The sequence below is a fragment of the Lepisosteus platostomus genome, chromosome 11 (genome assembly GCF_059453375.1).
Source record: "Lepisosteus platostomus isolate fLepPlt1 chromosome 11, fLepPlt1.hap1, whole genome shotgun sequence".
Taxonomy (NCBI): Eukaryota; Metazoa; Chordata; class Actinopteri; order Semionotiformes; family Lepisosteidae; genus Lepisosteus; species Lepisosteus platostomus.
Genome location: NC_142621.1, coordinates 603,091 through 807,336, shown reverse-complemented (window position 1 = coordinate 807,336; position 204,246 = coordinate 603,091). Strand labels below are relative to the sequence as shown.

At 44.0% G+C, this 204,246-nt stretch overlaps 7 protein-coding genes and 1 long non-coding RNA gene across 14 annotated transcripts; 2 read left to right on the top strand and 6 right to left on the bottom strand.

The window, feature by feature from the left end:
- Positions 1-5,515: 5,515 nt before the first annotated feature.
- On the bottom strand, positions 5,516-78,502 carry hs2st1a (heparan sulfate 2-O-sulfotransferase 1a). 2 transcript variants are annotated; one of them, XM_088597672.1, is made up of 8 exons: positions 78,011-78,502; positions 30,407-30,445; positions 14,192-14,427; positions 12,252-12,337; positions 11,080-11,218; positions 10,334-10,431; positions 9,681-9,838; positions 5,516-8,193 (listed from the first exon to the last, which is right to left on the bottom strand). In XM_088597672.1, the coding sequence occupies exons 1-8, from the start codon at positions 78,132-78,134 to the stop codon at positions 7,967-7,969; spliced, it is 1,107 nt and encodes a 368-aa protein (XP_088453798.1). In that variant the 5' UTR covers positions 78,135-78,502; the 3' UTR covers positions 5,516-7,966. The 2 variants fall into 2 exon arrangements, with proteins under 2 accessions (XP_088453798.1, XP_088453799.1); XM_088597673.1 differs by lacking the exon at positions 30,407-30,445 and having other exon boundaries at positions 78,011-78,500.
- Positions 78,503-78,987: 485 nt separating this feature from the next.
- On the top strand, positions 78,988-104,883 carry selenof (selenoprotein F). Its single transcript, XM_088597674.1, has 5 exons — positions 78,988-79,072; positions 84,096-84,263; positions 98,859-98,922; positions 101,317-101,366; positions 104,086-104,883. Exons 1-5 carry the CDS (start codon positions 79,025-79,027, stop codon positions 104,215-104,217), a joined length of 462 nt encoding a protein of 153 aa, XP_088453800.1. The 5' UTR covers positions 78,988-79,024; the 3' UTR covers positions 104,218-104,883.
- An 8,122-nt stretch (positions 104,884-113,005) lies between these two features.
- LOC148651696 (endophilin-B1-like) lies at positions 113,006-126,383 on the bottom strand. Of its 5 annotated transcripts, none has more exons than XM_088597667.1 (11): positions 126,034-126,383; positions 124,872-125,013; positions 122,112-122,240; positions 121,106-121,239; positions 119,642-119,731; positions 118,856-118,942; positions 117,190-117,213; positions 116,581-116,670; positions 115,909-116,009; positions 114,014-114,245; positions 113,006-113,440 (listed from the first exon to the last, which is right to left on the bottom strand). In XM_088597667.1, the coding sequence occupies exons 1-11, from the start codon at positions 126,094-126,096 to the stop codon at positions 113,333-113,335; spliced, it is 1,200 nt and encodes a 399-aa protein (XP_088453793.1). In that variant the 5' UTR covers positions 126,097-126,383; the 3' UTR covers positions 113,006-113,332. The 5 variants fall into 5 exon arrangements, with proteins under 5 accessions (XP_088453793.1, XP_088453792.1, XP_088453794.1 ...); XM_088597666.1 differs by having other exon boundaries at positions 119,642-119,734; positions 126,034-126,380; XM_088597668.1 differs by having other exon boundaries at positions 118,904-118,942; positions 119,642-119,734; positions 126,034-126,379.
- Positions 126,384-127,769: 1,386 nt separating this feature from the next.
- On the bottom strand, positions 127,770-136,345 carry LOC148651695 (calcium-activated chloride channel regulator 4-like). The gene is made up of 7 exons (XM_088597665.1): positions 136,172-136,345; positions 134,983-135,068; positions 134,220-134,444; positions 133,121-133,388; positions 132,249-132,416; positions 131,604-131,834; positions 127,770-129,088 (listed from the first exon to the last, which is right to left on the bottom strand). Exons 2-7 carry the CDS (start codon positions 135,058-135,060, stop codon positions 128,586-128,588), a joined length of 1,473 nt encoding a protein of 490 aa, XP_088453791.1. The 5' UTR covers positions 135,061-135,068; positions 136,172-136,345; the 3' UTR covers positions 127,770-128,585.
- Positions 136,346-136,821: 476 nt separating this feature from the next.
- Positions 136,822-141,176, bottom strand: LOC148651694 (uncharacterized). The gene is made up of 4 exons (XR_015925063.1): positions 140,491-141,176; positions 139,488-139,631; positions 138,202-138,352; positions 136,822-137,010 (listed from the first exon to the last, which is right to left on the bottom strand). It is a non-coding gene; the product is annotated as an uncharacterized LOC148651694 (long non-coding RNA).
- A 1,431-nt stretch (positions 141,177-142,607) lies between these two features.
- On the bottom strand, positions 142,608-154,362 carry LOC148651693 (calcium-activated chloride channel regulator 4A-like). The gene is made up of 14 exons (XM_088597675.1): positions 154,169-154,362; positions 152,562-152,702; positions 151,923-152,067; positions 151,431-151,539; positions 151,175-151,346; positions 150,444-150,662; positions 149,222-149,449; positions 148,421-148,592; positions 146,844-146,950; positions 146,527-146,748; positions 146,039-146,309; positions 145,659-145,826; positions 144,494-144,727; positions 142,608-143,832 (listed from the first exon to the last, which is right to left on the bottom strand). Exons 1-14 carry the CDS (start codon positions 154,316-154,318, stop codon positions 143,405-143,407), a joined length of 2,766 nt encoding a protein of 921 aa, XP_088453801.1. The 5' UTR covers positions 154,319-154,362; the 3' UTR covers positions 142,608-143,404.
- Positions 154,363-157,819: 3,457 nt separating this feature from the next.
- Positions 157,820-163,762, bottom strand: LOC148651692 (E3 ubiquitin-protein ligase TRIM39-like). The gene is made up of 6 exons (XM_088597664.1): positions 162,973-163,762; positions 161,576-161,671; positions 161,135-161,368; positions 160,820-160,839; positions 160,444-160,571; positions 157,820-159,813 (listed from the first exon to the last, which is right to left on the bottom strand). Exons 1-6 carry the CDS (start codon positions 163,627-163,629, stop codon positions 159,257-159,259), a joined length of 1,692 nt encoding a protein of 563 aa, XP_088453790.1. The 5' UTR covers positions 163,630-163,762; the 3' UTR covers positions 157,820-159,256.
- Positions 163,763-163,912: 150 nt separating this feature from the next.
- On the top strand, positions 163,913-182,317 carry LOC148651691 (protein BCAP-like). Of its 2 annotated transcripts, XM_088597662.1 has the most exons (20): positions 163,913-164,243; positions 164,626-164,728; positions 165,544-165,654; positions 166,057-166,215; positions 166,536-166,732; positions 167,405-167,531; positions 167,664-167,795; positions 167,896-167,970; positions 168,235-168,306; positions 169,797-169,913; positions 170,715-170,900; positions 171,408-171,517; positions 173,222-173,357; positions 174,017-174,127; positions 174,993-175,097; positions 176,050-176,208; positions 177,038-177,138; positions 177,225-177,387; positions 178,976-179,101; positions 181,537-182,317. In XM_088597662.1, exons 2-20 carry the CDS (start codon positions 164,627-164,629, stop codon positions 181,699-181,701), a joined length of 2,454 nt encoding a protein of 817 aa, XP_088453788.1. In that variant the 5' UTR covers positions 163,913-164,243; position 164,626; the 3' UTR covers positions 181,702-182,317. The 2 variants fall into 2 exon arrangements, with proteins under 2 accessions (XP_088453788.1, XP_088453789.1); XM_088597663.1 differs by lacking the exon at positions 176,050-176,208 and having other exon boundaries at positions 163,920-164,243.
- The last annotated feature ends 21,929 nt before the right edge of the window (positions 182,318-204,246 follow it).

The window sequence follows — 204,246 nt, the reverse complement described above, 5'->3', positions numbered from 1 at the left end:
TATAAAAAGATCAGTTTGTTGGATTATTTTGACTTTCAGAGAAACAAAGGTAATTTGGGAATTCTTCTGGGAGACGGAATGTGTGAATTTAACGTGGGCGCTACTGGAGTGTTAATATCCTACCCTTGAATGTCCAAGGCCTTGACCTTCAGAAGTATTTAGGCACCTCAAACTCATTTGCTAAAGTGCTGCTAGACTTCTGTTAAGGTCAGCCTGTGTAATGAGCTACATATGAAATGAAAGCAATGAGCCTGAATGTTTGTTATTAACAGAATCGTCCATTAGCGGACCAGCTCTACTCCTGGAGAGATGGGGGCCGAGAGGACAGGGAGTTATGAGGTTAAAATTGAGTTTCCTGACTCAGGCCCATGTGGAGAAAGGGATTAGGATTTTAGGGAAAATGGCAAATTTCACATTTGTCAGTGAAACAATTGCATATTTAATAGACAGATCACTTTTTTAAATCAGTCACTAGAGCTAAGTTCTCATTCATAAAGCGTCATGCGTAGCAACAGTGCGATGAACTGGGGCAACAAGGAAAGTCAGACCCAAATCTTCCTCTCTACATTTAATAACACAGAAAGGCATGGTTGTGCAGACGGGAACGGATTCTTTGCAAACAAATGACGTACTGTAGCGATTTGCACCCTTTCTGCAATCATTAGCCAACTTTAGAAGGCGTGGCTAGAAGTTTAAGAAAATAACATTTTACACAGGACAAGGCACCAAGGCAAGACCTGCGTCTCTCTCCGCAGAACAATGTCATTGTACTAGAAAAAGAAGAAATTCTTTGCTGTAAAAATTTAATTTTCCAATCCTCTTGTGGTGTGTTCTGCTGTCCTCCTTAATAAATACAGCGCAGATTTCACACAAACTGGAGCCCTTGAACAGCACAAACGCACTTTGTGCTCACCCCCACCCCCTCCCTGTTCTCCGGTTATCATTCTTCATTTACAGCTATAGACCTTGACAAACGTAATTTGCTCATTAAAAATGAAAAGGAAACACAATCGCCCGTACTGATGAAAGCTGTCGTGAACCGAGATCGTCGCCGGCGGCGGCGGCCTCCCCACTCCGCGGAGCCCGGGGTGGTGCCAGGTGCCCGGCTTTCGGAATGCACCTCACAAAGAGGCTCTGGGGGAGAGGCTGGGGGGGATCGGCCCGGATAAGTCGGCATTCAGGCATTAATTAGAAAAATGAGATCTATGAAAGGCGGAGAATGATCTCGGCCTTGGACTGCGCCTGTGCGCTGCAGGAGGAGAGAGCGACAATGGGAGAGAGGAAATAAATAATTAAATCCATTATTCGTTCTCCGAGCTCATCAGCACAGCCCACAATGCCTCGACTGAGCTGCCGAGTGCGGTTTTCATCTGAATCAACGAGATTTACACGCTCGCCCTGTACTGCACTGTGGGGATACAGTCCACAGCACCCTTACTGCAGGGAGTGTCGGTGCTTTTCTTCCCGAAGGCCTCAACAGGGGTCAGACCACAGGGTGACATTCCCAGTCAGGAGCGAGCGGGCAAGGGTTTCTCAACCAGGGCTCCAGCGACAGCCAGTGCCACAAACGCACATCTGAAGGCCGACACCTCCAATAGCGTCATTTAGCAACACAGCCTGTAGGCATTTTGGGGGCCCTGCCAGGCCGTCCAGGTAGGAGCTCCATTTCCAGGAACCGCAGACCTCGCTGACAGCTGACAGCCCAGGCGGCTCGGAGACGAGGAACACAGATCAAAGTGCTGCTCAGGAAATGAGAAGTGAGGAAGCTGCCATCCCCTCAGCACTGCTTCAGCTGTGAGATCACTCCGGACCGCATGGGAACATACGGGGCTTGTGACCTTCAGAAATTAGTCAAACTCGTTCAGAAAAAGCGCTGGTGTCACTGTGGCGGACGAAGGCTTTCCTGCTCATCACCACTGAGCTGCATCTTGGCTCTGCAAATCCTATTCCTGATTCTAAACCTTTACATGTCAAAGGCCCAGTCTGACTTAACTCTCAGCTCACTCTCATCCCAGCAGCAATGAAATCAGGTTTGACTCCACGTTGCTTTGAGCCAACGCTGAAAACGGTTGCACTGAAAAGATATTGGCACAATATATCGCTGTCCTGCAGAAAATCACTGCACAAAACTTTGTACTCCATACAGCATGAATGAGGCGACAGCTTTTTAAAGATTGTGGCAGGATAGGTCTGTTCTCTTGCTCATCTTGGTTAGTTTATTTTTACTATGCAAATGGCACCCTCTTGTGGGCAAATTATTTTTTTTAAAAGGAGCAGCACTGACATGATAAAAACAGATGCACAAACTGCATTATATTACAGATGTGTCCTTAAAAATTGTGACAGAAAAGAAAATAATGTGATAAAAAAACAGATGGTTAGAACCAAAGACCCTTTATTTTCTGATGTCTCGCATGATAAACCACGACCACTAATGCTGCTAACAGAGGTTATTTGGGCAACTAATAAGTGATTTATAATGCTCTTTACTATACTGTTGTAATGGCAACGTACGAAATATTAACACCACATTTTAAAAAATGTGGAAAATGGTTAAAATGTTGCAGAAAGTGGCTAATTTAAAGCAATTAGCATTATTACAACGGCAGTGCGAGGGAGAGAGTGAGGGATGGTGGGTTATACCGTCTTACCTCCCTCAGGCCACAGAACCACCATCCTCCCGAGACAACACAAGAACAAATTAAAATGAGCTTTTGCTTTTAACCGACAGCTTCATTGCCGAGGATTACAAAACTGAGAACAAATTCTTAATTAATTTCAAATTGCTATGCAATTTTCCTTCTGCATTGAATTATGTTTTTTTTAAATGCCTCTTAACATGCAGCTCAGAAAAATGAAACACTTTTCTCTTGGCTGTTTTTTTTTCTGTGTGTGGGAGAGTATTTTGGGTACACTGTTTTTTAAGACGAGAAGAGAAGCTCGAAATAAAGCAAATAACTGATAATTGTGTGGTTAGGTTTAGGGTAACCATGATGTGATAAAATGGCTTTCTTTCCAGATTGGGCAGAACAACTGGCGTAAATGAGGCCCTGGGCCTTGTACTGCAAGTCTGGCAGCTCTTTGTGTGACTCACCCAACGTGCAGCACGTCTTCATGACTCCTCCGTGCAAGAGCAAAGAGCACACAACACGCTGCACGGCTCTTGCGTGAAAAACCGGAGCGGGTTCCATTTTTACAGCATCAACTCCCCTTTTCCACTCGTCTCCTTCTGAGATCGTGACCAACCTGCGAGATGACTCGCGTTCCTACACAGAGGCCAACCTGAAAAAAAAAAGCATTTAAGGTCAAGTAGAAGGGTGGGAATGAGGGTACGTTATTCTCCAAGTACTTCGCAGGTCTGTCTGTTCTTTCCCAGGACTTCGCACTGTGTCTTCCAGGGTGCTAGAGGGGCCACAGCTCAGGCTTTAATCCCTCCACCCCCCACCAAGATCTCAGTTTACACAGATTTAATTGTACAGAGTTTGTACCCTTATTTCCAAATCATGAGCAATAAGTGCCGTAACCGGACACATCAACCCAGATGCAGGAAGCCTCTTCTGCAGGTCAGTGTGCAAGGCTGCTGGCACAGCACTGGGCCTCACAGCGAGTCGCTGCACCGATCCCGTATCCCAGCATCCTCAGTCCTGAATGATGGCTCTTCTCAGCAGGTGTGTGCTGCCCTTCAAAGCTACCTATTTCAAAAGCTTTCTGCTTCAGGTCCTAATGTAGCTTCACGGAGGCCTGGGCGCAAAATCTAAGTCCTCCGTCACCTCACCTCATAAACAGGATCTGAAACACGGCGGGCTCATACTCATCCCCGTGTGAGGTTCTGTACGCTAATCGGAAAAATCGGTAGCCAGAGAGGAGGCTCCCAGGCCCTCAGGATTGAGCTCCTGAACCGGCTCTGCTTCCCAGTCGGCTGTCAAGCCCATCAATCAGGATCGATGTCTGGTGGACACACCCATAATGAAACAAGATCATTATCCTGCTTCATGCAGCTCTTTAATGAAACAACACTGCACTATCCCTCGAGCAATGAGGTAAACTGGCTTTTAAAGCACTGGACCAGGGACAAGGGACAAGGGACCGGCAGCCTGCTACCCCAGGTGACCCCCGCTGCCGGACAGCTGAACCGCTCCAGGCCCCGAGACCTTGCGCTTCCCAGCAGACACTGACAAGACCGAACGAGCACTCCTCTCCGCCTTGCCCTGTCCAGTCTGCTGATGAAGATCTCGGACTCGTCCCTCTCCGCTCAGTATTTACAGTCACTGCAGGGAAATGATGACTCGCGACTCTCCATGATTTACGGGCATCTGCTGCTCAAGAGCAAACAAAAATAAAAGCTTGACCTTATTTCACCGAAGTGGCTTTTGCCATCTTTAAAAAAGCATGAACAAAAGGCCGTTCCTAAATCCTTCAGGCTCGGCGCTTGCTTGCCTGGCTGTAAATATCCCGGAAGCTGGTTTCATCAAGATTTATGGTGGGACACCTTAGAACTTAAGAAGCTGTCTTTCCCCGGCAGGAGAAAAACAAACCGCTCTGAAGAGGGGCAGAAACTGCGGACAAATGACCATTTAGACAGAAAACAACCTTGCTGGTGTAAAAGCACAGGAAAGGATGGTCGTGATTTAATTCCTGATCATGCTGGTTTCTTGAGTGCTGTCCCTTGATTAGCGCACACAGGCTTTCAGTGATTTGTCCCATCTTCCATGGGTGCAGATACTGTACAGCACTGACTTGAGTGGATTCCAATGTAAGGAGCTCTACAGCGTCTCTTTCCTGGATATGCTGGTGTCTGCTCAGATGTGATCGCTCAGAATGGGCAATACTAGCACAGACGGGTTTCCAGGCAGAGAAGACCTGGCAGAGATGGATGCTAGGCTAGATGGGTGCTTTCCCCGCCTCTGTCTGGAGGCTATCAGTGATAATTATTTTATTATCAATTCATTTTCCTGTATTCAACATGAGAGAGAACTCCACCGTGACAAAAAACGCACATGTTAAGTCAAGGTTGGTTATAATTTCACTCTGTGCAGATGATTAATCAGAGTTGTCAGAGACTACACCGTAACAACAGTTGCAAATTCTGAGCTGGCTTGCTTCTGGTCCTTGAATAACTTTTTCTCAGGTAGTACACATTATGTCAAGAGAAAACAAAATGAAACTTCAATATTACAACAACTTGTTTACCTTCTCTGACTTGTCCTGATTATAAAAAGATCTTAAGTCAGCTGTTGCTGACTGAATAAAGAAATCGATATGGAAAGGAGCTGCAACCGAGATCTTGGGCCTGATTGTTTTTACCCTCTACACACCTAAATTCATGGAAGATTTTCTGGTATTTTCCCAAAATAGTTTAAACACCAACAAAGTCCACAACACCAAAAAGGAAGACCAGACCCACGATCCCAATGCTGCTGCTTTCCTCTTTGAGAGACATCCCAGCTCTCTGTATGGACATGGGATCCATGTTAATCTTGCATTCAGACAGGGACAATAAAAGCAGAGGGCCACGGATGTTTAAGTTTGGTATTTATTTGAAATGTTTTAATCAATTTTAAACAACAAATTAAAAAGAAAACAAACCTACAAAATGGAGAGCTGGCAGTTCAGCAGATTAAAACCACAAAGAAATGAAAGCAAGTAAAATCATAATAGTAAACAGACTTGGGAGGATTCCAAATACATTGCAGCAAAATGTGACAAGTGGTTCTGAATCCTCATGCGCGATGAAGGCACTAATCAAGTTTGTAGCATCTCAAGAGCACAACCCAGCAATAACACTTCACACTGACACAATTAGGCTGGGACACCAGGAGGTCAGTTTCAGAGCTCTCTAAAAGTTCAGTTTAGATGCACCAGAGCGCCTTCCAAGTACACTGGGGCTCTCTGCGTAGAAACTGCAGGGTTAAAAACACTGTGGGAACATGGGAAAACTGCGTTTGACTGACAAAATATGCCAGCACAGGCAGATACAAAGAAATCTTCTCCTCCATGAAAACGTAAATGAGAACTGGAAACGTTCTGCTTTGTTTCTGGCTGCGAGGGGCAGCGACACCAGCTGCTGAACCCTGGCCAGGGCCGCGCCTTGCTCACCCCTCTGAGAGGGCTAGCCAGACACACCCTGAAGGCGTTTCCCACTGCCGGGGTCCGGGGTGCTGCTGGGAACGGTGCCCCACACAAGCAGGACAACGCAATGCAACACCAGAGCCTGTTTCCTGCTTCACCTGCAGCACTAAAACACAAGACTTTCTCTGCTTTGCAGCCTTTACAGTCCCCAGAGGGAGAGGCAGCAGGATCTGCACAACACTTCTGTAAGACGCTGTGTGGAAAACGAAGAGCGGACAACCAGAACTGGGACTCGTTTCACCGAGGCATCACAACAGACAAACACAGATAGGCCATTTCTCCAGCACTAAACAAAACTGACACGTTGCGAGATCAATGATAATACAGCTGAAATAGTCCAGATCTGTTAGCTGATATTTTATAACTGAGCAGTAGTTTCAACATCTTCCTCCCTCTGCCAAAGACAATAACATCACATTGTTAAAGCTGTTGAAAAAGAAAAGGCTGGAGTGAAAGTCAGTCTGTGCAGAGCCACAAGAGACCACACAGCTCCCACACGAGTGACCTCCCTCTGGTTCAGAGGGGATCCTTTGTCACAAGACAGCTTCTGTAAGATGCAGAAAAGCTCCACTCTGAGGGACACTACAGTAGCAGCACCTCTCTTTGAAAAACTGGACCATTTCAAGTATCATTTACCAGAAACCCTTCCCTTAAAAACAACAAAACAACAAAAGTTAAAGTACTCAGCAAGAAAGGAGTCTCATAGCGCCAACAGAAAACCTAGACTGAGGCCAGGACTGGCGTCTGCACAATGAAGAGAGGTGACCAGCCATGTGCTCACCAACACCAACAATACCGAAAAACCTCCTGTCTCGGCTCTGAGTGATCGGTTTATGTAAAATAAAATCCAGTGGTATTTCCAGATGAGAAGAACAGAAAAAGCTTTAATGATTTCCGTGTTGGGTCGGCGTGGAGGAACTGATCAAGGACCCGGTCCCAGGACAGATCTGACTGCGGAAAAGCCTCAGGAGACCCTGTGCTTGCATGCCAGCAGAAATATGACAAGTTGGCAGGTGTGATGTTCCTAATATGTACCACACAGAACAAAACTGCTGAATCTCAGAACTGAAACCAGTCCTTATTTTCCGTCTTTATCATCTTTTGGTCCAAATACATAAAATACGCCATATGTACAGCGGTTGATTAAATTTTCTTTTTTCACTTTTAATTACAACGCTTGTAAACACTTTACAAAGCACCCTAGCAAAAATACTTCTACAGGTAAAAGTATACAAGATGCAAAAAAAAAAAATCCCATAAATGTACAATACCACAACTGTTTGTAAAACGAGGCAAGTCCACTTCACACGCCGCAGGCCTTGAGCAGCTGGCTGTGCGCTGTCGTCCTGCGGCGCTTGCGAAGAGTCAGGAGAGTGGCGGTCCGATCGGCAGGGCGCGCCCCGGCGCTGGGACAGGCCGGCGAGCTCCTCGCCGTCCCGGGCGACGACAACGCTCACGGAAGAAGACACCCTTACCAAAAGATTTAAAAAAAAGTCGGTACTGGAAGTCCATGAGAACGGGTCTCGAGGCCGCTGGCCGCAGCGCCCGTCCAGGGCGAGGAAGAGGGAGGCAGACGCTGGGGCTCTGTCCCCCGGAACAAAGAGGGGCCCCCCGAGGCTTATTCCGTCAGTCGCCCCCGACGGGAGAGTCTCGAGCCGGTGGCGCACACAAAGTTTTGGCACGGTCTCCAGGACTCGCTGCACCGCAAGATCCCTCTGAGCACAAGGCGCTGTCGCCTGCGAAGCCCCCTTTCTCGCCCAGCGCCCGTGACGGGAGGAAGAGGCCGCAGCTGCAGGTCCGATCGTCTCTCACGCTGGTGGAGCCCGTCCCCGGGCTCTCAGTTCATTTTGGGGTAGATCTTCTCGTAGAAGAAGTTCTGGGCCAAGAGGTAGAGCTCGCCGTCCTTCTCCCGCACGGCGTGCGCGCGGACGAACTGGAACTGCTCCAGCGCAAACTCGTAAAACTCGTTCTCCATCTTCCAGATGTCCGACTGCTGCAGCTTGGCTATGGACTCCTTGGTCGGTGGCTTCTTCTCGCTGGTCTTTCGCAGGTGGGACTTCTTTCCTGGAAGGAGAGGACAGTGGTGACAGGCTGCCAGACAGCAGGGGGAGCCCAAACCCAAGTTCCTGCTCTCAGACAAGCCCTAGAGCAGGGGTTCAAAACCGGACGAAGTCAGCCGGGACCCTGATTCAATCTGGGAGCCACTTTTGCGACTCGTGGTTCAGTATTGAGCTAATTTCCTTTTAATTACTTTACTGCTGTCTACAAAATAAGTACATTATTGTTACTGAAATATAACTCATGCCTTAAGAAGTTAGGTATTTGAACACTATAATAAAATTAAAACATTATCAATCAGAAGTTTATTATTATTTGGTCATTACAAGTTTCGCAAAAGCACAAATGTTAGGAAAAACAGCACAAAAAACATTCACTGGTAAATTAATATCAACTTTGACATCGCACAAGCTTTGAAAGTTTTTCAAACCCTGGACTCGTAAGTCTTTGAATGTCTGCATCTGCTCTGGTTGCTTGATTTGTGGGATAGAAAGTGCTGAAAAACATACGTCTCACACAGAGGTTAGAGAAAAGGGCAGTAAAACAAATTTTTACACATTGCCCAGAACAGTTCTTACTTTTTTCAATTTGTTCCAGAAAGCACTTGGTGATTCTGTTTGACACCATATGTTGATAGGCTGCTTTTGAAGGCAGTCAAATCTTCTACATCAGAGAAATCAGGCTGCAAACCCAACTGTATTTAGGTGGGAATACATTTTAATGTTATAAGTGTTTAACCCAGGAATGCTTGATTACAGTGATACTTGACGTCTAAACATCTTCTTGTATATTAATTACTTTCCACAAAAGGGAGTGTGACTATTTTTAAATCTTTCTCAATGAAGATAGTACTCTCGTGAAGATCGTATTGTGGTTCTTAAACTTTTTTTTACACAAAGTTACAAAACTTTTGTTAAAGTTCTTTCCATTTATAAATATTGTGAAATAACACAATTCTCTCTCATAACAATGCAGGTTTTCTTTTTTCTGTGGCACTTAAAGGCTTTTGTAAAAACATGTTTGCGTAGGAGGAAATTTCAGCTTATTAAAGAGGATCTCAGAGTCCTATCTGAAACAGCATGGTGACCATTTTTGGGGAGTGACCCACAGGTTAAGAACCCCTGTGTTAGATCTTGAAACCTGTCAGGAGGCCAAAATAAGAAGAGTACATTTTCCAAAACGATCGCAATGATTTCTGACAGTTTTTGAACACAAGTGAATTGATCTACTACACTAACCAAGGTGCTATTAGTTTATTAATCCTCAACTTGAGGGCCCCCAGCAAAATTACCAGCAGTGTGATCCGGCAACTTCAGCAACAAAAATGAAAATCTGGATATAAAAAACAACTTCAGCCCACCCTCAACCAGGAAATTCTTTTTCAAAATAAGGAGAAGCGCTTGGACATTATTACTCGTTTATTGGGGAAGCACCAGTGTTCACGAGCGCTTGAAAAGATTGGTCCTGCTATACGCGTCGTTGGCTGCAGGTACCTGTGCGGTACAGCTCCGTGGCGCCCCTGAAGAAACGAGGCAGAGCCGCCTCCAGCATCATGATGAAGTCCTCCAGCTCCTCCGTCACGCCCACCAGCAGGTACTCGTTCACCAGGTTGTACTTGGCCTGCTCCAGCGCCCACCTGCTCCCCACGTTCCTGGAAGGACACGCTGCTGTCAGACACGATTAAGCACCGCGCCACACGCAAGCACACCATGCAGAGCAGGGTGCCTGCCTTTCGACTGAGACCCGGATTCTGAATTTCCAGACCCAGCTGGGGGTGGCGAGTTTCCTCTGGGGAGTGAAAAGACATGACGCACAGTACCAGCCTGTCACAAGACTAACGCTGGCTTTAACATACACAGCATGAAGCCCTCGTCTGTCTTCCTTTACTGTCTCTTGTATATAAACTTTTAAATTAATTCTTTGTAGGTGCCATATTGACTACAGCTCCCTGCAGAAAAACAATTTAATGAACAGTGATTTTTCTAAACAACTCTTTAGTCTCTCTAAAGGAGATTTAGCTCTGTTCCCAAAAGGGAAAAAAAAACAAGGAACTCTACTGTACTGTCACTGAACCTGTACAAACCTACAGGGAACTGACACACAAGGCGCCAGCGAGGAGAGAACAGACCTGGCCTGCCGCACTCACCAGCACTCGGAGTAGTGTCCGCAGAAGAAGGGAATCTGAAGCCAGAGTTTCTCCGCAGCGCAGTCTGAGCCCCCAGCGGCCACGCACTCGTCGAAGGTCTGAAAAAGTCAGACGATTGAACAAGCTGCCCACCAACTTCTCCGTGTGCTGGCTGTCAGTTACAGGCCTTAGATATTAGATTTAGATGTTCCCCTAATTTTTTACATCCAGCACTTCGTTAAAACTGCGTGGAAAACCGAAATAAAGGAACCGCAGCCAAAAAGGTAGCAGGCCATCGCAGAACCAGGAAGCGCTCCGGTCGCGAGCTCTCCAAAGCTCTGCTGGACGACCCGGTGTCAGCTACTCAGCAGCACTTGGTGCACAAACCTCTCGCAGCGTAACCAGTGGACAGTGTGGACACACGATCCTTCATTCATCAGAATTCACAGAGCCATCATCACGGCCGAGTCAGCTTAAGAGCCTGTGGCTCCGAGGACAGGTGATTAGCCCAGCGCTCAGGTGTGTTGTGTGCTTGTAAGTTATCGAAGAGAAGCTGTTAGAGAGGCGTCAAGCATGTCTGCAGGTCCCACAGACTCCAGAGATGCTGTCAGACCTGTTAAACGGACACTGTACTCGCTCCCCCCAGCAGAAGCTCAACTCTGACACAGGGAAAGAACCCGAGGCGGCCGATGGTCTTCGGGAAGATAAGCAGCCCGAAGTAGTGGAAACCGGCGCCGTGTGGCATCTCCGGGCGGAGGATTAATTACCTTCTTGTCTCCCTGCTTCCTCCGGCGCAGGCCGGGCCGGTAGTCGTCACCGAACCGCAGGAAGTAATAGTAGGAGACCAAGCGCTCGATGGGGTCACGCACAACGTTGATGTAGATCGGCTTCCTCTTCACCCCAAACCTGCACACGCGGATTTCGACAGCACGTCAGAGCGCTCCTCGGCACGCTCGCAGAAAGACACTTTCAAAATCATTTCATCATTTTTGCTTACAACAGAATTTTTATTCATTCACACAGAAAATGTCATGCCCCTGCAAGGTGAAGACTGAACGTCTGCGTACATGACGACAGTGATGAAAGTATTAATAAGGTACTATAAGATTATGGGAAGGCTATTAGCACTTGGAAACATTTTATATTCCGTAACTTAAAACATATCACTGTAGCGTGAATGTTTTAATTGTCATACTGCAAATCATAAGAATAAACATTTTAAAGGTATATCAGTGCCCGGTGTGGTTAGAGTTCTATAAGTTTCTCAGCTGTGTTCTGCCTTCCTTCTGTAACTGGGGAGGAAATGTACAGTAATTGAAACTCTCCGTGAGTCTGAGCTGCAGTGCTTCTCACTGCCACACGATGGCAGCAGCTACTCAGGCCACCATCAACTAGTGGCGTGAAGCTGGCAAAAAAGGTACTGATGTTCCTGATGACGCTACACACAGAGCCCATGTACAAACAAGTCCGCATGGCTCATAGTGCAGACAGGGGCATTAGCCCATCCAAAGCAAATAACACCACTCCAGCCAAATGGCTCAACGTCTCATCTCCAAATCTGAAACATACCTCAGACCCACCTTCTGTCAGCTTATACCTCCATTTAACTTGAACAGCAGCCAGTTTCCATCATTATTATTTACTTGTATTCAGTATTTGTCCGATGTTTGCATGTGGACATCTATATGCAGCCAGGGATCTCTGTGAGCGCATGCCTTGCTCAAGGGTACACCGGCAGAGCCCCAGACCAGATCCAAAAACCAGCCCCCCAGCTGTGTGTCCCGAGCCCAGCCCACAGCCCCACGCCGCTGTCCTGCTCGTCTGTCTGCTCGGGGAGCTGGCCAGTGGGTCACCCCCCCCCCCCCCAGCCCACAGCCCCACGCCGCTGTCCTGCTCATCTGCTCAGCCCCCAGCCCCCTGGACATGCGACACCACTCACTTAGTGAAGTCCAGGAAGGCCACATGCCCATGATAGAACCCCGGCTTCATCTCCCTCCAGGACGTCACGTTCTTGACGAAGCGGACCTGTAACGACAGGACTGGGCGTCAGAGGGTGCTGAGCAGGGTGCTGCACAAAACCTTCTCAGGTTACGGTAATTAATACAGTAGGCACAAATTCCTATACAACAATAACAGCTTTCCGAAGAGGCCCCTCAGCAAAGCCTTCTTCCTCCTGGGCACATTCCATTGTTCTGCAGCGACACGCAGCAAACCAGTGTTGCTAGAGGATTCAAAGCACTGAAGAGCAAATACAAACTCACCTTTTAACACCTGTTCACACACCACACCTCCAGTATTACATCCACCACAGCTGTGGAGGTCATCCGTCTGGCAATGGAAGTTCACAGAAACCACCCACAAAAAGCCTCTACATCGTTATCCATTTATTTTATTAAGCTATAAGCTCCTCTTATATAATGTACAGTATTTCCCTTACCACCCTTCCCCACATAAAAACTTCCATGTTTTTCATGACAGTCACTGTTGCCCACCTTGATGCCCCCACAGGCAGTGTGCCCAGGTGCTGCTCTCTGGGGGTTACTAGTTCCCCTTAATCAAGGGGTAGTACTGCCCCCAGATCCCCTTAACGACAGCTGCCACGACTGCCTTCTCCCTAAAGGAACTGCTGATATTTTTCTACAAACTTAAAAGCCTTACATCGCAAGACAGTGCAACACGTGCAAATAACAAGGAAAATACAAAATCAGAAATAAGAGCAATAAAAAACAGCAATGGACAATCAGTGCATGTTATTTACAGACAATACTGTCCCACCGAGAAATGTGAGACTTGTATCGTATGAAAAGGCTGACCAGAGAAAACGTCGAGCGGGCTGGCTTATTGGCAGCGAGGGAAATCCGGCTGCAGACGATTGCCGCCCTCCGACTTTTGGGAATGTCCGGATCACCCGTCCAGCGCGGAGCACTGTGCACTCCGGCTCGCTTGAGCCCAGCGAGGCCAGCCTACACCCCCGTCATGATGTTTTTATTATCTGACTTGCCTCCTCTCAGTCGTGGCTGTATTGTACTTCATAAATTCAAAAAAACATAATTTATTCCTTATTTGTATTTCAGCGGGGTATTCTCATCGATTTTCGCTTAAGTCTTAAAGCTTTGATTAAAACACAGGCGAGGAAGCGCTCAGCAGAGTGCTTTAATAATCCTGCAGGGAGACTGGAAGGGCAGATGCTGACTCAGCAGACACACACCGCATCTCTTTATTAAACTAATTCCACTGCTTTACACCAGTAAGTCGCTTCAAACTAGAGAAGTACAGAAAATTTTAAGAGCTACAATAATTCCACCATTTGTGTCACTGCAGGGCTGCTAACCAGTACCTTTCTTATATACCAGGCGCTGAGTCACTGACAAACCAGCCTCTTTGACCATTTCTCTGGTCAGCCTCTTCGTACCTTACAAGTCTAACGTTCTAGGTGGGACAGTGTTGTCTGTAAATAACATGAACCGATTGTTCTTATTGCTATGATTACCGATTTCATATTTCGTTATTTGTATATGTATTACATGGATACTTATTTGCAAAGGAGGGTTTGTAAGTTTTTAGAAAAATCGTACTATTTCCTTATTTCTCCCCGCTTTGCCACCATGCAGCTCTGGCAAAGACCTCAGAGTATAAACCAGCCATGAGAAGACTGACCCCCCGGTGGGAGCAGGAGAGGGAAGCACTTTCAGAGGAGCTCCAGCCACACGCTGCCCGAGAGGCAGGCCCGGTCACGCCGAGGAACAGTGCCAGGAGCCGCAGAACCGCGGGGAAAGACTCCAAGAGACTGAGGCCCCAGCACGTTTGGGCGAGAGTGCCTCTGCTATAATTGGGCATGAACCAGCTACGATAAACGAACCGTGCACACCCATGCCTCACCTGGTCCTGCAGAGACATGACGGGGTTGTTCTTGGTGGTGTTGATGTGCAGGACGTGATACTTGTTTTTGCCGCACAAGTCGTAGGCGATGTTGGTGAAGGACGTGCTGGCGGTTTTGGGGACCCGGTTGTAGATGATGACCACGTCCTCGCTCTCCTCCAGCGGGGCGTCTCTCGCGCCGTCCATCGTGTGGCGCTGCTCGATCTCTCGGACCTCGTGCCTCGCAATGGCCCTCTCTGTGGGAGGAGAGACCAGGCTGTGAGCTTCATTTTGCCTCTGGCCAGACAAAGAGGTGCAAGACACAACCCCACCAGCGTCGAAGCAGCTCCGGCCCGCTCAATCACAGCCGCCTGCGCTTTCACTACGTCCCCATCGCTTCCGGGGAATCTAGTCCAGAGCCGATTCAATAACCACAAAATACCTCCCTTCCAAAGCCCACAACTGCAGAATCTGGGTAGCAACTGAATCAGTAGGGTTCTTACAAGGGACAGGTAAAAATCGCAGATGTGAGGAGATCTGAGCCATGAGTGACACTGCTCTCCCAGGACTGATCACAGCAGGGCGCAGAACAGCGCCATCTCTCGAAGCCCGCAGGTACTGCAAGTTTTAATAAAAATTGCTCTTTTCAAAGCAGAACAGAACTCATTTTCCCCTCATGCTGATACATCCTCAAGTGGATGCCCTGGCAGAGAAGTGCACAAGGGTTTAACTGCCCATACTGAACCAGAAGGTGTATCAGGTGGTTTGACCACAGTGGTGTCAGCCATGTTCTTTAACAAGCGACACTGCTGGACGCATTTCCAGCTGTACAACTCTGGCCCACAGGATCTCCCCAGAGCAACGTGCTCACACTCCAGTGGCGCCAAGAACAGACGTCCAGCCACCTGGGTGCTGGGACTGTATCAGTCAACGGTAAGGAAATGATTTCATGGTAAAAACCAGATCCCGAGCTGAGCCCACACCTCAGGTATACGCCTGTTAGCACTGACTGGGACTCATCCATCCACCTCTTCCCAAACCGCTTCTCCTGGTTCGGGTTCTCACCCGGCAGGCAGCGGGCGCCAGGGAGAGCTCTCCCTGGACAGGTCGCCAGTCCATCGCAGGGCCACATGGATACAGCTAGGACCTTACACTGGAGCAACACTACAGCAGGAAATGTTTCACCCGATAACCAAATTTAGAACAACCTTTTGGCCATCTAATGAGATGCGATCCCATCTTGGAGACGAGCTGTATTCAATATCGTTATTTATATAAACACAATTTGTTTTTTACATGAACACATTAAATTAAAAAAGTGCCACGATAAGTCTGCCTATCTTAATGGAGAAAATCAGTAACAGTCTAAACAGTAAGAGTAAAAATGCATCATAAGCTGCTCCCTCGGGCACTTGTGATGCCCAGCAGTCTGCAGTGCCCTGCTAACGGCTGGAGAGCAGATCCACCCGTGTGAGACCAGCCGACTCGGATCGGGATCAAGAGCCCACCGGCCCCACGTTCTGTCCACTCCGAACGGACTGCAGCTCTGCACTTCCTTTCCCAAACTAAAAGTCCTTTACAGGGACCAATCAAGTCTTTGAAAACTGACAGACCGCAAAAAAACCACCTAAAATCATTGCAAAGCTTATGAGTTAAAAACACAGCAAATGGAAAGTTTTAGTTCTCTGAAGAAAAAGGGAAAGGTTACAAATGACAGCAGGTTACTGATCCCATCTTGCTCACTAGAGTGCTGTTACACTGATCAGTTCAGGAAGGTTACCCAGCTGTTTCTTGAAAGATCAGATCTTTCAGTCTAACTTGAAAATAAAAGCCTCTATTCCTGTAATAGACATGTAGTGTTTTAACTGTCACTTCCACAAAACCATACCGATATGCATGTACACACTATATTTAAAAACAAGCTACACTGACAAATTGTGTAATCGGTGTACTACAGACACACAACTGGCTTAATGACTGCGCTGTGAGCAATGATGAAGATAGTAAGACAACTGGAATCAGGTCTGGGGAACACTTACAAAGCAGAAGGCTCTGAGCTGGACTGCCAGTTGATTCAGGCACAATTTCACTTGTTCTCTAGTTAAGAGCCCCCTTGAGTTTTAATGAAAAATAAGCGCTGCCTGAAAAGCAATTCATTTCAATATAATAGAGTACAGTCATTTTCTTGTGCTATTCCCTGTTGAAGGCAACTCGCATGACACTGAACGAACTGCTTGCGTTCCTTCGGCACGCGAATGTCATTTCCACACCATGGGTCAGCTGTCAGGCGGCAGAGATGAGCTGGGACTGGGCATGAGGCTGGCAAGAAACAAAATGGTCTTTAAACTGCCGCTGTGCTCTCGAGTGTTTACTGCTGTATCAGAAAGAATTTTTAAATGAAATATGGTCTGCATTTAAATGAATTGACTTACTGCAGATACAGGGCTGCAATACTTAAAGCATGTCTTCAGACAAACTATTTTGTGACTTTTGTAGAATAAAAATAATTTATTGAAGCAGCAAGATCTGCATTTCCAACAATCTGCTTATTGCTGCCATCAAAGCAGTTTCACTCAAATGGAAATGAAATTTGGACGGTAATTCTAAAATATTTTTAAGTAGGAATGTGTTTTATATTCAATACAAAAAAGTCAAACACCTGCCTCCCTAATCTTGCTCCGAACCCTCCTCGCACACGTTCACATGCCTGAAACCAGCCAGCACCACTGCACTCGTCACTGTCCGAACTGGCGCACTCTTTAATAAAATGCTTTGCTTCTTTGACAAAAGAACATGGGCGTCTTCCTCTGGCTTCTTCCCGACTCCCCAGACACTGCGCAACCAGCAGCAGCGCCAACCCCGGGCAAGACGGACAGGCGCAGCCAGCGGAGCCGCTCCCAGCGCGGAGAGAGCTGTCTGGAACATTTCTGCGAACAAATACACCTGTCGCTGTCCTGCTGCTGCCCCATCTCGTAAAGCGAGGAAGAAAAGCGAGATCAATCGTGCTCGTCCCCCACCCCGGCCTGGTCTGCGGCGCCTGCACATCCCTCACGACTCTCAGAGGAGCCGGTGTCACAGTGTTTATCTGCCTGGACACCCTGTCAAGGAACGAGACGAAAGACCATGTGTAGCTGATGTACATTACAGGAAGATACAGGACCTACTCATCACCTGCTTGTAAACTGCATTCCTGCTGTACCCCACTGTTCTCAGCCAACACAAAACAAAGCTGACATTGAGAGCATTCGAAAAGGGGAAAAAACAACTTAAGGATGCATGTTTAAGTCTGCTCATTCATGTCTGTGTTCTAAGAAGCAAAAGAGAATAGATCATTTAAAAACCAGGCCTCCTTCGGCTATAACTAAGAGTGAGACTATTACCCAGGCACTGCTGCTAGCAGTCTGCACTTGGCTATGTCACATCTTCACTCCTCAGCATTTGCATATTTTTAATGCTTCCCTTTTGCAATAATGTTTTTACAGCATTTGCCATAAGCTGTTCTCAATAAGAGGGTTGCAGATTCATTAAATGTTAAAAATGCATACATTTCTGCCTACAGAAAATTTAGAGCCCAAAGCTACACTTTGACACTTTGCTCCAGTCGGCACATAAAAGGAAACATGGATAGGGCAGTAATATTTCAGAATAGCATTAGTTATATTACACTGACTAGTACATTAATTGTCTTGTTTGAAATTCCTCCAAAAAGTCTTTAATGCAACTCAAATACTCACAGTTTGTCTTTAAAAGTAAGGTATTTCTACATTTAGTGCTCCATACAGTACAGCACTTCACACACTGAGGTGTGTGCGAAGCTTTCAGCTGCCTGGAACTACAGTGCAATGAAGTCTGCTTAAGGTGTCAACACCTTAAGGGAAACAAGAGGAGGGTCCCACAGTGTTCAGGGAGAAACAGGTACCTGCAGGAAACACACTCGTTGAGGAAATGATGCACGTGTACAGGTGAGGAAGAAATATGGCTTGTACAAACAGTCTTGGCACCCTCTATCTAAAACAAGAACATTCAATTGAGATTGACTCTGTACCTGACTGTCGCTTCTGTGCTTATTGGACACATTATTCCTGGTGAGTGAATAATCCTATTTGGGACAGAGGACACGGTACCGATACACACATCTGTAACTGCTGGTTTCACAAAACTGGTCTCCGGCATTCCAAAGGGAGATCTTCTATGCGGTGAAGTTTTAATTTAGTTTCTTGAAACTAACATCTTTTTAATCTTTTAAGTAAACGATAAAATGGCAAACACTTGAAGTTCCACCTGACTTCCTGCCAGACAACCCGAGCTGAAAGAAGAGGGGGGCGTCTTCATGCAAAGCAGTTTAAATGGCTGCAAATGACCACGTTTCCAAGATGGATCAAGAAACTGTACGGCTACCACTTCGAGTTTCTGATGTTAGTGCTTCTGGAGATGCACTGTTCTTGAGAGGAAATGAACAGCCCAGGATGATGCACTGAGCTCTTCAGGGAAAATATCGTTTATAAAGACTGGCTCTTTTCATTCTTGTGCCAGATACATATACACGCCACCATTTCCTGTTAATTGCTATTTTAATTGATTTGCATTCAAGTTAAAGCTACTCATGAAACCTGGTTACTGGGGCATCATTTAATTGAAGAAACTTTACATTCCATTAAAAAAAGGATAGGAGATGATCACGCACTCTTTGAGCAATTTAAATCCATAATCTTTCAATCGAAATAGGTCAGTCACAAACAGGACTTCACTATACTGTCTTTACCTGACAGACCAGGCCTTTTACTACACTTCACTTGCCATTAACCAAGCCCCAGCAACACCACTCCAGTCCCCACATCGAAATGCAACTTTAAAATACTACACTGAGAAACCGTGTGACCAAGCGTCTCTTGATAGACCTGCTTCCAGACGTTTTTGTTTCATTTCTAGGTCTTTTAAAGACTTTATAAAGGAGCGAAAAATACAAACACATAAGCAATAGAAGCTGCAGGGATGACTGATGGACCGATGTCCATTAAGCTGATGCAGCTGCAGTTTTCACTCCAAACACGACAGCTGAGAACAGAATAACGAGCATTCAGCTGAAATATTCAGCACACCTCGGAAGAGCCCTGCTGCTGCCTCTCACATACATCAATACCTTTCTAGTCCGCGTCAGGGAGGAGATAAACATGTCTCGGCCGAGTTTCATGTCCACGTAGGAGAAGAAAAAAAACCACAGAGCATCCAAGGAGTCAGACAGTCGGAAGCCAAAGAGGAGAAACGAGAGAGGAGTTAGAGCACATTTGTTGATGTGTTTACAGGGCTCTGATGTTGTCTGGTTTTCCACACACCCTAATACTGTAATTACACAAAGATCAGCTCGTTAATTGACCCATTCGTCTTCTACAGCTGTTGCCCATCGGTGCATAAAATAACCATCTTTAAATATTGATCATGGCTTAATAAGCTGTTGTATATCAGTTTCTCACATCTGAGTATCGGCAGCCTTCCACTGTGTCCCCAGAGGAATTTATATCACTGTCTAGTACTGTGTCCTGGCTGTTTATTTCTTGTGAGCAGGCAGAAGGGAGTCTAAACCAGTCTTCACACGGGATACAACACGAGTTCAGTGAACTGCGAGTTCAGTGAGGGTCTGCTGCACCCCACAATACCCAGACTGAGCAAGTGAAGCGTTTGCAGCTTCACTTTGCATTGGAAGCAGCTGAAAAAAGGCTCAACAGAAACAGTGTATGCAGTCCATGTAGGAAAAACCTGATCTGCAGAACAGGAAGCAATCTGCATCAAGGCACAGGAAGATAAAACACAGCAGGCTAGCTGGATAATAAAACACATAGAAAATAACCCTAAAATGGCACATGGCGAGTTCAGGCACTCAGGAGGTACACTGCTTGCTTTATTGCTCTGCATTGGCTTGCACTAATATTATGCAATCAGTGAACTTGCACGGTTGCACAAGACATTAAGGGGAAGAGCTTTTGGGATGGAAAAGGAGGAAGCACTTCATCACACAGAGAGTGCCAGGGACCAAGCCTCCAGCCATTGTCTGTAACAAGTGCCCACCTGGCAGCCCTGTTCCTGGCTGTACACAGTCAGTTTGACGCCCGGGCGTCCAGACACTTATGCTAATAATTAACGGCACTTTCCAACACAAACAACGCAAAGCACTATGCAATATAACAAAAGCATGTACCACAATAACAAAATTAAATTTGAAAAACAAAGCAAACAAGAAAATCCCATGACAGAAACAGCCTTGTTGAAAGTGTGTTTTCAGGCTTCACAGAAAGGCATTCAACAGGGCCCGGTCCCTGGTTCTTTTAGGGGATGGTGCTGAACTCTGGGGCACTGAGGCCTAGAAGCTGCTGCAGTTCGCCCTGCTGAAACAGGGCTGCTACTCGGCCCACGCCTGGGGGGGGGGAGCACCGACTGATTGGGCGACGACGTTTCTCATCCCCGCCTCGTTCCAAGTCTCCAAAACTCCGATTTCCTCCAGAATGAGTCATAACCTTTTCTGAATGCATGCACGGGAATTAGCATACCTTAATTAGCAAAAAAGAATCTGCTACTTCACAACGCATAAACAAATTTCCAGGTGATTAAGTCTTTGATGATGATATTGAACAGCAGAGCCATAATTACAAGTGACATTTCCGCCGCAGCCCGATGGGGAGCTAATCACAGTCTCCGAGCGCTGCAGGAGCCCCACAGGGAGCCTTTATCCATTTTTCATGACAGCGCTGCAGTGACCGAGCAACTCTGCCACACAACAGCAGAGAAGATCTGCTCAGTGCTTTCATTCGAGTTTGTGAATGCTCAGCGAAGTGGCTCTAATGCAGATGGGATATGTATCCATTGCTACCCCCTAGCACTATTTCTAATGTGCAAAGAGGAAAAGTAACAGCAAGTTTTACAGCTCAGACGAAAACCCTGAGTACAGTTCAGCTTCTAGTCACATCACAGTTATCAGAGCCCTGTCTTGTACCTGTGGCTGAGGAGATTGGATTCATTTTGGCTTGGGATGAGTACATTCTGGCAAAGAGACTATCGAGGTCTTCAAAAACCACAAGGGTGTAGAAAAACAGCGCAGCCTTGAACCCTGCTGGGAAGAACAGGTATCTGACCATGAAATGACTGGTACTTCATGGAGCAAACCGACCCATTTCCTGTCTCAAAGACCAGACTCGGGCCCAAAGTCTCTCCTCACCCACAGCTTCACACGAGCCCGACTGCCGCCCTTCCTCAGCACAGCTCAAACACCTCCGATTTAACCAGAGCCTGCCCCCGTCAGAGGGCTCTGCAGGTGCACGAACAGAATTTCACACAGGTAACCGCACAGCCCTTGCAGCTCAGGAGGTGCCAAGTCCATGCTTGCTCTCCAATGGAAGGAGGCAGTGTCAGCCAGGTACAGCTTGAGATTTATGTGCAGGTGCTCTAGATCAGCATCTCCCGGGTGTGAATTTACTTCAGTCTGAACACGGCTGCTGCTGAGCTCGGAGCCAGAAGAGTGTCAAAGTGGCCTGTCAAACCTCTCTCGCCCCTCCACCAGCAGAGCTCCAAGCTCCAAGAGTGACCGATCGACAGCGGTTTCTGGTCCAAACATTGAATCCTTTTGGTACAGGTCCAGCCTTCTTAACACTGGAGCCCGACACTGACTAGCTCAGCCCCCCTTTCATCCCTGTATGAAAACTGTACAAACACGTTAGACAAACAAGTGTTAAGCTACCATATTCTATGCACCACCCCAGGACAAGATATTTTTAAAGTCACTCAGTGCTCTGTGGAACCAATTAAGAAAATTTGTGATGGCCGACCTGCATCTTTTTAAATTAAAAATTGAGAACTTATCTTTTTTCACCAACACCTCAATTTGGATACAACTCTTCTATATATATATATTCTATATAGTCTTCTATAACTGTCTCATTTACACACCTTACAACTATGATGTTGATGTCTCTTTGGATCCTTCCGAGACCTGATTTTAAATTCACAGCACAAATTCCCAGAGTACTTTCCTCTCCAACTTCTTAAACAGCTTTCAAAATCAACACCTCAGCTTTCACTTTGCGCACCTCCGTTCACATGAATATTAACAGCATATGAATACATATTTTTCCAAGTTTGAAGTAAAAAACATCTTAAGATTACTTTATGTATTACAAAATCCCTGAGAAAACAGAAGACAAGTTATAAATATGGTTTTCTAAAATGGTTCATACAAAAACATCACCATACCATAGTCATTGTTCTGATTTGGTGAGAAGTGAACTGCCTAAGAGCAGAGATATTTCCATTTAGTACAAAAATTCAGGAGACGGCTAATCTCTGTCACTACTAAGGCCTCTTTTACATTTATCAGAGATGCCCCTTGACTGCCTTTGGGTCAGTATTTGTTTGGAACTTTCCCCTGTTCACACCTACAATATCTACGGCTGCCTAGTGCTTCATGCTTGTGACTTAGAAGCCAAATTTCACAAGACTGCTTTTCGGGAAGGCAAAAGTGATGTAAACAAAGAAATTCTGAAGGTGGAGTGACAATGTGAAGAGATGAGAGCTCCTACACTGTAATGTGGTTAAGATGCACACAAGGAACTGCAGGCACACTTCTCACACGGCAGGGCCTGCCAGTCCTACTTATTAGCAAAAGCCATTCTACACCTGGACAGCAGAAGTTCAGTTAACTTAAGGTTTACTCACTACCTTCCCTTTAAAACTTTTCTCTTAGATTGACTATTTCTGAACTTCTCATTAAAGTGTTGGATGCAAATAAGTATTGCTGATTAAAGGATGAAGTGAAGCCCAACCTGGGTGAATTATTTTATTTGCAATGTCGCACAGTGGCCAGTTTGGGGCTGTGGAGCTTTCTGTGTACTAGTGAGAGTTTCATGATCATCTGCGATTGATCTACAGACAGAAGCATTGCAGGTGCTGAGAAGGTGTCCTTTGAAGGCAGACAGTCTGACTAAACTGAGGCAGCTGTGTTACGTCTCAAGAAAAAAAACAGGAGGTGACTTGTCTGGATCAACGTGGGACGCCCAGTTTGCATACATAAACAATCCTTCCAGCTTATGAAAGGGCTTCGGATTTGTCTACTTTAAAACAAAGAAAAAACTAGATCACTGGATCAATCACCAGCTGGCAACCTAACGAGCTTGATCTGCTAAATGGCTTCCTTTCTTGGAAAACCCTTACTCTTCCACAGTGTCCAGCCAGCAATTTCCTAACCGCTTTATTCCACACAGGGTCGTGGTGGAGCTAGAGCCTGTTCTAGCAAGCGACAGGTGCAAGGCAGGGTATGCTGGACGGGACGCCACACTCACACACTCACACACTCACACACTCACACACTCACACACTCACACACTCACACACTCACACACTCACACACTCACACACTCACACACTCACACACTCACACACTCACACCAGGGCTGCCTTCCCAGAAGCCTATTACTCTACAGCACGTCTGTACACTGTGGGAGGAACCCAGAGCAGCTGGAGGGAGCCCACACGAGTACAGACTCCATGCAGACAGCGCCCCAGGAACTGAACCCAGGGACCCAGGGCTGCGAGGTAGCAATGCTGAACACTGGACCACCACGCCGCCCTGCTACCTGATGCTTATTAAAAAGAACATTACACTGACACAGTCTTCCCAGGACTCTCTCTTTCATAAGTCTGTTTCCTGTAATAAAATGCTAACGAGTTTGCATGCTCCAGGCTCTCACTTGAGCCCCGAACAGAGAGCAGCTGGTGAAGTGCTTAGTGCTTCTCGCGTACCAGCAGCCTTACTGCAGAGGGAAGTGTTAGATTGCTCGTCTCTGAAAACATTCCCACCCCCATTAGGGCACATCAGATGGGTCTCCTATTACAGCAGCGAGGCAGAGCAGATCAGGAAGGCACTCCTGTGACTGGGAGAGGGAAACCAGAGTGCTGCATGGAGGGTCAGGAGACAGCTTGTCTCTGTCAGGGGTGAATGTATTGGAGAGCAGTGGAAGTGTTGATCTTGGAAAACAAAAAGGCTACAAGGGTATTGTATTTCTGCGGTGTTAAAACTGACAGGTTTAGGCTACCGTCAGCTCAGTGGAGTGTTTCTTTTCCGTTTCTAAAAAGGGTCATTGTACTCGACCAGTTTCCTGGGGTTCGTCAGTGACAGCAGATGTCTCTCTCAAACACAGTAATATAACACGAGCATCAGACCTCACGAAGTTCCACATGAGTTAGCTCGTGACCTGTGAGGGACGCTGGAAGAGGATGATGGCTTATTTTCAATCACCGCGCGCATGCTGGCCTGTTCCCCTAGTGGCCCAACAAGCCCTAACTCCCTGCCCATAAAGGACCCCTGACCCCCAACAGTCGGGTCTATGGGTGCTGCACAAGAACACAATGTGCTGCAGAGCGCCGTTTCCTTCCCTTCCCTAGCAGAATCGCCTGCAGGCAGAGGCCGTGATGCACAATTGTGTGGGATTCAAGTGCAGTCTTCTCCAGCTCTGCCGGTTTTCAATAGGATTGGGGCTTGGGGATTGTTTGTTTTATGCCATCTTCTCCAAACTCTCATCACTGTCCTGGAACCAAGAGACACGAGCTTCAGACCCACAGAGAATGTGTCCCTCGCACGCAGACTAGGGATAAGGGGAATCCGTCCCCACACGGATAACAAGAGGCCCCAGCTGCAGCTCCAGGATGCTACGAGACAGAGCTTCTCCAAAAAGGGTTAAATTGCTAAAATGCTACAATATTATAATTCCCCAGATGATGCATCTGAAGGCCTAAAAAACAAAAACTTGAATGCTGTATATACAGTTAATTAAGCCCTAATAGGAACTCCTCCACAAAATGACCTTCATTGATCTAACCTTCAGGGGCTCGAGATGTAATTACTGACAGACACTGAAACGGTTCAAAACGGATCTATAAAATCACATAACAGACCCACTGAGGAGGCCCCATCACAGTTGATGTCTACAAGAACTTTGTTTTTCAGATAATCTGCTGAGCTGAATGTACCTTAATGAAAAACAATTCCAGAACAGTGAAAAAAGAAGGTTAAATCCTATCTCTTAGAAATATTCACAAAAATCGAAGATAATAGCCTGACTCCCCTCAAGAAATGCCTGACTGAGATCCTTGGATCAATTCACCAATAAAAAAACAAGGGGCTAGACAGGCTGAATGGCCTCCTCTCGTTTGCAAACCAAGCCCCGAAATTCTACATTTCTGATATGAAGAGCATTTCGAAGAAATATAACTATTCTAATCTACAGAAGTCTCTATGGAAAGACGCCCAGAAATAGTTTCTCCCATTAACATTTAAAACCTTTTTGCACTTAATTATCTGTGAACACTGAAAAGGCAGATGCAACATGAACTGAAATTGGAATTCTACTTTTTTTTCCCCGTTTCACATAAGCCACCAGCCTTAAATAACGAGCGATCCTTTCTTCCATGTGGTATTTCTGCCTGCCAAGTGTGTTTTAATATTGAAGGCCCTGAGAGGACACAGGAACACAGTAAGATTATCTAGATATGAAAGCTGTGATCGATAGGCAGAGCCCAGGGTAATACAGTCCTTTCTTCAAGCGTGCTGTGGGGAGAGGGAACCACAGATTGATTGGTTCTAATAACGTTTGTTGATTTAATTGGATACATGCAGATTTATCACCTATCAATGAGAGCCGAAACAGGATAGGCAGGGTGATTGATCAGAGTGCACTACATTATCTCACAATACCTGGCAGCATTGGGCTCTGTGGGCCTGACAGGCCGATATTACTGACAAGCCTGTTTCCTTCCTGCTGATTAAATGAAAAATAGATGGCAAACCAGGACTCAAGCTGGAACTTCTTTTTTTTTTCTTCCTTGGCTCCTTTAATGAAATATTCATGGCCAGTTGGGGGGGGGGGGCGGGTGTATTCAAATAGCCTTGTTTGGGGAAATTCTTAAAAAAACACAAATCGTGGTCCTACGCTGGCGTTTCCCGTGGAGCTGAACCGTTCTGCTCCTAGAAGTGCCTGCAAGCATGTGCAGTGCAATCAGCAAGCAACGAGCTAACAAGCAATAAGGCTTCAGATGTTTTCTATTTAATTTCTCATCAGCACGCTATCCGTCCTTTCCGAGTCTAATGACAAGAATCTTTAGGGAAAATCCAGGGGCAGCTATTTCCGACTACCTCTCTGTGCGAACCGATTTGTATCGGCTGTTGCAGCTTGAAGAAGGCGCTCTGTGGACGCCCAGTCCTTCCCTCTGCAGAATGTTGGCGCTTTGACATCGTGAGCTTTGCTCCGCGAGAGAGCTGGCTGTCCTACCCCCCCCCCCCACACACCTCGGCCTTCAGCAGCACTCATCCTCCCAGCCACCAGGGTCACCTTCACCGAAGCACGAACAGCTTCTGTTCCTAGAGCAAACTGGGTTGCGGGTGATGTGAGGGGACGCCGAGCTTCATACGTGAACAGCTCTCTGAGAGAACACTGATTCAACCTTAACTTAAGTGAGCTGGAAACAGGAGGATTAAAGAGGTGCCAAGGCAACCACTCTAAGTCTTGCTCCTGCAAAGCCAGAGGGCCGGGAGACTCCTGGACGGCTCACCTTTGAAGTCGCGTTCCTGATCATTTCTGCCGTAACTGCAGCTTTCTCCCGAGTTCCCGAGGAAAAGGGAAGGCTTGGTGTCACACGGCTGTGCATGAAGGTCAAATCCAAGCCTGCGTGCACAATTTAATAATCTAACAACCCCACTGAACTCTGTCTCATTATCAAGACAGCGCTGCCACAGTGCAAACACAGATAAGGCAACAGGCAGCCCTCTGCATCCCAGCTGAAAGCTTTCACAGCAAACACAGAATAAAAGGAGCACTCTCTTGGGGAAGAGAGGCAGACAGAATAAATTAAGCTGATGCGGCTGATTTGAGTGACTCAGTAACTCATAAATGCTTTACCTCCAACTGCAAGTGTTTTATAGCCAACCTAACCCTGCAGCAGGAATAAAAAAAGGAAGACAAATCTGAAAATACATTTCAGATTTTTGGGGTGTACTTATTGGTTCAGAGATGAAAGAACAGGAATACAAAATGTTTTACTTGTTTTTTCTTCATCTGTCAATAAAGACTGGCCTGTGCAGAATGGACCAAAGCGCTATTGGCGCAAGCAGCAGACAACTGGCACGGGCCACAGAGGGTCTTCACAGGCTCACCCCAGCTCTGACTCCTCACATGGGGCAGAACCAGGCCAAAGGAGGCTGCTGGTTCTGTCAAGGTGACATCAGAGCAGCTGTGATCCTTCGTCTCCATCCTCACGGCTGTAGCAACTGGGTGAGCATCTGTTGCTCTGGGTGAAACCAGATGTCCATTAGAGGACGGCACTCATTCAACCAGTCTGCGGCTTCAGCCCCACACTGGGAGACGAAACAGCTTTATAAGTCAAAGACAGGGCCTGACTGCTCGTCACCACTGAACTGTGCTTGCGGATCGGAGAGATTAATGCTTTTCAACTCTCAATCACACCATTGTATTTTTTTATTATATCATATAGTTTTAAAATAAAGTCTGAAGTAGTTTTATAATATCTATGCTCATGAATTGCTCCGTCACTGATTTTCTCCATATTTAATTTTCATGTGAACCAAATGAATTTACCACAGCAAGCAAAAATACACATTCTATTGCAATAAAGTAATATTTTTACAGAGAGAGCTGTCAGACAATTTGCTCCACCTTTGCCTTTTAGTGGACTCGGTGACATGTTGCTCAGTCTTCATTTATTTGTTTTGAGTGCATGAAGCTAAAAATGGGACTTTATATAGAACAAAGTGTTTCAAATTGAGAAGCAGCTATGATAAATGTGTGTTGGGTTCATAGGATTTTATGAAAGACTTGGTGACGAAGCAAAACACTAAGTATCAGTTTAGCTTCCCTTCAAGGAATAACTGTAAATCTAATGTCTCTAATTTCAAATGTTAAGCTCTCATATTATTGATCAAGAAGCCATTGTTCCCACGGAGGGGGCTTCACTGTCCAATGCACTGCGCTGTGAACCGCGGCTCCCAGCTGGCAGGACAGGGCATGTCCCTACTGTGCTCAGCACACTGAGCCCTGCAGTGAGATGCAGAACCGTAACTCAGATATCAACGTTTATTAGAGTTCAGAAGACCGAGCGGCACGCAAAAGCACGAAGGCTTATTATGCCGGATCAAAACAAAACACACTGCTGTCATTAGAGTGAATGCACTTCATTAGCTATTTTACCATTTAAGACACCTCGTACAATGTGACACATTACTGCACAGCCGATCACTCCATTAGCTTGCTGTGAAACTGAGCAAACAGCCAGGCTGGAGACGGGCCTGGCTGTGCTGGCTTTCCACAACAGTTCCTTCACAGAGCCCACCTAAGCGCGGCTCCGTGCGGCAGCTCAGTGAGCACATGCACCTGCCGCAGGTAGAGTAGGCCTGCACTGCGTAGGTGTGAGTCGTGGTGCTGAGGCCCAGTGTTTCTGGAGGAAAAAGCAGACTGTTACACAAGCACACCCAAAGAGAAGCAGAGGTACAGCTCAGAAGTGTGTAAAAACTGTATTAGAAAGAAGAAATGCTATATCTGAAGTCTAGCTATTAACCATAGCTGACCTGTCTCAGTTCTTGCATGAGGCAATTAGAAGTGAGCAAGCTGTAGACAGCAGGTTTGGAGCTGAACTCGAGGAAACTAGAGGACTGTGGCCGCAAGGCTCCTCCTTTCCTTCAATTTCAACTTCAGACTTTAGCAGAGTGAAGTCAGGTAAATGGTGAAATCAGGGGAAATTACTTCCCTGACGTCTTAAGGTATCAGTTTATGAAAGTGACTGACTGAAAATGCATTTTCAAAGAAAATATCTGTGACAGTATAAATCTTATTTCTCACATTTCTTACATACTGTACCGACTGAAAATCAACAAATGGAAAAATCTCTTAACAGAATGTATGTTATGACCCGAATGGTGGATGTAGCAGGTCTGCTTCCCTATTTAACCCCCCTGAACACAAGGATTTACCTGCAGTTGTAATTTCACTTTCACTCTCTGGATTTATGTCCCCAAAGTTAAAAGGTGTTCATCTGGGATGAAAATTCAAGGCATTATTAATTGGGCAGCACCAAAGTGGTGTCCAGTATCAACAAGCCCATTGGAAGGCTGGAGCTCAAATGCCTCCAGTCTTGGCTCTCTATAGGGCAACTGCTACCAGGACAAGAGCCAGACAGTCTACTGCTCTCCCTGAGCCACCGCAGGGTGAGCAACACCTTGAGCATCAAGAACGCATTCACACACCAGGTGCTCACATGCACAACCCATTTCATAGACTGCAGAGTTAGAAAATACAAGCCTGCCTCCAGAAGTTAGCTTTCAGACTGATGAACTGAGAGGAGGAGGGAACGGAGATGCTCTCTCGGAGACCTATGACCCTGCCTTTTCATCCTCCAGCTACAAATCAAATCTGTGGGCTGGGTGTTAAATAACTATTGACTGATTTCTGCATGTTACAGGAAGATTTATGGTTTCATCTCAGACGTTCAATCACTTTCCTGAGGGTATCTCAAATTTGACATGGGTTCAGTTTTCAGGTCTCAAATTACATGCCAAAGTCGGCATATTATTGCACAGAGATACTCCTCATAACCAACGCTGTTTTCTTGTTTGTTAGTTTTACGTGGTAGAGACTGTAGAGCTCCTTGTAAGCTCGACAGCTGGCACCATTATAAACACCACAGCCAGAGCCGGTCTAAAGACGAGACTAGTTCCTCTTTTTTTTTGTGTGAATGCTTCTGCCCCCTGCCCAGCCCACATCAAATTCTCCAGAGGCGAAGGCTTTTTTCAGTGGGAATTCTGGCTGTCCTCCAGCACTAGACACGCCTGGGTGAGGCCACTGCACAACAGAACCAAATACCATTCAAATTCCTCTCCATCTCAAGTCTCCTTCTCCTCCACTTTCAAGCAGAGAGGTGCCACCGTGGCTACAAGTTAAGAGTGCTTCCTCAAACAAGTGCCAATTGAATAAATGACTGCACATTCAAACTACATGATTTCCATCCATTCATCAGCATCCCCCACGCATTAAGAGGTCAGATCAAGAGCTCTCCAAAGTGCTTTGCTGTGCTGCAGTACAAATGTTTTCTTTTTCTTTTTTAAAACAAATCTTGCAGTATCGGAGAGCTCGTGCTCCTTCAGGAGAGCGAGAAACGCAGGAAGCCCAGCAGTAGGAAAGGTGTCATTACCTGGCTCTGGCCTTGGCCCCCGGAAGGTCAACCTGTTTCCTGCAATGACACAGGAAGTGTTTTCACTTGTCAGAACACCACAGGTACAGCTCAGTGCTGCTGTGCAGCAGAAGAGAACAGTGGAAAGCAAATCAATTACAAGCTACTAATAAAACAAAACCATCATCACAGACCAAACGTCTCTGAAAACTGGAGATATTTATCTTCCCCCCCGCCGATATGAAATTAAAATCAATTTTTCATATTTTTTAAAGAGTGAAATCTTTTGTGCACAGACACACTGATTGTGGAAACTCAGCTGGTCAAACGATTTCTGGTATAAGGAGCTTTGAGGCCTTTGTAGTAAAAAGTGCTATATGCATGCAATGTTCCCTGATTTGAACACTTAATATCCCACCTTGAAACGTTTCACTTTGTCAAAACCTCTCAGGATCTTGAATCAATAATCGCAACGGCAATAATACCACCAGAAACGAAAGCGAGAAGGTATCACCTGGAGGAGATTTCTGAGACACTGGCCAGCACCAACACAAAGATCGCAAGGGACGTGTGCGATTTAACATTATGCCTGGCTGGTAGGGTTACAAATGTTTCAGTCTTTCACAATGAGATGCATTACAAAGCGCACTGCATAGTTCATTTTCATTGAAATATTTATTAAGACAGCACTCTTAAACAAGGCTGTTACTTTCTGTATACATCCATAACAAATGCACAGTTGGGTCAAATGCGCCAACTAAATCAGTGTTGCCAGATGCATCAAAGTGTTCCATCCTCTTAACCGTTGCAAAGTTAACCTTTTCATGTCCATGCCTTTTAAAATTGTTGACAAAATAAGCATCACAGACAAAAGTGTCCCTAACATTTATCCTGTCCACTGTAATCATCCTCTGACTGCGTCAGAAAGCTCTGGTGCTCAGGTGGGCTCTTGTTCTCTGGCCCTAGAAACCCTAAAAAGAACCTTCACACTTGTTTACAGTTAAAAGGTACAAAAGACCCAAGCAGGTCGATAGAATATCAGAGACTAAACCTGCACATATCTATGCACATCACTAAAGACCTGCATACACAGTACATACAAAACATTTACACATTAAACACATATTTCACCTCCATACGGTAACCTTAGTTATCATACACTACAGCCACTTTAAGATGGAGAACGGAGGCAACGAGCAAAGGTTACAGACGCAAAAAAACCCCACTGCCTACATGTTGTATGAGTCAACCTCCAATTGCAACAGTTAGTTTATTTTACCAACGGCCTTCATAACAACCAGTGGGGACTATGCTGCTATGAAGAATGTAGTAGGAAAAGATGTCAAGACTGCAATCTCACTGTCCATTAGTTTGCTTAGGAAGTGCAATTAATCACCATTATTTTTATTTGGAACTCGGCTCATTTTCTGCCCATGTATGATCTTCAGCAGTGCTGCGAGGTCCCAGGCTCTGGTCTTGCGGCAGCGGTCGGCAGGAGGAGGGATTCAGAGAGGGCAGCCGATGCGGCCAAGCTCCAGCCTCAAGGCCGACCACCGGACGAAATTACTGCCAGCCATCCCGAGGAATTCCCGGAAATTAAACAGGCAAAGCCTTTGGCAAACTCCTGCAAACTCCCCGGGGCAGAACTGCTGTTGAAAAATTTCTCTTTTCCGAGACTTAATCTTTGCCTGTAAATGAGAGTGGGTGTAAAATCTTAGTGTGGCCACAGCTACATCCTCCAGCTTCTGCCTCCTTGCGATACACTGTGCAGCACTTTCAGTCTACTGTTTGCATTCATTACCCCCCAGCAGAAACCAAATGTTACACAAAAGGCCAAATCAAAGGGAATCTTAAGCTGCATTTTAAAATCCTAAGAGCACATTCTACACAACCACCAGGACAGCCGTCTGCAATGTCCCATTTCGCTCTGAGTGGGCTGAAGGGGAACACGCACAGTCCAATAAAAGTCCACCCTTTGCTGCACGTGAACTTGAACGCACTCCACTGAAGTGTACCCAAGGCAACGCACCAAAGCGCTCTTCGGTTCCACTGTCTTGCAGGTTTAACTCCATTCTAGCAAACTCTACTCTTAAGAGGTGAAAACCCTCTTCGAGCACGACATAAAACAAAAGTCCCATTTCAGAACCTCGAAGGATGGCCTGTCTCTGTAAACCCCACTGTTCTGTTCAGCAAGGAAGGGAAAACCGAAGGCCTGCCTGCGAGTCCCTCTCCAAGTTCATCAAATCCATGATTCCTCACCATTTCAGCACAATTCAAACACAAATGACAGTGAGACTCTGCTGCATAATTGAAATTCACTACACTTCATTTAACATGACACTTTATAATAACACTGCCATCTCATTTTTAACATCCTCTTCAGAAGAGGGCTATCATTTAGAGGAGGACTTTGTTTCCCACACAGTACCTGCTGCTTGGAAAGCGCCGTTCCATAATCGAGTGACCTGACCATCTAAGCCCCATCAAAGATGACATTAATTTCATATGTGCCTGGTCCCCTGATAACAATTAAAAGGAGATTGTGATTAACTCTTAACAGATGGAGCTGTCTACCACATGAGAGGGAAAATGACAGAAAAAAATGGCTGAAAGGATTATATTCTGATGAAGAAATGCCAAGGTGGAGCTTCGCTACTGACATACTGGCCTGACTCTGAAGCAGCAGGGCCAGAACGTGGCTGAGGACACTGTTACCAACACAGAGTAACGTCTTGTAAAGCCTCCTACAGTTTTTTTTAAACGGGTGCTTTTCCCTCCTATCTCATTATTGATTATTAGGACAACTGGATTGCTCCCAGCACCCTACTGAGCCAGGGTGCCAATCTTGAGTGGACTAACACAGACTGCCGTTGACTACAACAGACAAGATGGCAGAGCACAGCTGCTGGCACACACTGCGGCCACAAGATGAGAGGTAGCAACGCAGTTATCAGCAAAAAACAAAAAGCAACAACAACTTGCTTTTCCACGGCAAGTGTTATTTTTTGCTGTTCCCGATTTTCTTTTAAGCATTCTGAGCATCACTTCGCTGGTGAATTGTGTGGATCGAGGGACCTTGATGACGTATGTGAAAAATGGGCCTGCTTCGTGGCAGCTGTGTGTGCTGCAGAGAACAAGCTCACCTATCATTAATCTGACACGAGGCGTTACAGGCATCTTCCTTTAAATGAATTCAAGGAGGATTTACAACCATCGCAGCTTTGGCTTGGCATTCCTTCAGACTCGGAGTGGCAGGTATTTAAATTTTAAAAACATTAAAAGTTAAACAGTTTCTTACAAAGTGGTGTATTTATATGCAAGGTCAGATCTTAAAGCCATTTAGCTTTCCCATCAGAACCACCTGTGAGTGTCCCTTCACTCAGGCTTGGCAGAGGTGTCGCCTCGGGGGAAGGGTTATTGTTGAGCACGGGCTCAAATACAGCCTCTAACGCCACTATCGAAAGACACCGAAAGCAAGCAGTAGCACCACGAGATCTATGGACTGCACAAGAGTGACACGATTAAAAGCTTCTCTGTGTCTGGAATCTGCAGTCCACTAACTGCACTGCTCTGCTCAATCGAAACGGCTGAGGTTTCCCAGGGGCATCGTCAGGCAAGGTGCCCCCCAGAGACAGAGGTGCAGCCCCTGGCGAGAGGAAGTGGGAGGGGAGGCCTTGGGGAGCTCAAGCAACGCAGACACAGGGGGTGCAGGCGTCCTCGCTGTGGCGACCCCTTCTGGTCAGAGAACAAACAGATCATACATCCATCCTCCACAAACACCAGAGAGACGGCGCACACCCAAGCCTGCCTCACTTCCTTGCGTTAGACTACCGACGACAGCCTGCACGCTTACCCAAGGACCTGAGCTGCTCACGGCCGACTGGACAGCACTCTGGAAGCTGAGGCCCATCGACATTTTCCTCACTCGGCTCTAGGAGGAAAATTTACACCGTTTTCCATTCCCTTCATCTTCCCACTATCAGCCTGATAGTCCAAATCACACATACTTAAAACAACAACAAAAAAGTTCCCTCACCCCATGCAAGAGAATGATCTTAACGCGTCTTAAATATGTTGTTTAGTGGGAGCAATTTTAGTTACTATTTTCCCCCCCAAAAAATATATTGCTACTCTGGAAACATCCCATAGAAGAACATACACACAAACTTGTCAAGCACGAAGCACATGGTTTAAAGCCAAAAAAAATTGCTGCTCTGGAAATAACCCATGAAAAGGGCCTAAAAGGAATGCCTTAAAGCCCCACAGGACACAGAAACACACTACCATCAGCGCAAACACAGGGAGAACACGTGCTACTGTCACAAACTCCACACAGACAGCACCCCAGGCCCAGAACCAACCCGTGAGGCAGCAACACGGACTCCTTTGCCACTGTCGCCCAACGGCAGATCGAATATGTAGAAAATAAACCAGCCTGTTGCTCCTCACTCTGCTGAATGGATTGTTTGATCTAATCTAAGAGCTCTTCTGCAAAGGAATCAAGACACACACAGGCCAGTAAACAGACTGAGCGCTTTGGTTACATCTGAAATGAGAGAAACAGTCTTTTTTTTATGTTAAAGATGTTGCATCGACTCCATTAAGCCTACTCGGCCCTTCCAGGAATTTGTCGAAATGTAGGACAGTGCTCTTGTAATACCCTGGAATGCGGTTTTTCAGTAGCGAATCCAGAACCCCCTTCTTTCTTTTTCAGAATCCTATCTAAGGCAGGTTTTATTGAACAGCGCCTAATGGATCACTGCAAGCTCTTCCCTCTTACCTCGATTAACAAACTGAAAGAGGAATTTCCACCTGGATAAGCAAGGATTCACTAACACAATCCCATCTGCTTCAGCCTGATCCATTATATTAAATTTGCATTTGCCAGATAGTGCTCCCCTAAGATACTGTTAAAAATAAACCGGTGTCACGAAGCGATCGCTTTGCTAATAGGAAGAAACGTTTAGCTCTGAGCTACAGCAGGAGTATGCTAATTAATGTTATTTGGAATTTTAGCTTCTAGGTTTAAGATTTATTAAAGTACGGAAAATTAAAACTGTGTTCAACCCAAGAGGTGAGCTGAGGATATTTCTTTGGTCCAGTGAGACGAGTGATCTTACACCATAGGGCAGTAATTACTGTCTGTGGTTTTCTTGTCCAGATGAGAGCCCTGTTACAGCTTCTCCTGCAGGGGCAGATGAGGCACTGTCGGTCTTGAGCTAAGCGACCAGCTCCTTCAACGCTTCCAAGCTCAATACAAGACAGCGGTTTTCCCAATAATGCCAATAGATTTCATGCCTTTGGTTCCTGAAAAAGGAGATTTGGATTTGCTGCCATCAAGCCTGCATATTAAAAGCTTATCTTAGAGCATTCCTTCTATCCAAGGATCATCTTGAAAAGCTCAGGGTCCTTGGCAGCATTGCACAGCGTTCTGCCGAGACCTGGCTATCCGAGCCGATTGCCTGCAGCCTGCGGTCCCTTCTGACGCACTTTTAATTATGGGACAAAAGCACAATCTCTGACAATTAATCACTTTCAGCAAACCAGCCGATCTCTATTCATGGCACTCCCCCATTAAACAGCAGCATGCAGGCTGTCTGCGATGATGACTTGTAATTACAACCTATCTGAAAAGGACAACAAAGTCTTAACATGGTTATTATCGAAACTCAAATTAAACAGTTCATGCACGAAGAGATAACCGCAGCCTGGTACCTTCGTGGCCTACGCTGAATGTTGATTTCGTGTTTTCAAAAAATGGCAGCAAATCAATGTTCTTAAAATGTTTAAGGAGACCAGTGCCTGTTGCAGCTGGGCCATTGTAACTGTAGGTGCACCATGACCTGGGACAATTCTTGGACAAGGAACCATGCAGAACGTTTTCGAAAAAGAATAAGGAGTACTTAAGCGAGCAGCAGAAATCCACACTGTGCTTGTTTCTAAAAAAAGGTGGTGGTTTGCATAACAATTTGAGTTTTCAGATTTAAATTAAAGGCTAAGCACTACAGTAAGAAGGAATAACTCTAATGATCTTTAAGGTATATCAACATAATGAAGCCTGAAACCTTTCCTTTCCCTGTTCCACTAAGCTGAAAATATGTGCAAGGCATTACTCTTTCACAGGGAGATAGATAGACATCCTTATTCAATCGCATCAGATTCCGCCTGAAATAAAATTAAAGATGGTACAGCAGTCTGGTGGAACTGGATTCACAGATGCGTAAAAAAAGTACAGATTGTAGTGATGGTTGTAAAATTCTGTACATTAAGTTTAATTAAAATGGCTTCTTTTGTCTCCCCTTCAGCTCAAGTGGATCAAAGTACTGTCCCGCATGTCAGCAATATTCTCTTTATGAGCCAGATAGCCTGAACATTTATTGCTTCACTTGGATAAAGCAAATTTTTGTTGACGGTACAGGCTGGGACTTGACGACACACGTGCACACAGACACAGAAACATCCTGTTCCGCAGCTTATTCCACAGGCTCGGGCAGCTCCAGGTGCCCACATAGCTCCTCCAGGAGGAAGGCACTTGCTCCGAGCTCTAGGGGAGACCTACCAGCCAGAGGGTGCTGGCTGAGGACATGCGACCAGCCGACCGTGAACTGCACAACAGGCCGAGCATCACGACAGGCCAGGGAGCTGCCGGGGCTGGGTGGCACGCCAGGTGCCCACAGGTTTGCGGCGACATCAGCGAGAGACGCACCACTCCTCCAGCTGGTACCCACTCTCCTCTAGGGCACGTCGAAAGCTCAGCGGCTCGGACACTGGAGTATGAGAGCTCTTCAGCAGGCCTTCGCTCTCTCTGCACTGAGGCTGTGCCACAGGCGGAGAGCCAAGCCCTGAACAACCAGACAGGAGTCAAAATCTCAGAGAAAATCTCTAAGGGAGTTAGTGGCCAACTCCACACTCTCACTTCCTGGAGCCCAGTGCATGGAGGCCGAAACCAATGGGAATGACCTGGATTTGTGGGGGAGGGGGGTTAACAGAGGGCTGACTGCAGGGAGTTCTGTGCCCGGGGGCTGCTAAGCCACGCCAGTCATGCCAGGGCCACATCACCTCAGAGTGGGAATTCAGATCCGAAACACCCAAACTGCTACTGCACATAGCTAGGTTATACAATATCACAAGTACCAACTGCCTTTTAAATATAAAGCTTCACTTAATAAAAGGGATATGGACTCAAACACAACATGATGCTTTGTGGAGGCAATGCAAGCTATAGAAATCACGAACAAGTGTGTGTGTGTGTGTGTGAGAAGAGAGCAGGGCTCTTCAACACCTGCCAGCTACTGCGATGCCGAGCTTCAAGGAGAATGGCAAATCAGCCATCAGCTTCAAACACCAGTTGGGTCAGGGCAGGGAGTTTTCAGGTTAGTCTCTGCCAAAGCAGAAGGTGCATTAACTCCTTCTTCTTCGGGTTTCTATTCCGAGCATTGGCACTGCTGCCACTTAATTAGCCAAAATCCATCTTCCAGACATCATCACCGCTATTGTGATGGCTCTTATTATCATCAAACACATTTCATACCAAACGTCATGAAAGAATCAGACTAACAGCTTGCTAAAATAATAACGTTTCTACACACAGACCAGACTCTCCGTTTTTGTCTGATGATAAACAGGGGGAACAAACCACTTTCTCCGCGAAGATGATGGCTTTCCTAGAGTGTAATCAAAGCATGACCAGGAAAACAGCCATTGCGGTTATCACTAAAATACCTTTTTAAGAAGAGCTATAATTAATTGAATACCATCTCACACTATGTATAAGCCACAAAGTACTGCAGTGCTTTTCGGAACAGCCAGAGAGGAAAATGAAGCAGCCGTTCACATGCACTATCAGGGAAGTGGTGGTGTACTGGAGGGAAGAGAGCCCTAAATCGGACCCCCAAGCCTCTTTCAGCACCAGGAACCCAAAGACTCCAGCCAGGAGATGGCCTTTAGATTCCAGGCTGACGGACTATCTGTCCCCTGGATGTCTCCTTACATGGGTTTTGCCTAAAATACTAGACTGACAAGTTAGAAATATACAGCACACTGGCATTAGAAAATGAATAAACAGGCAATGCCTTATGGCACAAACATCCCAAGCATAAATCTTGAGTTTTATGTGTACTGTAATATAGTATTGTGGAAATCGCATTGGTGCCAGCACATCCTGTATTTCTTCATTGTAAGATTCCTCACATAGACCTGGCAAGTGCGCATTAATTACCTACTTCAGTGGGGGAAAAAAATTGCAACCTTAATCTTCCCTTTGAGTATTCACACTTGTAGTCTGACAAAGCTCTCTGTGCTTAAACCTGGCATTCACTACTGGGGAAGCTGAAACTGTAATTATCAGTCAAAGGACATCAGAAACGTTATGAATGGGCCCATCTATCCCATTTTTGTTTAGTAGCTAATTGATCCAAGGATCTCATCCAGCCATTTTTCGAAGGAAGGCAAGGTATCCGCATCAATAACTTGTCAATTTAATTTGCTGCTTCTATATTGTTAGCAGATCCTGGTATCAGCTGCTAACTGGACTAGTTTACCAATTGGAAGCGCCAGTACTACTGATGCTGAATTCGCCGATATTCATCTCCCAGACATCACCGCTATTGTAATGGCTCTTAATGTCAAAGACAAATAATGTCCTATTAGGAGAACGGATGATATTAGAACCTCAATCACTGATATTAATTATGAAGAACAGTGGTCCTAATATAGATCCTTGAGGTACACCACTAATTATATTACTCCTGTGGTGTGTTCCGTTTTCCGTAACTCTTCTGTTAGTTTTATAAGGAACTTCATAAAAGTCCTCCTGAAAATGTAAAAAATACCATATTGCATTCTCTTTGTATTCATTACTGCATTTGTTTTCAACTCTTATAATTGAAGCAAACAAATCTTAATTTGTCTATAATTGTAACTGGTTCAGTTTTGTCAACCTTTCTTTGGATGATGTATCCATGGTTATTACCACTGCCTTGAAGCGCCTATGCAGAGGCAGCAAGCAGAAATACGAGTTGATTTTAAGACCGAAGGGGCACCTTCACCAACCACAGGCTGCTTAAGGCCTTCCACCTGTCAGCAATCACTCAATGTTAATCAACCACAGTGCTTCGCAGCATCTCAACACTCGAGGCACATGCTCCCGAAACTGTACAAAGCAGGAACCAGATCTCAGGCTGGTCAAACTATAGCTGGCAGATCAGCAGTTCAACATCTTTCTCCTGTCCTACTCATTAAACTCCCAATCGATAAAAATGCAAAGCAGGAGCATTTGCAGTTTCTACCACGAACCCATTGGTGCCTTTCTCTCCAATCTGGAGAAGAGTGTTGCAGAGCCCCTGATGCTGGTTTCAGCAGAGACAGAGGTGGGGAGATCTTAAGCATGGCCCTTTAACTGGCTCCTCTAATAGCACACTGACGAATAGACGAATTCTGAGTAATAACAATAATGTATCAAATCGTGTTGTAGTGCTAGTTACTGGTTACTGTGCATGAAACGCTACTGTCAGAAAAAAAGTCCAGAGAGACTTAAAAGGTGTTAAGCTGCAATTAAAATGCAAAATGAATAGCAGAACCAGGAATCTTAGCCCTTGCAAAGAAACTCTAAAACAATCCAAGCCACTGCCACAGTAAAGAAGGAGAGAAAAACACCATAATTGTAATCACAGGGAACAGGCTGTGAAGGTCAGCAATCTGCATTCACTCCTCACATGACAGCAGCTCTCGTTCTGACAGTACCCTTCAGAGAAAATTACACATTTACTGCCAAAGTGAGAACAAACAAACAAAAAAATTGTTTCAATTCTGCATATCCTGCTCCAGGGTAAAAAAAAAAAAAGAACTTAGTAAGATTGTATTACCCATTTGAACATCTAGTGATGGGAATTAAAAAAAACTAATAACTAGAAAAACGAAGGGTCAAAAACATCCTCCTGTACTACTGCTGATCTGGACATGAAATAAGTGACAGCTGGACCGGACAGCCTGAAATCCAGATGAAACGCTGGTCTGACAGCCCTGCAGGAGGACCTGCGAAGCTGCGACAGAAACGACACTTCCCAGGCAAGTCTCTCCCCACAACCGCTCCTCGCACACTGGCAGCAGGGCCAGCGTCTGCTCACCACTCTGGACTGGGTCACTCTCTTCTTCCAGCAGATACCAATAGGATTTTAGAGTATAGAAGCAAGATATACAAATATTAAGTCAGGTGGGTAGCTGCGTCAGCATGCGTAGGCTGCAAAGGAACAAGTAACAGGTTTATTCCATGCTGAAAAAAAGAAGAAAGAGAACACAACGTTTTGGCCGTGGAGCCTTCTTCAGGTGTGAGGGAGCTCACACCTGAAGAAGGCTCCACGGCCGAAACGTTGTGTTCTCTTTCTTCTTTTTTTCAGCATGGAATAAACCTATTACTTGTTCCTATACAAATATTAAGATAACACAAAACGAACACCTGCACACTTGTCTTGCTAAGTGCTCCACACGGCACAGCCTTATACTGGATTGGAGAATTGGATGCTTTCAAAAATGCAGGCAGCTGCAGGAACTATTTCACATTTGTAATAAGATCACAGTTTCTCCATATGTTCAGAACTCTCTAAAGGTATTCAAGGATTTTAATTTTATCAATTTAATGCAATGTAAAAAAAAAGGACTAGCCACTGGCTTTTGTGCATGTTTACTATCTGCTGAGCAGGGAGTCTAACACAAAGGAGCTCCTGCCATGCTTTGGAAAGTACTACAGTACATCAAAGCATGCTGGATTTACAGGATATCCAGACAAAATAAAAAAAGGAATAATTGTTGGCTTGACTGACCTTTCCAGAAAACAAATGCAAACCCTGAGGCCGTTATCAGTCAGTCTCCAAATCCATGCAATTACTGAACTATTATCTCTAACAAATAGGTCCCCAAAGTAGGCGCCATCCATCACAAGATCGCCCGTGTCTGTCTATGGTAACCCGCTCCGTCTACGAGCGCATCTGGTGCATACATCATCTACGGCCAGCGAGCTCGGTCGAAGCCAGACCGCCCCTCAGGCCCGAGACGGGAGCGCGACTGTCCTGCTAGAACAGCGCCCCAGCGAGAAACAAGGACAGCTGGAGGGCCTCCCGGTCATCACTGAACAGAGACCAGGAGAAAAACCCCCCTTCCACCATTCCTGCCAGGACCCACAGGTGCAGGACTACGCAAACGTTTGCAGTCTGCTGCGCGTACGAACCTCCCTGGAAAGGAGGTTATTTCGATGAGCTTTTACCTCAGACTGCAAGGGCATATTTCAATGCATTTTATCAGACATACAGTAGCACTCGATTTACTCAAGATTCTCATTTTTTGGTGACCAATAAATTTGCAAACCCCCTGGTTGCCATGGTACCACCCCATTTCTGACTTCCATGTCACTGGAGTGTATTTTTTTTAATAACGCGCACAAGTATGCATCTTTATTTTTAAATGCATGTAAAAAGATTGGGGGTCTAAAATCAGTCAGCTACATTTCTACTTGCACAATTCTTTGCTTTGAATTAGTCATTTCTTCAAACAAGGGAAAGTCGAAAGCAGTCTTCTGCAGGAGCTAATCAATAAAGCGTTTTCTCTACCAAGTCAGACGGAGAGGCGATCAAAGGACGAGGCGTACAAATTGAGCATTTTCATCAAAGCTTGAGATACAAAAACCTATTCCAGCCTTTCCAGCTGGCCGTGCCAGCAATTAAGGTTTTGCATGATGTTCAAAAGTCTGTATTAAACTAATTTAACATTCCTGAGACAAAGGCTGTTTTTTGTCAGTGCTGAAATAAGTCTGATTTGGTTAATCTTTTTTTGTTTGTTTAAAAAGGTGCTTATTACAAAGCATTAATAGGAAGCTGTGTTTTTAAGATTTGCCCTGGATGCAGAGCCTGGGTTTCCAGGTACTGCTGAAGTTACATCAAGAGGACACAAAGTATTAGAATTATCTTCTCATATTATTTGGAGGGTAGGCCGATGTTAAAAATAACACAGAAATAAAAGTAAACTAAAGTATACGTGCTATCCCTCAGAAAGTAGGTCAAGCTGAGAGATATTCTGCAGTTTGACAGTCAAAACGTCCTATGAAGCCATTACAGACAAAATGTCACACAAGCCAAATGTCAGTCACAATCTAATGCACCAGTCTGTGCAAATCCCCAATACTTCACCTTTTCTACATTGCATGAAAGTTAAAAGCATTGCAATTTGTAACGTATGTTATTATCATTGTTATTATATTTTTTAAGCCTCCAATCCTTGTGAAAAGGATTTTAAAAAATCCTGTGGGCTTTTTTTGAGCTTTTGCCAAGTATCCAATCTTTTAGAAGGGGATGAGAAGTCCTGTTTGCAGCTCAAGGAGACTCCCTGCAGAGCTGCTCTGCAGACGTGAGGGTTGGGAGAGTCCCAGAAAGGGGGCCCGGGCCTGTGAGGACTCGGCTCTGGACCGGCGGGACACATCCGCACACCATGACGGAGCCCACCAGCATGCATGGGCACTGGTGTAGCAGGAGACTCTTCTTCCAGCGGCGCACTGTTACGTTGGTATGGATACACAAGCAACAAGCAAGAGGGATCGGACGGCCTTCATTCCTTTTCTCCACACAGCTCCTTAAGCTCACAAGGCCGACACAGCGAAAAGCTGTTTGTCAGAAAGGTTGCTGGTATATAAAGGTGTACAAAGAGAGGAGACCATTTGAGACTTTCTGCTAGGTCTGGCAACAATAGCTTACTTTTTATCCCGACATCCAGCTTAATGCATGTTACAGAAAACATTGCAGTATGCCAACTCAAAACAATATGCAAATATTGGTGACTGCTTCACAGCAGTCCTAGAGAGTTAGTCCTTCTCTGGTGACACAGGGCACTGTAATTGCAGAGTGTCTAGCGTCATGAAAAAAAAAACCCTCTGCTAGAGTGTCATTCAATTATTTCAACAGCGTAACTCCTGAAAAGTGTGCACAGCGGATCAGTCCCTCAAACCTATTCCTGGTCATCCCTTACAAGCTGTACTCATTCCAAAATGATTTCTGACCAACTGTGTGGCTCCGAAAGTAAAGGCATTCTGTATTTATAAAGCAATTCAATGCCTGACTTTCCCATGACCCATTTCGAATGGGGATGGATAAATCTATTTACACCTGATGAGGCTGCTGTCAAAGGATTCCTAATGAAAGAAAGCAAAGCAAATACATGTGTGATGGCCATCACAGGAGGCAAATTCTATGAACATATGAAACAAGAACACACTACATGTGGCACCCGAAACCTAGGAAGTGCAGAACTGTGCAAACTTGTAAGGGCATTGTCTTTAACCCACACTCCACCTCCTCAGTGCCAAGACCATTCTAACAAATATTCCAATGACAACGATGATGAACCTGCTCGCACCCGCCTATGTGAATGGAGAACCACTGAACCGCGTTCAGTTTAACGAACAGGACCTGATGGCTCCTCTAAAGGACAGCACAGGGGCAGTCATTTCCATCAGCTGTGCCCCCAGCAACAAGGCCATTTAGACCAGTCCAGCTGCTTCCCCATGGCATCCTGTAACCATCACCTCAACTCGGTAAGAGTTACAAACCAGAAGCAGAGCGCAGACTGGCCAGGAAGGTGCTGCCTCGTCTGGCTTCTTTCTTGAGGCCCACTCCTGCCTGCCGTCAGTTGTGCAGCATTCAAGACGAGAAGCTTCAACAGGCATCCTTCGACCAAATACCAGAAAGCACTCACCACAAAACTGTGCTGCACAACTCGACACTTCCCTTGGGAAATCTTAGGATGTGGCACGAAGGCTATGCTCTGAGGTATATTTCACATGCTCCCTTGTTCAAAAGGGAGAAGGGGCCACTGATGTCCTTTTACAGCTCCACTGTGCACAGAGCAACAAACCAGGACAGCTCCACAGGCCTCTGTACTGTACGGAGGTGGGCTCCTTCCAGTACTTGACAAGATCGCACAATTACAAAAAAGTGATAGCAATTCGCTATTACACACACACACCGTTCCAGGTCATTGAATATTCCTTCACCCTACTACAGAGAAGTTCTTAGGAAATTCCCCCATGAATACTCTTGTCTCAGCTGATATTTCCACCAGCTGCTAACGTTGTCTGCAGACAAAGTACTGCAGAGGCAGATGGCAAACAGTTGGGGTCTTCAAGAAGAGAAAGAACCGTCATCTTTATTATGAAACCCAAAAAAGCAAAACTTGACAAAACCCACAATTTCAGTGGGCTATCGAGTTCATGGCCAGACCGCCTGGGAATGCTTCAATTTCTTTCGACTGGGATTGCTTCACCTTTTCTGCAAACCAGGCAGTAAGCATGATGTATGTAGTGTATGTGGCAGAGACGTATCCACAGTGACTGACACGTTTACCCATTTCTACAGCAGCCATGTCACCCTGCAACTCACAACTGGCAACCCACTGAAGCTAAGCAGGTGTGAGCCTGGTCAGTACCTGGATGGGAGACCTCCTGGGAAAAACTAAGGTTGCTGCTGGAAGAGGTGTTAGTGGGGCCAGCAGGGGGCGCTCACCCTGTGGTCCATGTGGGTCCTAATGCCCCAGTATAGTGATGGGGACACTATACTGTAAACAGGTGCCGTCCTTCGGATGAGACGTAAAACCGAGGTCCTGACTCTCTGTGGTCATTAAAAAATCCCAGGGCATTTCTCGAAAAGAGTAGGGGTGTAACCCCGGTGTCCTGGCCAAATTTCCCATTGGCCTTAACCAATCATGGCCTCCTAATAATCCCCATCTATGAATTGGCTTCATTACTCTCTGCTCTCCTCCCCACTAATAGCTGATGTGTGGTGAGCATTCTGGCGCACTATGGCTGCCGTCGCATCATCCAGGTGGATGCTGCACATTGGTGGTGGTGGAGGGGAGACCCCATTACCTGTAAAGCGCTTTGAGTGGAGTGTCCAGAAAAGCGCTATATAAGTGAAAGCAATTATTATTATTATTACAGCTGAGATTATTACCAAGCGAAACAAGTTGCTCAAGGGTACAACAGCAGTGCGCCACCTTGGATTAAAACCCATAAACCTCTAGTTCCCAGCGCTGTTCTGGAGCAAGTGCTGGACTGTTTTTCCTTCACTGAAGTTTGAATGCAAAGCTTCCTTCCGTTCAGGTCTGCCCTTGCTAGTCTGGAAAAGGCGTGTGCATTGGGCTCATGCTTTCACGAGTTCAAAAGCACTGCCTCTGCAAGTGACAGAGCAGCAACTAACCTCCCTGTAGGCACACAACAGGGCCTCAGGGGAGCCGTCGTTCTGTTCTATGTGCAGTAACTTTCCCAGGGGCTGTGCTTCTCGGGAACTGTTTTTCCATTATTCCTTTCACTTGGAGTGGCCGTGGAGTGATCGGCGGTAATGGAAAAAAGATCTAACTCCTCTTTTGTGAGAAACCGATTTTCTGCTGGAGACAGTTTCAGATTTGGTTTGACATTCTAGATCCAACTTCTCTCTTTGTAGTCGGCTCCCATTATTTTGAGAGAAACTCACATCACAAAGAGTCGTCCCCCTTTCTCTGAGCAACAGCAATGAGGAGCGGCATCAGACCCATCTCTGCACCCACTAGAGACCAACAACACACAGGAACGAAGCTAGAACTCTTCAAGACTTGTTTCAGCCCTCTTCTAAAAACAACTATGGATAAAGTACCAAGTTTATTTAAACTGCAAACTAGAATTCTGTATAAAAAGCTCAAATTAAAACATGACCTAACCCCGTCTTAGATCAAGGGTTTATGTCAGTCTACACCAATAAGATTAGTTGTGGTGACTGCAGAGGTGCCTTTGGAAAAGGCATCGAAGGTCCTGAATGGCTGCTCATTACAAACCCACAGCACCTTTTAATGCGGGAAGTTTAACTTCAGATCTCAACTAACTTTAAGCTGTTGCAGGATGGCTGGGTGCATCATGAAAGCTGGCCTGGACTTCAGTGGTCCCCTCTTGTGTGTAAAGTGCTTTCTGGGATGAAAGGAGCCATTCGGATGCAACGACTGACCAAACCCTGAAAACGGAGAAGGAACAAATCGGGCCTTTATTTTTCAGAGAAGGAGAAATGACAATAAAATAACAGTCCTCCATTTGGTGGCCTGTGCTGAGATTTGCTGATTTTAAGTGATTAAAAAATCTTTGCCTTGCTGCACACTGTTGCAAGTCTCAACTGTCTTTTGGACTAAGACAGCAATGGCAGAGGAAGAGCTTCACAGCCGGTACTAATTGGTACTGTCACCGTATGAGGGCTGCAGGTGGGCGGAACAAAGCACTGACTCAACGTTCCCCTCGATGCTCACAGAGACAGGAGCGTACCTGCCCGAGCCACACAACAGCTTGAAGATGATTCAACTTCTGCACCACTTTCTCAGGTCCAGCCCAACCCCGATCTCAGAAGATAAACCAGCAGGCCCAAGCAGTAAAACCTCGGCCGCAACCAATAAGCAACCAGCCTTTACCCCAGTGCTTGAAGAGCGTGCAGGAAGGAAGCGAGAAACCCCTAAAGCCGCAAAAACAAGATAATGCTGGTAATAAGCCTGGCACCCAGTCAATGTCATAAATCCCCTTTATTCCCTTTACTTCAGGCGCATGAGATCACATTGCTTCCACCGGAACAGGGCTAACGATTTGCTTAAATGTTGATGCCATGATAGGATTGTCAATATTTGGTCTTTTTTCAATGCATTATTCCATTTTAATGAGTGAGCAGCTGTAACCTTCAAAGGGCTATGAGGGTACGCATGTGCGTCTTGAGCTTAACATGCTCAATACTAGAACAATAAAAACTTTTATAGGCACTTTGGGAATAGGCACAGGGATTATTTCAAAATACCAAGGATCTTTTATCTTCCAGACAAGCACTTATAAAAATGTTTCAAGCTCATATTGTTTTGCAGAGCTCTGGGGAAACCCAGAGTGGGAATCTAATAAGCCTGATTCCCCCTGCTCTGCGCGGTAGTGGCCTGGTCAGCGATGGAGCCCCGGAGAGCTGCACTGGGATCATCACGCGGAAGCAGCAGAAGCACAATTGCTTAAAAACACAAGAGGACAGGAGCGTTTAGTCTTCCGTTAAAACTGCCAAATGAGTCTTTGCAATCCAAAGGCTTTAAGACTTAAAGCAACCAGCATAATAAGATTTTTCTGGCAAATTAAGCCTGTCAGAACAATTAACGATGGAGGCAGCCCAAGCGGTTTCCATTATTGTCTCAATGGCATAATGTATCCAGTGGGCTTGCCTTATGCAAGCAAGAAGGCCACAGTGATTGGTCGAGGCTGCTAGTCGCTTCAAGGACTCATTCCCTGCTGGACCGACTGCTCACTAAACCCAACACGGGCAGTAAACGGCCTGGGTCGAGCTGATGATTATCTACTGTTTCAGACCTCATGCTACAGGGAGCAGCTCCCAAATATTCTAATAAATACGTTTCTTCTGCGGTTGCCTTTGTTAACCAGAATGAGTCGCTTGTGCTTAACCCCAGGCTGAGCCCAGTGTCTATTCCAGCTGTGGTTAGCAGGCCTCACAGGGGCACGTGTTTTCCCATCATTGTGACCCCTGACACCACAGCTTCAGCTCCCATGTGGAACCATGAGCACAGTTCACAACCAGGGTGGCGAGATTTGGGAGCTGCTCAGCTATGATGCTGAAGCAGACTTCCTGGCTTCCTTCAAGAAAAGACAGGACAGGTCCAATGTCCTCCTTTCCTTTGGAACGGTTGTGATACATCTGATAAAGCAGACACCTTTATACGTGCTAAAACCAGAATATATTGAAACCTCAGGGAATCCATGCATCTAAAAAAACAGCAGCACTATAACAAAAAATTGTCACCTTTGATCATTACATTTAGATCGCATTATTCAGAAGATTTCAGAACACCGTGAACACAAATTTAGGTTTTAGTGCATGAATTATGTATGAATACAGATTCTGTCTACCCATCTATGTCTGAGCACTTCTGTAGATTACTGTGCTTTGCAACTTCATTTTTAGTACGAATTAGCACAGGCAAATCCTGCCGCAATTTCACTTTCCACATCACAGAGGCTAACATTTAAAAAAAAAACCTGCAGATAGAGAAAATGTTCCCATCAGGAACTGAACATGGGAAAGGTCACAAACAAGAGGGGGCCACATGGCCCACCAAGCTCTTTTGGTTGCCAGTAGCTAATAGACCTGAGGATTTCTCCCAGCTGTTTCTTGAGACATGAAGCAGGGAGAACCAGTTGAAATTATGGGGTAGGTCTTTTCACACCCAAAAAAGAAGGTACTTTCCTACTCAAAGGGTTACAGAGTCACGAACCAGGGACACATCCTCCTTGCTGTTGTTCACACCCTGGTTTCTTTCCAGAAGCAGCCGTGAGATCCTGGGACTAATGACCTATGAACTACCAAGTAGCCCAGATGGACTGAATGATCCCTCTCTCTTGCTGTATTTAGCTCTTTAAGCAAGTGGCCGAGTTCAAACAGCACCACCCCGAGTGCTGTAGGCACACCCACGAGTGGGGATAGCGTGACAGCAGCACCAGCACTCCATTAGCACATGGATGGACCAGAATGGTTCGGCCGCCATGAGCAAACCCAGCCACACCAGCCGGCCTCCGCAACTACAATAAGGAATACAGCACTTCAAGGAAGCAAAACACCTAATGACTTCAAGAGGACACTGCAGAATAAACCCAGCGGCCTATTTTCTGATGTTCTCGGCATGGTTTCTGAGCTGTAATCATAACGCTCATGAGACCCAAAGCTCCGCTCTTTCCAACAGGTTTTTTTTAAGTGTTTTTAACAAAGATGCCAGCTGCACCATGGGAACTTCACATGAGCTAAGTGGTAAGATCAGCAGACAGGAGAATTCAAGCACTGCGTTCAAATCAAAGCACAAACATTTCAGGGATTATCAGAACTGTTCAGTGACGCTCATACTCCACAGCATACAGACGACATTTAGAGTTTGCAGATATTCCTACTTTGACAGCAGAGGACAAAATCAAAACTGAGCTAAAGAACCTTGGAGTGGTGTTAATTTGAAGTGGGTGAAGGGAAAAGTACACTGCCTTAGTCCTAAAACAATTTGATACGAATTTGTATGTTTCTTTCCTTGGCATTGTAAACATGTCCGATTCATTTGCAAGAGAAAGATGTGCCGCAGCTTGCTACCAATACTTAGATTAAAATGTGAAAATTAAAAAAGCAGACCCAAATGCTACAGGAAAAAAAAAAAAAGTCATACAACTGACAAATAGTGAAGAATACTTAAGATTTATCTTAAATGTCTATGCGACATAACTGTGACAACACTGAAGCTTTGAAACTGCCAGCTTCCAGAGACGTTGGCACCAGTGCCGAAATCAAAGCTTTGATGGAAGTCAGCAGCCTTGCTGTTATTTTTGACCCACACGTTAGCCAAATCACTTGGGCATTTCTTGCCACCTACATGATACAGTCTACACTCTTATTACAGCGAGATTAGACCAGCAATTCCCAACCCCAGCCCTGGAGGAACATAGCCTCCTCTGGGGTTTGAGTTGGATTTGTACATTTGCTTTCAGCTTCTAAAGATTCAGCAGGGATTTGTAATTGATCTCAGCACTGCACCAGCTTCTTTTGAGCTTCAGAACAGCCATCATTCAGGTGTGTCTCAATTAGAAGCAATTGGACCTCTGTCGAACGAAGGAACAATTTCGTGGGCCTGTCTGACAGTCATACCCATCTATGTCTGTTCGCCATCAGTCAAATAGTAAGAGCTGTTCAGGCCAGAACAATGGCAGACCAGCGGAGGAGAGATTGTGCAAAGCTCTGCGTGCCGAAGATGTTAGAAAAAGCACCTATGAATCAGGGAATTTGACACTCGGGCCAACGACATGTCTAAACAAGCAAGCAAATCAATTAAGTCTTCAAATAGCACTGGCTGGAGATTTTGATCTCAGACGGCATAAAAACCAGCAGGGAGGGAGAGAGGTTCAGAGAAGATGACGGCTCTGTTTGAGCCAACAGCCCTCTTACAATGTACTTTACATGATGTAGTATAGCACTCCGTTCTTTGAAAATGTATTGTAAAATAAAATGTCATTAAAGCAGAAAACCTGTTTTTAATTGTAAATAGAACTGAACAACACTGCATTGTAATGAATGTGGTGTACACCAAGGAGCACTGTGGTACTTTTCTCAGCTCCTACATTAAATGTATAGAAAGCAATACCAAGTCATACATAATATAAAACAGAGCTTTCATTTGGAAAGTCCTAATGGGCGACTGGTAATGTAGTTAACATATGCACCTGCTTCTGCTTTGAACTCCACTCTCTTCAATCAGGTGAGATTAGCTTCCCTAAAAGCAAAAGCCTGAATGACCAAAAACATTCTCCATGTGTCACTGTACTGAATAATTTCATGCCCTCCTAACCTTATAATGCCATAAAGAGCTTCTGGAACAAAGACTAAAAACAAGTCTTATAACGTACTAATTAGTAAGAGTGCCCCTGCATTAAAACTTTACCATAGAGAAGGATGTCAACTCAACGGCTTAGCACGGTGATCAATGAGAGCGAAAAGGTTAAAGTCGCTCATTTAACCTCACAGGAGCACGACGGAGCAGTGACCTTGTATCAGACTTACTGCAGTTGTGGCATTTAGAGGAAGAAGAGAGACATCCATCATGGCAGACCTCAGAGATGCGCAGGAAGTGGCAGCATTTGGGTAGCCTTGAGAAAAACTGGGCACATTCTAAGCAGCCTCCCGAGCAGAGCTGGAAAAATGTGTTGGAGCAGAATAATCTCATTTCCATTCCTCCAGGAGATAAATGAAGACTAGCGAGTAGCTGCCTACAGCACGGGCCCCAGTTTTCCTTTATTGTTCCGTGTTGTTTGCTACTGTTGTTGAGTGGCTCAGAACGGCAAGATGAGCAAACACAGATGGGGGGTTTCGGCTAATTGCTCTTCTCTTAATGTCACTTAAATATTAAGTTCAATGCTGTGGAAAGCTCCCCAAAAATGCAAATCGTACAGATTTCAGACTGAACATCATCCTATACAAGTAATCCAACATCACACTAGACTAAGGCAGTATTTATGTTTTTTTAACATGAATATTATCATGACAGATCTGGATAGGTTTACTGCCTATCCCTGAACAGGCAATCCATCCTAACCAGAACATTTCTGGGCATCAGGAATCACACCCAGGACCCCGCAGCTACATGTTAGTAATGCTAACCAGCACACCGCATGGCAACGGTACAACAGCAGCCCCACACCAGGAGACTGAAACTACCTCCCAGAGCCCGATCCTTGCTCAGTACTGTGGTCTATGAACGTCACCGTGACAGGGGGAAAAACCAGCACCATAACGTGGAGCTGGGGATTACCATGAATTACTGCTAGAACATGAGCAAAATAACCATCTTATGAACCGAGCTACTCGACACAATTAACCTCCGAGTCGGTTAATTACACAAGGAAAAACTCCCCCATCTTTAAACCTTTGCACAGGAAAAAATCAAATCACAGTTTTTACGATCAACAATGAATGAATGACAAGAACATTTCGTTGGCAGATCTACGATTGTTCTTTTGTATTTAAATAGAAATGCATTTACTAACTTAGACTACCCGCCACGCTCCCCAGACAAATCCACACAGAGGACTAAGAGTGAGTGTGGAGAGGAGTGTCCAGTGGCTGCAGGACTCCACTTGCACTGACTGACGACAGCAGGACTGCATGGCGATACCACGGGTCAAGTGGGACCGCACTGTGCTGCGCTTCCTGCGGGTTGACCCCGATGTGACAACGTTCCAGCAGGAGAACTCGCATCTTCCTGCTGCTTGTGTCACAGGACTGTTGTATTGTAAGAAAATGTGACCGTGACGCAGTGGATGGATTTGTGGGATAAGCTGTGGTAACAGCTGGTGTCTAAGTGTCACTGGCGTCGGAGACCTGTGGGAAAAAGACACGAGGCCAGGCTGCATGACGAGGGGGACAGAATCGCACAAGACAGCACCAGCAAATGGGTGCAGAGCATGTGCGACTGGTGTTGTAGCAGAACGAATCCATCCCTGCCATGCATGTGCAATAAACTGTCAGTGCACCTGCTACAAAACAGACTCTTAAAATATTTTTAGAAATTTAAGTTATTTTAATGATACTCAATGTATACATGTTATTAGGGTTTTATAGATGGACAAAACTACCAGGGGGAGAATGCATTTCTAATTGTTACAAAAGGAGAAAAATCTATCAGTTTTCCACGTTCACTGTTCACTGTTCACTGTTCACTGTTCACTGTTCACTGTTCACTGTTCACTGTTCACTGTTCACTGTTCACTGTTCACTGTTCACTGTTCACTGTTCACTGTTCACTGTTCACTGTTCACTGTACGATTATTGTAACTCTTCTCCTGCTCGACAGGCCCAGCAGGGACCATCCCGTCCAGCTGAGTTCACCGCAGTGCCAGCCTCCCGTCTGTAATAGACTGGGCTCTTCTCCGTCCTTTCCTTCCTGCCAGCGTGGAGATCTCTCCGAAAGAATTTCAAGTTTCAGTTTTCAATTTCATGCCCTTAGACGTTTTTGCACCAACACCCATACGAGCACTGGGGATTAATGTGCCTCGGAGACCCATGATACATTTGTCATGGATCGGCAGCCACAGGAGAGCAGGTTTTGCTTTGGATTCCCCGTGGCACACCTGCCACAGCAACACGATGGCTCTTCATGACGGTGACGTATTTATCCCAAAGCTGGGGAACGGAAGAAACCCTTGAGGCACTTTAAATCAAGAAGCTCTTTGCCTGCGTTTGTGTGCAATCACTTTGCATTCAAATGAAGCTCCACTTGTCACAGCTCCTAGACAGGGAGTACTGGTTGCCTGGTTGATTGCTGCAGGCTACGTCTCAACCAGCCCCACGGTGCAGAGCGCCAGCCCTCAGGCCTCACACAATCCTGCAACCCCTTATTCGACACCGACCCCAAAAAACAGAAAAGTGTTCCCCTCCGCTGTCATCCTCTCAAAGAGAATGTAAATCCTTCAGTTTTTTCTGTAGATGAGGTGAGTGGCTGTGTAAACAGGAGCAACTGTGATTTTCAGCCTTCAACCCAGGCTGTCTTCCAAGAAAGAGAAAAACATCATTTGTTTGCACACAAACCACTGCCCAGGAGCTGGGGGTCAGCGTGGCCACACAGATCAAAGGAAGCTGTAACCCCTTCTGGGAACACCTGGGCTACTTGCACCAGAGGACTGAATTTTTCAACAGAATGACAGTACTACAGTTACTTTGTTCTTTCATTAATACAACATTATCAATGTAAAAAAAAAGCAACATTTCCTTCTGCTTTTACGAGCCATAGAAACTTGTTCAAAATGCTTGCTCACACCAGCCAAGGCGTCAAAACATTTAGTGTATTTAGTGGTACTCACTGAGAAAACGGGTTTTAAAGAACACTGTGCATACTTCTGGCTCATGAAAAGACAGATCCTTTCACTGCTGCATTTAATTAAGAAAGATGAAAGGATGCTTTCAGGAGAAACTGCAGACTGCCGAAAGATTTTCAAAATTTGCGCACCAGCACCTACAGCCCCACAGCCCTGAACCTGTACACCAGCAGCAGCTGCAGTCCTGAAACACGCTCACCTCCCATCTGGCCAGAAGCAGCCAAGTGCCCAGGCAGGGTGGATCTCTCTTGAAATCCAAATTCCTCAGGTTTTCAACAGACAGCACAAGAAGAACAGAGATACCGAGATAATCCAGGCAGAGACTTGGGAGCAGTAGCAGGTTACAGAGAATTTCCATCTCTTAACAAGTCCATCTTTGTACTGCATCTTTGCCAGCTCCTTAATTTCCTGCTGTGCCTATCTTATCTCCCTGCCTTTGAAACTGCTTGAAAAGGTAGGAGCTGAGGTACATCATTCCTTGAGAGGGAAGCTGTGGTAATAACTTCTGTTCATTTTACTCTAATAAGTACATTCTAATGTCAAGACGCTCTTCAGGTTACAGACTAAACGATGGTGAAAGTAAAGAAAAGGGACTCAAGAAAAAAGTTCCAGCTGTGTCTGCTGCTTTTGGAGATAAAAAGAAGAAATCCTGACCCCTGCGATTGCGGTTGACTTCCATCCTCCCCCTGCTCATTACCAACATAAACATTTGGAAATAGCACAAGTAATACTACAGTAACCTGCAGAAACAGAAAATAAAACTATTAAAAGTCATAGACAGACAAAATCACAGGAAGCAAAACAGGCCCACCTATAGAAACGCCTGGCTGTGGGTGTTCCTGTGGTACATGCTGATGTCAAGATGCTCTTCAGGTAACACTTGTAACACTTTTACTCCACAGGATGGTTTACCATCAAAGTTCCCTTTTTTGTCTTGGAGAAACAGTAAAATGATCAATTACAAAACTTATAGCAAAAGTGCTGAACATTGATAAAAAAAAACTTCCAAAGAAAAAAAAAAGTCTGCCTGGAAAGGAAAAGAAAAGTTAAAATGTGAACTGAAATTTGTTAATGCAGAGGCAGATCCCACGGAACTAATATGAGTGATATTCTCTCGGTCTACGGGCTTGGGAATTCAGTTTATCCAGCTCCTGACAGGGTACTGTAGCACAAACCCCAGTTTCATTACAGGTGACATCTCTGCTTTGAGCCCCATTCCCCCCAGAAGGTGTCCTATTAAATTAATTTCCACATGGTACCATGTTGGTCAGCAGCCTGCAGTTTATCCAGATACAAATCTCAGGAAGAAAATCGAATCTTTATTTCATTACTATGCTGAACAAATCTCTGACAGAACTCAGTCAGAACAGACCAGAGAGAAAGAAGCACAGCTACCACCCAAGTCAGTCCTCCATCACCCGAGTGGTACAGTTTACAGCAGGAGCTGCACAGTGTTCAGTATATACTGTATATATTCGCTTCATCACTCCCTTCTGCAGACTCATGCGAGTTACAGCACAAAAATATCTGAAATACGAACGGAATGCAGAAGAAACTCAGAAGATGAAAACCAAAGCAAAAACTCCAAAATTAGTTTTCAGGACTAAATTACAACTTTATGCAAATTCGGCCAAATTGGTATCGGTTATGGTCATTTTTCTGCAAATTACGCAAATGGAGCAGATGAATGAGCACGTGGCCTGAAGTTTATGATCTAAACTGTGGACTACTGTATGGTTTTAATTAACCAAATCCACACTGTCAAATGAGTCCCAATTTGCATTAATTGCTTGTAGCATTTTACATAATATATTAAACACGCAGCACAGAAATGTTATTAGTGAAATTGTGGAACACCATAAAAAGCACCAGACAAAGATCTGTATATATTTCACATTAACTGGAAAACTCCAAAGGGGAAAACCCTCAGGGATGAGGCTCTTCTCCCACACAGGCCAGACTGCAGCTGCTCGAGTGCTGGCGAAGAAATCGCCCAATTCAGCACTGACCCCACAACCCCAACTCTTGCCACAAAGCCTCACACTACATGACAAGCAAGCCGGCAAGCAATTCATTTTAGTAATTCTACTGTCCGCCCGAGGTAAAAGCACTCCGAGGCCAAACCAGGCATTGAAGTAAAAAGGTTACAAGCCAGAACAGGAACAGATCCAAGAAAAGATGTGCGGTCTCAAACCGACACTTACTTTAATATCAATGACTGACAAATTCTTACTATTCCTTTAAATTATTTAGTTGTTTCTTGTGGTGTCTTAACTCGGGCACTCATTTCAGAGTCATGTCTTCAGCTGTCGCACAAAGAGTTGGAGGGCTGAAGAAGACGAGGAGAAGCCAGGCCATCCCCGTCATAGCCTAATGAATCATGAAGCAGCTTTCACATGGCATCTTTACTGCTCTACAGCTCCATCTCACCATTTCCTGAACCTCTGCAAGTTTTCCTCTGGCACCACACCATGAAGAGGAACAGGATCAACACACAGCAATTCATCACCCATTACCAAGCCTGACCTGCGGAGTGCACACCAGGGAAGACACCGGAGGGCCATGTCTGCAGGATTCCCAGCTCTCTGAAGCAGCAGACTCACATGGATCGCTCCAGTTAAGCCAGCAAGCAGCTGGTCTAGCTTGTTAAGAGCCAGGCTGGACTGTAGACACACCCGCCCTATCAAAAATGTTATTTCCAGATGTCTTACTAGATAACTAGGCATCAAAGAGATGAACAAGATGATGCTGAAAAGCCACTCTTCAGATACCTTTCTGAACAGATTTTGCACACAAGGAGTGAATGCAAGCTGAAACTTGAAAATGTACCTGCTCTTTGCAGTCAAATATCACAGACTACTCTGAACACAGTTAAAGCACATATGGGTCTACTTTCCCACAATGTTTGTAAACGCTTCACTGTTCTACTTGTTTAAAGAATTAGGCCAAACATGTTTTAATTTTACGCTATTTACAGTAGAAATAATAGATTTAGAGCTTCCCAGTTTACTAGTCAGAGCTGTGCTGCAGGCTGAAACTTTCACAGCCTCACACTGAGTGCAAGAGATTCTTAGCCATGCTGCATTGCCTAGTCAGCTGTCACAACACCTCACAGGGAGACAGCTCTGCTACAGCACTGCAGCTTTGCTTCACTAGTTAAACCATGCAAAATACAGTCTGTATTGCTGGCTAATTTAATTCATTTTTTTTTATTTTAGGCAAAATAAGAGCTCGTTTCAGATCAGAATACAACACATAAAAAGCTATAAAAAAAGATTTTGACAAACATCTGCTGAGATGTTGATTGAGGATTAGAGGGATTAGAGGGAAACCCACATTTCACTTTGAACTTTTTGAACAGAGCAGCCAATCTGTGAAGCACAGAGCAGTGTGGTCTGGTCTGCTGCTGGCTGGGACTTGGGCAGTACAGCCCTCACACAGCACCCCGAGACAAAACGGCGGCCGCCAACCCGTAACTGTAACCCGTTACCCCACAGGCACTGGGGTGTCTGCTCCCAGCTTGCAGCTCCAGCCTGTTTTTGACAAGGCACATTCCCACAGCAAGCTTACATGTAGAGGTTCTATGCACATGGAGGCAGTTCTAAACCCCTGACCGCACGTTATCAGGTATTTTACTGCAGTATATGTAGGCTACCACACACAGAGAGAAACCCCCATATGACTGCAACCAGCAACACATCAGATTACAACAAACTCAGCTACTAACTATATTTTATACTAAAAATGTTATTTACCCATTTTTTAAAGGTCTAACTTCTATCTAGTGCGTTATACAGAGGAATTGCCCACTGGGGCCTCAAACTCCTCTAACACTGGGACCTGCTTTTCTTGAAGTTAAACACTTCAGTTAGTGCATTAAAGACTGCATTTCTTAGTGCAGATCTGATGAGTTGGATTTCATTTTTCAAATGGTTTTTGTTTTTAAACAAAATAATTCTGTAGGAGGTCAACAGAAAACACACTGGCGAAAACAAAAAGAAAGAGCAAGATGGGCGAAAAAAACAGAACACAAAAATCAATGAAATGAACAATATGTTTAACATTTTCAAGCCCTTACTTCCTAACAAGCAACTGAACATGAAATCCTTCCCATAAACACGTACAAGAGATCAGCTCTTAGTCCCGACCACACTGCTGCTGACCCAAGCACTCTTCAAGACTTTCAGAATGAAACCAGAGATCCCCGGATCAACGAAACTATGCAGCTTTTAAGCAGATCGCTTGCACGTCAAGAATGTATCGAGACTTCCTTTTCAAATATGGCTCTTTCTGAACTACACTGCTCCTGCACTGCAATAATGGTTCCGAACATTTTGTTTATAAACACATCTGCAAAGACTAAGCAAAAGTATCTTTATTGTTATTCCCTTTGGAAGACAGGCTAAGGCATTCCTGCTCTTCTTTATTTGGAAACCTTTAACCACCTTCCCAGTCTTGACAGAATAGAGGAGAAGGACCTGTTCTCACCAGTCCATTCCTACTGGGCATAATTCAACAGCAGCACAGCAAAACCCAAAACGAAAACGGAACATTTAAGGGAACTTGTGCATCACAACACCAATAAGACCCGTTTATAATCAGTGGCCACATCTAAAAAAGGTAGAAACAGGATATCCCCGATGCCGCGGGGCCGTTCACAGAGCCCCCAGTCAGCAGACTGTGTGAGAACAAGGACACTCCACAAAGTCTCCTTGTCCAAAACAGAATCCAGGACCCAGGGGCTGCCGGGCAGCTGCCCCGATGGACCTACCCCACCAAAATGGAAAAGCACATTTTCCGCCGCAGGAGTGCAGTGGGGATGCTCGCCGCTCTGTGGTGAGCCGACTGCTAGGCTGCACAAGTGGCCTGTTGCCATGGCGCCGAGCGAATGCGCGCTCGCTTACTACAGCTCTCCTCCTCGAACACCCCAGCTGCTCTTGTTGGACAACGGCCGCAGCCTGTGGTTTCCTTCTCCAGCATTAAACAAGTGTTCCAGGAGAGAGACGACAAAAAACAATCCCCCAAACGTGTTGGGCCCAAACGTGAGAAAAAAACCCCATAAAGCACAATGTTAAGAGTCACAAGTGAGACCACCTGTAGCTCGCTAGGTTACAATCAAAATCCTCACAGCTGCAATATCTGGCGTCGCAGCCTTTCAGATCAAAGCTTGAAACCAAAAATAGATCATTACATTAGATGCCGATTAAAGTTATTAAATATTCACAACAGGCTTTGCACAACAATTTCAGGCAACTATCGAACGGAGTAAGAATCGATTTCAAGGTAGAACATGTTGAAAGGACTGCCGCGATCGCCCACGCGCGCTGCGGAGGCCTGCCTCTGCCCTGCCACAGGCAGCTATCCTTTGGTGACCAGGCCAATCCAGAGCTGCAGCCTGGGTCCTTAACTTGGGCAGTGGTGCCTGACTGGGCCTCCCCCTCAGGGCCGTCACAGTCCTCCCGTGGGTTGCAAAATCAAGAAGGTCCCTTGATGAGGGACGGGGCAGTAGACCGAGACGATGACACCCCGTCTCCATCCTCTTGCAGGGACACCAGATGACATCAAAGGCAGCCCCAGAAGAAAACGTCCCTGTGATGGTGATTAATCTTTATTCTAATCAGAAATGCTGTTTGATTAATCTGCAAAAGGTTGGAATCTGAGAGCAGAAAAGGTTTCAGCTCAGTCTGCACCCAGAGACGCAGAGTGGAGATGTCAGCGAGATTTTCTCCATCTTCTCCAACTGCAACCATGACCCCTTGTACCGTCAGCGACGGCCAGGTAAGACGTTTGGAGGTAGAGCAACAGAGCACGCTGAAATAAATACAAATTTGGTGATAAAAGCAAACGGAGAGAACAGGACTTGTCTGACAGCAGCAGATTTTTATCTCTGGCTTTCAGAGGAGCTGCACAAAGAATAGTCATTTTACCAAATCGGAGGGATGTGTGTGTTGTGCAAATGAGGCATTAATGGTGTGAAATGTTTAAACTCCAGATACAGCAACATTACCACAAGATACAGGGAAAATGAGTGTTCTGAGGGGAAAACAAATGTCCACTTCCCAATTGGAAACACTGTTCAACCTATAATGAAGCCACTGAGCACCATGAGCACCACGGGCTCTTTCATCCTCTGCATTACTCCACGCCACACGCATCCACATTGGAGCCGAGGAAAACTGTGCCGTAATTGACTTTATTTCCGGCATTGTCCTGGGCTCTTATTCCTTTCATTTAAGCCCGGGTATATTTCCTTCCCCAAGGAAAGGAATATGGAATATATAGGCATAAAAAGTCCTTGTTGCCGACAGAGCAGCTCTGCCGGGATAAAGGAACAATTCTGACACCAACAGCTGAAGGCCAGGCAGCCCAGCGCCACACCCCCAAAATCCCTTCCATCAGAAATCAAACTCTTTTCCTTCCACCACTTCCTGTTCATGAAATAAAGAGCCCAAACCCTGGGGAAGCGGTCAATACACGACTACCCCCTCCACGAGACCGGGCTCCTACAGCCGTGTGTGGAAACCTCGCTCGGGACTGCAGGTCAAAACAATCGAGCACCGTTGTGATCAGGGATTCGCCAGCAGGGGCTGTGCTCAAACGGATGCAAGTTGGATACCAGTTGGTCATATTCTGTTCTAGCGATAAGAGGTTAGCTCATGTTTTCTAGCCAACTAGTTTATGAACACACTATTCAATGTTTTTTTTTAAAAGAAAAGAAATTGTTTACATTTTTATTTTAAGCATGAAATTAAAATACGGATAACAGGAAGCACTCATAGGAGACATTAGTAGACAACAGAAATTTGCATGAATTGCATGCCCCTGCAGTTTTCAATTAGGATTTTTTTTAATCCCCTTTCCCTCCAAACAGGATGAAACTGGTTAGTTCTCAGCCCCGAGAGTCACTTATATTGCATCCATTGATGGAAAAGTAGAACTAAAAATTATTCTAGCCATCACTCGAGAGATACGCGAATGCAGTCAGCAACAATATTGGGTCAAGCTGGGTATTAAATCAAAGGATTCCATTGGATTTCCTTAAAAGTGTCAGTAAGTGACCTGCTCAGCTCAATTATAGCAATTGCCTTTTCCAGAGCCCATCTTTAAGTCACAGCCAAAGCAATAAGGGTTAATCTGTATTTCTATTAAAATCGTACCGTGTCAAGAGAAGATAGGAGGATCTGTAATCTGCTTCCCAACAGCACTTAAACTGAACCTGAAGGCAAAGACTAGAGATCATCTCTTTAAAGGTCCCCTCTGCCAAAGCACACTGCTACTGTACTATTGTGCTAACAAATACATTTCACACACAGTTACAGAGAATGAGGAAAGGCAGCATATTTACCAGCCTTATCTTTAAAATCAACTCCCTCTTGTTTGCATAGTAACAGATGGATCAATAAAGTCTTCTGCTGCAATATGTTTTCTAGCATATTAGTAGAGTCCCACTGAGTGTTGGGCTGTTAGTCCCATGATTCCTTCATAATAAGAGACAAGATGGTTCTTCTCCATTTTGGCAGTTCTTCTGGAATCACTGAAGACCACAGAGCATTAAAATTTGACAGGTCCGAAAACACCAAGCTGATTTTCCTGCTTTCAAAGCAGGCACATTTGCTGTATATTCAGTACACGTGAGTGTCAGTTTTTTTCCCCCACAACAGAAAGATTCATGCCTTTTTCCCCAGGATTAAAAGTTTCCAAATTAAAGAGCCAGACAAATTTCCATCAACTTCAGTGATAAACATTGTCTGAACTTCAGTGTTTGCAAAACAAGCAAGGCAAGAATTCCAGAATAATTCTGGGTTTATGCACAATGCTTCATAATCTCAGAGCCGAAAAAGCACAGAGGACTGACTCTGTCGGTCAGAGACAGCGGCCTGCAATTCACCTCCATGTAAAAACTAGACAGAACCCAGGTCTCTCTCCTGCCAGCTCAGCATGGGATGAGGCTCTCTGAGAAACGTGCTCAATACTCCATGAACTTGTACAGTGTGCGTGACTCGTGACATTAATAATTTACAGCTCCTGTCTTTACGGAGGTGATTAGCTGGAATAACCTCAGTAAAAAAAAAAACTGTGATGGTGTTGACTGAGTGTTGCAACATGAGACTCCATTTCCAGTGATGTACAATGTGCCAGCAGTGCTAAAAAGAAAGATTTGTGCAGAGCTGGTGACCTGAGTTTCAAAGGAGCACAAAGTAGGAGGCAAGGAGAAAAGACACAGATCTTCTCAGGAGTCAAGACAAATGCCCAGCTCGAAGCAGAAGTCCTCCAGGAGCAACACGTTACCTGGCAGGACTGTGTGACCAGCGGGAACATCTTAAAATCGCCCCCTAACTCCGGAGATGCAGGAAGCTCAAAGACAGGAGAGAAATGGAAATCCAACAAGCTGAAGAAAGGACGGAAATAATAAATAATTAAGGCGGGGATTCAATAAAATCATGTCATACAATTTTATGAAGCCGATCATTTTCAATCATGTAACTGATAAGGCGTGCAGCACATCAGCGCAGATGAAACGGCAGAGCGCTGTCAGTGCGCCGGCACAGGCCACAGAGCGGTGACTACAAAGGGAGAGCCCAGTCCTTTGAACATGGCAAGAATGCCGCCTTTCAGAAGCTGCCTGCAGTGGAGACACATCGATATCTTTATTCCCTTCTGTTCTTATGTGTAACTGTGTATGCACTCATTTACACAACCAGGAATAAAGATGAGCCTTCAGAGTTAACAGGGATTAAACACCTGTGACTTCAACTGAGCCGTTATGCCTTCATTTTTCCCCAGCAAGAAAGAAATGAAAGAGTTCCAGAACAGCTTTAATTCCTTTCCATTCAGGATCTATACTTTCCACCCAATCTGTACACCAGGGCTTCAAGCTTGACTACATGTGCCACCTCAATAAATTAAATAATTCACGTGGTTTAGTAGATGAAAAATGTTCAGCTGCAACACTAGAGAGTATTCACTCACTAAAGAAAGAACTAGTCTTAAACTAGGTGTATCTATTAAGGACAGATTACATAACTGTACTGTTTTGTAAACAACAGCCTTTTTAAACACCCAAGGGGTCAGATCGCTATTGAATGCTAAAAGGCAGGTTGAGAACAGCACAATAGTTGGGACTTCATTTCAATCTGATTTTTGTAACAAAAAAAGCTCAAAGTGTCAGAAAGTTAATGAGCATTAAAATTTGCTGAATAATTGATGGCTTCTATGCCTTTTCCTGCTAATTTGCCTATGTTGCCAGGAACCGTATGATGCTGATGTTATCCGCTGCACACTTCAGTCTGTGGCTGCAGGACCTGGACAAAAACAGAAATGCACAGGAAGGGAAGAGTGATGAAGTCAAGCCTCTGAAAAGATGCTGTGAGGGCTTTCCATCAGCGCAGCAGAACACCTAGTTCCAAGACAGATACAGCAACCAACAAAGACGACGCACCACTCATCCAACAAGGCAAGAACGCCACAGGGGCAAGAGATACTTAACATACAGATGGGAAGGGCATGAAACCCTCCGTCAGGAGAGCACAGCTCCCTCTACAGGCAGGTGTGCAAAAACCCCACAGGAATCGAGCAGCCCCGCTGCAACTGTAAGGTCCGACATGGTGAATCCACTCAAGCTTTTTCAGCAAGGCACACTTACATTGTACAGTTTCACTTTTTTTTAAAAAAAAAGACCAATTTACTTTGGCGATTCTTTAAACTAGCCATGAGGGATACACGGTCGCACTGCACTCAGTCCAATTAAAAAAAAATAAAAGTGGGCACACAGCTTTCTCACTGCTTACTGGCTGCTGCTGCATCAGAGCAGACTATCCAGACCCCAGGGGTACGAGGTAAAGAGGAGTCTGCTTGTCTCAGGTCTCGCCTACTTCCTTACTCAGAAGTCTGCTCCCCGTCCAACATGACCGGCCACTACTTTTAAATATTTACCCAAGAAAAATCCTGATAGCTGGATTACATGAAACTTTAGATGAAATCAAACACTTGCAGCATACAGATGGGACTATGCACTAAATTTTAAACTAGAAGCAAGTATTTTTTTCCTCTCAAGTCCGACTTGAAACCCTTTCAAGTTTTTTTTTGCACCCCGTTTTAAAAACTTGAAAGGAAAATAAATACATCTGTGCCAATCTAACTCTGTTCAAGAGGCTCAGAGAAGGAAATGCTTCTGAACTGAACTACAAATCATGCTGCCCACTGTGAAACAGATCACACAATATCTACTCCCAGGTGCATCCAGGACTTGGAGAAACCTCTACCCAACACCCTGAAAGGAAATCTCACTCTTCTGTGCTGCACTTTTTAAATCCATATTTTTATACCCACTTCCCCAGAGTAGCTGCTTCTTTACAGAACTTCATCTGTCAGATTATCAGTTCTGTACACAAGACTCTTCTAAACCTCACAAATTAAAACACCGCCTGCTTGCAGGTCCAGTTCCATTGGACACGATATTCAGACGGGAGGAAGGAGGAGAGCCTGGGAACATTGCTTATATTACTTTAACCTTATAGTAAACTGTTCTAGAGTCTTCCATTGACCATGTGTTTAAAACACCAGACTCAAGCACAGCTCCAGACTTGAGGTTACCCACAACAGTGGAACGCCATTGCGCTTTGGCACGTGTGCAGTGCGGCCTGACATCAACGAGGTTGCAGTGTTCAGTGCATGGCAAAAGATTTCAAAGATGTTACGCAGCAACGAGGCACAAGCTCCGAAAATCACAGCAGCTCCTGCTCACGATGTCCGTAGCAGAACTCCTAGAGCCCTGTTCCTCAGGATCTATACTGCATGCACGGCCAAATCCACAGAGGTTCATAAGCAACACGAGTGGCCAGACACTTCTTCACCTGCTCGCTAGCACTTCTCAGGAGCCAGGACACTGCCGTCCTGACTCCCTAAACAGACTTCCCCCCAACTTGAGAAGACACCCCGCTTCCATCGCTGTGACAGGGTTAAATTTCACACAAACCCTGTATAACTGCCGTGGAGAAGAGCCGAGAAATGCACATGGAACTAGCCAACATGGTGCTTTGGGAAATAACTCAAGGAAGGAAACCAGGAGGGGACCCAGGATAGTGGCCCAGTGACACTGGAGACTCAATTTCCAGGTCTCTCGAACCCTTGGCACCGTCAGTCCCAGCCCTCCGTCACTCCAAAGGAGAGCCGTGCGCAAACATTTCAACATGCAGAATAGCTGATTAATCCTATTCATCACGCAGCCCTGCAGAGGGGATGGATCTGGAGCTTTGACAGAGTACTTATCATTGATGAAGAGCCTCTTGTGAGTTTTGGAATGAAAGGGAGAGAGATGGTCTCATTCCAAACTGATTTTTACTGCTTCGCTGCCTTATGAAAGAGGTGGACTCCAAATAAGAAGAAATCTAAAGTGCTGAAAAAACACTGCTCTATCACTTACAATCAGGGACAGTATTTACTGAAGGGATCAGCTCGGAAGCAAAACCAGCCGGCTAAAGAACAGAGGAAAATATTTATCAGGGCATCTAAAAAGGGCAACTTTCAGTCTGCTGAGATTATGAGGTTTTAACTATAGGCACTGGTTCAATCTCTTCTTTACCCTTAAAGGTTGGTATTATGGATTAAATTTCCATGTGTTTTTTTAATGTAAAGTATTTATAAATCTGCATCAGAACCCTTCAGGATGTTAACTTTGGTGCCAGGCCACACATGCTGCAGCGTTGAGCCGAAACTGCATAACCCCAACGGAGACGCTACTGTCAGCCTGACACACACTGACCAAGTCCCAAAACACTGGCTTTCCTTCTGACAAAACATGAGCATGAGTCACAGGAATGAACAATGTGCCAATAGAACCCTTACTGCTCTTTCACTACAATCAACCCGAGTCACCCCAGTCTTTCCATCACAAAACACAAAGCAATCGTGATAAATGTTTCGCCCGGGACCTTTTTAACTCAGCTGCAGAGCTAAAAATTCCACACTAAGTCACGAGGAGCTCAAGACTACTGTACATCAGTAATCAAAGTGCAGGTTCCCGAGCCAGCCTTGCTCAGCCCCTTCTCCCGCGTGGCCTGCTGGCCTGAAACTCCAGTCTCTTTCTGGAACCCGGGCCCTAGACCGGCGAGAGGCAGAGGCGCAGCGGGGGTGAGAGCGCTGGTCACAGGCGCACGCGGGCCGCCACGCCGTGAGGAGTCCACCACCAGGCGCCCGGAGAGAGAGCGTTTCCCTGCTGCCAGGCCTTTTCTGCAAGCTAAGATCCGTATCGGCGCCATTCATCATCTCGGCGTAAGTGGGTTTGATTTGGGACTTTGACAATGTATTTACAATTGATGAAGAGCTTTGCTGGCTGAGCAGCAGTGAGCTTTTAGTGCTGTGTTCAGCTCCCACATAATTTAGCCCAACATACAAAAAGCAAATCAACCACAATAATTCAGCTTCGACTGCTTATTGACTGTTGTCTCAGCAAAGAAAAGCCTTTTTTAGGGGGACGGGGTTGTGGGGAGGGGATGGTGCACATTTTCCAGCTCTTCAATGAGGATAAGCAGTAAAACCTTGTGCATCTTCTCCCTGCATACAGTGTCACACTAATGGAAATATTCTGAAGAGGTGACGGTTTCTCCACATGACTGGGATGTATTACAGTAGTTTATATCAGTAGTAGTTTGCTTCAAATTCCCACGAGAAATTACTGAATAGTGCAGGGTTTTTTCCTTCCCGAATCAAAATGAAAATCTTTTTGTCACCTAGTGAAACCTCTAGACCCCTGGCTGTCCTGTCGACTTCAGACACTCCAGGTTTTGGTTTTACCCAAAATTAATTTCACTTGACATCACAACTGGAGCCCTTGAGACCCGGAAGAAAAAGAACCACCTCTGACCCCTTAAACCGATGGGCCTTCTTCCTGATGGAAATCCGTGCTCTAGTACTCTAGACTCAGAGATGAGCCGATTTTGATTTAAGTGCATCTACTTTACCCACAGGCCTGGATTGGTTACGGATTTATAAAAGCGCGACGCCCCTGTTAAACCACAGGCCTGGACTGTGCTGAGAATCACAGAGCTAATGTGTCATGGAAGCACCCTCAGCAGATGAGCTTGGTGAACTATCATTGCTGCTAGCTTGTTGACAAGAACTGGAAATCCCACTTTAATACAGCGAGACAAGCGCACGAGGAGCTTTACAAGCTCAGCTGACGTTTTCCCTAGCAGCTTCACCTCTGCCAGCTTACTGTTCTAAGCCTCTGTCTTCCCAACGAGGGTGGATAATTACAAGCCCTTGTTGTTTTCCCAGACTGGAGCAGGTATGTAGCTTCACAGCTCCCTGCCAAAACACCCTGGCAGAGAAAATGTCCACACTCCATCCTTCATGGCAGCATTGCTCAAAACGCCCTACGCCACCAGCCGAGCCCGCAGATGCCTACATGTGCGCGCAAGGAGTTGCACGCCCGTGACGAGGGCACTACAGTCACAACCTCACTACCTGGGCAGGCGAGTGCTGAAGCCTCCATCCTTCACCTCGTCCAGCCAAAGCAGGAAAGCAAATAAAAAAGAGGCCGACGAAATGCTGCGCAGAATTACAGAACAAAATAAAGGCTGTTAAAAGGACACTCCTCTATTAGTGAAATATCCTCTAACATGGTGTAGTGCTTGGGACCATGTGACACAAAAAAACAACACGGCAGTCTTAGAAAAAGCTCAAAGCTCAAGATTAAACCAAATCTCTCCAGTATTGGATCAAGGCGAGAGCAAACTCAAGACTGTCAGGCCTGTCCGGCCTCTTCTCTCCCTAGAGCCCCAGCTCCTCCCCCCTTATTTCTCTGTACAGTCTGAAATAAGACTACAGACTCTGTAGTCTGTAATTAAATGGCTACAGTATTGGAGATTAAAAAGGCCTTAGCAGCCCAGCGCACTGCGGGCAAGTGCAGAAAGACAGCACCACCACCGGCAGAGAGATGTCAGGCAGCCGCCCCAGACAGGAGGGGCAGAGGTTAATGAGAGATTAGCATGAAGCTCTGGCCCTGGCCCTGCGTTACTGCAGCACCACAGCCCTGCCGGCGCCTGTGGAGACAGGAGCAGCTCCGACAGCTCTCGCGTCCCGAGGTTCATCCAGGACTGGATTCTAGACGAACAAGACTATCGAGAAGACGAGAAGAGGTCAGAAGAGAGAGAAGCCACTTTGACATCTCGCTAGTGTGGCTTTCTGTATCGAAGTGATCTGAGGATCTCCCCACCGGGTCGTTTCACGCATGCAGTCAGGGCATCGGCCCAACGACTCGGCGTGGCAAAATGTTCTCGACGCCCACAACCCCGTCGAAGCTGGGCCTTCTGCTCTCGGTTTTAAAAGCACTCCCCTGGGACTGCTCCTACGGTTCTAGGTTAACACGGCGACTTCTGAAAGCACCATGTAAGCCAAACTGCATTTGGCATTCTTCATAGGTAATGGCTTTGCACAATGTGGAAACATTTTACACTCAAAAAAATAGATTTGCTACGAGGGCTATCAGCAGGGGATTTTGCTCCTCTGCGGAACAATATTTTTCACAAAACTCAGCTCTAAAGCTTGATATAAAAAAGAGGACACCAGCAACAAGGAAAGAGCCGTGCTGTCAAAACTGCTGTAGAGATTATGACAAAAGATTCATTTTAATATTCAGTCCATTTGCAATTTCAGCAAATCGGTATTTAATATCAAAGGATGCTCAGTCATCTCTAATAAAGATAAATTTTACAATGTTTATTACCAAGAGTTTCTTTGCCATTAAGTTTATTAGATGCGATGTGTTTGGGGGCAAAGGATGGATAGAAAAATTGAATCTGCTTCAGGCACACTGAGCCACACTTAAGGCATAGCTGGAGCAACACGCCTCGGTGCCACCCCCGTTACAAAGAGCCTCCACAGGAGCAGCAGGATTCGCCCTGCCAGTCTCCTGAGCAGTGAAGGGCTCCACCCCTCCGGCTGGGCCGAGCTCCTGACACTGCGAAGACACCTCATGGGCTCACAGATCCCGGGGCTCAGCTCCGGCAGTCTTGGTACAAGACCAGGTTTAATAGTGGAACACAAAAGGCGCCGTTCGTGTCCATCATCTCCTAAACACGACGCAGCCAGAACCCAAGACCATGGGACTACAATGACATGGCCTGGAGTATCTTCTGCCAACTTGCCAGGATGCCTGAACCGTAATCACTATACATCCATCCATCCATTCCCCAACCTCTCCATCCAATTTAGGGTCATGGGGGAGCAGGACAACGGCAAACAATGGCCGCAAGACAGGATACACCCTGGAATTGACACGAGTCTAAAGGAACTAACACGTACAACTATAGATACAAACTTGCTTCCTACATCAGAATAAGAGTAATTTATTACTGGAAGTTAAGAGCAAGGAAATGTTTAACCTACATTTAAAGATAGTGGTTACAAGTGTACTGAACATGCACTCATTATTGCAAGCGTCACAGAGGATTTTATAGTGAATTAAGCGATTTAAGTTACAGTGAAATGAGCTGTATAGCGTTCAGCTCTTAACTACCACGAGCTCTACACGTCTCTCCTTTGTTCCTCTAAATTGCAGAGCCAACAACGAAGGCAAGAACAGTGTTTTGGGGAACCTAAATATGTAGAATTCTTTTAAACAACTCAAGCTCTCAAAAGATGACTGCAGTACAACCCCAACAGAAGACCAATGCAGGCCCAACGCAACAAAACCCAACAACAACTCTGCAGCCGGCTGTCGGGACAGAGCTGCGCCGAGGATCATTTCCAAGGCCAGCGGCTGACATTAGCAGAGATTCGACAAGACGACGTTAAAATAAAACCTAGGCTTAAAAAATGTAAGAGTGTTAAACAAACCCTCTCCATTATGTACTTTACTATTATTATTAGTAGACACTCAGATCAATGAGCCATTAGCACTAGCAACCAGATGAGCTTGACGGGCCAAATGACCTCCTCTTATTCACAAATGTTCAAACATCTTTATTACTCTTATTGATAATAAACACAAAACTGCTTCCTTCCACATGGGACAAAGCTATTCACACAACTGAACAGCCTCTGGGTAACAGGGAAGCTAAAAGTTCTGGAGCATATGGAGGGGATATAGAGATTAAAGGGTTTAAAAGGGCTTTTACATTTATTCTTCTGCAGAATTTAGATTCTTCTGAAACTCACCAAGGCACCGAAGGATGAACACGTCCTCCTGAGTGCCCCCGACACAGTAATGAGGTGTGATATTATAGACCATCTACACCTCAACATATCTGTGTTCTGCAACAATTCGAGACAAACGGCAAGCACAAGATGGACTACAAAATGCTTTTATAGTCTTGCTGTGAGGGAGGAGGCTGCACCCAATTATGATACAGTGAAATATTTGGCCAGTTATTTCTTGCATGTTCCAGAGGAAGTTAATGTAGACAAGAGAAACACTCCAACACTTGAAAACAAGCCAAGGACTGTCATGCACCTCACACATCCAGCTGATGAAACCTAGAACGAACCAAAACTTCCCCCACTGGTGGCAGTGCGAGGCAAAGGGAGTGTGCACTGAAGAGACATCACCAGACAGGAGCCACCATGTGCTGAACAGGTACAGGCTCATTAAACTGCATCATCTTCAGTCAAGGCACAGTTGTGCGATGTGTCCAACAACAGCATCACAACAAAGCACGCACTCGCCATTCTGAAAGGTGCAAGACTCATCTACTCAGAAAGAAAGTGGGGGGAAAAGAAAACACATGCAGAAGTACTGGCAAATGCAGGCCAGATTGTCAGAAGTGCGTAGCTCATTCAAGTGTTTTTTAACAAATTAATTTCGGATGGTGACTGCTCCTAAAGGGAAAGGGAGACGTTCTGCTGTGCCGGTGCTCCGGGCAGTAATGTGTTCAGACTCCCTGTGTTTCGGCAAAGGGGCAGCAGCTGAGCAGATGTCACCATTTCTCTCGGCTGCCAGCAACACTTTGCAGCAGCTTGTCCTTCAGTTACAGGCTTCCACTGGGCAAGGCTGCCAAGGCCAGCTGAAACCTGCCCATGTGAGCATTCCCTTGGAGAGCACATTGGGGTTGATTACGTTACGGCTGATGAGTGATGTTTTCGGGGGGGGGGGGAGTGTACATTTAGAGGCTGATATGCACAGATGTGAAGGGCTTTTCCATTAAAGTATTAAATCAAAAGAATTAGAGGCAAGGAGGTTGCTTCAAATGCTAAAAATCAATCAAAGATCTAAAATGAGAGCTGGCTGATGCTCTGAGCAATGCCAGAGAAGAGTTAAGAATTACTGGGAGGCTGTCTGAAGTCTGTGCTGTCCTCAGGTGAAGGGAATATGTTGTGACTGTCTGCATGAAGGTGTGGAACAGCAATTAAGATGTGCAACAGGCAGAGAGGTCTCTTGTAGATAAGGGCAATACGAAAATTAAACAAATGTAAAAAATATCAATTACCAGCAACATATTGTAGTAACACATTTTACTAGCCTAAACTGGCTGTGCAATATTATGAAAGCTTGTAGCTGCAATTCCAATTATAATGAGAAAATACATCAAAGTAAACGGCACTCTGTCTGCGTGCCGCTCAGGTACCAAATGCAAGCAGTTTCATGGTCAGACTCTAATCACATCATTACAACATTCATGCAAAATCACAACTACACTCTGTGTATGTGCGCGTGTGACAGTAAAAGTATGCGAAAGCCCGCCCACTGTAAAAATGTGAAACATGTATAAATACATACCCACAGGACCGCTGCAGCGATACTTTCAAACGTCATCGCAGCACATCAATTACTTTGCTTTCATACAAATATCTGGATTCAAAATTCAGATGACACCCCCCCCCCATGGAACATTAAATACCTTTCAGAAAATTAAAAGTCCTCCTTTAAGGCTAGCACGGCGCCGGCAGACCTCGAGGTCGCCAGTATTCCCACATTCATACAGGGACCAAGAAGTGTGGATCCTCCTGCCTCGACCAGGGGCACCGGGGCCGCGCCAGCTGTGGCCAGGGCAGCATGAAGAAACGAAGATGCTGCCTAAAAGGTTCTCCCTCCCCAGGGAGCCATGGCTGCAGCTGCTTCTCCTTCACCTTTCACGAGCTCTCAAACCCCACGTCCTCAAATTAAAAATAAGCAAGGCTGCTTGCCACTGACATAAGTGAAACATAAGCCCCCTATAAATATCACACAGCAGACAAACACACAAATACACAAACACCGCATCCGCCTGGTGACCTCCCAGGCGATACGAGTGCAGACGAACTCCGACTCCAGAAGCTAGGGAACCAGCCAGGTGTGAAGATGATACTAAAATGGGACGATCAGCATTCACTGTGGACACATGTCTCCTAGACAACATAGGGAAGCATTAAAGTGTCAGGATATACTGCTTAAAATTTGGGGGATGAGATGTTAGAATGGATCATGCACTGGTGAGACTAGTATGCAAATTCTGGTCATTACGTTACAAAAAATATATTGCTCTTCTGGAACCAGTCCAGAGAAGACCCTTTTTCCGACATGGCAAGAAAGCTGAACCTGGTCTCGAACAGCGAGGAGTACTGCGAGAGCCGACTCCCTCGCTGGCCTCTCGACAAGCAGAGGGTCGGTTTACTGCTGCAGCAGAAACATTCAGCCCTTATTGAGTCAGAGCTTCCACTCTCCCGAAACAACGGTTGATGCCCAGTGCCAGCTGTAGAGGCACCATCGCAGAGTGGCTCTGCAGGCAAATGGATACCAATGTGCTAATTCACATCTCATTTCAGAGGTTTTTACAGACCATCAAAGCTGAATCCAACCTATAATTTAACAAAGCATGCACATTTCCCCCCCCATCGGAGAACTGAACAAAAACCTTTTCTGTTAAATTTGCATTTATCACAAATGACAACTTGCAAAGCTCCTGTTACAAGCTACACCTTCCTTGCAAGAAACTGATGACAGTCAACTACTATTCACCATTCACCAACCCCACAGACTCGTGCAGCATGTGGGAAAGGGGAAAAACAGACAGCACCACCAAGTGGGCTCCTTTCACTCAAAAGCACAGGACAGAACGTAATTAAGACACTGCTGCTCTGAGAGGGCAGATATCTCACATCCAATTGCATTTCCCTCGGTGTCTGCAGGGAGGCCACAAAGCCTGAATCATAAGCCGCAGTACTCTAATGGTCATATATCAGAGTGGACTCCTTTCAGAGATGACTTCATTTAATTAAATTTAATTAGTGCATTTCTTAATGGGCAAAGGGCTCATTTCTCATCCATAATGCAAATTCACCAGAAAATGAAAAAGTAGCAGGAAGTGAGTGAACTGGGAGAAACACTGACTACTCATGGTTCTGGCCCAGGACATGAGTGTCCAGAAGATCCTACCCCTGAACAGTCCTACAGGCACATTCAGGGATTAGGCAAGGAACCACGCGATTGTTTAAGACAACAATCCAGAAGGTAGGAGGACACATTTGGTTAGTCCTAAAACCCTAGAAGTCCTAAAACACTTTCTCCTGCAGGCACGCCTCACGTTCCCACTGCTCCCCTCCTCGCCCGCCTGCGTGATCACAGCCATCAGCAGAGCTCATGCTGGGACATGCTGGTGGCGTCAGCACCAGGACCCCCAAACACGACTCGCGACACTGGTGCGGCAGTCCTCTGCGATGGTATTAGTAACCCGGGGACCAGCACAAGGGCACAGCAGATGGGAATAACTGAGGCCTGAAAAACAGCTGTTAAAGAGGTGAAAAATAGACAGAGCCATTTTTAAAATATTCCATTTATAAAACCTTTATAAATATTAACAGAGTGACAGTGTGATGACCAGCCATCTCTACTGCAGATTCATTACAAGTTGGTAACAAAAAACTAGTACGCTGTGACGAGGACAACAACCTCAACCCTCAAGTTACTTGTAGAAGGTATCTTTCCCAATAATAGTTGTATTAATACCTAAATTGGCTTATTATCCATTTAGAAGCGTACATTTCCAACATAACGTGGAAGAGATATGCCTTAAGGAACTAACAATTCCGTACCAATTAAATGATTTTTTTTTTTTATTTACATCAACATGACATCAGTTAGTGGACTCCACTTTTGTACCCCCACAATAATTAAATTTGTAAAGGAAAAGTTTAAGAGGTGAAAAGCAAAATGAGAAAATGGGCAAAATCATGAGAAAAGAGAAAGTGACCAATGAACCGGCTGAGTGAAGGAAATGCTGCAGGAGCATCCTTTCATCTCATGATCTCTCACTTAATCATATGGCGATCTGCTCCAGGGGACCTGCAAACTTTGCTATAGCACAACATTGGATAATGACAATGTGTAAAAATCACACACACCCCTGCTACTGAGTGTGCAATCTTTGCCAAAGCATTATTCATGTCTCCTGGCTTTCCAAAAAGTACTCCACTTCATTATGGAGCCATACAGGCCTATTTATCATGGGTTTCAGAAAGTCCCAGTCCCCTGCAGGTTTAGGAACAACATTAACAGGAAGAGTCCCTCAAGATCTCCAGGCCCTTCGATCTCCTGCTTCAGCAAGATTCCACTGTCCGGACTTAAATAATGACTGTGCAAGCTGGAAAGCAATGCAATAATCTTACCGAGTTCTTCAGTTCACCCCAAACAGTAGTGAGCATTATATGCAAAACAGTCCTTACAAAACTACAGCAGACCATACACAATTTAGCTGAAATGATGCCACCTTTTTGCAAGCTGAAAGGGAGCTTTCTCCCGTCTTCACGTTTAATTTAAACACTGTCAGGATTCGCAGATGGCACTCCTCAGCGCTTCCTGCTGCGGACTGTGTCGCCACACACGTCACCGTGTCTCTTGTGCTGAATTTAAAGAAACGAACACAGCTCTGCGATACCCTCTCCTCCAACACCAGGGGATGCAAACAAGAACCACTTGAATTCAGCTCCCAACAAAGTGACATACTTTTTAGTGATGCTGGAAACGCATACCTATATGTTATATTGGATGAGGGAAAAAAAAGGGTCAATAATATTTCACCCCATCATCCAGAGTGACAGCGTTCACCCTGTAGCAGGCTTTTAGCTGAACATCTCCGAGCTGGCCAATGGCAGCTGCAGGGCATTCTCTGTGATGCTCTTCCTGAAAAAGGCCTTGAGGCTTGTTCCAATTCTCACCCACATGGGTCTAGTGTCACTGCATGGCCCTGCTCCCTTGGCCAAGTGCTTGCATCTGCATCTTGGAGGCAGAAAAATTCAGCTCAAAAACTGTTCCCGGTCTGGCAGAGGTCTAGCAGCCTGGACAGACTGCGGTCTTCTTTGGTTTGTTCCTGTCTTACATCTGATGTGCCAACACTGGACTGGAGGTTTTTCACAAGTCAAATGATTTCATTCCAATTTGCAAGACAGAAAGCAGCCACATAGCTGAGCCCTGCTGGTCATTTAATTTCCCTCAAACCTCAAAGATGTTTTCCCTATCGAGATGGGTCAGAATGACTGTTCAGAATTCGCTATGCAATAATGGCAATAAGGGAAATCTAGTGTTCAAGATGGACAGAAACCAGCTACATGACCTTCCTCTGCAGCTGCACTGAAGTCACCCAAGAACAGAAGACCAAAGCAACACAGAAAGAAATCAAAGATTTGCATCTGTTTTCACTTGACAGATATTTCAAGCTGCTGGATAACTAATTTACCCTTCAGGTTTAAAACCGAACGTCAGAGCAAAGTGGCACTTCTGCCCACCTGCCCAGCCCTCCTCACAAGCATGGCCTCTGAGCCCCAGGCCCCGAGCGCCGTGCAGACGCGCCAGCAGGGCGGCGCCAGGTGGCTCATGGAGAGAAAGGCCTGCAGAGAGACGAAGCTGGGAGCCTGCCCCAGACTGGCACCAGCCAAGAGTGCTCTGGACACTCCACCGAGTACACGTGCCTTTAACATCCGAACTTCTTCAGAAAGGGCACCTTGGACTGCCTTCCTCTCAATATCGCCCATTTAACTGTACTTGTGATGAGAGGTTTGTCTTAAACACACTGTAATCCAGAGAGATTTTCAGGCACATTTTCGTTTTATGGGACTTCACACCCACGTGCATATCTGAACTTACACGAGCATAAATCACAGCAACATTTAATAAATAGCTTGTCAGAGAGTGAGTTTATCTGAAGTACACTGTGCGTTTCTGTGCAGATCCACAAAAATGCTGAAAATGCTGGTAATCTGCATTTAACACGATCCACCATCACAACATAGACGGTAAAAGCACAGAATCAGGAATAAAAAACAGAAACTGTTGCGATATCCAGATCTCCTATTTCACAATTGCTTCAGAGACCTTCTACACTGGAATCCCCACAATAATATGCTATCAATAAAAACAAGTATTGCACTCAAATTTTAAACATACAGAAGCCCAGCACAACCTGAGCATCACAGGCTTAAGACAGAAACACGTGTCTATATTTGCTTTTCATCTTCATCTCTACAGTTTCAACAGGTCCCCATCTGAACGCGAAATGGAGTCCGACTTCCATCACTGAAGGTATAGCCGTAACTTCGTCATTGATGAAAACTTGTCATGTACAACATGACCGAAACCCACTTCCACAAAATACCTCAGACCTTGAAACAACTGCAATACAATCTGCCGGTCACCACCCGTGCAGAAACGCCCGAGGGTAAAATACTTTTACCAGGTTAATTATTCCAAGAGAATCGTGAATTAGTACCCTACCCGTTCAATCATACTATAGTAAATAACTCTGCAACAAATCTATTATAAAAGTGCTAATAAACCGCTCTAGAGCTTGCTGCTACAAAGGCCCGTGTAGACATATCACCATCTCATGCGTACACAATTAATTTAGGACACCGTAAATCAAGCGGACCGCTGGGTTAAGAAGATCAGAACCAATCTGGTTTGCTCGTGGACGCGCTACTCACTAAACGGGAAATAAAAAATAAAGTTATTTTGTATTTGTTCATAAACGACGTAGAGTAATGCGTTATATTTCTCTGGGATACAAAATGCCTGAAAGGTTGACAGGACAGCTGTTGCACAATTTCCCTCACCAGTATGCCAAGGGTGTACGAGCAGCTAGTGACAGGAATACTGGCGGCGCAGATTGGGAAGGATAGCGAGCGACGAAACCAATTCAAGCCCGTATTTGAAAGCGGCTGTCGGCTCCAGCTCTGTATCTGCAGCTCCGGAGCTGACGAGACCGCCGAGGTTGTGTCAAGAGGCAATGAAATATTCATGTCATTTCCAGCGTGAGCTCAAAGAAATTATATCGCAAACAAATTCTACCACACTCCCCCCCGTGCAAAAACGGTACAAAGGAAAACAGTGCCATTTACCACTCCGCAACAAAACAGAGCCAACAGAGTAACCGTGTGATTAACACACGGGCTGCGACCCGGTACCGTCAGCAAAGGACACGGACACGCCGCTCTCGCCTCCTGGGGCTCGCCGTTTCCGTCTGCACAACGCAGGTAACGCACACCTGCCCCTGACAAACAGCCCCACAACGTCTCCTGCATACAGCGCTAGAGGGGTAGGTCTTGACGCCAGTTTTCAAACACGGGTCTGGGCAACGGTGGCAGCGCATCGCACCGCCACGCAGCAAATCTGACATTTCCGGGCGAGCTGCAGCAAGGAGACGCTCTCTGGCGTGTAAACACAACCGCCGGGTCCCACGGGGCGAAGTTCCCACGTCCAGCGTCGAAATGAAATGAAATGAAATCCGCCGATGCTGGAAGGTGGTGTTCCCTTTCCTCCGCCGGCGACAAACAAGTTACCCCCTGCCGAGCGTGCAGTAAACACGCCGCCCGGGGAAACTGCTCTTCAGCACCTAAAAGCGCGCACACATGCACCGGGAGAGACGGCAAATCCCACCCATAACAAAACTGTCCCCAGCCTACAGACTTGCATGTACGGACTCAGACACTGAAAGCACCCCGGTGCCCCCACCTCTGCAAATCTTCGCCAAAGAGGCCATGTCTGTGCAGCGAGAGGCACCAGGAGCTGGCTGGCCGGCCTTTTCCCGAAACCTTTCCGCCAGGCTGGGGGCTCCAGCCCGCACACCGGCCGGGGGGAGTGGGCGGCGTCAGCACCGCGCCGCCCGATTCCTGCTCCGGCTCCAAACTCCCTGGGACGCGCCAGGGCTTTTGCCCGCACGCCTGCAGCCCCACGGAGGGGGCGAGCTCCCTGCGGGAGACGTGCAGTTCCACGCACGTTGCCACGGACTTACCTAGCTTGCCCCGGGACTCCTCCAGCTTCTGGATCTGGTTCTCCAGGAAGAGCATAGCCACCCCAAACGCCAGGACCGCCAGGAGCTGAAACTTGGGCGGCATCATAATCCGTAACAGCCCCATCAAACTATCAAATCACAACAAGTCATACCGCGATCATGGAACTGGGGAGGATGAAGAGTTGGGCTCCGCACACTGAGCGGGACCGCTTTCGGGACTTCAGCGGTTAGGATCTAACGCAACTCGGGTAACGCTGAGACGAAGCGAACATGTAGCAGCTGCTCTTGAGAGCGAAATCGGAACACTGCGTGTCATAGGCGGACTGGGAACTCACATCCCAGCTCACTGGCCGCTGCACCGACTCAATCTCAGCCTGCTTCGCCGACCCTAAGCTGCCCAGCGCGGATGCAGCCCCTAAATCGCTCCCTTTTCTCGGCGAAGAGGCGGAGAATCCCCTGCGTCGCCCTGCAATCACACAGCCCCGATTTGCATGCCCGCCCCCCAGACGCGACCATTGAGCACCTCGCCGGCCGCAGGCCCAGGCGGACGAGCTCATTGGCTCAAACTGTTGTCAATTAAGAACGGTGCTCAACGATTGGATAGCTTATCTGCCACTCGCCCAATCCCAACAGGCCTTTCAGCCAGCGGGGTCCTGACGAGAGAGCACGGCGGATACATGCCTGATTGAAATATATACAAAAAACAAAATGCTTTGACTTTTTTAAAATATAAAAATAATGATTTTAGATTTTAAATAGTATTTTAGGTATATATATGCGGTATGGTATGTCTTTGTTACTATGGATGTTTTCAAAGCTTCGCATTTTTAAGTTGAGTAAACGCGCGATAAACGCATTTTAGTTATGGTTGGTGCGTAAAGTGTGTGCGGTTAACCGTAAAAGGTTAAGAAATGCACTGATCGTTGAACGACGAAAAAAATCAGGCACCGGTAAATGTCACTTCCTGTCCGTTCAAGGTCCTGCAGGCGGTCCTACGGCGGATTGCTTTGCAAGATGGCGGGCGAGGTGTATCTGTTTTGGCTTCTCCCAATATTGCAGGCGGTAAGTGTAACCGTCCGTCGTGCTTTGAAGAAATATGGCGCGTTTTGTTTTCCGCTTCTATGAAATAGCTGGAGAACGGGGAGAATGCAGAGGAATTTCGGCTCGGATTCGCGGGAGGATGCTCTTGGGAGACGCGGAAGTGGCGGCTGTGCCTCCTATTTCAGCTGTAATGCATGACGTGGCTGAATTAATCAGCCCCTGTTGCCGAGATGTGCATGAGAATAAGTTATTGTCGGTTGCGGTGTTTTTTTAGTAGTAATTCTCCAGGCTCGATGCGAGTGAAATACTTTAGATATATGTACATATTCAGACTTTGCATCACTGCAGTAGCATAGCGCGTTGCTTCGGAAGGGGACCTAATTCATCCTTCTTTCAAGTTCCACTACAAAGCAGATCAGCTGGAGAAATAAGAACCCATTTCACCAATTACGTGTAGAGGAAGAATAGGCCTGAGTAAGCCTGGAGTAGACTTTAGGTAGGCCGCCGTGTTTAACACCATTCTCTGTCCGCATTCTCGGCGCTGGTCCGAAGAACATCGCCTTTATGTATTAATTATTATACATTTCTGCAATATATAGAAGAGAACAAGTTTTATTTTACAATTGCGTTCTAGCGGTAAATTCGCTTTGCAGTCGAAAATGTTATTGTGTAGGCTGTACTTGTGCTCAGGGTGCACTACTGCTACAACGGAAGAACGGTATATAAAGTATGTGGTAATGAGTCAACATATCGCAGATACGCAAAGCACAGTGTGTTAAATTCTAAGCAGTTACTCGATGCAAGAGGCTGAAAATTTCAAGTATCTTGAGACAGCAGGAATTGGAATGCCTAAAGTAAACTTTTCACGATGTGTCATCTCCGGGTGCTTAAGGATACAGTGATCAACAGAAGAGACGGATATAATCAAATCAGTGCAGTTAATTAAAGGATAAAAAAGCTAGAGAGTAACAGTGAGTTTAAGTTAAGATGGAATGTAGGTATAAGATCTAGCATGGGAGATCTTCCACAGTCTTGGTGCAACCGAACAATCTCCTATGGTCTCCCTGTGTGAAGAGCCCTTGTCCTGGGATTAAGTGTAGATCAGCAGGGTGGTTACAGCTCACTGCTGCACTCAGAAGGTAAACCTTAAAACACTACACTTGATTCTGAAGACTGTACATGGAAACTAAAATGGGCAATGCATGCTCATGCTTTAGTGCTTTAGCTGATTTCAGATTCTGCTACACCATGAAAACAACAGATTGGCTACACCAGTGAGAACTGCATTTCAATAACAAAACCAGGAAAAGTCATAAGCATGTATGAACTTGTTTGCTTTAACTCAGGATACATTGCAAGATTTGCAATCGTAAATCGTAAGGCTTGTGTGCAGCAGTGCAAGAGAGATCAGAGACACCAAGATTCATGTCCTGAATCCTTGTCCTGGTCCCGACACCCCAACAATCTAACAAAGGCTGACACATCTGCTGGACTGATAAGGGGAAAAAAAGTCACGTCAGGGTGAAATTTAGGGGGATAATGAGAAAATCAACATGAGAAGGATCTTTGGTCAATTCTTTAAACTTATATTAGCCATAATATGTCTTTTTCTCCGGAATATTACTATCATCAGGACAATTATCATGTGATATGATCCTATTGTCCTACCATACTGCAGAAATTAACAACACTTGTATTTACCTGGTCAGTATGGATGCCAGTACATTAATTATTGTTTTGCTTTCCTATAGATAGCCTATAGGTATCCTAGATTACATGATAATTTGAGGTTATAGTCAGAAAACTTCGTTTATCTTATGACTGTCATAACACTTATTGTCATTTATTATCTGCTTATCCAATTTACATTGTTGCCCGAGTTGGATTAAAACACCCTGATGTGCTTTTCAAGCATCTCACAAGGAGGGCATGAGGACAGGAAGTCATCCAGCCTGTCTCAGTCATTTGGTTTCTGGGAGTTCATAAATCTGAGGCTTTCTGCCAGCCATTTCTGAACTCATCCCAGTGAGCCTGCTTCCACAGTCTGGCTGGACAGCTTTTTCAGCCAGCTGCAGTCCTTTATATACAGTATCAATAATAAAACTGTGGTTTCCTTTTTCGACTGCTTCATTGCTCAAAGGCAAACAAAGGTGCTCATTTAAAGAATCTGCTTGAATGTAATTTGGAAATGCATCCAGCAGAGTCCTGCCTAGGAAGTTTTCTTTTTAATGAGGATGATATTTTGCAGTGAAATGCAAATCAGCTTTCCTGCACTGTGAATCAGACCAGGGTGGCCTGTGGGGAAGCCATTTGTGCAACGAGAGCCAGCTGGAGGTACAAACTATTGCGGTCGGTAGATTTTAGTTTAGCAAAATGTATTCAGGAAAAGGGTCCTTTTTAATCACGGTCAGCCATAATTATTAGAGCTGTGCTCACCATACCCCACACCTCTCCATTCTGTTGGGAAGAATATTATCGAGGCACCACGTTCAGTATTTGGTGAGAATAAATTTGCAGCTGCACACAATATCAGCTCTGCCTGAGGCACTGGTGAGGGGCCACTCAGCAGCCGAGATGTTCAGTGAACAGCAGCTCACTGTCTTGGGTATTTAGCAGCGTGTTAACTGGGAAAGGGAACTGGCCGAAAGACTCTTCAAAGGGATATCACCTGCCAAAAACTATAGCATGAGAATGCAGAGTAGTCCTTACACTGCTTCCCTCCTACGTGATTGCTGTTTATTGCAGATATAGGCAGGTTTCCATTGGAGTCTTCGTTTGTTCTCTGTCTCAAAGGTATTGTTGAACTTTAACTGAAATGCCTGCCTGCATTGAGAATCCCTGTACTCTCTGTCTTTGCATGCAGTTTTGTGTTTGTCTGTGATTGATTTCAGCAGTGATATGCTCTGGAAATTGATCTTTGTTCTACAAAGTAGCCAGCTGGTTTATTATAAAGTTCTAAAATAAGTTTCCGATATGAATAAGTCATTATCCTAATTGGTTCTGACGACATCCTCATCATATTGAAATGACTGCTGTCCCTTCAATCAGTAGGCCGGGAGACTAGAATTTACTGGAAGAGTAAGTTTTTCATTTTGAGTTTCTAGTCAACAGGAAATTAACCGCTAGCTGTGTCTACTGAGAAACAAGTCAAAGAAGAGGCGTTTGCAGCCGTGTCATACTACCTGGTTGGAAACAAGTGTTCTTGGCAACCTGGGCCTGAGCATGAATTACCCTCCAGCTCAGCAGAGATTTTACTGGATCAAGAATGTGGAATTCTTTTTAGAGCTGTGGGCAGTTTTAAACTGTATTTCATAAAGGGAATGTATCGCTTGTTAAGATATCTTTTCAGTTTATAGGACCGGTACCATAATAAATGGGCTTGTTTACAGGTTTGTCAGCTTTCTCACTGGCTGCCTTTACAGCTCGTCTTTGCGATCGCCAGGCTCTGCGTGTGCCGAGCTGTTGATGATGATGGTGTTGTCAGGCTGGACAGCAGGACCTCAGCAGCTGGTGCAGAGAGAAAGCCGTTTATTTTTTATCTAATGGATTTGTCAGCAGTATTGTGAATTCTCGGAAACAGCCTTGTATTTTGGTCTCATTCAAGAAGGATGTGAGCTGAAACCCAAGCCTTATCAATCTTTCTCTCTCTTTCTCGGCACAGCAACAAGTGCCCCAGGTTTTCAGATCATCATCTTTGAAGATCAAAATGTAAAAAGTTTTTGTGGCAAGCTTTTGTAGAATAAAACATGGAAAATCTGCTTTAGCAAGCTTATCAGTTAAAATGTGTGACCATGCAATTCTGCACTGTATGGGATTGTTTTAATTGGCATAACGCTTATTTGGTAACTACACGGCAATCTTGAGAGACAGGGGCTTGTATTGATGTATACAAGGAAAGGTTGTGTTTAACAAGATAATGATTAAGACAGTTTTATATATTTTCCTCTGTAGTGGACAGGTCCTTTTATCCAAGTGCAGACATGTATAGTTTTTCCCATTTTACATTTCATTGACTTCAGGGCTCAAGAGTCCTTTATCTTGAAGCAGTGAAATGTTTTTGCCTGTTTGTGAGCCAGCGGGAAACAAAATGTTGTCTTCATTACTGCTCTGTATGCATGTGTGCACGTCCTGTGTTTGGATTCTGGGATCAGTTCTGGCTACAGTTGTGCATGGGTGGGTCCTACAGTGGGGCAGTCATGTTCTACAATTCCACTGTGTGCCAGCAGATATTTGTAAGGTTTATGGAAGCACAATAAAATCAACATATTACGAGCAAGGTAACTCTTTACTGATGGATGAAAGGGGATGTAAAGTCAGTTTGAAGCAGTTGGCATAAAATTAATCATTGTTTTTACATTATGAGCATAATGTAAATTCTATGAACACGTAGCACTCTTGAAGGGAGTTTCCAGCACAACCGGCACTGCAAAACATAGTCACCTTTGGAAAATGCTGTAGTAAAAGTGCATGCTCTTAAGCAACAAAACTAAACAATCTTCTACATAACCTAGTTAAATTAGTAATCATTAAATAACGTATTTCTATCTCAGTTAAGAAATTTGTAATGAAAAATCTACCCACCAGTACGTCTTTATGAAGCAGCACTTCACAGTGATGGTTTTCAAGGATTGCCTGAAGTCTCAAATTTACAAGTTGAAAACTTGCCAGGATCTGTAATTTGTGATACACTGACTGACCTATATCTGTGGGTGTTCTTAGAAATATTCTGTAATTAAACTTGGGAATTTATATTCGTTTGACTGGGGAAAACAGATGAATAAGGTAATTTAGCGTTCTGTGCATAGTTAAAAGGGGCAGTGGAGAGTCAAGTACTTGCCATTGGCTGTTTGTTTCTTCGTATTGCTTTCAGTCTTGGCTGGATAATCTCATTCTGTTGACCTCTATTGGTCCTGTTGTATTTTTGTGTCCATGGTCAAATCTTTATTGTACATCTTTCATTTGCCTGAACCGTGAAATCCTTCCTTTAAGAATATCATCCTGTGATGCACTGACATCTCCTTGTTCATGTTTTCTGTTCCTCTAGATTTCGTCCTATGGGGCAGAGCTGTCTTCAGAGGCGTGTCGAGAGCTGGGCTTCTCCAGCAACCTCCTTTGCAGTTCCTGTGACCTTCTGGGGCAATTCAGCCTGTCCCAGCTGGACCCTTTCTGCAGACAGTGCTGTCAGGAAGAGGCGCAGTTAGAAACCAGAAAGGTAGGCATGTGTTCTGTGATGGAAGAAAAAGTCCATTGTGGTTACACTTCTTACTTGTTCAGATCTTTTTACCAAACCTAAAGCTGTGTGCTTTTACTAAAACAATATTTAAAGGATTCTGTGTGTTATTAGATCTGACTTAATCACTAAAATGAGCTATATCGCTGAGAGTGAGTGGCACACAACTGAGAGGTAGGTCTTCTACTTCTGGAGAACATGCGTAACACTGAAATGTGCCCCGCCTTCATTTCCTCTCACTCAGCTCTGAGGAATTGGTGCCACGGCAGCTGTTAGTATAGTAGAACTCAGGAGCAGTTGTTAGTATTACAGCAAAGCCTGTTTAAAGCTTAAACACAACAAAACAAGATGTACAAAAAGTTGAATGGCAGATTGCACAAATTACTGTTTTATTTCATTAGGGAGAGCAATATTGTCAGGCACTCACAATGTTTCTAGAAGCTCAAGTCAGAGGAGTTAGTATTTTCTACTGCAACATGGTAAGTCTGACAGTACTTCAGTGTTGGGGTAAAGCTAAAGTCAGTTCTTAGGTCCTTTTGCACAATCTCAGAATACAAGTGAGGTCTAAATTATTTTTCACTCATTCTTCTGTTGCTGTTGGTGTAAATCAGGCTTTTACACAATCTCAGAATACACAATCACAATTGTGTATTTTTACTTAACTGGTTCCATTCTTCACCCCTCTGCTTTTCTAAGTACCACCATCCATGTCTCCTCTGTATATTGTAATTGTGTTTTATCTTGTGTATTCGTTTTATTTATTGTTGTTGTCATCCTGTAAAAAGCTTTGAGAAGCCACCTTTAAACGCGCTATATAAAATAAAGTTTATTATTATTATTATTATTATTATTATTATTATTATTATTATTATTATTATTATTATATTTGCCAGACCTTCATGCCCAACAGCTCAGATCACAAATCCTGAAATCTTAAGTCCCTATCAGTAGCTGTGCAGTGACTGTAAAGCCTAGAACGTAAAATGTGTTGAACTGAATGTGCGTATATACATTGCCTATCAAAAATTATATTTTGTGCAAGAAAGCTATGCAGGAAATAGGCTTGATTTATATTCCTTCCTTATTGTCAAGCACAGTCATGTCCTCGTGAGCAGGCATGTGGAGAGAAGCATTGCTAAAAGCTGTCTTTGGAGAAAAGCCAACCGCAGTCTTTAAAACATGTTTTCTTTTGTTTTATAATATGTAGATGTAGATAAACACTCTCCTTAGAATCTGAAATGGTGAGAGACTGCGTGAGTAAAGCCTGGAATGAAAATTAAATGATTTTGCAGAAATTTCTATTGAATTCAATTGTACAATTAACAAAGAGGTCTGAGTTTGTCTAGCATTTCCTGTTACTTTTTTATTTTTAACGTCACTTAATATTTGTTGGAAATCTAAGGATATGCCCTGAAGCACGTTTTGTTTTGTCTGCGATGGTATGCAATATTTACTGCTGCCTCTGGGTATGGTTAGTTGAAAGTCAAATAATTTCATGCAACTTGGATGAACTCCACAGGCAATTCATATTTTTAACTCGGATTGAATTTTACTTCTGATCAAATTCCAAGAACCTTTGTATTCAGACAGCGGAGGTATCAGAATATCTGCCGATACCATTTGCTGATGTCTCATTGAGAACTGCATGAACAGTTTCACAGTTTCTCACGCAAAGTAATGACATTGTACGCCAGAAGTAGTCATGTCATTGCCAGCTTGAGCTGACATACAAAAGAGAAAGATATCAAGGTTTCTGTGCAGATTGCCTACAAGCAGAACTGTTCCTGAAAAGCCAAGTGCTTTCAAGCAAAGGTAACAAAAGGCATTTCGTCTAAAACATTGACTAAACCAACCCAGAGGGCATCTTCGCAATTAACAAGGAAACATTAGCCAGCAGACACAACTGAAAATTAAGGGAAAGTGCATTAAAAAACGGTAACAGGAGGCACTAATTTTATACAAGGCGTTGTGTGAGTCTGAAACAACCTTCCCAGCCATGTTGCTGACGCAGAAAACATGGGGTCTGTAAAACTGCTGGGTGAGGTTCTCTTATGACCAATTAGTTAATAAGCTACTAAAAGGACCTAATGTCTCCAGTCTTTTGTAGTCTAATTTCGGGTATTTGTCTCTCGTACATTAAGGGCAGCAGATTGGCATGGTGCTTAGACCTGCTGCCTCACGGCGCTGCTGCCTGGGTTTGAAGGACAAGCTGTTGGCTGAGCTGCTGTCCCTGAAGTGTTCCGGGTGTCAGTGTGCGTGGAGATGCCGGCCTGCTGTGCAGCACGAAGTGTAGTTCTGCCCTGTGCTTCCAGGAAGGGCTCCAGGTCGCTGCAGCACATACCAGGTGGCTCTCTGATGGGTTGTCACTGAAAGAGTTCTTGAGGCCTCTCAGCCTTATGTTTGACAGATCTTATTGGTTCGGTGCCAGCTGCTCTGGTTTCTCTGCGCTCCCAGAGAGTTTTCTGCGGAGCTGTAAATAGTTCCATAGATTTTTTTTAAACCATCATGCAGGCAATCTTTTTAATTGAAGAAGATTGAATCGGTGTAGGTGTTAATTGGTTTTAATTTAATTAGTAAAAGTGATACTGATTGAAACCTGAAAACAATATGACCTTGGTTCTCCCCAGAAATCTAGCTTTCATCCTGACACAATAACCACAAGGTCTGGATTTGGTGATAGATTGGGAGCATTTTGTATGTTCTGGCAGGGTACTCTGTATCCTCTGGGTCTGTACTAGCTCTGGTTGTTGAAAATTCAGTTCTACTGCCACAATTTCTTCCTGCCTTTGTCTTTTATTTTGACTGGAAAGGAGAGTATAATCTTTGGCTGAAGGCTGCGTTTTTTCCTCATCTTACTCTGGTATCGTAGCAACAGTTTATTGGAGAAGTGATGAAAGGAAAGCTAACATAGTTCATTGCACATTTTGATTATACCCTAGTTCATTTTTTCGGGAGGGAGGTGAGTTTTATTCCAAATCTTGTTAAGGTCTACGTCGCAGAGATCGTGACTGGGATATGAGAAATGTTCCCCCCCCCCCTCTGCAAGCCAACAAGATGGGGTCAGAAGGAGTCAACTAATGCATTTACTTAGAATTACAAAGCGGGAACTAATTTACCAGTGAGTGGAGGACAGATCGCCTCTTTGCTGCTTGGCATTTCAGTGTGTTGTGTAGCTGAAGATGGAGGCAAATCCCATAGGAAAGCTCTGGTCTGAAGAGGTTTTAACACTTACAGAGGACAATAAGGATTTTCCCCTCTGGTTAACTAACAGTAATGACACTGGATTTCAGTTGCACTGTATTAAGCACTCTCTCTGTTACACCATGCTTCAGTGTTTCCTATTATTCAGGGCTTGTTGGGGTGTCCTGGGTCTCGAGAGAAACTGCATCAGGGGTTCCTGCCTGTTTTTAGTACAGCTGAACATCCTGCTGCACTGTGCAAAGGCCCCTGTGACTCAGAATCACTCATGCATGGGGGTTTCATTTTGAGACTCACTCCACACAACACATTTAAAATCATAAGGCTTCGTGTGCTGAGAAGTCTTGTAAACGTCAAAATACAATGAAAAGAAAGGACATCTCAGCTGTGGCTTCAGGTCTGTGAAGAACCAGAGGAAAATTTCATGTGAAATCTATTTTTCTTTCTTTACACCGTCTGGGGCAAATTCACTTTTTCTGCAGCTCTGCACGCTGACAGCTCCTACTCAGCGCTCTTGTGAAGCGCGGCGTCATGTGGTTACCGAGAGCTGGCTGGGCAGTGTCTGGAGCAGCCCCTGTGCCCTACTCTCAGAGCGTTCGATTCAGCCTCCGGCATCCATAATTTAAAATGTTCCCATTAAAAAGCATGTGCAGTGAGGAAGTAGGGAGAAATCCCAAATCCAAGAGGGAATTCTCTCCGTTTCTGGGACTCGATTCATCTCTTTTTCCTTTTCTCTGAGGAACACTTCCTCCAAGAGCCCGTCTTTATAGTGCTGCAGTGTGGCACTGACATGGTAAACGGCACTGAAGGTAACCCAGATTTTCATCCCTCGTGTCAACACCTCTCTGGTGGTTAGAAGAAGGAGAAGGCAGCCTTTTCTTTTGATCAGCTTCTTTACAGATGTACGTTGTGATAGTTACCCAGTACGTCTGTGTTATGCAGAAAAGCACGTTTGTTTTCTGTTCTGACGATAGTTTTCGGAAGCACTGCTCTCCGTTCTCTGAGCGGGGGAGGGGGGAGCTGATTGAACATCCCTTTAGAGAAACATTATTACCTCTCAGTGATGCAACAGGAGCACAAATAATTGTCTGGGCAAATGGTGCGTGAAGATGCTGGCTCTTGGGTATTTACAGACTCGCAACAGTGTCGGCCTTCCGGATTGTTTTGGTATTTTAAGGTTTGTTCCTTTGAAACTGCCGTGCTGCACTGTTTAGGAGATGAGATTGAACGCTTAGAATTTTGTGAGCCAGATCCGTTCTGCTCAGTGTGTCCCTGCCTCACCGCTGCTTCAGCTCTTCGGGAAGAAGAGTCCGGGGGGGGGCGTGGTGCGGCCTGCAGCAAGGACCCACAGGGACGTGGGCCCTTGAAATCCCTGACCATGAGGAAAACAGGACCTCTGTCAGATTCTCCCTTCGGCACCCTGAGTGACGGCACAGTGAACCAAAACGTTTAGGACCGTTTTCGGCCTGTGATTCTTCATCGCAAGCCGGTGCATTTTATAAAATTTCAGGTCACATAAGATTCGCACGGCGGCAGTGAATTTAGCTGGTAGGACACGGCTGGGGAGAGGCCGGCCTTGCTGAGATCAGCTGTCCTGCTCTGTGACGGCTCTGTGATTGACGGACGGGTCAGAAGCGAAGGCAGCGCGTTGAGTGAGGAGCCGGGGGGGGACTCTGATTGTGAAAGCTCCTGTGGGGAATATCAGTGTGAGGAGATTAGCTCGGGAGGAGCAGGGGTCGCTGGAGAATCTAATAAAAGGAAACATGCCATTCTTGTTTTCAGGTCCGTTGTAACTCAATTCTCTTGTAGGCTACAGTGCTGCCGTAAAAGCTGAGCAAGTCAGAACAGCAGGAGCACATGTTCTGAATTTCTTGTAACACCACTTTACTGAAGATGTAGTTAAAGCGACTGAATATCTGAATAGAAGTAGTATGTTGTTTTTCTCCTCAAAGGATCGTTGTGGGTTTTGTTTTTGCTTTTAGGTGAAAAATCGTTCCTCTGTGTAATAATAATAATAATAATTGCTTACACTTATATAGCGCTTTTCTGGACACTCCACTCAAAGCGCTTTACAGGTAATGGGGACTCCCCTCCACCACCACCAATGTGCAGCCCCACCTGGATGATGCGACGGCAGCCATAGTGCGCCAGAACGCTCACCACACATCAGCTATCAGTGGGGAGGAGAGCAGAGTAATGTAGCCAATTCATAGAGGGGGATTATTAGGAGGCCATGATTAGTAAGGGCCAATTGGAAATTTGGCCAGGACACCGGGGTTACACCCCTACTCTTTTCGAGAAGCGCCCTGGGATTTTTAATGACCACAGAGAGTCAGGACCTCGGTTTTACGTCTCATCCGAAGGACGGCGCCTGTTTACAGTATAGTGTCCCCGTCACTATACTGGGGCATTAGGACCCACATGGACTGCAGGGTGAGCACCCCCTGCTGGCCCCACTAACACCTCTTCCAGCAGCAACCTTAGTTTTTCCCAGGAGGTCTCCCATCCAGGTACTGACCAGGCTCACACCTGCTTAGCTTCAGTGGGTTGCCAGTTGTGAGTTGCAGGGTGATATGGCTGCTGTCTTTTTTTTTTTCTGTCTTTCCTCACTAGTAGTTCTGCTGAGGCATTTCACATGCTTGGGATGTCACGGGCTCTGTTGGCTTCCCAGTCTCAGTGTCTAGGAGGCTCCCTGGGTTTTCAGGAAGAACGCTACCTCATTGTTACCCAATAGCTCCCCCTTGTGGTGGCACACCTGGGGAAGCTGGGTGGACAAGATGGCAGGTTCAGGCCAGGGCCTGTCTATAATAATAATAATAATAATAATAATAATGTTTCTTTATTAGCCCTATACAATTTCTTGCATTAGGAATGCGTCTTTTCGCATACCCCAGCTTTTCTCCAGGGAGACACAGAGACAGGGAGAGAAGCTTGGGGTCAGAGCGCAGGGTCCATTGTACAGCGCCCCTGGCCTTGCTCAGGGGCCCAACGGAGTAGGATTCCTCTGCCGGCCGCGGAATTTGAACCGGCAACCTTCCGGTCACAGGCGCAGATCCTTAGCCAAAGAGCCACCGCTCCGCCCCAACCAGGCCAGGGCCTGTCTACAGCGTGAGCTGACACCCTGCAGGGTCAACATCACCCTGTCTCCGCCTCCATCGCTCGCTGCTGGGTTGCAGGTTTTGTGAGTTTTCTGACCTGGAAGAGAAACAGGGGCAGTATTTAAAAAAAAAAACCCTAGGTCTGGAATTGGAATGGGAAATGGGAAATGCTGCCTTCCTCCTGCAGGTGCTGTTGTAGATCTGTGACCAAAGCCTGATTGCTGTGACTATGTCTCTCTTGACCAGTTTCAGAACTGTTTGCTCCTGGAAGTCATGCTAAATTATGCTAAATCTCTCCAGCTGCTGACATGCCTTGAATTATTTTTGGCACCCTGGAAACTATGCTGTGTCCATCCAGCGCACTGCGCGCCCTCTCTGCGCTGGGCCGTGTTCTTCTTCAGACACCGCTGCCACGCTGTAAAACGGAGAAGGATGAGCTGGAGGGGAGGCTAACTGTGCGTGAAATTGGTGGTAGCAGGAGAAAATGTCCATATCTTGCACCTGCTTGAAATAGCTCCTCTCTTCTAAGATCAGCTGGTGAATATGAGGCGGAAAGAGCCTGCGAGGCAGCCCCTGTTCCTGGATCACGGCAGGTAGATAACCGTGCCCGAGGAGGAAAGGAGGTGCTGTCTGCTGTTCTCCTACAAGAGCAATAACCGTGTCTCATCTTCATGTCAGCAGAAACTCCCTGCGCAGGTACCTTTAATGTCACGGCTAAATCTCTCCCCTCTGTAAACAGAAAGCTGGCCTTTGAATTGAAATTGATATTCAGTGATTTTCTTCCACCTGACTCTACAGGTCTTGAGAGATCTCATGTTCGGTCTTCTGCACTGCAATCACATCGAGGGTCGTAACACCGATGACCGATGAACATGCGCTGCGGTAGCCTGGTTTTCTAACCTTATTACACGCGATAAGGTTAGCAGTGTGGTGAATGTAGCCAGCAAAATTATTGTTGGATGACAAGTATATCTGTCCGGAAGTAGTTCGGAAGCCAGTATGATCACTGACTGTCATGACCACCCCTTGCTCCTTCTGTCTGGGCATTGATTTAGACTGGCTACATTCAAGAGCAATAGGTAATCCTTTATTCCCTCAGCTATTTACCTGCTTAATTCGGACAACTGATTGTATATTTTACTTTATCTCACTAGTTTTTCTTTTATGTTTGTATGTTTCTTATTTGTTAGTGGGTTCATGTAGCATTAAATGCATTATAACCCATAACATGTATAGTGTTTTGTCTTTTACCTGCCTGCAAAGAAAATCTTCCATCTGGGACAGAAGAAGGATATAAGTGAAGGGGAGCAGTGTTGTATCTGTCCTGCCCTGTGAAGCACACCCATTTTGTATTTAATCACAAAGGCTGAGGGAACACCGGAGTGTAATTATACATAAATGTACCGCTGTTATAATAAGACTTTGTCTTGGATACGCTGTGGCAGGTTTGAAGTTTTCAGGATTTAATCAAAGCTAGACTAAAGTCAAAACTAACTCCAGGTTCAAAACACTAAAAATGAACAAATATTGTATTGTAAATCTATTTTTGTTTTTAGTCATCTGGATTTTATGGGCTTAAATATCCACCACTGAGAGTTATGCTTTGTCTAAGGCAAGTCGAGCTAAATCTTCTGCTCTGACAGAGACCACCTTCAAATCTTGAGGGTGATAATCGATGCAGTTGTCAGGCATTCTGGTTTCACTTCATAAATTTCATGGGCTGTAGTCTCGTGGGTGTTTAAAACCTACACTACTCTTTTAGCTGTGGCTTGGAAATGGTGCTCATTCCAGGTGGGCTTTAATTGAATTGCGCTAAGTTGATTGATGAGTGAATATGTCATCTGTTACTCCTCGTGTTTCAGAAGACCCTCATGTGAGAAGGCAACTGTTAAAAGGGTGCCAGTCATGCAGAGAATTCACAACTGGACTCAGGACAGTGGAAGTGTTTCCAGTCCGGGGGTTAGATTATACTGAAAGCTCAGCATCAGAAAATCAGGAACACTGGTCCTCTACCCGCACTTGACACAGGGGGGTGTGACGGAGGTATACACCAGGGGAGGCGGCTCAGAGCGTTCTGCTGGCCTCTCTGCTCTGTCACCAGTGGCAGCAGCCGCAGCTGAAACCCAGTGCACGTGAGCGTGCTCTACGTGCTCCTGCTGTTCTTCTCCGACATTCAGCCTCGGCGAGAGCCGGGGGCTGTTTTCCACGTCCTGGATGAGCTGCAGAAAGTGTCGGAGGATGTTTGAGGCTCCCGATCTGAGCGCCTCTCTCTCCTGGTGAGGGCTGGGGCAGCCGGAGCCTGGCGCGTGCCCTATGAAGCACCTAGCACGAAGCAGGACTCTGTGTGGGCTGAGACGCCACTGAGCCTGCTTGTCCTTGGAAGCTGGGAGGATGCGTGTGCCTCCTGCAGAAACTCACATGCACAGAGATCCCCACACAGACCAGCTCCACACCCGAGCTGAATTCTACCCCAAACCCGAGAGCTGCAAGACCGCAGAGGGAGCAGCCCAGCGCTTTTATGCCCTCTTCCTCACACAGAGCTGCACGCGAGTATTTCAAATTTTCGGTCTGGCCGCGTGCTCTAGCTCAGGGGCATCAAAAGATTTTCCACTCTGGCCGCTGCCTCGGCTGGCCGCGCGGCTGCTAAGCCTGTCTCCATGGCAGCAGGGCGCATGCATTAACCAGTAAAACGGGGGCAGCTTCCTGGGTGGTCTTGGCGTCACTGTGCCTGTGAGAAGTGTTCCAGCCCTCCAGCTGAAGTTGTACAGGCTAAGAAAATTACCGACGGGAGAAGGCCATTTAACCCAGCATTCAGTAGCCTATTGATCCAAGGATCTCATTCAGCTGATTCTTGAAGAAAGCAAAAGTATTGGCTTCATCCATATGGCTGGTTAGCTTGTACCAGACTCTCGTTCCCCTTTTGGGTAAAGAAGTTGTCCGATTCTTGTTTTAAAATGCACATAGTTTCCATTTGTGTCCTCTGCTTTGTGTTTCCCTGTTTGTTTTGAAGAAGCCTGCTGAGTTGACTGTCAGTTCCTTTGAGGTTGTTGGATACTTATATTGGGTCCCCAGGGCTTGAAGAGCTTGGGCGGTATGATTTGTGAAAACATCTAGCAGAATCTGCCGTTACGGTAAATCTTTATTTCAGTGCTCATCAGTTCAGTTCTGGCAGCAAAACAAATGACTATTACTTAGAAAAGCCTTAAAAGAAGGAAAAGGCAGTATCATGCAAGTCCCTTCTTTCAGACCCATTGGAACCTCAGTTTCCTGTTGGTTTGCATGCAGTGTTTTCTTTATATCTGGGACCAGCTGTCTGTGGGAGTCTGGTGATGTTCACGGGCCTTTGGAGTCTCGAGTTCAGCTGTTTTTTGCTGCCCCAGAAATAGTATCCAGCATTATTGCAGTTCTGTTGCGCCATTGTTCAAGGTATTAGTTTTATTTTTGTGCTGTAATATATGATTTAATTCGATGAAATACATTATCCACCCCCTCCAGTAGTATCCCAGTTTGTCTACATATTTCCTGCAGTGCATCTTTTTTATTAAAGCTTGAATGCTCCAGTAGAACATGATTGTGGCCATGCTGGTGATGTGCCAGTGTGTTCTGAACACAGTGGAGGGCCTCCAATAGCAACAGTGACATCAGGGCTTTCAGGAACCTTGTGCAGTGTCTGATGGTTTTTGTTTTCCATGCTGTATATAGAGTTCAATTAAGCTTTAGATTAGCACTTCCCAGTCCAAGTCTTCCTCATCCCAGTGTTGGCTGGTTTGTCTTTCCATTGAAATTGTTCTCTTGCTTAATCAATTCACTAAACATAAGCAAGTTCCTTTCAGCATCGCGACTTTAGTTTTTAAATTATTATTATTTTATCTTTTAAATTGACCTCTTTTTTAAAAATATTCTTAGTTGATCTAAGAAATTATAATCTGCAGCTTTTTAGACACACAAATCAATTAAAGGAGTGTAATCAACTGGCACTGGATCATTCAGGAGTTTGATTAAGTGGCCAAGAGCAGATGGATGGTGAGCCAGTGGTCATGGGTCACCAGGACCAGCCCTGAGAAGCCCTGATTTAGACCCACAGAGGACCGTTACGGTTTGCACACAGAACCACAGTGCGGATCACAGCCCCTTTCATCGGCCCTCTTCGTTTGGGGCAATTGCATTCCAAATGTCATCTTCTTTGCTGAAGGTTTTTATTTTTGCTTCCCCCTCATCACCGGCATCAAACGTTGGCGTCGTCTTCCTCGAGCGCAGTCCATTACCCCGTGTGGAAGGAAAGCTTTAAATTCACCTTGATCCCCACAGCTGTGCGTGGAGAGATTGCAGAATTCCGAAGTCTGCCATCAGGATGGAGGCTGAGTGGCAAGTCAATTTGTATGCACTGCTTGGAAAAAAATGCTAGATACTTTGGAATAATTCCAGCAGAATACCAATTTCTTTGGAGAAGTTGAAAAAGAAATAAATATTCCTTAATGCGGAGTTTGATGGCTTGCAGACCATAAAATGGTGCCGTCCATCACTGCTCTCCGACCTCCTCCGTATGCAGTTTCCCATTATTTAATGATCCTGACGTGCAGCAGCTCTAGAAGGATTAATTACAGTGTCCCTGCGATCTGCCAGTGCAAGAGCGTGATCTGGGCACTTTCAGGTTCGGTTAGCATTGTCTGGAAGGAGCGTACTGATGCACAGAGACAAATGCATGTCTACCATGTACTGCTTCCATTGTCCATTTCACATGTTCCATTGTTTCATGCGGTCGTGGTTTCTCCAGTGAGCAGGAGTTTTTCAAATGTTCAAAAGTCAACCATCTCGGAAATTATGTTTTTGGAAAATTGCTTGCAATGGGAAAGGATGTTGTCCTTGCCTGTACTGGTTGATGTCGTGTTTCGGGCTGACTGAGGTGATTCTCGTCCTGAGCAGGTCAGGAGTGCAGTCGTGGTGCCTCCGTTAGGGAGATTGGCAAGGGGTGCAAACAGCACCTTGATAGGGGTTACAATGGAAACACCTGATGTTTTCAAAAATGCTGAAATACAAAGACCTCTCTGCCCTGGCTGTATCAGTGTGACCCGTTTCTTCTGGAATTCACACACCCGTTTCAGCATGCCTGTCTGCTGGCGGGCCAGAGTCCCTCTAGTTTCTCAGTGAGACATCAGGGGAGGTGTCATCTTGTGCCCTGTGTTGAAAAAACAGCAGAGCAGAGCTTCACAGAGATTAGCCATTATTAACCAGGAGGCCTGCACTGACCCGGGAGGGATGTGATGTGATAAAGTGGTGTCTTTGGTCAAGAGAGCCTGAGCACTTTTTCAGTGATGGAGGAGGTTGGCGTTGCTGTGGTTCTAAGGGAGTTTTAGAAACTCCCTATACATTATGAACAAGCACTGTGGTATTAGATAACTTATTGACTGAAGCAGTGCTTGCCATTCAAACCATCCTCCTCTGTCTCTGGTAATTTAACAAAACTCTTTTGCCGTCTTGCATAACTCGGGACAGTTTTTTGTCAGAATGTGTAGCACTTAACATTTAAAATAGCTGTAAGGAATGGAGGTATGACCGATGGGTTTTAGTTCTTCTTTCTTTCCTCCTCTGTGTGAAGCGTCAACACTTTGTCACTTCAAAGAAAAGAAGGAATATTACATTATAGCTGCTGTAAATCTGGCCCATGGGGCATCAGAGCAATGCAGGCTCCTAAGCAATTTGTAACAACCTTAACTACTATAATCAACCAAAATAAATCAGATTAAAACACAGACTGGAACAAATTCTGAGTTCTAATTGTATTTGCTGAGTGTGGGTGTCAGCTGGCTGAAGGCTGGAAAAACCTCAGAGCAGAAAAGCTCAAGACGGCTAGTCACTTCGAATTAGCACTGGCGGTTTGTGTGGGAGTTGTGCACTGGTAATTTTGAGAATGATCCCATCTCTCAAAATCCCAAAGTAGGTCCCTTCATCAGGTAGGCAGCGATCTTAAATGGAGTGGTTTCTGTCCCAACAGGTGACTGCATTAAAAGGAGTTATATATTTAAACCTACCTGGCATTTGGATTTGAAACCATCTGCTATTAAAGGTTTAGAAAGAAAACAGCATAGAGTTCTTGCAACATTTCTTATCCCTAAGGATCCCAGAGCACTTTACATTTTGTTCACCCGCCAGTGAAGTGCAGCCCCACCTGTGTGACTCCGGTGCTGTTCTGTAGTGGCAGCCCCTGTCCTCGGCACACCAGGGAGTGAACTGCGAAAGCTCAGCTCCTGTTGGATCAGCTGCCAGGAGGCCAGGCTGTAGAGGCCCAGAGTGAAATAACACTGCTACTCTTTCAAACAGCACTGTTGTTAAACATTGGTAAGCTATTTGAGATGGAGAGGGTGACTTAAAGCTGCCTTTCACTGTTAAACATGCGGCATTCTTATGTCTGATGAGTCAAGGAGCTCTGCTGGACTGTTTATTGTTTCAGCTGTTGCTGAATGTACTTTGTTCTGTCTGTTCGTACATTTTTAGATATTCAGTTTTTCGCAGGGTTTGCCAAAAAATTTTTTGTTACATTTCCGCAGCATTGATTGATAAACGGAGGAGGGTCAGATTTGTGCCATCTGTGCGTTTTCACAGATTGAGAGAATTAACTCGCACATGTTCTAGATGCTGGTTTTCCTTTGTGGTTTGTGCTGAGGCAGCTCTGACAGCTCCGGTTAACAACAGGGCCATTGTGCCATCCTTCCAAAGCCCAAGAGGAAGCAATACAGCCCATAACGCCATCTTTGTTCAGAGCTATTAACGTAACTGCTTTGCATTGTCACAAAATTTCAGCAGTGCAGCACACAATAGCTTTGTGTTTTTCCCCTTTAGCCAAGCATCTCAGTCTGTGGAACTGGGCTTTTATCTTACTGCACAGAATCTCCCTCCAACTGAGACACTTTAGCTCTCAAAAGATCCATCTTTTATTTTTTATTCAATTCACGGTCGTTCTTGACTTTTAGAGTTTTGGGCCGATAAATCCAAATACTAACCCATCACCTCCTGTTTTAACTCGGGACGCAGAGTTAGAATTTTCAAGGTAATTTAGAGGGTGTGGTGTTTCTGGTAATTTATGTTGCTGTTAAATTTGTACTTTTCTGCTTTAATCTGAACAACCTGAGGCTCTAAAGGGTTGCATGTGCACTCTTTATTTTTGCGTATAAATGAAAATGATTCTGGATGTTCCCGTTGACTCTCAAGGCTGCTGCAGGGCCCAGAACCTGTCCCACAAGAGAGGCAGTGTTGCTGATGATCCATTACCCATTCCCTGCTCCCCGTTACACAGACGCCTTTATCTAACTCTTCCCAGATGCTGCCATAAAATTGCTATTTTTTGCAAGCAATCATCATGCTTTAAAATTGTGTCCCCAGGATAATGGTTGCAAGACGGTGAATTCTTTATCTTGAGCCCCAGGGTGCAGACTGCCAATTGTTTGTCCCTCCTTTACTGTTGGTTCACTTCGGAGCTCATGCATTGTTCAAATTTCTATTATTGATATGATGCAAAAATGTTTTTTTTATTAATGTATTTGTGGTTTAATCTGGGTCGCTACAGTAGGTTAGAATGTATTGCCTGCCTGGGTATGGAAATGTGTCGATACAGCATGCTTAGGCAAGGGAAGCTTAAGACTTTGACGTGACTGGTTATTTGGAGGTAAACTGTGGGTAGGTCGTTGGCAGAACTAGCTTTATCACCGGTTGGTGTATTTTGGTTGGAAATTATAATGATTTGCTAGTCTCTTACCCCTGTATCTAATGGCATTTTACCACTCTGGTGTCTCTACCTGTGCCACTGCTGTCCTGGGACAGATGTCTACTTGACATCCTTGGCTTCCCAGGATCCTGAGGAAACACCTCCCTTGTCTTAAAAAGAAATGAATGAGACATTTAAATCACCCACCACCCAAGAGGGTGTGATGAAAACGGCAAGTTCCTGTGCCGTAAACATGCTGATGGATATGAAGAGGGTTTGCTGGAGTATGAAGAAGCTGCGGTCGTGGCCACTGCAGCCGGGTGATAGACTGGCTGTGCACGTCTTTGGGCTGTAGCTGCAGTATTGCAGTCAGGCTTTGTTGCAGGCTGGTCAGAGCCAGGAGACTCCTCGACTTGAGCCTGTAATCCTCTATTCCCCCGAAGCAGGATCAACGCATCCTGATCCACATGAATTGTTAAAACATCTCCTGAGGTCAATTATCTAGCTGCTAGGCCCTTAAGTCTTCATCTTGGTGTCAGTTGGCTTTGGACTAATCGTGCATTTCCTGCTTCTCTTCGGCAGCACTATGCTGGTGCTATCCTGGAAGTCTGTGGATGAAAACTGGGGAGGTTCCCTCAGGTCCAGGGTAAGTGAAATTGTTTTCTATCTAATAGAAGAGGTGCCAGTTTTTCTGTATGTACAGAACCTTCCTTAACCTTTCCTTCTAGTTATATTAAAGGCTCTAATATTAATCCTTGGATTTCAACCCTGATATTAAAGATGTCTCCTACGTCTGCTGTAGATTTGATGAATTTCTGTTGTATTATGATTTTAAATGAAACTTGCAATGCAGATGGCCTGTTGGTTCTTCAAACATCTCTTTAAAACAGGCCTTGACGCGCAGGGGCAGTGCGTTTTCCCAAAACCAGCGGTGCGTCCTTTCGGGGTCTCCTGCCCTCACTAATAACTTCGCAGGAGATCGTGAGCTCCTGCACTCTCCGCCTCACCACAGTGTGCTGCTGGATCAATTTAAAAAGAAATCACTGAAATACATGCTTCCCATTACCCTGCGTCTCCACGCTGCAGTAAGGGTTTAAGAAGGTGTGAGAGGAATTATGTTCTCCTCTCCAGCCGCTTTCTCCTCTTGCTGTGAGCTGCCTTGACTGAGGGGGAGGGCAGCTCAGAAAATCGATCTTCCTGCAGGCCAGACCGCTGGTGCTCCTCGACAGCTTTATGGGTTTGGAATTTTTTTTACAGTGTACAAGTTTTCTTTTCAACCTTTTTTGATGTATTATTTTTCTAAAGACCTCTTAATGAAAGCTCAAAGTTCTTTCCTCAGCCTGGGCTGCGGGGAGCGGGGAGGCTTGGCCAGCCGGAGTGACCGGCAGAAACAGCGCCCCGCAGTTTTCTCTGAGCTCCGCGGCCTCTCTTATTTCTAGGCTTGCATTTTCCATCCTGGCCCCCCCAAAGCCTGGCTAGAAGGGTTCATTTCCCCAGGAGCTCTCCTGCTCCCGCTGTGGAAGAGGAGCCACAGGACGGTCACGTGCTCTTGGTATTTTTGGGCTGTATTGAGCTGTGTGGCCTGTCGGTGGCAGAAACCCTCGCTTCAGTCCGGCTCCTGTGTCTGCTGGCACCTCTGAGGATCAGTTTTCCTGCTGACTTCACCAGGCAAGGCAACACTAGCTCCCTAGAGAGCCCGAGCTGCGAAGTGCTGCCTGCGGGCCCTGTTTGTCTGGGCAGCGTGGAACGGCACCACTTTGAATAGAGACAGTTTTGTCCCCCAGGCTGAGGACTGAAGTAATCCTGGAAAGAAAACTGAGAATGAGATGAGATGAAAATGTAAAGGCTGGGAGTTTCTGACCCTTATTCGTACCCCAGGATTCATCCCCGTTTGAATCCTGACGGTGATTTAAATCAACTGCCACCCAGCCCTGCTGTGAGGCACATGTTGACTGGCAGCTCTTATTTGCTCCTGACAGCGTGTCTGCCTGGCAGACAGTACCCCTGGATTATTCCTTCGCAGGCCTTGGCCACTGCAAGGTCTTCGCTGTAGCAGATTACCTGTCTGCTGCCGAAGGGGTGTCTGAGAATGCGGCCTGTCGTTGCACAGAGGAAAGGGGCAGTTTGCTCTGAGCGGCGCTCTGTTTCCTCGGCGGCCTGCTGGCGGGTTCCTGTTTAAGGTGTGGGCAGCGATGGGCAGAACTGGGCTCCTGGGGCTGCTCAGGAAGGAATCACAGAGCCTGCCACCTGCAGGCCATCCACACTGCAGCCCAGCAAGTCGGCTGTAGCCGAGGTGTCGATTTCACTCTAATGGTCGTTTTGGTTGTTGGTGAGAAATGAAGTTCAGAAAAGCCATGTCCGGCGTTATAGCACAGCTCCACCCACCTCAGGGGGGTACATGAGGGCTTTGTTCAGAGGTGACAGTCCAGTTTCCCTGCGGTCCCTCTGGTCCACGGAGCCCAGATGTCTTTACCCTTCTAACTCGGCCCCAAGGGGAGGCGTGACGTCTCTTCCGCAGGCAGCCAGCGGTCCCAGCTCTCCGACTGACTGTTCAGCGCTCTGGGCTCCTGCGTCATGGCTGTTCACATGAGTACTGCTTGGTTTCGATTGGGAACAAAATCCACATTGGAGCAATGTATCGCTCTTCTGGGTTTCCTTTTTTTTTCTGATATTCATTTTGGCGTTTGAAAATACAAACTTAGAATTAAAAATTAATTCTTTTTGTAGTTTTGCAGCTAATTGTTACGGTATATTTACAGAGCGGTAGTCCCATTGGTAATGGACTGAAAGCTCAGAGCACCCAGAATTGGGGCTAGATGACAGGGTGTCATGATGTTAGATGACGGAGCAATTACACCGTTTTCACCCTGTGGGATGGCCGTGTGTCGGTCACAGTGATTGGTCTGGAGTTCTTCTCTCTGTTTGCTGAATTGGCTCTCATGGTGGGTGTGCGAGGAAACATCTCCCTCCACAGCAGGCTTGTTCTCTTGCAGCCAGTGTACAGTCTGCCGTGCCTAACCTTGTCCATTTCTTTTCATAGCTTTTGTCAGGAGTGACAAGCCTAAAATGTTCAAGGGCCTTCAAATAAAGGTAAGAAGTGTTAACAAATAAAAATCAAATGCCTGTAGTCCTTAAATGAGTGCATGTTTTATTTTTCTCTATGAACACGGTAAACGGTCAGATGTGCACTGTAAAGGACTAAAAGAGCGTTGGAAACAAAGTGTTTCAGTGGAGATCGCGGTGCTGGAGCTTGATCAGTGAAGCTGGCAGGAACCCGATGCCAGTCGTTTGCAACTCTGGGTGCCAGTGCAGGGTGGAGCTGCCCGCCCTGAGCTCCTGGCGCCTGTATGAAGCTGTATCGGATGTAGGCAGAGGAGAAAGCCACAGTCGTTCAGAGCTGGGCCTGCTCATTAAAGAGACAGTGAAGGATGGCTGGCACTTGAGAACTCAGAGAGGCAGCCAGGCGGAGAGATGTGAACTGATAAGATTTATTTAAATAGCTGGAAGTAAGGGTTCAGGATGTCTGTGGTTTTCAGGGGGAAAAAAAGTTCTATCAAGTTTGATGAAAGCATTGCCTGCATAACTTAATTGTCAATAAAAATTGCCTCAACATGCAATTACCCAAGCTCTTAATTGAAGAAGGTGGAAGAGCATGATAACGAGAATTACTCTGGTAAAGCACTTGGCCGAGACTCAGTACTGAATAACGTAACAGCAATTCTTCAACTTTTTCTCCGGCATTTTAGGTCTATGACAGCATATTTAGGAGCTTTTCCATTTTCTTCTGTATTATGGTTGAAATAGCCTGATCTGGAAAGCAGATTAGGCACTCTGTTCAATTTACCTTCCTTAATTGAATAGACACATTGGATTGTAGAAGGCTGATAAATGCTGTGTGCATATACATATGCACAGCTTGGCCATGAATTGATGTGGCCACAGTAAAGCAAGACTGCAGAAGGGCTGTGCAGAACATTGGAGTATTGGAGTAATATGAAGTCCTACTGTCTAAAACATTTGCCAGTGGTTTTACAGACCCTAATTTTTACAAATGCTGAGCTAGGCAAGCAAATATAGGAATATTGCTGATCGTGGACTATGCAATTTTTTACCAGTGGCCCCACTATGCACTAACCGTGCACTAAACACATACATTTTAGTAAACAAGTCTAAAATTATCACTGATCTTGAGCAGTGAAACTGAGTCCTTGAAGTCTTAATTTAAGCCTGATCCCAAAGCATCTGTTGAGATTGTGGAAATGCAGTGAGAATATTGATTTTCTTTCAGACCAAACAAGTTTCTTCTGCCCGTTTGTTTTGAGTAAGATATTGCAGCTTTTCCATCCATCCATTAGCATTTCTGATACGTTCTGGTAATACAACTGAGGTCAGTTACTTTCCCTGGGTTGATGCACCGTCTTGCTCATCAGAAAATAGCACTTGGGCTTTTAACAAAAAAATAAATGTGTATTTTTGAATTAAAGGCTAAGACCTACATCAAAACCAATTCTAATATAGAGTGTTCTCTAGATTTATTCATAGCACCCTGAGCAAAACGCATTACATTTGGGATTGGATAATGTCCTGCAAAAAAATATTGAAAATGTCATGCATTGATCCTAATAGATTTGCACAGAACAAAATCATAATGTCTAGAATGGGCAAGGCTAGCATTTATTCACACCCCTGAAGTGTAGGGATTACATTGACTGGGCATCTCCTGTATTGTCATGTGGTCCTGAGGTTCTGTCTGAGGGGCGGGTTCTTGCCCTGTCGCAGTGTCAGTTTTGATGTGTGCTTTGGATCATGGTCATACTGGAACGCTCCCTTCCAGCCAAGTCTGCCAAGCATCCGATACAGACCTGTATGTCTTTCCTCTGTGCAGGGCTGGTAGAATTACAGTGCTACATTTTTAGGCTTTTTAGACAAGACGTGCTATCCAATCCAGAAACGCATTCCGTTTGATATTTATTATTTCATTGTTGCCTAGGAAAAAAATCAGCAGGACACTGGATGTCAACAGATTGTGGATAATAGGTTGGTTCTTACTGATGCAGATATGTCCTGCTGGAGTCAGACAAAGGGACAGATACAGCGATACAGGAGTCGATGGGTATCGCAGACAGGTTGCTCCGAGCTCCTGCCCTTGTCTTGTACAACACTCAGCTCGCCACAAGGCAGAATTTCCAAACTGATTTTTCTGAATCAAGGCCTTTGGCAAATCAGTGCTAAAGTGACCAGAATAAGAATTTCCCATTTCTAAACTGATCACATTAGGAAAATTATTGTATGCAGTCAACAGAGCGTTGAAATGACTTGGCATCTCCAGCATATGATAAATTATGAAGTCAATACCTCACAGGTCATTTACTGGAAAAAAGCTGATTGATTTGTACCGTTAACTGTGTGCGCTCTAAAAACCGTGTAAAATGAAAGAAATTGTAAGTCTCTGTGGTGGTTATTACAGAAGAAAAAGGATTTCAGACTGATGATTTTCAGGCCCAGTCTAGCTAGGACTTCCTGTATCACAGTCCTTTCTCTCTGTTTTCACATTTTATTGATGTTGTATATACATCACATTCCTTCTAAAAGAAACAGCATGAGGAAACAGGAACCCTTAAACGAAAGTAGCTGATATTGATGATGATTCAATCCGGTATAGTAGATGCCTGGTTATCCTCTATCTCCTGCATCAACACCACGCAGGACTGCGGGTCATTGACTGTTCTCAACACGACTCGCAACCTGGTGTGTGCCAGGGCCACTGCAGGGTTCTTTTTTTAAGCATTTTCACCTTTGTTCCCGACAGTACGTTCGAGGCTCCGACCCTGTACTGAAGCTCCTGGACGACAATGGGAACATCGCTGAAGAGCTCAGCATCCTCAAGTGGAACACAGACAGCGTAGAAGAATTCCTCAGTGAAAAGTTAGACCGTATATAGATCACAGTGTCATTCATAACCAAAGTGTAGCACATAGTTTCTTGCACTAGTCAAAAATTATTTGGGACACTGAAGTTCTCTGTGTGAAGGATTAAAATTGTAGTAAGTGATACAAAAAATGTTAAAGATGCAGTATTGTCCCCTTTGGTTTTTGATTAGTGTACTGTGGGCTTTCTCCACATATTTTTCTCAGTGAAATGATGTGGCCGGGAGACGACCTCATCTGCCTGCCATTTATAGAACAATTGGAAGAACTAGTTGTCAGAATTCCTTTTTAGTGACAGAATAATTGGCCTTGGTGACCCCAGAAAGGGAAGCTGATCTCTTGCACAAGAGCGGCTGTGTAATCCTTGATTTTCTTTTTTTCCATTTTGTAATTGCTGTTTATTGCCGTATGGAGTTGCTCTGTGCGGTTCTTTGAAGAAGGGGGGCGGTGCTGTGGCTGCTGGGAGAGCCGCAGGGGTCAGGGGTCAGGGGTTGCTGCCTGCGCTGTGTGCGGTGGCGTGTCGGGGTGGTGCGCGTGGGTGAGGGCTGCGCAGTAAACCAGCGCTGGCGTGCGTGGCCTGATGTGTGTGCGTGGTGTCCCGAGCGCTCGGCAGCGGTGTGTGCGCAACCCCTGAGAGAGAAGGAAGTGAAAGATGGAATAAAAAATACAAATGCTACAAACTGCTGTCCTCCATTCATTTTGACCAGAGTTGAAAGGTCAAACCCCTGTAACGGTTTTCTGATTCCTGACCTTTCTAACAGAAATGTGTGTGATCTTTCGGCCTCCTCAGCATGGTCCCACATTAAAGTGGCAGAGGGCCCCTGTTTTCTCTGCAAAGCCTTCTGCTACACTGCCAACATCTGGCATACAGCCCGCGTACTTCCGAGAGCTGGCGTTGCAGGTGCCAGAGTGAGTTTTCATGGGAATATCCTCCTTCAAAATGTTTTTTTTTTTCTAACACTTTGGCTGCTTCTCACCGATCCTGACGGCCTCTTGCTTTCAGAGATATTGGTTCCTGTGCCTTTCACAGGAAACGCTCGGTCAAGGAGAAGTTTCGCAACTGCTTCATCGCAGGCAGGGAAATGGTCTGACAGGCTGAAGGAAGGGAGCAGTAGTGTGCAAACAGCAGCCCTGCAGCCTTGGATCAGCTCTGGTACAGCTCGGCTACGTGCCCAACTCCTGCATTCTGTTACCCAGAGAGGCGCGTCGCGTCTGGACTTGTAGAGCAGGCAGAGCCAGTGCAGCAGTACGTCAATGTTCTTAAAGACAAGCGCAGCTCTCCGGGTGTTGTGGCTTAGAGGGGACAGGGGGATTCTGGCTCCCCTCATTAGAATGGTGCATCAGAATGTTTTTTTTTGCCTTGTTGCCAAGGTAACCTCTGTCTTCATGTTGTTTCCCGGGAGCTGTGTTTCATTGTTCTTTTAAACACTGACGCGGAGACAGATCTTTGATATATGTGTGGCAGACTGACTGGGCAGAGCCCCCTTCTTCCCAGTCCGCTCTGGTTAAAGTGACTTTGCTGTTGGTGCTGTGCTGTCTTACTGTCCTATTACTTGTGATACAAGTTCGGTCAACGTTCCAGGGATGAAAATGAGGCTCCCGGGTTTCCAGGGGAGGGGGTCTTATCAGATGTCCCCATATATTTCTGGGACAGAGGTAAAATGTATGGGACACATATACTCTCTCTAGAAACAGTTTGCTTGGCGTTTGCTTTTTCAACTCTTCAGATTGGTCTGAACTGAAGTATTTGTAATCATGCTGGGCTCATGGCTCATAACAGAACTTGTGTGAGGAAGAGCTCGGGAGTTTCCTCCAGCAGTGAGCGGTGTTGAGCAGTCAGTGAACGCTAATGCTCCAGGATAACAGCTGTGCGTGACGACGCAGCTCTGGGCAGTGTTGCTTTGTAATCCCTGCGTCTCCACACCGCAGTACTCTGGTCCCTGAAGGCCTCTGGTTCTAACTGCATCTGAAGCAGCTGCTTAATTGGATTTGCTCAGAACTATGGTACAGTGCAGTTTGTGTCCCTGCACAAGAATAACGACAGATGCCTTTGTTGGAATAAGTAGAACGAGAGTTTGTGTTGAATTCATTCTCCCCTCCTAGGACTTGTCTCCCGAGTGTCTGGGCTGCCCATGGCTTGGAGGCGCCTGATGTATTTCACACCTGGTCTTGTCAAGATCCCAAAGTGCTTTCTTCTAGGGGGACATTTTCCCCTTCAGTTGTAAACAGTGTAGAAGTGTAAACCTTGTGCCTGTTAATTCTTGCTGTCCACAGAAGAGCCACTCTGTGTTGTGGATTCCTCAGCCATGAATCTTAGCAAGAACACAACCATTCTAATGATACAGCCATTTAGAAAAATGTTCATAACGCTTATAACCTTATAAGAAGTCAGACTTATTGTTCCGTAATTACTTGGTTCACTTATTTCGCCTATCTTATGGATGGACACTGCATGAGCAATTCTCCAGTCTTGAGTCTTGAAAGAGTTGCATCCATGAGTACACCAATTGCACGCAAGGAAAAGTGAAACTTATGACGTTCCTAACCGATCTGATCATATAGTTTCCACCCTGAAATAGTCTCATCGCTGTACAAGTAGACGCACATCTACAGTCCATCAAGTGAGCCGCAGAGAAGCCAGCAGGCTGGACAGAGAGGACAAGCACCACGCAGGGCAATAGTTGGAGTTTCTGACGAGTTCTTCTGAGTTGTACTAGTTTCTTTATAAGAAGCAGAAGGACAGAGTGAAATACTTCAGATGCAACATGTTTCACTGTTTGAAGTTTCCTATTTCTGATGCTGGAATCTGAGCGCTGTTTCAGGGGAGGGGGAGGTCTTGTATTTCTGCCATCATAAGAACCACTGCTGTGCTGGAGATTTGTTTCAAATGGTCGGGAAAGCGTGCCTGAAAAACATCATTTACAGTTTGCAACATAAAATATTTGAATGAAACAGTTATGGAACATTTGTATCCATTGTACTTTGGAAGATGGATGCAACCTGCTGTTATATATCAGCGCTGATAACACTGCGCTAAGGTAATCTCTGATTTTTCTTTAAGTCAGTACAACTATTCAGTATATACTGAGCACCAAAAATTCCCAGCGATTTTATAAAGCTGCAGAATTGGGAAAAGTTTTAGTGTAGCAGGTGCACTAACTTTATTGAGGCGTGACTTTGGTAAATTCATTATGTTGATTAAAACTTGTGTACATGGTTGATCAGCAGTGAGATTCACAGATTGGCCTCAGCTGGAAGCAGTCCATGCCATACAGTTCTGACACCTGCTTTTCACCAGGCTCCAGGTGCTGTCCTGCGGGAATTCTGTCTGAAGAGCCTGGACGAGCATGGTCATTGGTCTCTGAGCCTTGGGTCCCCAGCTCACTCACAGCTGTTCACAATTCTAGTGGATTAGGCATCTGTCATAACTCTTACATTCTTGCAGGACTCCTCTGACGTATGGACGGCCAAAAGACATTGTTCTCTTGACAAACAGAGCATATTATTTGAGCCTTTAATGTCTTTAATGACACTCAACAGAATAAAACACCTCAATACCCGTTTCCAATCAACACCCTCACCGATTTAGTGTTTATACACGTCTGATCTACTTTTGTGTCATGGTGAGTCGTGAAGGATCAATTTTTTTACAGTAAAATCTGTATAATTATAATCATTTAGCTGATTGTTTTTGGTTTGGTGATCACTATTTGTTGTTCTCAGATGTTATGTGGATGTTTAGCCAGTATCTCAAAGCCAATTGAAGCCTTTTCCAAAAGGAGCAGCAGAGGCTGAAGTCCTCATGTCCTTCCAGATGCCTGACACTAGCTTGCTCCCTGGCTCTGTGCTGGTGCCCTGGAGAGTCGCAGCTGTGCCCATGTTGACATCCGTCTCCCGTAACCTCGCTGGCTTCTCCCATCAACCCTTGCTCTCAGCCTGACGGCTGCCGGTGAGACACTGAGAGCAGTCTGCCCTGATCCCAGCGCCCTGCTCCAAGGCCTGGAAGGGTGTCAGTATTTCAGAAGTATGTGTAAACAGTGTCTCGGCAGAGGTATTTAAAATCCATAAGAGGACCGATGTAATAAATCTAAACCCATCTTCAGGCACAGCATTAAGACAAGGGCCAGAGGGCTTTAATGATGTAGTAATTAAAGTGAAGTAGTTTAAGGATGACAAATAGGAGGCACCTGTTTTTTGCAAAGACTGGCAGAGATGTAGAACAAATTATTGATCCATGCTGTGCATGTAGAGTCACTGGGCTCTTTCAAGAAATCACTCTGAATGTCTGTGCTCTAGCAGCACATGGACGCTGCTCAGGGTCCCTCCCTGGGTCTGGGGAAATGTCTTCAGTGTGAACCTGTGGGCAACCAAATCGCCACACAGGCAGCTCTGCACAGCCTACAGACTGCTGCTGTCTGAACAACCCAGCTCTGAGGCACGTTCTTAAAACATTTCCACCAACATACATTTGCCATGGGTGTTTGGGGAAAATAACCAAGCAAATGGGAATATTTTTGCATGTGGCAGACTTAAATTATGGAGGTTTTATGGAATGCTTTTGTTTTTTAGAAAAAAGTAAGCTGAGTGTGCAGGAGATGTCTCGGTGTCAGTGGGAGGGTGATGGAATCACTAGGTGTGCCTGGTTCAGTTACACCTGACACAAGTCCTCGGGTCTGACTGTGAGACAGCAGAGAATGAGAGGCAGGCTGAACATGGAGCTCACTGGCTCGGCAGGCTGGAGGGCTGCAGGCCCTGGCATTGTGCCTCTTGGCGGGACTGCCTGTAGGTCTCTCTCTGGCTGCTCCCCTCCTGGGGAATTAAACCTGGGAGTTTCAGCTGGAAGGAGGGGAAAGCTGTGTCTGAGCGAATCGGAAAACCGCTGTCAGTTTCAGTTCAGAACATGATATCTTATTCGTCTCCCCACCCAAAAAGAAAAGAATTGAAGTGAGACAAGACACAATTCAAGTCTACCCAGGAGGAAAGAGCTTCTGATTAGACAGTGGAAGGGTTAAAAGTGACATTCAAGGCCCAGCAAGAATGGGAAGAGTCTTGTGGCACGCATCATCATCAAAGATCTTTAAAAGAGATAAGCTGGAGATGTGTTCAGAAATCAAAGGCCTGCGATGGCAGCGCTGTCACAGCGGAGTTTGTGAGCGCGGCACAATCACGGCAGCTGAGAGGAACCTGGGGACACGGTGAAGTGTGCAGCGCCAGGGACATGTGAAATATCACTCGCGCTTTTATCGTTACACCACATTGCCAACGTGCACTGAAAGAGAAAATTAGAAGAACAGCTGTGCGCAAGATTACGGCCAGAACACAAATCCCCTTTACAAGTCAAAACCAGCTCGTTCCACCTGCAGGGCCGCCAGCACAGTAAATATCATCTCCGCAGGCTGGCGGTCCTGCAGAGTGCAGAATCCAAAGGAAAAAGTGTGAAGCACATTTTTCTAGGTTATTCTTCCTTGATAACAATTGTGATGGAGTAGTATTGCAATCTGTGCTGTAACTCTGTGTGCAGGGCATTAGGGTACAGCTGTGAGTCTAATAATATGCAGACAAGGTTTGGCCACATCTTTGTTTTCAAAACAAAGGGATTTAACGTCGCTTTATTCTATAGAATTATATGCACATTCCTTACCCCATGTAACTTTATTAACCATAATATTTCTAGCATACTTGAGTCAAGGAGTTCAGAAAGCAGTATGATGCTTTCTGCAGCAGGACTGGTTACTGCCATCTTTTGCCTTACTGACATTCTGCCCTCTGCTGGCTTCAATGCACAATAGCATCATATTCACAGCAGCACAAAATCGATCCTGGAATTAAACTTCTGCTACAGCTAAGCAATATATTTTGTTTTAAAAGCTCTATCATTTAGTTAAAGAATTGCAAAACTCAAACTTGCTTTCTTTTCTAAAATAAAATGTTTGCTCATCAAGAATATCTGGAAGAAAAAACAGGAATTAGAATATGACCCAGGCATTTGCACAATTATTTTTTTAAAAAAATGTTTCACTTAAACCAAGCAAAAAGTTCTGATATTTGGAATGAAAACCAGAGTTTGTTTCCCAAGGTCCTCTTGGTCTGTGTGCTGTCTCCTCTTCCCTCCTCCCAGAGGCCAAACTGACGACTCCCTCAGCCCTGTCGCTCACAGGAGGATTATTTATAGTGGCGGTTCGGGGGCAGATTCACATTAGCAGCGTTGAAAATATTAGATCAGAATCTTTAAGCATCACTCTGTGCTGTGCTCAGGAAGAGAGCAGCCCTGCCGCCCAGACTGGCAGTGACTCACAGGCACAGATGTAGCAGTTTTTTTTCCGCAAGCATCACAACACTCCAGCCCAAACCCCAGCGCTCTCATCAGAGATAAGAGAACAGAACAATCTCTATCCATGTGGACCGGCAAGAAGAAGGAGCAGTGGAGAGGACGTAAGCTTATTGGAAAGAAAGAAAACATTTATGTGCTTCCTGCAAGGCATCACTCAGGATAGCCAAAGGGGCCCCTTGTTGCTCCCTGCGTTCTCAGGAGCCACAGAGGGCCTCAGATCACAGTCACCTGTCGTCTCCCCAGACTGGAGGCACCTCAGCTGGGTATCGGAAGCTCTGCCTGGATAAACTCAACCAGGACAGCTTTGTGGGAGGTGAAATTGTCCTCACTGATAGAACCTCAACTGTTAGCTCTTGGAAAGAAAGGTGGCCTTACCCTGTATTTTTATTATTATTTGTGTTCATAACAAACAAGAGACCAGTAGCTAGCATCTACCACAAAATAAACACAGTTGTCTTAACACAACGGACCGTGGTCAAGGGTCAAGAGTTCACCTCGTTCCAGCCTCTGAACTGAACTACAACTGCAGTACCGTGGTGTTCTTGTTGCACATGTGTTACGTTACAGAATATCAGCACCTTTTAAATTGATGTTTGCCATGAGTGTATCAGTGGTGCCTGACAGCATCTATCATTTTTCTGGACCTTGTTTCCAGCACAGCCCGGTCCCAGAGAGAAAGCACTGCCTCCGTGTGACGGCGAGACCCCCCCGCTCAGCGGCAGAGCTCCTGCTTGTGTACATCCGCGTCTCCATGTGAGGGCCCAGCAGGTCGGCCAGGAAGGAGATTCTCAGAGTGTATTTCACTTCACCAAACATACTCCCTTTCCCCTTGACTGATTAGGTGCACCTATCCTCAGAAGGTCCTTCTCGTCCTGCAAAGATTTTTCTCTCTGTGTGGATTTTATTTGGCCTGAAATATCCGACAATGAAAACTTAACTGCATTAAAACTTCCGCTGCTGGCAAAGAGCAGCCAGAGGTTCTCAGGGCTGGAGCGCTGAGGGACCCAGGTGGTAGATGACCATTACAGCCTAGCCTGAATCAGACCACACTGCTCAGAGCCCTTGGTAACCAACACAGACAGCTCTGAAATTACTGACCAACAGGAAGAGTTCTTCATATAATTCTAATCAGAATGCATTTCTTCATAAAACCAAAAGGATTAAATAAAACTAGACTATCTAAAATAAAGGAGATATTTCACAAAATCATTCTTCTTACTTCCTTATTGCAGATTATACATCCCACAGCTGAGACAATTTTCACCCAATTCTGAAAAAAAACAACAGCTAGCTCTGCAAAATTCAACAATTTTCATCAACCCTTGTTTTTTTGTATAAACAGAAATGACCTGTGCATTTGTATTGGAAGTTTAATCACTATATATCACAGATTAAAGAGGCATGATCATTACTGACGAGCCTGACATCTTTTATTCAGGGTGGAACATCTGTTGTGTGGGTGCTGCCTTTTCCAAGCTCACTGTATGTGCCCAACAAATATCCAGATCCTCAGCTGTAAAATTATCTGGCCTCACACCCGTAGTTTTGTTCAAGTAAAATTCTGTTTTAACATAAAACACTGCTTCAAAGGCTGCTTTCCTTCAAAACCCTATTCCTATTGCTCAGTATGAGACTAGAAAGCAATCTATGATAGCAGCTGAGCACAAACTGTGCTTGTCTGAATCATTTACTTGAACCATTTGACTCGGAACAAGTGACTCCGGTTAATGAATAAAACATGAACTACATTTAAACACGTCACTCCACTCTGTGCCAGGTGTTCCTTGACATACAGTAGTTACCTTTATTATATTTTATCTTTTGGTTTTACATGTACACATCTACCCAATGAATTCCACTGACAAATGTCTAAGGCTTTTTTAAGGCTTCTCAATGACAATCTGGGTGTAGACTTTCACCATACTGCACAGCGAAGATTTCCTTCTGGAAAAATGTCAACCGATGCTACCTTTGCTGCACCAGAAAGGACCAGAGAAGTAACTCATTAACAAGAAATGTATAATCACTTAACATGTGGTGAAGTAAAAAGGAAAAAACGTTAGTCAACATTCAAACGGTTGTTTTAAAGCCACCTATCTGGAACATCCGATGCTTCCTTTCGTCCCGGCGCACAGTGGAGCTCCCCTGGCAGGAGGAAGTGAGGACGGGATCCATCGAGCTGTCCATCCTTCCACACCGACTGCAGGACAGGTGTGACCCTCACTGACAGCACAAGACCTGCACCTCCCCAGTCAGCCACAAGGGGTCACTGTTCCACAGCAAGCAGAGCCTGACCCCCCCAGCCAGTGGAGAATCCTGCTCTTCTCGAACCCATGACACCGGGATCACAGAGCTCCATCTGCACTTGAACACCTTTATGGACTGGGTCACTCTACCACTCAAGAGCCCAAGTTGGCTCTTTTTTTTATAAGCAAAGTATTTATATTGAATAACATAAGCAAAAAGAACACTTGACAATAATACATTTATTTAAAGCACTAAAGCACAGAAAGGCAGACTTTCGCAGTTAGTGAAGAGCTCAGTAAAAAAAAAAATGGAAAAGTCTCATTGGCACACATACATCGGAAGCCCTGAATGGAATTCTGGAAGTTATTCTGGTCTGCGATATTTATTATTGCAGCTCTCTGCCAGAGAACCCACAGTCTTCGGCGCTGGCTGCTGTAACATCGCTAAGACATGGAAGAATGGAAGACATTTAAAATTGCTTCATATAAAGTTAAATGCATATAAATATGAAATCACAGCTGTAAGTAGGCCCCCCTGTCCCGCGCAGAAGCTCAGTTCAACAGCTCCAGGTAGGTAATAGGCACTTTGCCCTTCTGGTTCCCCCTCTCGCCCATGAGCCAGTCCGAGTCCATTCCCGGGACGCTGGACACCGTGATGACCTGAAAGACACGGCCAGCCCGAGCCCGTCAGTCACTGTCGGCTCACGGGATCGGACTCCCTGCCCTGCAAACAAGCAGACTGCACACAGCCCAGCCTGGCGCTGGCATCGCCCGGCTCCTCTTGGATTTGAAACCAACAGGAAATATTTAAACATCTTTAATATAAAATAATGCTAACTGTAGCGATCTGTCTCGATAGTTGTAATTTACTGTCCTATATTTCCTGGTTATAATTGCCGATATTTATTTATCTTATGTAGTATAGCTTTGCTTGACTCTGTCTTGCATTTTAATCTTCAAATCATTTTTTTTTTACCAGTGGCACAGGAGCCTAGTGCTGAAAGAAATATGAGATGGAAATTAAATAAACCTGCTATTCAAAAACTACTGAAGCGTAAAATGCAATTATAAGATATGGACCTGTGTAAATTTCCATTCCAAGTGCGAGGTTTCATTTTCAACTATAAGTAACTAAAAGCCAGACATCGGACCGCGAGATGCAGTTCCCAATGACCAGTTTGTGCGGCTCGATCATGGCCCTTTACCAGCAGCGCCCTGACCGGCGCGACCCACCTCGTCAGCCAGCAGGGACAGCTCGCTGCTGCCCGCGGCGTCGTAGTCGTACAGCACGCGCGCCCTCCTGCTGCCGCTGCAGGCCTGCAGCTCCATGAAGCCCGAGGAGCCGAGCGGGCCGGCCGGCGCCAGGCCCGGGGCCGGCAGGGAGACGGGGAGCGTGGGCACGGAGACGCCGGGCGCCGAGCCGGAGGAGGACTGGTTGTTGTTGGAGGAAAACGTGGATGGAAAGCTGCGGGGACACAAGAGCACACCGGAGACTCGACAAGCGCGTACAGCTCTGCTCAGAGCATCCACGAAGGCACAGCCGATTGTACTTTTATACCTCAGCAGGTTTGTGAGTGGTTTCTCCCCTCGAATCTTCAACTGCCTGTTTACCCTTAAGCAGCAGTTAATGCGTTTATGATATGCGCTAATTACAAGAAAAATATTCAATGCTCCCCAAGTATTTCTACTTTAAATCCAATCGATACAATTTTAAATGCCCACCTGTGATTTGAAAACTGAACAGGATTATTTTATTCTGAAGCAGTATTTGTCAGCTTACCTTAGCTACCCTCAAAAGCAAAAAGATAAAACAGTAAAGAAACTGGAGGCTAACTGTGTTAAGCAGTGGAATGACGTGACGTGCAACCAAACAAGTCTGGGGGTGAGCAATCAATGCCGTTTGTCAGCACCATGTCCGAAACACTCCATGAAGTCCCTATCCCTGTTTCTCAAACGTACAGAATTTTGTGATTTTAATTAAATTGGATCAGCTCAAAATGTGGTTAATGGGGTGTCACGCAACCAAATCTAAATGCCAGAACCTGGAAATCAGGGACAAAGATGGATTGCGAAGATCTATATTACACAACCTAGCATGATGATGTTGAGCTGCGGACGGACACGCCAGCAGGGGGAACTGCAGGTCCCCAAGGGATTTTCAGTGTTAAAACTCGAGTCTCAGAACTGCAGGCCACAGTGCTGGCGCTGCGGGAATCAGCTCAGCACAGGAAGCCAAGAGTTTCCTCAGCAGGCAGGGGCGAAGGGCCAGGAGCCCAGGAATCACACTGCTGCCAGGAGCAGCAGGGCCTGCTGTCTTGCACATGACGATGTTCTTAAGCCATTCGCGGGCAGAGTGTTTTAACACAATTCACCAACGTTAACAGGCACACAAAATCATGCAACTCCTCATTAATCAACTTTAATGCCGATTCTACGTCTATGCAAACTGAATGGCACTAAAGCCAACTGTACCATTTTAGTCATTTAAACATTAGGCTAATAAAGCAGTCTTCCATACAGTAAAACACAGGGCTAATAAAATGGTCTTTCACCCAGTTAACTGCAGTGCTCCCCCCAAGAAACCCAAATGTTCAACTGTTAAAATGAGAGAAAGATCAAATCAATATTAATAAATATTTCTATCTATAGGGAAAGAACAGAAAATTATAAAAATATAACTGAATTGCTGATAATGGGCTGTATCCTAAGATGCATTATAACAGCTGACTTTATTTGAAGGCTGCAACAGGTTTCTTTATCGTCTCTGAGAAGCTATAGCATGACCCTTCATAAACAGTCTTTCCTGACGTGTCTAAAGACTGAATAACAAAGCATTAAATGAAATGCTTATAAATACATAACATGACAAGTGTAGCTCATTTTTCAGCTTAAAGCACCACAAGGGCTATTAAGTGGTTTTGCTAATAATTACTGCAGATAAATTAACCACTTGATTTGGTGTCCCTGAGCTAAAGGTACACCAAATGAAACTGCTGGTTCTTGAAAGTTAAACTGAAATCCTGCCTCATTATTTATTCTAGTTACCACAAATCCATATTCCTTCCTTGTTAGTTTGCTTTAATTGCAATGGCTGAACTAAAACCCGTACTAAAAGACGTGCACCGTACCTCCCGAGCTGCTTCTGCAGGTCCACCATGTACTGGTAGCACTGTGCGTAGTAGGTGGTCTGCGCTTCGACGAGGTCATTCAGGCAGCGGAGGTGGTGCGCCTGCAGCAGCAAACAGGACCAGTGAGGTAAGGAGCACCACTCGAGCCACCGAGACCACGAGCGGGCGGCTGGACAAGCACACGAGGGGAGACCCTGCCCCCCGCTAAACCAGCGTTAGAGCAGACTAGCAAATTAGCCAATGCAATTGTTTTCCAGTACATGTTCTCAGAAGAACTGGCCTTATAGGGTGTACAGGGGTGTATACATGTTCGAAAAGACCCTCCAAGCCTCTGTGGCAAACGAGTCAGCAGAACTGAACTAACCCCAGAGAGAAGGATGAGGGCCTGAAGACGTTCTAAAGGAACAGCCCTTTGCTGCACTCCACTGTACAGGAGTTTCAGCTGCTGTCCCATGGTCACACGGGTGCTGCCCTTCCTGTCACCAGAGAGACATGTGGATCTGTGACCCAGCAGCTCTCAAGCTGCCTTACTGGCTGGGACAGCAGTCTCATGCAGAACTACGGCCTAAGGGCAGCTGCTCCAGAAATCTTGCTACTCTCAAGTGCGTCTTTGACGATGGGAGATGTGCTCGAGGGCATGTTCCTGGGATCAGGACGGGCCCTGCGACGTACGTGGGTGCTGCTGATGCCCTCCAGCAGGAGCCTGGTGATCTCAGCCTGGCGGTCGAACTCGCTCTGCGTTATCCTGAGCTCCTGCTCCGCCTGTCAGACAGAGAGACACAGTCACACCGGCCGCCTCCAACCACACCAGAAAGCTCTCCTCGCACAAGGGCTTCCAGGGGCTACAGCATTAAAAATCAGCCACACTCACGGGTTTGTCACACTCAACAAGACCCCTTTCTGTATCCCCATGCATCTCACTGCCTGGTTTTCAATACTGGCACTGAGCATAAAACGGCACAAAGTGAAAAGGCCTAACTGAAGTACCAGCAACATTTCTACAGGGTACTGTTCAAAGGAATCACAAGGCCCATGTGATAAGAGATACAGCAAACAAGCAACAAAACAGAAACAGAAACAAATAAGCAAAAGGATCAATCAAAAAACGAAAGCTGCAGCGATGAGCTGCCAGCTGTTCCAGCGGTTGGTTGGCACTGCGAGAGAGGTGCTGCAGGACACTCATCCCAACAGCCGTGCTCAAGGAAAAGGTCAGAAGAAGCACACATCAAATGCTGCAGAAAAACCAAAAAAACACCCCTGACTGGCAAAGCATCAACTTACCTTTGTCACTTCCTCCACCCACAGCTGGTAAGCATTTAAAACAATGACAAGGTATTTAGGGTAAAACACAGGTGAAGATATGCAACACTAAGTGATTTTTATCCCCCTTTACAAAGCACCCAGAATAGAAACTGTCCATCAGTACAGCACAGCTAAACAGGACTCCAGGATAAGCCTACAGACGGAACAAGCACCTCACAGAAACAAACACACTCCAGCACTGAATGCAAAGGGCTGCCGGTCCACAAAGTGACCATGCAATTTTTGGGTGGATTTAAAGAAAGACAGCAGCTCTGTCCTTTACAGCAGCGATCCTCTCCCGGTGGGCAGCTCACCAGGGGGCCTGCAGCAATTAAAGATAAAGGACTCATTGCACTGAAACTATATTTCGGCCCTTTGGTGATTTGTGCTAACGAAATCAACAAGTTTCTGGGTTTCAAAAATAGTATTTTAACAAACTATCAAGTTAAACCCTATTTTAGAATGCAAAAGCACTGATAAAGGTGACCGTTGTGACACATACTTAAACAGCCCTTGAGTTGAAAAGGTCAGGAAGCTAGGTGACATGTGAACCTTAGATTAACCACCTGTTCATGCAGATCTAAAAGTGATAAGGCTGGAAGACACTCTCAGGCTGGATTCACTGGAAGGGTAAAATAAAATCATAAAATAAAAGTTCCCCACTTTCCCTGTGGGCACACTGGGTAAACTGCCCACTGCACTGGAAATGAATGAGATGTGGCAAAATGAAACATGGTTCACCCACCAGGGAAAAATAAAAGCCTGAAGTGACCTCAATGCGCTCAACCCAAACAATCTGCACTACGGGGTTGCTCACTGCAGAGAGTTTAGAACATTTCTCAGACCTTTGGCAACTTAAACTGAAAATTAGGAACCCAGCATCTGAGCAAATGATGACATTTTGAAGTGTACCCATGTATTTAGCAATTTAAAATAGCATTTCGGGGGAACCAAATCATTTGGCTACTCATCTTCTGTCATATAATGGAAAGGAACTGAGTAAATGTGATGTTTTATGATGCCATGAAATGCAGCTTGGTATCCAGGTTGCAGATTTCATGTACAGACAACCAGGATGGTTGAAATGGAAAAAACATTCCGGTACCATCTGGAGGACGAACCGCATTCGGAGAAACACTCCTACAAACCCCCCCATGCTTCTCGGATCTCACTTCATTCCCACAACGTTCAAACATCTACACATCAAACACAGAAACGTCACCATGCCTTCTCTCACAGTCATTATGAAAAGACTAGTGATTATCTGAGCAGAACTAATCTTAATAACATATTTTAATTCAAATTTTAAATTACTGACATAATTAAGCGATTAAAATGCCTTTATTTTGGCAAACTGCCTAAAGGTGGAAAGACAGAGTGTAATCTACAGAGCCCCATCCAGACACCGGCTGACAGAGAGACACTCAGGACCTGGGTAAAAATAAGACCCACAGCGGGCCCAGTTGTTTTTATGTGCTTGCAGTGAAGGTTATGGAATCTGATCAATCGTGCCCGGCTGGTAATTGCCCAGTGACCGGGGAATCATGGAAACACTCTGTTTTTCCCAAATTACTGAGCCCTTGGCAACTGCAAGAGAAAGCATGTCATCTGAAGGGTAAAGAGTCTCTGAACGAAGCCAACAAACCTTTAGCCACCTGACATGCAGGAAGTTGAGCATGTAAGAGAAATTTACCATTGGGTTATCGCCCACCGGAGAGGAAGAGTTTAGTTGCTAAAGCACATCGAAGCACATGAAGATGACAAGAAAACAAGAAAGATTTTTAATTCTGCAGCCACACAAGCAAGATCTTTGAAGGCGTTTTAAATAAAATCAAGCAAATCTTCAGCATTTCACACAACATACAGGCCTGACACCTGCATTTGGTTTAATTTAAGAAAAGGAGTGGAAGATAATTCTTGTTATGTTAGGAGTATGCAATGAATGCCAACTTCTCTTAATGCTTCACGTGTTTTACTATATGATTAAGACCCTGGAATGCAAACCGACTGAAATTAAGTAAATTATATGAACTTCTCTGGCACTTGCATCCCATGGTGTGTAATACGCTCACTTGCACAAGCTGCATTTTTGCACTTTCACAGACAACCAACTGCAACCAACTGACCTCAAAAAATTCTGGGAACCACAGAAGCCCATCCCACTGTAGCCACATGCTATGTTAATTATAATATGGAAAAATGAAGAAAGAAATTAGGAATTTGCTGTACAACTGAAAAATCTCTGAGCACGTCTCAGCAGTACAGGAAAGATGTCAGCCACTTGGATAGCTGCTGGTCCTGGAGATTTATTTTAAAATAGACCAACAACTGTTTGTCCAATGATTCAATACTCCTCCCACCAGGGTGTAACAACTCCAGCGTGTGAAACACAGGCTCGTGGACTCCGGGCTCACGAAACAAGGACGCTTACTGCTGCCCTGGCCTCTGCCACCCGCGCCTTCTTCAGCCTCGCCTTCGCTGCGTCCAGGTCCAGGCGCTTGTTCTGCAGCAACTTCCGCTCCTTCTGGGGGAAAAGGACGGATACAATTCACGGCCAGAGCCGGCGCAGGACTCCACCTTGACAGACCTCCCCAAAGCAAAGCCCTCCTGTCACGGCCCAAGACCTGACGTCCACCCTGCCATCCCCAACAGAAGTGGAGCCCACCGGGGTCTCGCGAGGATCGAGAGTGCACAAGCCCTGGGTGTGATAGCGGGTCACCGCAGGGTCACTTCCTGCAGCGCTGGCCCTGGGGAGCTGGCCAGCTGGGCTAGTCGGGGTGAAGATCCTGCTCAAGGGTACAGTACCTGTGGAGGGGGATCAGACCCACAGCCTCCCTGTGGTTGGCATCTCAAGGCCCGAGCGACTACTGTAGCACCGACCTCAGTTACCCCACATCCCACAATCAGCCACAGACCAGGTTTTGCTCAAACTCGATCAACGTTACGTAGGCTACTATGACGAAGTAGCTAAGATCACGCGCAAACCCAATCCACACTTTATACACACCACCACCCACCAGCCTCTGACTGTAGCCGAACAGGTGCGACTTCCAGCAGGCTTCCAAATTTACCCAGCATGCAACGAAACAGGTCTAAAAATACTGCAACTGAGAGTACAGTTGGGACAAACAGCCAACCATGGAGATACCCATAAATGAGCAAATGGTAGATTCAGTACAGCACAAAAACTGTGGTGCTTTCCTATCAAAAGTTTTGTGAATCACAGCAGTGTTCTGGACTAATAAGCCAGCAGCATTTTGATTCTGGTCACATTTGACCAAAGGATATCTGATGTGAAAATTACATTCTGTGCCACAAAAGAAGTCAGGAGCCATAAAAAGCCATATAAGAAATTAAACAAATATAATCGGCTGTAAACCCAGTGGTCTCAAGCAGAAATCCCCAAAAAAGGATGCAGTAAAAATACAGTCTAGTATGAAACTATGATGATTGTAAAATTACGTTCTCTTTTTTTATATGCTGCATAATAGACAATTTATAGTTTGCCTTTAGTGTGCACACATTTTGTATTTATATTGGAAAACTAGATTACAGTTTGCTTTCAATACCATTATCTGCACATTTCAATCTAATTTTTGAAACTGCATGTTACTATAATTAGGCTAACATATTTAAATTACCTATAATAGATGCATTTTGTCTCTTCTTACATGTGGAGGGACTTCTCTAAAAATGCTAAAAGTCCCTCTAATGTGATGACAAGATGCATCTTACTTTTTAATATGAGTCGGTAAACATGAATTAGAAAAAAAACTGTTGGTCTGGCTGTCGTCACATTAGAGGGACTTTCAGCATTTTTAGAGAAGTTCCTACACACTAAGATGAGACAAAATGTCTGCCTGCAGCACAGACTGGAAGCATATCCTCAACTTACTGAAATGGTTTTGAAATCCCCCTCCAGGAAATTTCTGAATGGGGTAAGAAAGTTAATGGCCGAGCTCTGTATGAACTCCCTCTCCGCACTGCCAATCTGCTTCTGGGTCTCTCCACACTTGATAAGAGCATTTCCTGCAGTAAAAAGAAAAGGAAGATGTTTTTCTATTTTTCTCCCACTGGATCTTCATCCCTGACACTAGAGGGAATGAAGAGATTGTTTTCCTTAGCGTACGGAATCTGTCAGCGTAATGCAATTTCCTTGTACGCAAAAACACCTAGCACAGCTGCTGCAGAGACTTAATTACAGCGGTTAGTTGCAACCACAGCGAAGGTTACAAAGTGGCTTCATGCACAACAAATCACAGAACATGTTCACAGAGCAAAGCAGTTTAAAGCTACTGCAAGTGTATATATAAAGGCCCTCTAATGTGATCACAAGATGCATCTTACTTTTTAATATGACACAGTAAAAATGAATTTTTGTACTCACACCTGAAGAAGGCTTCACAGCTGAAATGTTGTGTTTCCTTTCTTTTCTTTTCAGCACAGAATAAACCTGTTACCTGTTCCTTCGCAACCTATGCATGCTGACGCAGCTACCTACTTGAACTATATATAAAGTCTGCAAGTAGTAATAATAATAATAATAATAATAATAATAATAATAATAATAATTGCTTACACTTATATAGCGCTTTTTCTGGACACTCCACTCAAAGCTTTTTACAGGTAATGGGGTCTCCCCTCCACCACCACCAGTGTGCAGCCCCACCTGGATGATGCGACGGCAGCCATAGTGCGCCAGAACGCTCACCACACACCAGCTATCAGTGGGGGAGGAAGACCATAAACTAATATACACTCAAAATAAGAAGTGATGCACCATCAGACTTCACTAAAATTAGCTTCTTTTCCATTCATGCTTAGGTGATAATTTCAGAAATTCGTTACATCACCTATTAACGCTGTACAAGGAGCAACACCTAGATCAGGAAAGACCCTACCATAGGCGGTGCCAGGCCCAAACTCATTCCCAGACTCGATCATGCTCTGTCCCAGCTGCTCATGGTTGTTCAATCGCGTTGGGGCTTTCTTCTCCAATTTCTCGTACAAAAATTCCTCTATCCGGACATCTGCAAATTAAAACAGGAAAACTCAATTTGGACAGAATGGGAGTCACAAGGCATTTCACGAGGTTCCCCTCCAGGACTGGGGAGGAGAGCGTCGAGCGTCGAGCACAGGCTGATAGTGTGAGAAATCCCGCCAGGAAGAGAGAGGAGCAGGCAAGATTAATGCTTCAGGACCGGGAGTGAGTAGTTTGGCTACAAGCACAACCAGCTCCAGAAAGGGAAGAGTCCTTGTGCGGGACAGAAGAGTGCTTTTCAACCTCTTCCCCTAGGGCCTGTCAGGCTATCCTGAGGGTCTGCACACTTATGAAGCAGCAGAGGAAGGAGCTGTGGGAGTGTGAGCATAACGGGAATAACTCCATAAAAAAACAAGCAGTAAAGTCTACATCATTACAGCTAAATGATATAAGAAAGACCGAAAACAAAATTAAAATATCATGACCACCCCCCAAGTAATATCCTGTATCTAATCTTTTCAACACTAATACCTTACAACAGTTTACAGACTACAGTTTACAGTTTCTTGTTATTTATCAGAATATAAAGAATATTAATAAAAGTTTAAAGGGGAACAGCAGTCCCAATTTCTCAGACCAGTTATTAAATCTCGGTGACAAAATAATTAACACTATCATAAAATTTGACAAATTTCCAATTAAGCACAAAACCGTGAACTTTGTGAAAGTACTATATAGTCGCCATGCTGTCACAAACCCATGGTCTTTCCATGGGCGAGCACAAGAGTTCTGCAATGTGAAGATGCCCTTCCTGCTCACTAGTCGTACAATGTACGAGCGAATGAGTAAAGGTTCCGAAGCTGACATTTCACCACAGAAATGTTCCAACGTGATCTGCATGCAGAGTTTACAAGTAGTATTTGTCAGCAAAACTGTTTACAATGTTGCCTCGTTCTGAATCGCAGACAATGATACCAATATTGTGCTGTGAACCTGGAAATTTAATCTATTTTGTGATGTGAGGTTTTACACGTTACTGTGTACATTTTACTTTCTTTGTGGCTGGAAATGCACCTATCAGTACCGATTCTTTCCAATCCCAAAATATAAAAATAGCATTGCAGTTCCCCTTTAAGTCTGACAATGAGTTCTGCAGTACCCAACTTTGAAAAAAAAAGCATCAACTCCATTAGTTTCTTTTCCAGTCATGGGTGTTTCCTGTGAATAATCTTATTATCTGCTTGAAGATGAAACAGTTTAATGCAGCATGCAACAAGTGACACACTCTGAGGCTCTAACACACAGACCCACTAGAGATACTGTAACTGAGTGCTCCCAAGCCGGTGTGACTCAGACACAGCTCAAAATGCTCCCGAGAATTCATATTCCCACCTCCCCCAGGAACACCATTCTCCAGCCACATCCCAGTGAAGCCCACGGAAGAGCAATGATGTCACTGAAGAAAAAATATTATCATGTCTAGTGCTAAGACTGTAGCACACAGACAAAAACAGGATGGGCGAATTAAAATCGAAAATAGCATCTGATGAAATCTAACGTTATTTTTACAACTGTTCTAGGTCAATAACTCATAATCTGAGTCAAGAAGTAGCAGGTTATTCAGAATACAAAGGGCAAGACGATTTAAAGACATACTGTGTGAGTGTCATGTGTCCCGTATTAGTATTGACTACAAAAAGGTCACCCCAGCAGTAAAACACGTCTTTTTTCACCCTTCATTATTAACCCCTGCAAAGCACACGACCAGTGACTTAGACTAATCAATTATTTACCAAACTGGTCTTTTCAAAGTCTTTAAATGAACCTCAACACCAACCTTATCCTGAGTCATTCGTTTTCTCATAATTTTGTCTCGACAGACCTTGAAATGCATTTGATCGATATGAAAGGGCATTGTGTGCAACTGCGTACTGGACTATTTCTGCATTTTGTTCAGTGTGGCAACATCAGTGCTGGCTGATTTCTGATTGCCTTGCCTTCGTCGCCCGTGTTCTTCCTAACGTTCTGATGTAACGCTGTAGCGTCACACTCTGTGTAAACAGAGGGGTGAAGACATGGACAAGAAATACAGTGGTCTTCATCTGTGCAACCCCTGATTTAGAAGCAAGTGTACTTAGTGTCTTAAAGCCTAGGTGTTACACTTATGGCAAAGTTAGCTCAGCCGTGTGGCAGGAGAACTGAAATTGCTCTGTCACCTGCCTCTGGTATTCTGGGCTCTCTGTCCTGACAGGGGAGAGCACAACTGGGCTGAGAAGGATGAACGGCTGCTTTGGCGGGGGAGGACAACTGTAACCTCTTTTAAAGTTGTATCTTTCAGGCTACGCATTTCCCTGAGATCATGAGAGAGTCAGGGATTTTCTCCATTGGTTTTGCAGTGAATTGTTCAAACTCAATATTCTGTCCAGAAAGCTCTATGTAGGCAGTGTGTTACCGCAGGGTGTCTGAATAATACCGTGACTAGCCTCCAAACTGCATCAGCGGTCAGAGCTGCCATGTTGCACGGGCTTCTTAAACCCTTCTTGCAACCCCTGATTTGGGAGCCAGTCTGGAGTGATGACCATCCTTCCCGTGAATGGAGAGCCACAGTCCTGAAGGTTTGGAAGGGAGCTCTAAAAGTTTTGCTGATTAAGTTGACTTAATACAAAGCAAAACATCTTACTAGGGTTTGGCTGCAGCAGAACCTCAGTCTGTTTCATGATCTTCTCTGTCCAGTGTTTTGTGCATTCTGCTCGGGTCAGAAGATTCTCCAGATGAGCATCCAATTCCGTCTTCTCGGCCTGGCCCAGCTTCTCCTCCGTAAACTACACCGGGAATTACAGGAAAAATCATATCATCACTGCTGTTACCGGCTCACAGACATACACTTTCCCTTTGAATGCAGAAACTGAACAAAGCGTTCAAAACTCCAATACATATAAACTACTGGTTAGAAATCTTTGGTTTCTAACCAGTTTCCCCCTACATATTCTGGATTACCCATCCTTTAAAACAACCCTGCAATGAAATTTTGTGGAAGTGACTTTATGTTAATAAAGTTTATAACAATATGTTCATGTTTGTCTGCTATGTTAATTGATATTTTTCTCAGATAACTTAAATCACATCCTTTTTTTCCACACATCTGTCTCACTTGCAGTAGTTGAAAAACCCCTCCTTTACAGCTAACCTCAAAACTAGCGCAACAGTTTTCGAAGCCCACTGAAAATAAACCTCTAAATGTCACTGTACTAACACTGTATACATGAGTACCGAACCTACAGTAGGTAAACAATGTGTAACACCGTTACAGTGCACATTGTGTACAGTAAATGAAGAGGACAGAGGCAGTGGTGTGAATTTATGGGTTTTAGTTTCGCAATGCTATATTCAGTTTCCTTTCCCCGTCATTAACATATTTGCAGTAAACAGTGAAAAATCAGGGGCGCCTGACTCCTCTGACCCCGGGGACAGCCGGGGTGTTTTCTAGCCGCTGTCTCTCAGCACAGCCGACTTCATCGGCTTTCGATCCCGAACTCAAGATTTAGAAAGAGGATTTTTTCCGACTCAAAAATTGGTCACATGACAAGTTTTCAAACCTCGACCGCTAAAAAAATATATAAAACATAACCAATTGTTAAAATAAACCCGTTAAACCAACGCCCAAAGGCCCTGTGACTGCGCTCCGAGGGTCCCAGCAGGCCCGGCGGAGCACCGGGCTTTCCCGCGGCGCCACACCGGGGACAGAGGCGCGGCACAGGGTCCGGAAACAGAGACAGTACATCAAGAAACTTCTCTATTAATTTCAGCTGCCACGTTCCAGCCGTGACACATGTGCGCTTTACCTGCACCGCTCGGCTCAGAAAAGTGCCGGCGTCTGCCGCCAGTCTTTTTACGTTGAAGTCCATGATGCTGACGGCGCTTTAGACCATCTCCATTCAGCCGAGTGGAAACGGCGGTGAAATGGGCAGAGACACTCCTCTCCTTCAGTCCGCCTGCTGAGATCAGACCTTCCCTCTCACAGTACAAGGAGCGTCTGGCCTCCGATACTGTACTTTGCTCCCTGGACGCAAAGGAAGAGGAGGAACCGTCTTTCTGTCTGACTGACGGACTCTGAAGTGTTTCCACGAGTGAGGGAATTAATACTACAGCGACAGCAGAAATGGCTTTGTCCTCATCCTGTGCCACGAAGGCACCGATTTCAAGCACCCTTGTTCGCTTGTTATTAACTAGAGGAAGTGTGTAGGATGCACATTTCCTGAAAAAGTCCAGGTTTATTATCTTATTTCAATCAATTGATCGATACATTTGCGAATCAAACTCAAGAACGGATGCAGAACTCCACAGGGTAGCCTGGAAACATTTTGGATTAGTTTTCTAAGCATTGTGAAATTCCTGACATTCATATCAGCTTAATAAAGAAAAGGTTTTGATTTGATTTGATCGATTTCAAAGACTGCTTAAGTTAAATGTTGTTTTGGTTATTTAAAAAAAAAATAGATAATGCCTGTCCTAATGATGGGCAAGTTTTTCTTGGCCTGTAAACTATGGTTAGTTCAAGTAAGGAGCTGTATCACCATGCGTGGGCTCCAAAGGAACAGGTAAAGGTTTATTCCCTGCTGAAAAGAGAAGAAAAGGGACACAACATTTCTGCCACGGAGCTGAAAAAATCTCTTCTTTTCAGCAGGGAAAAAACCTTTACCTGTTCTTATGGTCAGTACATACCATTCACCCATCCGTTTCCTGCCCAGTTTTCTGGCCGTGGGTTGTGGATTAGCTGGAGTCCATGCTGGCAAGCTCAAGAGTGACCATTCAGTATGTTATATCAGTAGACTTAATGCTTTACCTTGGCTTTTGTGTAGTCGCGACCGATTATAGATGTTACAGAGCTGTACACCAGCTCATCAGCATCAGGAAATACCACACAATGTCTATCGGGACCCTAGCTTTGTGCACATGGAAAAGATGGAGGTCCTTTGCATCACTTAAACCTGAATCTCAGATTGAGGTGCTTACACCTGAAGAAGGCTCCACGGCCGAAACGTTGTTTTCTTTCTTCTTTTTTTCAGCATGGAATAAACCTATTACTTGTTCCGCTGTTTATATGGGTTATTACAGGGTTTTAAATACAACTCTTACTCTCCTTCAATACATTATTCATCTAGCAACAATAAGTATGACAGCAAACCTGCTAAATTACTCATGGTTGTTTAAGGAGTTTTAACAACTGCTTCAGCAGCTGTACTGAAGCAAACAAGAACTCGCTTGTACTTTTTAAACAAGGTGGAATTAGCCTCTGCTGTTCCCTGTGCAGCCTGCAGACTGATGCTGCTAGCTCCTTGCTCAACAAATGAGTGGGATAAATAAGTCAGGTCAGTAGATGGAGCCGTTTGCACATTTTTCATCGACTAAATAATACAGTAGAGGGACAGATTAAAAGCTGGTAATGTTAGTTTTACAGTATGTAACTGATTATCCTTGTGAAAACTCCATGGTTTTTGTTTTTATATCGTATATCTGAATCTATAAAAATACATCTAAAACTACTATTTCAAGTACTCCTTCAAAAATAAATAACACATTTTCAAAGATTTAACAGATGTATATTAAAAAAACAAATAATTCTTTATTGAGATACATTACAATACAATGAGTGCATTATTACTCCCAACAAAACCCAAGTGCATGTTATAGAACTATGTGTGTCTCGCTGCCTTAAAAGATATTAACCCATGGTGTTCAAAGCAAGCTTCACCTGAACTCCTCTCTCCCATTAAAAAACAGTTTGCCGTGATCTTTGTAAAAGTAGTGAAATAATATTTTTTTTAGATGAAGTTACTGTTTTCTGTGTAGATTTTTCCCCATCACTAGATGATGGTGTGAAGTGTGTGTCTGTTTATTGTAAGTGATATGCACTGCATATTTTAACAGTATGTGTGAACAGATTCATTTTAACAGAAAAAATCAGTATTGTCAGCTCTTCTACACAATTATTGTACACATGACCCACTCTTATAGCAACAGGCCCTTTAAAAATCATTCGCTGCATGAGATATATATGAGCCACAGGCAGAGATCTGATTTAATTAGTTTCACCAGTATGGTCTTATGAATTCAGGATTTTTAAATAAAGAATTGCCACGAGCAAGAAGTTAATATAGAACAGATCCTATACTGAAAACTTCTCCATAAGCAGAATAATACATTGACAATGACTTTCCCTGCTTCCATTGTTTATTCTGTATTCCTTTAACATTTATCCTAAGCAATAGTAGATTTGGAAAGCTCTGCCCAATAAACAAACCAATACCCTTTTCCCTCACTGGCTATCAAAAGTACCAGTGTTTTTTCAGTACCCAACATAAAAGTGCTCTCAGAGAGCTTGGAGTCTGCTCCTTTACACATTACTGGCCATTGGTACTCTCTCTACCTCCGGCCCGTCTCTCAGTGTGTAGTCGCCCTGCTCTCTCTTGTGCATGAACAGCCCGATCAGGCCTAAAACCAGACACACACTGAGGATAGTAGTGGTCACCGCTATGCCCACGACCGACACACTGCCCAGTCCACCGTCGTTGCTGTCGCTGTCGGAATCGCTGTCCTCGCCGTTGTCTTGAGACAGGAGAACCTTAAGCTCTGGTCCAGCAGGGACCAGGGGCTCTATTATTGCTACCTGAGCTATGTTGGACATTTCAGACATCAGTCCATTTTCATCCACAGCACAGATGGCAAAATAAACGATGGTGCCGTTCATTTGATCCATACCTTCGATCGGGTGTTCCAGCTCTTCTCTGGTGCCCGCCGGAGAGGGAGTGACATGGGTTGTATTCACCTGAAAGGCACTCTCAAATCTGTCTCTTAGGTCAAAAACATTTTCACCCATCTTTATTTTATATTCTGCAGCTGCAAGATAAAAACAACATTTATAATATCAGCTACAATCTTCATGCAGAGAAACCGTGTCTGTTGAAAAGAGATGTAAATCACTGCAATGTCACTTCCTTCTGATGGACGGGAATCTTATCAAGCACATTCCATTGCATTACAAACAGCACAGAAGGAGGAAGCCTGTCATTATTTGTAAACGAAGTATGTCTGCACTCAATTTAACCATGTCATAGGTAACGCTAAACTAAGACATGCATAAGTGGGAGTGAAGTTATTAAAAAAATGACACTTCCAGTTTTATCTGTCAGTATGGACTTGAGGTACAAGAATTTTGCGAGGAGTGTGGAGTCTGTGTTGAATTGTATAAACTAAAGCAGTGATGTTGAATCCTAGTCCTCCATTTTGCAAACAAGAAGATTTGATACATCTAGCTCATTTGATTTCTTTTTGATCGGAGGACTTTATCCAGCAGTTTCTTGAAACATGCCACGGTACCAGTTTGCACAACATGGCTGAGCTGTTCCAGACTCCCTAATGCCAACATCCTGCGCCAGAGCACTTTGGGTGAATGTGACCGATGTACTTTCACCAGTGGTGGACACAAGACTCGCAGAACATTCCATGGGTTCTTCTTGTTTTATTTGAACAGTGTTTAACACAAAGTTATAAAACAAAACTTTTTAAGATAATAGAGGTTCTTAGATCAACTTAAATCTCCACTAACACCCTGATCACTTTCCAGCCACAACTAACACCTTATTTGTACTATAGAATAGCACTAATTACTCCCATATGAGGATATGCACACAAGCCCTAAACCTGTAATATACTAACACACCCAGTGAAAACTATATACTACTCCTGCCGCGGTGGAGGCACAAGATCAGGAGAAGGGCAGAAAGGACTCGAGGAAGTGCAATGTTGACTCCAGCCTGATGGCGATACAGATACAAGGATCTTTCACTCTGAAACCATTCAGCAAGACAAGGTGGCAACATGGGAAGCTGCTTGTCCTGATCAAATCAACTCCCCAGGACGGCCTGGCCTACTCAGGAACAAGGAGGGAACTGGCTCAAGCCATTCAGATTTGTTTTTAGATTTGAAAAGAACAGGACATTGCTTAGTATTGCGTCAAGCAAGAGGCTCCTTTCCTTAGTGATGACTTGTGTTACATCTTGCTCAAATGCAGGACCTTCATTTTCACAAATGTTACTTGCATTTTTATTGTTAAGAAGCCCGTCACTGGAAGAGAAGGTCAAATGCTGAGTGAGTGAGGCAAATAATCTTTTAGATGGCAGATGAAATACTTGTTTATGGTGCCAGACCATCTGAGTTCAGTTTTCTTTCTGATTTATTTCTGAACTCAAAAACAACAAAGCACAGAGACTGCTACACCCATTCCCAGCCCAGTGATTCTGCCTACGCTTGCATATTATTTTCACTGCCCTACGTGACAGTCACCAGGGTGTCTTAATCATAAAGTGATACTGGTAATTATTTATTCAGTTCATTTCTTAATCTCTTAATTGTGTACTATTATAGTGGGAATAATCTGTGGGGCATTTATGTTATTAAATGACTCAGCAAGCTCAATTAAGCCTTGTTTCAAATGCTCACTGGCTTTTGAGAACTAGTGTTGCAATCAACATCAACCATAATCATTTACAAGAAATGGGATGCCCTTCTAATAATTTCAACACTGTATGTGCAGCAATCAGGATAGGCATCCAAAGCGAAACTCTTTCATTGGTTGGCGATACTTCTCACACTGTATTCACTTCTCTCAGGCCAAAAACAGCTTTGAACCCTACAGGGATTCCACTGCTGCTTCCCGTCTATCCGAACACCCTTTCTCTTTTCAAGGTCATCTGAGAACGCTCGTCCATTTTAGACTCCAGCTGTCACCTTTGTTCCAGATGCACCGATCATCTTAAACCACCGACCACCTGCTCTACAGCCTTGTCGTCCACAGTGACTTTGTTACCTACACACCCGCGCTAGGTGCCTGCCCACACATGTCCAGCTGCACACATATGTCCAGCTGCACACACGTCCAGCTGCACGTCCAGCTTCACACACATGTCCAGCTGCACACACATGTATGGCACCTCTGAACACATCTGTTCTGCACTCTGTGGCAGCGTTACCTTGCCTGAGGAAGACGACTAGCTGACCAATCCCGTGAGCAGAGGCCATGTTCCCCATCTCGCCTCACCGTGATTACGCTGATCTTTCTCAGACATCTCAGTACTCTCACTTCTAAAAGCCAGAATGACCTTTGGACTATGTTCCCTCTGTTGCCCAGCTATGAATAATGTCTTTATAAATCTCTCCATTCATTTAAAGATTCTGGCTTCTCACACTGACCCGGACCTCCTCCTCCCCGACTCCCCCACACACCTGGAGAGGCCCCGTTTCTGAAACTGTTTTTGAAGAAAGTGTTTTTCTACTTTCTTTAAGTCATTAAAAGGATTTTAAAACCCCACAGAAAAGTTAAACCTGATATTCTGGATTTTCTAAAAACAATTACCTGTGCCTTTGTCGAGGTCATCTCCTGGTGCTGTCCATGACAGTCTTACTGTTTGGTTTTCAAAAACCGCCATCAAGTCGTTGATTTTGCATGGAGGGAGAACATCGCTGTTCTCCGGAGGCTGCTTTGTGATGCTGAATGTCTGCCCAGGCTTGGTCCTGCTGAAAGCTTCTACCGGGACCATGATGTCCGGCCTGACTGCGGGCTTCGGTGGATTCATGTGGACAGTTCCTGTGTCCAGGAGAGCTGCCTGTTAACTCACTTCACACATGCAGGAGATTCAGGACTTCAGTTCAGTACAAGTAAATCTCATCAGTGTCCACGGTCATTCTGTGCTGATTAGAATTTTTGTAGTTTGTATTGTAATGTTTGCATGAATTTGACAGGAAAGCTAAAATGTTCTGGAAAGTGGAATGTCTGTGAGCTGTATTTAGACCCATTCGTTAACAAATGGGCAGGACTGCAAAAACTGGATATTTCCTGAAAAGATTCAAGTTTTAAAGGTGATTTTTTATATTGACAAAAGACATTCTTCTTTGAAAATAATCAAAATAATTTTTAATCTTTGTTACTTTTTGCTAATGGAACATAACATTCAGCCCTCCATTTTATGAAGTGAAAGATTCGCTTTGCGAAACTGCTGACCGTTCACCAGATACCCTCTGATGTAAAGGGCTGTCTCCCCCACCGCTGCTCCTCGCTGGGCTGTACTGTTGGTGCCAATGACCTTCACTTTGTAAGTGCCTTTGCCGATCCCCCCTTTTGGAAGGAAAAATCCTGAATATACCCCATTGTTTGCAACCAGGTCAGCTCCTTCAAAATACCAAGGGAAAAGTCAAACAAGGTGGAAGCACTTCAGTGACTTCGGTTTAGGTACAGTACAGTTTTTTTTTAATTTAACTCATTGTTGCTGCTGCTGTTCTGTGTTTATGTTCTTGGTGATTCCTTTAATGTCTTTGTATTGGAGCATACATGCAAATAACCATTTCATTGCACTTGTGCATATGACAAATAAACTGAACTCAACTGAGTACTTAAGTAAGATCTTGTTTACAGCATTTCTGTTTCTTTTCTATTGGCAATAGCCAGCCACTGGCTCAGTTTCTGTGCTGCAGTGACGTGCCATCTCCCAGGGTCTCCCAGGACAGATAAGGACACAACCCAGACTCAGACTGCTGGTCCCGGGCCTCTGGGGCTCGTCTGCTATCCTGCACAAGGGGAACCATTCAGGATCCTCATTCAGAGCCTTTCATATTGATCTTTGTGGTCATGTTTACCGGCAATACAAGACACAGAACACCATCTCCACAACTCACCTCAGCTGAGTGCACGTGTCCACATAACTCTATCAGTGCCTTAATAAACATGACACTCCACAAGATGATAAAAAATGTGCAAGATTTGCACAATTTCAAGCTCAGAAATATGTGGTACATAGCAACATTTTGGTCTACATTTAGAATTACAGCTATCTCTAAATAAGACTAGAGATAATTCTCTGTGGGCACATACAGTACCTGTTCCTTTATCTTGCAGTTCAACTGGAATTTTCTTTTTATTTACCTCCTCCACATAGGCTGTGACATTAAGATTCAGGACAGGGGAAAAGCTCTTAAAGACCTCTGCAATGATCAGCCAGGTGTGATTTATATTACTCATCTCCTTTATGTAGGTGTTCACGATTGCAGGATGTGCCTTTGGATCCGATGGTTTTGATGTGACTGTAAATGTAACAGACTGTCGTCTTGTGTGTGTATTTGTAACCAGGTATTCCCACTGGCCAACCTTTGGAAAAACAGGAAAAAAGAGCATATGAGAGAGACAGAGCCTGCTGACGTTTCACAGAACTCCTCTCCACAGACACACAGAGCTCCTCTCCACAGACAACACAGCTCCTCTCCACAGACACGCAGAGCTCCTCTCCACAGACACGCAGAGCTCCTCTCCACAGACACACAGAACTCCCCTCCACAGACACACAGAACTCCCCTCCACAGACACACAGAACTCCCCTCCACAGACACACAGAACTCCTCTCCACAGACACACAGAACTCCTCTCCACAGACACACAGAACTCCCCTCCACAGACACGCAGAGCTCCTCTCCACAGACACGCAGAGCTCCTCTCCACAGACACGCAGAGCTCCCCTCCACAGACACGCAGAACTCCTCTCCACAGACACACAGAACTCCTCTCCACAGACACGCAGAGCTCCTCTCCACAGACACGCAGAACTCCTCTCCACAGACACGCAGAGCTCCTCTCCACAGACACGCAGAGCTCCCCTCCACAGACACACAGAACTCCTCTCCACAGACACACAGAGCTCCTCTCCACAGACACACAGAGCTCCTCTCCACAGACACGCAGAGCTCCTCTCCACAGACACACAGAACTCCTCTCCACAGACACGCAGAGCTCCTCTCCACAGACACGCAGAGCTCCTCTCCACAGACACGCAGAGCTCCTCTCCACAGACACGCAGAGCTCCTCTCCACAGACACACAGCTTCTCTCCACAGACACACAGAACTCCTCTCCACAGAGACACAGAACCCCTCTCCACAGAGACACAGCTCCTCATACCAGCAGCAGCTAAATCCTGTATAAATACCTCTGGTTCTGGAATGTGCAGCCTCGCATACTGTAAATTGTCATCCACTTTGAAGTCCCTCATGTGGTACTCTGTAGATGAGTAGGGTGCATAGATCCCAACCTGGGGTATGAAGTCAGTATTCCAAGTTACAAAGATGGTGGTGTCTTTTGCAATATCGCTCTCAATATAAAACGATCCATCAAAGCTATCATCAGGCTCCAGAGTTTCTCCTTCAGCTATGAGCTAATTTGCAAAAAGGAAGAAATGGGATTAATCAGATGGGTGTTTTACAGGTGCTCTTTCGTGAGCTTCATAGTTTCATAGGAGCCTTGTGCTTGAGACGTGATGAGGTTCAGGTTCGGTCCAGCAATGGCCCATGATTGGGTCAGTTCACAGTTCACGCAGAGGGCTTGAGAGATGCCTGCACACATCCTGACTGCGAGGCAGACATGGGAATTCGACCCACATGTTTCACTTGGTTCAGCAGCTTACAGTACCAATTGCTTGTGTGCAATTGGAACAGATTAGGAAACTAGAATTCAAATAATTAATTTAGACTATTATAAGCCTTGTCAAAACAGAAATAGAAATGATGCAATATTGAACTGCTACACATTTACACTTCAAAATAGTACAAATGTAAAAATATCTAGAGCACATCGAACAGATGTTTATGTGACTTTATAATATTGCTAACCTTAACTAAGCTTTTGGGTTTTGTATTAAATATTGTGTTTAATAATTGCATACTATAAACACAAAATGAATTACTTTGTCTGACCTCAATAGATTCATCAGTTATGCCCAGAAAGGATTCAATTAATCCATTTGACCGAAACTCATCAGAGGCATAAAACATACGTCCACCTAGAAAAAAAAATATACAACAGCAAAATTATTGAAAATGTTAAAATATGTTTGTCATATACATACAGTGTATGTCATACATCATTAACCTTATCCTATAATTATATACTGTGTTTTGAAATTGTTCCAAATGTCAGATGACGAGGATCTGTCAGGAACATGTTGTAGAAAACCCCTTTTTGTAGCTGAGGCCCAAAACACGACATTGCTTATTGTTGGGTTTTAGATAGAGTAGAGAACTTGACACAGATGTATCCAGGGGGAAGCAAATGTTCCACCAGTGTTTTCAGGAAGTTGGGGAAGTGAGATCTGACTGAAGATGGCTTGAAGAAGACAGTCTCCTGTAGCAGTTAAAGTGTAAATACGAGTAAGCTATAACTACAAGGTTCCTCGTGTGACTCCAGGTGTTTCTCTACAGCAGGTGGATAATGAGGGCTGCCACAAAGAGCGTAGGAGAAGCATGCTGGTGTGGGACAGACGTCTGCCCCAGCAGTGAGATCCTGCAGCCACAAGTAGCTGGACCACAGCTGGACCTTGGATCCCACTGGTCCTGATTTTGCAGTGCTCTTGCAGAGGCACTCTAGTGGCTTGGGAAATGTGCAAACAGTAAGGCAAATCATGACAAGTGCAGGTGACGTTATGTCTCAGGAGCAACAGGAAAATGAAGACTAGATACAGGCTACCCCTGGGCCTGTAAGGAACATCACATAAACAGCGACAAAGTTACAGCTGATAGAATTGTTAGGTCCAAGTTCTAACCCGTCGTCTCATGGCACACAGTGCATAGACGCTCACCCAAGTGATCAGTGTGTGCTGCAGGCTCTTCCAGTCATGTTCCACTAGAATTCATCGGTCCTTCTTGATTTGTCAATTTTTTTTCTGCGCCGTCTTGGTTAAAGAACAATAACACACTCTGGTGCAATGTGACAGTCAAATGATTGACCGAGGAAAAGGAAGAAAGTAAATGATTTTCTTCGGATTAACAGCAATTTAACTAATGACAAGAAAAAGAATGTGAAGAGCAAGGACTCTCTTTGATGCTATTGCCATGACACGCCTTGCATTGCCAAAAGGAAAGAGTCTGCAGAAAAGATGAGGTTTACCTGTCACATTCGGAAACTTTTTCAAGGATTCGTCTGCCGACTGTCCCAGAGCCAAGCTGTGGATTTTTGCTCCGCTCAGCCTTGCCTTTTCCAGACACCTGGAAAGTGAACTGTCTTCGCCGTCTGTCAGCAGAAGAATCTCATCTCCATCCACACTGCCATCATCCTTCCTCAGGACCTGCGTCGACAGGAACAGGCTGTCTCATTCACAAAATCAGCAGAACACAAATCCTGCATCGGCACTGCGGGCCATGGAGTGATGAGCTTGTGTAACATGTGACGCCGGAGTGGCGGTGGAGTGCTATTCCATACTGTTGACATGCATCAACCAGCCTGGAGTCTGAACTCATCGGAACTCAGGAAACTAACCCTGGGATGGGAGAGTATTGAGCTGGGAGACCTCCCGGGATATTTTTTTTTCTAGGTGGACGTATGTTTTATGCCTCTGATGAGTTTCGGTCAAATGGATTAATTGAATCCTTTCTGGGCATAACTGATGAATCTATTGAGGTCAGACAAAGTAATTCATTTTGTGTTTATAGTATGCAATTATTAAACACAATATTTAATACAAAACCCAAAAGCTTAGTTAAGGTTAGCAATATTATAAAGTCACATAAACATCTGTTCGATGTGCTCTAGATATAAAAAACACTGATGTATTTATGCTTGTAGAGTTAATCATAATAATTTCTTCTGTGCTTTTCACGAGAGTAAAGAAACAAACTTTTACCTTGTTGCTTCAAGTCCACTCTTTCCTCTGTAAAATGGATTGAACTCATCATATTCATCAAACACCCCCCAACGCAAATGAGCCCATTCATGGACAAACACCTTCCCTGAGTAAAACAACAGCAAAGCACTTACATCCTTTCTGCATCAGGAGAATCACTATCTAAGCAGCATGCTTAGAAACATTTCACCTTCCAGGTGAGGTGGTTTTACTTAGTTGAGCAAATTGTAGTTTTTTAAAAGGAGTTTTATTTAAATATGAAGGAGATCTAAGAGGTTCTAATAATCCTTTAGCCAGATAATTCAGATAAGAACAAATTATCATTCATAATGACAACCTGGCCAAGAGGTTGCGCTGCTACTGCATGAAAGACAAAGCAGTAAAAGAAAGAAAAGAACCGTCAATAAAAAGCACAAAAGAACATGGCAGTGTTAATACAGCTGAAAGCACCCTCATTTGTGAAGGTGGGCACTGTGTAGTTTGGGTTCACTGTGTAGTTTGTGGTAGTAGCCATTGGCATTAGCAGGTTCCCTTAGTAAAGTTCTGTTAAATGATCTAAACCGATGAGCTATTCAATGTTCATAGTTCTAGTGTACAAAGAGGAACAATTGATCGGAGAGTAAAGATCTTCAGAAGATATCAGGTTTCCCAAAAAGAGTTTTAGATGTTATTCTGTAAGCAATATAACTGTACTCCAAGTTAGAGTTTGAACATCTGGACTAGTTGTACATCCAAAGAAACATAAAAGAAGATTTGTTAGGATACCCTGAAGCCAAGTATAGATTGGACTTTAGCCTCTTAATTTATTAATGAGTTTTGAAAGTTAAAATGTTGAAGTTGCTTAGATATTTATAAAATGCTACTTGCTCCATTTTTGCCATACTTAAATTAAACATTTTGGATTGTTCCCGAGGGAAAAGTTCAAATTATTTTTTGTTGAAAAGCATAGATTTAGTTTTAAGAGATGCAGTTCACAGAAAACCTGCTAAATTCTATTGAAACAAGAGTGAAACTTGATCATTAATAATGATAGTGTCCAGTTAAATATAAGATGTTGTAGCAGATGGATCTGAGATCTGAGATTATTTGGTGATAATAAGATGAAGAAGAGAGTAGGACCCAAAACAGAACCTTCATGTACACCCTGAGTAACCAGAAGGGATTGTTAAATTTGTCAGATTTTACACCTGCTGATTGATTGCAGAAACAATCATTTCTTTTTCCACTGTGATAACAATGCAGCCAGCGTTCTTATCGTTTGGGATACCTGTACGAGCACAGAAGTGAAAACTGTTACCTCGAGGCCCGTAGCCAGGGAGCAGGCTATCATTCAGTAGAAATCCAGGCGTGAAGATAATGTACTGGCCCTCCTGTCCACACCCACCATAATGCAGCGTGTAGGGATCATCGCCCTTCTGGTAGTTTCCATCAGCAACAATGACATTTGCCTAGTGCAATATGAAGAGCAAATGGATTCTATCTGTTCTGCCAGTCTTCAGCCACAAGAGAAGGATAACAATGATTTTCAGGTTGTTTAGATAGAAGCTATGAGGAAAGGTGGTGCAACTTGCTGATGTGTCTTGGTATAATACCTAACCTGCACACTTCTAGATCTTTTAGCTGAGAGAGGATCAGTCCTGTCCTGAGACAGCAGTTCTCAGGGGTCACCCTGAAATCACTAGCTCAGAAATCAGAAATCAGAAATGTGTTAGTTTTTCTTTACTGTGTGTATTTATTAATATATCTGATGATGACTAGCCTTTTTTTCCCTTTATTCCCACCCAGTTTAAAAATCACCAGTTGTGTCTCCAGTCTCAGATGTGACCCCTGACCCCACAAGAAGGGGCTCTGCCCCTTCCCCCACCCCCCATCATGCTGTTCATCATGCATCATGCAGGAAGTCCAGCACCTCCTGGAGGGGAGGTGTGTCCCTCAATGAGGCACTCTGGAAGTCACAGGGGTCACGGTTTCTCTGGAGGTCATGACTGCTTGAACCCACCCTCAACACCACTGCATGGGGAGTCTCAGCCACCTGGTGACATAACCCAGGTTCATGACGTCTGCTTCTAGAGCTCAGCCTGCTCTGAGAGTCACAACCACTGCCTGCAGAGTTACAGTGAAACCTACCGAGATCTGTTCTTCATTTTCCATTCAGAGGGAGTTTAAGGAGATTTAAAAAGCCCAGATTGTGTTAAACCAAATTGTGATAAGAAGAGGAAACACCTCTTAAACAACCATCTCTCTTAAGGCAACACCCCCAAACAACACTAAAGAAATGAAAATCACAATAATATCATCAAGCAATTATTTAAGGTAATTAATTAATGGTCCAGAGGAAATCTCAGATGATTCTTAAAGTTTCTGTAGTTCAACCTGAGGCCTTGCTCTCAAGGTGTCCTTTAAAAATTCACAGCTGGACATGTTAGGTTGTGAAGCTTCTGTGGTGCTGCATAGTCCAGGAAGATGTATTATACTATTAAAACCATATCAGAAAATATAAGCTTTTCCACAAACAGTATTAGATTTGGCTTCGTATCTTGTCTAAATCACAGTGGGATTAAATATTCCACAGTACATGCCTACCTGATTATAAGACTGTGTTGTGGCTCTTTTGTACAAATTAGAGTTTGGAGTCCAGGAGGAGGGTATTAAAATTTTCACGTCTCTGAAAAACGCTCTTTTTCGTGTCGCTGTGTACAAGACCGCAGAGGCATCAGTGACCATTTCCTGAGACAAAACACAACCAGCAGATGGAGGCTGTAAAGTCAGGGAGCAGTGAAGTACAGCAGTGCTCATGTTGGAGCACACTCTGTCAGAGGCCTCTGGTCCCAGTCCGGGAGAGTTGGTGTATCTGCAGCCCAATCAGCTCATTATTGGCCCAATCAGACAAATTGAACAGCTTCTCCCAGCTCTTCAGATGGTGATATGTCAAAGAGACCTAGAAAACCACCTGAAATACTGACATCCAGGCTCAGGGTCGGACACACCTGCTCTGTATAGGCACACCCATCATTCTTCCATTAGCTGGTATTTAGTGAAAGAAGAGTTAAGACATGGTGTGTCACGTGTCAGGAACCTGCTTGTGAAGCTCACTGGTATCTCTCACCTGTGTGTGTGTGTGCTGCCCCTTTCACCACAGGCCATATCGAAAGAAAAAAACATTTTTATCAACAGAACATAAAATATAACAATGCTTCTGTTTTTTCTAGAATATAGCACTGTTTTATTGCACAATAAACCATTACTAAGAAATTCAGGTGGGTAGCTGCGTCAGCATGCACAGGCTGCAAAGAAACAAGTAAAGGTTTATACCATGCTGAAAAGAGAAGAAAGAAAACACAACGTTTCTGCCGTGGAAGAAGGCTCCACGGCCGAAACGTTGTGTTTTCTTTCTTCATTACGAAGAAATTGTTAACATTAACATTGTTTTGGTATGGTAAAACAAGCAAAAAAGTCTAAAAAATAATAATAATTGAAAATACTGCTTGCATGCATTTTAACAATAGTATAGCAGTGAGGTCTGCTTTCTGCCATGTGAAGGATTCAAACCTAGCTTTGGTTTCTAGGTATTACTGAAACAGCTTACCTTGATTTGGTCAATGAGCTCTAAAGTTTCTGGTACCTGCTCATGAATGGCAATGACAACATTGTTGTATCCATTGTTCACCAGCTCAACTTTTGAACTTGTCCCAGCGACAGGAAACAGCATGAGGAACACGAGGGTGATGATTCTGTTCAGCATCGTGTCCCTCTTGTGCTTGTAAAGACTCTTCTGTTCTGTAATTTATCGAGGCTGTAGCTCCGCCCAGAAACACACCTGCTCATGTTGCAGCAGCACACCCCTGCCTGATCCACTGCATTTAAACTCACTCTGCCTGGAAGCAGTGTTGACAATTACATTTTAAATGAGAAGATACTGGTAGGTTCTTTTTAGGTTGGTCCTATTCAATAATCTCAAAATGATCCTTAGATTTAAGGCTGTGATATTAGTTTTGAGTGGTGATTTTTATTTCATAAGTTCAAAGTCTTCTTATACTGTTTCTATTTATACACCAAAGTGTCGCTGAAGCCTTAAAGCCAGAAGATCTCAACAATATATTGTAGGAGTGCTACCTGAATATGAGGTAATTAACCTCCATGAATTCTCTCTATATTAATTATGGACCCAATTTAATTAACTCACATTATTCAAATATCTAAATCAAAAGGATATTCAGTAAATGTCTCATGGGTAATCCTTTGGAGTTCATTAAGAATTTCTACCTGTTATTTTAATTTTTTTCTCCACTCACTTCCGGATTGTACTGTCTGTCGACGGGGAGGAGTCGATGAGGATAAGGAGGGGTTGACAGACAGGGGGTGTGACGATGGTGTCCATCTTCCAATGCAGAGCCCAGAGTAGCAAGAGCACCAAGCTCAAATAAGGAGGGGCAGGACTGGGGTCAGGCGCACGTAATTAGCAAAATAAGAAAGAGCCAGAGCGCCCTTAAGAGGAGGGATTGCGATCGTGACAATATCGAATTGATACCATTGCTCCTTTCGGCAAGAGGCTGAATTCTCAGATAAATTATCTGATGAAAACTAAATGACCTGGACAGACGAATGGTCATTTCAGTAAAAAAATTATAATTATAAAAATAGTTATGTTGCTAATGAGACCTTGATCATTTTGTAACTAGAATATGAACATGTTCTAGCTGAAGAAAAACTTCTAAGCTGATCTGGAGATATTTGGTCATTTGTTTGTGCTTTATAGTTTGCCTCAATAAATTTATGGGTAAAAATCAAAGTTAATTATTTTAGGATACTCTGCCATTAATAATATTAAAAATAATATAATCTCTCTCATGTAGGTTCAAAACAGAGTACAGAGCCCAAAGTTAGAATGAAAAAATGAAAAATAAATCTTTTAATCACTGCAGACTGGTGGAGGAATGAATAGTGCAGAGAAATTGTTAAGGGAAGAGCTGTCTGGAGTTAATCCAGAGGGATGTGGGTGACGCCCTCTTGTTCTGGCTGGTGGCATGATCTTCTGTGGTTTCCTTTACATTCTGGTACTGGCCCAGAGCACAGGTGTGTCGATAAAGCCCGAAACATGTGATTGAAATCCATCAAAGTACTGGGCTGTTAGGCGTACAGTACGCAGTCACACAGAGACGTTGTTCACTCAGCCAAAGGACTGATGGGCAGAAAAGCCAAAATAGTTGAATTATGTGGAATACACTACAGCAATCCAGTAAACATGGCTAAATATGCAAGAAAAAGAAAACAAACTATATATACAAAATGGGAAACACTGAGCTTGAAGGGGCTATTCATGAAAGAGACTTTTGCGTCAAGACCACTATGTATTTTAGACTATATGCGGAAGCAATTTAAAAAAATAAAAACGTTTGATTTTTCACGATTCAGAGGACACAAGTGGATACTAAAACTGAGAGCAGCAGACACTTCTTGAAGGAAAGGCTTATGGGAGTAAGAAGCTACCCAGCCATGGTGTTAGTTCACTGGCGTCTACTTGGATTAATTAACTACTAGCATAGGGGCTAATAGCTTTCTTATCTTCTAATTGGATTATTAACTTCTGACTATGCTCTCTCCTACCTTTCTTTCTCCTATCTATCTTGTTTGAGTATCTGTATTCTGATCAATATGCCTAAAATTGAGAGATGTAAAGGACCCATTATCAAAGCAACACCCTGAGATATTTACAAGGTTTTATCAGTTCAGTTCAAGCATTATTACGGTACAGCCCAATTCAACAACACAGCAAGGACAGACAAACTTTACAAACAAAGAAGACAGTTATTTATGCTGTTTCAGAGTGAGTGAGATTGCAGCGGGGATGAAAGATTTTCTGAATCTGTTGCCTCTACACCTGGAGACACAGATGGAAGTAGTGTAAATGTAGATTTTGCAATCTTGCGCAGTATATTAATTCATGTATAATTATTTGTATATTCATTATATTTATCACCATAATATTTTTGCACTGTTCCCCGAATTACTTTTGCACTGTTTTTGTCCTGTTGTATACTTTTTTTCTGTTAGTGTATTTGCACAGTTTTTTATTACACTGTTATTGTTATTGTTTTACTGTCTATTGTCTTGTCTTCTGTTCTATTATATACTGCACCTGAGAGACTAATAAGAAATACTTTTCACTATATTATGCACCCGTGTAAGTATAATGACAAATAAAGTTGAATTGAATTGAATATAATTCATTGTATATTTTATTTGTGTGGCCATATTTGTATTGCCATTACTATATAGCCCAGTAGAAACTGCTGAATCAGTTTGATCTGAAATTATAGCAATAGGATAGTTTCAAGCTACTTTTCTGAGCTTGAACATAATTGTGTGCAGTTTAGAACTGCGAGTGTAAAGCAACATACTTCTATAATGACTTCAGTTGTGAAAATAGCACTTCCTTGGTTTATTATATAGTGAAAAAGCCATCATTTCCATTGCTCGAATGGCTGCTGCCGCCGATGGGGTCAGGCAGAGGTTGTTCGCTTGCGTTTCTTCACACACATCACTGTAGTGGCAACAATGCAGGCCGCTGCCACCACCCCTGTGACCGACAGAACAAGCACAGTTATGTTCACACTGCTGGGGGGGCCAGGCTCAGGCCCGGTGGGGGGGCCAGGCTCAGGCCCGGTGGGGGGGTCGGGCCCAGGCACAATCAGAGCTGCCTGGGCAATATTAGACACCTCTGAGGTGAGGTTTTCGTGGTCTTCACTCCGTGCAGCAAAGTAGAGGATGGTTCCGTTCTGCAGGGGAATGGACTCGGGAGAGAACGAATACTCCTCCATGGAGCCAGCTTCTTTCGGCAAGGAGAGAGAGACGTTTACAAGTTGGGCGTCGCTGAAATTCTTTCGGAGCAACTCAAAATCTGGGCTCATCCGAATCTCATAGGATTTTGCTGAAAAACAGATCAGAAAATGACAGCTTAGTTTCACATGTACATTCTTGAAATAACTTAATTTGCCTTCTTCTAATGCCTTATTCAATACTGTGGAGTTCACAGTTTCCTTTATAACCTGGCAGTTGACTTCCCATGTGTCGTGTTAAAAGTCTAAAGACCGCCCTCAGGAAATATTTAAGCAACAGATTAAATGTCGGTCACTGCTTTCACGTCTCAAGTGGCCAATGTTCAGGGCCAAGGAGTGACAGGTGTCATTGGGGAGGGGCGGGTGAGGAAGCACTGGGGTTCAGTCAGAAGGGAAACATCACGCCCCTTCATGTCACGGATATCAGAAGGGCATGCTGTGGAATGGCCAGGAGAGCAATAAAGACATTATGTATAGTGGTAAAAGGGGAAAAACGGGGGTTAGCCAGGGCTCAGGAGGTCAGTCGGGTAGAAACTTATGCCGTCAGGCCGCGGAGCAGACGACTTGGTGCTGAGACAGAAATACAAGTCCCACACAAAGACACACCGGAAGGACAAGCAAAGCACAGGGAACTAGGAACAGGACAGAGAAGGACCGCCCTCTAGATGTAGAGGGCATGACACTTCATTCTAAATCGTTTCGTTTTAGTCAGTCAGTCCCATGGACAAAAGTCGGAGTCCGAGTTTTCCATACCCGTTCCCTGGTCGTAGTCCTCTCCAGGAGCAGTCCATGTCAGGAGCACCCCCTGCGCCTCGATCCTGGCGCTGAGGTCGGTGATTGTGCAGGGGGGGAACCTTGGAGGGGGGGCTCCAGGATCCATGTCGACAGTGAAGGCCCCCCCCGAGGCCGTCCTGCTGAAGCTGCCCACCCGCGCCTGCAGGTCCTCCTCACTCCCGGGGGGCTTCTGGGGGTTCAGCTGCAGCTGGCCTGACGACAGAGGTGTTTTTTTTTATTTTTCTTATCTATCAATCCATTTTCCAGTATCTGTTTATCCAGTACAGAGCCTCGGGGGAGCCAGAGCCCAACCTGGCGAGCAGCGGACACACACACACACACACACACACACACACACACACACACACACACACACACACAGACACACACACACACACACACACACAGACACACACACACACACACTCGCCAGGGTCAGTTTCCCCAGATGCCAGTTAACCCTGTGTTAACCCTGTGAGACCTGTGTGTCTCTGGGCTGCGGGAGGGAACTGGAGCAAACCCATGTGAATGTGGGGAGAACATCCAGACTCCACACAGACAGCACTCCGGGAATTGAACCCAGGGCCCCAGTGCTGTGAGGCGGCAATGTTAACCACTGTGCCACTGCTCCCTCCCCCAGTTAAATCTTACACTGTGGTTAATGAAAGTTTACTCTTAAAAATGCTGTACTGGCTTTAAAACATTCCCAAGCAGTGTGATGCCTATGCTAATCTGTAATCCGTCCCTATAATACATAATAATAAACTTTATCTTATATAGCACCTTTAAAAGTGGCTTCTCAAAGCGCTTTACAATATGGAAAAAAAACTCACAAGGAGACAGCAGGTTGGCATAATTACAATAAGGGTTTGGAATACAGCAGGAACGTAAAGCAATTAAAAGAAAGTCCTCCTAAAGCGGAAGATTTTGAGTCATGAGTTGAAAGTGATCAGGGAAGATATCCTTAGGGATAGAATTCCGGAGTTTTGGGGCATAAAATACCTACGACCAACACAGCTGAAATCAACAGCCATTCCCTGTGTCTGGTGTGTAGTAAACTCTTCACCTCTTTGATTTTTACTCAAGAGAATCCATATTTAAAAGAACAAATTTGCTGCTGGTTTCACGGGTTACAAATATTTACCATCTTCCATGTATCCTGGTATGTACAGAGCGCGTCCATGTCTTCTCACAGAAAGCCTGGCTGTGTCCCCTCGACCCTGGACTCTGACTTTCAAGTTGAAAGTCCCACTCTTTCTTACATTGGTGAAATATTTGGTATAGATGCCATCATGTCTGAAAACATCAGCACCTGAAAGGCAAAACATCACTTACGTGTAGGGGAACTGGGGTCATTAAGGGTCAGCTCAGTCCTTGCTTTCCATTTCCACAATGAAGAGACACGTTGATAACAGCCCAAACTCTCCCTGCTATACAAGATGTTCCCTAAGACACCTGTCTAGGATGAATTAGATGTCAGATTAGTAATGAGTTCTCCTCCCTTCTTGTTCAGATCTTCAATACCTGCTCCATTGTCCAGAAGTTGCAGCTCCTCTTTGGGCCCATTGTTTGACTCAATGGTGGCGACGACATCAGCTAGTATCACAGGAAGATCCCCCTGCCTCACTTCTGCAAACACCAGCATGGGTCGGCTTCCATTGCTGACCTCCTGGTTCATGTGGGCTTTAACAGTCACGGGATCGACGCTGGCGCTAGCCGCGCGGCTCGTCACGGTCACGGCCAGAGCCTGCCGGCTGGACTGTGTGTTGTGAAGCCTGTAAGTCCAGTCTCCCACCTGAGGCAGCAGGGAAAGTAATATAACAGGTTCATGCTCCGGGTCAGCTAAAAACCTCTTTCAATACGGATGTGGACAGTAGAATTTCAGGTATGCGTAAGAGTATTCAGAATGATTGTGTAGAAAAAAACACAGTGAAACAAAGTAAAGAAATATGAGAAATGAGAATGAAAAAATTATAAAGATAACGATTCTCTTAATAAGAACAAAATAGTACCTCTGCAGTTCCTGGTATCTTTAATGTAGCTGTTTTTAAATCTCTGTTTTGAGAAAAGTCTGTGTTGGTATAATTGAAACCAGTGGGACTTGTAACAATGATATCAGGCACACTTGTTCCCCAGATAACTAAAAAGCTTGTGTCATTTCCAACAGTTTTATCCACAGAAACTGTTCCATTAAAAAATGAATTTCCATCAGTGTTCATTCCAGTACTCTCAAGCTATGTGGGGAAAGAGCGGATTGTTAATGTTCGTTTTAATATTCACATTTTACAGAAACACCAATTAAGTTTCAATTTATCAATAGCAGCCTTACCTGGATGGACTGCAGAGTGAGATTCCCATCTGAAGTTGTCAGAGCAGCAAATGCATCAACAAGCCCATTAGAATCCACCTTATCTGTGGCTAAAATGTATTTTCCACCTAAAATGATTAAAAATCTTGGTTGGAGGTCTTGATTTTGCATATATTTTAATGTATTCTGTGCAGAATTAATCACATGCTGAATATTTTCAGACATTTCTGGTCTAAAGTCCTTATCTCATTAGGCTTTAACATGACACCAGAAGGGACTGTTGGACCTCATTAACAGGGTGATAGGTAAAAGGTTAAGAAACAAGGTTAATTAGGATAATTAAGCCAGGGATCAAAGATGCCATATCTACAGGAGGTGTTAAGCATGTCTCACACTGAGCTGAGATGCAGATAGTGTGTGTTCCAGATGTGTGGCTCATGCCATCTTCTGAAGAATCCAGATGTACAGAAACTCTTCAGTTCAGAAGCAGCCTTCAGGAGGGTTTAGTTGAAAGTTGAAAAGCAAGGTGATGTTGGACTGATTTGCTACAGAAATTGGTCTCTTGTGTCGGTTGTGTGTTTCTTTGAATCCAGGTGGAATAATAAGATACCAGTTACCTCCTGTTTTCAAACATGGAGGAGTGTGTCTCTCTCTGGAATATCCTAACTGAAGCAATTGTGGCCACAAAAACAGAAAAGCTGCATGTAGAGGTGGTGTCTCTCTAGAATATCCCAGTATTGATTTGGGACAAAAAGCACAATGAAATCACATTTTATTTTTCAGTTTGGAGAGAAGCAATGGTTGTCATCCACCTAGAAATGACTTAACAGCTCTACTCCAAAGCCTTAGTATGGCTTTTATTACGAAGTAGTTTAGAATGAGCCTTCCCTGTGTGTTTTATGTCACCCTGTCCTTGTAGGACCTTGTGTCTTCTGGTGTCTGTTCCAGATCAGGTCTTCATTCTATCTGTGACTGAACATTTAATTCAACCAATTTCTTTTTTTAACTCTTTTCTGTCCTTGGGACTTTAAGAAATAATCTGTTTTAATTTAAATAAATGTAACATATTTAACATATATATATATACTGTACTGTATATATAAAAGAAGTTAATTCAACACTGAAAAGGAAAAAGAAGAAAAAATATTTTGGCTTCAGGTCTGTGTGTCCCTACACCCACCTTAAACAGTTACAGTATTTGTTTAACTTAGTTAAGACTTGCTCCTCTCACCTAGGTTTTTAAAAGAGTACTAATGGTTTATGATGTACAGAAACATGGGACAATCACCACTCCTCCAGGTCACTTAAGTAATAAAGATACAGGAGAGGAGCTCTGAAATCCAGCCCGTGGCATGGGGTTCATGCTCATTTCCAACTATGTGACAACTAAATACATTTTAAAAACAAGTCAATTAAAGGGGCAGTAAGCATGCTTGAAGAAGAGTTCAGATGGCAGGAAACCCAGAAAACACAGGGTCTCCCAGGACCAGAATGATGAAACTGCTTCATGAATTGTTTGACAGAGAGTTAGAGTCCCAGTAGCTCCTTTGCTACTGTCGTGCTCCTTGTATAGTTGCTTCATTTTTGCTGGACTTTACCTGTCATGTTTACCATTATTTCAACTCTTTTATCAGCACTCGGTCCCAGGGCAATTCCATGAACTATAGCTCCACTGTTGCCGACTTGATCAAGACAATCCACTGGCGATTCTCCATCAGACAATAACACAATCTCATCACCAAATGTACTGCTGTCATCTTCTCTGAGTACCTGGTAAACAGTGCAGAGGACAGATGTATAATATAAATAACATAAATAACTCCTGGTTGCATCGAGAGTGCTCCTAACTGATGAGAACGCTTGCAGAATTGAAAAAAGACAGATCCAGGAAAACACACTTTTGAATTGGACTCGAAACAGTTCTATTCATTTATTAACCAATTATCAGGAACTTTTTAAAGTTTTAGTTTTTTCAGGTTTTATTTAGCTCTTAATATTATTAAAAGTAGAAAGAAAAACAAATAGGGATATCTATTTTGCAGCAGTGTTCTTGGCATTGTTGAAAATGCTGTAATTGTGGTCCTAAATGTGTGACAATCTTGGGCTTTTCTTTAGATGGGTGGGCAAAAAACATAGCACACAGGAGCCCAGCTTTTAAAATAAGCTTTTTATATCTCCTTTTCTTTCCTGAAGGTTATAATGCTGAGAGTCAGACTGCTCAGAAAGCCAGACTGACTTGACACACGTACTACCTCTCCCCAAGGACGTGAGCATTGCTATTATCCACATTTTATTATTTACCACTATCAGATCAGATGATGTGGATCTTCTATATACAGTATGGTATAATGCAATGCTGTTATTAATTTTGAGTAATTGCTGTTACAAATTCTGCTTACCTGAAAGCCGGAGTCAAGCCCTCTACAGATATCCGTCCCTCCACCAGCTGTGTTGGGCAAGGCTGTAACCAGCTCCTCCCTTGAAGTCTTGTCATGAACCAGAGTTAACGATTTGACTATTGTCCCACTAGAAGTGAAGGTAACTATCCCAACCATCGACTGGTCTTCAATAATCTCCCGCAGGAAGAGAGTTGCTGCCTGGCGCAGTCGGGTCAGTCTGTCATAGTCCTTTGAAACACAATGAGAGCATTAAATGGATGACAATTCAACAACCACAAGTATCGTTTCAGCATAACTGACATTCTCTAAGCAAAGAATTTATGAAAAATAACACATTTTATTTCAAGAACATAAAAGACATGTATAAAGTAATGAAACAGTAAATTACCGAAAACAAAATCAGGAAACCTGGGTTGCTTCATTCGGGTAACCCTGATGACAGACCCAGGAGGGCAGGACACCAACCCTGGGCTTTGCACAAACTGTTCATTTGTTATAATTAATGAACCATTAATTAAGCTCATTGCCTAGACAGGGGGAACCACTGGGCTGGGTTTTCCTCACCTCTGTGCCAAGTGCTCACTTGCTGCTATATTGTTAACTGCAATACAGATCAGTAAAACACTCTGTGGCGAACTGTTGTGAAGGGCGCTATAGCAGAATAAAAAGAGTGATTGACAAGCGAGGGAAATTTATCAATTAATTGTGGCCTATATCCTTGTATATTCTTCAGTGTTCTCAGGGCATTGATATATACTTCAGCTGGATAGATCACCATTGAACAGTAACATAAATAAATATTCAATAAACTAATCTATTTTATGTCTAACTTTGAGATTCTCCCGATGTCAAACAGCTTCACTGTTCGGCTGCTTTCACTGTCTCAGCCACTTACCGTTTGACTGTGCATGAGATCCACAGGACTCACAGGAGAGCTGGAGCTGACTGGAGAGGCATTTCTCACTAGCGTCACTAATCTCACAAACACCACTAGGCCAAACGTGTCCAGCAAGCCTGTGCCTGCCAAAGATACAGTGTGCAGCGCTGCCTAGAAAAGCTTAATCCACCTAATCACACAGCATCTGGAGACAGTGAAGCGCGGGCATGTCTTGTGAAAGACACTACTTCACTTATCAACACTTACTTTTGACCACATACGCTCTACCTGTCAAACAAGTAAGTGCAGAGTCAGAGGTGTCACAAAAACACCCTGCAGACTTACACCCATGCTGCCAGACACATCCAGCACGAGGCAGACGACTCTCCTGCCCTTCTGCAGCAGAGTGAACTGGGGTGGCGGCGGATCCGCTGTCATGGGCGCGGTCCGGTCGAAGTCCGGCGCAGAGCCGATCACACTCCACACACTCCTGTAGTTGCACATCCTGTTCTGCATGTTCGGAGCCTCCTGGTTATGGCTCTTGTCATTACAGAATTCCGTGATCTAGGAAATGGAAAGAAGTGTTCTACTTTGTGGGAATCATTAAGGAACTTTCCTATTTTTTGTTCTTATGTTCTTGAGCTTGTCTTCTTTTGCCTTACATCACTTTTTTGTAAATATTACCATCTTTAGAACCTTCTGACCTCAGGCAGATACAGTACCTCTGTATTTTCCTGACTTAACTACATTCAAGCTTAAGATGAATTTGTATAAGAACCACTGTTTGAGCAGCAGGTCATCAGTATCTGGAATTTATTTTTGTCAGAAAACATGGAGCACATTCTGCCATGCAACACAAAGCAGTTTTGGAAGAAGAATATTAACAGATCTGACTCAAAACTCAAGGTCAGCAACCTGTTTCTAGACATTGCTGCCATGATATCCTACAAATGTAAATTATATTTCAATCATTAATAATAAACAAATAATCACACAGGTATATTTGAAAGTTATGTTTTTTCCGGCTTGTTATATGATATAAATGACAATCTTAACATTTAGAAAAGAAGTCATACCGCAGGCAGGCTCTGGAGATACATTATGGACACGGACGTTTTTTGGGTCTTGTCTGGGAAAAACTGGCAGTTGGCACTGGGCAGTCCAGTAATCTGGTCCTTGGAACACCTCTGTAGAGAACTGTCAGAACTGGATGGGACACCTAAGCTGCCTGTGAGATCTTTGGAACACCTGGAAAATTAGAAGAGAAGAAATCATTTAGACTTCAGGAATAATTGTCTACAAAGGTGATTTTGTGTCTCCGCGTCGGAGTACCTGGTTGCTTCCACCTGCTGGCTGCTGGAGATGTAAAAGGGTGTGTCCTCGTTGTATTCATCATAGACACCCCAGCGCAGGTGTGCCCACTCGTGCACAAACACTCTGCCTAGAATGGTGGACATAGAGCAGGAATAAAGATATGTATTGATGATATGATATATAAATTATATGTGTTGAAAAGCATTTTGCTGATTCCTCATGATTTCCAGATTTAAAAGACATTGACTATGACTATGACTATGCAATAATGCATGAACACACAAGAAATCTGAAGAAGGCATAATTTTCAGCTGGTACTTCTGGCCTGTTACACGTTAAGGAGTGTCTCATTTGCTCCACAGCAGGAAAGAAGTGGTACAAGCATCTTGTCTTGAAGTCTCATGCACCCATGGACTTGGCACAATACGGTCAAGCAGATTTTTAACAAACCCTCAGAGTGCACACAAAATACCAGGGTTTTCAGCAGAAGTCCTGTAGCTCACTCCTCACCTCGGGGTCCGTAAGCATTCAAGAGAGAGTCGTTCAGCAAGAAGCTGGGTGTCAGATGGATGTATTTTCCTGGTTTTCCACACTCATCGTACTGCAGTGTGTAAGGATCGTCTCCATACGACATGTCTTTAATAACTACGTTTGCCTTCAAAATGTAATAATCAACATCAAAAATGAACTGATGAACTGATGATCGGGGAAAGCTTTGTATTGTACAAGTTTAAAAAAATCAATCCTTATATTATTATCTAAATTCTTACAGAAAACATTCAGATATTTTCTTTTCTAACAGAACAATTAATAAAAGTAGACATGCTTTTTATCAGATTGTTCAAATTTGAAACTGTCCTTATTATTTAAATCTACATCAGAAGGGGACAGAGTGAATTATTACTCAGTTGTGCAACAGAACAATCTTTAAGACTGATAAAGAAAAGCTGTGCTGCTGTTTGGTGTACAAAGTGAATTTCCCCCCAAAATATTTACAGTACCTCCATAAATGTGACAGTTTCTTTACAGCACTGCAAGCTGAAATAATTGTAATGCGAGGACTGCATATTAAAGTTAAGAGAGTGATGGTACACAGGTTAATAACCTTAATTTGACATGTCTAACAGCTACAGGAGATTTGGAGTTTACATTTTCATATGATTCTGTTTTTCCTCTTGTATAGCTCGGCTGTGGTGCCCAGTTAGGGGGGACGAGTATTTTCACATCCTTGAAGTAGAACATTTTCTGAGTAGCAGTGACGAGGTATGCTGAGGAGCTATTGATCATATCCTGTTAACAACAAGCAGGAAAGGACAAAAACTTTGTGACTCATTGAGATCCCACACTGTGAAATTCTACTCTTGCTCGACAGGTAAAATGCAATTTAATTGACACACAATCTTTATTCTCTTCAATGTGTTTCTGTCATAGTATACAACAGTAATAGTGATGAAGGAATGAAGTGTGACACCAATTAATACATTTCGTGTACAGTATTAGAATCAAATATTCAGCAATCATGAAGTGTCCTTTAAATCTTCTATAAATGAAGAGGTTAAAGGCTTTTTTGAATGGTGTGAAAGAAAACAACACTAACTTGTAAATTGAATTCTTTGGAGGATAAGAGGAAATACAAACTTATTACTGTCAAAAAATTGGGAGTTGGACTGAATTACAAAATTCTGTTTGGAATATGGATTAAATTCTAAATAAGATTCAAATATTTTTACTAGGGGTTAAATTTGCTTTACTTTTTTCAGATACATTTGTTGTTGAGGAGTAGAAAATATACAAGTTGATAGCAAACATTTTGCTTGATTATCTCAAGAATTTCAGAGGAGTCGATAATCAAAGTTGGTTTTAACAAACTGTATGGAATATGTACACAGTATTACATTTTGTCCTGTCCTTTGTATTCAAATGAATTCTGACACATTTATGTCACATTCTTCATCTGTATTCAGTTTGGCATATTCAACACTGAGACTCCTTAGCTGGTTTCCCTTCCAATCCCAGTCCTTGAAATTAATTTCTACTGACCTGGGACAAGATCTTTCTGGTACAAGAAACCAGCCTTCAAGGACCTGGCTTGGCATCTTGTTGGTCCGTGGTCGAAAGGTCTTATGTTACATAAATATTATATGAATTAAACTGTAAGAAGTTCTTCTTTGCGAGTGTTCTGCTTTCAGTCTGAAATGTTCACACTGTTTTCTAAAAGGAGCGCTAGCTCAACATCACCTGTGCCACTCCAACATCGGCTGGTCGGATCAGCTGTTGAAAATAAGCCTTGTGGGTTTGAAGGCTATGTCCCTTCTCTGTCACTGACATTCAATCAATTAAAGAAAATTGTACTTTAGAAACCCCAGATTATAGAATTTATATATTCTAGTCCTCCATTATATTTTGTGTCATAGCCTGAATACATTTGATTGTCTTTTCTTAAAGCTATCATACAGTAGATCCACTACACAAATGTATTAGTCCAAACACCTCCTACGTAGGGTGAAATATTTTCAAATAAGCTATTGAGAGATTACTACTGTACATAAGACATTATTCAAAAAACAGCTTGATCTTGTCCCAAAAATAATATCCGCATATCTTCATTAAAGTTAAAACTAATAAGAACTTAAATTAAAATTTTCCATTTTGTGTGTGGTTTTCTTTTCGTTTTTCTGTTGGTGTCATCTGATATAAAGCCATTCCTTTGTTTAGTTGACTAAGGGAAGGAGCAGCGTGGAAACCGATGACGTTACCTTGATGTTCTGGATGAGCTGGGGGTTTTCAGGCACAGCTGGGTTGATGGCAACCAGTATGTTAGTGAATCCATTCCCATCCAGCTCAATCATGCAGGCTCCTCCTGAGAGAGAAGAGAGGAGTAGAAACAGCACTGCTCCTCGGTCCATGGCTCAGCCCTCCCAGCCAGTTGCAGCAGATGGAGAACAAGGTCTTATTTGTAACCTGCTTAATCGGACATCATAAAATCACATGATCACATAAATGTGACGTTATCACATAACCCATAAATGTTAAAAGTTAATCTGAATAATGTTTTTGCCTTGTCTCAGCTAAAGTGGACCAATCAGGAAGTTATTACACAGTTGACACAAGTTTTATTCCCTGGATTCTCAATGTTTAGCTTTAACATGAATATGAAGGGATTTCTGTTTTTTTTCTTTAGGTCAGTGTATGCCATCTGTTATATTCTTATATTGTTATACTTTGTATGAGAACATCATGAGATAGATGAGAATCAAACAATTGAATTTTTGTAATCACATTGTTGAGATGTATTTGAAAGTACCTTTATTTTCGAATTTCCTTGAGCCATACAAGTACCTTATACCTAACTTAAAGCACAAAAACATAATTCCTGTGGCTCTAATGGCAAGGAACAATGCTAGACCCTACCCTACAAACTGTCCATTTCCAATTTTTTTACAATAGTGTAGAACAGAGCTATAGAGTAGCAAATAGAGATCTGTTGATAGTGGTCATAGACCTGAGAGAATTCTGAAACAAGATCACTTTATGTAATACAAAGTCACAGGAGAGCCAGGCAAGCCACTGGTGCAGGGTGGAGTCCAGCGTGGACAGAAGACTTGCCCATCTCAGGGCACACAGACAAACACAGACACACACACACTCACACCAGGCCCAGTGAACCTACCAGTATGTCTTTGAACCGTGGGAGGAAACCGGCGTTGAGCAATGCACCATCGTGCTGCCCTTAAATGGAAACAGAAAGCTCTGAAGTAAAGGTTTCAGATTCAGGTGAGTTTCTTGTTTGAGATTGCTGACCATGCTGTCCACTTCTGCCAAAGCAATGGCTGTTCGAACACATTAATACACTCGCTCTCACACCCCACTCAGTATTGATGGAACGGAAGTGGAAACAGTCACCAGCTTTAGGTTTTTGGGAATTCACATCTCTAAAGATCTAACCTGAACTGTGAACACTGACTCTATCATGAAGAAGGCTCAGCAGCGCCTTTATTTCTTGAGGTGCCTCAAGCGATGGGGGATGCCAATACATGTGTTGGTGAACTTCTACCGCTGCACCATCGAGAGCATCCTCACCAACGGGATCACCTTGTGCTATGGCAACACCTCTTCGCGAGAAAGAAAGACACTGCAGAGAATGGTCAATATGGCCCAGAAGATCATCGGCTGCGGTCTCACTGAGATTAAACAGCTTTATGAGGACCGCTGCCGTGGTAGAATTCTGGCCATCACAGAGGACAGTCACCACCCCGGGCATGAGTTCTTCACCCCACTGCCCTCAGGCAAGAGATATAAGAGCATACGGACACTTACCACTAGATTCTTCAATAGCTTCTATCCACAAGCAGTGAGATTGGCGAACACATTTAGCCATCCCCCTCAGACCACACCTACACCATCACCATCTGCCTCTTTATGATTTCTTATCTATTGCACATCTCCAGTCATTGTTTACACGTCTGTATTGTTTACATTCAAACTGTCTACATGTTTACTTGCACATTGTCTACTGTTTGTTTGTACATTGTCTTGATGCACTGTTTGCACTTTGTTTGTTTTTTACACTTGTTTTTAAAATCGAGAGACTTTCTGTAAGTAAGAATTCCATTGTACCAGTACCGGTTACATATGGCAATAAAGTTCAAGTTCAAGTTCTTTCAGAAGCAGCTCAGCGTCAGGAAAACATCATCGGTATAACCAAGACTGTGCACAACTTCTCTGGCTCATAGACTATGAAGAGAACTAACAAAAACATTACTTTAAACTTTATATAATTTACTGTAACACTCAATACACAGATTTCTCCGAGGTTCTCATGACAGATGAAACTTTTGTGGTGTCTGACAGCATAATGGGGAACTGAATTGCAGGAAAATTACAGTATCACCAGTTGCTTTCCCCTGAGTGCTTTATCAGAAGTGTTTATCAGATTCGCTTCAAACCTGTGATTCATTAATCATGGAGATCCTTGAACAGCCTTTCTTCCACAATTTATGTACTGAATGGCTGTTTTACGCACTATGTGCTCAACAACAATCTTGTGAACACAAGCCAGTAGACTTCTTATCCCAGAGGTTATAATTGAATTTAATAAGTCACTAAGACATTTTTGTACTTATGGCACCTTTGAATTACTCATAAACACCACATCAACTTAAACAGTTAAGACCTAAGTAACATGACAAGTTGGCTCTTTAAATAGATTTCACAAGGGACAACAACACCCAAGGACTGAATGCTTGGTTAATGGTCAGCCTCCCGACTCTGAACCCCAGTCAGACTAGGTTGATCAAGGGGCAGCAGCAAGGTGGAGATAAGGTGGAGGAGGGACGCTTGAGATGAATGTGAAGGGAGGTGTTTGAGTTCAGTACAGTATATGCATCTAATTTCATAATGGTGGCATACAGGTACAGCTGTACAAGATTGACTTCTTGTTGTTATCCCTTTCGAACTTCAGTTAAATAATTTCCATTTAACCCTCCAAGATTTGTCTAAAACCAAATCTAGCAAAAACTCCAGTCTGGGTGACTAGGGTGAATAATGTAATGAAAATTGTGGTGGTGTAAAAATGTATTTCATCACTTTATTGAGAGACTTGCTGGACTGATTAGAGCTGCTCTGTCACATTTACTGGTAATACCTGGCCATTTTTTCACAGCACATCTCTTCCCCATAGTGCTGGGAACTTTACTGAACATCTTCCTGTGCCCGACATATGTTCAGGAACACTGTTTAAAAGTTTGTGTAGCGAATGTATACAAAGATTTTTAGATTTTTGGCTCCATTGCCAAAATAGTCCAGCAGCTTTCTGACTCTTTAAAAGAAGAGCAACATTTTTCCATTTCTAAACTCTTAGCTTTTTCAATGCCAAGATCAAATTAAAAGCTTATTGTGTTTAGGAAAGCACTTTATAAGCCAAGGCTTTTACCTTGATTAGGGGAATCTTTTTCGGGAATTAATATAATTAACATGTAGCTTTTGTGAATCTCTCCTGATCTGTAATATTACCTTATACATAAAATATTATTAAAATATTAAAAATCCTCAAAAATCAAAGTGGATCCCATTATCCCACAATCCTGTGTAATAAAGACAAACATCCTACGTTCAGTCCTGAAGCTTCTTGTAGCTCAGCACTATCCATATTTCAATGTGCATTTTTGATGACATGCATGTCACACTTAAAATGGACACACTCAGAATGTGATCTGCTAAGTGAATTTCCACATTAACTATGAGGAATGAACCAGGGAGGCAGCTCCAACACTGAAGCTGGGGGATGGAGAGGTGTGAGCAAAGATGCACACAGAGCTGTGGGCAGTGGGTGTTTAGATATTAGAGTGGAAGTGCAGAATTATAACTGGAGTTCCTGAACTTCTGTTAATGAACACCATTAGGCAATGTGAAAAACAAGAAGAAATAACATTTATTCAGCCAATGTTTTTCACCATGAGCCTAGGGGAATTTTTCAGGTAAAATTCAAAGGAAATGCTTGTGAAACATTTTATTGCATCTGAAAAATTCAACTTCAGAAACGGGCAGTAAACATTGCCAAACATTGCTAAACCAGAGTGGAGAACAACTGTATATAACATTTTAACACTATGGCAGAAACCCAAGTAAAAGATGGCAAACAAAGTGAGCTGAGAGGCTTTGGTGAGCTCAAAAGCACATGGCACTCCATAACTCAGGCCAGAGGAGATGGGAGCAATTTGTACCATAGCTTTTTATCCAAACAAAAATCTCTGCACATTGTTGTACTGTAAACGTGTAAAACAATAAATATACTTCCAAAGTTCTAAAGTGCTAAGCAATTATTTCACATTTTCAAACATTTCTATCAGTTTTCATTATCTGTGCTCATTATCCCACAGTCATGTTAAGGCAAAGTCCACACCACAGGATCTGACCAGAGGTCATCACTGTGTCTTGTAGCATTAAGTGAACTAGAGAGCTTGTGACTAAGGACATTGATCATCACAGGGAAAAGCCCTCTGCACTGCTAGTTCCTGGAGGAACTGGGGTAAAGTACGTCACTCAAGGTACTTACAGCATTTATTACTGTTGAAGTCTGGTTTTATCAAGCAAGGCAATTCAGATCATCATAGTATCTTACAAATGCCCAAGTGATGCACCACATTTTCTCTTTCAGATGGTGGAGTTTGGTGAGGGGTTGGTGGCATCTTGGTCAAACAGCAATTTTAATAAGAATCCATTACTATAATCATTTAATGCCTAGATCTGAATAACATTTGAACTCCTGAGAATTTGTACTTTAGCTTTCCAGTAGCTAAAATGCCTGACATGTGAAACCGATAACACATATGGGCTGAGATCTTATCATCAATGTTCAGTTTGTATGTAATAAATGTGTAGTTGTTGCCTCTGCCTGTGTCCACAATGCCTATGCTCACTGTCCATGCAACACTGGTTTATTTTTCTTAACAGGCTTAGTGCACTTAGAGAGAGAAAAAACATCTATTTAACACACAAACCAACAGGGTAAACAAGTGCAAAAACAGTGCAATGCATGCAATTCTAAAAATACTATCCGTAAAATAAACCAGTCATATTCTCCTCACTTGAAGAAGATTGTACTTTTCTAAATCAACAAAAAAAAGTGATCCTTAACACATCCTGACCAGCACCAGCATATTGTCCAAATAATAACAGAGAACAGGTTACCACCCTCATCTCAACAGATGAGAAACCAGGATTTTCAACTGTAATGAATAACAAATATAACAACCATATAACAATCGTGCTAATTTCTATGAGTGAACACATATATCGCCTTCCCTAAATTATACTGGAGAAGAGTGGATCTTCTCACAGATGCTCTACAGAAAGGCTGGTCTTTCCACCCTCATCTCTGCAGTAACAAACTCTGCTGCTCCTTCCAGCTGGGGGCAGAAGACAGGATACACAGGCAATTTCAGACTGCAGTAAAATGGGTACAGGCACTCGAGCGCGTGTGCGTCATAGAAGGCCAGGATCCCGCTGTCGCAGTCCAGGAACAGGCCGATCCTCTCCGGGGCCCTGCTGGCGCCGAAGGAGAAGGCCAGCCAGTCGTGCTGGGCGCAGAACTGCCGCCGGCTCCCGCTGTAAGACAGAGCCCAGGACTTGTCGTCGCTCCCCGGCCAGCAGCCTGGCGGGTCCCTCGTGATGCTCCTGTAGGTGATGCCCAGGGCCCAGGAGGGCAGGTCCCTCACGGTGACCTCCCAGTAGTGCACGCCCCGGCTGAACGCGGCCGTGGCGAGCACGCAGTAGGAGCCCCTGAAGCGCTCCGTGTTGAGCCCCTCTGTGTGCTTTTCGCGGGTGGCGCAGACGGCAGTGTAGTCCTTGCTGATCTTCAAGTGCGGGTGCGCCGTCCTCGGGTCAAGCTTTATTTCTTCAGCTAGAAAACCAAGAGGAAATTTACAAACACACAACTAAACTAAACATTTTGATATCCTTGAATTAATAAATAAAAAACAACTGTCCAGCACTAGAATCGTCCTGCAGGGGATTCTGAGCACATTGTGTGAGGCAGCAGTCAGGGAGAATTGTGTGTTTGTGTAGTTAACCCACATGTTGCTGCTCAGGGTATCTACACAATATTGTGCCCTTGAAGCACTAACTCCGTATGGTTAATCATTTAACCATATATTTAACCGTATAGTTAATCACTCCATAAATGTTCATCATTTTTAAAAAAAGGGAGGTATGAAGGCAAATGGAGCTGTTTCACAGATCATTGGAGGGATACCCAATTGTAATCTCACTTCTGCTTTCTTGCACAGAAATATCTCGCCTGCTGAGGCCCCCTCGCCTCAACGCTCCCTCCACCCCATCTTCATCCCTGCCGCTGGCTCCCTGGTTCATTCCTTGCAAGTGAGGGCAGTCTCGGCCTTACAACCAGGGCTGTCACATCCTCAGCCAGGCGGGCAGATGCCAAACACTAAAATACTAAGCGTGCTTTCTTTTATACACTCGTTGTGTTAACGGTCTCTGTCCAAGCTGCTAAAACACAGGATGGAGGAGTTACCTGCAAATGCTTTCTGTAGAGCCATGAACAGAGGTGTCTGTCTTTTTGATGCTGTGGAGGGAATGCCAACAGACTCCATTGTCTCCTGGATTTTTGAGGAACAAAATTCCCTCTGATAGAGGTCATTCCTTCAAAAGACAAACATATTATGTGTGCACCATCAGATAAATGTGCTATGGGACACCTTACATGTGAAACAGGAGAAAATTGAATTAAACCTCAAACTTCCACATAGTCCTTTCCATGCAATTTAATCTTCAGAACGCACCAGTCTTTGCAGAAGACTGAAGTTCCCGGATGGCTTCATCATTACTCTTTTATTTTAAATGCACCAGCTCAAAAATGGGTGAAAGTATTTAAAAAACAAACAACTTACCAATCAGCATTTTTCAAAAGCTGTAAGACACAACAAAACATGGTTAGGTAAGGCAAAGTTTGAGTCAAGACTTGCTTGCTGATATATGAAATAGTAATTTTACAAGGACTCTGAAACTGTAATTAACATTAAAACATGGAAATGTATTTTTATGTAATCTAATTCAGATAAATTCAGAGCATGTATATACCAATATACTGCATACTGTACGTCCCGGGGACTTCCTGCTGAAATGTGTCTGATGGTGTGTGCTGGTGCCTGATTAAGTGCTTTTTCATCGATACTGGACGTTCTCCCCAGAGACAGCAGACTTACCTTCAGGAGTGTCACAGGGTCTTGGACAACCAAGGCTTTTTCTAAAGCAGCTCCAGCCTCCTGCAGTTGTCCCTGGAACACCTTCAGCGTCTCCACTCTGTATTTTATCCTCCTGCTTTCCTGCACCATTTCCACAGAAAACCTCTTCCTCCAGGCCTCTTCCTCGATGTCGAGCAGCAGCTTGATCTTGCTCAGGAAGCCGGTGTATCCCTGCTGCTGCTTTTTAATATTCTCCTGCCCAGGGGAAGAAACAGACTGAGTAACAGATACTGTCCTCTCCGCTATGAGGTAAAATCCCATTCACGTGACAAACCATTTCCATCTTCATGCAGGAACATGAAGGAACACAATTTAAAAACAAAAGAACAGGTAAGGTAATAAAACAGCAGCAACAATAACAGATCTGAATCTGAATGTAAAAACAAAGAAAATAATTAATACCTCTGTGAGAGATGAGACTTCTTCCAGTTTTAACAGACAGGCTCCAATTTCAGACAGGCTTTCTTCGACATTTTCTAGTTTGGCTAGACATCCCTCCTAGAAATAAAGAAAAATGGAAAAATAAAGTTATTTTCCTCTTGTTGTTCAGCTCTTCTTTCTCTTTCTTCACCGCTCGTCTTGATGAAACGTGCTTGTTCCCTTCACATCATTGCAGGAGTGTTAGTTATCACTTCCTAGCAGGCAGGGCAGCTCACCAGCTGGGCCGCGATGCAGTGAAGAGCAGTTCCTGTTGCTACTTGCAAACCCTGAGCTGCACTGAGCTCTTGCCTGCAGCTGTGCACACAGGCCGTCAGCTACAGCACACAGCAGCCACACTGCCTGGGCTACCTTTAATAGGACATGCCAAACCTGTACATCATCGACTGCACACAGGCTATATCGATATCGGTGGCCTGTTTGATTTGACCCTGATCCTTTCTTCCTGGCCACACAGAGGAGGATGTCCGAATGCCCCGACACACCAAGGCGCTGTGAAGTGTGCTTGAGCTGGACATGCTGAGAGGAGTGCGTGCAGGAAGAGTGGGTCTAGAGCAGGTTCCAACTCTGGACCTCAGGGATAAATCAGCAGCAGTTTTAGGGATGAAGGGATCTCGGGGCGGAGCGGAGCGGTGTAAATTTTTCATTTGTAAAGAAATGCATAGTTTTAAAAATTAAACATTAGGTAAACCTTAGTCCTACTAACTCTGTCATGCACGAGGTGATTTAGTGCTTATGCACATCAAAGTCACGCCAGTGCGTCATGATCGTCGAAGAACAAAAACCCACATAACGCAAAAAGCATTTAACTGACATCTGTAAACTTGCTTAAAAAAAAACAAGCATGCATACAGCATGCATCGTAAAGTGATGTCTATTTTTATGCTCAGTATAAATAGACCCGTGAGTAGCTAACGGCCTTTCAAACACATTCCTGTGCAGCAGCAGACATTGTGATAACAGCGTCCCAGTGCCAGAGCTGCCTGATAAGAGTCAAGTCTCCGGAGTACCAGCGCCTCGCTGCAGGTTGCAACACAAACTCGCAGTGAACCGCAGGACCTGTCAGGACCGCACCTCGTTTAACGGGACCTCGGAAAGTTACTTGTTTTACAGAAATATTTGCGTGCAATCATGTCCAAGTTATTTAACCAAGAAACCTAACACCCTACCCCGGCTGCACTACTTTAATATACTAATCGGGGCGCCGGGAAGTACAGGAGACGCGCATCTCTAGAGAGATGCACGAAGTTATCAACCCCCAGGAGTTGCGTCTGGAGTTTAAGCAATGTGCGGCAGGTGTACGGTGTGCTCACGCCAAAATGCAAAAGCAGACGGGGCGAGTGGCGCGGCTGATCGCTTACTTTCACAACGTGCGCCGCCTCCGAGAGCTTCACCACGTCGTGCCCGCCCAGGTGCCGAGACTCCCCGGGCAGCATGCAGTAGGCGCACAGCGGGGTCCCGTCCGTCGCGCAGAACAGCTCCAGGTCCTTGCCGTGCTCCTCGCACAGCCGGCCGGTGTCCCGGGTGGGCCTCACCAGCACATGCTGGCGGAAAAACTCGTTTTCCGAGTGGGGCATGACGTGCAGGGCGCAGTAGGACTCCCCGCAGGTGACGCAGCTCCTCTCGGCCGGCGGCCGCTGCCGGCCCTTGCACACGCTGCAGGGGATGTCGCCCGGCCGGGCCACAGAGCACTTCTGCACGATGTTGCGCAGGGCCACGTTTTTCCTCAGCTCGATCGTGGCCTCGCAGGGGGCGAGGCACAGGGGGCAGGGGTAGTACGCCCTCCTCCGCTTGGCGCTGTCCGGGGGCACGGCGGCGGAGCGCCTCAGCTGCTGCACGCAGGCCTCGCAGTAGTTGTGCCCGCAGGGCAGGGTCACCGGCTCCACGAAGACGTCGCGGCACACGGCGCAGAGGAGCTCTTCCTGCAGGCTGGCCGGCTCCATGTCTCTGCCCGGTCTGTTCCGCCGCTGAGCTGCAGCAGAAGTACTTGCACGGAGCAGCCAATCAGCGAGCTCCATAAGAGCCCCCCAAAAACTGTTTCCTAGGCGACGCCGCCTTTTCGCCCAGTCCCGCTGCCTGACGTTTATTTATAGCCAACGGACTTTTTAAAGCATTTTTAACGCTTTCTTAAGAGCAGGGCATATATGTATATTGGCTCGATATTGGTTCCTTTATTATTTTGCTTATTTGTAAATGCATATTTGCTTCAGTGACGGACCAACTAAAAACAAAAGTTTAACGGAATTTTAATGAGGTGTGTTCACGCCAACCCTTATGCATTGGTGTTCACATGAGCGGGGGGGGTAGTAAACGGGATGAAACTTCTATAGTGTTGTTAAAATTAAGTGCTGCTTTAAAATGTAATATTTCCAGCACAGGTGCTGAATGAATCCAGTGGCTTCACAGCTCACAGCGCCGAACTGCTCTGTGTTGCCTTAACAACGCAGCACACAGCCTGTAACCTCGCCCCGTGTTTTTACGTCGGTGCGTTCAGCGCCGGAGCCAATCAGGAGTCAAAGCGCAAAAACGTTTTCTTTGAACTCACCAATGAAAAGCCAGCATTGCGCTTCCCTGGAAGGTGAAAGGTCATCAGCTGTTGCAGTTGCTCGAGAAGGATAAATCGTTCCTACAGGTAAAAATGAAAGGCATAGCTTTTTAAAATTCTTGTTTTTTTAACAAGTAGTATATAACCTCGAAGATTAATTCTAAAAAAATGTTTGCATTTTTCGCGTTTTAGTTTGTCCCATGAAATCCGTCTTATTAATGGTTTGAATTAGCTACATTTCATTTACTTAGTTTTCAGTTCAGCTGAACCTTTGGGATAGAAACGCAAGTTTTAGCTTTACAATGGCAACATGTACAGTGGTTTTGACTCTTGCACAAGCAGTCAGCATGTCTGTGAAAATAACGTGATAATAGTAAAGAGCGAGGGGATTTATTTTTCCAACGCACTTGAGGGAAACTGCATTTTCTAATTAAAATGTCGCGTTTCCTGCTGCTCTCCTCTCTCTCAGCATGAAGGCGAGGTCATCCTCTCCGGTTCACGTGCACTTAGACGAGGCCATCCCCGTGCAAGTGCACGTGCAAAGAAGCCAGTCTCTGCCCTCAGCCCCGGAGGTACCAGCAGACCGGCCTCTGAAGTTACAGCGCCTGGTCGAACAACTGGGCTCAGGAAATATTGCACTAGGGAGTAACGCAGTGGGTCTCGCTGCAGGAGCCTAAGGCTGGTCCACATGCCTGCTGGGTCTTATTCCAGCCCGAGCTTCAAAACCTGAATTGAGCTCTGGAGTTGCTTGATTGGAATATTTGCAAGTTGTCCCCCTACTCAGACATTTGGGATTTTATCCGACTTGTGCAATACTGTACTTAAAAGGAAACCCTGAAGATGTTTAAGAGCTGAAAACAGTCAAACGATTCCAAAAAATCTTACATCAGTAAAGCGTTTATATGTGGGACTGAGAGCTCGACTGGAACATAAAAACCGGTGTGCTGCACCCACCTGGATGATGGACGTTGTGAAAAATGCCCCACGGTTTAAATAAACGCTGTTGTAAACTGCTTTGGATGACATTGTCTGCCAAATAAATTTTTACTTGTAAAAAACATCTCAGTCAGCTGTGCTGGGCTTCTTTCCAGCCACACAATCACAAATGTAAACCTTCTGACTGTGTTCAGCTCTTAACTGGAATTTTAAAGTTAACATATATGTAATTAAATAAATTAGTCATTTATTAGTTCAGTTTAGTAGTTGACAGCTCAAGCTGAGTGCCTGCAGACATGGAAGTCACAAGGAAAAAGGCATCTGTAGGTTGGTGGATCTGGCCTTCTGCTAGACAGAAAAATAGCATGTATCCAGCTTCTAGTCACTTTCTGAGTTTCCATTTCATTCATGAAACCAAGTGGAAACCAGCTCATGTGTTGTTCTGTTTCAGAAATCGCATATTGTCAAATATGCATCAATGTCTAACCTGGAGAAGGACCTCAGGAAGCAGAAAGAAAAGAAGAGGACCAGAAAGACAGTTTGCAGGAGCCACAGCAGTGAGGTGTGAGCCTTAGAAACAGCAGAACTTGGTTTCTATGCTCTTTCATGTTCTTAATTGAGAAAATCCATTTTCTTTTTTAATATCAACATTATAATAATAATTCCTCCCACCACCAGTGTGTAATTGCAGCAGTCTGTTCTCTACACACCAGCTCTCAGTGAGGAGGAGAGCAGAGATGGGGGTTATTAGGAGGCCATGATTGGTAAAGGCCAGAGGGCAATTTGGCCAGGACACTGGGGAAACACCCCTACTCTTGCCCTGGGATTTTAAATGACTACGGAGAGTCGAAGTCTTGATTTATGTCACATTTGAAGAATGGATAATTCCTTAAACATGTTCTGAAAGCTTGACATTATTTCTGGCAGATTTCATTTTCTATCCGTTCTTTCCTATTCCTTATAGTTAAAGAAATCTACACAGAAGCCACAAATCACACCCAAGCAGGCAGAGAAGATCTGTTCAGTGATCCACTCCAGTGACGCGGACTTTCAGAAAGATTTGGATGTGCCTGCTAAGCAGACTGATCGTCTCTTTGAAGAAGCACACAAAAGCAGAAAGGATGTAAGGATATTTTTCTTCTTAATTAAAAGCAGTTAGTATTTACCAAGTGTCTTATTAATTTTAATAAACCTTTCCAGTCCTTGTTACCTAACTTGTTAGTGCAGTATATCAAGCACAAAGAATGCTATCTAGAGTCTGTCTACTTTTTGTTGCTAATTAGAGATATTCACATGTAAACAAGGTGCTAATGAGCCTGTAATGAAATGAAACACCTGTGACACCTGTTGGTCTCAGGAGAAATGCACTCATTTACAGATGACTCCAGCAGCCATGTTAATATATTCACACAGAAAGTCAAAAGCTGCAATTCCCCTGCCTAGGTCACAGAAAGGAGGAGGCATTGTGTGTTTGAAGACACTTCGAAGGAGCTGCCTTGGAGCTGTAGCAGCAGCACAGGGGTTCGAGCAGCAGGCCTGACAGAGTATTCGGACGAGCTCGAGAACGCGGTGAAAAACGGCAACGGCAGCCGTCTGCAAACCAGCTCCCTCCCAAGGCTCTCGGAGCTGGATGTGAGCAGGTGGGCAGGCACTGGGCAGCTGACACGAGCCAGCGTGACTGACAGTCTGCAGGTCATGTCTCAAGAATGAAGCACTGGGAGATATTTGGTTATACTGCAACTTGTGGGGTTAATCTTCTATGCCCTGTCTGCTTCTTGGTGATTTCGGGACTATGGATAATCATGTCTTTGCAAACAATTGCTTTACTAATATATGGAAATGGTCTGTTTGATCAACTGTGTTCATTGTAGATGTTGCAAATTAAATTGTATTGCGGTGAAAGACAGATCAAGGTAGGGCTTTTGGAATGGTTTGATTTTGCTGGTTTGAAATATGCACTTCCTGTGACAAAAGAAGTGAGGCAGGTCTGCTTCAAGTCCTAAGCCTGCTAATGGCCATACCCAGCTGGAGAAGGCTGCATGAACCTTGTCACGTCTCACAGAATGGAGAAACTCCAGTTGGGATACCCAGATACCAGAAGCCTCTCTGTACTAAGCAGCTGATGACTTCAGTGTGTGGCTGTGTGAGTGGACAGATTAATCACATGATCTGAGGCTCTAATTAGTCCCGGAGACCTGTTCATCAGTAGCGTTACTGGCTAGCATACGAGTGGCAGTGCTGAGGCACAACAGTGGTTTTGCTTCACAGATTGAGAATAAAACCTTGATTAATACTCTCATGTTCATGCTCAGAGATGATGACGGTGCTGTTGTGGACCAGAGGCTTTTGTTAAGAACTCTCACTGAAGCAGAGTCTGCTGCCAGTTCTGCAGCAGCCCAGCTCCTGTCTTTAAAGGACACTTTGCCTGATTTCTCAAGTGTAAGTTAACACGTCAGCCCTCGCGGCTTGATTTCATTTCATGGGTTTTTTTTTATGTAACACATAAGTGCAGCCGCAGTGTTTTTATTGGAAGCATATTGAGTCTGCTGCTGTCGCCCCTTCCTTCCCAAGGTGTCGAGGTTTTCTTCTCCTGACGAGCTGAGGATGTCGAGACAGAAAAGTCTGCTGATGGAGAAGCTGGAGAATTTTAAAGGTGTAAATAAATCGCTCCGACAGCAGCTGCAGGAAATGCAGGATCAGGAGGTATGTTTTTTTCAAAAATCACTGTCTTAAAGTCAGATTATTATCTTGTGTCAAGATTCACCTTTGATTCTTCTGCTGCTGGTTTTTTTTTAACTCTTAGGTGATCCAACTCCAGGCTGACCGGCGTGTTGAGGTTTTACTGACCAAGCTGACGGAGGCTGAGGCTGAAAACCTGGTGAGCTCTTGGGCTTGCGGCAGTGATCGCTCTCTCCAGCTGACAGCCCACAGTGTCTAGCTTTAAGGAAGTGAAACTTCTTTATACATTTGCGTTATGCACTGTGCAAAGGGGTAAAATTGCAGACTTTGCCAATAGCAATACAACAGCTGCCGAGTTGATCTGTACCGTTGTAAAGTATACCGTGATAGACGCTGCGCGGTGGAGGGGTTTGAACGGGGGAAACTGGAAACGATGGTGCTGACGCAGATTTTTTTCGAATAGAATTTAAGACGCCATCTAAGAGAAAATGAGCGAAGGATTGAAGAGCTGCTGGATTTACGCAAGAAAGAAAGGGTGAGTAGATTCAACGGCTATCAATGCGCCAGTTGTGTTTTTCATGAGGAAGGCCAGAGCCTGTAGAGCACAAGTGGTGTGTGTGTGTGTGTGTGTGTGTGTGTGTGTGTGTGTGTGTGTGTGTGTGTGTGTGTGTGTGTGTGTGTGTGTGTGTGGTGGGGAGGAATCAGTTCGCTGCCGATGTCAGCAGCCAAAAGCTTCAAGTCCTGCTATTTAAATGTACGTATATAATCCACAGTTGGTGATGTGTGATCATGCATTTGAGTTTGAACAAAGAAACCTATTAATTATAGCTGCAACGAGATCACAAAGTTAATGTGAAAATGAAAAAAAAAACATTTTTGGAGCAGGTACACTAATATTTTATTAAATACACATGACATAAGCAAATTCATATAGGTGATTAGCAATTATCTGCATCAGAAGGTCTACTGCAAAAGTCGCAGGATTGTAGCATGTGTGGCCAACATTAGAAACAATATGAACTGGACATCCGCAGCACATCCTTTGCAGATGCTGTCCTGTGGAATCGTCTGGGCTCTGAGCCCTAGATGTCGGATTCAGCAGGCTAAATCAACTCGCCCCTTGTGGTGCCCAGTCAGCTCTCTTACTAGTTCAACAGTCATTGTCACTTGAGTATACATTTGGTCAGTCACAAATGATCGGGAAATCAAAATGATGCCAAAATCTTAATATCTAAAATCTGCATTATTTTTTGTCAACACATACACACATAAATAGAATGATAGAAGGCTTTATTAGTGTCAGTACTAATAAGGGTGGGGCCAGGAGCAAAGCGCTATGGGACACCTGCTGGGACCAACTTTGTCGAGGAGAAACAATGACCAATTTAGCTGAATTGTTTTCTGACAGTATTTATATTAACCAAACAGTACTAATAATACCGATAATCTGTCTGCAGTTTATTCAGCAAATTGGTATTAACAGTCGTACAATTACAAATAAAAGTGGGTCAAGAATTTGTAAAAAACAAAAGTCAGCAGTGATCAGTAAATTGTTAGTAACCCTATTGAGCTTTTGTATTGTGTATCAATATGACTACAGCCTGAAAATGACCCAAACAGCTGCAGATAGATGAGCTTGTAACCGAACAGGAGTAGCCTGTTCTCATCTCTTTGACTAAAATGGTATATTAGATAGCAGCTGATAATTACTGAGCCTACATTTTTAACAGAGGGATGACTGCAGGTTTAAGGGCAGACAGAGCAATTCCAGATGTCAGTAATCTATTGCTGATTGTTCATGTGTAACGGCACAGAGAATTGAAAAATTTAAACAAGGCCAGACTGAGGGAGCAGGATGAGGAACAGGAGGTTTCAAGTTAGTAGTTATTTCAGAATGCTGCTGATGAAAGATGGCATGAGACTCTGAAAGCATTAAACCCGAAATTAATATGCTATGTGTAAGTGGAGTCACTTCAAGTTCCAGTCTGAGGGCAGGACTGTTGATGATACTGCACTGTTCGCCAGGAGAATACAGAGACCGTGGTGCAGCTGTCGAAGTCTGTGGAAGCCACTCGGGCACACCTGCAGGGACAGCTCCGTCACAAAGAGGCCGAAAACAACAGGATGGTGGTGCAGTTACGGGTAAGAAGAGTCCCAGACGCATGTCCCCTTACTCTGCACTGTTCACATTCATCCATGCATTCAGGATCATAGGGAGCCGGAGCCTATCCCAGCAAGCAAGGCAGGATGCACCCTGGACAGGAAGCCAGTCTATATGAAGCCACACACAGACACAAACAAACTCACACCTGGGCCAGGTTTCACAGAAGACAAGTAACCTACCATCATGTCTCTGCAGTGTAGGAGGAAACCAGAGCATGCACAGGAAACGCATGCGAACATACAGACTCCACGCAGATGGTACCCCTGGTGCCGAATCGAACACGGGGCCCCAGCTCTGCAAGTAGAGCTAACCACTGCGCCACCTTGCCTCCCTGCACAGATTACACACAGCTAAACCAGCTGTGCTTCTGGATCCCATCCCACCACTGTTTCAGAAAGACTGCTATTGAGATGAGGCCTTTCTCTCTTACCGCACTCGTATCCTCAGTGATGTGTATTAAAACACAGTTCAGGGTTGTGTAGGTTTGCAGACTTTTTACTGTGGTGTGGATTCGCTCTTTGATGGACTTTGCTTCATTTGTGGCAGTAAATTTTTATCTGTCCCTTTAAGACTGACAAACCTTTTGAGATTGAAATTCACTTCATGTTAACAATTATTATGTAGTTTTTTAATCTGGTATGACTAGTAACGTATATGTGGGTATTTTGTTTTCTGTGTATTCTTTTTAAGCATGAGCTAAATTAATCACACCATGCAATTTTACAGGAAGGCATTTTGCGCATCCATCGTAAAATGCGTATGTAACTTTTTCTCTCTAGAGTTTGGAGAGAACAGTAACTGAACACAAATTGGCGATTGAGAACCTGAAGCGCCAGATGTCGGCTGCGCTGGACAAAGCTGCACAGGAGAAGCAGGCTCTGAAGAAATCCACCAGAGCCCAGAAGCACAGAGCCCAGCGGTTTGAGGCTGCCATTGAAAAGTGTTACAGTCAGCTCAAAGACAAGGTAGGACTTTGGGCTGCTAGTCTACAGGAATGATCAAGGAGTGGTGAATTTTGGTGAATTAATGACTTACTCTTGCCTAGCCTGGTAAAATACAAGTCCAGTTTCTCAGTAAGTTCAGTAAGACCTGAAGGACAGGCAGGTATATTGCACATGAGCAGAGTTGGGATTTGAAAACTGGGGGAGGGGGGCAGTTCAGGCAGAGGTGTAGAAGACCTGATCCAGAGTCCATCGAAAGATGCATAGAAAACCAAGACCATTAGATGTCTATTTTACTCAGGTGTTGAGTAGAAGAGTGTTTCTTTCCTCCATGTTCAGTGATGAACTCTCCGAGTTCCCCGCAGGAGAATCCCAGACTGTTATGTGGTTGTTCTTGTGCTCTGTTTTCAAACATTGGTTCTCTCCTGTAACCGTCCTTGCTTGCAGTAGCCATAAGCTTCACTATCCACTGTGGATTCGCGAATGGCTGTCTAAACTCTTTCCTGTGAACTATGTGTTGTGTGTATTAAGGATGTGAAGCTGACCGAAGCGCTTTCAGCAGCTGACACATGGAAAAGACATCACGAGATGGCCAGAGAGGAGAAGGCACCGCTGGAGGCCAAGATTGCGGTGCTTCAGCTGTAAGTGGGGTCAAACTGCAGTCCCGAGACGAGAGAGGGAAGAAATCCAAACTGTGTAGGCCAGCGGCTCCCAGTCCTGGTGAACCACGCTCCTGCGGGTTTTCCATCCAGCCCACCTTCAGCAGACAGCTGAAAAGAAGTTGCATCAAGTGAATATTTGCATTTTGTTTCTAGTCACAAGTTTGGGATTTTTATTTCGGTTTCAAAATACAACAGGTAAAGCTCCAATGTGTTTAAGAGCTGGGAACAAACACATCCACATTAATCTAATTATTATCGAGTCAGTGAAGTGTTTGATTGTGTAACTGCGAGCTTACCAGCAGGTAACCAGGACTGGGAACCACTGCTCTAGGCAGAAACAAGTCATGTTCAGGATGATGAAGTGGTCTAATTAAACCAAGGACGCCTGCTGAAATGACCGGGTTTTGGATTCAGGAAAGCAGTGTGTCAATGCAGATGGTGTGGGAGTGGCCAGAAACTGGTTCCTTCAGGTTTCAGCTGTGTGGTTACTGTCAGAAAGAGATTATATTATGAAGAGACACAGCTCCTAGACCATCTTACAGCACTTTCTGCTTTGAGAAAGTCAAAATGACTCATTATACATCTTTAATAGACTTCTATTTCAACCTTTCATTTGAACCCCGTATACTCTTCTTTTATTGCATGCTTTTGAAATACCAATATTTTATATTTTTAACTTTAACGCAAATTATTCAGTTTGTGAAGTTCTTTTTGAAAGTCCAATATTCGAAATAGGTGCCATCAGGGATAAAGTTAGCTCTTCAGGAGAAAATGAAAGGTTTTTCAAGTGCTGCCCCCTGGAGCTGCTCCACTGTGTCTGTCGCTCTGGGGAGGCGACACTCCGGACCTCGTGTCCCAGCCGGAGCACAGCTGGCTGCAGGCGTCCTGCTGGACAGCTCCCGAGAGCTGAGCCCATTCATCATCTCATTTCCTAATGTTATGCAGAGTCACCGACACAACACTAGTTTAACAGGCTGATTCGATTGTGTTGATTATATGATTATATTTCAAATTATTTGAAAAAGGAAATAAAAATGCTTTAGTAGCAAACTTTCAATTGCTTAGTATTATCAGAACACTTGCAACACCGATGGAATAAAATGTGCCATAACCTGTACTACAGATTTACAGTGTCTTTATAATGAATATACAGTATTTACCTGCTTTAAGTTGGAGTGTTTCTTCTGTAATTGCTGGACCTCTGTGGGTGGCATAGTGTGGTTGACATGTCCTTGGTCTCATGGCTGATGGGTTGTGGGTCTAAGTCCCTGCTGCAGACTCCAATGTTGTATATCAAGTGAGGTACTATACCTCAGTTTCTACAGCCTTCCCAGATGCACAAGTGAGGACCAGTGTTGCTGAGGGGATCTTCCCTACGATTAATCAGTGTCCCACCCAGAGGAGGAGTCACAAGCTCTCTAGACTGCTTAATGCCACAGACACCAGGATGAGCTCTAGACTGATGAGCAGATGTGTCTCAGATATGGAAGTAACTGATAATTAAATACTTTACAATTTGAAGGCACTACTAAATTACATGTCAAAATACAACCTAGATGTTGCATGTTTTGACCTGCGTTTTGGCAATCTTAAGAATTGTGTGCACTAAGATTTTTTTGTTAAGGAAGTAAAAATAAGTTATAGCCCGATTAATTTACGAAGCATGGTTCTTTGCTCTTTAAGGCAGATCACGGACCTGACTGAACAGCTGAAGACGGGAAAAGACAAGGCTAGAATTTCAAATGAGGATCTCCTGCAGAAAGTGGAGAAACTTCACTCTGATAATGCCGACCTGAACCTTGAAAATGCCAGATTGATGGTACATTGTCCTGCCACATTGTGAAACAGCACACCGCTGTGTACTGTAGAGGACAGAAAACAAACACTGCTGGGGAGAGTTTCTGTCCAATTAGAATCTATTGCAGTTGGACCTGTCTGCTTACTTTTCTAAAAATTAATAAGAAGATTGGGAAATTGTTTTTAGGAGCTAATTTACTGCTTATAAATACTACATAAGTTATAACAAGAAGTTGGGGATCATTCATTTTTAAAATTGAAAATTTTAACTATAATGGACTGCTTTTTAAATGTAACTTTCTCCAACACTGGCTTGAAATATTAAACTATTTAAATTTTATCCAGATCTTGGGGCTCTAATATATATATTAAAATCCTGAACGTCAGAGCTTGCCTGATGAATTCTGATACAAATCCAGCACCTTGTCCCAAGTCTGTGCACACAGGCTGCAGAGGCCTTTGTAGTGACTGTGGTTGTGTTTAGTTTCTTCTGCTGTTTCACTCCTGTAACAGTTACAACCCCATTCTCTGTATACACTTTAATTGCCTGTGATTGTTATACGCTTTTAAGTATTTTTATTACTCCAGTAAATCCATTGAACTTCTTTCTTTTTTATCATTAACACATATGTCTGTAAACTGTGTAAGGATAACTTTTATGACCTATTATTGCCATTGCAGGCCTTCATAGCTGATCTAGAGGAGAAACTAAGTGTTTCGCAGGCTGAGGTCCAAGAACAAGTCTCAGTGTCCCATCAACAGAAGGATCTCCTGGAGCAGTATAAGACTCAGGTAACAGGGAAACAATTACTCGTGCCAATATCCTGCTGGGAAAGTGCCCTTGCATAATGGAATTATCTCTTCAAGGCCAATACGAGCATCCTGATTCCCAGTTGATGGAGACGGTTGGAGTGGGTTCCTATAACGTTGCTTTGCCTAACCCTTCATCTGCTTCACTGTGTTTCACGACTGCTAGACCTGATCCTCGGTCTCCAATGCTAGGGACCAGAATCACACATCTTGAAAGCTGACAAATTAACAGATTTTGATATTGCATCATCCTGTAGTTGTGAAATGAAAATGTTAGCTTCTTTTGTTAAAAAACCCACCCAGTCTTGACAACCACTGAAAAAAATCCTTATGAAACTTCACTAAGAAGATTTTAAATGTGTTTTTTTTTTCTGTAAGGTGGAAGGGAACATTTTATGTTTTTTATTTAGTAATTTCATGTTTTTGTGTTGTACCAGGTAAAACATCTGTCTATTTAAAAGCTGTGTCAGGATGTTCCAGTTGTGAAGTGATTGATTGTTATTCATCTGATATTATTCAACTTCATTGAAAGTTTAATCCTGTGTTGATGCATATATGCCACTTTCCCGCTTATGTTTGTCTGTATTAGTAAGACCAACCTAATAGCACTTATTCCATTTGCTAAAAACTTTAATTCATCAGCAGTATTTATCTGGGCTGAGGTTTTATTTTTGGAACCACCAAACCGAATCTTCTTCCTTTTTGTGGGAGTTACATAAATGGAAAATATTTATTCTTATTCACACTAAGAAACAAATGACCAAGACTCTTTACTCTTATTTGAAAGAGTCTCTTTATGCCTTAGCTATGTATTTAGCAGTAATACAACATTACATTTCTTCTTTAGGTAAAGGAGCTGCAGAAGGAGGCCGATGAGCTAAAAACTAGATGTGAGAAAGTTTTAATAGAAAATAAGAGGGTCAAAGAAGGCAAAGACACAGAAGTTGAAAAGGTAATTGGTGTTTTTTTTTTAATTGTTTTACAGATCTAAGCTTTTATTCTTTAAAAAGGACATTCTGAGAGCATTACTAATGCGCACTGATGTAATACTTTGACACGCTGGATTAGAGAAGAGAAAGTGCGCAGAGCAGTAGAGTTGAAGTTGTGCCGTCTTTATCTCATTCTGAGATAGCACCAGGTATCTCCCTTGACGTGATCTGATAAAGCTTTGTTATTGCTAGCCGGGGAATTTATAGACTTTTTTCCACACAAATTAGAAATAATGTCTGTTTTATAACTACATGGAACGAAGTTCTGGGATATTGTAATAAAGAGGATTTGATTTTGGCTTCATCAGTCTTGCTGCAGCACCATGGGAATTTAAAACAGGTGTACATCTGAGGAGAAATGTCTTTTTCCAGCCATCGCTTTCAGATGTTTTAAGCTATAGTGACACATGTAATGACTACGGCATGGAAAAAGCATATCGGAAGGGAACCAGGTTCACTCTGTGATGTCTCTGCAATGCAGGTGTGGGCATGAAGAATTAACAGCCCCTCTTTAAGACTGATAATACCACATATTTAAACAATCTCTAGTGTGTGCTTAGAGCAGTGGTACAATGGGTCATGGGTTTCAGGCTGGGGTTTCTAAAAGTGGTTCATTTCCTCACTAAGTTACGCAGTCTAGGGGAAATGACGAGATTTAAAAAGTGAACAATAGGGCCTGAACGCACCCTTGTTGGGGGGTTGTGTGCTGGTGTTTTGTTAAGCAGCTACAAAGTCATGGTTCATTATTGATGCCTGAGGCCCCTTCCATTACTAGGAAGGCTTCCTAAAAATAGGAGAACTGGGAGATAATATAGAAAAGTTTACCTGTGTACAGATCTGTTTCTCTTGTTTTGCGATCTGAGAGCGTTGTGTGAGAGGTGTGCATTAACAGATGTTTGCCCACACTTGGAACAGGTCAAAAAGCAGCTGGAGTCTCGAGTGAAGGAGCTGGAAGTTTATCCTGATTTACTGAAGGCAGCTGAGCAAAGGCTGCAGGACTGCCAGGACAAGCTCCTGCGCTGCGAGAGAAGATGCTCAGACAAGTCAGATTCTGTTAGTCAGCTGCAGGTTAAGGTGCATATGGACAAGTACCCATTAATGGCCTTTTCATTCGAGGGGAATGGCCATTAACAGCTTCCACCCACTAGGTGGCAGTCATGCCTAGTGTACAGCATTTCCTCTGCCACGCCATTAATGCTTGTGAATGCTGTGAATCTGTCCATCTGCCTTGAGCTGAACTGGTCTGGTGCAAAGCTCTGTGCTGATGTTTGGCAGTAATCATCTTGCATGTTTTAATGTAATTCCTAAATTCACCTCTAAAAGCTTCATTTGCATGAATCTTGTGTGAGGGAATGCCTTTGGCATCTTTGTTTGTATGCACAGACAAGCCCAGCTGAATCGTAGGTGTTCGTAAAATTCAGTGATCTGATTTGCATACATAGCTGTGTGGTGGTATCAGTCTGAGGTGGTGTCATGAATAATGATCTTGTCTTCAAGCTAATAAGAAAAAAGTTTGAAGTGGAAGTTTGAATTTATAGCTTTTAGTATTTGAATGTAATCATTATAGATCAAGGTGTGGTGCAAAACAGAAAAAACTTGAGCTGCACCCTTGTTTCTGTTACTTATATATAGCTTGAGGTAAATGGATATTGAACTTAATTTATGCTACATATACAAAATCATGCTTTCATAGAAATGGTAATGTTATTATAGTTACTATTATGATACATTGAATTGATTAGGTTTATTGTGAAAGAGGAACATCTGTGAAGAGATTTTAGGTTTGCGTCTTGTCAGAACCATGTTCATTTACTGTATGTTGCGCCCCATTCTGTTTTTTGAACATGCTTTAGCAGAAGAGCTGCTTGCCTCCATCTGGACAATAACATCTTTGTGTCTGCAGGTGGACCAGCAAGCTGAGGAGCTCAGATCATCCCTGGAGGTGAAGGACTCCCTGCAGGAAGACAACCTGCAGCTACAGCTCAGACTGGCGGCTCTTCAGAGGTAACTTTGATTAAATAAAGAAACGTTCGGGAACCTTTTGGGCCGTAAAGCACTCCTGAGCTTTGTTATATCCCGTGTTCCCAAAGTAAAATAGAAGAACTGGAGTCGGGAAACCAAGAACTTGTCCACAGACTGGCCAGCCAAGAGGAGGCTCTTCAGTACAGTGGGAAGCAGCTGGAGGAGAGGTCAGCGGAGAGCCTCTCTCTCTCTCGCCAGCTGGAGGCGGCTTTAGCAGATGTCAAACAGCAGGTAGGGCTGTCTGTTTAATAACACAAAGTGACTTTGTCTACAGATACCCTGTTCCTCATCATCAAACACAGTTGCTAATGAAGCAAATGAATAGCATAACTGGATGAACAGTCCATGGAGAGCGATGAACTTGTTAGCAAGATCACATGAAAAGAAAAGGATGACTGTCAATATTAAGTCTAACCAATACAGTATTGCCCAGGCGAGACTGGGATTCCTGTCCCTGCACCACAGAGCAGTGCCAGGGCCTTGCCTGATGGCAGGGTGACTGAGTAAATATCTGAGCTCGGCACAGACTGAAACTGACAGTATTGTGTAAGTAGTGATGAATTAAGCTCAGTCCAAGTGTCTCCCTTTTGCTCAGTGTCTGGGATGGCTGCTGCTTTTCTTGAATTATGGTCTTGAAAGATTAAATGTAACGATGCGTGGCAAATTGGAACATCACAGGTTATAAAATAAAGTACTGTATATTGCAGAAGAGTGTAATTCAGGAAGCTGTCAAGCTGGTTATTTAAAGGAATATCTTGCTAGCTTTTTTTCTGGCTGTGATGTGAGAGATTCCTCACTGATGTGAAAAACCACACCTCGGGATGTTTCTGTTTACTGTGCCACAGGATCATTCCCATATTGTCAGATTGTCCTTTCGTAGCAAACGGATTATAAAGAGTAGAAAGGGCAGGCTTGGGAGAACTGAGCTGCGTTTTTCCCAGTTGCTGTATTTCAGCTGAGCACCCACAGGTGTACCTAATGCTGATTTAGTGAGCCAAGTGGAAAATCTGAAGCAAACCTTCGGGCTGTGTCTCCCCTGCCCTCTGTGACCCTCCTGTCAGGGCAGCGCCTCCGAGTATGTGAGGATGTGAATCTGCAGAGCAGTAGTGAATAAAAGGCACTGCATTTCGTAAAGAGCTGTACTGGAAGCAAAAGTATTTAGGGAGGGAGGCGTTGGTAGTATTTACAGCTGACCAGATCTCAGGGAAACAAGCACGAGGCAAACAGAATCGGCTTCACTGATATGAAGCGGTCATTTCCTGTATGCTGACTGTCGACAATGTGCACTGCAGTGTCCTGCCAGTTTTAGGTTTCTATGAGTACCTTTGAGCATGGAGGGCAGTCCAGTTTGTTTTTCCTCTCATCCTGAAGGGCCCAGTTCCATTTGCACCTCTGTGAACCCTGTGAGTTTTACCGACTCGTCCTCTCGCTGGATGGGCACCACTTGCGTGGTGTAGCCATGCCTGGATCCCACAGGCCCCCCGCTGGCCTCGGCCTCGGCCTGCTGCACAGACCTCAGCCGATGTCCTTCCTGCTGGGAATGGGGTGGCAGACGATCCAGAAATCCGGCAGACTGGCATGTCGTGGGATGCTGCCCTGTGACCCACACGCCACTCCGGCACCCCCCTCCCCTTCGAGCCCAGCCAGTCACGTCGGCCCTGCTGGAGCTTTTGTGCCCCGCGCTGGGGTGCAGTTCGCACCTGCAGTGTATACCAGGGAGCTTAACGCACTGCAGACCGACATCCGTCTAGGAGATCAGCTCTGTGAGTGCAAGAATCGGTATGTTCTTAATTTCTGGTTTCCCTTTGTATTCCCTGAGGTTTCTGAAGTGAAGGACAAGGCCCTTGCTAGAGAAAGTGTCCTACAGAGCAAAATCCTGGAGCTCGAAACAGAGAAAAGCAGAAAAGACAAGGAGTTAAAACAGCTGCGGCAAAGCAAGCTGTCGGTGAGTATTTTTGGCATTCTTATTTCCCAGCTTCCCTGGCTGAGCCAGTGCCGGCGATGTAGTGATATAAAGCATGTGGCTGTGTTGTTGTTTAGCACCTCTTAATGTTAGTGGGTTTTTTTCATTGTTAATTTAATTTCCTTTTCAGATGTTAAGCCTGCATTCCTTTATCTGCATCTGCCTTTTGATCTCTTGCTTTTTCGTCTCCCTGTGTTTTTCTGATCTTTGCCGCTGATACAGAGGCCCTCAGTGCCGGTAAGAAATTATAATAATGAATCATGTCGTGGCAAGTACACTTGACTAAAGCTGTCTGTACGTTAACCAATGGAAGCAGGTACCTGGTGTCTTTATTTAGCTTTTGTTTATGTAGTGCTTTCATTCTTTTTGTCTGCCATTGCTTTGAATTGCAAGGCCTTGTACCAGAAGTGACATTTTCATTCTTTGGGTAGTTGCATGATGGCATTGATTTATTGGACCTGCACACTTAGAAGTCAAGAGGTCAAGTCCTCGGTTTGTTCTCCAAGCTCTTTAGAGCCTGTTCCAGCTATTGGCTGCAGGCAGTCAGGCTGGATGCCTGATTTGTGTCATGTGTTCCCATATATCCACTTGAGTGGCTGGCTGGTATGCTGCCTATCTGCAGTGCTGCTCTTCAGGGCTCCTTGAGTTGTGCTTTAACTGAGCCTGTCACAGCAAATGACCTGAATGGACAGAGAAGAGCACAGAGCTCTGAGGCAGCTCACCCTAATTCCAGGCATCCATCAGCAGTGCCGGTTTGGGGCCTTTTCCATGTTTTCAAAATACCTGGAGGAATTTTTTTCTCATGGATTTTTGCACAGTACGCATTCTCGTCTCGAATTCGGTAATGGACAGAGTGCGTGTTTTAAGTGCAGTGTAAAATGACAAGGATTTAGAATGATGCGGTGTTGGTTGGATTAAAAAACCTGGATCGTTAGTGCACCACAGGACTGGGGTTTGGTGAAGCTGCTGTGGGTCCTTTTTCCTTTCCTACTGGAATAGTTATCTGAAGCTGTTTTTCTGATGCCCTGTTCTGGAAAGCATAGCAGGTCAGCTACCACAGGATTAAAATATAGTTGCTCGTGACCATGGCTGAGACTTTCCTGAACTATTTGTCAGGCTGAAGCTAGTTGTTTGAGCCTTAGGGATTGCATCGGCACATGTGGTTCTGCTCATAATTCTGAAAAACAAATCTGTTTCTGTCATTCCAAACATCTTCTGTTCAGTTTGCTTAGTGTTTTTCGTTTGCTGGTTAAGTCTTGTGCTTCTGTGATTTAAGGTGATATTAATAACATTAAAGTCTTACAATTAATCCCACATGTGTGCTTTAAAACCTTCATGTACATTTTTAAAGCGTCTGGGGGCCCGATAGCAGGTCTTCATCGGCAGGCTCCGTTTCTAATTGTATCCAGAAATCCCCATTGCGACATCCTCACGTCTTTCTCAGGAATCAGTGGAACACCAGAGGATACCAATGCAAAGATGTTTCAACAACATTCAAGAAACGACAAGTAATTTGTCGTTACAGTAAAATGAAAGCAGCAATTGATAAGGGGACCTTATTTCTCATGAAAGGAGAAAGTCCGTAAACATGCCATATTTACAGATAATCCATAAATATGTGGAGTTGTAAGTACAGCAATGCAATAGATGTTAGACATATGACAAAATTCAGGACTGGGCAGATCTGGCAAATTAAATTTAATGTGGATAAATATATGGTATTACTTGTTGGAAGCAAGAATGTACAATTCAACTATGAGACGAGTACTATTAAATTAAAAGGAGTAATAGGCCTGTAAGAGAGAGAAGTAGGAGGTTATAATCATTCATTACTTCAGGTAGACTGTATGGGAAAGGCCAACAATATGGGTTTGTCTTCATGTCTGGAAAATGTAGCCTCAATGAGGAATTGTATGTGAAACCAAATCAAGTCTTCACTTTTTCAAGCAGGAGAAGTATCATTTTGCATACTAATTATATCCACATAAAACCCATTGCTTTGTAAATCAAACACCTGCTGGAATTGGGAAGCCAGGACTGGATTTGAGGAAAACAAGACAGCGTATTCCAAACCCGTCTAATTTCTCAATGACTGTTGAATTCCACTACAAGTGGAATTAGAGACATTCAAGACAGACAACGGGAGACACTACTTTACACAGAGGGTTGCGGGAGTCTGGAGCCACGTTCCAGAACATGTGGTTCAAGCTCACCCAGTGGGATCCTGTCAAATTAGCAAGACAGGCCAAATTGCTTTCTGTCTTTTGAATTTTTCTGATCTTCTAATAAACATTTTCTTCTCTTTCTGTAGAGCCACATCATTGAACGCATTCGTGAACATCTTGCAAAGACTGAGTTGGAAATGGAAATAAAGAGAAATGAGAAGCTAAGCCTTTCTCTCTCTCTTTCTTTTTCAGGCGGAAAAGCAGTACGAGATCCGATTAAAAGACTTGCAGCTAAGTTTGGACCAATCGGAAAGCCACAAACAGAGCATCCAGAACTATGTGGATTTTTTGAAAAATTCATATGCCGCTATGTTTGGGGAGGGAATTTCATCAAATTTTGGAGCATCATCTTTTTAAAAATAGTTTATTTTCTACATTTTGTATGCTGAATTGTGAATTATTCAACTTATTAATATATAATATTTTTGGGACATTTAAGTTTAAAGTAATAATTAGATTTTTTTTACATAAAGTTTTACATTTTTGTGATCAGTGTTGCACAGTATAAAATCGCAATCCGCTATAGTTACAATTTTGTTTTGAATTATAATAGCTTCAATCTTTCAGCCGTTTGAAGACTGTCATGAACACTAAAATGTATTGCCCAGTTCAGTCACATAAGTTGATTTTAATATTAATGATTGAAGCTTACAGAACTGTTCAACAACGTTTTCAAAACACTTCTACCAGCTTCAAAATGTGCTTCCAGGCTGCTATTAAATGTGCCGGGCTTAGGACGGTATAATTTTCTCAACTCGTTAAAATACAGCTCTAATATCTTTTAGGCATGAGCAGATTAAGAAAATGTTTGGTAACATTAAAGAAAGTAAGTTGCTCTACAGGGCTTTGGGAATCTATTATGGGAATCACACTGAAATGACTTGATCAGTCATTCCAGAACCTTTGAAAACTGTTATATCTTGATATTTCAATATGAAATGCTCAATAAATGTGAATAATCACATCTACTTTATTAAGACCTTGACTGGTGTCTTGCACATGTTGGAAGTATGAGCAGTATGTGCGGTAGATAGGTAAACATTTTCCCATTGAAAAGCTACAGACCATTGAATGCTGTGTTTAAACGAGAAGGCTTGCAGTGGTTCATTTTCTATGGAATTTTCCATTCCAGTAAACAGAGTGCAGGTATCCGAAAGGATGAATGTCTTGGTCCTGTGGCGTTTAAGGCACAGTGACCTCAGACCTCCTGTCTTGCCCATCATGACCTGTTTCCATATATAGCCTCTTGGGCTTTTTAAAGAAATACACGGCTCAGGGACCACACACACGGTCTCTGCTCCATGAAAAATGGGGAGCATCTTAAATGTGTAATTCCTTTCCCATTAAACTAAATCCGTTTAAAACAATACATACTAAAAACTAAAAAAAAATGTTTTATTACTGTTAAACTGGAGCATCTTGATTGGGCTTCCATCACCAAAACCCCCTTTCCCATTCAGTGCTTGAAGAGCAGGCAGTCCTGAAAGATCAGGCATCGACGTTTCTGTCTTTGTGAACGTGAAAGGAGTCGAAGTGAGAGCTGTTATTATCTGGTGTTCGGAAAGATGGGCGAAATGCCCCGGGTTTGGTTTCCCACATAAGCAAAGAAGAACGTTTGCTTTTGTTGTGAAGGTACACGCTGGGAATCTTTGCTGCAGGGCTGTACCTGTTCAAGTCATACTGGGATGAAAGAGGCTTGGAATCAGAGTGTAGGATTGATAAGTCTGCCTTAAAACACAAAGTTCAAGTCCAATGCAATGGCGAAAATACAGTTGCTTTTTATACTTATTGTTCCAGATGGGAAATTTACTTTACAGGCAAGTAACCAAACACAATACATAATACACGTAACACATCATGAACCCATTAGCAAATAAGAGTCTTACATGCATAACACATATAAGATAAGAAAAACACGTTAACTTCTTTAAATAATTCTCACAATTTAGGAAGAGGATGCAAAGGATACATACATGATGAAAAAAGTAAACTATAGTTTACATAGTCCAAATTTAACAGTTTAATAGCTGTGGGAATAAATGATAACTTGGGTCAACTGCACTGAAATCTTGGTGGTTTAAATTGATACGCTGATGGAAGGATCTCAAATTCACTGTACAACTCATTCAGCCTTGGGATAAAATGGACCAAAGTGTCCAAAGTCACTCCTCATCATTCTGACTTAGTTCTGAAAGGACAGAAATGGTGCAAAAATCCACGTGGCCTGGCAGAACTTGTACTCACTGAAAAGTGATCCGATCGTGCTGTGCGGGTGGGCTTCTATCTCAGGGAACTGAGAAGGATGTTCTGTTTTGTCTTCAGTTCCATCATGTGAAGCCTAATCTTTTCTTAGGTGTAGGGTCTAAGAGAGGCTCCTGGGGGAGTCATGGCTGTGTCCCTGTATTCACTGTGCCGCCCTACCTAGAAGGATTTCTGTAGTCATGTGTTCAAAAACATTTTCAGTTTTCCTTTTTATATTGATTTATATGTTTTGGTGTATTTGAGGCTGAATTATTTTGCTGTATTTCTTCCTATATATACTGTATAACCTACTATATTTATTTCTGAGGGTAAATAGATGACATTCTGATGTTAGAGCACTGCCTTCATCAAGCCCAAACGGATGACAAGTCTGACAGTTCAAGATTCGGCCTGTCTGGTGGGTCGTTCTGCAGTGCCCTTCCTCAGTTTATTAAGGTGTCTTTAGCTTTAGTTTACCCTCCAACGAGTATTAGCCTCTGTGACAAAACCATTAAATTACCTGTCAGTCTTAAAAGCAAGCCGTGTTTTTCATCTGGCGTATATCGATGCTCAGTAAACACTGCTCCTGGTACCTGTTGGTTTTTAAACACAGGAAAGGCTCATTTAAACAGCAGATGGGAATGCCAGGTTGGTATTTTCCTGCACATAGCATGAAAATCAACTTGGACGGTGCAAGTCCTTCTGACTTCCTGCAAGTCCGACTTCGTGGCCGTCTGTGAAACAGATTTATTGCTGAGCAGCAGGCTGCCCAGACAGGCTGTGTTGACTAGTGTCTGCTGTGTTCTGCACATTTCACAGAAGTATGTACTGTATGAGTCAACATCCTAAGAGTTACATTTCACATGTGCGATTGGCAGGTAGGCAAAGCTGTGGTCCAAGTTGCTCCCTCCAGATAAGGGTGGAGCAGATGCCAAGCTCACACGATCTCTACTGACTCAGAATGAGAGGAAAGTAGCAGATAAAAGAGGGTCTTGGGCTGCCCTGCGATTGCTGTATTGGCTGAGTACAGTACAGTACAGTTGGCCCCTCGCCTGCACACAACTGGCGAGAGATTTCTAATTGGACATTCAAGGTTTGTCTGTGAACATGAGAGAATAAAATGGTTTCAGACTGCAGAGCGGTAAGAGGTCTTGTGCTATTCATCATGCTCCCTGTTTAAAGGGGATTGGAACAAAAAGCAGCTGGTCTCGTCACCACAGCCTCCTGTGTCTGGACCAGCTTCCTGGCTGGCAGTAGTCACGCACGTGGGTGATGTTTTATTATGCTTGGGATAATTTAACCCTCAATTCATATGGGATTACACATTAATTTAACATCACATCCATTTACTGTAGCTTTCAGTGATCATTCAGCTAAAATAAACATTGGCTTCTGTATGGGAATAAAAACTGTAGAAATTGCAGCTTGTCTTCCTTTAAGCAGTTTATTTCCATTTATGAATTTTTCGATGGTAACTTGCCTCCTGGAAGCAAGCCTGGAGCCAAACGTTCTCTGACACACGCATATGGGAATTGAAGGTAAACTGTGAGTCTTTAATTAGAATTTGTTGTTGAATAAGCCCTAACTCATTGTGTGTTAGTATTAATTGAGTATGGAACTGCAAATAAGGTGTCGCCCTCATGTGTTTTCAGCGCATGCGCAGGAGCGAGCGAATGCCCAGTTGCCCTCCTGGCTGTTGCAGCGGTGCGAAGCTGCGATCCTGCCAGTGGCCACATGCCCACTACAGCAGCTCCCTCGAGGTGCACCGCAGACACGTTCCTGGGCCCACTCTCACGTGACCTCACCGCACCGACGCCCGAAGGATCCTAGTCCACTATCCATGACAGGGCTGTCAAGGCCTTACGCACTCAGGTAAGTTGAAAATCCACACTTGAGGCAAATGAATCTCAACACCATAAAAATTATTTGAATTTTTGGAGTGAATAATACTTTGTTAGCTGACTTCTCATTCTCAGTCCATTCAGGAAAGCTTCTTATTGTGATACACCATATGCACAAGAAACCAGTAGCAAAGTTTGGGCTACAGCTCAGAGATTATGAAAGCTTGAATTCATTTCACACCTCAATATAATGACTAATACACCTGTCTAAATGAACAAGACAGACACAGTCTGGAGATCAAAGGGTAATCCTGTTTCTCACAGGAGAACCAGGGATTTAGCTCCTTAAAAGTAGCATGCTCTTCAGTTCCTTCTTTCTGGTAGCTCTTAATCACCCTGTACCTCCAGTCATCAGTCTCAAGCTGAAATAAACTCTCATTAACCTTTAAATCTAATTTTCTGTCTCATTAGGGATTGTTACTGAAGTGAACCGGTCAGAGATTCCTTCCAACTAAGCTAATAAACTATAAGAATGTTTCCAGCTGGGAGCAACCCAATGGGTTTAACACTGACAGTGTAATGATGTTGAATGCAGGTTTCTAAACCTGGACACAATAAAGGCCAGCCTGCATGATATTCCTTGAAACCAGCTACATGTGTATGAGGCAGCTTTACATTGGGCCTGGTGTTGATTTTATTATGATACTTTTTCAATAAATAATAAACAATAAATCAATGTGCATCAAGCATAATGAAAATGACTCCTATAAATTGTTTATTGTATCCTGGGTCATGCAGTTTTATTCAAAAAGTTGCCTTTTTGCTGTTGTCTCTTCATGTATATAACCCTGCTGCTGTAGATTATGTACAGTGTTGTTATGTCCTGTAAAATCTGGTCTGGCCAACTTGACATGAATGAAAGGTAGCAGCTTCATTTATAAAAATGATTGAAATCTCTAGATTTTTCCGTGTATGGACATATATTAAAGCACAATATTATATCCTGCTCATTTCACCCTGCTGATGATTTTTATTGACCACTCTGTCCCTGAAGCAAGTGTCCGAATCCCCTTTCAGTCAAATCTGTTAGATTCCCAACAGCTGTGACCCCAGTTAGAGAGACAGAGAGAGAGAGAGAGAGAGCTTTGGAGTTAGCAGATATGATTTAGAGGCATCCCTGTATCAGTCTGTGCTCAAGTCAGAAACAGGTTTCTTGCATTAATCATTCTTAAGAATTCTGAAACTCAAGGCAATGTTAAAGAACATAACAAAAGTTTAAAGAATAAGAAATGTTACAAAAGAGAGGGTGTCATTTTTCCTAGTGAGTTTTGGTTGCACGTAGATTAACCTTGTCTCCAGCAACGTGTGTCCTTCTGAACCTCCTGCGCTGGCGGGATGAGAATTTCAGGACTTTGTGAAGCGATGCAGCCTCACTCAAACCGGAGCCAGACCTGAACTATAATTCTGTCACCAGCACTGAATGGGCTTCGTGTCCTGATTAGAGGGCTGGTAAACTGAGTTAGAGAGAGGTGCAGTCTGTGCTTTGATGCAGATATCTGCTCTATAAAAGCAGAATAAAAGCACTGATGTTGCATGAAAGCATTGTTTCCTCTTCACCAGTGGAGCAGAGTAAATAAATTCAGTTTATAAGCTGAAATATTGCAAATAATGTGGTTTCCAGGTTAATTTATTATTATGGTCAATTGTTTGACATCTTTTTGAAACCCAAGCGATGATTGCTTACCTTACAAACATTACAACCTGCACAGAAACGGAAACCTTATGGTAGAAAATAAGGGAAAAAAAGGAGAAATCAGGTAAAGTTACTGTAAACACTGCTTTGCACCCCTGCACTGTCAGTAGAAAGTCAGAACTGCACTGCTTGACTCCTGAGAATGAGAAAGATGACCTCTTCAGAAGGATAATACCTGACCTAGCACATCTGTGTCTTCATCCAGGAGCACAGCAGCTGGTGCAGTAGATTCCAGAGGCATTCCAGGTTCACATCAGGGAATTAAAATACATTAAAAGTGAATCTGGCTCAATAAAATGTTACGGTTAGTTCTCAATTGTCTTAGCATTTTGCTGAAAACTGCATCAGTTTTAAATGAAGAAAAAATCAGTGACTTCAGTGTGGCTTGCAAGTTCCTTAATTGCAGTATTTATTTAATATCCCTTTCTCTGTCACCAGGGTGGAAAGAAAACAAATATAGCAACAAGCAAAGGAGGGACTAAAAGTATTTATGCTCAATATAATTGGCGAAAATCACCCCCACTGTTTCAACTACTTTGGAAGAAAGTACAGTGCAATGAGGGGGCAGTCTGCATAAAATATCAACCATCTTGCGCACTTCAGAGACTTACATTGACCAGTAGTCCAAATATCAGATCTCTGTCCATCCAGTATAAACATGTATTAAAAAATGAAACTTAAATGTTAAAAAGCCCATGCCTACAGGAATATTTATTTTACAGTAATGGCACTGCCATGTTCAATTATTGCAGACTGCAGTCTGAAAAAGGTCTTTAAATAGCAGCAGTGTTTGGTGACAACATGATAGTTTACCTTAATCAATAAGAGTAATCTAACACCTTCCATACTGGGAATTTTCCATTCACGGCACCAGAAGGGCTGCAGTAGCAGCAAGTGTTCTGAGTAGCAACTCATTCCCAGAGGCCAAGTATGCAGCAGTAGAAATTGGTCTAATATTTCAGGCCCTTTTTTAGATCGTATATACTTGATTGTTTGTGTCACAGTGTTGCAAATTTGCCAAACAAATGGAGGTCTGTATCCTGCACAGCTAGCAAATTACGCTGTGGCTGCTGTCGAGAGCTACAGTGAATTTGCACATTAGAAGAGGAGAAGCACAAAACTTTGCTCAGGTTTATTCCTCACTGCTATGGTACTATATTATGCTGTATGTTGATGAGGCTCCATGTTGTGCCAGGCACCTTAATTCTACACTTCTAGTCATTTTCCTGGGCCATTTTTCCAATTCCAGTTTCAGATTACATACATATTACTCGTACTTAATCCATCAAAGTGGTTAGAAAGTTTGGCCAGACGTACTCTCTGTCATGGTACTGACAGATTTTAGTCAGGCCAGACTTCCTAACCACATTGTTGAAGCTCCCAATCTGGGATCATTTAAAGAACAACGTGTTGGCATTCTTATATCAGAAAACATGGAGCCAAATGCACATGATGAGCTATGTCTCCATCTTCCGTTTGCATCCTTTTTTGCATGGTTATTTATGTTTCCCGATAGCTCAAGTACAGAACTGAACAGCCACAGTCCAGAAACTCTGTACTGGTCTCACAAAGCCAGTGAGATCACTGTGCAGGAGGAGACAATGTTGAACTTCGCAAAACCGTCTGGACTGTCTTTCACTCAGAACCCAAATTGCTAATTAAGCTTTACAAAGAAAATTATGTGACCCAATCTGAGATCATGCTGCCTTTATCTGAGGTCCACCTATGTTTTGTAAATGTCAACACAAATAGATTTTTTCCCCAAGTAATAATAGATCATGACAGGGGGATCTAACTGCTACTCTGAGAATGTATATGTAGTTATTTCTGTGAAAGGAAGGAGTTATGGACACATAGTCACAGATCTAAATTTGATCACACTGCTGGTGTTCAGCAGGTGCATGTCAGATTTGTTTTCTGTTTAAATGTTCCTGAAACATTTGTCAACGAGCAGAACTTGGCTTTCATGGCCTTGATATTCCTTTAACTCTACAAGGGATGTGTGCTCTGGTTCACACATTGACACAAGTACTTAGTGTTAGTGGCAACAAAACCTACAACAAGGCAACTTCAAATCTAGCATATTGCACTTTCTTCTCAGTACCAAGGGTATAAAGAGATCTTTTTTCATTTCAGAGGGTAGATAAAATCTTGAACATAGCAATATGTCAAAATTGATCTTTTCATTGCTGCTGTACATCACAGTACCATTGCACATGACAAATTTCTAGAAGCTAAGGATAATTACAATATTATTCTATATAACGTCTTAATAAAACAATTTATTGGAGCTGGAGCTCCATGGCCTGAGTGAGCCCATTCTGTTCAAACTCAGCCCCGACTGGAATAAGGAAAGGTTCCCCTTCATTTGCTAAGGTTTCTGACACACTAAAGTTGATTTAGGATGCAGAAGAGAGGAATTTGTGACTTTTTTGGGAGTTCTTTCTTCTGTTAAAAAACGTTTCCAAATTATCCTGATGGGCTGAAAGACCTCCTCTCGTTTGTTCCTTCCTTACGTCTTTATGCTCTTCTAAAGTGGAACCTTCCTTGTGAGAACAGGTGGAATCTAGTGTATGTGGAAATGGACAACAGAAGGTGTTTCTTTACCCAAAGGGTTGTGAGAGTCCAGAACAAGCTGCTCAGCCAGGTTGTTAGACTTGATACCCTCACTTCTTTCAAGAAAGAGCTGCATGAGATTCTCAGAACAATTAGCTTCTAATTACCAAGCAGAATAAGGTGGATGAATACCCTACTCTCATTTGTAACATGTCTTATGTTCTTTGCCTTGAACCAGTGGCAATATGGCTCCTGTTGTTTTGTCCCAGTGTTATATCAGGGAAAGGGACAGTTAAACTAGGGTCTCCAGCAACAGGCTGACCAGCATTTTGACGTGAAACACAAAAAGCACCTGAAGTCACCCTGAGGAAATTTTAGTGCTTTGTCCAATTTACCTACTCTTTATGCTGTACTGTACAGTATGTCTGCCTTGGTCTGCTATGGCTTTCCACTGCTTGTGGCATGCCTTACCACTCTTTACCACAGTTTCATAGTGCCTTACTGTGCTGTTTCCTGGGCCATGTTGTAAGGTTCTGTTGAGCTCCGCGGCTGGATCAGAATTGTCGGATTGCTGAGTTTTAGTATGACCATCATAAATAGCTAACTAGCATAAAATCCCTGTGCTTCAGTGACAGTGTTACTACATTTTACTAATGAAGATACATTTGGGAGATCAGACAAATGTTTAGCATTTTCAAAGCCTGCTGTAATTTAAATGTTTTGCAGATCCCGAGTTAAAGGCTAATTGCATACAAAGCTCTACAGACACTTTGGATTTATATTTGGCTCAAGCTTTTTGTAAAGAGACATAAAATTATACCAGATTTCCGGGAAGTCACATGCTTGATCTCTCACACTGCCAAAACATGTTTTGCATTATCCTTTAATCTACATGAGTAGTTTTGTTGAACTCTTAATTAAGAGAAGAGGTGTGATTTGCATAGAGCCTTTTACTTGGGTAAGTGACTGGGCTGAGCAGAATGATGATGCTTTAAAGACACGATTGACAGACCCCCCCACTGCAAAGAGGGAGGAGCCAGCGATGAGGTGGAGAGGCGTGTGAAAATGAAACGAATCAGAACGAAGAGTGATATAAGATAAGATCACTTTATTGGCCATATACAATTTCTTGTATTAGGATTTTTTTTTTCACATACCCCACCTTGATCTCCATGAGACACACACACACAGACAGGGAGAGAGCTTGGGGTCAGAGTGCAGGGTCTGCCATTTATACAGCGCCCCTGGAGCAGTTAGGGTTAAGGGCCTCGCTCAGGGGCCCAGCAGAGTCGGATTCCTCTGCCAGCGACGGGATACGAATCAGCAACCTTCCAGCACAGGCGCAGATCCTGAGCCACAGAGCCACCGCATATATTGATACAACAGCAACTCTAAATGGACAAGATTAGGGTTTAATCTATTCCAAAACTTTTTTTTTTAACTTCACTTTAGAGGTTGATTTTGAAGACACAATGGCATTTGCGAATGGCTCTTTAGTAAACAGGTGAGTAGAACAGTCATCCCCAAATGGTGATGTTACAGCTATGGCACAACAAAACCTCAGGATTATCTGTTGGAAATCTTTGGGTTTTGGTAGTGGGATTATAATCCTTCTTGGTTATTTTTGCCTGGTGCTTTTCCTTTGGTGATTCCTCAGTGGCATATTCTGTTAATTACAGTCTTCCTGTAAATGTACAATAGCTTACATTGTCATGTGTTTGCTATTAAGAAAAAAGTGAGGAACAGAGAGGCCTGAATATTGATCTCACAGAGCTACTTAAACCACCTTCAAGAAAATAATGAAGACAAATGTCCAAACAGGATGAAACTCTTGGTTCTGTCCTTGAAAGATGTTCTTACTGGTACTGTGAAATTAAAGTTCTGGAGAGCATTACTAGTCTTTCTTGTTAATTGAATGGCATTTTCCATTCGCACAAATTGTAACATATTACACATTGGAGTACAAAGTCAGGATAAATAGAGGCTATTGTTCCATATTGCTTCAAGATGCCAGACTCATACTCTGCTTTCTAAATTACAAAATGTATGTTCTAAGCAAAAGGCTTTGTCTTGTAAACACAAAGGCTTGCAAGCCATTAATCTCAACAGGGGTATTTCTATAACTCTTTTAGAAATGTAAATGTTTCTGCTCAAAGTGCCTGTTTACAGTTTTTAAAGCAGTTGTTTCCAATCTTCACTAGTAAACCTTTTTACACTCCCCCCCCCCCCATTTTGTTTTCTTAAGCAATACATATGGAATCTGTTTATCATTGCAGTCTGAAGTTCAAACAGTTTTAGTACATAAACTCTCCTTCACAAGTTAGGGATTAAAAATGTTTACAAAACAGCAACACACCTTAACAATTGAGCCCAGTTGTTTTTAGACAAAAGTTATGATTTCTATGTTACAGCCATCTTTAGAGATAAAACACAAAAGGGTAAAACAATAAAAACAGCTGTGCTCCTTCTGTGCTGCGTTTAGGAATGCTCAGGACACTTGCAGAGTGTTGTGACAGGTGTGCACTCTGACAGGACTACAGTACAGCAGGATCACAGACACATTCTTTGAGTGAACATCCGTCTTTGGAAACTCCACCAGAACAGCAAAACTAGGCTGCCCCTGTAGTCCAGTACAATTCAGTGTAGTTCATATTTTCAGCAGCATTTCACCATGATACACCTTTGAAGGGCAAAAATGTATTAATCATTTTTGGACCAGATGATGGAGAAACATGTCTGTCGGAAAGCTATTTCTTCTGATACAAACATGTTCGGGCTTGTGGCCAAGTCAGACTTGTTGAAATTCTTCCTCTGCACTTTCAGGGCCGAAGGTGGGGCATCCAGGCGGCGTGACCTCCCTGCAAAGCTTCACTGCCGTCCAATGAAAGAGGAGCCCATGGTGGTCAGGCCCCCTTGGCTGCTGACTCTTCCCTGTGCCAGGGAATACCGGGCTGTCTTTGAGCAAGCAAGTCACTTTGGTGTCTTCAAACAGTCCTCTTACTGAGCGTTTTATTTTATAATGTTTATTTGTTAACATGGAAGTGTTGAGCTGTTGAGCACACACAATTCTGTGTGGAATCCTGTGCTTTGAAGAATCTTGTTTCCGGGTAACATCCCTCACCGTACAGCGCCATCCCACTGATATTCCAAAGTAAAAAGTTAAAACTATCTAAAGAACATTGCCTTCTGCTGTTGTCTCCCAAGTATTAGCTATACTTAATTCCAATTGCTGTGGTTAATCCATCTATATCAATAAGGACTGGCTCTCCCGGGAAGCTATCTGTCAAAGGCTAGAGTGCTGTAATAGCTTGATGTTTCAGAGCCCAAATTATTTCTGGGGCATCTGAGCCTTTGGAACTTCTGAAAGACTGTGGTGTGAGATGTTCCAGATTTATTTACAAGGTAAATCATTGAAAAAAACACATTAAGCATAGTCATGTTGGTACAACTACTTAAATTAATATAATATATAATTGATATAATTAATACCTTTCTTACACCCGAAGAAGGCTCCACAGCTGAAACGTTGTGTTTTCTTTCTTCTCTTTTCATCATGGAATAAACCTATTACTTGTTCCTTTGCAGCCTATGCATGCTGATGCAGCTACCCTCCTGAACTACTATATAATTTTATCTCTTTCATTCTGTAGTTATGAAATATCTTTAGTTTAAAGAAGATCAAGTTGACCTAATTCAGTGGTTTTTGATAAGAAGGTACAAGAAGCTCTTCAGTTGCAGTAAAGGTTAAGAACCACTGATCTGAATCGAGACAGTGTAAACAAACAGAAGTATTACAGCAAGATGACAAAAAAGCTCTTGTTTAGATATGTAAATATACTTAATTAATTTACTGGGCTGGGAATAAGGATGGTAGTTAGTATGGTGAGAAACAGAGCTCAGTAAAGCACCCAGCAGAGTACACCAAATAAGACCTGCCGATGGTATAAAACTTTCCATTACGCCATCACTTTAGACTAAACCATGAGATTAACTACAGAGGGACACATTTTTATGACAGAAACATAATAGTTTCTGAAGCACAAATTGGAGCTGAATGAAGGGCTTGGAGGGATTAAAGAACTTACCTTTCATCTCAGAAAGGCTGGGTTTATGTCTGTCTGCAGACACAAGCTGAATAATTTCAGAGCTGCCTAAAAGACTCTTATATCAGTAATGTAAAACTGGCCTCTTCAAGCACATCTCATGCCACATTATTTTTACTATTTTACTGCTGCTACATACACTACTGAGCACCAAGCTTGTAATCAGGTTTTCCTGTTACCATTTGAAGCACTCTGTATCCTTTGATCATAAGATAAACTATGGAATAGAAAGGCTGACTCAGCCCATGTGAACTATCTGATATCCCCTAAATCAGAGGGCTCGTGTCTCACTATAGCCCATGGAGAGAAGTCAACATATTTTCTAAAGGAAATGTTAGACTCTTTTGCAGTAATGCTAAATGAAAAAGGAAGAAGAAGTGTACTACTGTATGTATGAAAAAATCCAGTGAGTTTCATTTCATTAAGACAAAAAGTAATACAAGCATGTCACCTTGATTGCCACAGAAGCAGAATAGTCAGAATGGAATCTGGTGTCTGCAGCAATGCTGTCATGGGGGCGACTGCTGATGTGCATGACCAGAGAGCTACCGAAGATCTTGGGTAAAAGCAGCTCTAGTGGTGGCCATACAGACCCAGACATCCCAGTCTCAAATGTGACATTCAGAGCTAATGGGCTTGTTGCTACCCCATCAGGAAGAGGACATAAGAATGTTTCACCCAAATGCGAGCTCAGAAAAGTGGTTTGGAAACTCGTATCAATTTAATTCAAAATACTTTATTCAGCCCCAGTGGGGCAATTAAATATTCAAGGACAACAGTTGGGAATCTTCAAAAAACTCTGGCATCATCAGGATACATCATCTCCAAGCCCCCCATGTGAATCTGGTGTCTTTGGCAGAGTAGGACTGATTGTATCTTAAGCCCAGATAGTATCACAGGCCGAACCCCCTCTCAGATGATCCAGTATTTTTTGTTTTACATGCTGGTCACATGTCCTCACAGAGAGATTTACTGTCCCGAAACGGGAACGATCATGATACACGGGAGGACAAACAAACAGCTACAGCAACAAAAAAGGAATTGCTTAACTCACAAATATCAAGCTTCTGCTCTTTATGTTCATTTATCTACACTCTAAGAGTGGTTGTCGGTGCATTTATGACCGGTTATTAAGTGACTTAAATCAATTTCAGTTTTAGATCACCTGCTGTCTAAAAACTAACTTGATGTTCATGTTAAAAAAAGCTCATGCCATTTAGCTGGGCACATCTGTTTTAACTGCAGGTGCTCATAAGTTCACCTATAATTAGGAAACCTCTTCCACATCATCAACTGCCGTAACTTTCTGTGAGTACCTGGTATAATGCAAACCAGTTGTTTTGATGAAGGTAAAGACCAGCTATCACAATGGTTCTCTCCATGTTTTCCTTTTTTACTGGCACATGTTCAAAGCAAACAAAAGACTGCACAGTTACGTAAATCCCAACTGAAAGCCATTTCATATTAATACCAGAACGTATGACATAGGAAAACTGCACTGTAAGTCAAACAGTTTGTCTACTTGATTATTAGTTTTAAATAAATGGCCTTATCTAGATGTTTTTATAATCAAAAACAGAGATCAAAGTTGGTGCTGCTGAAATATATATTATATACAAGTCTGCTTATGTTTGTTTAAATTTGCCTTGAACCTCAGCTTATAAATAAGCACATAGAGGGGGACAAGAGGGGGACGCTTTTGGGAACCACATTTCCCAGGATGCTGAGCAGAATGACCTGCCATCTCTGTCACCTGAGGTGTTGGGAGGGATGACTGGTCATGTGACAATTTAAAAATGACAGGAAGAAGAGGCTTTGAGGTCTGTCTGATCTGCTGCACTTTTCTTCAAGCTTGCATTTCAGTTTAAACTTTTCTAGAATATATAAGACGTTACAGATTATCTATTAATACCCAAAAGGCCTGTGCAGGATTACAGCACCTTACTGTAGGTCAGCTTTCTAGTGAAGGAAAACACCAAATACTTACAGAGAGTAGCAGAATGATTGTGTGTGTTTTCAAGTACAATGCAGAAAGCCTTCTGCATAACACACTTGTGAACACCTTTAGGTCCTGAATGGCCATTTCAAGAAGGGTTACGGAAAAAATATATGCTCAAGTTTATTAAAATGAAGACATGATTAATTTGCTTCAATAACATCTGGAGAAGAGAAACCAGATTTTTAAAAAAAACAAATTAAATCCATGTTCTTTATTACTGAGATTACTTTCACCTCTAATGTTATGCTTTGACTGATATTCAGACAGAAATTCTTAGGTTTTATTAGCATTGAAGTTTAATGGTATCAGGTGAGGTCAAATCTGATCTCAAGTTATCTAAATCCTTTCATTATTAAGAGTCCTTATTAAAGAACAATGTTGTTGTTCCTACATGAAGTATACAGGGAAGATATAGTCTTGCGGGCTGACACTGTCCCTACTGTTATAGCAAGTCTATAGCAAAGACAGAGCTAAGCCATGTGAAAGATCCATGAATATACGACTGTCCCGCCTGCAATTTTCCTTTGGCACTTTCCTTCTGCAACCTCCTGTCTTTATGTAAAGGTGGCAGTGTATTCCTCTGGGAGACAAGAGCCTCATACACAAGGCAGCATGCCACAGATACTACTGAGTGGAGCCTGGCAACTCAATCAAATGCAACACTTAAAACATTTTAAATAAAAAATTAAACATAAGATGCTGGTTTTTATTTATTATTTAAATGCACAACAGTCCTATTTTAAAATAAAACACCATAGAACATATGCTATGATGTCTTCTACACAGCAAGATTAATTCTTTTATAGAATAGTTTCCTGTCTTACAGAAGCAGAAGAGAACAGGAATACAGCTCCAGGGAATCCTACAATTAAGAGTTTGCATTCCAAGAACAGATGTATGACAAATTATTCCAGTATTGGTTTTGAGATGAAAAGCTTTCTTGCTTTTTTGTAAGACTTGAAACTCTTAGACTTGATACTCTGGTATTTTCTGGTCAATAACCACTCAGAATCTCACAATCTCCTTCTGCTTGCAATACATCCTGATTTCATTGGTGAATATTGCACAGTTAAATGTCAAATGCCACTTGTCACCATGTCTCAACAGGAATGCTGCTATGTGGAAATGTGAAAGGCGCATTAGCACTAAAACCACTGTTGTGCATTCATCTCTCTGAAAACCACCCCCAGTTCTGTGAGATTAATATCTTATACATAGTAGCCTTCTTATTTTCGGATTGTTGTGTCAGCCCACCAAAATCTCACCATAGGAAAAAAAGATTATTGTGGTCCAAGAGGGAGATTTGCTATGGAAACTTGTTGTGACAACAGAGAAGTGTACAGACTGTAAACAGGCAGCTGTTAGAAGATGACAAGCTTCACAGACGATGTTAATTAAGCAAGGTTACCAGAGTTATACTTGAAGTAATCATCTGCAGATGGATGTATTCAAAAAACAAACAAATCTAAATAATAGAGAGAGTATATAACCCTAAATGCTTTTGCTCAAATCTCCAGTGAGCAACCGCCTGTTCTGTGCTGACTATACACTATTTCCTCCTTTCATGTCCACTGCTTCAATAAAAACGTAATCATTAACATGAGCTGTGGCGGTTTGATGCCTTCAGAGACAATCGACTGTGACAGAGTCAAACCCAGTTCTGGCCACGAGGAAGATCCTGCAGTCAGAAATGTTTACAGTTTTTCTCCTGGGCGTTTTATAAGGACCATTACTGAATCACACTGTGATTGTAAAGTACACTAAGCTTTACCATGCAAGCAGATTTCTGCAAGAGACCTTTGACTCCCACTCTTTCTTAGACTCTTAGAAATGCATTTATTGAAGAACTTCTTCAAGATATTTCTGAAGGACTCCTGGAAAATGCCTCTCGATTCAACCTCTGTTATCATCCCTGGTGACTCTTTCTTTCCCTTTGGAGATCTCTATCTCCTCTGTCCATTATTCCCAAGATACACATTTTTTTTACCTGAAGGTTATTTTTCAGAGCAGCAGGGTCTGTCATGGTAGTGCAATGACCAAGGCTTGCCATTGCGATCAAAGTGGGGTCACACTAAGACGCTGCACTGCTTTTCTACAAACTGAATGGATTCTAAGGCATTATTTTGTGCAGCTAGCAGTGGTTTAGAGAAAATAGTAAGAAATATTAGCTCCCTTTAACTTGAATATCAATTCGACGTTTCCAAATATTTGTAGATGGACACATGTCTTTGTACTGTATGCACAGGACTGAAGTAAATGTCTCTTTTAATTAAATCCCAAGAAGAAGTTGAATGCTTACCATACAGAAAGGATATGAAAACAAAATCTTGACTCTGTTACACTGTTACTGTGGGTGAACTTTGGCCTTTCTACTTCCTGCAGTGAGAGCTGGGAAACTCATCAGGTAGATACCTTCCTATAACCACAGTCACTGGAGCCTTACAGGAGGGAAGTGTTATGGAAAATTCATTTAGAATTTCAAAGAAGTAAAGCAGGCACTTTGTTTCCTTCTTCAGGAAAAAAAATGTAGTACAGTACAATTTTAAACAACAATTTGAAGATGGTGAGGAAATCAGAAATATAATTTGGTTGAGTAATTTGTGTTTTTACAGGAAATAGAAGAGTTCCGGGCTCTGGGTTTTAGAATTTATTGTTTTTCAGATGTTCTGAACATTTTGTGTAATAATTCTTTGGAAAATGAATGAATTAAATCAATGTAAGGCAACAGAATTGACAAACTTTTAACTGAAACGCACACAATTTTTGAACTTTTAATAATCAGTCTTGCCACACACTGTTACAAAATTTGTACTATTGGCTATACAGTGTATATTTCACTGATTTCACAATTATTAATTATTAATTATTAATTGGAGGAGCTATCTTAGTAGTGCAGTGTTGTTCATACTGTAGCTTCCAAATATAAATAATCCTAAAAAACATAGTGTAGATTCTGAAGCAGAATGGCAAATGGCACAATGATTGACACACAAATGAGTAACAGATGATACCAGCAAACGGAGCTCTATGTGGAGCGAGTCCTGGTGAACCCTGCAGCAGCTCAGGGACGACAGTCCTTTAGCCTTCCACAGGGTGGGAGCAGGTGAAGAGACCGCGCCAGCACAGGACATGGCCGAGTGGCACAGGGGTGTGTCGGCACATGAGACTATCCTGCGTTTATGCTTAAAGCCAGATCCATCTTGATGCTTTGCAGTCCCCAGAGCATGATGCATTCAGGGATCTGGATACAGGAGCTCTACGCAGCATACAGTACATATCCCTGATGACAACAGTTATTGTTTTGCACAAAACAATAACTTGTGACTTTTAAAGTATTCTAAAATCATGTCCAAAATCATTTTCCTTGGTTCTAAATAAACAGGAGAACCTCCAGTATAAGGCTGTTCTGTTGCGCTGGAGGCTGCTCTCTACAGGGTATCCCTCTGCAGCCCTCCCGTTGGTACTGTAGCAAAGTGACACAGTAACAAGGCCTCCCCAGATATCACAGCAGCAGCAGTTAACACTGAGCCCCCATCTTCTTTATGGGCTCAGTGTGCACGAGTCCTCAGCTCTAAGTCAGACAGGCTGTCTGGCTTCTCACACAGAGGAATAAAACGCATTAATTCCTAGAAAACCAGCTTGTGTTATTTTGCAGGAAATGGGCAAAATTTTCTGTTTTCAATTTTTAGGGTCTCTGCAGTATTGTGAAAAAACTGCTCATTGACTTGACAATTTCTCTTTTATTAACAGGTGCTTTTTTGTATTGGATAAATCAATAAACATCATGACAGTACAGACTGACATCACACCCCATATACAATAGTACTGTTAATAATGAAAGATAACTGGAGTGTTGTGAAGGCAAAACATTTTTGCTCAATTGCTTGGCAGTAGAACCTTTCAACATCTAACAGATCAGCTTCTAAAACTTTCTTCAGTCCTTGCTAACACATAAAAAGCAAATGCTATGACCAGGGAGTCAGGGAATATCCCATAGAAGTGTATGCTTATTGTGTTTAATTTGGTCTTTCATTCTAAAGAGTGAGGAACTCCTTTTGCATGTAATTAGAGGTTGGGCTCCTTCTAAGGTGCTACCTATTTATTACTGACTCAGTGGTATTTGTTCTCACTCTTATTTACACAGCAGCTCTTTAAAGCCCAAATATCCATGTTGACACAACAGGCTCTGCTTGTGATTAACTTCTAGTATGGCTACTTCACAAAGCAGATTGAAGGGGTGTCCCTCATGTAGGTATCTGATTACTGGAGTTTGGGAGTTAATAATATGTCATGTTGAAGACTTGTGTTCATGGAGAAGAGGTTAGTTTGTGTGTGTGTGTTGTAGGAGGGGTGATTGGGGGACTGGGAAATGAATCTCTGTAGTAACCTGTATAACGTTCATTTAACTCCTTAAAAAAAGAATTTTTATTTTAATTAATTTTCACTCCAAAGAGCTCGAAGATGTAATTGTTTTCCAGGCCAGACTACAGGCCTCTCTGTTTCTCTCGTCTCTGCTCCTGCTTTCTGGTCCAATCTCTTCCCCCAGGACCCCACTCATTTCCTTTCCCCTGCTGCCTGCTCTGCTCGCTGCCAAACACGGGGGGATTCAGAAAGGACTCAAACGGTTTGTTTTCTAGACTGAAAATGATTTTGTTTTGTTTGCCATTTACAACTGTTGACAACATCTTTGAAGTTACTGAACGCAAACCATTTTTTCCTCCATTATTTTAAGGACATGATGAGAAAGGAAATTCTTTTTCCCCACAAATTTAATTTGTTTTTCTTATTTTTAAGCCCGTTTTACAAAATAAGGAGGCTTGTCTTGTGCATTGATCAGGTTGATCATGTTGACGTCTTAATATCTGTACTCAAATAACAAGAAAAAACAGGCAGAGGTTTGCAAAATAACAAGAGAACCAAATAAATTACTGATTTTTTATTTAATTTTCCATCTATGAAGTCTGTCTGCTTTTTCAATTAGCTGTTTCTCACCTCGAAATGTAAGTACTATTTAATCTGTTTTTAAAGAAACCAAACTTAGAAATTTAAGATAAGTAATTAAACCAATAGGTTTTGTAAAATATGCAGTTTCTGGGGATATCTATTTTCCTATTACAGCTGCCAAGTTGTTTATTTTGACAGGCAAAGCACAGTCACCAAAAGACTCTGCATACTGTATACAGCAAATAAAAAGGAAATCAGCCTGTTACAGATTCAAATAGAGAAGGGGAAATTATTAGTTCAAACCAAAGGACACAGATGTTCAGACAGTTTTAAAGGTAGTTTTTTTCCTAAAGGGGGCTTTAATAGCTGCACTGGGGAAACGAGAGATCGGCTTGATTTTTTGGGAGCCGTCCGACTGAGCTCTGTGTGGCCCCAGTGGCACTCTGGCTCAGAACAGTGCGGCTTACGGAGAGGAGTGGCGTTTAATGAAGCAGTTGCAGACTGGCACTGGATCAGAACAGGATTCCCCATTGAGCTTAATCCCTTTGAATTCGCTCAGCAAAACGCCAGACCCAGTTGGGATAAGTCCAGATCAAAATGAACTCTGAATACTTTGTTCTATTTATCCAGCCTGGGTTGATTTTGGCTTGAATCTGATCCATTGAGGCAAAGAATTTCCACAAACCAACATTTACAAGCTGTTACAATGAGGCATGCTGCTGAAAGACAATATCCAATTCACTCACATGGTTTTTCTATCGGGCTCTAATGGAAAATAGCCTATCTGGTGTTCACATTACCCTGAAGTGTGGAGAAGAGAATACGTCGGCTTTTAGACTTTGAAAACTAGCTACCCTCCTGTGCTTCTCTCTCGTTTCAAGCGCAGGTGAAGGGTCCTCTGTTGGGCACCACAGGTGAACTTGGCAGCTTCTTGTGTGGCCTGTGCCACACTCTATGCCGGTCCTGTTCTAGCAGGGAACCAGAACTACACAACTACTAAACCTCATAATGATGAGCTTTCAATGCAGCACTTATTTTAAAAAGCCAGTTGTTCAGATGATTTTAGGCTTTGTCAGAGCAGCTCGGGTAAAATGCAAGACGTCCTTTTCCGCTTCTGTTCTTCCTTCATCTGGGTTTCCACCTACCGGTAATTTAGCGGTTGTGGATCTAAATGTATTATTTTGGCAGATGCGTTTTTTCCAGAATGAATTATATTCAGATCTCTTTCTGCAGCCAAGTATTTTACTGGACCAGTCAGGGTGAATTACCCCAATCCATCGATTTGCGAACTAAAGTTGTTCCTCAAAAACAAGTTTTGTAAGGTGAACATTCATAAACCGATAATGAAATTCCTATCACTTTATAGTAAAAACCTTCTGGTTGGTTCCAAAGATCTAGAAAATGATCCAGTATTACATATTTCTACTGTAAGAGCCCTGAAACATCAAAGTAAGAGCACTGTTAGATGTTTAGGATAATTACCCTAAATTATCCCAGTATAGTAGATGAAAAGATGACCAGACAAGATAAATAAAATATGTAAAGGTTGTAAGAACGCAACTTAAGAACTGTATTATGGGAGGCTGTAGTACTGTAGGTCACATCGTGATGGTGACTTCTGTTCCGTTATGAATGTAGTGAGTTTTGTCATAGTGAAAATCTTTTCAGAACTGTGAAAAACAGGTATGAAACCATATGCTTCATTACAGAGAGCATTCAGAAATTGTGTGTGCACAAATTGAGGGAAGGGAGCTTCGCTCAAGGATGCAACAGCAGTGTCCAACTCAGAATATGACCCCAGAGTTTCCCATTTTTAGCCCAGAGCCCTGACACTCTTCCACAGTGCTGCTCCTATGCAGGTGTGTAATTGATTTGGTAGAACGTTATGTAAAGGAGAACAAGCTTTATTTTTCTTTTAGTCGAGCCAGAATTTTCCTGTAACGAACTGTCTAACACCAGATGAAAGGGGAATGGGACACTAGGCAGCAGTTAGCTACGATGGTTTTTCTCTACAAATGCTGTTGTTTAATACATAATGTACTCATTACAGAACATCTGGAGTTATGAAACCACATTACTTTTTGCAGGGCCAAGGCCTGGGAAAACTTTCCTCTGTTTATGGAAGGCTGATAACAGAGTCAAAGCCCACTGTGAATTTATCTCGGGGCCTACCCTCTCCAAGACGTTTATTTCCTTCTTACGTTTTGCTCCATCTCCTTGAATGCCAGATGTGCAGTGCTTTTCCAGGAATTTCCATCGGTGCCTAAATGCAGTGTCTAAAATCTGTACAAGAGCCTTGTAATAAAAGTTTATGTATTGGTCTGTACAGGCCCAGAATAGAATTCTGTTTTATAAGCAGCTGCAGGGGCTGAGCAGCATAAAGATTTCACTCCTCTGGCCTGTCTGTGCTCCTTGTTTTCAAGGAAGATGAGACCTGCCCTTGGATAAGGTATTAACAAGACGGGATATAGTGTGTGTGGAATCCCTGGATACCAGGAGTGTCTGGGAGACAACAGGCTACTGTTTTGGGAGCAAACACTTCTCCTAGAACTGTTCAGTGGTCAGGCTGTGGCTGTGCAACATGTCTCAGTGTTAAAGACTGTTGCTGATCTAGAAACTTGGGGTTTATGCACAGCTGCATGGGTTCAGTAACTTACTGTACCAGACCATTTCTCTTTATAAGCCTATCTGAGTGTGTTGTGCAGTCTTCATGAAGACATTTTTTTATATTTTATCCCTTGATTATATGCGAGAACAAAGAAAATTAATGCTGTGTAAGCTGCATTGATCTCTGCTTCTAATTTAAACACTGTAAAACCAGCTCCAAATGAACCTTCCCTCATGTTCTATTATAATAATTTTATTTAATTTGAAAATCCATCATAATTGACTATATTCTGTATATATGGCAACATTTTCTAATGCACCTCCTGACTAGGTTTACATATTCTGGGCCAGTAATCATGGGAACAGGGGAAACCTGTTTGCCTCCAATTGCAAATTCTTGTGAAACAATATTCGTGTGTTTTTCTGAAAAATCCAATTTTCCAATTTAATTGATGTGTCTGTGAAACTGTTGTTCTCAAATATAATCAGAATATAACCCCGTGGGCAATGCGAGGTCCCTGGCGTATAATACAGTGTAACTGGGCAAAAGACACTATAAGGTGAAGAGGGAAAGTCAAACTCTCAGGTAAGACATGAGAAGACTTGCAGTCTTGGGTTTTCCAGTGAACAATTAAATGAACAATTAAATGAATACTGGCCTTCATTGCAATGACTAAGACTTTAGAGAACAGAAAGAGTCTACATACTTCTACAAATGCACCAAGCTCCATCTTCAATTCCAAACTCAGTTCTCTGAACTCTTTCTGACCAAATGTATATTTTCAATCTGGAAGGATTAATGATACCACTTCAAAAGTGCATTTTGAACTCAACAGCGTTTTTGTCTCTAAGCACTGT

Bases quoted from the DNA above. Each gene is read 5' to 3' on its own strand.
- hs2st1a (XM_088597672.1), bottom strand. From the start codon at position 78,134: ATGGGGCTGTTACGGATTATGATGCCGCCCAAGTTTCAGCTCCTGGCG. The intron at 30,446-78,010 runs GTAAGTCCGTGG...GTGTCATTGCAG, and splicing joins GGAGTCCCGGGGCAAGCTAG to GAAACAGGTTGACCTTCCGG. The intron at 9,839-10,333 runs GTGAGTGCGGCA...GTGTCCTTCCAG, and splicing joins GGACACTACTCCGAGTGCTG to GAACGTGGGGAGCAGGTGGG.
- LOC148651696 (XM_088597666.1), bottom strand. From the start codon at position 126,096: ATGGACTTCAACGTAAAAAGACTGGCGGCAGACGCCGGCACTTTTCTG. The intron at 121,240-122,111 runs GTAGGGTCTTTC...TTTTTACTGCAG, and splicing joins TGGGCCTGGCACCGCCTATG to GAAATGCTCTTATCAAGTGT. The intron at 117,214-118,855 runs GTTTGTTGGCTT...AATGCTTACCAG, and splicing joins TGCATGTCAGGTGGCTAAAG to CTGTGGGTGGAGGAAGTGAC.
- LOC148651695 (XM_088597665.1), bottom strand. From the start codon at position 135,060: ATGTTTTATGCCTCTGATGAGTTTCGGTCAAATGGATTAATTGAATCC. The intron at 132,417-133,120 runs GTACTGTATGTG...GGTATTTTGAAG, and splicing joins ACTGCAAGATAAAGGAACAG to GAGCTGACCTGGTTGCAAAC. The intron at 131,835-132,248 runs GTCAGCAGTTTC...TCCTGGACACAG, and splicing joins CAGAGGGTATCTGGTGAACG to GAACTGTCCACATGAATCCA.
- LOC148651693 (XM_088597675.1), bottom strand. From the start codon at position 154,318: ATGGACCGAGGAGCAGTGCTGTTTCTACTCCTCTCTTCTCTCTCAGGA. The intron at 151,347-151,430 runs GTACTCCGACGC...CTAATTTTCCAG, and splicing joins CAGCAGGTGGAAGCAACCAG to GTGTTCCAAAGATCTCACAG. The intron at 145,827-146,038 runs GTATTGAAGATC...TTTGCCTTTCAG, and splicing joins ACTTCTGGACAATGGAGCAG to GTGCTGATGTTTTCAGACAT.
- LOC148651692 (XM_088597664.1), bottom strand. From the start codon at position 163,629: ATGGAGCTCGCTGATTGGCTGCTCCGTGCAAGTACTTCTGCTGCAGCT. The intron at 161,369-161,575 runs GTATTAATTATT...TCCCCTGGGCAG, and splicing joins AAGTCTCATCTCTCACAGAG to GAGAATATTAAAAAGCAGCA. The intron at 160,840-161,134 runs GTAAGTCTGCTG...TGTGTCTTACAG, and splicing joins ACCCTGTGACACTCCTGAAG to CTTTTGAAAAATGCTGATTG.
- LOC148651691 (XM_088597662.1), top strand. From the start codon at position 164,627: ATGAAGGCGAGGTCATCCTCTCCGGTTCACGTGCACTTAGACGAGGCC. The intron at 166,733-167,404 runs GTGGGCAGGCAC...GTTCATGCTCAG, and splicing joins TCGGAGCTGGATGTGAGCAG to AGATGATGACGGTGCTGTTG. The intron at 169,914-170,714 runs GTAAGAAGAGTC...TTTTCTCTCTAG, and splicing joins GGATGGTGGTGCAGTTACGG to AGTTTGGAGAGAACAGTAAC.